At 44.5% G+C, this 288358-nt stretch overlaps 5 protein-coding genes across 7 annotated transcripts; 1 reads left to right on the top strand and 4 right to left on the bottom strand.

Moving 5' to 3' along the window:
- Window positions 1-7647: 7647 nt before the first annotated feature.
- On the top strand, window positions 7648-26626 carry LIMD2 (LIM domain containing 2). 2 transcript variants are annotated; one of them, XM_066628566.1, is made up of 5 exons: window positions 7648-7831; window positions 20297-20432; window positions 21002-21046; window positions 23770-23909; window positions 25158-26626. In XM_066628566.1, exons 2-5 carry the CDS (start codon window positions 20391-20393, stop codon window positions 25315-25317), a joined length of 387 nt encoding a protein of 128 aa, XP_066484663.1. In that variant the 5' UTR covers window positions 7648-7831; window positions 20297-20390; the 3' UTR covers window positions 25318-26626. The 2 variants fall into 2 exon arrangements, with proteins under 2 accessions (XP_066484663.1, XP_066484664.1); XM_066628567.1 differs by lacking the exon at window positions 7648-7831 and adding an exon at window positions 19959-20110.
- A 709-nt stretch (window positions 26627-27335) lies between these two features.
- MAP3K3 (mitogen-activated protein kinase kinase kinase 3) lies at window positions 27336-86877 on the bottom strand. 2 transcript variants are annotated; one of them, XM_066627901.1, is made up of 17 exons: window positions 86601-86877; window positions 77953-78074; window positions 72002-72073; window positions 65977-66017; window positions 62968-63067; window positions 61898-62011; window positions 61005-61125; window positions 58089-58222; window positions 56878-56951; window positions 55671-55738; window positions 54812-54904; window positions 53966-54157; window positions 53016-53164; window positions 51530-51661; window positions 45565-45694; window positions 42549-42726; window positions 27336-32327 (listed from the first exon to the last, which is right to left on the bottom strand). In XM_066627901.1, exons 1-17 carry the CDS (start codon window positions 86602-86604, stop codon window positions 32099-32101), a joined length of 1953 nt encoding a protein of 650 aa, XP_066483998.1. In that variant the 5' UTR covers window positions 86605-86877; the 3' UTR covers window positions 27336-32098. The 2 variants fall into 2 exon arrangements, with proteins under 2 accessions (XP_066483998.1, XP_066483999.1); XM_066627902.1 differs by lacking the exons at window positions 65977-66017; window positions 86601-86877 and having other exon boundaries at window positions 77953-78035.
- Window positions 86878-87940: 1063 nt separating this feature from the next.
- Window positions 87941-99994, bottom strand: DCAF7 (DDB1 and CUL4 associated factor 7). The gene is made up of 7 exons (XM_066631269.1): window positions 99746-99994; window positions 97298-97456; window positions 95721-95832; window positions 92847-92965; window positions 92204-92413; window positions 90950-91067; window positions 87941-90625 (listed from the first exon to the last, which is right to left on the bottom strand). Exons 1-7 carry the CDS (start codon window positions 99881-99883, stop codon window positions 90453-90455), a joined length of 1029 nt encoding a protein of 342 aa, XP_066487366.1. The 5' UTR covers window positions 99884-99994; the 3' UTR covers window positions 87941-90452.
- A 2937-nt stretch (window positions 99995-102931) lies between these two features.
- On the bottom strand, window positions 102932-227066 carry KCNH6 (potassium voltage-gated channel subfamily H member 6). Its single transcript, XM_066627209.1, has 16 exons — window positions 226991-227066; window positions 203105-203335; window positions 166698-166853; window positions 159742-159851; window positions 146832-147150; window positions 144354-144562; window positions 123082-123507; window positions 120540-120939; window positions 117853-118052; window positions 113544-113796; window positions 112496-112689; window positions 111700-111799; window positions 109901-110188; window positions 108578-108758; window positions 107340-107529; window positions 102932-104661 (listed from the first exon to the last, which is right to left on the bottom strand). Exons 1-16 carry the CDS (start codon window positions 227064-227066, stop codon window positions 104377-104379), a joined length of 3618 nt encoding a protein of 1205 aa, XP_066483306.1. The 3' UTR covers window positions 102932-104376.
- A 14586-nt stretch (window positions 227067-241652) lies between these two features.
- ACE (angiotensin I converting enzyme) lies at window positions 241653-269243 on the bottom strand. The gene is made up of 22 exons (XM_066627059.1): window positions 269193-269243; window positions 267233-267376; window positions 264591-264782; window positions 262735-262832; window positions 261795-261967; window positions 260854-261077; window positions 260278-260422; window positions 259353-259451; window positions 257200-257322; window positions 256130-256341; window positions 254695-254831; window positions 254343-254501; window positions 252723-252810; window positions 250518-250661; window positions 249789-249980; window positions 248500-248597; window positions 247419-247591; window positions 245768-245991; window positions 245192-245336; window positions 244727-244825; window positions 244454-244576; window positions 241653-242289 (listed from the first exon to the last, which is right to left on the bottom strand). The coding sequence occupies exons 2-22, from the start codon at window positions 267360-267362 to the stop codon at window positions 242094-242096; spliced, it is 3174 nt and encodes a 1057-aa protein (XP_066483156.1). The 5' UTR covers window positions 267363-267376; window positions 269193-269243; the 3' UTR covers window positions 241653-242093.
- Between the last annotated feature and the right edge of the window lie 19115 nt (window positions 269244-288358).

A 288358-nucleotide genomic window follows, 5' to 3' on the forward strand; every position in this document is an offset into this window, starting at 1 on the left:
TCTGAGTTGCTGAATTGGCCGTGCAACAGTATGATGACTTCAGGTGATTGACAGCACAATCCTAACTTGAGCTGGAAACAGGCAGGCCAGTGGGCCCACGCTGTATCCAGCACAAACTTTGGGTGCTTCGTGGCTTAGCCTGGGGCAAAAGGAATTGCTTCCCCTTACCCCGGGGAGAACCACTGCAGCTCCAATGGGGCTACTTGGATCTGCGCCACTTCCAGAGGTAGTGCAAATCTGAGCAGCCCAGGAACAGGGTTAGGATCCGGCATAACAGCCAGATCCTGGCCCCACCTCCCGCTCCCTGCCCCCCTGCCCCCAGGACCACCTGTTGCCTGCCCTCCCCCTGCCCCGAAACACCTCCTCCCCACCCACCCCATGCCCCCCCAGACCCCTGAGCTGGCCAAGCTCAGCTGACACAAACTCACCATCCCAGGGCCTGCGACGGCACAGTTAAGGCGGCACAAGTCCCTTGCACAGCGAACTGCCTCCAGGGTGGCACAAAAGTGCTTTACAGCACTTTCGCAACATCTCTGGGCCAGCACAAGGGACTTGGACCCGCCTAACTACTAGTTAGAATTGTGCCCTTAGACATTCAAACACTCTTAGGGAAATGAGTTCAGATATCAGCAGATATCCTTTTTTGTCGTTGTTCTAGCAAGTGTCTGCCTCTTGCCACAATAGCATGTGTCTATTACACAGTATTGCAATGGAGACTTGCAATGGAAATGTTTTATCATCATTATTGACTATAATAGGACTTACTTTCGAGTAGACGTGCTTCAGAATGGGCTGAAAATCTCCTCTGAAGGGTCAAGATTACTGTTACCTCCACCCTACATGCAGTACAGGAATTTTAACAGTGGGCTACATTGCAAAGTCTTTGCTCTAAGAATCAACATCAGCTCCCATTCCCTGAGCACAATATCTCTCACCCCTACATGCATATCCATTTAGGATTTGCAGTAAGGGAACAATAATACTAGACAGTCCTCAGGGCAAATGTTATTTATTTAGGGCGCAATCCTAACCCCTTATGTCAGTGCTTTCCAGTGTAAGCCAATGGGACGTGTGCTGCATTCTGCAGTTGGGTGTCACTCATGGAGGCCTCCTCAAAGTAAGGGAATGTTTGTTCCCTTACCTCAGAGCTGCATTGCCCTTATGTCAGTGCTGGAAAGCACTGATATAAGGGGTTAGGATTGAGCCCTTAGGTGTTTACAAAACCAAATTTTCCCACAGTTTGAAGAGCATGACATCTTTGCCTTTGCTTCCTGTTAGAGTCTGCTTATTACTTTTCTACTTCTGTGTCTATGGTTTCTTGTTTGCTATTTCCACTTAAAGACTCTGGAGTGGTTTTGAAGAAGCATGAGTGGAAGATGTTCACCTGGCAGCACTGAATTGTGGACTGATGCGCAAGTGCCACCTTGCTTAATGCAAATCAGTGGTTGGGGTGCATGCAAATTCCCAATGCAAAGCAAGCTTTCCAGAAGGGCTTTCCAGTTGGTGCTCTAGCCACTAGGGCTTGCTTTGCCCACACTGTAACAGATTTGAACTACAAACAAGGATATGGCATCTAGAGGAACAAATTGTCATTGATGTTGTGCAAATATTTGCGCAACCTGAAGAACATCTGTGAATTTCACTTCACTTTTTTTTTTCTCACACAAGGTTCTTCCACTACAGTCAAAACAGGACTTTTGTAAGCAGATGAAAGTTTCAGCTAGCAGGAGAGGACTTCTGGAGCCAAGCCTCTGTAAAACACAGAGACACAAGAAAGTGCCAGAGTGACAGTTGCTTCCTCGGCAGAACTGATTTCTTTGTTACTTTTGATACATGTTTTTAATGTTAGCAGTGTAATCATAGGGTCAGTAGACCCGATGCTTTTGGAGACCTCTGGGGCAAAAGCATTATTAAGGGCTCCCAATGGTGCACGCTTCTTGTGTTTCTGAAAGTGGATGGGCATGCCATGGTGCCCAGAAACATGGCAGCAGACAGCTGTGATGGTGTCACCTATTGCTGATGCTGTAGCAGTTAGGGAGGATTCTTGTTCATCCACTCTCGAGTTCCCAGTTAGCTTTTCCAATTGGGCACCACTGGTAGTGCCTGACTAAGAAAGTTAAGCAGACAATGGTTGGGTAAAAACCCTCCATCACTTCCATCACTATAGTTACAGGTGGTGGCACAATGGAGGACCTTTGTATGCTCCTCTCGCCTGCTACCCACCATCTCCTATTAAGCTACCCTATTGGACCCAGGGCCACTGGCTGGATTACCAGGAGGTGAGAACATAAGAAGAACCCCACTGGATCAGGCCATAGGCCCATCTAGTTCAGCTTCCTATATCTCACAGCAGCCCACCAAATGCCCCAGGGAGCACACCAGATAACAAGAGACCTGCATCCTGTTGCCCTCCCTTGCATCTGACATAGCCCATTTCTAAAATCAGGAGGTTGCACATACACTTCATGGCTTATAACTCTTAATAGATTTTTCCTCCAGAAATTTGCCCAATCCCCTTTTAAAGGCATCTAGGCCAGATTGTTACGTGAAAATCCCCTTTTTCCTTTTAAGTTGTGATTTTATATCTGGTTATAGGCCAAACTTCTCACAAGCCCAATTTCCAAAAACCCTGGTAAAAGTCACAAGTTTACACAACCTCCAGCTCTCCATGCACATGGCAACAAAGACTTTAGCAACAAAGTCTAAAGAGTAAACCGTTGCTTAAGTGTCTCCTATGGTTGTATTGTTTAAGTCAATCACTGCGTATTGTAAGTTTCCCCAGCCAGGGAAGCCACTGAATTTTGCTGATATGCTGATAAGGGACATCTTGACCCCAAACACCCTCTGGGTGGCAGCTTTCCCCCAGCTCAGCGCCCAGCCCATTTTGGTCACAGCAAAAAACCCTTTTAAGAGAGAGCTCCAGCCATGTGCTCTCTCTCTGGCTGCCCTTCCAAGACAGAGGTCCTCCTGCATAGGACTCTCCACCCCCCATCCAACTGCTCCACAAGACAGGTATCTGCATCTGGAACCTTTTCCCTTCTCCCCCCCTTTTTTCTCCCCTTCTCTCCCCATCTTTAGTCAGCAATTGGGTTGGCAGATCAGGGACCCCTAAAATCCTTCCCTACAACCTATCCTTTTCTGATTTCCTCGGATGCACCAAATGCACTCCACATGCAACCACCATGAAAGTTAGGTACACTAGATCCAAGTACTAGGATTCAAGTAGACATATACTTACCATTTTTCCATGTGCATTATGTATACCTGTGTGTTTTTGCAAGAAAAATATGATCCTATTGGAAGTTATCTTTCTCCCAGTCTCCTCCTTAAGCTAAAAGGGAATTTCTCTGCATTACGCTGTTTTGTTATCCAGCCTAAGGTCCTGAAGTTTCCAATAAGGGAAGTGTACTAATTCCCCTAATCAAAACAGCCCTCATTTGGTAACAAGATGCCATTACCACATCCTGTGGCAAGGAGTTCCACAGACCAACGTAGTGGAGACCAGCACTGTTTTACCATTCCTGGATGCCTGCGCCCCCAATACTGCTTTGGAGTACAGGTAAACCAAGAATTGTAAAACAGTACAGGGAAAAGGGAAACAGCTGCTGCCGCCACTGCTCCCTCACCATTGTCCAGTAGTAATCATCTCTATGAGCTCCAGCTTGGTGGTGGTGAGCAGAAATGGTTGTAAAGGGCCCTTGCAGCTTCAAGGCTTGGCTGGACATAGTTGTGGGCCCTTGGCACAAGCCCCTCAAGGGATTCTCAGTTGTGCAACAGGGTCTTGTTCACATGCAGCCAAACTTAGAAGTCCCACACATGGATCCCTCCCTCCCTCCACTTTCATCACTGTTTAAATAGTGCAGCATGTTCCCCCAAAGTGTCAAAAGCACTTGCTATTTACAGACAGAGAAGGTTATTAATACAGCAAATCGTTTGCTGGGAACCATCTGGTACCCCTGCTGTTTTCCTTCTCTACTTCCTATAATAATGGAGCAAGCCAGTGCACCTTCACTCTCTTCCCAACTGCTCAGTACATAGTTTGGCTATACAGTTGGCTGACTGATTAGAGGGAAGGTATCTGTCCAGTGATTAATTTCTTAAGCAAGAGGTGCTGGGACTTAAACCTGCTCAGAAGACATATCCTCTTACTGAGAAGCCCTTCCCCCTTATTCCACATGCCTGAGAAACATAATACATTCTGCTCATTTGCCCTTGCTCAATTTAGCATGTGCGTTGTGCAGAAGTATATTTCCATGCATGTGTGCAGGCAGTGGGATAGATTTGGATGCACATCAGCATCTAATGTTCAGAGCTCATCCGCTCTGTCTTGATCTGGTTGAATCCATCTTTTGATGCATGCCCCTATTTGTAGATCCAGTTTTTGTAGATTTGTAGACCTTACAAGTACAATTCTCTGGTAGATAGTCTGGCTTATAAAGCCTGGCTACTACTGTAATATGCCCCCTCTCCATGTTTCATTCACCTATAAGATTCTGTTTATGTGCCTTAGGGGTGCATGCTCAGTGCGTTATTGTCTAAGTTGTGAGCTCTTTGCCAAAGGTTAGTGGGGTTTGGAGGACCAAAACACCGAATGAACTGAGTGCACTAATGAATTATGAGTGCACATTCTGCCTGTTCCCATTTTTTCTGCTCAGGTATGCAAAAGATGAGCTTGGCTTGAATTCTACAATTCCCTTGCTGGGCTTGTAGCTGCCTCTTCTGGTTCTCTTCCAAGCACTCTACACATGAACAAACAGGAACACTCCCTGGAAGAGCTCAGATGTGGCTTCTCTTGTTGCTTGTCCTCATTCCTCCCTGTCCTTGCTTAACAAAAGCCAGACCTGGCCCATCCATGAGATGGACAGAGGTGGTCACCTCAGGCAGCAGATTGGCAAAAGGAGGCCACCTATGTCTTCCCATATGCCTCCAGTGCTCCTCTTACTCACTGGATTGGTAAAGGAAGAGAGGGATGACACTCTAAGCCACTACTTTCCTCTCTTCCACATTTTTCCTTTTCCAATGCAGGGAGTAGAAGCACAGGAAGTAAGAGGCTGGAACATCACCGGGCAAGGTGAGAGCAGCATTTGGCATGCACCTCAGGTGCTGGAGAGTCCAATAAAAGGCTCAGATGGGTCTCGCTCTTGCAAAGAACTTTTGAACCCTTATCTCAGGAACACCTGTATATTTGTTGTTCTTAGGCAAGCCTCCTCTTAAGAAGCTATCTGGGTAGTTCTGCTGTACTGCTCTTCCTTCCTTCCTTCCTTCCTTCCTTCCTTCCTTTTGAGTTGTGCAATCAAAGGTTGATGGTAAGAAATCTTTTGACCTAGCACTGAGTGCACTGAGCACTGAGTGCATCTAACATTAATCTCTGGCCTTGCTAATACAAAAACTGCCAATTCTTTCCCTGCTTTCTTGGCTTGCGAAGAACCTGTGCAATCTGATTAGTGTCAGAGGCAGAAAAGAATAACCACTAGATGTCATGTGTGCCTAAAATGGGGGGACAACTTGTATTGTTTCTTTGTCCCTGTAGCCCTACATGATCCCGAAATCAGTGTCTAACACCTGGTAAGACTAATCAACCTCAGTTCGCACAACTCCTACATTTTAAGACTTTTATAAACTGCTGGAGCTTTGTCACCATGCCCAACTTCCCCTCCTTCCACACACTTCTGCTTTACTGTCTAGTTTGACAAAGGGTTGTAAAGAGCTTGACGCTCACACCCTGATGCTATTTGGTTGATCCTAATAAAGGTATTACTGTGGTTTTGGGATTGTCTCCCTCTCCCCACTGAGGTTTCCAAATGTAAATACTGTATATAGCACATTTTAATCAGCAGTGTATGTGAGACAAGGGGATTCCTATGTGCAGGGCATGTGGAGGCTCTGAATTGTGAAGCTACTGCTACACAACAGTGGCGCATGAAGTGGGGGGTTCTGTGGCACCACTTTGTCTGACAGGTTGTGCATTCTGTGTGGGCTGGGTTGACACTGTGGAGGTGTTTCTTCAGTGCCATGTACGCATTGGCTCCTTCCATGCATAACTAACGTAGGAACATAATTGGTATCCTGTTTCCTGCTTGGTGCATGCTGGTGTTGTCATGGATGCTGTGGGAGTCACTGACAGGGTTGCTGTGTCTTTTGTATCTTAGCTAAGGCTGCAGTCCTATACACACTTTACTGCAAGCAAGTTTTGTTGGACACAATGGAACTGAGTTCTGAGTACATGTGCATAGGATTGTGCTATAAATGGGCCACCTGCTTGACCCATAGAAAGGCCCTCCCAACCCCATGGCTCAGTGGAGTAAAATACTGATAATATGAGGTTAGTCTTGCAAGCGCAACAGACAACTCATGGTATTTTATCAGTGGAGTTGCTTCAGATATTTTTTGTGCTGATGCAACATCACATCCAGCCAGACTGACAAAACAATATAGCAACTGGGCCCCCATCCTGTGTAGCATGAGAAAATGGTCTTCTCTGTTTTCCTCTTGCATTTCAGAAACACTGGAGAGTGATGCCATTTTCTCCTCCTGTCCTCCCCAGTCTTTGATGCTAGTGTCCGCCTTCTCTGATATTGCTCAAATATTGCTGTTCACTCTGCAGTAATGGAGTGTAACATTCTGAAAGAGACGTGGTTATTTTATCAGACAGACATGAAATGGAGCTAAAAATGTGTTACTGTATTATCTTTAGGGCATGTCCAGGTACCTCTAATTCCTAGAGTCTGGTGTGCTGCTTTTGATCCCCATGGTCTATACAAACTGGGGGAGGGGGAATGATTCATTCTGTTTCAAAACAGTATAATTCAGAGTCATCCAATAAATGTATAAAAGGAAACACCTTTCCACAGTGCATGAATAACCTGTGGAATTCACAGCCACTGGATACTGCGATGGTAGGTAGTACAGATTATTTTTAAACTCATCTGGAAAATGAGATGAAAAGAGGCTCAGGTCCCAATCCTATCCAACTTTCTAGCACTGATGCAGCTGTGCCAACAGGGCATGCGCTGCATCCTGCGGTGGGGGGTAGTCACAGTGGCCTCCTGTGATAAGGGAATCTTTGTTCCCTTACCTTGGGGCTTCATTGTGGGCGCATTGGCATGGGAAAGTTGGATAGGATTGGGCCCTCAATTCATTGAGAAGCTCAAAATCCATGCTCACCTTAGCCCAGTGATTTGCAACCTTTTTCATTTTGTAGCACACTGACAAGGCACTAAAATGGTCAAGGCGCACCATCAGTCTTTTGCCAAGTGACAAGGCACACCATGCTGTCACACCAGGGCTCACATCCCCCAATGGTCCTACTAATGAATGACCCTCCCCAGAACTCTTGGGGCACACCTACAAGACCATCTGCGGCACACTAGTGTGCCAGGGCACAGTGGTTGAAAATGGCTGCCCTGGCCACACGCACGCAGCCCGTGGCTTTGACCACGGCTGGGGGCTTCCAGACCGGCCAGTCTCAGTGCTGGGATTGCTGGCGCTCCGGGCATCTTCAGACACTGAGCCCAGGTCTGCAGGCGCCTCCCTCCCACGCCACAGCGCACAAGGCGAGAGGGTTCGGTGCTCCCCGCTGCTGGCTCGAGGGCGGGGGCGCAGCGGCAGCTCGGAGGAGGAGGCGACTGAGCGGGAGAGGAAGGGGAAGCGCGGGGGGCTGGCGGCGCTGCCACCCTGCCGCACACACACAAAGGAGGCTCGGCAGCCAATCCCGGGCAGGCAGCGCCGCGCTTTGTGCTCGCGGAGCGAAGGCGCGGCGCCTCGTCGCCCCAGCACGGGCTCTGCGGAGGCAAGGAAGGGAGAGCCGGCCTCGGGGGAGCGGAGCCCTCCGGTGAGCGAAGCCCGGCGGGGCGGGAAGGGCTGCAGTGGCGAGATGCTCCCCGGGCAGGGGGGCGCGCGGCGAAGAGGCCCGGGGAGCATCTCGCCACTGCACCGGCGCTGCGAGGGCTGCAGTCGGGAAGCGGGTGGGCGGGTTGGAGAGGCGGCGGCAGGCCGGCCCCTTGCTCTCGGGGCGCTTCGTGCAAAGGGGTGGCGGCAGGCAGCCCCCTGCGCCCCTGCCTCCGCGTGCCCGGCGCTGTACAGGGACCGCCGGGGCGCCTCCAGGCTGCGCGAGGGGCAGGGAGCCCAAGGCAGGAGCGGGCGCGCGCGGAGGAGCCAGCGTGGGGGAGCACCTACAGGCGTCGGGTGTGCCATACGTGCCCAGGGGAGAGTAGCTTCCTCTGCTACTCTCCTGGTTCAGGGCAGGGTGGAATTTGGCAGTAGTTCTGGGCAAGGCAATCTGCACATGCTCAGAAGCACACGGTTCTTTGTGTAAGGATATGGAACAGGACAGAGCAACAGAAATTTCATTAGGGAGGGGAAGGGGAGATAAATGGAGACTTAGAGATGGCAGAGAAATTAAATGAGTTCTTTGCTTCTGTCTTCACGGCAGAAGACCTCAGGCAGATACTGCTGCCCAAATGGCCCCTCCTAACCGAGGAGTTAAGTCAGATAGAGGTTAAAAGAGAAGATGTTTCAGACCTCATTGATAAATTAAAGATCAATAAGTCACCAGGCCCTGATGGCATCCACCCAAGAGTTATTAAGGAACTGAAGAATGAAGTTGCAGATCTCTTGACTAAGGTATGCAACTTGTCCCTCAAAACGGCCATGGTGCCAGAAGATTGGAGGATAGCAAATGTCACGCCTATCTTTAAAAAGGGAAAGAGGGGGAACCCGGGAAACTATAGGCCGGTCAGCCTAACATCCATACCGGATAAGATGGTGGAATGCCTCATCAAAGATAGGATCTCAAAACACATAGATGAACAGGCCTTGCTGAGGGAGAATCAGCATGGCTTCTGTAAGGGTAAGTCTTGCCTCACGAACCTTATAGAATTCTTTGAAAAGGTCAACAGGCATGTGGATGTGGGAGAACCCATAGATATTATATATCTGGACTTTCAGAAGGCGTTTGACACGGTCCCTCACCAAAGGCTACTGAAAAAACTCCACAGTCAGGGAATTAGAGGACAGGTCCTCTCATGGATTGAGAACTGGTTGAAGGCCAGGAAACAGAGATTGGGTGTCAATGGGCAATTTTCACAATGGAGAGAAGTGAAAAGCGGTGTGCCCCTTTTCTGTCCTGGGACCTGTGCATTTCAACCTCTTCATAAATGACCTGGAGACAGGGTTGAGCAGTGAGGTTGCAAAGTTTGCAAACGACACCAAACTTTTCCGAGTGGTGAAGACCAGAAGTGATTGTGAGGAGCTCCAGAAGGATCTCTCCAGACTGGCAGAATGGGCAGCAAAATGGCAGATGCGCTTCAATGTCAGTAAGTGTAAAGTCATGCACATTGGGGCAAAAAATCAAAACTTTAGATATAGGCTGATGGGTTCTGAGTTGTCTGTGACAGATCAGGAGAGAGATCTTGGGTGGTGGTTGACAGGTCGATGAAAGTGTCGACCCAATGTGCAACCCAATGTGCGGTGGCAGTGAAGAAGGCCAATTCTATGCTTGGGATCATTAGGAAGGGTATTGAGAACAAAACGGCTAATATTATAATGCCGTTGTACAAATCTATGGTAAGGCCACACCTGGAGTATTGTGTCCAGTTCTGGTCGCCACATCTCAAAAAGGACATAGTGGAAATGGAAAAGGTGCAAAAGAGAGCGACTAAGATGATTACGGGGCTGGGGCACCTTCCTTATGAGGAAAGGCTACGGCGTTTGGGCCTCTTCAGCCTAGAAAAGAGGTGCCTGAGGGGGGACATGATTGAGACATACAAAATTATGCAGGGGATGGACAGAATGGATAGGGAGATGCTCTTTACACTCTCACATAACACCAGAACCAGGGGACATCCACTAAAATTGAGTGTTGGGAGAGTTAGAACAGACAAAAGAAAATATTTCTTTACTCAGCGTGTGGTCGGTCTGTGGAACTCCTTGCCACAGGATGTGGTGATTTAAAGGTGTCTAGCCTGGACGCCTTTAAAAGGGGATTGGACAAGTTTCTGGAGGAAAAATCCATTACGGGGTACAAGCCATGATGTGTATGCGCAACCTCCTGATTTTAGAAATGGTTTATGTCAGAATGCCAGATGCAAGGGAGGGCACCAGGATGAGGTCTCTTGTTATCTGGTGGGCCGCTGTGAGATACAGGAAGCTGGACTAGATGGGCCTATGGCCTGATCCAGTGGGGCTGTTCTTATGTTCTTATGTTCTCAAATGACTCCAGGTAAAGACACCGGAAAGGTGTTTGCTCTTTTTCTTCTGCTGTATGCTGTCTTAAGACACTTTCAACTATAATACACATAGGTTGACCTGCCTGCCAGGACTAGATCTAAGCCAATGTGAGAATGAGGATTTCATTTTAGGACTCCATCCCTCTCTGGTTCTGTTTTCAACTCAAACAGCAGAACCAGAGAAGGATGGAGCCTGCTGTTTGGGTTGAAAACAGAACCAGAGTCCTAAAATGAAATCCTCATTCTCACATTGGCTTAGATCTAGTTCTGGCAGGCAGGTCAATGTGTGTGTGATATAGTTGAAAGTGTCTTAATGCAACATAATTTCCTGCACATAGAAAGCTAGATGTAAGGGGAAGGGATCTAGTATAACCTTCTCCCCACCATGCTAGTTTATGTGTGGCTTCTCCATCATATTTCTTTTTCTGATGGGGGATGACAACACACCATACAGGTACAGCAGTGGTCGAATGGCCACCAAATACTCTGATTCATTTATACACCCCACAGGCGTGCCACAAGACCATCCAGACAAAAGTTTCTCATTCCTTCTCTGATGGATTTAGGAGTGTTAAAGAACTCACTATCATTGGATCTGATAGCAATCGAAGGAGGAAAGCTAGTTTGGAAAATAGGAGTGGAAATAAGGGTTATATTTTCCAAAGAAGCTTATGTTTAAAAAATTTTGTGTTTTGTAGTCCCCCCTCCCCCCAAAGGAGGAGAAAACACAGACCTTTTTCTTTTTACAAATTCCAGAGATTTCAGGAAGTGCACAAAAGAGTCCTGTGGCACCTTAAGGATTAACAGATCGACTGGATAATCCTATACATTTATACTCAGATGTAAGCCACATTGAATTCAATGGAACTTGCTCCCAAGTATGTACATATAGGATTGCACTATTGTGGCATAAACTCTCACGGATTAGAGCCCACTTCAGATGTTTTGTGATCCTTAGCTAGCAGATATGAGGACACTCCCAGACCGGCTCCTTATAGTACCAGGAACTCATTGCTTTTCCTCTTGCAGTCACACATGGAATTTTCCTGTTTGTTCCACGCCGCAGTACATACAGCATGATATTGGGGCACAGTAGGCAGATCTTCCCCCTTTAACCCTTGTTTCTGTTGTGGTCTGTACCTGTCAAAGAAGACAGAGCAGTAGTGCCAACAGTCCCACATATAGGGTTATTGTACTATGGCACGATTGTTTGCATTAACAACTACCGATAAATTTCCCAGTTAATAAATGTTTAAACACAATGATTTAAAGATGATTTAAACACAAGAAAAGTACATGTAGATGAGCGGAGGACAACCTTGTATGAACCACCCCACCATCCCAAAGAGTGAGAGAACAGAGTGCAGTAATCCAGACCACCACCTCCACCATCCTTTCTGGAAATGCTCTCCTAGAATAAAACATGGGTAAAGAAACAAAGATTTAACCAGATGGGTCAAAAGGCCATGAAATGTAAGAAATACAGTACAATTGCCGTGACAGTTCTAGGCAAAGTTCAGACAAATGCTAGATAAGCACAGTAACCTTCACAACAGCAGTGATTGGTGATAACACCATCTTCCTGTTTTTGCTATCCAGAGCTGCCAAATGCTGCCATCCAGAGCTGCCAAATGAAGATTGCATGAAGGGGAGCTTTAAGTCCGTGAAAGCATTTGCTACATAAGCCTGTTGATCTTTATGGTGGTTCATGACTATGTTGTTGTTTCTACTGCAACAAACATGTGCCTTGGACAGGACAGTTTGATGACCAAACTTTCTATATGTAGAGAGACAGAAGGGCAGCAGATGGTAACTTGGAGTCACAAAGCAAGAGGATCAAGGGGGCATGGATGAAGTCATCTGAGGACTCTCATTAAGAGACACTGGGGAGAAGGAGGAAAGGACTGAGGAGGTGAAAGAAGCCTCTAGGGAGGAGAGGTGATGGAGGTGGAGAGATTGTGATAGTTTGGTTCAATATTATAATTGTGGAAGGTGGCAGATTCCTGGGAGGAAGAGATGGATGGGCAGACCCAAGCAAAGACTACAGGTGTCACAAGCATGCACCTTGGATCAGGGCTGGGTTTTAATGTTTGATGGCTTGAAAAATTGCAGAAGTAAAGGAGGAGTGCATGAATGTAAAAAGTGAGCAAAGTCAGCCAGATCTCCTTATTTCCTCCAAAAGGTTTCACACTAGAACATTTTAGTGCTGCTGAGACAAAGCTTTTCTGCAGTTAGCTGTTTACTCACAAGTGAGTCTTGCTCAACAGAGGTCCTCAGCAACATTAATTAAAAGTTTCTTTCTCATATGTTCTGCACACTTTATTGCTTCTTGTTCAGTGCATGTGGGGATTAGCGATGCATTGTCCCTTAATTAGCTATGCTCCTTAGAAAGGAAGAGGGTTTAATTACTGATATCCTGGCATTCTCACCCTGCCCTGCTTTATGTAGAGGGTTCGCAACATAGCACTAATATACTATTTATAGAAAAAAGTATGAGAGACAGGTTTAGCAATACTGGAAAAATCAAGAGTTTGAAGAGAATACTGCATGGTACAAAGAAAGCAAAGCATAGAGATAAAGTGACACATCATCATGTAGAAGGAAGCAGCAACTGTTACCCTGCACGTGCCTGATCCTGGAAGCTAAGCAGGGTCATGCCTGGTTAGTACTTGGATGGGAGACCGCTTGGGAATACTGGGTGCTGTAGGCTTATACCATAGTCTTTCGAGACCAACCAGGTTAGAAGGAAAAGCTTATTCTGAGACAGACTTACCTAGGAGTAGGTTCAGTGTGACTTACTTTAGAAGAGACATGATGTTTAGGTTGTTTGCACTCACAGTCACAGTTGCATACAGCAGCTGAACTTCAGCAAAATACTGTGATAAGAAATGCATTTATATATTATATGATCAACCACTAGCAAGAATCTCTATTAATAATCGGGCAGGAGGTCTGGTCTAGAGGGTAGAGCCTCCGTCTGCCTGAAGATAACATCCACAAGGTCGCCAGTTCGAGGCCACCGGCACCGTGCGACCTTGGAGCAGCTGACAAGCTGAAGCTGAGCAATTCCATCTGCTCTGAGCGTGGGAGGATGGAGGCCAGAATGTAAAGCCAGATCGGAATGAAACACCTTGAATGTAGCAGTTCTTGAAAGAAAGAACCTTCTTTGAAATTGTAAAAATCCCTATTTAATAGGGATTTAGATAAAAGCTTGCCTATGTAAACCACCTTGAATAAAGTCTTGAATAAAGACCAAGAAAGGCGGTATATAAATACCTGTTATTATTATTATTGTTATTATTATTATTAATAATCACATTTTAGATACTTTAACTTGAGAGAGGAATGAGGCAAAGCTGCCCTCTCTCCTGTTAAAAGTAAGATCTCTCAAAGAGGTGTTGGAAGTTTTTCTAGGACTAATGTCAGGTTCAATCCATATCAGTGTTGGTAGCATTAAATACTGATGGTCATGCACGTAATATAGTATCTTATTTCTATTGTGCACGTTGGAAAAGAGCATAATATAGCTAAATTGTCCACAGATAAAGAGAACTTTAATTTGAAATACAGCCCCATTTATCAGGAACACAGAATTAGATATGCAATGTGAGGCTAAACTGAAATGGTTTTAGACAGCAAGAGTGGCATGTGTAACAATTAATCTCCTACATTTTTCTGAATTTTACTTGATTGTTAATACTGTACAGGTTACATTTCTACAGTGGAAAAACATTTTTCTGAATAATTGTTTTAGGGGAGAGACAAGAGCTCAAGGATTCTGTTTTAAATTCTATGCCAACAAAGCAGAGAATGGAGGAATAAATGTCCCTAAAATATCAACTTATTATTTGGCATAACAAATAGTAACTATGGCAACTTGGTTCTTGGAAAAACCTGAATCACTTTGGATTAAACAAGAGCAGTAGAATTAGAGGAGCTGTGAGAAGCCCTGTTTTGGTACAGAAGAAGAAATGCAAAATGTAGGTGAGAACTGGTGAGAACAGGGACAAACTTTAAAGTCTGATTAGCTTGGACATATCTTTAGACATAATTTCATTTATTTTTTAAATTATGAATTTAAGTTGTTCTCCATTAGTGGTGTCAAGAGCATGAGAAAACACTGGATATGCTAGGATTATTAGCTTTTTTTAGAAACTGAGATGCTCCAGGATCAGGAAAAATATAAAACAATTTAATAAACACACACACCCATGCCAGTATTTCCAGATATTGGTTTCTGCGCAATTCACAGTTCAATCCTAATGAAAGTCCCACATTGCAATGCAGTGGTTTTGGTGCAGCTTCCGATGCATCCAGTCTAGGAATTGCAGCTGTGGGAGATCTCCTCAAGATAAGGGGACATCTTACTGTGGGAAAACCCCAGCAGCTGCAATGGAGCCAGTCAGATGTGCACCACCAATATTGTTGGTGCAAATCCAAGCAGTCCTGTGTTGAGCTTCCAAACCTGGGAAGGGGGATAGGATATAGCGGTAGTCCCAGCCACCGTTCCTGCCCCCTCTCCTGGACTTGACCTGCCCCCACCAGGTCTCCTGGACTTGACTCTGCCAGCCAGCAGAATGCTAATCTGTTCCAGTGGGTGCAGGCTTCCAATTGGTGGTGGAAGGCAGGCGCCAGTCTTACCGCTGGTATGCTGATCCTCCACATTGCTGCAGTGTGTCTTATGCCACATTTGTGATAGTGTGCATGCCTGTCCTGCCAGCTGTAGCTGGCTTAGGATTGGACTGTGAGAAGGCAAGAAAGAGTGACTAGCAACATGACAAAGTTCCAGAGGTTTTTGAAAACTCTTAAAAAGACCAAAGGATGTAGAATATACCTTTACTTAGAAGTAAAACAAAAAATTCAAGAATTAAAAGTCAAGTCAAATCAATGTTGTGGGATGGTATGAATAAAGGATGTCTGGGGGGGCCACTTCTATTACTAGAATTAGACATCTACTAATTTGAGAGTCGATTACAAAGTTCTCTGTAAGTGGAATCTTCCTGCAAACAAAATCTGTAAAGGTAAGGCATGTTGCATACCAGATATCTGTGGTGCAACACCAAGAGCAAATGGCAGATAGGTGTGGTGGACCTCTGTAAAGATTCAAGCCTTTGGGAAGAAAGGAGCAGAAATGATTAGCAATCTAGGTCCATATTTACTATCATCTTGCCATTGAGGTTTTTGTTAGCTTATATAGAAGGGATTGTGCCTCTAAAAAAATCCAGAGAGAATAAAATGATTGAAACAACAAAAGGTAGACATTGCTCAGAACTGGAAGGACTTTGATGGTCTTTTGTTGGAGGATTGGTGGACAGTTTGGTTGGCGAATTGTTGGACAATCACATCAGACCTGCTGTATGACCATGTTTCCACACTTGGCCATGCTTTGTGAAGGAAGGGAGAAGGTTAATATGATTAACCTATGCATGCTCACTCAGGGTAAGTCCAACAGTCAATATTTTTAGGATTGCAACCTAAGACTTACTACAAACACTAGAATCAGTTCTTAGTATGAGATTTAGCATTTAGAGAGCTGATAGAACATGGTGGCTAAGAGCCACCATGGAGTCTGAGAGCCCAAACATGAACTTGACACGCCAGCTTACTGTCAGCGTGCACTGTTGCAAATGTGCTGTAAGGCATGTTTGTGAGGCCTAACGTCGGGCGAGCGCCCGTGCTAGCCCAGCAGTGGCCGGTGCTGGGCTAGCGCTGGGCGGGTGCCTGGCCTCCGCCACTCGGCGGTTACACGGACCACCGAGCCTCAGTAAGGAAAACGGGAAGGGGAGGAGGTGTTCCAGGGAGAGGGTGGGGAGAAGGTGTGACCGGGAGGTGGGGAGAGGTTGGGGTGGAAGCGTGTCGGGGGAGTGAGCGGGGAGGTCCAGTGGAGTTCTGCTCCACCAGATCCTGTGCGTTCGTGTTCATATCTCACCTCTGCCATAAACTCAGTTTGTAGCCTAAGTAAGCTGCTCCCTCTCAGCCTCATCTGCAATATGGGAATAATGCTGCTTTCTTAACTTACAGTGTTTTTGAAAGAACAACGTCAATACACATGAAATGTGTTGTACACTCAGAAAGTGCTAAGTAGTAGTATTCATTTTATGACTATAATCAACTGTTAGAATGGAAATATTGGTATTTTGAATGAGTATATTGATATTTTAAGACAAATATTTCATGTTTATAATTTAACATTTGGATTAATATTATAAGCCTATAATTACAAAAATACACTGCATCCTGTGGTGGGGAGGCAGTCACAGAGGCCTCCTCAATGTATGGGAACATTTGTTCCTTAACCCCTGAGCTGCATTGCGGCTGCACCAGTGCTGAAAAGTTGAATAGGATTGGGCCCTAGATCATTAAATTCCTCTACTATATATTATTGCTACAAAACCTGCAGAGAAATGGCGCCTGCAGACAGCCTTTGTCTACTCTTCATGATGAAACATCTTCTGTAAAATGACCTTTTATCTTTGTTGCACTCTCTCTCTCTCTCTCCCTCTCTCTTTTGATACGGTTTGTATACAGGGTGTTACTAGAGATACCAGAAAAGTTCACTGGGCTCAGTACAGGAAAGAGCGTTGGGGGTTTAGTAATGCTATTCTTAAAAGGGGCAGTGAGCATCTTGAACTGTCCTTCAGCTCAGATGAAAATGTGAGCCAGACAATCTATGGAAAAATTGGGGCTGGGAGAAAAAAGCCTGTGCCCATGCAGATCTTGGGGACATAGGGTCCTCAATGGTGTGTGGGTTTTGCAACCCAACAGCAATTTTACTAGCAGCAGCTCTGTGAACCAGTCTCCTAAGCAAGCAATTGAGAAATGACCCCAGGGCTTTGCATAAGGCAGGGTTGTCCAAGGTTTTTGGCAGGAGGGCTACATCATCTCTCTGACATTGTGTTGGGGGGCCGGGGGGGGGAATTAATTTGCATTTCAAATTTGAATAAGTTTACATAAATGAATGTATTTGAAATCAAACTTATATGAATGAATGAAGGTCTTGCAATAGCTCAAGGACTATAAAAGGCCTTCCACAAAGCAAGGCTGGCCTTTCGTTCGCTGCCACTGCTGCATCACAGACGTGAAACAGCAAGCAGTGGAGGGAGCCCTTGTCCCATAGCTCACACGAGAAGTCAAACATTGTGTTGGGCCAGCGCAGGCTTCAGCAAGTCTCCAGAGGGCCAGAGGCTCATTGGAGACTGGGGGCTCCCTGAGGGCCGGATTGGGAGTCCCTGAGGGCCACAAGTGGCCCTCGGGCCAGGGTTTGGGCACCCCTGGCATAAGGGACTGTCTTCAGTGACTGCCCACAGGAAAATGGGCTGGGGAGATGAAAGCCCACTTCCTGTGGAAGACCCTCTTGCCCTACAGGTCTCCTACAGGGAGATGGGCTTTTTCCTATAAGCCTGTTTTTCCAGGGTCAGTTTGAAATCAGTCTTTAGGGCTAACAAGGAGGATGTGTGTATTTTTACAACCTCTGATTGACTTGAAAATGGACAGTTATATCAGACTATGGGAGAAGGTAACTCAGTTCATTTTTGAGGCCAGCAGGGACAAGGTTCACCTGTCCTCTTTACGAGGAGGTGTCTTTACGAGGGATGGTGGTCTTTTGTCTACATCTGTAGATAATAATATGTTTGGAAGTCCACCTTTACAGACTGTATTGAATACTGTCCAAGGTCAATGAAAGCAATGCAAGCCTACTGCCTGCTTTCTTGGTATACTTGTTTAACGTATGATAAAGAACAAAGCACCAATCCATGGTGCTTTTTCCTACTTGAAAGCGTGCCTATTCATCTACTGTTTTCAAGTTAGCTTATCAAGCTTATAAGTTCCCCAGCTTATAAGGGCCTCAGCTTATCAAGTTCCATAACAGGAACTTTGTATACAATTTGGAGACCACATAAGGTAGGCTTATTGGCTTGTAATTATTATGTTCATTTCTATATTCACTTTTGAAATGAAGAGCTATTAAGCTATTATAACCATAAACCTAAACCTCCCACCTCATTGGAAGATGACCAGTTTATACATTGGTGTCCAGCCCACCCCTGTGCATTATTTTGAAACAGTTTCAGGGGAAGCCACAGGCTTTTCTTCTTGCCAGATGACTGAATTGATTTATAATTTCCTTTTCTTCGATTGCAGGAAGGCACGCTGGAATAGTTTCCAAATCTGGCACTATAATAATAGGCCTTTCAAGGTTATATTATAAGGGGTTGTGAAGAACAGCTTTAAAGTGCACTTCCAGTTGAAAAACTGTAATGTGTGCATCAAGAGAAAACTGAGTTTGAAACCAAATGCCACTAATGGCCAACATTTCACTTGAGTTTCTCTCTAGAAACTCCTGCCCCAAATCTTACCATAGTTTGTGCCCCAAGTCCAACAGCTTCCTCTTAAGCAGTCTCTTGTAATACCTCTGATCTTGGACTAGGTCCTTACTGCAGAAGGTGTACTATGAGTTTTTAATGGAGCAGGAGTGAGCGTCTTACACAAGGTGATGGAAAGTTGTTCAGGGACCAAAATTTAGAATCTCTGCCCTGATTGAAAACTGACAAGCAATCCTGTTCAGCTCACACAGGCCATCTCAACTCTTTGTTTGCATACTTAGTATGTCACCCTCCATTTTTCTTTTTAAAAATCCAATTTATTTTCTGTATTTTTCTGTTTGCGCTATTGGATCATAGTCCATGTACGGAACCTAAACTTTCTGTTAATGAGCTGGGAGGGCTGGTGGGGTAATGGAGGAGGAGTTAATATTACTCATTCTTGAAAATCCAGTCTTGTGGGTAGTGCAGTAAATAAGGATCATGAAGGGCTAAAACAATTTGGTAAAAGATATTTTTGCAAATAATATAATAAAAAATAGCAAGGTGAAAACATCTCAAAAGACATCAGGTCAAATGCATTTTAAGAGAGAAAGTAGAAGGAAACTACAACAAGCTCATACCTGAACTAGAACTCACAAGCAAAGCTTTTGTGGAAAAAATAAAAGATAGATAATTTAGCGCAATCAACCCAGCAATCTCCTTAAGAGGGGAGATTCTGTAAGATTTAACAAGAAAAGTGCTGTTCACTCTGTAAGGCAACGAGTTTACAGAGATACAATCTTACCAGGATGGAAAAACTCAAAAGGTACAGTGCTTAAGGGGAAAATTGTCAACCACTTGGCCCCACCAGTTAGACCCTGGAATGAGGGGACTCAAGTGTTCACCGCCAAACAAATTTCAGGACAAAAGCTGGAAAGGAGCCACCCTATCAAGATTTGAACTTAGGGCTTCTGTAACCACAGTTCATTTCTATCATTTCCACTCATGGAAATGGGTTTTTCCCCTTTTGTTTAATATCTAGCTTAAGGAAGAATTATGGAATGTTTGCATCCTGCTTTTGGAACACTGATTGGTCCTCTTAAAGGGTATTCTTACACTGCCTCTACATTTGTACAGTACCTGTCACACTAATGATGCTCAAAGCTTTTATTGTGGTGGCCCTAGCCCGATATTCTACTATGGGCCTCCTTTGGCAGATTGCAGAGGGCTTTGCCTTCCTCTCTTTTTGAGCAACCCGAGCACTTTAACGCTCTCATAACTGGCTGTGCAATGTTTGAACCACAAAGTGCAGCAGAGAAAACAGGAAATAAGCCAACCACAGATGAGAGCGGAAGTGAATCAGAATCATTTCTTGAAAGCCTGAAAGTATTGCAGAACTGAGGGTGGTGGTGTACAGGGAGGACCCCAGGTGGCATGGAAAGAAGGCCTTGATGCAGCTGTCTCTTCTGAAGGCCTGAGTGCCTTAGCCGGTACAATAGCACACCTGCCTACCTGTACCTGCTTTGGATGTATGAAGACAGGAGGGCCAAATGGCAACAAAGTTGCAGGCAAAGGGAGAAGGTAGGATGCTTCAGTAGCTGTTTAGAGGAAGCACTTGGAGGTTGAGAGCTTTCATTTGCATGGCAGAAGGCATGGAAATGGCAATTTGCAAGAGAGGCAGAAGTTCTGGCCCAGAACACCAGAGTGATGCAGTTGTGGAGCAAGAATTGTTCTTGTGTAAGAGACTGCATTCTCTCCTTTCTCAAGGTATCAGGAAGGACCGACATAAACCATACCAACATAGAAGAATTGATTGACAGAGTGAAGCTACAGACCTGTGCTGGAGGAGAAACACAGAACCATGTTTCAAGCCAAAGGACCAGCCAGTGCAACCTCCACTCATGTATGTACTGAAACCAAGAGTTCAGACTGAAGGGATTGCCTTTACTGCCTGGAGAGACCTAACAGGTTCCTCAGAAGCTATGTTTTATTTATTGATCTAATCTTTCTAAGTCAACATTTCTACCCCCTTTAAGGGTGTCCATAAGCCTCTCCTTGACTCCAAGTCAAGGAATCCAAGAAATTGTAGCACTGTGAAGGAACTCAGAATGTCAAAATTTTCTAACTTCAAAATAGTCTACATATTTCAGAGTTCTGTGGGAGAATTCATGCCAGTTAAACAGGATTCTTGCACAGGAGAAAAATTGTGCTTCCTTGGGGTTTTTTGAGAATTTGCTTGGGGCAGTTCTGGCTCCTGAGGCCAAAAGCTATATTCCCTCAAGTTCCAGACAGGAAAGCAGAAATGGGAACTATGAAGGTGTTCATTCTCAAATAAAGCTGCAGTACCACAAGTTCATAACTATGATGCTTTCTAGTCTTTTATTGCTGCCCTCTCCCCATTGTTTAAAGGTATTCTTTGGCTCATTGTTTTCACTGTGTAACTCATTTCTTTTATTTCCTTATTCTATTCAGGAGTCAAAGACCAACTCAGGAGCATCCACCGTGCAGCGATCCAAGGTAGTTTCATACCAGACAGTAAAAATTGGGTTGGCATCTCTCCAAAAGGAGCAGGGGTTATAAAAGAAATACAGGTGTGCGCCCCTTAGTGACCTATCGACTTATGCCGGGATCACATATGTGACAGTCACGTGGTCGTTGGGGGTGCACATCCCCACCCTCCAAATGCGAGGGGAGCTCTACTCCCTTGTCTCCGGAGGGTTGTCTGAGCCTCCTGGAGGCAGCACACATCCGAGCACTGCCTGTGCGAGGCTCAGACTGAGGGAAATTGCCCTCTCGCACGATTTCCGACTTTCTCCGTGAAACCGGAAGTCAAGCGAGAGCCATGATTTCCCTCCCGTGATTACCGTGATAGCCGTGATTACCTCCCCTCAGGGGAGGCAAGGGGAGCGGAGCATCCCCTTCCCTGCAGAGGTTTCAGATTGTGTCAAGCACCGCTTGATGACGGGGATCGCAGTTGTGATCCCCGTCGTTTACTGGCGCACGACTGTAATTTTAGTTGGGGTGCTCAATGGCTTTGTAATTTATGTGTACTTTGCCCACTGGGGGAAGTGCAAGAAGGGGAGTTTCTTAATCTCGCTGCAATTTTACTTAGATAAAATGTGAATAGCAGAGATATACAGGTGGCACTTAATAGAAGCCAGACTAACACCCCAGAATCCATTTTAGCACTTGGTTCCTGCTACAGAATGTATGAAGTAAGAAAAGAATGTCTTGATCTTGTTCTAAGTGCATTTTTTTAAAACCACCAAGAACATTTAGACATCCATGGGACATTTTTAATTAGGATACAGAACTTCCAGTTCAGAAGGAACATGCTCCAAACATGCTGAACCTCAGTGCTCAACCCTTCTATTCCTTTTTAGGAATTACAATTTAGTTATTGCAGTGTTTACCACCTTTCTTTGAGAAAGGACTAGTCTAAGGCAATTTATACAAAATTAAAACAAATAACAAAGCAACAATTAAAACAGATTTGGCTTCAAGATCTTATCCTGTCTCTCAAAACAAACTATTGCATTTAGGCAAACTATCAAAGATAAAATTCAGTATTTTGCATACCTGTTGCCTGGGAGTACACCCAACTACTTTGTTCCCCCTTTTCTTTCTTTTTAAAATGATGTGCACCAACTTTTCCTTGCCTCTTACTTCTGTTGTAGAAGGTAAAAAATGTTACTAGGTTGTATCCAAAGAAAATGAATCCTGACCAAGCAAAATTGAATCAGTCGAGACAAATGTGACAAATTTGAACTTAATTCCTGTTAGTCTCAAAGATAGTCAAGATTCATCATTTTTGGCTATGACCCACTAGGGCATCTGTGCAACTTTTTCTTCTCATTTTGCATCAAAGCAGGAAACGAATATTTTATTACTCAATATTTCTGGTGCTGTTCTCTCTGTATGTTGTTGCACAATCTACACTTGTGAGCTGCAAGAAATCCCTGGGATAGCACTACCTGGGTCTGGTCTTCTTTGGAGGAGAATGCACTGAAGTCATGGCATTTTTGCAATACAGTACTTGCTTTATTTACAGATATATGTCAACTATGAGTGGAGGTAACAGCAGGCACACCTATAAGGCAGCAAACTTGCTGTCCCTCTAAGCCCTGCAGCATTCTCCAAGTATCTTCAGCCAACTCACAGCGCTGTTGCTCTCTCTGTCTCTGAGCCTTTCAAGTTTCAGCCTGCTGTTGCTTCTCTTACCCACCATCCCCCTCACATTGTATTGGGATTCTCATTCAAACTCAGACATTTTCAATTTTATCCCAAACATTAGGTCCCACCAGCTAACCTTTCTAGGCTGGTAACGACTAGCTTACGTAACAGTGCAGCTGGCTGAATGGTCCGTACACTTGTCATTGCCAGATACAGTGAGAGAGAGATATCCCAGTTTCCATTTTTTTGCTTCTGTAGATGCTTTTGTCCCTGGGGTGTGAAATGAGAGCTGCCCAATGAAATCAATAGAGAAATGTAGGGTATAATTATGACTGGGTAGCAGATGTCCCTTTGCCCCCCAACCACTCAGCAAACAGGAATATTACTTTTCTGAGAGTTTAAACTTGCAGAAGTTTAAACTTGTCTGCATGCAGTGAGCTCCTGGTTCCCATGGAATATTGCCTGCCTGGTGTAAAATTTATGAATACGCATGCTATGTAAACTGGCTGGTACAAGGGAGGAATCAGCAGCTGTAGTGCACATCAGTGGCACCGATGGGTTGGGAAGTGTAGCTGTACAGGCCAGTAATGAAAGGAGGACAATGATCAAGGTTTATAAAATCATACCTGCCATGATGAAAGTGGACAGAAAATTTTTGCTCCCTCTCAAAATCAGAGCTTGCAGTCATCCAATGAAACAAGAGATTCAGGACAGACAAAAAAAAATACCTTTGTACATACATAATCTCTGGAATTCGCTGCCTCAAGCTTTGGGAATGGTCACAGGTTTAAATGGCCTTGAATGGGTTTCAAGAAGACAATTCCAGAAATATTAATGGAGGTCAAGTCTGTCACTAGTTAAGTTGTGATGACCGCATGTTTTCTTGATTCTGAGGCAGAGCACCTCTGAATACTAGTTGCTGGGGTTCACCAGAAGAAAAGTTTTTCCCTTCATGACTTGCTTCTGGGCTTTCTGAAGGCCTTAGTTGGCCACTGTAGGAAATGGGGTACAGGATGAAATGGTTTTATGCAAGGCAGTTCTTATATCCTTTCCCCCCCGTCACTCAGTCATTTAGCCTGAAGACCCAGGTGAAGGAGACGTGCAATGCCTGTCAGAAAACCGTCTACCCCATGGAGCGTCTGGTGGCAGATAAATTTGTCTTTCACAACTCCTGTTTTTGCTGCAAACACTGCCACACCAAGCTAAGGTGAGATGGGGAAGCAAAGTTTTCTGTTCTGGGGAATTGTGGAGGGGTACTACTTAGATTAGCACCCTCTATTCATTTCACATCCTTCCCTACCAACGTGAATTTAACTTTGCCCTCCTGCTTTGCCAGAAACTTAATTGGTATCAAGCACACCACTAAGCAAAAGTGCTGGCTGGGTAAGAAACTTGCTTTGTTTCTTTTACAAAATCTCTGGTTATCAGCTTTTGGCATTGCACGCTAGGTGCTAAAAAGCTATTGCCCGGAATGTGAGACTGAGCCAGGGAATAGTTTTTCTTTGACCAGCAGCACCTACTTCAGAGCTTAGTCAAAGGGAAAAGAAAAGCATATATGCTCTAAAACAAACCTTAGATGAGTCTTGTTTAAGCTTTGGTCATGTGTATGTTATGCATGTAAAGAGGGAGGCTACTACTTTTTCATCAACTTTGGGGTGTTAAATGACATTAAATTTCTCCCAAGTTATGGAAAGCACTAGGCTTTTTGAGCATCCTACAATAAGGAAGAACCAGAAGCCAAGCATCACCTGAGTAGGAGTTTACACAATTTTTAAAAGGTTAATTTTATCCTGAGGCCAGAAATATTCACATTCTTGAGAGGTCTCATGAAATGTGGCTGAAACAAAATTCAGCCATGGAAAAAGGGACAATTGATTGACAGTTTCCTTTGGAGGGGGTACTGCATTTGTAGACATGAAACTGTGGAGAAATTACAGTCTTTGTTTACAGGGGATGAGAAGGGCAGGGACAAGCTAGGTAGTCTCATTCTTCAATGAAAAAATAAACACATTAACATTTTGTAGTACTTTTGAGAGTTCAATATACAATGATTTCACTGCAGTCCTTGCAACTCCTCTGGAAGGTAGGTTAGTAGTATTGGTTGGCAGCCTTCAGTCTCGAAAGACTATGGTATAAGCCTACAGCACCCACTATTCCCACGTGGTCTCCCATCCAAGTACTAACCAGGCCTGACCCTGCTTAGCTTCCGAGATCAGACAAGATCAGGCATGTGCAGGGTAACAGCATTATCCCGTTGCAGTGTGCTGAACCTGTGAAGGCTGCCTGAGGGCCACACCACAAATTCACAGGAGAGGCAAGATCAACCAAGGGATTTCCAAGTACATGGCTCAGCCTCTCTGCCACTACAGGACACAAGTTCTCCTCCTTCCCAAATGACTCATTTCACCAGTGTCTTCCTAGCTGACCCTGATCTGTGCCTCTTCCTCTCTTGCAGCTTGGGTAGTTATGCAGCTCTCCATGGGGAATTCTACTGCAAGCCACACTTCCAACAGCTTTTCAAGAGCAAAGGCAACTATGACGAGGGCTTTGGGCGCAAACAGCACAAGCAGCTCTGGTTGCAGAAAGAGGTGGAGAATGGGACTGACACAGCATGACCAGCAGGCCCCTTCATTCCCCACTTTGAGAGCCTCAGCATGGGAATGAACTGAGCTGATGGAAAGCAATAGCACTTGCAAGGATTGATAGGTGCAGGGAAAGCTAGACAGGATTGATGCAGCATTTGGTTTTTAACATGGGAGGCAATGGGTGGCTGCAAGTCTGGGCTGGGGTGGGGGAAGGACAGAATCTAAGAACTCCAGAAAATGCCTATAGTGGTGGGAGTGGAGTATCTTGCCTAGTTTATTCAAGAATAGGAATACCTGTGGGGTAATGAAGCAATAGGTATTGGGACAATTATTTTCAGAGTTTTCTGCTAGATGATCTATAAATGGGATTCCATCCCTGGCCGGGGAAAGTCTTGATCAGGAGAGCTTCCTGCTCACCAAACACTGTTCTGTTCACCCTGCAACATACAATTCCCTTGCTATCACCCTGCTATCACCCACCTTGGCAACCCAGCCATATTTCCTACTAAACTGTTGAGGCAAGGTTCCCAGCCCAGATTGTGGAGGGGGGGGGATTGCCCAGCTACTACTTCCCTTGCCGTTGAACCTTCGGACAAAGACAATTTTCAGCAGGTTTTAGGTGAACCTTTTTTAAAAAAAAAATGTTTGCAGTGCATCATATATATCCAGGGTAGATGGAGCACTATGCATTCAAAGCCTCTGGCTACCTGCAGGGATCCTATCTCCTAAGGAACTTTTATAAGAGGGCAGGGAGTTCAGTTAAAGGAAAGGATATTTTGTTAAGATATCCTATGATAAAATCTGTGCCTCTTCACCCCTGCAGAGATTTTGTGCTCCTCCTTGTGCAGCACACCACAAGTGGACACATTGTATGCCTACATCACAGCACATCATATGCACAGCCAGTGGGAGGGGGGATGTGGCTGCTTAGATCCAACTATTCTTAACAAACATGGGAAGAGGCAGTGCATACTTGTTTAAAAACCACTGAGCTTCTTCTGTCATTGTGGAAGGTAGTAAGAAATGGGCCTGAACCAAAGGGAAAAAGGGACAGGTGGGACTGAAACCACAGCAACTGAAGTGTTCACTCCAGCCCCCTGTACAAAAGCAATGGTGAACTGGGCCATGAAAGGGAATTCCAAACCTTGCATCCTGTTTTTCATCAGCTCAGTTTTGCCCAAATATTCAGCCTTAAAAACGTGGGGAAGTGTTCAATGTCTCTCTTTTTATATTTGCCTTTTTGAGTGGTACGTGATAAGCTGAAGCACGAACATGCGCAGTGTTGTGTCCAGAGTTGCACTGTCTGCTCCCTTTTGATTATTTTTGTAATATAGGTTTTCTGAGCCTTTCTTGTTTCATGGTGTTTTATGAAAAGGTTTCAGCTTGCCCTCTTCACATTGAGCGGGAAACATATCTGCTAGCAATGCTGACACAAATTCTGCACAAAACAAAAGCGACATACTTAGTTAATAAGGCTTAACTTTACATATTGAGTAAGAGAAAGACCCCATGTTTCTGATGTAAGGAAAGCTATGGCCTTGCAGACAGCAATATGGAGGGCAACCACCACATAGGGTAACTTTTTAGCAACTTAAAGGGCATCTGGCAGCAAGGGAAGATGGGACGACAGAAGCACACATGTAACAGGGAATTAGTTCATTTGAAGCAGTCACAATAGCCTAGGCTACAAGTTCAGCAACATTGAAACAGGATGCCAGGGTCCCACCTTACATAGCCATTCACTTGTGACACAAATTATCAAAAAAAGTTAACATATCCTGAAAAAAGCTGTTGCCCACAGGAACTGCTGCCACAACAATCTAGACTTTTAGGTGCCAGTCCTATTCTAGAACTGGAGCACTCAAAAAGCTGTAATTCTTTTCACTTCTTAGAAAAGGAATAGCATAAAACATACTCGCTTGAAGATGTTGGGGGGTGGGTGGTAGAACCAACAAGAAACCTCTTGCAGTAATGGACAAAGCCCAGCCTTTCTGCTGTTTCCAAGGATTCAAACATACACTTACAATACCAGAAGCATATAAGCAATACTAGCTGAAAATGATAGTTTTATTATAAGTAAAAATGATACATTGGCCCGGCTTTGCACTGCAAGCCCTGGTCAGTATAGATATTTATAAAATCAGAAAGACACAAGTGGTTGAAGGTCTTCTGTACACTCCAGGTTCTCCAAAGGTTTTATTGACAAAATGAGGCACATGTGACCCATGATATTTTAAAATCTCATCCCAAGAAGTCTCAAGCCATTTACTCTAGTATAGGCCATTTAAATTCATAGGGATTTACTCTGGATTACAGAGCAGTTGCAGGTATTATTTCCCAATCTAAGCACCCTGTAATCTCCCAAAGCAACAATTTCAAAATTACTCTGGTGTCTCTTAAAGGTTGCAATTAGTAAACATGCTCTGGTGGAAGCAAACTCAGTTCAAGCTAGTACATCTTCTGAACACCAAAACACATGAATAATTCCAAAGCCCTACGCAGACACAGGCCACCACACTAAACTCTGGGAGACTCTCTTGGACTCTGCTCAGAGATCAGATTTTAGTCCAACTCCCACAACACTACCCCCGGTATATAGCAGCTCTCCTAAAGGTCAATAAGAGAAGAGGTAAATGTTGTCTAATAATGGGAGCTTTGTACACAAGTAACCTGGATAGAATAACTCAGGTTAGCAAAGTGCCAGTGGGTGAACCTGGAGTATACAGAATCGTCATGCCGAGTCCAAAACACCAACACCTTTTGTTTCCTCACACGTGGTAACAATTCTATCTTGGAAAAAGCAAAAACGAGATTCTCAGGAGGTTCCAAAGTCTTTGTGACCAGTCCAATGATTAAGAGACCTCATTCTGCAGGAAGGAATATCTTCCTAACTGGAAATAGTTGGGCGGGGGGGGGAGGGGGAAGAGTTCCAAGATAAGTGGTAGGGAGAAAGGCTGGTAGTCTTAATTGAACAACTTCAATTTCAGGAGCGAATCCATCCTTCCTCTTCATTGCTTTGAAGTAGCAATACAGGCCATGTGCTACAAATCAAAATGAGGTAATTGGGGCTTAGCCACAATTGGGGTTTCCTATTCAGATCACTTAAAAGTTCTGCAATTAACCCCATCTTCAGAAGTGTGACAAGCTGCTTCTTTTGATCTCAATCAGGGGTGCCCAAACCCTGGTCTGGGGGCCACTTGTGGCCCTCAGGGACTCCCAATCCGGCCCGCAGGGAGCCCCCAGTCTCCAATGAGCCTCTAGCCCTCCAGAGACTTGCTGGAACCTGTGCTGGCCCGAGGCAACTGTGGGATGAGAGCTCCCTCCACTGCTTGTTGTTTCACATCTGTGATGCAGCAATGGTAGCGAAAGAAAGGCCAGCCTTGCTTTGTGCAAGCTCTTTTATAGGCCCTGAGCTATTGCCAGACCTTCATTCATTCATATAAATTCCATTTCTAATATATTCATTTATGTAAACTTATTCAAATTTAAAATGTAAATTAATTCTTTCCCCCCCCCCCGGCCCCTGACATAATGTCAGAGAGATGATGTGGCCCTCCTGCCAAAAAGTTTGGACACCCCTAATCTAGATGATCTGTTGAGGCCATAGTGATGCCTATGGGTGAATGGGCGTGTCAACTGACCCTCAAATGGATGCACGGGTTTCACTAACACCACACTGGAGATAGGGTAGACTGCAAATGACAGATGGACAGTAAGCTCAACTGTGTCTGTAATTAGGTCCTGGACAAGTGCACAGGCAACATGATCCCAAACACACTTCTCATCCCCAGGATCCTATTATTCTCATCAATTTGCTGTCCCTACCACTGCAGATGTGTGAAGAAACAGAGTATATTTTGGCTCGGCACATCTTGTTATAAAACCATAATCAAAATTCTCTGCAAAACCAGCTGCTTTTCTCCCCTTTTAAAATTCACAAAGGTGTCAATTTGCTCCCTCCCCAACCCATAACAGTTGCTCTATATATATATCTATAAAATCAACAAATATGATCTTTTACGATATAAATTAAAAAAAGTATGAGGCATCATCACCATTTGTTTTACATGATAAAAAAGCTTAAAGAGTGATATAAACTACATTCGTAAAAGTGCATTGCTGACCATACAAGTAATGCTTTGGCTTATTTCTTATGCTGAATCAGTGGCCCTGGGGCTAGGACTGGAGTGTATCATACAGAAGGAGAGCCAAGCTGACATACCACATTCTTGGAGACAGGTTGGGGGAGGAACTCTGCTCTTGGACATTCGCTAAATCACTGAATACATAACTGGGGCAGCTGCATTTGACACAGCAGAGGCATGTTTAAGGACAGCAAGAAGGATGTCTCCATCTACTTGCAAGCCCTAGCATGATACAAGCCTGTTAGCAGGTGAGGTAATTACAAAACAAAACACTGCAGGTTCTTTGGATCACAACTGCTTTGAAAGGAGAACAAATCACATAACTCCTCTGACCCCTGGACTTCCCCCATCACAAAACAGCAGCCATCTTTAGAGCAACATTCTGGAAGCCTTAAGCAAATCAGAGTAGTCACTTTATATCTCTTCACTGTTACAAGACTGAGGACAGAAGGAGGAATTCTTATCTTTGCTGCATTTTATCCATGCTCCATTCTGCTTCAGAAATGCTACTTCTGGTCCATTGGAAGCACTGACTCTCCTTGCCCTATCAGGTGGGTAGCACAGTAACTTGCAACATAAGCAACCATTTGCGCTTCCGTAAAAAAAGTTGAAAGAGGAGATCAAACTTCAACTTGCACAAGTGCAAACCATTGACAGCACTAGGGGCCTGTCACTAAGGGTGGGGGAGCAAGGGTGGATAAAATTCATCTATTTTCAAGGCCAACATTTGGCAATGGAAGTGATATGATTGGCACAATAAGATTTGTAGCATGACAAATTGGTTAAAACCTCCAGCCACTCTAGGAAGTAAAATCTTGAAACGTTAAAACACTCCTGGAGTGTACATGAGTTCCCTAAAGTGGTTTAAAGCTGGGCTTTACCTTGAAGAGGCACTGTCTGATCACACCTGGAACTAAGCCCAAAACTTTGTAAGATAAACAAGAATATTTTCTGTAGCAATTCAAGTTAGACTAATCTTTCACTGCAAGCAAGTCCCAGAATGGCTTCAATTAAATTTGCCAGTAGTGCCCCTTTCAAAGTTCCAAGTCAACAAATAATGCAGCATTTAAAATCAGTAGGCCCTGACCTTCTATGTCACACAGCAGTAAGGAGATGACATCATAACCAAGGCTTCTGCATGCGTCTCTCAGTGGCCTGCAAGTACCATTTAAAAAACAATTTTGGCCTAGATCACATGGAAACCCCAAGCCTCAGTACAGAATGCAGAAAGACCTCTGACTGGGCTCAGCAGCAGTGTTTTGCCTTTCCCTGAATTAACGTCTTGGTAGCACTGACATCATCTTTGGTTAGAAGGACTGGCAAAGAAGACATTGGGCAGCAGTGGTCCTCCTGCAAGAGAGACTTGGGTGGAAGAAATCACCTAACGGAAGTCTAAAAGATTCTGGTTGATGTACAGGGATGTAGTCAGGGTACTTTTAAAAGGATGGCAGCAACTGCAGCATGATAAACTAGCTGTCTCAAAAGGCAATGGAGGGAGCCTTTTTCATCAGGCAATAGCTGTTTATGGGGACAAAGTACACATGCCACACATTTCTCAGGGTAATCCCCATCAGTATCCAGCATGTGATGGCCTGTGCTCTGTGTCTGGGTAAGATATGCAAATAACATTTTCTAGGGTTTTTTCTTTAAAAAAACAAAAACAAACATTGTATTCAGTTTCTGCTATTCATGGAAGAGGTACTGAAAGACTAAACATCCTGCAGTGGCAACTAAGAAGTCACCGGGCACAGTCCACATTTCCAGCCTTTACAGTTTTTCTGCAGCCCTAAAAGCTAGAAACTTGCTCCAAAAAAATAAATAAAAATAAATAGAAATTAGAAGGATGCTGATTTTTTTGTGCCAGATACTAAATTCTGTTAACGCACAGTAACTGCTTAAGACAGAATGCACCGTCCTGACCAAATGAAGCAGGATTCCCTCATCTCATTGTGATAGGCAAGGCCCCGTGTGTTCCACCGGAACCCCCATCTCATCATCCAGAAATTTGGATAGGAGGAATAAAAAAAAGAAATAGTACACCCTGTCTCTAGTTCCTTGGTCTACCATCATAAAATAACACTATCCACACATATTTCTACATCAATATTTTCTGAATACTTTCAGATGCTGAATACTTAAGGAAAATATATAATAATCATTTATATATATATACAAAATATAGAAATATATTTTATATATATATAAAAATTTTGAGAGTGTGTTCTCTGTGGCACTTGGCTAGATAAGGTCCTGTGGAGTTGGGAAGCATGGGACGACAGCACAAGCCCACCACATGCTGTTGTAGCTGTTTGGCAGCTGTTGCAAGTTCTGGTGGTTTTCCTTCTGTACTGGATCAGCTTCTGCCACAGTCACATTCAAATAAGATGGGTCTTAGATCCCTCCTAGCTCACATGTCATGACATGTCTGCAAGCCAACAAGAACAGAGATATGCAGATGTAGACTGCACAACTGCTGCAAGCATCAGTCTAAAAATGGCAAGATCCACACAAACGTAGCTGACATCCCTGTGTTGCTCTTTACACGTTAACCAGGACTGTTGGGCTGGCATTTGGAAGATGCTGCTCCAATACAGGCCATGGCACAGTATCCTTGGAGACACAGGTGCTGAAAGCCCAGGAAGAAGTGCTGTTTGGGAGGAGGTAATTCAGTATGGCAGCTGTGCAAAGTGATGCTGGAGCAGCTCTTCAGCTGAAGGTCTCTGCCTGGCTTCCACAAAAATCTGCTTCAAAAAGTCCCGGCAATGTTCCGATATGTGAGATGGGAGCTGGGGGTTTGTTGGCTGTGTGGCAATCTTGAAAATAGCTGCCATGGCTTCATATTCGGCCCAGGGTGGCTTCTCCGTTAACATCTCCACAACAGTACACGCAAGGCTCCTGCAAAGAAAGAGGAGTAGCACAGAGAGAGAAACTCAGACAAGGTTTTTGTTTTGTTTTTTGTTTTTACAAAAACCATATTGTTCTTCATGTTACTCAGGTTTTTCCAACACAGAGTCCAATACCAGAAAGAGAAAGACAATACAAGAATTGAACTATTGGTACACCTATCAGTAAGTGACAGACACATTCTTTAGGCACTGCTCTTGTGGCATGCACACAGGGCACAATCCAAAGACATTCTAGGGGAGAAGGCAGCTTAGCCCAGGGGTTTTCAAATTGGGGCATCACGATACCCCCAGCCTGAGAGTCCTGACCTCTGCCCCCTTAAGGGGCGGGGGCAGCGAGGAGGCAGCGACATGATCCTCAGGATCACATCGCTCAGGGGGCTGCAGGGGCTTGGCTGCACTTACCAGAGCCTCCTGCAGCCTCCTGGGGGTGCAGGGAGCCCTGTGCGACCTTCTGCAGGGCTCCCTGAAGCTTAAGAAGTGAAAGTGGAGGGATCACGCTCCACTTCTGATTTTGTGGAGGCGGGGCGCGATTGCTCCACTTTCGCTTTTGACGCTTCAGGGAGCCCTGAAGAAGGTTGTGCAAGGCTCCCCACACCCCTGGGAGGCGGCAATAGGCTCTGGTAAGTGCTGCCAAGCCCCTGCAGCCCCCTGAGAGATGCGATCCTGGTGATCGTATTGCTGCCTTCTTCCCGCCCCCACAGCCTCCCCCCTGCCCCCGCAAGAACTTAAAGTGGTTCAAACTCTCCGAGAGAGTTTGAAAACTGCTGGCTTAGCTCACTGCAGCCTTACAAAAAGGAAAGAAATAAACTTTAAAGTGTGAACCATCACAAACACACTTTTGTCATAAGAACATCAGAACAGCCCCACTGGATCAGGCCATAGGCCCATCTAGTCCAGCTTCCTGTTTCTCACAGCGGCCCACCAAATACCCCAGGAAGCACACTAGCTAACAAGAGACCTGCATCCTGGTGCCCTCCCTCGCACTGGCATTCTGGCATAAACCATCAGGTTGCATATACACATCATGGCCTGTAACCCATAATGGATTTTTCCTCCAGAAACTTGTCCAATCCCCTTTTAAAGGCATCCAGGCCAGATGCCCTCAACACATCCTGCGGCAAGGAGTTCCACAGACCGACCACACGCTGAGTAAAGAAATATTTTCTTTTGTCTGTCTTAACCCTCCCAACACTCAAATTTAGTGGATGTCCCCTGGTTCTGGTGTTATGTGAGAGTGTAAAGAGCATCTCTCTATCCACTTTATCCTTCCCATGCATAATTTTGTATGTCTCAATCATGTCCCCCCTCAGGCGCCTCTTTTCTAGGCTGAAGAGGCCCAAACACCGTAGCCTTTCCTCATAAGGAAGGTGCCACAGCCTAGTAATCATCTTAGTCGCTCTCTTTTGCACCTTTTCCATTTCCACTATGTCCTTTTTGAGATGTGGCGACCAGATCTGGACACAATACTCCAGGTGTGGCCTTACCATCGGTTTGTACAACGGCATTATAATATTAGCCGTTTTGTTCTCAATGCCTTTTCTAATGATCCCAAGCATAGAATTGGCCTTTACTGCCGCCGCACATTGGGTCGACACTTTCACTGACCTGTACACCACCACCCCAAGATCTCTCTCCTGATCTGTCACAGGCAGCTCAGAACCCATCAGCCTATATGTGAAGTTTTGATTTTTTGCCCCAATGTGCATGACTTTACACTTACTGACATTGAAATGCATCTGCCATTTTGCTGCCCATTCTGCCAGTTTGGAGAGATCCTTCTGGAGCTCCTCACAATCTCTTCTGGTCTCCACCACTCAGAAAAATTAGGTGCCGTTTGCAAACTTTGCCACCTCACTGCTCACCCCTGTCTCCGGGTCATTTATGAAGAGGTTGAAAAGCACCGATCCCAGGACAGATCCTTGGGGCACACTGCTTTTCACCTTTCTCCATTGCGAAAATTGTCCATTGACACATACCCTCTGTTTCCTGGTCTTCAACCAGGTCTCAATCCAGGAGAGGACCTGTCCTCTAATTCCCTGACTGTGGAGTTTTTTCAGTAGCCTTTGGTGAGGGACCATGTCGAACGCCTTCTGAAAGTCCAGATATATAATGTCTACAGGTTCCTCCGCATCCACATGCCTGTTGACCTTTTCAAAGAATTCTAAAAGGTTTGTGAGGCAAGACTTACTCTCACAGAAGCCATGTTGATTCTCCCTCAGCAAGGCCTGCTCGTCTATGTCAGGGGTGCTCAATAGGTAGATCGCGAGGCAAAATGAGTAGATCGCGGAGCCCTGTCTCTCCAAACTGTTAATATGTCAGTTTCGTCTAGTGACTAGACGAAACTGACATATTTAGCTGACACTAAACTGACATTGCAACTGACACTTTAGCTGCTCTTCAGGCATGCAGCAACAAAACTGACGAAACTGACTAGACTCTAGTCAGTTTCATCAGTTTCGTGGTGCTGCATGCCGGAAGAGCAGGAGCTAAAGTGGGTGGCGGCGGGAGGGGGAGCTGGGCTGCACTGGACTGAGGCGCTTCCTGGGGCTCCATAGCGGAAGGGGGAGGGGCGGGAGTTCGAGATGGAGTCGTTCTGATGGCGGTTGCTGCGGGAGGCCCCGAGTGACCCTCCCCTTCCCTTCCAGTCAGGTCCGGCCCAACCCAGCCCAGCCATGCCCGGCCCAGCCACCCCTGTAGGAGCCCAGAGGTAAGTGCTGCGGCCGCTGCTGTTCTTGGTCGGGGCTGACAGGTGAGACTACCCCCCTGGCTCCCCTGCCGCTGCAGGAGGAGGGCCGGTGGGAGCAGTGTCTCCCCCGCCTGCCACCTGCATGCGCAGCCCCTCTCCATGGAAATGGGGAAGCCCCCCGCCCCTTCCGAGGAAGACCTGTGATGCCTCCCTCTCCCTGCTGGTCTCGGGGCGCAGCCACAAAGAGTTTGGGGGGGCGGGGAGTGGGGAGCTCCCCCCCCCGTAGTGCAGCAAGGCTGGGCATGTGCCTCTTGGGGGGACCTGTGGCTGCCCCCAGTATGTGGGGTGGGGAGAGAGGAGAGGCCTCCCGTGTGCTTCCTGAAGCATCTGGTGGGCCACTGTGGGGCACAGGAAGCTGGACTTGGTGGGCCTCTGACCTGGTCCAGCAGGGGCTCCATACATCAAAGGGGGTGTCTGTCAGACGCTTCCTTCCCCCCGGTAGATCTCTGGGCCTTGCTGGGTTTCAAAGTAGCTCTCGAGCCAAAAAAGTGTGAGCACCCCCGGTCTATGTGTTTTGAGATTCTATCTTTAATGAGGCATTCCACCATCTTACCCGGTATAGATGTTAGGCTGACCGGCCTATAGTTTCCCCGGTCCCTCCTCTTTTCCTTTTTAAAGATTGGTGTGACATTTGCTATCCTCCAATCTTCTGGCACCGTGGCCGTTTTGAGGGACAAGTTGCATATTTTAGTCAAGAGATCAGCAACTTCATTCTTTCATTCCTTAATAACTCTTGGGTGGATGCCATTCGGGCCGGTGACTTATTGATCTTGAATTTATCAATGAGGTCTGAAACATCTTCTCTTTCAACCTCTGTCCGACTTAATTCCTTGGTCAGGAGCGGCCGTTTGGGCAGCAGTCTTCTGCCATGAAGACAGATGCAAAGAACTCATTCAATTTCTCTGCCATCTCAAAGTCTCCTTTTATCTCCCCTTTCCCTCCCCCACCATGCAGAGGGCCAACCGCTTCTCTGGCGGGTTTCCTGCTTCTAACATATTTGAAGAAGCTTTTATTATTCTCCTCAATGTTGCTGGCCATGCGTTCCTCATAGTCTCGCTTGGCCTCCCGTATCACCTTCTTACATTTCTTTTGCCAAAGTTTATGTTCCTTTTTATTCTCTTCATTAGGGCAAGACTTCCATTTACGGAAGGAAGCTTCCTTGCCCTTTACGGCCTCTCCAAGTTGGCTGGTTAGCCATGCAGGCACCCTCCTGGACTTAGTGGAGCCCTTCTTCCTTTGCAGTATACACTTCCGCAGGGCCTCTATTACTGTTGTTTTAAGCAGCCTCCATGCACTCTGGAGAGATTGGACTCTTTTTACCTTCCCTTTCAACCTCCTTCTAACCAGCCTCCTCATCTGAGGGAAGTCCGCTCGTCGGAAGTCAAGGGTTTTTGTGAGAGATCTGCCCAGTATTCTTCCCCCGACGTGCATGTTGAAACGGATCACAGCATGATCACTGTTCCCCACTGTTCCAATAACATTGACACCTCTAACCAGGTCCTGAGTACCGCACAATATCAAATCCAGAGTCACCTGTCCTCTGGTGGACTCCATGACTCGCTGCTCTAAGGCAGTCATTTAACATCTCAAGGAATCCGGTCTCCTTTTCGTGACCAGAACACAAATTGACCCAGTCTATATGAGGATAATTGAAGTCCCCCATGATTACAACCCTGTCCCTCCTTGTCACCTCCCTGATCTGTTTCCTCATTTCAAGGTCCCCTTCCGGTTTCTGGTCTGGAGGACGATAGTACGCCGCCAGTATTACATCGCTCCACAGGCCTGGTAATTTAACCCACAGAGATTCTATCTCTGAAGGAGAGTCAGACCTGCCTTCAATCTCTACTTTGCTGGATTCTATCCCTTCCTTAACGTAAACGGCCACCCCACCCCCAACACGCCCCTCCCTGTCCCTCCTGTAGTTTATAGCTCCGGATTGCGGTATCCCACTGTTTTTCCGCATCCCACCAGGTTTCTGTTACGCCCACTATGTCAATGTTTTCCCTAGTCACCAGACATCTTTGCTCGGAGACTTCGGGCATTTGCATAAAAACATTTGTACATGTAATGCCCCAGGCATTAGCTCCTTATTAGCTCCTTTGTCCCCGCATCCTCTCACTGTGCCAAACTGTCTATCACATCCCATCATGCTACCATTCCCAATTTCTTCTCCTACTCTGCCTTTACTTTGTTGTTCTCTAACCTCGCCATCCTCGTCCCATAGGGATGAGGAGTTCTGAACTGGATGCCCCTCAGCTCCTGTCGGCTTTCCCCCAGGGATCAGTTTAAAAGCTGCTCTGCCACCTTTTTAATGTTATGCGCCAGCAGACTGGTTCCATTCTGGTTCAAGTGAAGCCCATCCCTCTTGTACAGTGTCAAGAAGATGTCAAGATCCAAGGATGCATTTCATACACTGTTCCCTAACTAGTAACCATTATCTCATGAACATGACCACAGAAGGACTGATTTTGAATAACTTTGAATAACTTCCTGGTTCTTCTATTATGGTATGTGTGCATGAGCTTTACAAGGGTTAAATACTGGAAAGAAAATAGTCATATTTCAAGTCAGCATTCTATAACTATCTAAAAATAAATACACAAAATGCAAACCACTGGTGTGGCAAAGTCTGAATGCATTCTGGACATCAACCAGAAATATATGGTAGTTTAAGCCATTTCTGCCCAATGTTGCATATATGCAACAGGGACCAAATGTGTACACCTGTGGGCCTGGCAAAAAATGGGTTAAATTGATTCAGCTCAAAAAATTAATGCATTCTTCACATCTAAGGATGCATTTCATACACTGTTCCCTCACTAGTAACCAATATCTCATGAACTTGCCTTTTAGGAAAGTGCTGAGCCACGGGCCAGTGGCACAGTTCCATTTTGCTCCAACACATACACTGCCCCTAGGTCTCTGGCACAGACTTTGACAGTTCTGGGCCCCTCAAATAGTCCCCATGATAGTGTAAGGTTGTTTAAGAGCCACAAACACATCACTCTGATGAACCAGACCCAAGGTAGGAAGACTACAGCAGAAGAATAGAATGTGTTTAATAGGCAATAACGAGCCACGTTGACCCTTTGTAATGTTGATGTTGACACATGACAACTCTCATATCAAAATGGCAAGAAGCATATTCAATGATTGCATTATAGGTGGGCCTACCCAGGTAAATGTCAAGAACCTGTGCCTGACTGCCACAATGTTTTCAGCAACCAAAGATTTTACTTTGAAAATCCGAAGTCATGTGGCAATTCTAGGCTTTCCTAATTCTATGTTCAGGAACACCACCTAGGAGCATTCCAGGGCATAAAGGGTGGGTTTGTCTGCCACCAGGATGACAAAGCTGGCCCCAACCAAACCATGGGGCAACGCAAATCTAAGAAAGGAGGCAATTCAAATTAGTGCTAGGGAGACAGGTAGTAAGCCAACTGTGGGGTAGGGAAGAGCAGAGAAAGGCCCAGAATCAGGTTTTGTTCCAGAGGACCTTGGGCACTGACCCTGAATGTGTTAGTAAGCCTCCTCCATACAAAAGCCTAATCTTCCAAGAAACTGGGCAGCCTCTACCAACTTAAATACGCCTAACAATCTAATCCATGCAGGATTTTGCAGTTTTCCAACTAGGTCTGGGCAGTTATGCAGGATGGGTTGGAAACTTGAGATGATTTTAGTGATCAGACAAAAAAGAGAATCAGTTCTTTTGTTTTTCAAAACTGGTACAGGGTTAAGCTCTTGCACAATGCATGTGAATGGAAAGCAGATAGCTATAGTGACATCTAGCTGTGTGTATTCCAAAAAACTTACTGACAGCTCCCTAACCCTCATGCTATAGAAATCTAATAAAGGCAATATTTTAACTATAATGACACCTTCAACTGGCCACTATATTCTACTGATCTACTTTTCAACAACTGAAAAAGGCTCTGATACTCACCTCTTTTGTCAAGCCACTAGTATTTTGTATCTCTAAACTGGACGAATATGCTTAGTCATGTAAACAAGGACTGATGTACAAAAAGGAAACCAATTAAACAATTAAAATTCTCTTATTTTTTTCCTTTTCAAAACAGGGCAGTGTGAAAGTAGATTCCTGCATGAGAATGTATCCCTTTCATTCTAATATAGTTTTCATGCCTCCCAAATTCAGTTGACGAATTCTAGCTCCAAATCCTGGGGGAACAGCATATTTGGTGCTTTGTGACTACAGCCACTTCCTGGAACTCCCAAGTCTGGGGAAAGAACTTCTGTAAAGAGTTGCCTGTTGCCCTCGATTCAGGTTACAGAGTGCCATTCTCATACAGCCTTTTGCAGCAGCCTGAGCAACCAAAACATTTCTTCTCCCTCTCCCACTAATTTCCCCCATTTTCCTTCTTCCTCCATTGTACCCCAAAGCCTTTTCTTCCCTGTCCTGGGCTACCTCTGGGAAGACAATCTCCCTTCTCTCCTTCTCCCACTTGTCCCTCTCCCCAGTCAGTCAGCTTCTTCTCCTTCTAAGGAGTCCCTCTCCTATCCTCACTTGCTTCTAACCACTTTCCCCAGGGCTCTTTTATTGATTTATTTTATTTTTATTTTTTCACATTTTTATACTGCCCTTCCTCCACAGAGCTCAGGGCTGCGTACTCCCCTCCTTTTGTCCTCACAACAACCCTGTGAGGTAGGTGAGGCTGAGAGAAAGTGACTGGCCCAAAGTCACCCAGGAGGGGGCTGGTCTTCCAGGTCTAAGTTCACCTCCCAAACCACTACACCACCCTGGCTCAGCTGATGCAACTGTTAGCTGTAGCAATCCCCCCGTCTATATTAAGTGTGTGTAAGCTAATTCTGTTAGGCCCAGTTTGAACCCCCTTTTTGGTATTTCAACACTATAGTAAGCATTTGTGTACCTTCACCCTTGTCTCCATTTTCTCTTCACCACTGAACTGTACCCATCATGCTACTGGTGATTACAGTGGGACCCACACACTACTGTTTCCCCCTCCCCATGTATGCATGTTACATGTTTTAAAAACCACTGCTATTAACAGTGAACATGCCTGCTGGGTTACTTCTGCCAGGCACAAAAGTACTCAGACATAAAGACATGCATAGTGGGGAAGAAGAAGAAACTGTGACATTTCACAGAGAACATCTCAAAGTTTTAGTTGTAGATAAGCAGTCCCACAACTAGGTAACTTATAAGCAAACATACTGGAGATGGGAACAAAAACTATCACTTAAAGCATCTCTGGAGAAAAATTATTTAAAACATAGCATAAATGCAACCTTTTACATCAATATTTTACATTTTACATAAGCTTAATAAAAGTGGAAGATATGGCCCATGTGGCAGCTTTACAGAGGTACAATAACAACCCACTCCAGAAACATGCCAAGGAAGAAACAATTCTTTGAGTGAAATATTCCTTGACATTAATAGATATAGGTTGTTTGGTCAATTGGCCAACCAGCAAGACAAGAATTCACTGGATGATGTGCAGGGTTTAGATGACAATGATAAGAACATAAGAACATAAGAACAGCCCCACTGGATCAGGCCATAGGCCCATCTAGTCCAGCTTCCTGTATCGGCCCACCAAATGCCCCAGGGAGCACACCAGATAACAAGAGACCTCATCCTGGTGCTCTCCCCTACATCTGGCATTCTGACTTAACCCATTCCTAAAATCAGGAGGTTGCGCATACACATCATGGCTTGTACCCCATAATGGATTTTTCCTCCAGAAACTCGTCCAATCCCCTTTTAAAGGCGTCTAGGCTAGACGCCAGCACCACATCCTGTGGCAAGGAGTTCCACAGACCGACCACGCGCTGAGTAAAGAAATATTTTCTTTTGTCTGTCCTAACCCGCCCAACACTCAATTTTAGTGGATGTCCCCTGGTTCTGGTATTATGTGAGAGTGTAAAGAGCATCTCCCTATCCACTCTGTCCATCCCCTGCATAATTTTGTATGTCTCAATCATGTCCCCCCTCAAGCGTCTCTTTTCTAGGCTGAAGAGGCCCAAACGCCGTAGCCTTTCCTCATAAGGAAGGTGCCCCAGCCCCGTAATCATCTTAGTCGCTCTCTTTTGCACCTTTTCCATTTCCACTATGTCTTTTTTGAGATGCGGCGACCAGAACTGGACACAATACTCCAGGTGTGGCCTTACCATAGATTTGTACAACGGCATTATAATACTAACCGTTTTGTTCTCAATACCCTTCCTAATGATCCCAAGCATAGAATTGGCCTTCTTCACTGCCGCCGCACATTGGGTCGACACTTTCATCGACCTGTCCACCACCACCCCAAGATCTCTCTCCTGATCTGTCACAGACAGCTCAGAACCCATCAGCCTATATCTAAAGTTTTGATTTTTTGCCCCAATGTGCATGACTTTACACTTACTGACATTGAAGCGCATCTGCCATTTTGCTGCCCATTCTGCCAGTCTGGAGAGATCCTTCTGGAGCTCCTCACAATCACTTCTGATCTTTACCACTCGGAAAAGTTTGGTGTCATCTGCAAACTTAGCCACTTCACTGCTCAACCCTGTCTCCAGGTCATTTATGAAGAGGTTGAAAAGCACCGGTCCCAGGACAGATCCTTGGGGCACACCGCTTTTCACCTCTCTCCACTGTGAAAATTGCCCATTGACACCCACTCTCTGCTTCCTGGCCTCCAACCAGTTCTCAATCCATGAGAGGACCTGTCCTCTAATTCCCTGAATGTGGAGTTTTTTCAGTAGCCTTTGGTGAGGGACCGTGTCAAACGCCTTCTGAAAGTCCAGATATATAATGTCCACAGGTTCTCCCGCATCCACATGCCTGTTGACCTTTTCAAAGAATTCTATAAGGTTTGTGAGGCAAGACTTACCCTTACAGAAGCCATGCTGACTCTCCCTCAGCAAGGCCTGTTCGTGATGACACCTGCTTTCAGTGCTCAAGTGTAGCCCTGGAGCGTGTGAGCACTGTACCTGTCCCTTACCACTGAACAGCTACAGACTGCCCTTATGGTATCTGGAATTAGTGGTCCGAAGGTATGGCTTCCAGGCAGCACTTTTCTTTACACATTAAACACTAGATTCTATGAGAACTGAATAACTGTGCACAGAAAGCCCCATACAGCATACAGGAGTAACTGCAAGTGTAATACAATGTGTCAATTTGCCCAGGGGCAGGTCAGGAGAAAAGAACCTGCCTTGTACCAAGTCTGACCCTTGGTTCATCCAGTTCAGTACTTACTGCAAGTGGCTGTCCAGTTTCCAACAGGGTCATTCTCAGTTCTATCTGATGCCACGGATTGAATCTAGGTCCTTCATGTCCTTCACCACCACCACCACCATTGAGCCTTCACCACTCTCCTTTTCCAGATATGCACACTGTGATTCTAGTCATATGTGTACGGTTTGGGGACCTCAAATGCACTGAAGCCTTGCCCATGCTGGGCACCTAGCCTGCATGACAGAGTGACTCCTTACCAAACATCAGCTTTTCTTCCATAACCCTCGCCACTGATCACCTCCGGACTCATCCAATAGGGTGTGCCAGTGACAGAACGTATGCCAGTCCCAGACATACAGATGGTCTGCAGCCGCTTGCTGGCCCCAAAGTCCCCAAGCTTCACATTGCCAGCCGAGTCCCGGAGAATATTGGCTCCTGAGATGGGAAAAAAATAAAAAAGAAGCAACTGTATGCATACTGTTCAGTGATTGGATCTATAGCTTTCAAAGATCCTGTTTGGTTTAAAGCATTCAGAATGGAGTCTATACTGTGGACTCTGTCATTGCCTCCACCTTGCAGGGCACTAGGAGCCACTACATAAAAGAATAAAAGATGGGTGTAGAGGGAGCTGATTGGAGGATGAATAAATGCACTACTAGCAATCCCATTGTTACAGTCATTCACTACAGAATAGCACAAAACTGCTATTCAAATATAAAGTAGAAAATGGAAGAGATATGGCAGGAAGAGTTTCAGGCAGGGGAGCTTAAGCATGAAGCTGTGGGATACAGAAACACGAAAGGGATGAAGAAGATAAACTCTGAAGAAAGGTGTTTTATCTAGTAACGAAAGTGAATCAGCAGGTAGGCACATCTCAATAAAGTTTGCAGCAGTCCTTCCACCCCCAATTACTTTCTTCGTTATTGCCCCTGACCTGCCCCTTTTCCTGGAAACTGAAGCAGTCACTCCCATTGGTCCTTGAACACACTGTTAACATGATCACACAGTTACATGATCAAACCACATTCCATAATTGAAGTTTCCATTTCCAAGGGTTTCTTTGGATATGAAAGCTTGTCTATCATTAATTATAATTATTGCCCAGCCCTCTTAAATGTGATATCAGAAATTAAGAATCAAGATAAGAAATATTCTATTGTAAATATTAGTTTAGTGACAAGAATATTGTATGAGTAAAATTTGAAGCCTTTTAATGATTTTAAAATCTTGGTCTTTTCCAAATCATGGAGGCCACTTCAATGGGCAATTAACAACCGCCCTATTGAACAAGTAAAAACCTTTAAATATCTTGGAATTTTTTTACACTACCAGCTGTCTTTTCATAGGAACTCTGTGACTGCCTCTTCCTCTCACCTAATTGGTGCGATTCCCAAATTCCACTATTCAACAGGCAATCAGTACATTCCAGCTGCACTTTTAATTTTTAATGCCAAAATGGTCAGCCGTTTGTTTTATGGGGTCCCAATTTGGAACTAGGCTATGTCCAATAAAATTGACCAGCTGGCTGCCTCTTTCTTTAGGCGGATCCTTGGGTCCCCAATTATATTAAGCTGTCCACTCTGGCTTTTGAGCTCGGTATACATCTTCCTTCTACTCTGGCCTGGAAATTTACTTTCAAATTTTGGCTACGCCTTTTTTTTAAGATTGATTCTGATTCTCTTCTTGTTTATCTACTTAAAGACCCTTTTCAATCCTCTTGGTCTGTGTTTTGTATCTCCAAATTAGCCTCTATTGGCATTCCCTCAGACTCTCTTTTCAATTGCAATTTTGATCAGGCTTTATCCCATATTCTTGAGAGACTCTGGGAGTCTGAACACCGGTGGATATTTTCTAACCTGAACCGGGTCTGTTCTCCCATTTATTATGGAATTTCTCCCGCCTTTGCCAATGGCCATTCCTATTTCCAGCTTCTTGTGAACCCCTTTGAGAGGAGGGCTTTTATGTTAGCTTGGCTTAACATATTTCCCTCCGCGATGTTGAATGGCCGCTACTCTCGGGTTCCCTTCGATCAAAGGCGTCGTAACTGGTGTGGTATTGAGCCTGATTCTGTTACTCATTTTCTCTGCGTCTGTCCAACATTTAATAAACTCTGCTGCTCCATTTTGGGCCCCGTCATTTCTAGTTATTCTGGCCCCCCCATCTTCTCGCGGCGTTTCTCTTACATGACTTCTCGCACGATATTACACCTCTTGTTGCTGAATTCCTCACAAAGGTCCTTACTGCTAACAGTTCTAAGCAGCCCTGATTAGTGTACTTGCGGGTGCAATCTCCTTGTGGTCATTTATAATTAATTGATGTTTCGTATTGTAGTTTATTTATTTATTTAATTACGTATGTTGTATGTATGTTGTAGCTTTTTTTCTTTTTTGCTATGCCATTAAAGGTTGTTGAAATTGAAACTGATTAATGATTGGATAATTTTAGTTAAAGAATATTGATTGTTTAATTAAATCATTAATTAGTAGATTAACAAATATGATAATTTTTGTATTGATGAATAATTTTCTTTTTAGTCATTATTGATTTCTTTTTTGGATTAATGCACATTGTAATCGATGGCCAATACCCTCATGTGTAACCTGTGTAGTACCAGCGCTAAGTCTAACCCATTTTCCTTACCTGTATCTGTAATAAATAAATAAACTTTGTTGCAAAAAAAAAAATTATTGCCCAGCCCACATGTGTACACTTTTGATTCCTGTTGCGTATATGCAACGCTGGGCAGAAATGGCTTCAAGAGGTGCAAACCTTGCAACTAGTCATATGCTTTTTCTTGTCCTGGCCTTTTCCATTTCCTCGGAGCGAAAAAGGACAATCTGTGCCATTTACCACAAAAATATTGCCCATTTCTTTTAGAAGCGAGCTTGGTTGCCTCATGAAACTCAAATAATGCTTTTTCTGGCACACTATTAACTGGGGGTTGGGGAAGGGTAGAACAGCACCCAATCTGCAGTGCTTAAGGAAAAAAAAGACTGAATATGAAGTTCACGATTCCAGGTGGAGCAAGTCCATAAGCACAGGACACATGAGAAGATTAGAGTCAGAAGAGTGAGGGACAAAACCAAAACGAAAGGTAAGCACTGTGCTGGTCCAAATGCGGTCTAAGAACTGTCCTATGTGTCCGTTCTTCTGTCCCCATTTATAACACTATTGTTCCATCTTTCTGTTTTGCAAGCATGCCATGAACACAGCTGTTACTAAACACAGGAGTGTGAGCACATTATATACACACACCCTGCCCATGGTTCTTACCCTTTATATCCCTGTGCACAATCATGTTGCTATGAAGATAACACACTCCTTCGAGAATCTGCCGAGTGTACTTCCGAGTGACGTTTTCTGTCAGGGCACCATAAGCTTTCAGCTGGTCTTTGACAGAACCCTTCACCAGGAAAAAAAAACACACAAGAAAGGCATTGAAGATGACTTATGAACATGTCTAGAATACATTTTCTTTCTGAAGATACTGATTGCACTAGTCTCACTAGTACTAGGAAGAAAGTACACTTGGTGTCTATTTTATAAACAGGGCAAAACAGGATTTAAACCTTTAGTGTGTAAGTTCTGCCAAGCCCAAAAAACTCTTAAACCAGTGCAGTTTAAAATCAAATAAAAAGCAGCTTGAGTCCAGTCCAGCCTAACAGAACTGAATTAGGAGGGTAAGAACCTAGGAAGGGCCTGTTCCCAGCCAGCCAGGGCAATTTAGCTTAGCATAGTCATAAACTTAGCAATTTAGCAAATTAGCAGTCATTGTCCTTTAGGAGGTGGTCCTTTAGGAGGTCCTTTAGCAGTCATTGTCCTTTAGGAGGTGATTTGCCCCATTAGGCAAATCCAGGCACCCCATTCAGAAGCCTGGGAAGACCAGCCCCCTTTCAATCAGCAAGGAAAGAGGGAGGAGGAGCTAGCTAGGAGGATGAAGCTAGCGCCTGCCACCTTGTGAGCCCTCTGCAGAAGCGCGCATGGCCTCTGGGACACGCAGTGCCTCAGGAACAAAGTGCCAGGTAAGTCACAGCGAGTTTAGCCACAGTGCGAGTTCAGCAGCAGGGCGAGGAGGCCAGGCCCCAGACACTGACCTTTTCTTCCCTTGAGAAGAGGGCAACAAACCAGTGAAGGGTTTTTAAGTACCCCTAAACAAACAAACAAACAATGCAGTCAGACAGCCAGCAACAGGGTGGAGGCTATCCAGTGTTTTGCATTGAGTGTCACATGTATGACTATATGCCTCTGGGGCATAAGTCATGGGTGGGTCGTAGGTGCAAGGAGCTCCAGGGACTCAGGGAACGCGTCCGCTCCCTTGAAGCCTTGGTGGCCGACCTGGAGAAGCAGAGGCAGGCAGAGAAGGGCCGTGGGGAGACTTCCGGGGACGATCAGGCTTCGTCCCAACCTCAGGCGTGCAGCTCCTCAGCTGCCCGGGTGGGAAGTCTCGGGGCTGGAGGACATCATCCTGGAGAGGAGGGAAACAATCCCCTAGGGGGGGACCCCTTCTCCAGGGGACAGGCCCGTATCCGAACACACTCAGGATACTCCTCGGCGGGAGGAGGGTCGGGGGCATCTTGTAGTGGGGGATTCGATTATCAGAAACAAAGAGAGGGGGGTTTGCGACAGATGTGAGGACTGCATGGCGACTTGCCTGCCTGGTGCGAAGGTTGCGGACATCACTTCTCATCTAGACAGGCTGGTAGACAGTGCTGGGGAGGAGGTAGCAGTTGTGGTGCATGTCAGCACCAACAACGTGGGCAAGTGTAGCCGGGAGGTCCTGGAGGTCAAATTTAGGCTATTAGGTAGGAAGCTGAAAGCCAGGACCTCAAAGGTAGCGTTCTCGGAAGTGCTACCTGTTCAATGCACAGGGCCAGCTAGGCAGGCGGAGATCAGGGGTCTCAATGTGTGGATGAGACGGTGGTGTAGGGAGGAGGGGTTTAGATTCGTTAGGCACTGGGGAACGTTTTGGGACAAGCAGGACCTGTACAAGAGGGACAGGCTTCACTTGAACCAGAATGGAACCAGACTGCTGGCGCATAACATTAAAAAGGTGGCAGAGCAGCTTTTAAACTGATCCCTGGGGGAAAGCCGACAGGAGCTGAGGTGCATCCGGTTCGGAACTCCTCATCCCTATGGGACGAGGATGGGGAGGTTAGAGAACAACAAGGTAAAGGCAGAGTAGGAGAAGAAAATGGGAATGGTAGCGTGATGGGATGTGATAGACAGTTTGGCACAGTGAGAGGATGCGGGGACAAAGGAGCTAATAAGCAGCGCATCCTGGGGCATTCCACATACAAATGCTTTTATGCAAATACCCGAAGTCTCCGAGCAAAGATGGGAGAACTGGAATGTCTGGTGACTAGGGAAAACATTGACATAGTGGGCATAACGGCATAATGGAAACCTGGTGGAATGTGGAAAATCAGTGGGATTCCACAATTCCGAGTTATAAACTCTACAGGAGGGACAGGGAGGGGCGTGTTGGGGTGGGGTGGCCATTTACGTTAAGGAAGGGTTAGAATCCAGCAAAGTAGAGATTGAAGGCAGGTCTGACTCCACCATAGAATCTCTGTGGGTTAAATTACCAGGCCAGTGGAGTGATGTAATACTGGGGATGTACTATAGAGCAGCTAGTCATGGAGCCCACCAGAGGACAGGTGACTCTGGATTTAATATTGTGCGGTACTCAGGACCTGGTTAGAGATGTCAATGTTACGGAGCCATTGGGGAACAGTGATCGTGTTGTGACCCGTTTCAACCTGCACGTCGGAGGAAGAATACCGGGCAAATCTCTCACAAAAACCCTTGACTGCCGACGAGCGGACTTCCCTCAAATGAGGAGGCTGGTTAGAAGGAGGTTGAAAGGGAAGGTAAAAAGAGTCCAATCTCTCCAGAGTGCATGGAGGCTGCTTAAAACAACAGTAATAGAGGCCCTGCGGAAGTGTATACCGCAAAGGAAGAAGGGCTCCACTAAGTCCAGGAGGGTGCCCGCATGGCTAACCAGCCAACTTGGAGAGGCCGTAAAGGGCAAGGAAGCTTCCTTCCGTAAATGGAGGTCTTGCCCTAATGAAGAGAATAAAAAGGAACATAAACTTTGGCAAAAGAAATGTAAGAAGGTGATACGGAAGGCCAAGCGAGACTATGAGGAACGCATGGCCAGCAACATTGAGGGGAATAATAAAAGCTTCTTCAAATATGTTAGAAGCAGGAAACCCACCAGAGAAGCGGTTGGCCCTCTGGATGGTGAGGGAGGGAAAGGGGAGATAAAAGGAGACTTAGAGATGGCATAGAAATTGAATGAGTTCTTTGCATCTGTCTTCACGGCAGAAGACCTCGGGCAAATACCGCTGCCCAAACGGCCCCTCCTGACCAAGGAATTAAGTCAGTAAGTATAAAGTCATGCACATTGGGGCAAAAAATCAAAACTTCACATTATTATTATTAACAGTATATAGGCTAATGGGTTCTGAGCTGTCTGTGATAGATCAGGAGAGAGATCTTGGGGTGGTGGTGGTGGACAGGTCGATGAAAGTGTGGACCCAATGTGCGGCGGCAGTAAAGAAGGCCAATGCTATGCTTGGGATCATTAGAAAAGGTATTGAGAACAAAACAGCTAATATTATAATGCCGTTGTACAAACCAATGGTAAGGCCACACCAGGAGTGTTGTGTCCAGTTCTGGTCGCCACATCTCCAAAAGGACATAGTGGAAATGGAAAAGGTGCAAAAGAGAGCGACTAAGATGATTACTAGGCTGCAGCACCTTCCTTATGAGGAAAGGCTATGGCGTTTGGGCCTCTTCAGCCTAGAAAAGAGGCGCCTGAGGGGGGACATGATTGAGACATACAAAATTATGCATGGGAAGGATAAAGTGGATAGAGAGATGCTCTTTACACTCTCACATAACACCAGAACCAGGGGACATCCACTAAATTTGAGTGTTAGGACAGACAAAAGAAAATATTTCTTTACTCAGCATGTGGTCGGTCTGTGGAACTCCTTACCGCAGGATGTGGTGAGGGCATCTGGCCTGGATACCTTTAAAAGGGGATTGGACAAGTTTCTGGAGGAAAAATCCATTATGGGTTACAAGCCATGATGTGTATGTGCAACCTCCTGATTTTAGAAATGGGCTATGCCAGAATGCCAATGCAAGGGAGGGCACCAGGATGCAGGTCTCTTGTTAGCTGGTGTGCTTCCTGGGGCATTTGGTGGGCCGCTGTGAGAAACAGGAAGCTGGACTAGATGGGCCTATGGCCTGATCCAGTGGGGCTGTTCTTATGTTCTTATATTGGTATTACTATTTAAAACAGGGGCCCACAGCCAACCTTCGATCCCGAGAGCCTCTGGTCCAGTTGACCAGACACAACCAGAGTTGTGCTTGTGGGGGAGGGGGGGAATGGGGGTCCATTTAAGTGTGTGTGCTTTATTTCTTGAGCTGTGTTGGTTCTGGGAGAAATCTTGGATGTTTGAGCCCATTCATTCATTCATTTCAGTCATTCATCTAAGTTCCATCTCTAATGTATTTATTTAAATTTTATATTTAACTTTTTTCCCAGCCCTCAACACAGTGACAGATATTTGATGTGGCCCTTTGGCCGAAAGGTTTAGAGACCCCTGATTTTAAACCCCCGATATCTGTTCTTCATTCCACAGTTTGTTTGTTTTTGGTTTGTCTCTTCTCTTCTTTCTTCTTTATATGGTACTTCCTTTCCTTCATTGTATTCTGTTTAAAAACTTACACTTACTTTTAAATGCTGATACCAGCATTTATCCTTTTTCATCTCATGGCACACTGACAAGGTGCTAAAATTGTCAAGGCACACTCCAGATTTTGGACAATCAACAAGACACAATGCTGCCAGTGGAGGGCTCACATCCCTCAATAGCCTTACTAATAAATGATCCTCCACCATACTCCTATGGCACATCTGCAGATCATTCATGGCACACCAGTGTGCCATGGCACAATGGTTGAAGATCACTGGTTTACTGCTCCTCTGCTTTTCTCCTCTCCTCCTCCTATTGCTCCTCCTCTGCTTTTTTCCTTAATTTTTCTTTATAGCTCAGAGCTTTGCATTCAATTAACACCAATCTTTTCATTAGATTAAGGCAGTGGTTTTAAAACTGGGGCATCGCGACGCCCCAGCCTGAAGGCCCTGGCCTCTGCCCCCTTAAGGGGTGGGGGCAGTGAGAAGGCAGCGAAGAGGTAGCGACACAATCCCCAGGATTGCATCGCTCAGGGGGCTGCAGGGACTGGGATGCACTCACCAGTCCCTGTAGCAGCATCCTGGGGGTGTGGGGAGCCCTACGCGAGCGTCCTCAGGGCTCCCTAGCCCGCAGGAAGTGCCTTGGGGCAGCTGCACTGGCACAGGAAAGTTGAATAGGATTGGACCTTACATCTGTTGTCTCCTGCCTTTGTTTTCTTACACAACTTTGGAATTCACTGCCATCAGGTATTTATATACTTCACTCCTCACTCAAAGAAGCATCTCAAGATTCATTTACCCTCCCAGACCTTCTCCAACTTGCTGTTTTATATTTAATGCCTCTCTTTCTCCAGTCTCTTTTTATCCCCTTCCTGCTTACTTTTCTTAATGCATCTATTTCAATTGTATGCTCACAGACAAGGTTTAGTATAAACATATCAAATTACAGTCATGCACCAGTTAACGAAGGGGATTGGGACTGTGATCCCCGTTATCAAGCGGTGCTTGATGCAATCTGAACCCTCCGCAGGGTGTGGGATGCTTGGCTCCCCTCCCCTTGGGAGGGTTGTCTAAGCCTCCCAGAGGCAGCGCACGTCAGAACGCTGTCTCTGGAAGGTTCAGGCAGAGGGAAATTGTGGCTCTCGCACGACTTCTGGTTTCATGGAGGACACCAGAAATCATGCAAGAGGCTCAATTTCCCTCAGTTTGAGCCTTGCAGAGGCAGTACTTGGACATGTGCTGCCTCTGGGAGGCTCAGACAACCCTCTGGAGGCAAGGGAAGCAGAGTTCCCTTCACATTCGGAGGGTTGGGGTGTGCGCCTCCGACAACCACATGAGCACACATGGTCATCGCATATGCAATCTTGGTGTAAGTAGGTCGCTAAGGGGCGCACACCTGTAACAGTGAAAATGCCTTTTTTAAGACAGTTTAACAATAACAATCTGAAGAAAAAAAAACAATCATCCTGCAACCCACTTTAGTCAGAAGCAGATGACAGAAGTTTCCTAGAGAGCAGGTCCAACTCTTACCCCTGGCATGTACTCCATGAAAATGCTCAAGGTCTTCTCTGCTCGGTCCTTTAAGCACCCGTAATACTGGACAATACGCTCATGCTGAAGGTTTTTCAGCAGCTGGATCTCACACTCCAAAGCACTCACTTCCTGCAAGCATACAGAGAACCAATTGGGTGCAATTGGGTGGGTGGGGTACATACTAGCATGATAGCGTTGGCTAGACAATGGGGTGGGAGCAGGATAAGGAGCCCTCTGGTCACTCTATGATCTCTTTTTAACAATGCTGATGACACCAAGCAGTTTATTTTGCTGGAGAAATATTTCAAGATTGAACTGAGAGGATGTTGACCTCTCCCTCCCTGGAAGTTCAAGACAGAGGGAGATGCAGCAAAACATAACAGTCAGATGATGTCAGGTTGTCTGCCTCTATTCTGTGTATCCACAACTTCTTTAGAATTCTTTAGATCATGAACTGCATGAGACTGCAATCTCTATGGGTCAAATCCTCTCTTAAGTGTCAATGGCAATGAGACTTGGTCAGATATTCAAGAATACAAACTTGATCCTTCCTGTGATGTTTTCAGCATCTTCAACAAAAGTAATGCATTACAGCCACAGCTGGTAGAAGTGACAAGGATGGGTCTGGGCTGTAAATGAACTAAATGACTTACACTTGCAAACATGTGACCCCAAACCCATGTTTGCCAGGATAACAGAATGCAGGAATGATTACAAAGGTAGTTATAAGCCAGCAAGGGGGCAGTGTTCTTAATCATACCCACATTGCCACTTCTCCCTCACAAACACCTCTTGAGGTCATTTTCCCCTCAATGGCACTCAGAATTTCTGAATCCAGTTGAGAAAATGTATTTTAGAACAGTCCTTCCCATGAAGGAAATAATTTGGAGGGATAACTGGCAGGCAAGGCAGGCAAATCCTGCCACCACCCCATTATTTCCCTCACAACATCTAGTTTGGTCATCAGTTTCAAGCTTTGTTAGATCACTACAGCTATAAGACTAGGTTGTGATGCTGAAGGTATGAAGCCTTAAAAAAAAATCAGGCATATTAAAACTTCTTTTAGGAAGGAAACTTTAAGGTTCACATGTCTAAAAGACACTTACTACAGTATTTTAGCTCCCCGTTTGAAACGTGCATAACTGTGAGGTCTGCTTGCAGGCAACCTTAGGAAAGGGGATCGAGGTTACTGTCACCACCACCTCCCCCTCAGCTGTCAAAGTGGCTCCCAAGAAAACTGCTTGCTGAGAAGGGCTGTCAAAATTCTAGTTTTTTCCCCTACACACTTTTGTTCACCAGTCTCCTTCCTGGTAACCTTAAAATCCATTATTATCCTGCTACACCAAGGTTTTGGGAATGGAAATAGAGGTTCCCTCCCCCCTGCAGAGTGCACAGGAAAGGTTTAGTTGGTATTTTGTAATCTGAGCATATGCCCTTAATAACAACAAATATTATTATTATTTTGAAGTTATCATTCAGGTACCTTGCTTGTTTCAGGACTGTCTGGGTCAAACTGGACCTGTTTAGCTGCAAGTTCTCTACCTGTATCCACATCATAGCACAAGTAGACACGACCAAAAGCACCTTGTCCCAAGAGTTTCCCTCGTCGCCAGTTGACTGGAGCACTCGGAGCTGACAAAAATAAGAGTCATTCCACCCTTATAACACTGTCATGAAACACCATCTTCAATCATCACCAAAAGAAATAAGTTATTCCTGCTTTACTCAGGGACTAAAAGAGTTGCAACAGGGGGTGCTCCTAATAATGAAATAAGATATTGCCATAAAAAGGCCGCCAAATAGAGCTCTTTTTAACGTGTTCTACTCTGAAAAGTCTATAGGACACACACATCCTACAGACACACAAATGATCTCAAATCTTCTTTTACCAAGTTTACTGCTCTCTCTCCCCAGGTCATAAGAACGGCTATGTCACACCAGAGGGTCATCAATCTCAACTTCATTTCTCTCTGACAGTGACCATCTAAAAGCTGCAGGGAACCACATAAGCACAATGAAATGGAAACAGTTATTCTTAGTATTTGGTAAGTGGAGGTTCTCCTCAGAGCTAAAGAGTAAGAACCCATATAAAATGATGTGCTTATCTTGTCATTTATCTACCCATGTTAGGCCTATAGCATCTGTAAAGGTAATCAAGCGTGATTTCCTTGCTGTTCCTCCCCAGGAATTCACCTCAATTCTCCCAAATTCATTTCCATGACAACAATCATTGTGTGACATTCATGTTGGTTCCTCTGGATCTAACTGGGAGCTGTACTATTTTATTTCATCTAATTGAAAGTCACTACACAATATCCTGTAGCAATTCTAGAGATTCAGTGATGCATGCTTCCTTTTACACATCCTGAACTCACAAGCAATTACCATCCATTTCTGGTGTCCCTGCTCCCAAACCTGGGGCTGTCTGCTTACATTTGGTCGGGACATTCCTCTCCTGCACGGTGAGAGTATTCTCGCTGTCAGCACTCCGCAGGCGTCCACGAGGGTCTAGATACTGCACTGTAATGCCCAGGTTCTCTCCATTGGTACTCATGGAGCGGTTGGATGGCACCAACGTGAAGAGGTTGCCCTGGTGACGCCGGATGCGAGGAAATGTTCTCCGGCCTGAGGAGAGTAGCATGAGTCAGAAAAGTTGTTGGGTTTGCAAATAAGCAAATGCAGGAAACGCCAGTACTTGAGATAGAATGTACTTGCAGATGTGAAATGTTACACAAAAGGTACTTTTTTGACAATTTTGCTCTAGATTAATCTCATCCCTAATTGCTGGGATAAACGAACAATTAATCTACCAAAGGGACACATGTGTGTGTCTGTGTGGCCCTGGTCCTCAAAGGGTTGCTGGTGAACTGAGCCACAATACCCAGGCTTTGTCTTCCCACAACATTCCCCCTTCTTGGGCATTGAAGTGTGCAAGCGAAGGAGAGTCCCCTTACTCATGCACTCCTATTTCCCTTCCAACCCAGGAAGATGAGAAAGAAAGATATAAGGGAGTTACAGGCTCCCTGAATGAATACAGCCCTACTTCCACCTCCCTCCTCTTCAACTTCTTGAGCCATTTTATTTCAGGAAAAGCAAGTGAAAGTCATCCTCTTACTTGTGCAATCCTGTCTCTGCCCAGCCTAGTTCTCCCAAGCAGTTTCAGGAGAAAAGAGAGATTTGGCAACTACGGAAGCAGGCAGATCCTCTCAGGAGAGATGTCAGGTAGCAACCTTACCAGGGCTAAAACAGGCCACTTTCCTCTAGAACCAGCATACCTACCATCATTATAATCTTTGTGCTGCATGGATACGTGGTAACGGCGAGGGTACGTCCCACCTTTCCCTGCTTTGTCATAGACCTGATTCTCACGATCTAGGATCAAGGGTAAAGAGGCAGAACAAGTCACCTGACTGAATACTGTGCAACTCAGTTACTCTTTTTCAGAGTAATACACTGACTGCATCACTAGACATCTCAAGAGAGGAAAAGAAAAAGTAAACTCCTCACTGCATGTTTGCTAAGTGCGATATTAATTTTAATTTTAATATTAATTAATAATGTGTTTAATAAAACTAATCTCTCTCTCTCTCTCTCTCTCTCTCACACACACACACACACACCTCTAAAGCAGCTATTAGCCCCAGAGGTGCAATTTACTGCAATGGCTCACTCAGGGCTGCTTGCAGGGGTTGGAGGAAGATTTTTAGTAACAAAATAATGTAGAATAGAAGGTTACACAATCTCAATCCTACATTGTGATCCCAATCCAGATCCTGTCCTGGTTCCCTCCCATCACTGTTATTTTACAAGGAAAAAAACACACCCAACGGAAAAGATGTACATAACATTTGGCCTAGAGAGGTAGATGTAACCTGGCCCTACTCCAGTGGATTTTACCCTAGACTGGTTTGCCAGCCACTTAACTAGCTGACCACTGCTTTAAAGATACACTGTCTTCATATTTTTCTTTTCCTAGAACTTATACTTGGAATACAGAGTCCTGACTAGGAAAGGCTATTTGCAGAGAATAGGCTATTCTCTATTTGCAGAGAAGCAAATAGAAGGAAGTGACTCCACACACCTGACAACCACTACAACCACAACCACTACAGTTTTTTTGGACAGAAGACTGACATACCTGAAAAGTCTTGCCTATTGTCTGGAAAGCTTTGAGCCCTGGACATGCGGGATTTCCTAAAGGAAAGGCTGGTTTGGATAGAGGGGTGGGAGAAGGAGAAAGAGGACTCAGTTTTGCATCTGTAAACTAGAAATAAGAATGACCTACATTACTGATTAATGTGATAAAAAGAAAAAAAGTTATCTGCTCCCACCCCCAGCTGAAAAATAGGCTGTGTAACATAAAGCTAAGTAAATGACAATTAATCATTTTATCACAATTAGACAACTGTACCCAGTGTAGTATTGTGGAATTCCTGTGGCTTCAAATGCCATATATTCATTTGAGTATTTGAAAATTTTAACAGGCTTGAATAACAGGCTCTGAGGATCTCACCTATACCGTACTTCCCTATCACAAAGGTGGACAAGTCTGGATATCAGTGAGTCCCTCCCACTGTGGATTCAGTTGGCAAGATAGTCCCATCTCTCTCTGCATGAGAGGAGCAGACAGAGAATGCCTTCCAATCTCTATCAGAGTTCTGGGAAAAAACTTCAATCTTGGCACACAGGGTTAACTGTAAAAATTCCTGTCCAAAGGTGCAATGCAATGTTTAGCTTGTGCATTTTTGGCTTTTCTAAATACCCCATTTTTTTCTCCCATTACAGTTCAAATATAGTTCTTCCCATTATAGTAATGTGAAACGTTTGACAAATTTATAGATGGGCATCAGAGAAGTTCATTCTTTTCCCTGTGTAAAAGATTGCTTCAATAATCAACACTCCAATAGGTATTTGGGGAGTCCAACAAAGAAATGGGGTGGGGACAAAGTCAGGAGAAGAAGATTCCTCCAGCAGATAGTGGGGACAGAATAAAATTCTTCAAGTGAAGAAAATTCTTGACCTAACTCTTCTGTAGCCATTTTAGATACAGTGTAGAAACTTCCATTCTAAAAGCATTTTTACTTTTCTCTATAGCAAACCTAAAAGTGCTCTGAAATCTACATGAGAAACAGCTTTGCCAAAAGCACACTTCCAGCATAGTCACAAATAGGGATTATTTCTTGGATTGTGAGTTCACAAACAAACCATTATCCAGGATTAATACTGTGAAATGATTTTGACTTCCAAATGATTTTGCACAGCCTTACAAAAAAAAATCACAGTTCATGGGATGGCCTTAAGAAGTTGTTCACCCATGAATATACTGCACAAACACAAATCCATACCTGCCTCCTGACTGGTCCAAGGACTGACAACTCCCAGATATCGAATTTTCAGCACTACTTAAAGGATCCAACATCTGCAAAAGAAAATCAAAGCAGCACAAGTTTAAGCCTAACCTGGTAAATATGCAGTACATACAAAGTACAAAGAAAAACACAGAGAGAAGGAAGATCAATGGATTTTAGGTTCCTTTGGTTAGAGCTGGCAAAGATAGATTCTTAGGTTAGATCCTATATTCTGTACACAAGAATTTGATTTTATAGGCCAGAGCTCTTCAGATTCCAGCCCCATGGGCCCAATCTGGCAACCTGCCTAATCCCTCTCCCCCATGAGTGGCTCTTACATTCCGCAGTAGCACTTCCATTCCATTGCTGTATGGGGAGGTTCTGGGCAGACATGTCTGCTTAGACATCTTGCTGCACAGCCTGCGGAGACCCTGTCAAATGCCCAGAGTGTCCCTGTACCACAGGGGTGGGCAAACATTCAACTTTAGGGATCCTGGACCTTTAACAATTGTGTAGGAGAGAGAATTATCTGTGAGATGACAAGCTGCACCTGCTGAAATTCCCCCTTCTATAGAATTGTTAAAGGTCCAGGATCCCTAAAGTTGAACGTCTGCCCACCCCTTTTGGACAGCAATGGAAGGCAATACGACATGGTGCTGCAGTGGAATGGTAAGCACTGGAAAGAGAAGGTTTTTCCAGGTAGGATACAGCGATCTCTAGTTTGGAGACTGCTGCTATAGGCAATGGAAGTCTCAGGCATCTCAAACATGTATGGAACCACCTATTTGCTCATCTGGCAACATTTTCATTCACTGTGTTAATGGATGAGTGAGCAGACAGGAAAGAAAGAGGATGCCAGAAGTCACAGCAATTATACAGCCAAAAATTAACACAAGTCCGACTCCTTAGTCCCATGCATTTCATCACCCCCCCAGGTGGAAATCCCATGAATCAAGTTAAATCAAATCAAGAATGAAATAAGACTTATTGCACTTGAAGCTGCTTTCAAGCATACATATGTATAGACATATACTCATATGTACAGCTGCACCTACACGTTCAAAGGGACATGCACATTAGCATTTGCAGATACACAGCTATATGGCAGAACATTCTGCCAACAAACATTTTAAGATGATGAGTACAATGCAGGAGATTAGAAGGTTGCACTAATTTATTTAGACATTTTTCATCTGCAACACACTCACACACTGTTCACTGGTCTCTGGAATGAACTCTCCTTCACTGTTGATGCTAGTATAGGATCCCTGACGAGCAATTCGTTGTTGCCTCTCTGGAACATACCCCGGAGGAGGAGAACTTCGGCCTGTATTCTGAGAACCTGAGGATTTAAAAAATGCTGTTTAAAAGGGACTTATAAGAGAGAGGGAATCTTAACGAATGGAAAATGCTGTTCTTTCCTGCACAACTGAAACACTTCCATTATTAAGTATGCACACACTATATATCAATGAAACACAGCAGTTGAGACAAGGTGTGAGGAGCCATTGAAAATAACTAGAAAAGGTCTCTGGCAACAGTGCTGAAACAGGCACCAGAAATGAGGCCTCAATAGCAGATCACTATTAAGGTATCTGAACTTGTTTTATTGACTTTGCAGGTATTCAAAATGTACATGCAATCTGTCAGAGAGTAACTTTACCTATCCCTTTTTTCAGAAACCTTCAAGAAACAGACTGATAACGCTTTGTAAAAAGGAAAACACAAACTTAAAGACACAATGTGCAGAAGAATTAAACTCTGATAGTCTTTACTGATTTACACCTTGGGTGATACACGGTGTCAGCAGGGATGCTAAGGAAAATGAGAGAAAGGTGTCTCCAAAGTCCTATGCCTTTATTGCTGTATTTAATCTATTCAGAATGTTCAGACAGTACTGCATGTGTCTGGAAAGTAACATTCATGTTTCCTGCAGCTTGAGTGAAATTAAAAAGAAACCAGAAAGCTTATCTGTAGCTATAGTTTCTGCAGAAGGCAGCATGGGGGAGTTTGTCGCCCATATAGAAGACAATGGAAACAACCGGCCTCAGGGAGGAACAGAAACTACAGCAATGGAATCTTAAGAGATTTCATCATAGATGAGATCTAGAGATGAGATACTACAGAAATGATGTAGAGCATCTTGCAGTTACTTAAACAAGATGACAGTTACTTAAACAAGTTAATTGCAAGTAATCTTGTAGTTACTTAACCATGAATGAGAATCTCAAGGCAAGCCCAAAAGTGGAATGCGTGAAGAGGATTGGATGTTAATGCATACAAGCATGTGTTCCTGTCTGTGTTGCCATGGTGTCTGTCTTCCCAGCATTGATTGATCAAGACAGTGAATTTGAGATTTTCTAGGGAAGTAAAAAATTGAAGTTTCCCACATCCGACTGTACACCCACGTGTCTGTTACAGCTATGTTTCTGGTTCCCAGAACATTTAGAGACACTCCTCGCCATAACCTCATGGGCATAGGAACTGATGTGGAAACCTTCTGTGTGAAGAATGAAAATGTGGGCAACTAAGAAAATGGGAATGAGGTGGTGTGACATCTTAAGTCTTGCCACTTCCAAGTGGCAATCACAGAACATCAGAAGTTTCACCACAATGCAGAGTGCACCCCTTGAAAGATGGAGTAGGAAGCGTGGTCAGTTCAGAATTGGTTTCTGCAAACTGTCCCACAGTCATCCCACTTTGTTGCTTACAGCAACAAAGAAGTTTAAGGTCATAAAACCATTCCAGTGGATCCATTCTGTTAATTTACATCATTGTAAGCACACATCCACTTTATGAAATTCATCTGGACAAACTGAACACTGAACATGGCTCACTGGTGTCCCTGCAAGTAAAGCACGTGGCTGCACAGAGCTAGAAGAAAAACGGAAACCCTCATAGACACAAGCAAGACATCAATTTGCAGCATTCTCTATGTTCTTCTATCTTGAACAGAACTGGCTTTCTATTATGCCTGTATTATTTTATCTGCATTATTTCTAAAAATATTTGTTATGCCTGGAAACAGTTTCCTTTTTCAGTCAAACTTTTCCTGAACCCTAGAAATGCCTAGTCTATCCCTCAAATGCCACTTTTACATTTCCCCATCTGGTCCCCACAACTTATTTACAGCTCAGGGAACATATGTTTCCATACCCTGAGGAGGTCTCTGTGACTGCCTCCTCAACACAGGAAGCAGTGCATATCTCATAGGCACAGCAGCACTGGCACTAGAAAATTGGATAAGTTTGGGCCCTTAGTCTTTAAGGTGTCACAGGATTTTGTTTTTGGCTTTATATGTAAATAGCAGGGTGATAATTGTTAACACACCTAGCTCTTTCCAATCTTCATATAGCTACAGAAGTAATTAGCACTCAGCATAATTAACACACCAACATCTACATAGTTAGCATAGTTAGCATCCCAAACATAATTGTCTCTACAGAGAAGTTATCTAGGGCAGCACTTTTGTAAAGAGCTACTAGAATGAGGATAGAGGAAGAACAGGTGTGAAGTTTAGTAAGGACAGTGTTTTCTGTTTGCACATTTTGCTGATACAAAAGGTGGAACAGGCTTCATTCTACAGACAAAGGTAGATATGGATATGAAACAGTCATGCCACATGTTCTGCAAGTATGAATTTCTGTATGTCCGTGGGATTGATAAACTGTAATTTTGGAAGAAAGATCTTCCTGTTCATAGCAAGAAGCACTTTCCCTCCAGGTATCCTCCCTGATACTGAAAATGAAACCAAGAATTGAATCACAGTACAAATGAAGCCAAGTGCAGGGACTATCCTGTCCATGGTTTGTGCTTTTTCTTTTTTTAAATATATGAAAAAAATCTATGAGACATATGAAACCTTTGTTTCCAGACAAGTCAGAATTTAAAGAAAGCACATACCTTAAAGGAAAGAGGGACATAGGTAATGCAAAGATGGCCAGCAAAGCTGAAGAAAAATACTTTGCAGAGTTGAGACTCAGTAAGAGTTATGGGATGCTGACAAAAGGAAAATTTTGGAGCGGTGGATCACAGCTCAGCCCCCAAATTTGGCAGGGTTGTATTTCACATATTGACTGTAATTCATCCAACAGAATTTGGGTTGCCAGGCCACTAATACTCACTGATGGACAGGTGCCTGCTCCTGGCTTCTGGTGGTTGATAGGCAGTGTTCACATCTCCCACGGATTGTGAAGTTTTGATTCTGACTTGTTTTGGCATCCCAGAATGGGATGTTGAGCTGGTCTGATGAAAACAGAGACAAACAAAATTTAAGCAACCTATTTTGGGGAACCCAGCATTTTAATTGCAACAAAAAAGGAGAGGTAGGAAGTGGATCGTCTCTGAACTCACACTGAGTTTTGGAGGTACTCAGAAGCAGTTACAGCTCACAACTTCTGAGAGCATCCAAAGCTGAGATCTCACAGCTCATCCAAGTCAGAGCTGCAGCAGGGTTGATATCAGCCCCAAATGTTGATCACCAAAGGTTGATCAAACAGGTTCATGGACCCCTATTTGCAGTCCATGTTTTACTTTCCCGTTTTGAAGAATGAAGTATGCTCCAATACAAGACACAGAACAAAAGGATAAGTGAATGCAATTAATTGCACAGGTTTAATAAACAAAACAATGTAACTATTAAAACGAAGATATTAAAAGCACATATTTTTGCCAGATAAATCACTTGGGGAGGCATTGTTGGTGATTTGGTGGGGAAGGGGAGAAAAAGATTTCCTTCCTTTCTTCCTATCTAGGCTGGTAACAGGCAATACAGAAGGGCACATCAGATTCTTTTGCTTTTTCAAAATAAGAGTTTCCTTGATAAACAGTTTCATTATAAACATGTACTCAAGGGAAAACTGGAAGTGGCAGCCCTTTGTGAAAACATTTATTTATGCTTTGAGAAGAACTGAGGTGGTAGACACCTTGCAGCCCAGAAATCATGGTATTGCTTAATGGGTGGCAAGAGTTTATAGCAAATATACAATTGCAGTATGCTCACACTGCTTTTACTCACATGGTTTCTGTCCTGAGGCAGCAGTAATATTCTAAGGCTTTTCACACTTGAGCTTCGGTCCAAAAGATCTATTGCCTTATCAAGGTCATCTTGACTTTTCAAGGGAATAGACAACTGCAAAACAAAAGCAGACTCTCAATTAGTAAAAACATATTAAATATGTGGCAACAAAAACTTTAAACATGGTATGAGCATCACAGGACAGAAATTTAAATGCTCTTTGGTTGGAATACTTGGGATTCAGTGAGGCTGACTTCATGAATAAACTCAGATTGGAAACAGGCTACAGCAGTCCTTCTGTAGGATTCTCATGCAGATATATTTCAGGCTGTGTTGCTTTGCAGGCAAGGGACATTCTTTCTACCCCTGTGTTGATACAGGCAGCTTCTGCATGCATCCCCCCTAATCAGTGACCACAAAAAAAAAGAAATTCTCCCATAATGTGTTTCATGTTTCCACAAAGGTAGGGTGTGTGTGTATGAAATTAACAAGCAAGGCTTCTCACCCTGATACAACAGCAATACTGGCAAGGATGCTGTAAATCCAAAACATCCATCTCCACTGGTTCCAAAGGGAACCAAAAATGCTGATATTTCCAAGCATACGCACATGCATGCAAACTGGCAATACTCATCAGTAAGATTCTCTCACACAGGCCTTTCTTTATTATGACAACATTTTCAATATAATTGACTGTTTGAAAACCTTTGTCTGTTTCATACAAACTGTATCTCCCTAGAGCAGCCATTTCAACCACTGGTGTGCCGCGAATGGTCTGCAGGTGTGCTGTGAGAGTTTGCGGGAGGGTTATTTGTTAATAGGGCCAATGGGGATGTGCGCTCCCCACCAGCAGCATGGTGTGCCTTGTCAATTTTTGCCCTGACAATTTCAGTACCTTGTCAGTGTGCCTTGAGACAAAAAAGAGGTTGAAAATCACTGCCCTAGAGAATTCTCAGGCACTGGGTAGGAAGAAAGAGTATTTCCACTATATTTTCCCCCTGGATCTGAGTAGTATTCATTTTAGAAGGAAATAAATATTGCATGGCACTTTGTTCAATGTATGTTAATACCTCATTATTCATATAATTGAGATCCAGAGGCTGCCCAAAAGCTGTTTTCACCTTCTGCTGCACATCTTCATAGCGGACAGGCCGGGCAAAAGGAATAATTCTGGGATGGGACAGCAAGAGACAAATACTTGAGATTGCAACCAGAATGAACTCTAGATAACTTATGCAACAAACACCAACTTGAGCATTTTATTCAACACGTGCGTTTTTCTTTTCCTTTCTTAAATTGTTCAGCCTTCCCTTTGCTAAGATTGCTAGGTGCTTACTAGCTTGCTTTGGTGAAATGAAATTTATTTATTTCTCCTTGATGCAAGTATTTTCTGTGCAGCCTCTCTAACACCAACAGAGATCAGAGAACATTGCTTCTCTGAAAAAGTTAGATTACCCCTTTAGAAATGAAGTGCAATTAACTATGGTGGCTCAGCAGGGATTTCAGTAACTGGCCTTTTGGTAAATAATCAAGTAGCAGTGTCTCCTCCAAGAGCAGTCTTTCCCTGGAGTAGACAGAGAGGCATGCAAAAGCCATGCTGTGAGACTTCAAAAAACATATCTATAGATTGGGGCATGCCACTCATTATGCCATCATTCATCATAGTTCTAGACTAGAGAAAAGGACAACAACACTTCCTTCCCAAGATCATATAGAAGTGAAAAATAAGTTCCTGGTCATCCTAGAAGATCACCAAGACACTGGCATAAAAGGCAAATGTATTCAAACAGTAAATACATCCAAATGTAATGCTGTATGGGAAAGGGAACACTACAGCAAGTAGGGCAATACTTTGGACCTCAGTTTTGTCTGTGGTGACGTATTGAGTTCTTCTCTCATAAGAGGTAAAAGGCAGGGGAGGAGGGGTAAGTTGATTTTAGGTGGTCTACTTTGTAATTTAAGCTTTCCATATAAAAAAGGTTGGGAAGAAAGGTTACTAAAACATACTACATCCGAACATTTAGAAATAACTTCATTATGAGAAAAAAAATTAAACTGGGCTGCTCACTGAGATATAAATACAATTATACATTGAAATTATGGTACTTTGATTCCGTATAAATGCGGCTCTGCTCACAACTGCACTTAAAAGCTTTATGAAGGCTTCTATTTTGCAAACTGTACATTCAACACATACTATATTTGAGCTACCCCACCCCCCAAACAGCTCTATTAAAAGCACATAATTTTTTAAAGCAGCAATATCATGGAGTTTGGTTGTTTTAGACAGACCATTCCTGACTAACCACCTTAAATATTTGTGGCTAGATCTGGCAGCCCTGCTGAAATCAAACACATACAAATGCAGTCTAGCAGCAAGCTCTACTGTCTGTAACTGCATACCACTTTGGGAAAGGGGAGTTCATAGCTGCATAATAAATTCTTGCATACAACTGAGCTTTTCATTTTGGTAGCTATGTGAAAAAACTTCATTGAGCCCTCACACCATTTCAAAGAAACTCACTTGGAACAAGAAGAGGCGAAAAATGACAAGAGCTATAGGGTTAGGGTTTCTGCTCCAAGTTAGTTCTGACAACTCTGTAGATTCAAAACACTGTGCTGTGTTGCATTATGCATCTGTGCTGTGTTGCATTATGCATCTTGCTCCTATGGGATACTGGAAGCTCAGTCTTACCAACACATGATTAGAAAATGCAGTATTTCCTGGAGATTGCTGCTTGGATTAGTTCACCATGAGGCCTACAGTAATATTTTTCATACTTGAATTCCTACATAGTGAATGCTGCATAACTTTAATTCTCATTCTTTAAAGGCAATTTTTGCATTTGTTCCTCGAACATTTGTGCTTACGTTTATGTACATTTACTGCAGTTCTGTATGTGTAAATGAAACATTAAATCTCTGATCCTACACATGCTTAAGTGGGAATAAGCCCCGCTGAAATCAGCGGGGCTGAGTAGTGTATAGGACTGCACTGCAAGCCTACTACATCCTATGACAGGGCTGGAAAATTACTATGAGCATGACATTCTAGAAATATGGAATATTTCTGGGCAGGACTAACATTTTGCCACTAACATCTGGGAATTCAAAGTGTTTCTAGTTCAGCTGTAAGAATGTTGATGTCCACAGTTTAGAAAATGAGATTTTATGTCAGCAACATTTCCTCACCCCAGCTACAATGTTTCCCTGCCCACAATCCCATGAAAAATGGGACACCAAAAAATGCTTAGGAAATATACTTAAAAATCACAGAACATGGACTGACTTAATTAATGTTTCAACTACTATGTTGCTCTCATGAATACACTTGTAACAAGATGCAAAATAAAAATTAGATCATTTCAGAACACAACCCTAATACATGTCTATCATATCTGAGCAGAAATTCATAGCCATATCAATATCATTACCCATAAATTTAACCTATCCTCCTCATCTGAAACCTTAATAAGGGTTATAATAAGCTATGAAATGTCTCCATTCCATTACCAAAGTCACTATTTTTCACCTTCTGCTCCTTGAAATGAAGAAACTGTGTCAATTTAAGTAATTTAAATTCTTGACGACTTACATAAGCATAAATCAAGATATAAGATAGGAATTTGGCAACAAAATTTGGCAATGGTTAGGCAAAAATTTTTTATAGCACGCAATTACTAGTTGCATAATTACACACACTAGAGTTAAATCTGGGTCACAGTATGCAAAGGACCATTATAGAATTTTTCTATTAGCTTCTATTGTTCACCTAATTATTCCTAGTACTTTGAAAACTTGTTTCAGTATGTAACTGCTATCTTTACAGTATAATCAATACTTCTGGTGATTTCTGCTGACTCTAAAGTAAAAAGGGAACTCATTAAGAATGAATAATGAAATAAGGATTGCTATTTCTTGAAAGAGTTTGCATGTTCTTATTCAACATATCTTTAAGGCCTGATTACCAAGATGTTCTAGCAATGTACAACTGACCATTTCACTGAAATTGGGTTCAGTTTAGTCAGCCTGCAAACCTTTATCTGAAATCTGAGGAAAAAAAAGAGGCAGAGACTTACCGCCTTTCCCCATTATGTTCAAACTTTATCCTGATGTCAGTCTGCCAAAGAAGAGCTTGTTAGTTCATCTGCCAAACATTTAGACACTTTCTGTTAATTTTACAACAAAATAATCAAAGATCTTGATCTTGAGATCTTGAGTAATTGAGTGTACTTTGGAAATGTTCTTTGATCAATTACTCAAGGACAATGGACTGTAGAAATAATCTCTGTCCTCCTTCAAAACAAAGGCTTATTTCCAGCATCCACAACTGATTGGGTTAACTTCCACAAACCTAACCTAAACAAATCCAGCTTCTTAGTCAAATCACTGTAAACATACATAGCTTGAGCATGTGTAGGCATGCACTGCTTGCCCCTTCCTGTTCTACTTCTCTCCACCTCCATTTCAACAGCATGACTTCGCTAAATATGCTACTACATCTGTGGTACTTCTTGCAAGATGGGGTTTACAAAACTAACTAGGGACAATTGTTTCTCAATGAGCAAATGTAAAGAACTACCAGTATCTGATCTTTCACTGCTACTGCTATTTGTCTTTAATGCGAGAAACTGAGAGCAGAAAAAATCCCATGGTAATTAGAGATAACTACCAGTATATCTCTTCTCCAGCCACAACCACTTGTCTCAACGACTGCAAAAAGATAGCAGGTTGCCTTCAGCCACAACAGACGGTATTAGGGATCAATCTTGGCATTATGAGCCAATCAGTCCCTCTTGCCTCCCACACTGCTCAAATGTAAGGGAAAAACTATGGCATCAGTATCAGGAAGGACTGTTCCAAAGACTCCGCAATCATCTAACTGCTGCCATCTGTCCTCCACCACCTCCTGGTAAACTTCAGCACTGGGACCTGGACAGGATATCAAGGGATGATGGCGAGCAACTGTAGCAGGATTTGCAAAATGACCTGGGGGGAAGAAGAGAATGGTCCATTGCTGCTAGTTCTCCCCAGTGCCTTCCAGTAAGTCAGCAGGTACCCAGAGCCTATGGGGAGGCTTACCAGGAGACACTGGGGAACAAGCTACAGCACTGTCCTCTTCCTTTCCCTTGAGTTGTTTATCAATTCTTGGATGCTCAACTCCCCAATGTAGTGCCAGGCACCTGGGAACTGTGAAATGACACTGTGGTAAGAAGATGGGCCACTGCTGCACCTCCACAAGCACATGGTTATGCAGTGGTAGGGAGCAGTGGTAGCAGGACACCCTCACAGGAATTTGCCATGCACAGCTCTGGACCCTGGCCTCAACAGGGTCTGCCAAAAAAGATCTAAAAAAAAAGTAACGAACAACTAATAGAAAGTGTTACTGAAAAAAATATACAACTACATATACAACTACAGATTAAGAACATGAGAAGAGTCCTAATGGATCAGGCCCAGGCCCAGGCCCATGTAGTCCAGCTTCCTCTATGTCACAGCAGCCTACCAGATGACTCAGGGAGCACACAGAAGACAAGATATTTGCATCTTGCTGCCACTCCCTTGCATTTAGCATTTTATTTACGTTCGCCTCACCCCCCCCCCCCAATACCAGACTGTGGCTTGGCTTCGGTATAACTTGGGCCACTAAAACACAAGCAACCGATTTTAAAAACATGAAACCTAGTGAACACACCATTCTTCTATCACTAGTCTGGGGTAGGCAAAAACACCGACATTCAAGGCCAATTTGGATGACAGAAAAAAATTCATGCCCAGCCCTCATGATGAGTAACTAGCTAATCTCAGACTGCACATACCCATCAAGGCTTGTAACCTGATGGAGTTTTCCTCCAGATTGTGTTTTCTAGGCAACAGTAACATTTTTAAAAGGTTACAGTTATTGGGAAGGGAAGTGTGGTGGGCTTTTAGACTTTCATATATGACACCCATGATGCTAAGCAATGAATTGGGTTGTGCTCCTTACACACAACAGCTCACAGCATGTATGGTTTGGTTGTTTCATCCTGGTGTTACTACAATAAATGATTTAAAAAGTAACATGAAATGAAAATAATTACCTAGAATTTCACTTGATTTTGAAACAATGAGACACATACAAGAGATGTATACAAGAAATAATGAGACACATACAAGACACATTAAAGAGATGTAAAGCAGAGAAATAGAGGCAAACAATAGAAGGGGCAAGACTAGAGATCTCTTCAACAAAATTGGAAATATCAAAGGAAAATTCCTTGCAAGGATGAGCATGATAAAGGACAAGAATGGTAGGAACCTAACAGAAGAAGACAAGATTTAGAAGAGGTGGCAAGAATACACAGTAGAACTCTAAAGAATAATAATAATACAAGAAAGATTTTAATGTCCCTGGATAACCACAATGGTGTGATGGCTGAACTTGAGCCAGACATCCTGGAGTATGAAGTGGGCCCTAGGAAGCATCACTAACAACAAAGCTAGCAGAGGTGACAGTATTCCAGCTGAGTACCTTAAAAGTTTAAAAGATGATGCTGTTAAAGTGCTACACTCCATCTGCCAGCAAATTTGGAAAACTCAACAGTGGCCTCAGGATTGGAAAAGATTGGTTTACATTCCAATCCCAAAGAAAGGCAATGCCAAAGAATGTTCAAACCACTGCACAATTGTGCTTATTTCACATGCTAGCAAGGTTATGCTCAAAATCCTACAAGCAAGGCTTCAGCAATATGTGAACAACCAGAAGCTGGTTTTTGAAGAGGCAGAGGAACTAGAGATCAAATTGCAAACATTCACTAGATTATGGAGAAAGCAAGGGAGTTCCAGAAAAACATCTGCTTCATAGACTATGCTAAAGCCTTCAATCGTGTGAATCACAACAAATTGTGGCAAGGTCTTAATGACAGTGTTTTTCAAACTATGGGTTGGGACCCACTAGGTGGGTTGCGAGCTAATTTCAGGTGGGTCCTCATTCGTTTCAATATTTTATTTTTAATATATTAGACTAGATGCTACCATGCTATGTGACTGCATTTGGGGAACTGTTACAGAGCTGTACATGGAACAGGCCACTCTGTATATGCTTTTAACAATTATGGTGAATGGGACTTACTCCTGGGTAAGTGTGGGTAGGATTGCAGCCTAGGATTGTTGAAAAATTTTCATACTTGATGATGTCACTTCTGGTCATGACATCACTTCTGGTGGGTCCTGACAGATTCTTATTCTAAAGAAATGGGTCCCAGTGCTAAAAGTGTGAGAAACACTGCTTAAAGAAATGGGAGTACCAAACTACCTTATCTGTCTCCTGAGAAATCTGTATGCGGCAGATTAGAACTGGATATGGAACAATTGATTGGTTTAAAATAGGGAAAGGAGTATGACAAGGCTGTATATTGTCACCTTGCTTATTTAACTTATATGCAGAGTACATCATGAGAAAGGCTGTGCTGGATGTAGAGATTCAGAGTTAACAAGCTGGAGTTAAGATCGCAGGGAGAAATATCAATAACTTCAGATAGCAGATAATACCACTCTAATGGCAGAAAGTGAGGAGGATCTAAAGAACCTCTTGAGGAGGGCGAAGGAGGAAAGAGCAAAATGTGGTTTGAAACTTAACATTTAAAAAACTAAGATCATGGCATCTGGTTCCATCACCTCATGGTAAAAAGAAGGGGAAGAAATGGAAGCCGTGACAGAGTTTACCCTCTTGGGCTCCAAGATCACTGCAGACGGAGATTGCAGTCAAGCAATTAAAAGAGGCTTGCTTCTTGGGAGGAAAGCTATAATAAGTCTATACAACTTAAAGAAAAGCCAAGACATCACGTTGTCAACAAAGCTCTGTATAGTCAACGCTAAGGTTTTCCCTGTAGTAATGTATGGCTGTGAGAGGGCTGTGAGAGCTGGACTATAAGGAGGGCTGAGTGCCGAAGAACAGATGCTTTCAAATTATGGTGTTGGAGAAAACTTTTGAGAGCCCCTGGACTGTAAGAAGATCAAATCAGTCAATCCTACAGGAAATCAACCTGACTGTTCACTGGAAGGGCTGAAGCTGAAGCTTAAATACTTTGGTCATCTAATGAGAAGGGAGGACTCTTTAGAAAAGACCCTGATGCTGGGAAAACTGAAGGCAAAAGGGGGACAGCAGAGGATGAGATGGTTAGATAGTGTCACGGAGGCAATGAGCATGAATTTGGACAAACTCCAGAAGTTAGTGGTAGACGGGGGGCCTGGCATGCTGTGGTCCATAGGGTCACAAAGAGTCGGACACGACTTAACGACTGAACAAATAAAAAAGCAGCATCACCTGCACCAAGATTATCTCATATCTCTGTTCTGTGTAGCACCTAGCATAAATATCACAAAATAACCAATCTTTGCTACAATCTGCATTCTCCCTGATTTAATTGTTAACCAGATAGATTAAGCCATCTCTGCCCAACGTTGCATATACACAACAAGGACCAAATACGTATACCTGTGGGTCGGACAAAAATGGGTTAAGCCAACTGCAGAAGCTCTGAACAGACAACAGGCAAGCAGACCTGTAGAACTATCACCTACTTCTATAACCAAGAAATGCACTTTTAAGCAAAAGGAAATGTTTGGCAGATTCAGTGGTGCAGAAGGCTGTTCAAAGAGATCTATTCTTTCTCTGCCAGCACATCATATTCCCACAAAGATACAGGAGGTACATTATTTAATCATGACAAATGGGCTTCCTGACCAGAGAACAATAATCTATAGCTCAGATAATTTATATGAACACTTTCTCAAATATTCTGATGTGAGAAAAGTAACATTATGCAGACCTAGGTTTCTTTCAGAAGCAACTTTCAGAAGATGGAATGTTTGGTTTTCAACTTGTTCAACCCCCAAAAGAAACTCAAAAGAAAATTACTACTCAGCTTTGGAATTTCAGATTAGGGCAGTAGTTCCTAAACTTCTACAGAGAGGTTGGGATTCTAGTAAGTATTTGTGGGGAAGTGGAAAGACATTGATGCAATTACCAGGATTGCGCCCCTGCAGGGATGAAAGGGTTTTTTTTTGTAATTACCAGGGGCACGGCTGTCCTCCCAGGGGGGTATGGGGAACCCATGGATGCCACCACAGGGCTCCCCAAGCCTCAGGATGTATATAAATAGCGATCACAACCCGCTATAAAAATAGCGATTGCAAATCCTGTCCCCAGGTTTTGCAATCACAAAACCAGAAGTGGGTTGCGATCACTATTTTTAGAAATTCTGAGACTTGGGGAGCCTTGGGAGGTGTCCACAGGCTCCTCGCATCCCCAGGAAGGCCAGCGCCCCCCAGATACAGTAAGAAGTTCCTTGGTTGCGGCTGCAGCACAATCACTGCAGCACCGTCATTGCCATCACTGCAGAGTCACTCTCCTTAAGGAAGAATGCCCTGCTTCTAGTTCCCCTGGTGGGTCACTGGGTCCCACCAGTTTGGGAACTACAGGATTAGGTCAGTGTAGACCAGAGTGCAGCCAATGATGGTTGTGTTGACTTTTTCAGGTGACCATATAGCTGTCTTATGTTTAAATCCTGCTTTTTGTCCTGAGAGCAGACCCCCACAATTTTGGTTGCACTCTCACCATGGCAAGTGGGCTGGTGTCTTCCAGAGAGAGTGGTAAATGAGCCTTGGCTCTATGCCTCTGCTGGATGCTGTTAAGCCTTGTGCTACCCTTTCCTCTCCAGAGTAGAAGACAGCCTAGGGCTGTGCCACAGCATCCAAGGGCACTTTGGCCAATGACTTTCCCCAGATGCACAAAAAAGAAAAGCATAGAGGAGGAAAAGAGGGGGCTGCCCTTAGAGACAACTACAGTTGTGGTTTCGTGAGCAAAGTCAGCCAACAATTGTGGAACATTGTCAAAAAACTCAAGTCAGCATACATAATTCTCTTCCCCCCCTCCCATTTTATTCTTACAACTACCCAATGAGATAAGTTAGGTTAAAAAACAGCAAGCATCCAATATCACCTAGTAAACTTCATTGCCAAGGGGTACATGAAACTGGCTCTCCACAAACCTAGTCTGACATTCTAAGTACTGCACATCACAATTCACAACCAGTACAGGAGAGGAAAAACAGTCTTGCTTACCTGAGCCTTTTTGTCCTCCACTGCACAAGCATACTGGTTTGTTATTGTAGAGTTGCTGGCACTGTGTTTTTTCTTAAAAGAAAATAAAAAAACACAATAATACGTTTCGAAATAAAAATGGGAAGCTGAACTTCCTGTGAGATTTCATTCTTGTCAGCAAGCAGAAAAAGTTACCTTCTCTGTCAGAATGGGAGGCAAACAGAAAAAAAACTTTTGAAATATTTTCTGAAGGAAAGACCCCCTCCAAGTTTAGGGCAAGGTTTCAGCAAAGGAAATGTTACCTTAATTTCAACAAATCATAAGAACATAAGAACAGCCCCACTGGATCAGGCCATAGGCCCATCTAGTCCAGCTTCCTGTATCTCACAGCGGCCCACCAAATGCCCCAGGGAGCACACCAGATAACAAGAGACCTCATCCTGGTGCTCTCCCCTACATCTGGCATTCTGACTTAACCCATTCCTAAAATCAGGAGGTTGCGCATACACATCATGGCTTGTACCCCATAATGGATTTTTCCTCCAGAAACTCGTCCAATCCCCTTTTAAAGGCGTCTAGGCTAGACGCCAACACCACATCCTGTGGCAAGGAGTTCCACAGACCGACCACGCGCTGAGTAAAGAAATATTTTCTTTTGTCTGTCCTAACCCGCCCAACACTCAATTTTAGTGGATGTCCCCTGGTTCTGGTATTATGTGAGAGTGTAAAGAGCATCTCCCTATCCACTCTGTCCATTCCCTGCATAATTTTGTATGTCTCAATCATGTCCCCCCTCAAGCGTCTCTTTTCTAGGCTGAAGAGGCCCAAACGCCGTAGCCTTTCCTCATAAGGAAGGTGCCCCAGCCCCGTAATCATCTTAGTCGCTCTCTTTTGCACCTTTTCCATTTCCACTATGTCTTTTTTGAGATGCGGCGACCAGAACTGGACACAATACTCCAGGTGTGGCCTTACCATTGATTTGTACAACGGCATTATAATACTAACCGTTTTGTTCTCAATACCCTTCCTAATGATCCCAAGCATAGAATTGGCCTTCTTCACTGCCGCCGCACATTGGGTCGACACTTTCATCGACCTGTCCACCACCACCCCAAGATCTCTCTCCTGATCTGTCACAGACAGCTCAGAACCCATCAGCCTATATCTAAAGTTTTGATTTTTTGCCCCAATGTGCATGACTTTACACTTACTGACATTGAAGCGCATCTGCCATTTTGCTGCCCATTCTGCCAGTCTGGAGAGATCCTTCTGGAGCTCCTCACAATCACTTCTGGTCTTTACCACTCGGAAAAGTTTGGTGTCGTCTGCAAACTTAGCCACTTCACTGCTCAACCCTGTCTCCAGGTCATTTATGAAGAGGTTGAAAAGCACCGGTCCCAGGACAGATCCTTGGGGCACACCGCTTTTCACCTCTCTCCATTGTGAAAATTGCCCATTGACACCCACTCTCTGCTTCCTGGCCTCCAACCAGTTCTCAATCCACGAGAGGACCTGTCCTCTAATTCCCTGACTGTGGAGTTTTTTCAGTAGCCTTTGGTGAGGGACCGTGTCAAACGCCTTCTGAAAGTCCAGATATATAATGTCCACGGGTTCTCCCGCATCCACATGCCTGTTGACCTTTTCAAAGAATTCTATAAGGTTTGTGAGGCAAGACTTACCCTTACAGAAGCCATGCTGACTCTCCCTCAGCAAGGCCTGTTCGTCTATGTGTTTTGAGATCCTATCTTTGATGAGGCATTCCACCATCTTACCCGGTATGGATGTTAGGCTGACCGGCCTATAGTTTCCCGGGTCCCCCCTCTTTCCCTTTTTAAAAATAGGCGTGACATTTGCTATCCTCCAATCTTCTGGCACCGTGGCCGTTTTGAGGGACAAGTTGCATACCTTAGTCAAGAGATCTGCAACTTCATTCTTCAATTCCTTAATAACCCTTGGGTGTATGCCATCAGGGCCCGGTGACTTATTGATCTTTAATTTATCAATGAGGTCTGAAACATCTTCTCTTTTAACCTCTATCTGACTTAACTCCTCGGTCAGGAGGGGCCGTTCGGGCAGCGGTATCTGCCCGAGGTCTTCTGCCGTGAAGACAGATGCAAAGAACTCATTTAATTTCTCTGCCATCTCTAAGTCTCCTTTTATCTCCCCTTTCCCTCCCTCACCATCCAGAGGGCCAACCGCTTCTCTGGCGGGTTTCCTGCTTCTAACATATTTGAAGAAGCTTTTATTATTCCCCTTAATGTTGCTGGCCATGCGTTCCTCATAGTCTCGCTTGGCCTCCCCTATCACCTTCTTACATTTCTTTTGCCACAGTTTATGTTCCTTTTTATTCTCTTCATTAGGGCAAGACTTCCATTTACGGAAGGAAGCTTCCTTGCCCTTCACAGCCTCTCTAACTTGGCTGGTTAGCCATGCGGGCACTCTCCTGGATTTAGTGGAACCCTTCTTTCTTTGCGGTATACACCTCTGCTGGGCCTCTATTACTGTTGTTTTAAGCAGCCTCCATGCACTCTGGAGAGACTGGACTCTTTTTACCCTCCCTTTCAACCTCCTTCTAACCAGCCTCCTCATTTGAGGGAAGTCCGCCCGTCGGAAGTCAAGGGTTTTTGTTAGAGATTTGCCTGGTATTCTTCCCCCAACATGCACGTCAAAACGGATTGCAGCATGATCACTGTTCCCCAATGGCTCAGTAACGTTTACATCTCTAACCAGGTCCTGCGTACCGCACAAAATTAAATCCAGAGTCACCTGTCCTCTGGTGGGCTCCGTGACTAGCTGATCTAAGCCACAGTCATTTAGCACGTCAAGAAATCCGGTTTCCTTATCGTGTCCAGAACACAAATTGACCCAGTCAATATGAGGATAATTGAAGTCCCCCATGATTACAACCCTGTCCTTCCTTGTCACCTCCCTGATCTGTTTCCTCATTTCAAGGTCCCCATCAGAGGTTCAAGGTCCCCAAATCCGGAAAGATGAATTGTATGTCATCCTAACAGGAGTGAAAACCGTTCGATTCTATCCTGCCTTTTTCTTATGATGATCACATAAATTATTTCAATACATTGTGAATTTGTTCCAGTTGTTTTGAACCCTCTTTGGTCCAAACTGGGCAAAAACGGTGAAAGTTGTAACGCCAAACTCTTAACACCAACTAGACACAAGATTCAATTTTAGGGCTTTTCATTTAAATGTGTCCTAGCAAAAAACAATGAGAAATTACGCAGAGAACCTTAACCCAAGAGCTGGTGGGTTACTACCTCCAAAATGCTGTAGCAATTACATAGTCCTTGAGGGGCTCATTATCAACAAACACTCATTTTATAAGCTGTTTTTCCAGTTCACCTCAAGGTCAAAAAACAAAGAGAAAACTTGAAGATGACAAGTTTATGTCAGGATACTCGGAAAATTTAAGGAGTTTCCTATGCCTATGCTGGGGGGAAACTACAAAACACAAATACCACAACCCACATCAATACTGTACTTCTATAGTGTTGCCTGCCCTGCTTGTTCTCCCATCTGTTACCCTGAGATTCTCTTCTGTTAAGTGGGAATCAATGGCTCTCTTCCAATGGACGGAAGAACAGGGGTGGCATGACCGTTTAAGGGTCAGATTTGAGCAATGGGCCTGTGCCATTGAGAGGGAATGCCAGTGGTACCTGTAAGTATGCCTACGACTCTGCAGGCTTTTGCCAGCTTGAAAAGTAGCCAGTCTGATTCTTGTGCTTGCTGAATGGCCATAATGTCCCTGGCAACCAATTCATTCAGGTTAGAACCTGTAAGCCAGGGTTTCTCAAACTGTGGGTTGCGACCCACTTGGTGGGTTGTGACCTGACTGCTGGTGGGTCGCAAAGCTTTAGCAGATAAACTGATAGCTGAGAAGGCAAATGCATGGAACCCCATGGAAAGTGAAACAGCCATATCATGTTTACTCATGAGTAGGTTAACCTGCCTTGGTCCATTGGAAAGGGCAGGCTGAGAGGAATCCAACACCAGAATGGTTCTGATTTGATGAACACAGCCCCCAAAAAACAACAGAGAAGGAAGTCCCTCTGTCCAAGCTGACAAATGTATTGAGCCCTATGGAAAGCAAAACTAAGCTACACATTTGCATTTACTCACGAGTAAGCAAATGTGCGTTGGCTCGTGGTCAGGTCAGGCAAAGAGGAATGCGAGGCCAGCAAAATGGTGCTGATTTGATGAAAAGTGGAGCTCTACAAATGCTCCAGAAGGCAGCCCCCCACCCCAAAAGAATAAAACAGAGGCTTGGGCTGGTAAGGTGAATTTTTTTTCTTTTTAAGACTTGTAAAGCTAGATGGGTCCTGAGAGCGATATGGTTTAAATATAAGAACTTAAATTGAACTAGGCACTGAGTAGGACTGAAAATCTGTCTGATTTTTTTTTGTGTGTGGGGGGGGTATTATTGCAGGCATGCTACAGAGAAAATTCACTTGGTGGAACGGCGCTGGCTTCCCCTTATTTGTTTTACTTTAATTTTATTATTTATAATTATTTTAATTTACTTGATGATATCACTTCTGGCGGGTCCCGGACAGACTGTCTTTCTAAAAAGTGGGTCCTAGTGCTAAGTCTGAGAACTGCTGCTATAAGTGTAACACTTCTCCATGGCTAGGACAAAGAGAGGTTGAGAGGGAAATGGTAGGGGGCCCTGATCACCAACTCTGGACATTCAGGGTTGCTTGCAGGGAGAGGCCTGTCCTGGTAGAAACAAGACCTCCTTCCAAAGATGATAGCATATTCTGGAAGCAGACTGTACCCAACTCTCCTTCAAGCAGCTTTTCCTCCTGGCTAAGGAGCAGCTGGGGAACACCATGTTGGCTGTACTGACATTACTGGGGGGGGGGGCGGGCGGACCTCAGGCTGCTAGGGACCAAGAGCGCTCTGCTCCTTTTCCTCTTAAGAGGGGGATGGGTCAGGACAACCTGCAACACCCAACTGCTATGACAGCCATGTCTCAGCCTTTCTTTGTAACAGGCTCCCTTCCCCATAGCTAGTGGTGCTGTGGGGTGGGAGAGAAAGAAGCAAAAGTAAAAATAAAACATATATACAGTATTTACTAATAAATGCTTCAGAAAAATGTCACAAGCAGCAAAGAGACCCTGCTTTCTGGCTGGTCAGAACTAGAAGCTTGTTTCTTTCCTCTGGTCCAGCCTTCTGCAGTTGGAATTAACCATTAATTACCTGCTCTCCTGTTTGATGATTAAAAGACACCTACTCATACAAATCAACATAAGATAGGCAATTAGAAGAATTTTATCTTATAACCCTGAGTAGCCAAAGCGGGCCAGGAAAACTCCACAGCAAATGTTTTGGATACCAAAAAGAGCACATGCTGATGTTTTAGAGCAGGGGTGCCCAAACCCCAGCCCGGGGGCCACTTGCGGCACTCAAGGGCTCCCAATCTGGCCCATGGGGAGCCCCCAATCTCCAATGAGCCTCTGGCCCTCTGGAGACTTGCTGGAGCCTGTGCTGGCCCAATGCAACTGCTCTCAGTGTGACGACGACTGTTCGACCTCTCACCTGAGCTGTGGGACGAGGCCACCCTCCACTACTTGGTGTTTCACATCCGTGATGCAACAGTGGCAGCGAAGGAAAGGCTGGCATTGCTTTGTGCAAGGCCTTTTATAGGCCTTGAGCTACTGCAAGACCTTTATTCATATGTTCCCTCTCTAATATATTCATTTATGTAAATTTATTCAAATTTTAAATGTAAATTAATTCTTTTTTCCCGGCCCCCAACACAGTGTCAGAGAGATGATGTGGCCCTCCTGACAAAATCTTTGGAGACCCCTGTTTTAGAAGACTTTTTTTAAATTACCCCCAAACAATAGTTCCAGAAGGGTCACTTGGCTCCTTGTGAAATTCATTTGTCTCAGCACATAAAATTAATAAGATCCAAATACCCATTAAAAAGGCAGTTATGAGAAGCATACTACCTGTTTGTTTGAGTGCGGAGAATCTTTGTTCTTCATGCTATCAAAACCAGACAATCTGTGACGCCGGCCCATTTGGAGCGCGACCAAATCCTTCATAATAGAATTCAAGGCCTCCTGTTCATCTGCAACAAACGGTGAGAAATTGCTGAAAATGGCCAAGAATTTTTTTTAAAGATCTCTCATTTTTTTTTGCTTGCTCAGAACTCCTCAGAGTTGTTTAAAATTACCTGCAAATTCACTCAGAATCTGACAAAAATGTAAAGCTATATGTATCACAAGAGATGCTTCCCTCCGTGCTGCAGTTCCAATGAAATAAGCCTCCCCCCCAAAAAAAATACTCTTAGGACAAGAAGGCAAGCTCCTAAAGCAGTGTTTCTCAAACTGTGGGCCGTGAGCCAATTTCAGGTGGGTTCCCATTCATTTCAATGTGCATTTTATTTTTTTATGTTAGATATGTATATGCTTCTAACAATGATAGTCAATGAGGCTGACTTCTATGTAAGTGTGGATCAGATTGCAGCCTTTGGGATGTTTGGAGAACTTTTTTTAAACAGATCAGCAACTGCTTGGGAGAGTTAGGAAGGTTCTTGTATATTTTAAATAAACTTATACTTATTTTAAACTTTTAATTCACTTAATTTGATTTGAATTTGTCATATGGGGGGTGTCAAAATCTTCCTGCTTGATCTTCTGGCCATGACATCACTTCCAGGTTAATGACACCACTTACAGTGGGTCCCAACAGACTGTCATTCTAAAAAGTGTGTCCCAGTGCTAAAGAGTTTGAGAACCACTGTCCTATAGGCATGCTGCAAATAATTTTTTGTCATTTTGGCTGGTCCTAATACAAGTATTATTACTAGACTGAGGCTTAGACAACAAATAATTGAGATACTGAGAAGTTTGTGTTACATTGCAAAACAAAGATAGGACTTTCCAGGTCCTAGTTCCATATTCAATCTTTTAAAAAAGAAAGTTGTTTCAGTCAATCAGCCATCCGTGCCCCTCCCTATGGGGGTGTCAGATTAAGAGACCCTACAAGAAGGAAATTTGACCAAGGGGAGTAGTGCCTAGTGGTTAGTGTGCACCCCTCTTGGCCTCTTTGCCCCACCCCTTTATCTAGATCTGGATGAAACCCCAATCTCCAATCTTTAGATGAAAATCTAAATCCAATCTTTAGATGAAATCCAATCTTTAGATGAAAAGCCCAATCTTTAGATGAAAATCTAAAGAGTTTTGGTGCTTTACTCCAAAACTCAAGAGAACCTATAATATTTTCTATCACTTGCTAGAACTGTCAAATAGTAAATCTACAGTTCATGTATAATGTGATGGAAATGTCCTGCTGCTCATGTATGTTGGAATAAAACTTTTTATTTAACTGATAACAGGATATACGCTGCAATTTGATCCAATGAGATCAGTTGGAACAGCTCAAATGTCACATGGAAGCAGGAGTGACCAAATGCTCGTGGCAGGCTAGCTTATGAAAGCTCCAAAAGTATATGAAAAAAAATGATTTAATCCAATTCTGAGAGGGGAGATGAAATTGAGAGAAATTATTGAATAATTAGGTTCTGTTTCTTACATACTAGATTGATTGTTGTAGTTATCTTCATCCAGAACCACATGTCCTTTCTGTCTGGTAATTCATTTACAGTATAGTTTCTGTTGCACTTTGTATTTTAATGTTTCTCTTAAAAATCAAAACAAAACTAGAAAGTGGAATACTCTAACCATTATATAAATGCTAAGCACTTCACACAAAAATTGCTGTATTCAACCCAGCACAGCAACTGGAAAAGCAGTTATTTGATGGTTTCTGTGCTTCTTTGACTATGAACACATCGGAGACAGGGAAACTTTTTAAAAATTTCTTTTACTACATAAACTATTTTGAAAACTTTTTTTTGTGGATAAAAGCAGCAGATAAATTTTGTAAATCAAAAAAACTCAGCAATCTTAAACCAACGCTTTAAAAGCAGGTCCCCATTATAATTGTACAGACAGAGGAGCCGAGTCTGAGAGATAAATGGCTTGTCTAACACCATTTAGTGAGACCATAGCTGAGATGAAATTTAAACCATGGATTTTCCAGATCACATTCTTTCTTGCTACACAACAGCTCACATAAAATGCATAAGGCAAATTCAAAACAGCAGTTTCAATTATACGAACACTGCAAGTGCTCAAGAATGAAATATTTCTGCCACTTGCTTCATAACACATACTTTCATTTTGTTCTTACTCAGCAGGAAACCAGGTATCAGCAAAAACGTTACAAGGCATTTTCCCATATAGCGCCTGTGCTACACACAGCATTAAACAGCTGAAATTGTTTGAAGTGTTATGGCAGTCCTCACTAAGCACTGAATACAGCCCTGCAGCAATATGGCTTTAATTTAAGTGTTATTATCTGCATTAAGTCAAAAGATAAACAGAACATTCTCTGCCCTTCACAGGTCATGTCAATAGTGCAGATTATTTTATGTATGAAGTTATTTACAAATCAAAGCACATTCATTCTTAAAAGAGCTTTACAATGTACAGTTCTTTTGTTTTTCAGACAACAAACAGAAACATTTCCTCAACATTTAGTTGCTGAATTCAGATGTGAACCCAGATTGCTAATAACTATATGCAGTAATTTCCTCATATGACCACACTGGTTCTCTTCATGCCCCCCAAAATTGATCATGCCTGAAAACCTATGACGACTTATACATGGGTCAATGTGGTGAGTGAAGCAGGAGCTTATAGGAGATTCTGAGAAGCTCCTGGGAAGCTTAGCAGCTGTCTGGTGAAGAGGGGAGTGGGCCTGGGATGAGACACAGGACACAGGGGGTGGACGAAAAGGAGAAATTTTACCAATAATTATGGTATTCAGAAGCAGCCATTTTACCTTCTTCTCCAAACAGGAAGAGAAGTGAAGGCCCTTATGAGAACTGTAGTTTGTATGAGGAAGCCATGGAAGTGCAGCCCTGTACTCCTCACAAAGCCTGCAACTCCCATAAGTACCTTGAACTCCCTTCCAATTTGGAGAAGGTAAAATGCCTCCTTTTTTTTCTTTTTGCTGCTGCCTCAGAACAATTCCTGGTCATTTTCAAAGAATTTCACACACCCCTCAGTTTAGAGGTCTGGTTTTTAAAACACCAGGATGTAATCCTCATTTCCAGTTGAAACAAGGTCCAAGGCACCATTACTTAAGAATAACACTCATGGAAAGCAATGGGTCTACTTCTGAGTAAATAGGGTTGCAACTATGTGCAGCTGCACTTACATTACAATTATTCCTTGTTGCTTGTCTCTCTGCTGTAAATTGAACTGCACACTCCCAGTAATAGTTTTACTGATATGTTGTTTAAAATGCACTTGCTCTGACAGTGCAAGCAGGAAAATTTAAGATTTGTATTAAGATTTGTATTAGTTTGTCCTGAATATATACAGTAGATTTAAGATTTGTATTAGTTTGTCCTGAATATATATAGTAGATTATACCCAGTTTTTTTTCTCTTTTCCTTCTGAACCTGGAGTGGCCACAGAAGTTCAGAAGTAGTATTTGGAAACTGTGATGGACTGGATGTGGGTTAACAAGTTGAGGTTTAATCCAGACAAGGCAGAAGTGTTTTTTTGGTCAGTGAAAAAGCTGATCTGAGGTTGGGGGGGGGGGGGGCGTAACAATTTTGGAAGAATTTGCCCTTTCTCTGATGGTCAGGCCTGCAGCTAGGAACTGCTCTGGATCTAGCCTTGCTGCTTGACAGTTGACAGTTTTCGCCAGAAGTGTTTTAGCAAAGCTTCAATGAGTGCAGTGTTTCTCAAACTGTGGGTCAGGAGACAATTTCAGGTGGGTCCCCATTCATTTCAATATTTTATTTTTAATATATTAGACTTGATGCTACCATGATATGTGAGTGCATTTGGAGAAATGTTACAGATTTGTACTTTTAACAGGCTACTATGCATATGCTTTTAACAATGATAGTGAATGGTAGTTACTCCTGGATAAGAGTGGGTAGGATTGGATTGTTAAAAATTTTCCTGCTTGATTATGTCACTTTCGGTCATGACATCACTTCCAGTGGGTCCTGACAGATTCTCATTCTAAAAAGTGGGTCCCAGTGCTAAACCACTGAACTAGTGTATTAGCTGCATCCTTCCTTGAAGTCAGGTCAAGCCACTGTTGCACATACCTTAGTCACAACTATGGTAGATTAGATTAAAACATGGTATATGAGAGTTGCCTTTGCAAAGTGTTTGGAAACTGCAGCTAGCACAAAATACTATGGCCAGACTGCCATCAGCAGCTCATGGTACAAATCTGTTGATTTCATTATTGTTTGATCTACACCAGTGTTTCTCAAACTGTGGGTTGGGTCCCACTTGGTGGGTAGGGAGCCAATTTCAGGTGGGTCCCCATTCATTTCAATATTTTATTTTTAATGTATTAGACTTGATGCTCCCAGGGGATGTGACTGAATTGGGGGAGATATGTGCTTTTAACAAGCTACTATGCATATTCTTTTAACAATGATAGTCAGTGGGACTTACTCCTGGGTAAGTGTGGTAGGATTTCAGTCTAGGATTGTTAACAATTGTCCTGCTTGATCACTTCTGGTGGGTCCTGACAGATTCTCATTCTAAAAAGTGGGTCCTGGTGCTAAGTGTGTGAGAACCTCTGATCTACACTGACTCCTAGTGCATTTCCAATCTCAGTTAAGATGCTAGTTACCACCTTCAAACCCTACACATTTTGGGCCAAGGTAAAGGACCACCTTCTGCACATCAACCAGTCTGACAGTTGATATCATGTTCTAGGTCTCACAATCATCAGTTGCAATTGATGGAGATTCATGACACAACCTTTGCACTCCTGTTGTCATAATTCTGGTCACCAGAAAACTTACTTGATACAGTTTTACAAACAGTTAATAAAACATTTTTCTTTTGGCACACCTTCGGACTGGAGTACATTTTCCCTTTAGTTACTATTCTAATTATTATGTGGTTCCTGATTGGTTCCCCCCCTTTTGGCTGCTTTGCTTTTTGTATCTGTGTATACATGCACATACACAAGTTTTTAATTGATTGTTTTATAATGTTTTTAATTCTGTATGTTACTTTGTTGGGCTGAGAGCATAGAATTAACCTAAAAATATAAACAATTTTAATGGATGGAACTCTGCCTTTAACTTTTTTTTTTTTAACTATTGGCCAATAATGCTTATAGACAACAAAGGCTTGGAAAGCAGCTAACTGCCATAAACTAAGGTAAATTACATTGAGTCCTCCTTTAAAGGCAGTCTGGATGTTAAGTACAGGTATCTCACTCCTCAGCTGTTCACCTACAAAGTAACAAGAATGGATAGTAGAGTACTGTATACAACACAATCCTGTGCATGGAGTCCATGGCATGCATGAGACTTACCGCAAGGGAAGTGTGTAGCGGACTGAGTTGACATCCTAAGTTTGCCTACTCAAAAGTAAGTCCTAGCAAGTTCAGGTAAGTTTGTATAGGATTGCAGCCTTAGGGCACAATCCTAACCAGGTCTACTCAAAAGTAAGTCACATTTTGTTCAATGTTAACCCCTGCTAACTGGTTGAGGCACTTTTTCAAGTGGGTGCTCCTCTTTTATTTAGCAGGGGGAGAGTAACTGGCCCACCTCACCCCAGCAGTGTCTTTTCTAGTGGCTGTCTGCTGGTGTTGCATCTTTTTAGATTGTGAGCCCTTTTGGGACAGGGAGCCATTAGATATTTGATTTTCTCTGTAAACCACTTTGTGAACTTTTTGTTGAAAAGCAGTATATAAATACTGTTGTTGTTGTTGTTCAATGGGGCTTACTCTCAGGAAAGCGTGGTTAGGATTGCAGCCTTAATTTATTAACTTTTCAAATGATATACTTCCACTTACAGTGTGAACAGACAGAACTGAATGCAAAGTGGGCTAATGCTAACAAAAGAACAATGTAAACATGGGGTAGTCACATTAGTCTGTTGTAGCAAAAAAAAAGAGCCTTGTCGACCTTAAAGACATTCATTTCACATTTATTTCATCATAAGTTTTTATGAACTATAGTCTGCTTCATCAGATTCATGACACAGTTCATTATGCTCTGTGGATTTGATAAAGTGGACTGTAGTCCACAATGGTTCATGGTGAAATAAATTTGTTAGCATTTAAGGAGCTACAAGACTCTCTGATATAAACAAAATCTCCTTTTCTCACACATGCACACACACCTCAAACTGCAGAGATTCCATATAACCTGAATGTGTAAGGATAAATGCTCAGATTTCCCCCAATTTACACATCAACCCCATCTTTCATTTATTTCACTGTATAAAGAATTTCATGAATGTTTGTTAAAAAAGCAGTATACAGGTGGAGCCTATTTATCCTCAGTGGATAGTATTAGTATTCCGTGATTCAGCACAATTAACAAAAACCGCAGTGTGCTAAATTCCATAATTACACAAATACACTGCAGATTGACACTTCCAAGATGGAAGGAAACTAAGGCAGCTGTTATCAATCCCCTCCCCTCCGTACTCAGCCCTCCCCGTTGCCAGCTGCCCAGCTTCTTTCACAGTTGGGATGATCTTATAAGAATTCAGCCCTATGCTTTTCTACTCAGAAGTAAGCCCCATTCCAGTTAATCGGCCTTGTAGGCTATATCTCATGCTTTGCTTGATGGGAAGGCTTGCTTGTGTGATTGCCTGCACCATGTAAATGGGGGGGGGGATTTGGCAAACACTCCCTGGGTTTTTTAAAGCAATCCCCTCTGTTGCTACCACACCTGCCCCTGTGTGTGTGTGTGTGTGAGTTTGTGTGTGAGAGAGAGAGAGAGAGCTCCACCTTGCTGCACGTGTCCTGGCTACAGAGATTTTCAAGTCCCCCCTTCCCCTCTACAGCCTCTTTGCTGGCTCAAGGAGTGTTACTGTTCCTTTGCAAGGGGAACCTCTTCCAGGGCCCAAGGGCTATTTCCCTGCCTGGGCCAGGCAGAGCCTTTTTTCAGTGTTTTGGGCTACCTGGAAATGCAGCGAGATGCCAGTGCAGGGCAAAGGAGGCAAAGGTGTGACTTTCGGCTCCCCCACCCCATTCCCACTGAGACAAATCCAAATCCGCAGATAAAAAAATCTGTGGATAAATAGGCTGCACCTGTATAAATATTTTCATAATAATCTGACCATACAGAAACCCCCATGTCCCAGGAAACAAAACTGCCAGTATTCACCTGACACAACCTACAACTATGCTCCAAGCATCCAACCAACTTTAAGATCTCAAAGCATACAGCAGCATTCCAATTCCTAACAGAGACCCTACCACTGTTTTTCAAACTGTGGGTCAGGACCCACTAGGTGGGTCATGAGCCAATTTCAGATGGGTCCCCATTCATTTCAATATTTTATTTTTAATATATTAGATTTGATACTGCCATGGTATGTGACTGCATTTGGGAAAATGTTACACATCTGTACTTTTAACAGGCTAAGGGTACAATCCTAACCCAGCAGTGCCAGTGGGACGTGTGCTGTATCCTGCAGTTGAGTGTCACTCACAGAGCCCTCCTTTAAGTAAGGGAATGTTTGTTCCCTTACCTTGGAGCTTCACTGCTCTTATGTCAGTGCTGGAAAGCACTGACATAAGGGGTTAGGATTATGCACTAATATATATATGCTTTTAACAATGGTACTCAATTTGACTTACTCCTGGGTGAGTGTGGGTAAGATTGCAACCTAGGATTGTTAAAAATTTTCCTGCTTGATGATGTCACTTCTGGTCACAATATCACTTCTGGTGGATCCTGACAGATTCACATTCTGAAAAGTGGGTCGCAGTATTAAAAGTTTAAGAACCACTGCCCTATGTCAAATAACTAGCAACATCCTCAACTCCATGATCAAGAGAGGAGCTCCCACTCTTACAGAAGTCAGGCACACAACTACTAGATCAGCCATCTTCAACCATTGTGCCGTGGCGTACTGGTGTGCCGTGAATGGTCTGCAGGTGTGCCGCGGGCATTTGGGGGAAGGTCACTTAGTAGTAGAGCCATTGGGAGATGTGAGCCCCCCACCAACAGCACGGTGCGCCTTGTCAATCGTCAAAAAACCGACGGTGCGCCTTGACAATTTGAGTACCTTCCCAGTGTGCCAAGAGATGTGGCTCCTCCCACCTCCCTGCCAGGCTGAGTGCCTCGCCCCCCTCCAGCTACGCCACTGCCCGTGTGCAAGAGGTGGAATTACATGAACAGCAGATGTGACACAATTTGGGACTGCAGAGATCCGGAAACAGTGGAGTGCTCTGCAGGGCAGCTGCTACACCCCAGAGGAGGGCTAAATACCAGACCGCAGCTCCACTCATCACAGCTGCACCTCCCACTGAAGCCCTCCCACTGTCGCCCAGAAGCCCGCCCTCCAGACGGGGTGCCCTCCCCGTGACGAAGAGCGCGAGCAAACCAGTCTGCACACACCCGCAGCTGCCACCTCAGCAGCCCCCCGGCGGTCTTCCCGCTTAGGGCCAAGCACCCCCACCCCCACAGCGCGAGGCTTGTGTGACGTCAACACTGCGCCCAGTGACGTCAACACTGCGCTGACCTGGCGCGCCCCACTTCCCTCACGCGAAAGCGCTGCGCTCCCCCCTCCCTTACCCATCTCGGCGATGGGGGAGGGGGCGTGTGAGGCGCGCGCCGTCACTCAGTCGACCCCCCGCCTCTCTCGCTGCCGTTTGCCCGCTCCTCACGACAACCGCCTCCGCCGCCGCCTCATTCCAGTGCTTTGGCCCCGGGCGCCCGCCTCAGCCTCGCAGCCAGCCCCGTCCCAAGGCCCTAAAGGAGCGGCGGCCGCTTCCCGCGCTCGCCTTCCGTCGACCGGGCCTTCCTTCGGCCGCAAGAACTCTCCTGAGCGCAGAGATCCCCGAACGAGCCTCTCGCAGCCACGCATGCGCACTGCCCCCGAGAAAACCAGCCTCTCGCCCCCGCACCAAGGGCGCATGCGCAATCGCGAGGCTGCCGCTACTATCGCGACAACTGTCGCCTGCCAGTTACAGGAAAAGAGGCGGGGAGAAGGAGGCTCCGCTTCACCAATCAGCGAGAGGCCTCGCACAGATGTTTTCCCCGACCCCACGTGGCCACACTACCGGAGCATCAGAACTTTTGTCCCGTCTGAAAAGATACGTTCCCCCCACTGTGGCTACAGCCTGCTGCTCCACCTCCGGTAAAGTTCTGACAACTTCCTACAAATAAGCTACACCAGTGTTTCTCAAACGGTGGGTCGCCCATTTCAGGTGGGTCCCCATTCATTTCAATATTTTATTTTTCATGTATTAGACTTGATGCTACCATCGTATGTGACTGCATTACAGACCTGTACTTCTAACAAGCTACTATGTATATTCTTTTAACAATGATAGTAAATGGGATTTACTTCTGGTTAAGTGCAGCCTTGGATTGTTAAAAAATTTTCTGCTTGATGATGTCCCTTCCAGTCATGACATCACTTCTGGTGGGTCCTGACAGATTCTCATTCTAAAAAGTGGGTCCCAGAGCTAAATGCATGAGAACCACTGGTGTATAGGATTGTACCCACCATCAAGCTGTTCTTTAGCATGTAGTTTTTCTCTCTTTCAGACTACACACACCTCAAACATTTGATTTCTATTCTATATTGGACTACTTTTGACATGGTATGCTAGTCAACATTTCAGGAAGACTTATATTTACTGAAATCAGTAAATATAGGTTGCAGTCCTAAACACATTTCCAGGTGAGTAAGTCCCATTCAACATAGCTCGACTTACTTCTGAGTACATGCACATGTACCACATTGTAATCCTTTGCCCATTTACTCTCAAGGAAGTGAGCAGACCAGAACTTTCTTCTGAGAAATATTCTTACTTCTGTGTAAACAAAGTCAGGCTACATAAAAAGGACAAACCTGATTTTTATTTAAGCCTACCCCACCCCAAATGTTTTATCTTTACAACACTGTGAACAATTTAGAAATGTTCAGTTTTATTAAAGTGTAAGAAAGGCAAAACACACACTGGGAAGTAGGAGTGGAACAAACTAAAGTCTACACAGGAAGCAAGATCAACATTTTAAAAATTCCAGCATTCTATTTCAACCTTTTAAAAAAACTGTTCTAAAATTTTTTACAGTGTTTCAATACAATTCCAGAAATCAGATGTTCAAAATCAAGTCCATTTCATTATAATTTCTCCATAAAAAGAAAAAGGGAATATTGCAACAAGTTAACCACAGTCTGCCACATAAAGGGAAGATTAAATCTAGTGCAGCAATAACTTTGCCAAACAATATTTAATAAGAAAATATATGCAACATCCTAGACAAAACCAAAAAAGGAACATAAATTGCTATTGCTTATTTGAAAGAAAAGAATCTGGGGCTTTTACACACTCATGCTACAAAGTTCACACCTTTAGGAAAATATCACAACAGGAGGAGTACACAAGTGAACATCTTACAGTTTACTACTGTTAGTAAAAAAGCTTCAGTTCAGATTAATATCCTGTACAGTAACATCTTTGTTCCTTTTAAAGAGATACCACATACTCATCACTTGATCAATAACCCAACACCTCCTAAATTGTTTTGCAAGTGCATTATAGATTTGCAGGTCTTCACTGCTTCACTGAGTACAACCTTAATTTACTTCATGCCCCTGACTCAAGTGCTTTTGATCAGTGCTGTTCAACTCATAAACAAACTGAACAGGAACATATTGATTGAATATAATCCCTTGATATCCATGGGACTATTAACAACCTTCTAGTATGTCCTAACGAGAAAAGTTGGCAATGGGTGGGTGAGAGACGGAAAGAGTTGGGCACTTTTTTCCTCTTGGGGCAAGAGTCGTCAGTATTGTTTTGATCAACATTTATACACCAGTTACCAAATTTCTCACAACACTGTACTGAAGTACTACAAAACAGACAGGTTTGCCACTTTTCCTTTCATCTCATTATGTACATAACTGGTGGTGATGTCTGAAAGGGTCTTCTCACCACACTTCCCTCTTCCAATGCCTTATATTATTGTGGATAAACCATCTAAAATGTAATCATTTCTGGTCTCCCTTATAACCTTTGGGGAAGGCAGCATTACCATCCAATGAGAACTTCTGAGAAGTACTTGAGGACAATCACAAATACATTCACATTTAATGTTGCAAAGAAGAGCTATCACTAATAAGCTGATGATACCATGAAATTTCAGCATGCCTTGATGCAGGAGTTAAGAGGTAGCATCCCAATGTACCTATAGAAGAGAAGCTTGGGTATCTTTTAGCAAATTGTGCCTGGTCATATTATGAAAGTTCTTAGAAAATTCATGCCACCATATATTAATGAATAGAAGCATCAACATTTAAGCTAAGCATGTTTTCTACACTACCTTAGGGAAGGAATTTTGTATAATGCTACATACATCTCATTGCTGAGATAAACAGTTCTGGGAAACAGTCTTGCACAATTGAAAACACTGCTTATCTTCAGAAAACAATTGCTGCACCTCAAAGTCAATGAGATCACTTGTGGTATCTACATTTCAGTGAGGAATGAAATGCAGGGGGAGTGCAACAGTAAAAAGAAACATTCATGCACACAGGTGCCCAAGAGCACTAACTACTTTGATGCTACACAGGCATCTACACATCCACACTCACACACTGGTTTTACTTGAGGACTGTGGACTTCACATGGGGTGGATAGAAAGGAGGATATAAGATTACTATCCAATAATCAAGTTAGCATGGCACACCAAGTTAAAACATTACTGGGGGAGGGGGAAATCAGGAAAGAGACAATGAAGGACAAACTGTAGTGATGAGAGCAGAGACCTAATGGCATACTAGATTTATGGGAGGTAGGGAAAGAGGGTCCAGCATGACTGTTAGGTCCTTGGTTTCTGCATGAGCCAAATATAGATATTGCAGAAATTGTCACAACACGCAATGTCCTTGTGAATCACTGAACAACAGTTTTCATAGAAATAGACCTTTAATTGCAAAGGAAGCCCTTTCAGGGTTCATCACTAGCATTAATAGAAATAAGACTGGGTTGGATGGGGGAAGGAAGGTAGAACAGGGAGAAACAGAAAATAACTGTTTACTAAATAGGAAGTTCACTTGGTATCCCATCACTAGAATGATGAACACATTTCAGGCATCTACAGTAGCTTATATTGTTTCTGCAAGGTTGCTAATGACAGCAACTCCTCATTTAACATAAGTGACTGTCACAAATGCATTTCAGTTTAAAGAAATATTCAAACCCCCAAAGGCTCAGTTCATTCCTGCATTTTTTGAGTAACAAGGGGAAGAGGAAGAGTTAGTAACATAGACCCAATAACTCCAGTTCTGAGCCTTTCTAAAACAAGTTGACGAGAGCAAGTGGCAACATCTGGATGGAATTTTGTTCTTAACTTTATATAAGTGAGGGCAAATAACCATCTGTTCCATTTTTCCCTACAACACAGCTGTTTTTACACTCTTAAGATTTCCAGACAATTATTGTAACAGATTGCTATCCAGTCCGGTTGAGTCGATGCCCACTGTACATTGTTGATTTCTCCTTCTGCTGTGTAGGCCAAGATTGGATCCTCAATGGCACGAGGCATTTGCTGGATGTCCCAGATAAGAGCTTGATGGTCATCCGCTGCAAAAGGTGAAAAAGCAGAATTAGAGCTAAGGAAAAGCCAGCTCTGTCCACAATAGTTCAAGCAATCCATATACTCAGAAGTGAAGGAAAGCAAATTCAAGTAACATACTTGGATTTATTGCCACTATTGGTTTTTAGCCCTGGCTTATGTAGGACACTTTGTTGTACATTAATTGTACAATGCAGGAGATTTATTTAATGACCTGAGTAACTCAAGACTGGCTCCAATTCAGGAAAGCACAGCTCTAGGTAATCACCCAACCACTCCAGGGCATGAAATTCCCAAATGAAAACAGGTTGATAAGAACTATTCTTACTTACCTGCTGTGCAGATATGGCAAGAGGAGTGGGGTGCCCAAGCAATGCCATTCACACATGCTCTGTGGTTGTTCAGCCTCGCAACAGGTGTACAAGGAACTCTGACATCCAGAATCACCACCTTAGAAGGGAAAATGATACCAGGAATAATGCTAGCAAAGCAGCTTTGGGGGGATCAGAAGACAAAGATCGACACCATCTCTCCCAATAGCTTTTATAACTTGTTTCTTTGCCTAATCTCTGCAGGATACGAAGCAACCATACTGCACACCCGCCTTGTAATTAAGAACATCCTAAACATTACACTCTATATCTTCTCCGATAGCACAAGCAAGGAAAATACAGCAGTTCCCCCCCCCCCCCGGCCCCAAATCAGTCAAGTGTCTTGAGTGTCCTCAGCTCTGTCATAAAATGTTGTATTCTCTTATAATACAGTTCAAATAGTAGGAATTGTAGGGAATGCATTTTTAGAATGAGAATACATTCGAGTTTACATTAGAATGTAACATTAGATGTAAGAGAATACATTAGAATACATTCTAGAATTAGCACATAAAGTTAAAATCACATATATACTCAATATTACTTTGAAAATCTTACATCAGAAAAATACATACTGTTCCTAAAAATTACAAGCAACAGGGAAGGACAGGAAGGAACAACAGTTTCATTCTCTAATCTCACTGTCAGGCATGCAATTTGGAAGTGGAATGGAGGACAGAATCACCTGCAATTTTTAAACTGCTGTTTTTCTGATTCACCAACTATACGAAGTTGAAATCATACAAGTCAATGTGCCCAAGATGAGGGGTGACTGTATATTTTGTTGCATACATACTTGGAAGTCTATTTAATGCAACATGGGCTGACCAGTTTGCTAAGGTAGCTGGATGAGGACAAACCACAACTGAACTGATGCTACAATGAATAAGGATAGACCAGTTCACCTGAACGTGCAACCATGACAGTGAGCACTTGCTTCAGGCCCAGCTTGCTCATGTGTTCCAGTTATCCCTACTTGATGCAAGCACATGTGCCCTATGTCATATTGTATGAAGCATACAGTTGAGGCAGCTTTAAGAAATTTCTGAAGCAAACAGGGTGACCACAAGGTATTCTGCCTATAGACAGAAAATGCAGCTATTGAGGCAAAGAGTCCCGAACAGATATGGTACCTAGCAGTACCATACAAACTGCTACCATACCATACAAAGACTCCCCCAAACAAAATACCAACATGTGGTTCTCACAGCTCACCTCCATGCCATCCATTGCCATAGTTGCTAGGTAATTAGGGTCTTGCTTATTCCAGCAAAGGCGAAGCAATGGATGGTGCTGAGGATCCTCATAGATAATAGTACTGTGTTCCAAGTGTCGCAGGTCAAACATCCTCACTGAACCATCAGCACCAACAGATGCGAACATGTCTCTACCACCTCCAGCACGGCTGAATGCAATATCATACACCTGCCCGGGGCAAAGGACAGAAAAGAATTGCAATGATGTTGTGTCCCATTGTCAGGAAGAATGAAGAAAGAAGTTTGGTATCATAGCATAGTATCAAGCAAATTCAGAAGTACTGCAAATGTATATTGTCAAGTCTGTTGAGTTAAGCGAAAAGCACTGGCTTACACAGTGGAATAGCCACTTTTGTGGATGAAGCTTTCCTAGAAGGAATTTCTCAGGGCTCTTACTCCTATTTCTCTTCTGCCAAATGGCTTTTTTGTGTTGTATTCCTTCCTCACAACCAACCAATTACTATAGAGAGGTGAACTCAGTTCTGGTATGCTGTACTAATAGCACCCTCACACTAGACAGGCAACTTTACAGATTAGAACATGTTTTCCTAATTATATAAGTTCAAATGCCCCAATGGAGAGAAGGAAAAGTGCGCTGTCACCTCTTTGTCATGGGCAATCAGCTGGGTCTTGACGTGGCCCGACACCAAATTCACTCTTCCCAAGACCTGACCAGTCTCCAAGCCCCAGATAGTGCAAGTTGTGTCAATACTAGAAGTGCCTAGAGTAAGGGAGGGGAGAAAACCCCACAAATTATATCAATTCTGCTTAGATGCAACAAATACATGACTCACTATACCAAATAAATTCATAATGCGCAACTTCAAAAATTTCCCTCCCATGGTTTTCTGTTTGTACAGATGGATTTAATGACTTAATAAATTCTATGTTCTGACAAGTGTAATCTTCAGGTTATTTTTAAAATGTAAATTAAGGTAATCACTTTTTTTTTTAACTGCTATTTTAAAATGTTTTACATCCCTACAGTTGGTATACCCGGTAGTAATTGCTTGAATCCTAGTTCCATGTTTCAGCACGATCATTCTAAAGTTATTTAAATTGACCAGTTGTATAGTAGACAAAATAGAACTCTAGAAAATCTTTATACAGGTCCAACCTTATTATACATGATTTTTTTATATACAAATTTGACTCAACACAAATGGTCACTGCAAATGAGAAGGAATGTGCTGGGGAGAAGGGGAAAAACTGCATCTCTTTAGTTTAAAAAAACTGCATTTCTTACTGTTGTACAGAGACAGTCATGCAAGAGATCATTCCATTCTTCAGCTGAACCAGGCAAAGGCAGGGGGTCCTTTGCATTTCCAATTGCTGACTGCCTCTCTACAATAGTGAAAAAAGCTGTTTTTAAGCCACAATTGTAAAGGTACCCAGTTTAATTTTTTAAACTGTTTTTATTTAAAACACATTTTATGGTATCAGTAGGGATTCCCAGACTCAAACTCCTGCAGATGTTGAGGCAAGACCTTATTCCATTAGGAGCAATGGAGGGGCAAGACACCTAGAAGTGGATCTTTAAGTCTATTTTTCCACTGTTTATCCACGGATTTTTTTTATCCACTAGGGGTTCTGGAATGGACCCCAAGTGGATAACGAGGGACAACCCGTACAACTTGCAAAACAGTTGTTATGGCTCAATGAAATTAAATGCTAATTCTCTGTAACCTATAACATTATGCAAATAAAGGTATAAATCTGTGATCTTTAAACTCTTCCGAAGTGTGAAACCTGCATTAAGTCCTTGCGGGGGCGGGGGGAGACAGCGGGGATGGGGAGAAGGCAGTGATGCGATCCCCAGGATCACACCGCTCAGGGGAGCTCCAGGGACTGGAATGCACTCATCAGTCCCCGCAGCAGCCATCCTGGAGTGTGGGGAGCCCTGTGCGAGCGTCTGCAGGGCTCCCCAGCCTGCAGGAAGTGAAAGTGGAGCGACTGCGCTCCACTTCTGCAAAACCGGAAGTGGAGCACCATTGCTCCACTTTCACTTCTGCTGATCTAGGAAGCCCTGCAGAGGCTTGTGCAGGGCTTCCCGCACCCCCAGGAGGCTGCAGGAGGCTCTGGTAAGTGCACCCAAGCCCCTGCAGCCCCCTGAGCGGGGCGATCCTGGGGATCGCACTGCTGCCTCCTCGGTGCCCCCACCCCTTAAGGGGAAAGAGGTCAGGGCCCTCAGGCTGGGGTGTTGCAACACCCCAGTCTGAAAGCCTCTGGTGTAAATGAATGAAAAACGATCTATATTCGCTAGCCTAAACAGTTCCTGGCTTTTATCCTAGAACAGGGGTGCCCAAACCCCAGCCTAGGGGCCACTTGCAGCCTTCAAGGGCTCCCAATCCAGCCCGTGGGGAGCCCCCAGTTTCCAATGAGCCTCTGGTCCTTCAGAGACTTGCTGGAGCCCGTGCTGGCCCAACACAACTGCTCTCAATGTGAGGACAACTGTTCGACCTCTCACCTGAGCTGTGGGACAAGGGCTCCCTCCACTACTTGCTGTTTCACATCTGTGATGCAGCAGTGGCAGCAAAGGAAAGGCTGGTTTTGCTTTGACCTTTGCAAGACCTTCATTCATATAAGTTCCATCTCTAATATATTCATTTATTCAAATTTTAAATGTAAATTAATTCTTTTTTCCCTAGCCCCTGGCAAGGAATATTTGTGCATCAACTGGGGTGGCGGGGTGCCGATTCTTTCAGGGCTAACAAGAAGTCCTCAACCCCATTTGCTGTCAGATGAAATCATTACATGATTAAAAAGGTAGGCTGCCACCTGCATAGGTTCCACTGACTTCATGAAATATTTGACAGTGGAGCAATTGCTAGCAATCAGCTAGCAATTAATACAGTATTTGGTCAGTTGACCAACCACAGCAGAGGCTAGTTTGATAATAGTTGATAGAATGAATCGTTTTAATATTCCCAGGTATTTTTCATATTATATGTAACTGAAATGTGCAGGAATGGAGTGATAGTTATAAAATGCAAAATTCAGCAAATTTTTTTTGAAGTTAGTGTTTTGAACAATATAATCAGCTTGAAATCATCCAGCTGAAGCTTTGTATCTTTTAGCTTGTAGAAATAACATGAAAAGCATCTGTCTGACTGCTCTGAACATCTACATAGCAGTTGCAGCACACCACTTAGGACAATCTCTGGTCGATTCAGCAGATGTTAAAACTTTCCTGGTTTCAGCAAACACTTAACTCAAGTATAGCTTTTCTACTTCAAGGACTTCTGGCAAAAACTCAAATCCCAAGAGACTGAGCAAAGTGCTCCAAGTACTCCTTACTCTAGAGAATTTTGTTCATGAGAAAGTTTTCAAAGCCCACCCAAGATGAACTTGCTATAACTGAGGGTCACCAACCATCATTTTATTATAGCAATTTTTTTTCTACCTTACTTAATTCAGAATGCCAATATTTTTCATTTTGATTCCCACCCCTCCACAAATTCGTGTTCCAGACTTACCCAATAGATAAGGATCCACTTCATTCCAATCAAAAGATGTTAGTGGGGCACAGAAGTCAGAATTCTTATTGTTGTTCAGCAAACACTCTAACCTGGTCTCTGTTTCACCCACCTGTGGCAACACATTTCAATAATCGCTTAAAAATATGCGCACCACTTTTATGCCCTGCCCTAGAAAACAGTTTTCATGTTCCACTGCATCAAAGATACTGAACTTTACAGTACAGTAAACTGGCCCAGATACAGTAACTGGCCCACCTCACCCCAGCAGTGTCTGTCCTAGTGGCTGTCTGCTGGTACTCATTTGCATCTTTTTAGATTGTGAGCCCTTTTGGGACAGGGAGCCATTTAGTTATTTGATTTTTCTCTGTAAACCGCTTTGTGATCTTTTAGTTGAAAAGCGGTATATAAATACTGTTAATAATAATAATACAGTATATAGAAAGAAGACAATGTGTCGTTTTTCACTGTGATTTACAGGAAGTTCAATTTGTCAAAAGAAAAATTTATTCTAATTAAAGCACCAATAAAATCAAATTAGGTTTGAATGGTAACTATCTGCAAATGGTTTACACAAAGGGAATACTTTGTTTTTGCCTACTCAGTTTTTATACCACTTTCCTAAGAATTCAAATTAGCTCATACAAAAAATTAGCACCACATACCTTTTCAATATCTATATATATGAAAAGAAGCATTAAAAAAAATTAAAGAGTTAGAAAGTCTTTTCCAAATACAAATGTTTTAGCTTTTTCTTAAGAACCACAAATGTGGGACCTGTAAGGGTCTCTCAGAGTAAGGAATCCAAGCAGCTGACACAAAGAAGGCCACCCAGATCTCTGTTAGTCATGGGGCTGAGTGCAGGATAAGGAACTCAAGGGGCAGGGAAGCCAATATGGGAGGTGCTGTGCATGCTCTCATCAACTCATCCCTGAAACATCCTTGCCAACTCATCAGTTCAAGGTGGTGGCATACTGGACCAGCTGAAGCTTCCAAACCATTGTGAAAAAAGATGCCCCATAAACAGCACATTATGATGGTCCAGTGCTTTTTAGCCAGTTGTATTTTGGAGTAGGCCAGTTGGTATTTGGCCCCACTGTCACAGAGACCACATGACACTGCTATGCCTCAGCTGATTCCACTGAAACTGTCTGGGACAGCATTGCACTTGCTGAAAAAAACAGTTGTGCTGCAGCCCGGCATTCTGAAAGAGACATTAAGCAAGAAGGATACAGAGTGGAAGAGAAATCAGAGGGCAGTAAGAACCAGAGAAACCTTTTCCTTGCTGCAAGAACAACTTAAAGCAGCCCATTTCTCCCACTGCACCACCACCAATCTGGATTCAACTTCAATTTATTTACCCACATCCACCCAAAAATGGTTCCACATAGAGTTTTCACTACCTCCCTAGAATTAGATGGCTGAAACAAAAAGTAGAACTGAGCTTCTTACCCTTTTGTTCCAAGTTTCCTATCCACCAGTTACTGGTCAGATTACACAGCATCAACACTTCTAGGGCCTACTAGTGACCTTGGTCTCAAGAAACTAGAAAAATTCCTTCTAAACAATTCACTTACTCGCCACACTCGCAGGTAATCACCACTGGTTGCCAAGAGATCTGGATAAACTCCTTTGGTGTCTGGGATCCACATGAGCTTGGTAGTGGGATATGGGTGATCAAAGGTGTTCCTGCAAATGAACTCGGAGCTTTCCTCATCCAGCCCAACTAGTTGGACCTATAATAAGAAGTTATTCCAGTTCATATACTTACAGTCTTGGAATCCCTGGGTCAAGTAAGCCATTAGCTTTAACAAAGTATTAAGGAGATAAGTATATGACTTTTTCAATGCTTTTGAAATTACTCACTCAATTTCTCACACACTCCTTTCTAGGTGGTCAGTTGTTAACAAATTAGGCAACTTTAATTAAACCGATCTTCCTGCTCCCCCCCATTCCAGCTTTACCATTCTTTGTGGTTCCCTGAACAGCCTAGACCAGAGATGTCAGACTTGTTTCATACAGAGGGCTGAAGTTAGTGTTCATGGTGCCTGCCGAGTGCCGGAAATGACATCATTAAGCAGAAGTAAGCACTTTGTTCTCACACAGACTCATTAGCTGCAAATGACAGACGAGAACATGTGCAAATCTTGTTCATCTTTTCAAGATATGAAAAAGCCCAATTATCAAGCAGGGAGAATCCAATTGAAACAGGGGCCACATAAGGGGGGCATGGTCTGGTGGTTGAGCAGAAGGCTGCCTAAAGAATATGAAGCAGGAGCAATCCTGGTTGAAGTTTAGATGCGAGATTGAAAACTGATAATGCTGTTGTAAGACAACAGAGCCAGAAGAAGACAACAGAGCCAGGAGCATTTGCTGTTTACAGCAGTGTTTCTCAAAATGTGGGTCATGACCCACTAGGTGGGTCGTGAGTCAATTTCAGGTAGGTCCCCATTCATTTCAATTTTTTTAATATATTAGACCCGATGCTACCATGGCATGTGACTGTATTTGGGGAAATGTTACAGACCTGTACATTTAACAAGCTACTATGTGTATGATAGCAAATGGGACTTACTCCTGGGTAAGTGTGGGTAGGATTGCAGCCTAGGATAGTTAAAAATGTTCCTGCTTAATGATGTCACTTCTGTTCATGACATCACTTCTGGTGGGTCCTGATAGATTCACATTCTAAAAAGTGGGTCCCACTGCTAAGTGTGTGAGAACCACTGGTTTATAGCTTGGTCGATCTAAAACTGCTCCTGTCGGAAGCTCAGAAGGCACACCCAGGTGCCAAATGCAATGACCACGCTGTGAAGGATTCCATCTGGAAGAGAAAGGATCTAAGATTGCCCATAGAACAATTATTAGAAAAACTCATTTGTACTCCACTATGAAGTTTTGTAAGCTGCCTTGGGCATTTCTATCAGTATGGGAAAGGCTGGATATAAATATCTCAAATTTTTTGGGGGGAGGGGGTTTGCATTTGACAGGCCGGCCTCATGTTTGACACCCCTGGCCTAGACTCCTTTCCTTAGGCTTAGCACCCACAGCAGTGAATCAGGTCCCCAGTCAGGTCCCCCATGCTTTCATGGCTGCTCCACCCAAGGCACAGTTGCTCTCTCCCCACAGCTGCACTTCTACCCCCTGGCACAAAAGCACTACGCCAGCGATTTAAACCTCTCTCATCTCCTGGCACACTGACAAGGTACCAAAATTGTCCAAGGCACACCAAAGGTCTGGACAAAGCAGACTGCACTGACCACAGGGGCTCACATCCCCCAGTGACCATACTAACCAAGGATCCTCCTCCAAACTCCTGGGGCAAACCTGCAGACCATCCAGGGCACACCAGTGTGCCACGGCACATCGGTTGAAAATGGCGGCATTGTACTTTCCCCCACTCCTTTCCCCCAGTGTCTGGAGGCCCCGGGCCCTTTCCACAGGCTGCCTCGTCCACCTGTGGTCCTTCCTACAGGAGCCAGCACATGCTGGTCTCTCAGTTATCACACCCAGTGGCTCGCCCTTCCCCTGGAGGAGCTTCAGCTTGGAACGCTGGTCTGAAAGGCGCTGCTGCTCTTTCCGTTCAGCCTGGGAAAGGCTCCAGCCGGTGGCGTAGCTGGAGGGGGCGGAGCACACAGGCTGGCAGGGAGGTGGGCGAGCGGCCCCTCCCTTCGGAGCCGTTCCCGGCGGAAGGGGGCAGGGAACGGCTCCGAAGGGAGGAGCAGCTCGCCCACTTCCCTGCCAGCCTGAGTGCTCCGCCCCCCTCCAGCTACGCCACCCAGCCCTCCCGTGGCCACTGCCCACCACGCAGCAGTGCAGAGGCTGTGGCGACTGCTCGCTCGCTCCGTGCCAGCCGCCCCCCACAGGGGCTCCCCTGCCCGAGGGGGAGGCGCCCTGAAGGAGTGCCGCAGCCTCCTCCTGCCCTCCAGCCTCCACCCCGTGACGGCGACGACCGAGGCCGCCGGGGAAGGGGACGGAGCGCAGCCGCTCACGCCTCCTCCCCACGCGCCTGCCGCGGTGCCCACCTTGTTATTGTACTCCTCCACGAAGCTGCCCAGCGCCAGCCTGAAGCGCTTGTCGGGCCTGACGCTCCAGTTCATGGCGTACACGGTCCATGGCGCCTCGTACTTGTAGATTTCCTTGCGCTTCCCGTGCAGCGACATGGCGGGCGCACCAGGCTCGCTCGCTCCCTCAGCCCCGCCGCCAGCAGCCGCGACCCCGACGGCCGTTCTTCGCCTCGCACGACGGCCGCCCCTCCAGCCGCCCTGCTCAAACCCTCGCCGCTCATTGGCTGCACCCGACGCCACTCCTCCAACTCCCGCCTTCTCATTAGTTGCAAGCGCCCAATGAGATTGTTATATTGGCCCTGGGAAGGCGCCCATTAGTGGGAAAGGACATCACTCTACGGTAAAGCCCGCCTTTCCGAGAACACTGCAGCGTATGGACGCCTGCTTTACTGGCCGTCTGGCAAAGAGACGTTCGGAAGCATAGAGATAGTAAACCCAGGGTCTAGAGGTGCACACTCATGGTCTGAAGACGAGTCTTCCTAGTTCATTTTTTTTTAGTCTGAGTTGAAGTGACAACTGCCCATAAGCCTCCTTTAAGGAGGAGTTTAGCGTAGGCATGACTGGTCAGCACCGTGTTACCACTCCTTGCAGAACAATAGGTAGCAATAAAGACAGACGGTCATAATATTTCAGATGTAGTTGATGCAAACATGAGTTTTGTTCAGGAACTTTTATTTTTACACGTCCTGCCAATGGAAATATTGCAGGTTGAGACTGAGAGCTCAGCCAGTAGCAGCCCTTTGCAGAGTACTCCAGGTTAACATACCCATCAGCACACTCCTATGGGTGCTTACTTAGAAATAAGGTGCTTGTGAGTCCTATCCGAGGCAGGTCTACTCGGAAGTAAGCCCTATTATGGTCAATGGAGCTTACTCCCATGTAAGTGTGGATAGGATTGCAACCTCGGTGCCGTAGGGTTTACTCCTAGGAAAATGTGCATAGGATTATGTCCCATTTTGATCTTCTGGGGTGGCTTAAGGGCCAAATCCTATCCAACTTTCCAGTGCATTCAAGTGCAGTTTCCAGTGCAGAACAAACATTCCCTTATCTTGAGCAGGGCTCCATGACTGCCTCCCTAATCCAGGATGCCCCACTGACAGTTGGATAGGATTGAGCCCTAAGTAGTAAAAGCACAGTGTACCTGCATATGAAGTACCTGCATTCAGGTGAGTGCTGGATTTGACCTGGAGGGGCCAATGGGGGGAGGGAGTTACTCAGTTTACCTTTGCTGTGCCCTGACTTTGTCTCAGTGTTATCTCCTGGTTCCAGCATGTTTTCAATGTGGCTGTGTGATTCTTTCAGGTGATTAAACATAGGCACAAGTTGACAAAATGAGTTCACTTCACATATCTGTATTTCCTATAGTTGCTATACCATCTGTCTGCATCTTGATAACTTGCATGTACTGTGTACTATTACCATGCAGACCTGTATTCATGACATAGGATATCACTGATAAAGATGGAATAGGTGACAGTTTGTAAAGCCTTTAATAAAGTTGATGAAGCCACTGACTATAACCTCAGCCACTACTGTAAGTATAGGTATTACTGTATTATATATTATATTAGTATTATAGAGGCTGGTTGTAACTTCCACTCCAGTCTTCAATATGGGCATAAGCAGTGGATTACTGCATGATGGAAAGCCCAATCCTAACTAAATTCCCACACAGTGATGTGCTACTCTGTTGCCTGTGGAAGAATTTCAGCTGCTAGAGATCTCCTCAGGGTATGAAAACATTTGTCCCCTTGCCCCTGGGTAAGCCCCAGCAGCCACTATAAGTCAGCTTGGACCTGCACCAGCTATATCAATGCCGTGCAGCCAAGTTGATCTGTGCAGGCAGATCATGTCCAAAAATGGGGATAGGATACAGTGCATGCTAGTGCCGCTGATCATGCCCCCTCCCAGATCCAATCCATCCTCTACTGTTGCTGCCCTTCCCCACCCTTCCTCCGCTCCTGTGCTGAACTTACCTGATTCAGCATGTGTCTTTCACTCCACTGGCCCACTTGGGAAGGCTATGGCATTTTCACCAGTGCACTGGCTACCAATGCTGTCACAAAGTGCTTTATGGTGCTTTTGCGACAGCTTACGCTGGCAGAACATGTGTTCCGCTGGCACATCTGTACATCAGGATTGGGCCAACAGTTATCTTAAGCCATCAACTTAGCTCCCATGTCACATCTGAAATATAGGGGTGTCGATAGTGGATTACATTACATAGTTGTCATAAATCACTATCAGTAGTTTCAGCTTACTGAAATACAGGCGTAGTATTTCTTAGCCTCACCACTCTCCATCTGCAATATGGGGACTATAATACTGGACAGTTTATTTCTCCATTCCTAGTTCAGGAAGCATTTGCAGAGCAATTTTTAAGATTAAAAAACAAATTAAAGTTGATTTTTAAAACTCACTTTCTTCCCCATTCAAAAACACCTGAGTTTGGAAGAACATGAACTCATAATTTCTGCCTTTTTTAGGGAGAGAAGTTAGTCATATAGTCCTGTCAAATCACTGTACTGAAAATCCTAGATTTCTGTACTGTCTCCTGCGAGCAGCGAATGGTAATACTTTTACCACTCTAATGAGTCACAGCCATAACATCAACCATAGCCAGGAAATCTGGTCTGCAGACAAAGGAATTGTCTGTCTGTAGTTTTTTTTATTTATTTTTAAATGTCTGTGGAAACAGAGCCTTGAGGAAGATATTTTAAAAAGCACTCAACTGACAGTTCTTTTGTTTGCAGTTCAGATTTCCTGGTTAGATTTGATGCTATGACTCTCTCCCATTAGAGTGGTAAAGTATCAGCATCTTACAAGAGACAATGGAGAAATCTAGCACTTTACCAGTGCTGAAGCAGGACAACTGTTATCATGAAGATTCACTGCAATCAGCTGGTGTATGATCAATCACCAGTCACATTCAGCCACCAGGAGAGCAGACAAGAAAGTAATTTTAGAAGCTTCAAATTGCTTGGAGAGTATACACAATTAGGTGAGAAAGAATCAAAACGGATTCTCCCCAAGGGTCCGTTTTTTTCGGTGTGTCCACTCCACCCCACCCAGCAGGAGGGAGCCTTTAGACCACAGTAGGTGAGAAAATCATCTTTATTAGCAAATACACTAAAACTCCCATGAAAAAATTTCTCAGTTCTTTTTCCTGCTACTCTCACTGGAAGTTTAATATGTTATTTGGATACCTGGCCTAGGGCCTTTGCAGCATCTATTGAGGTGATATTGGAAGGATTTGAGGATTCCATTACTGGGGTTCTATGTAACACAGGGTACAATGGAATCATTGGAGAGAGATAGCTGGAGAGAAGGGCCATGGACCAAAAACAGGACTTGTTTGGTTTGTTTTTCTTTTCTCAGGACTTTCAGGAATTGTGCTGATACCAGCCTTGCAGATACGTACAAAAAGTGACAGCTCAGCTGAACATACCTGCATTTCATATGGTGGCCTGGATAAGGTCCAGAACAAATTGTCCTCTTAGGCAAAAGATGAATGAAAGGCTGGTTCATCCTGAAATATAGTGCTTTACATCAAATCTGGGATTTTGCAAAAGTCTAGGACAACTATTTTTAGAATGGGCTTTTCTTCTAGGCTCTTTCACAGACCTCTTGAAAAGAGTGTCACCCTCACTTTTCAAATTAATCAGCAGAGAATGAGACTTTTGTCCTCCTATTAGCATGAGATATTTGTGGCCTAGGATTCAAGAGACTTGAGATGACTTCTTCATCTAGTGTCATGGATGGGCATGCCATGAACCCCTTGCTCCAGCAGGGTGGACTGAATACAAACAGCATATCAAGTTCAGAACTCCTGTTGGTTGCCCTGCTATGCTCTGCATAGCACTGCACTGTACCTCTTTCATTTTCATATTGTATTTTATATTGCACACTTTTTCCTCCAGAAAGATTATGTCTATGCAGGGGAAAAAATGAAACATGAAGCGATTTTCACTGTGTCCTAGGGCAGGCCACTGTGTGGTTCAGTATATCCCCACTACAAAGAGATGGCATCATTTCACTTTCCCTTCCCTCCTTATTTCACAAGGTCATACATAATTAATAGAATACTCAGATACTAGTTGTATGGTCTAAATAAGTATCAGAAAAAGATACATTCATTCTTGGTACCCCACAATCCAAAGAAATGTTGTTAAGTTCTTAGAAGTCTCTTCCTCCTCCCAACAATTTTCACCATTATTACTTTATTGGATCATCGAAGTGTTCCATTGTCCCATCATGCTAGGCACCGTGCAAACACAGACCAATGTGGAACTTGGTGTCTGGAGATGCAAGATTGGGGTAGAGGAAGAAGTCAATCAGCATTTATATCTCATTCATCCAGGAGCTTGTGGGGAAAGATGTGCACCTGAAGTCTACTCTATGGCGTACCATTTCTGAGATCAATGATCTTTGAAGCCAACCCGTTTTTAAACTGTCCTTTGCTCAGGAAGGACAGGAAATGGCTACAAGTGCTGTAATTCCCTTGAGCCATTAATATTGTCCAAGTCCATTGGCTAAGCAAGTTCTCAGTTCAGCTTCTTTTTGCCTTGGGTTTGTGCTCAACTGGATTCCTAACTTCCAGGAAGTAATGGGTCAGAGAGATGTCTCTGAATGTCCAAGTGCTCAGTAGGTGCCTCAAGATGCTCAGGGAGGGAAGGGAAACGAGATCCTCGCAAGAGTCCCTGGTTGCTGGCTGTCCTCTGGTGGGGTTCCAGGATTGGCAGGGTCTGTGAGTAATGCTCTTGCTCAGAGTTGATTGTCATGGTTTCATCTGAAGCCACAGTCAGGTGTACACCACTTGACAAGGAGTCTCTGGATTTCAACTGAGTTTTTTCAATCTCTGTGTAGCTTGGAGTCTGGTGAGAAAAAAGAACTAAAATTACAATTCCAGACCACTCACTTATATTTATTTGTCATACAATGGACCTGTAGAAATAATCTCAGAATCCCAATTTTTCATTTGAAAAACAAACAGAAACAGAGTTTGGATCCCTCAGAACTAGGGTTTTTTTCTAATGGAACGCGGGGGGACGGAGTTCCGGCACCTTTTTGCAGGGGCCCCTCCCCTTTGGAGGCATTCCAGGAGGGGGGGAAAACAAAATAGAGGCATTCGCTGGGTAGGTGCTGGGGGGTGCAGGGTGGGTGGCCCTTGCCTGACTGCACAATGACCCCCTCCTGCCCCGATCTTGCCTGAGCCCAGCCCGCCTTCCCTCCCCCCGCGCTCTGCTTCCCCGTGCAACTTCCAAGCTGGTGGAGGGCATGGGGGACACACGCTGATGCAGAGGAGGAGGATGGACAGCCAGGGAGACGGGCTGCGGCGCCCACGGAACGCCCAGGTACTGGCTTGGCGGAGGAGGAGGGGAAGGAAGCTGGCTGGTGCAGCCCCCATGCCAATCTGCAGCAAGAGCCTAGACATGTCTACTCAGAAGTATGTCTCAGTGTGCTCAATGGGGCTTGCTCCTGGGAAAGGGTACATAGCCTTGCAGCGTGAGAGCCCAAGCATGTCTACTCAGAAGTAAGTTTCTTTGTGTTCAATGAGGCTTACTCCCAGGAAAGTGTCATAGCTTTGCAGCCTGAGTAGACAGGCAGAGGAAGGGCTCTGAGGCTGTAGTCCTCTCCAAACTTTCCTGGGAGGAAGCCCCACTGCCTCTAATGGGACTGACTTCTGAGTAGACAGGCACAGGAGGGGCTCTGAGGCTGCAGTCCTCTCCACACTTTCCTGGGAGGAAGCCCCATTGACTCTAATGGGACTGACGTCTGAGTAGACAGGCACAGGATTGGGCCCTGAGGCTGCCATCCTATCCACAGTAAGCCCCATTTACTAAAGTGGACTTCTGAGTAGACATGCATAGGATTGGGCTCTTAGGCTGCAATCCTAGGCACTTTCCTGGGAGTAAGCTCCATTGACTAGAATGAGAGTTACTTCAGAGTAGACATACCTAGGATTGGGCTCTTAATCCTGGCAGAGATATATATCTGCACCATTTTCACATGCTAAGGGCAGGTGAAAAGGGATTCTCCGTGTGTACAACGTGCTGTCCAGCCTTGCCAGAGATCCTCCTCATCCTTCCCCCACAAGCATGCCCTCTGCCAGCCAGCGCTTGCAGCTCCTCTCCAGCAATGCACAGCAGCTGCTCAGGGCAGCAGAGAACATACAATTGCATGCCAAGCGCCTTCCCAAAGACACAGAGTATTCTGATACCTGAATTAAACCATATTTAATGGCTTGTTTGCAAACGTAGCTTTTTCTATGTGCACCTAAGGACCCCTCTTGTGTAAGAATTCCTTTTTTGTTCTTACTCCCACAGTTGCTTAGAGTAATTTTATTACATGGAACTCATGTAAGCCATTTTCCGGAATCCATTCACTGCTTCCTCTCCTCGAAGTAGTGCCACACTACATACTACATGCTACAAGTGCACCTGTACAGTATTTTTCCCCATGTGTAGAAAAAGTAGCTATGTGAAGGGGATGTGGAGATTGACAGCCCAATCCTATGCATGTCTACTCAGAAGTAAGTTCATCTTTAGGGGCGAAGCACATAAAAAAATATTTTATTTCTCCAATAAAAAATGGTTTATAAATAAATAAATAAATAAATAAATAAATAAATAAATTGTGAGTTCCTGCACCTTTTTATTTACAAAAAAAGCACTGCTCAGAACTGTCCAAAATGTTCAGAAACAATGGCAAGTGCTATGAAACATGGAGACAAGAAATATGAAGCTGTAACATGTGATAACTAAAATTAAAGTGTAGACATTTATTCTGTTCTTTGATTATACAGGCCCGAGCCTGACCTTCATCTTCCATTTTTGGAAGAATGGTTACAAACACAATGAGGAAGACTGAGTATGCTTAGTCTAGTCTGAGCTAATGAGAACCAATGACCATTAGGAATAAAGGACAAAATAAGGAGAGCTGTAGGATAATATATCCTGACTAAAGAATAATAGAACCTGAGTTTCTTCTCCCTGCCCTCCCCCAGCCTACTATCATCACCTAATCCCAATAAATAGTTCAATTCCCTTTTGGTCTAATTTTGCAGGTTCCATTGGTCAAACTCTTGCACATTTCACTGCAGATGAAAGATTTGGTAACAGAAGAGACAAGACATTAAACGTGCCATCATCTTTCTCATTTTTTTCTCCCTTTAAAACAGCAGCTACAGAGTGAAATAGGGGGCTGATCTGCATTGGGTATGGGGTGGAGAGATTAACCATTTAGCTCCATTATGACCTGCTACCAAAAATTGCATCCTTGTGGGAAAAATTTCCCCAAAGGTGCCATTGCAACAAATGGCACCTTTGGAGGCAAATAGCTGTATGGGGGGGGGGGGGGGTTGGGAGTGGAAAACAGTGCAGGGGCAAAGATTAAGCCCCTCTTCCACCCATACCTCGATCGAAATCTAGATTGCTCCCTCCCCCTTTGGCTGCTATTTCAAAGGGAGGAGGACCACACAAGAGACTAAGATGTGTGAATGTCTTGCCCACTTTGTCTCTTAGGCACTGCATTTCTAGCACCTGCATCTCACCTGCTTGGTGGGAGTCAGCTCCTCTTCCCCTAGTGGAGGGACAGGTTCTGTGCTCCTCAAACTCATGCCGTATAAAGCCAAGTTGTGGGAGGAGGGTGAGATGGGACTATATGCAGGAGGAACTTGAGACAACTGTCGCTGCAGCAGCTGCAGGATGAGATTAATGTCAGAAGACATCCTGGACTCCAGCCTAGAAGAGAGATCATAATAGCTTTAGCCTGGGGCATAGGTCTCCAAACCTTGGCCCCGGGGGCCAGATGTGGCCTGCAACAAGCCTCTATCTGGCCCGTGGCAAGTCTCTGGACCCCTGCAAGCCTCTGGCCCACTCAACCAAAATATGACTAGAGCTGTGAACTGGAGTACAGTTGGCATCCCTGGCCCTCAGAACACCCTCCAGACACAACAAGGGTGTTCTGAGGGCCAGGGAGGCCATGCCCCTCCCCTCAGAATGCCTTCTAAAAGCCTAAAAACATCACTTCCTGGTTTTCCTGAAAAACCAGAAGTGACATTTTGGGGCCATCTGAAGGCCTTCGGCTTTCTAATGTATTAAAATTTTATATTTAAAATTTATTTATTTTTCCGGCCCTCGACACCATGCCAGATATTTGATGTGGTTCTCTGGTCTAAGCGTTTAGAGACCCCTGGCCTGGGGCATGCTGACATAGGCTGAGGCTACCTATTTCTAGGCTACAAACAAGACTACTTGAGGCTACAAACAAGACTTCAGGCTAAGCTACCTATTTGCTCAATGTGCAATCCCCAACATAACCAGCAGGGTGAGCCTGTGTCATGTCAAAGGCTCTCTATCTAAAAAAATAATGAGTTTTTGTTGCTTTCTGTTTTCAAAAGCTAGTTCTCCCAATAATGTGTGCCTACTCACATAGGAACAGTCTATTTGAACAAGTAACAGGTAGCATAATATGAGCTGGAAACTTGCATTTCTAAAGTAGCAAACTGTGCTTTCTAGTGTTGGAACTGTCACAGCTACAATCTATGAACTCAGGTTACAGAAGGACACAGGAGTAGATGATTACGTGAGCAAAGAAAGCATCCCCCAAAAATCTGTGAACTTGGCCATAGAGATCAAATCATATGACATAACATTAGAAATCAGACAGCCCCTCCAGAAACACCAGTGTTGGGCTACATTATTTACCTTTCATGTTTTATTTTACTTCCCATTGGGGTGCTTTGTAGAATTCAAGACCTGTGGAGACTCTCCAAACCTCTCAATTTACCTGCTGAGTTGTGCCTGCAGGCGCTCCAGTTTGGATTCAATCTGCCACGGTCTGTCATCAGAGTGTGGAGGTATGTCCAATGCGCTCTGGACTAAAGACATGTGCTGGAGAGTTTCTGAGTGGGTGTTGGGCCTCTTGTCCTCCCAAAATGTGAACAGGTTGGAAACATCCAGTGGTGTAGCTGGGAGATGGAAAAGGGGAAAGTTCATGGTCAGTATGAGAAATGGAAATTATGGCTGCAAGAATTATGCAGCTCTTAATGGAAGCTCTGTTCCTATCTAGAAGGTGGCTCAGATGGTAATGAGAAAACTTTATTCACTATATAATCAAGATAATATGTCCTATTGGTAAAGAACTTGGCACAAAGAATCTACTTCATGAGGACTATAATCTGACCAAATTTCAGAAATTCCCGTTGATGAATGGCTGAGTATAGCAGTTTTAAAACTCTGCATGGAAGAAAACCCATGTTTCTGAACATTTTTGTGCACACTCAAAACATGCCTTCAAACTTCAATGTACCTAAACTTTTGGAAGTTTAAATTATGATAAAAATTCAGGGATATTGTAGGGATCTCTTATTCTCTGGTTGCGGAAAAGTTCTTTGTGTAGTCAGGGTAAAGTTATGGAATGCATATAAAGTAGGCTTTCTGAGAGCAAACATGGGAGGGGGAAGTGCTGGCAAAATGTAATATACACCACTGAACTCAGAAGAACCTACTTTTGAGTAAACATACATACCTAGGCTCAGGGCCTAGTTACACATTAATCTAAACGTGTAACATCGCCTGGTGTGTGTGATCTTGTTAAAAAAAATAGCTGCTCTGTGTATGTGGGGGTGGTGGAAGTGGGGGTGGAACTGTGAGGATACACTGTATATATATGTTTGGGGTTGTTTTAGGACTTTGCCTCCATTTTAAAGTGCACACCATTTTAAAGAGGAGAAAAGCCACTACTGAATGTCCCAAAGGCTCCCTCCATCCTTACAACAGCTCTGATCTCTTTTGTAGCCTCCCAATTATTATTTTTTGAAAGAAAGAACACATGCTGTGTCACATTATGTATTTAGAGTCACATGTAACTTGGCCCTCAGACTATATGTGGCTTACAAATCCACTCATGAGCCAAAAAGCAAGGTCATGGTGAGTTAAGTCACCTCTCTTCATTTCTGTTTTATGTAAGCTCTATTCACTTTCTGCAATCTCACTCCATATCAGCAGCTATTAAATATTTAAAAGGTGGTACTCTTGAGCCAAATCTATTAGTTCATTTTGTAAGTCAGGCCAAATTACCCCACCAACAAGAGCACCCAGTAATCCTTACCTGCAAAGGACTGGCTATCATCAGGCCCCAGTTTTTCAATCTCAGTGCTATCACTGGCCAGATTGACTACTGCTGGGACATAGTCATTCTTTTCAGTGGGGATGAACAATTCCCCCTTTGTGGGACTGGGCAACTTGGCCTCCTCTTCGCTTGTCTGGGAGCAGGGTGTTGTGGTGCTACACATATCATCCCAATGGTCCTTACTGTGGGGACCCTGCAGTTGTGTGAGTTCAGAATATGCATGGTACTGCTCCAAGTCCGAGATGCCTGCATCCAAGCTATCTGGATCTGTAACAGGAAGGAAAGATTCAGTACAGATGAGTTTAATGCGGAGAGTCTTTGCTGGAGGATATATTCTCAACTCTCGCCCTTCCCCAAACAAAAATCCTGGGATGTTGTATACCAATGGTAACAGGCATGTCTAGGGAGACTGGTTTAGTGAGTGGATACATGCTGGGTTTGCTATGACCGTTAAGCTGAACGTCCAATCACAGAGACACTACAAATGCTGGAAAAGCAAGAGGAGAGGACTGTTGCTTATGTGCTCTGCTTTGCCAGTTTCTGGAGGCCTCAGGCTGGCCACTCTTGGAAGCAAGATGCTGGAGGAGATAACCCCCTGACTTGTCTTGTATTTGTCTTCATATTCCTTATTTCAGTGATCGTCAGAATGATAAGATGAAGCAGGCAGGGGTGGCATGTGCAGCCATGCTGCCTGAATCAGCTGTCCACAGCTGACCTTGCTTGCCTGCACACCTTACATGGAGGGAGGGCTGGCGAATGAGTGGACATGCTTCTGTCCCCTGTTCCTTTACTTATAAAGCAGTGGATCCCAACCTTTAGGAGCCTGCAGACCACTGAGGCAAAAATTGGAATCCTCATGGACCACATGTGGCTGTGGGCAGTCTGATCTCTGCCCTCTCTGGTAGCCTGTCTCCATGGACTATCAAAAAGGATGGAGAATGGACTCCCCACAGCCACAGCTGACACTTAAGTGGCTATGGCTGAAGATGGTCTGTTCTCTGCCCTCCCTAGTGGTCTGTGGGAGATTTCTTGGTCGGCAAGATACTAGAAGTGATCAAAGGTGATTTTTTCCCCTGACACCTCATGGATCACTTCTCAGGGTCTCGAGGACCACAAATTAGGAACCAGTGTTATAAATCATGCGTTGCGGCCTCCTCTGCCTGCACTGCTTCTGTTTTAGAACTTAGCTTCTCCTGCTTATGCTGATAATAAACAGAAGAGGGACAGAGTGGAGAGACTGCTAATAGTTCATCTTCTTAAATACAGGGGATGGGTGGTTGAGTGGGTGAGCTCCACATCGCCTGTCCCTGCTCATTTGGTGTGTTGTAAGCAAGATTACATCCCCCTTGAACAAAAAGACTTCTGCTATTTTGTTTTGTACCATCACATTCAAAATCCACATAAGACAGTTACAGGTACAAGTGACTTTATAAAAAGAGAATAAACAAATTCATGGCAAATAGGTCTACCAGTAGCTATTAGCCAGGAAAGCTAAATAGAATCCCCATATTCAGAGGATCTATGCTCCTTCCCCCACAGTATCTGGCGATCACAGCAAGGAAATATTCCTTTCATCTTGCATTGTCAGCTTTTTGAGAGCAAGTGGCCAGCCATTGTTGGAGACTAATGGGCTAGACAGACCTTTGAACTTGACCCAGCATGGCTTTTCTTATGTTCTAAGTGTGGAAACAGTCACAAGTGGTGACATTCATGGGCCTACTATTTTCCTTATCTGATTCTAAAAGCAGGACCCCGTAATGTCCTGGGAGGCATCTCACCAATTTTGTTTGTCTTGCAAAGAGGATGCTTGCGGCGGCGTGCCCGGCGATAGTTGCATGCGTACTCCTCACTGAGTGGTGAGCGAGGAACGCTGTCTGCCTGAGAATGAAAAGTAATAACCATGGGTAAAGTATGGCAGAATACAGGGTTCTGTGTTGCCAAAACAGCTTTGATTGCTTGGGGTTTCCACCCACCCTAAGTTCTTTGGCAATGAACAGTACTGAATTAGAGCTAGGACTCTCTAGAAGTTAATCCCAAAACCTTGATCCAATTTTTTAGTCCTGATACAGGTGTAGAAGAGCTTATGCGGAGTGTTTTCTGTCAGAACATCTGGAATTAGAAGGAACAGCTTCCTTGTTGCAGAACATGATTTGCTGGGGCTTATGCCCATCAGGTTTTCTCATTTTAGGTAGTAAATAATGTTAAAGAAAGGCCTGCAGCAGCTTTGTGTTAATCTACTCGTATAACTGTTTAGTCAGGGTTTGAAGAGGGGAGTGAAATAGTAGAGCAACTCTGAGAATATGGATTGCATACCTAGAGATGAGCTCAGTGGTGCTAGCACAGGGCTCTACTACTTAGGTTAATGTGTTGTAAACAGCTTTCAAGCCCATGAGAGAGGGACTTTGATCTCCTTTCTTCACCCTATTAACTAAATTTCATTCTTTCTGTACAGAATTGAGATTTTCTTATCCCTAGTCTTCTCCACAGTTTGGGTGCAGATAGTTTTAGCCCTAGCCAGTCTTTTTTTCTTCTACATCTCCCTAGTTCTTCACCTCCCTCACCCCAGAGACTCACATCTCTCAGGTTGAAAGTTATCTCCAGATTGCTCCAAAAGTTGTCTGAGAAGACTGGGTACATATCCAAGACTTCCAGGAGGTCCTCCCGCTGGATTTTATGCAAGTCACAATAGGTCAGGGCTCGTACATCTGCATTAGATTTCCCAGGCCGTGCATAAAGACTAATGGGCTCGCCAAAGATGTCATTTTTCCCTGCACAATAAAGGAAATTCTGTTAGAGTGCAACCTCCTGCCTGCTGTCCTTAAAGAGACCAATGATCTATTCAGTGCACTAGGCTGTCTTTGACAACAGTTGGTGCTTTGATCTACAGTGCAGGTATAAAAAATAACATAAATAAAAAGTGATGAATCCTCTACCATTCGCTCTCACTGTCTGACAGCTGAATGATTAGGGAGAGCTAAAACCCAAGTTTGTGTATGTCTGCTCAGAAGTTAGTCCCACTGAGTTCAATAGGATTTACCCCCAAGTCAGTGTGTACTGTATAGGATTACATGCCCTAGAATGTCAATAATCTAGACTAGGACATACACTCTGAACTTTCTAAAGGGTTTTTAAAAAATACTTGAATACGTAGCCATTTCCTGAAGTCAGGTCGACCACCTACCAACAACTACAAGTATTTCTTGGTTGCTTGGCCCAGCTCTTTAAGCCAGATTGCACAGCTGTTTCCAACCAAAGGAAGAGGCAGCACAGCACTGTGCTGCTTGCACTTTTCTTATCAAGGGTAGGTTGGCTGGGCTTTTAGGATGAAGAAAGGCAGTTCACAGTCTTTTTGGCTATGTCGCTTTTTGTGCTGGGTGAAAATGGGTGTACAGCAGTACCATCTCTTGGCTTTAAAGTGCCTGAACAGATGGCAGTGCTTGTTCTAGTTGGGGGGAAAATTAAGCAGTTATGGTGGCAGAAAGAATAAGAGATACAATATGGCACTCCTCTGATCACCTGGGGGCTTGCCATGATTGGACAGCTGAGTTCAAAACAGCACCCCCCACCTCTTTCTAAGAGGTTTTCCATTCCCCCCTCCCCACTCAAAGGAGGATTCTTTCACCTAGAATGGCCACTACAATGTCCTCCTTGAGGATCTCGATGGAACCACGTGAGATGAAATAGAGAGTGGTGAGGACATCCCCATAATGCACCAGGGTGTCACCAGGTGGTGCATGGGTGGTCTTGAACTTCATGGCCAAGGCCCGCAGACAGCCCTTGCTCGCTCCTCGGAAGGCCTTGCAGTTTTGGAGGAGGGTGCGGTTGAGGTGGAGGCAGATATCAGCTTGCAAACAGTCAGGGAAGCCTTTCAGCACCTGGATGAGGGAGATTTGTTTCTTTATTATTAAGACATTTATATCCTGCTTTTCTATCCCTGATGCCCTCAGGGCAGCTAACAACACTTTAAAATACTACAACAAATTCACAATCAAAATAGAGATGGCAGACCATAAAATAAGTTGCATATGAGTAAACACCTATAAGAGGGTAGGTTATGTGAAGGATGCTGTTGTCCATCTCACCAAGCACTTCATAGTAAGCCAGAACAGCACCCTGCAGAAGAATTAATTCAAATTACATTAAGTACACATAGGGGGAAAATCCAGCTGGATTTCCATTTTAGAAATACCATCTCTAATGAAAACATGCTGACATATCAGGATATTACATGAATTGATGGAGACATTTCCAAATTGTTCTGCTGATGCTTATTTTAGAGAGTTAGGCCAACCCTTCCCCAGTATAAGAACATAAGAACAGCCCCACTGGATCAGGCCATAGGCCCATCTAGTCCAGCTTCCTGTATCTCACATCGGCCCACCAAATGCCCCAGGGAGCACACCAGATAACAAGAGACCTCATCCTGGTGCCCTCCCTTGCATCTGGCATTCTGACATAACCCATTGTCAGATAACCAATATCTCTATCTAAGTGTTTCCTTACACCAGAGCATAATTTATGACCCAATCCTGCCCCACTGTCATAAGTTGGCTGCTGACCATGCCTGCAGCTGGTGACCATTTTTTAGTTGCTGCTGCAAAGCAGCAGTAGCAACCCATTGCTGTGACCAGTGACTTGCTTCGGTGCAGGTAAGCTGCCTTGGGGGTGGGGATAGGTAGTGGGTGGGGAGATGATGTAATGGTGTGGGGAGGGGGAGAAACATGGTAGGGATTGGGGTCACTAGAAGTTGGGGCAGGGTTGGCAATAAATTGTACTGCATGACAGTTCTACATCTTCCAAATTTGTGCCATCACTTCCTGCCACATCAGCCAGGTTTGTGATATATGGAAAGGGTCTGGTAGCTACAGGTTCTTGACATACTTTGTTTCAACCAAGATCTTTGAGTAACCTTCTTCATGCCATTCCTCCTGACAAATTGTCTTGTGATGTGCATTACCTTTTGGGAAGTAAACTGGATTTCTTTATTTTACCTAACTTTCTTCCTTCCCAAGTTTCACAAGAGCCAAACATAAAATGCAACAAGGAAAGGTTTTTCCCAGTGAGCAAGAACCGTTCTTCCTTCTTTCAAGGGATCTATGCAGAGGTCCTCTCTCCTCTTCAAATGCTGCTTTGGGCTTTGCTATTGATCCCTTTCACTCCCTTTTCCAGCAGACTAATTAAAATGGATTGAAGTTTATTTAGACACCATCCTGGCCAGCTTTTGCTTAGCAACCAGCCATAGGGAGTGAAAGCTGAATCAATATGGCTTTGGAGCCTCTTACTTGCACCCAGCAGAAGCTGACCCAACCCAGAATGACAGCTCTTAGGTTTTTCCTCAACACCATTTCTTGCTAGGCTTGCACAGCATTTGTGCTTGACTGGGGGACCCTAACGGCCCAATCCTATCCAATTTTCCAGTGCCAGTGCAGTAGTGCCAGTAGGGTGTGCGCTGCATCCTGTGGTGGAGGGGCAGTCACTGGGGCCTTCTCAAGGTGTGGAAACATTTGTTCCCTTACCATGGGGCTGCATTGTGGCTACACCAGAGCTGGAAAGTTGGATAGGATTGGGCCCTTAGTAATGCAATTATTACACTATTATAATTGCACAATTATAATTGTATAATATAATGTATTTAGGCCCCAATCCCAACCCACTTCCCAGCACTGGCATAGCTGTGCCAATGGGATGTGTGCTGTTGGGAGGATCGGGGGGCACTCATGGAGACCTCCTCAAAGTAAGGGAATGTTTGTTTCCTTACCTAGGAATTACATTGCCCTTATGTCGGTGCTAGAAAATGGGTTAGGATTGAGCCCTTCATTATACATTTCATTATAATTGTAATACAATTATTATACCACCCACTGGTTGGTAGGGAGGAGGCAAAGGGGAGATAAAAAGGGACTGGGAGATTGCAGAGAACTTAAGTTCTTTGCATTTGTTTTCAAGGCAGAAGAGCTCTGGCAGATCCTGATGCCTTGAATAGCCCCCACTGGGCTACCCTACTGGGTGTTGCACCCTACTGGGGGTGACCAAACAAACAAACAAAATCATATAAAGGTTAAGACAGGTTAAGACATGTCAAACATGAGGCCCGGGGGCCTGATGCAACCTGTGGAAGCTTTTAATCCAGCCCTCAGGCTCTGAGCTGCTGAGCAGTGCTGAGGTGTTACTGCTAAAAGGGCAGCCCCCACGAAAATTGGGCTCTCCCATATCTTGAAATATGATCAAGATTTGCATGTTTTCTCTTCTGCCATTTGTAGTTAATGAATGTAGTTAATGAAGTGAGAAAAAGTGCTTATTTTTGGTTATGAGTTGTTTAATGACATCACTTCCTGCCTAACGACATCACTTCCGGCCCTCAGCAGGCATAATGAATGCCATTCGGCCCTTGGTATGAAATGGGTTTGACACCCCTGGGTTAAGAGATAGGACATTTCAGAACTTGTTGACAAATTAAATATTAACAAGTCACCAGACCCAGAGGGCAAAAACCCAAGAGATCTTAAGGAACTTGTGTGAAATTACTAATCTTCTGACTAAAATATGCAATTTGTCCTACAAAATGGTCAGTGTGCCAGAGGATAGCTAATATAATGCCCATCTTTAAAAAAGGAGGGAGAGGAAATTTTGGCAACTACAGGCTAATCAGCCTAATATCTGTTCCAGGCAGTGGCATAGCTAGGTCATCTGACACCTAGGGCCCATAAATTTTTGTCACCCCATATGACATAATTCATATGACATATGACATATCAATTCATTCACATTTTTATACCACCCTTTCTCTAAGCAGCTCAGGGTGGTGTACATGGTTCCTCCCCTTATTTTGTCCTCACAACAACCCTGTGAGATAGATGAGACTGAGAGATAGTAATAGTTATGACATGAAATGAATAATAATAATAGCCAGAAAATAAATGCAGTGAATATTTCCCCACAAGCAATGGATGAAATTCTGCATCAAATGGTATATAACTTGATGGTATTATTCCTAAAAGCCATGATTTCCAGACTTTTGGTCATTAGGGTGTCACCCCCCCCTGGGTTGTCTCATTGGTCCGTTTTGAGTTAAGGCAGTGGTTCTCAAACTTTTAACACTGGGACCCACTTTTTAGAATGACAATCTGTCACCACAATAAAGAAATCCATTCACTTATGGATTAGGAACTGGTTGAAGAATTGTGGTTAACTGGTTCCTTATTGTGGTGTTTTCTCAGTGGCCTTTGGTGAGGAACTGTGTCAAATGCCTTCTGAACCTCCAGATATATAATATAAATGGTTTCACCCACATTCACAGAGAGCAAATAAATGGGGAATTTTCAAAATGGAGAGATGTTAAAAACCTCAGACCAAAAGGATTGGTCTTGGGTCTGACACTTTTCAGTGTGTTCATAAATGACCTGGAGTTGGGGATAAACAGTGAGGTGGCCAAGCTTGCAGACAACATTAAATTTTTCTGGTGGTGAAGTCTAGACTGGATTGTGAAAAGCTCCAGAAGGATCTCTCCAAACTGGGGTGGGGGGAATGGGTGGGAAAATGGCAGATGCATTTCAGTGTAAGTAAATGTAAAGGGATGTACACTGGGGCAAGAAATCAAATTTTATGTATATGCTGATTGGTTCCTAGCTATCTGTGACAGATCAGGAGAGAGATTTTGGGGTGGTGGTGGGCAACATTTTGAAAGTGTTGACTCAATGTGTGGTGGCTGTGAAGAAGGCCAATTCTGTGCAGAGGATCATCAAAAAGGAATTGAGAATAAAATTCCCAATATTATTATGTCATTGTACAAATTGATGGTAAAACCACATCTGGAATATTATGTCCAGTTCTAGTCACCAGATCTTAAAAGATTTGAATTTGGAGGAGCCCATTTTCCCATCCATCCCAGAGGCTGGGTCTTTGCTATACAGTCCACATCTTGTTTGACTCACCGCATTCATGTCGATACCATTGGTGTAGGACCAAGCATGCTGAAAATACTCTTCAAGGCGCTGGCGTAGCGGGTTGGGGATTTGGTGGAAGCGGATGAACTCCTTAACCCTCAGCATCTGGGTATGGTAGCGGGCTGTGCCTGAGTACAGGCGCTGGATGATGGCAGAGACATTGCCAAAGATGCTCGCATACATGAGAGCTATAACAAGAGGACAGGGATTAACACATTAAAGAGTGAGAGAACCATTGTCCAATACGATGGCAATACTTTGAGGCTGGCCCCAACATGTATTTTAGACAAGGATACCAGGGCATATTTTGTGAATGACAGTCCTGTACTGGATGACAGTATTAGAAGTGATTCATGAATACTATGAGACATGGTGGATCTAATGCCTGTGACATAAGCCAAATGGTCTGACATGGAAGCCCTGCTTCTTAATGCCAGGTATGTTGAGAGAGCAGTAAATATACTTTACATGTGCTCAGAGTAACTCTCATTACTACTTCCCATGTTTCATTTTTAAAAAGTGGAATGTTGAGTTAGTTAGCCCTGACTTTTTGCAGATGGCAGAGGGACACTTTTCGACTATTGGTGAAAATTCTTTACACAAATTGCACAATTGCAATTGGAAGGAGTTATGCTGATTTTAAAAAAATAATTTGCCAGGCTTTATTATGCTCTGTTTTGTAATATATAATTGCAAGCACAATTATAAGCCTTTCTACTCAGAAGTAAGTCCTATTGTTTTCAATGGGACTACCTTTCAGGAAAGTACATATGATTACAGCCTGTGCCTTTGCCTATTTTAGGTGGAAAGAGAAGGAATTTTACTTCTTTTTTTAATTTCACATAAAATTATAAAACATTTGAAGTAGGGAAGGTTCAGAGGAGTAGAAGTGGAGCATGGAAAAGGACCCAATGATCTAAGGAAAGGAAAAAAGAGAATATCCCATAAAGTAAACAACAATAACAAATAAATAATGCAACAGTAAAAGAGTGTCTTGCTCTGACCCCTCAGAGTAAGAAGGAGAAGGCATCTGAAGAAACCGAACACATTCACAAGACTAAACAGCCAACATGGTTCCTCAGCAAGTGAAAAACTCAAAAAATGCAGAGGGAGAGGATAAAACCACTTTGAACAAAAACCACAGGACAGGCAAAGACAAAACAGATATATGGGTACCTGGACCACTGCCAGTAGACCAGCCAGGAGAAGAGAAGGAGAACAGATCAGCAGTCACAAGCAATAAACAGGGGAACGAACGAATGAATGAATGAACCTGGATTCATTTTTACAGCTCAACAATCTGGTATACAATGTACACAGATTGTACCTACACTGAAAGGTGTATGTGAAGAACACAGACTGTAACCAGGTACAGTTTAATTTGTGAATAGCCTTCAGGGAGAGACTCTGGGCAAACTCAGTGAGTGAGCTATTGTTGTGAGGAGAGGAAGTGAGAAGGGGCTTGAGTGAAGCTGAGCTTGAGTCTCCTCACCTCCCTTTTCTCAGCAGCAACAGTGAGAGCTGTTTTGCCACAGTTGCTCAGGCTAGATAGATGGGAGAGGCAAGAGTTCTAAGGGCAGGGAAGGGGAACAGTGACAATAATAGTGAAGCCAGGGGGGTTGGAGGTCCTCACTACTAGACAGCCTAACCTCCCTGACCCAGGCTAGTATTGAACAGAGCCAGTTCACTTAGTGACATAAAATGGGTAGCAGGTCAAGGCACACTTCAGGGGAACAAGTATTGTTTTCCCACCCAGATATTGCTGGTCCCAGTTCCAACTGACAGATTCTCCCCCCCCTCCCGCTTCAGCTATGGCCCTGAAATAAGCCTGTTTTTTCCATATAACTCAGTAAAGGCTGCTGAATTCTGTGGGGCAAAGTAAACAGAATGCAACTGGGGACACAGTGCAGGTAGAAGCGGTTCTTGCTCTTTTCCCCCCAATATAAGTTGATGCCAAGGCTTACTTCTATGGGAGACAAAATAAAGAGTTTAATTGAGGATACTGCTGCCATGCTGGCAAAACCTGCCACTCACCCGTGATAGTGGGCAGCCTAACTATTACTGACAGATCCTCCATAGGGGTCCGCAGCACATGTCTGTCCAGTACGCATATCCATGCTCTGCCCATTCTCATCCATTACAATGTGAAAGGAATTGCTCTAATAAGCAATGACAATTCTTATTTGGCACTTGAAGTGACATTAATTTGCTAAACTGCAGTCATCTCCCTAGGTAGAATTACAGATGCAATAAAGGAGACTAGATGCCATAAAGTAGATGGTTCCTGTATCCTTAAAATTTGTGCAGCAATGGAATTCGCTTCTTACTCTTGGAACATAATGAAAGCACACACTTCACGTGCCAGAACTCTCTTTTCAACACAACTGCAAGACACAGGAACTCTCTCTAAGCATTCTTCTGCATTTCATTTCCTGGCAGATCTTGTTTTTATCATCCCTGAACCAGCCAGTTAGGGATACACTGCTCTTCTGACTGACTTAGCAGTAAACGAGTTCTAGAAATGAGAACACAGGGCCACACAGGACTGCAGATTTCTGGGGCTGTCAGGACTGAAATCTGGGACACCTGGGAGGTACATTGAAGGAGAAAGGGAAATCACCATCAGTGAGAAGGAGACAGGGTTAAAGCTAGGAGGTGGGTGCAGAAGCACTCACAGCCAATCAGCATGACGCAGATGGAGAAGATCTTTTCAGAGTTGGTATTGGGCGAGACATTGCCAAAGCCCACACTGGTGAGGCTACTGAAGGTGAAGTAGAGGGCAGTCACATATTTGTCCTTGATGGAGGGTCCAGATGAGAGGTCACTGTCATTGTAGCGCTTGCCAATCTGATCACCCAGGTTGTCCAGCCATCCAATCTTGTGCTCCATGTAGGGCCGCTCCACATTTCCAATAGCATACCAGATGCAGGCCAGCCAATGGGCAATGAGGGCAAAAGTGCACATGAGCAAGAAAAGCACAGCAGCCCCATACTCAGAATAGCGGTCCAACTTGCGGGCGACTCTTACCAGGCGCAACAGCCGGGCTGTTTTCAGCAGCCCTATCAAGGTTGTTGTCTGGAAAGGGGAAGAAGCAACAGATAAAAACTGTGTGGAAAGCAAACAAGAAGCAGGCAGCACAGATTGCTATGTGACATGACTTTGGGTTCTGTTTACAGCTTTATAAATGTGTATAAAAGAGGTAGAAAATTGCACCTGTCTTTAACACACATGCAATGTCATGCAAGTTGGATCACAATGTACCTATTCAGAGAAAAGAGGCATGGACTGAGGAACCACTGCCAAAAGCTCACTGTGTTGCTTTATCTCTCCTAAACAGCGGTATAGCACTGTTCTCACTTTTTTAAAATTTTCCCATTTCTCAAGGTATTTAGGTGATCTTATTATGAAACTCCTGCAACGTCTTCCTGAGTTAGAACTGTTTTTAGGGATGACTGAAACCCAACAGAAAAATTTCATGGATAGATTTGCACCACCACCACCCTCCCTCACTCAGGGGCCAGACTACCATAGAATTCTGGTATCCTAGTAGGTACTGCTTGAAAGAGGGCATTCCAGAGGTCCTCAAAGTGCCTACAGACATTGCTAGTCCTACCCAGAGTTCTCTGGGTACAAGTGTATGCCAATTATATTATTGGCATCAAGGCAGGACCTACAGGATTCTGGTCAGATTGTGGCTCACATAATGCCTACAGATCAGCCCCTTCCACCATCCCAATTGCTTTCTTGAGTAGAAAGGAGCCATGAGGAAGGCCCAATCCATGCCACATAGGATGCAGCCTGCCCAGAATGCTGTAAGTATCAGCACAAATTCATGACAGCATTGACATATGTCCTGGAGAACAAAGCTCTTAGGTGCTGCAGAGATTTCTGAAAATCCATGAGACATTTGTATTAGGAACAAATACCTCACTGGCAGCTCATAACAGTGAATTTCACTGTGTTCATCCTGCCCGATGAACCCAGTGAAATTTCAAACTTTAGTCATAACTTTGAGGTTTAAAATTTGCTATACAGGTTGAGCCTCATTATTCATGTGGGTTCCGTTCCAAGCACTGGCAGTGGATGGCAAAAAATGCACTATAGCAAATCAATTTAAAAAACAAAGCCTCTTTCCTCTGGTGATTTAAAAACAGACTTGCTGACCTTTGTGATGTAAGGTAAGAGTCATTAAGAAGACAATACATCAATCAGTCCTCCTCCAAGCCTTAGAAACTTCACTCAGTCCCTCCCTTCACCTTTCTTTCATGTGCTCAGGGGGGAAGGGAGGGGTTGCCTGGAGAGAGAAGGATTGATGGATTGTCAGCCAGTTGCTCTCTAAGAGACGCCTGAGGGGGGACATGATTGAGACATACAAAATTATGCAGGGGATGGACGGAGTAGATAGGGAGATGCTCTTTACACTCTCACATAACACCAGAACCAGGGGACATCCACTAAAATTGAGTGTTGGGAGAGTTAGAACAGACAAGAGAAAATATTTCTTTACTCAGCGTGTGGTTGGTCTGTGGAACTCCTTGCCACAGGATGTGGTGACGGCATCTGGCCTGGGTGCCTTTAAAAGGGGATTGGACAAGTTTCTGGAGGAAAAATCCATTATGGGTTACAAGCCATGATGTATATGCGCAACCTCCTGATTTTAGAAATGGGCTATGTCAGAAGGCCAGATGCAAGGGAGGGCACCACGATGAGGTCTCTTGTTACCTGGTGTGCTCCCTGGGGCATTTGGTGGGCCACTGTGAGATACAGGAAGCTGGACTAGATGGGCCTATGGCCTGATCCAGTGGGGCTGTTCTTATGTTCTCTCTCTCTCTCTCTCTCATTAACAAGGCTATTGTTAAAGGACTGTTCAGTTTTTTAAACTGATTTTAGAGGGATGCATTTTTCCCCTTCTCCAGGGATCTGCACATTCCTTTTCATTTGCAGTGGCCATTCGTGTTGAGTCAAATCCGTGTATAAAAAATCGTGTAAAACAAGGCTGGACCTGTATAGTATTCTGTTTTAAAGTTGTATTGTGAGTCACACTGAGACTTAGGATAAGGCAGGCTAAAGAAATCTAATAAAACATTTTTATATAAGAAAGCTCAGGCTTCTATGACCTGACTCTAGTGCTTCCTTTGCTTCATTGTCTGAGCACTGAACATCCTTTGCAAGATAGTGTACCTGGTCCTAATCTGCTATTCCCACCTTCCATCTCACCTCATCTGATCCAGAGCGGAAGATAAGCAAGTCAAAGGGGATGGCGGCCACCATGTCAATGAGAAACCAGCCCTTGAAGTAGTGGATGGCAATCTTGGCTGGGTGACTTACTACCTCATCATTGATATTGACGTAGGTGGTGCGGAAGTTGATGATAATGTCAACGATGAACATGATGTCCACAATGAGGTCAATGATGTTGAGCGGGTCACATGAGTAGCTGCAGTCTGAGCGTTTGTCTTCCTGCTCTTCATTGAGCAGGAAAGCAGCTGAATAGGGAGTGAAGACAGCCGTGTAGATGACCAACAGCAGGATCAGCCAATCCCATACTGCTTTGAAGGGACTGTAGTGCAAGATGGTCCATCGGTGAATGCGTGGTGCCTGCAGCTTGTATTCAGGGAGGACATCAGCTCCCAATGATAGTACCTGCCAGGGAGGTAAGGCACCCATGAGAAATATGTATAATTTGAGGAATGGTTTTTATAGGATTAGTCATGGGATCTATATACACCACCTACAATAACTGGGCACAAGTTTATAATTTGCATGCTTGCACAGAGAGTGCTGCGTGACTTAGTATTTTAAACACACACACAAACACACCCATCTAAGTCAAGAGTAAAGGAGAACTGGAGATGGTGGCAAAAATATGTATGTATATAGTGTAATAGAGGCATTGGGAGAGAATGGCAGCTATCCTTAGTATTTTAGGCTCTGTAAAAACTTATTTCTCCAGTTATATATTTAGACTTTTTTTAAAAACTGTTTTTGGCCAAAATATGGCAAAGGAAAGAAGAACCAACTCCATCTCTTTAGAGGGCCAACCTAATAGCTTCTTCTTTCTTTAAAATGCTTCTCCACAGCATACCTACCTATGTATTTCAGTATATTTTGGAAGCTCCAGGCAGCAACAACACGTCAGCTAACAAGATGTAATTTTTATATAAGAATCACACACACACACACACACACACACACACACACACACACACACAAAAGCAGGCCAATCATACGGTCCCATTACACTGGCATTGTTCCAGTGTAATGTAGTTGCAGTATCTTCCAGCAGTAAAGTCAAAAGCACAATTATGCCATTGTCACAAGAAGCAAAGGTTAACAGCAACACCAAGAGTCACTTCAACAACGTACCAGGCAATTCTGCCACCATACAGCAATCGTGGTAGCACTTGCAAACAATGTCCCCAAATCACTTGTGCATAAAAGCCACTCATCAACATCTAGCAGTGGCCAGAATACCATGATATTGTCATGGATCCCAGCCCACACTCCCAAATACAATAAGTAAGTATGATCCCAGGAAGAACGCACAGTGCCACCCCTAAACAGGCCTCTCAAAGCCTTTAGCCATGGTCTGCAGAACTCTTCTTCAACAGGGCTTGGATCCTCTGGCAGCACAAACACAGCCCACAGCTGCCTGCAGAGACCTCCTCTGAAAAGAAAACAAGCCAGGGCAGACATAGGAAAAAAGGATGGCCACTCCAGTCACAACACCAGCCAGCTCAGTAGGCACATAGCTAGGAGGCCTACATGCAGAACCTGTAGGCAGCAGACCTTCTTAGAAGTAACCTTGTCCTATTGTAGTAACAAGGATTTCACACAGATAATGCATCGAACTTGGACACAACACAGAAATGCACACACAGAGTACTTTCTCACACAAGGTATAGCTGTCAGATGTGATCCTTTGCCAAACACCATTATGATGCTTTGTAACTTGAATTGCTTTCTAAAAGGATTCAGGGAAATGTGTGGAAGATGGTTTTGTCAATGGCTATGTTACGCTAAGAACTTACGGCTGTGCAATTTCTTTGTCCACATCCAAAACAACAGCTGAGACACAATGCAGCTGCCTGATTAATAGTCAAAGCAAATGAAAGTGTATCAATTCAACAATCACCCTGTTTCAAAATAAAATCAGTATCTCAAGATATTTGTCTATCCCTTCTGATATCCTTGGATTCAAAGTTCTGATTTGGGTATAGCCGGTCTCTTATGCAGATACTCCAGGGATAAATCCAAACAATCATAGTGAAATTGCAGATTACTAGAGACTCTCTAAGTATAGCTTTTGTACTACTTTGTTCCATGAAGCTAGCATCTGCTGGCTACCATCCAAAAGTCATTTCAATACTGGAGTTCATCAGAACATCTGGAGACTTTAAGGCAAGAAGGATGGGTTTCAGGGGGAATGACTGACACACAGCTTCTTAAAATAGGTCACTAGAGGCCTGCACAATAATACTGACTATTTCTGAGCTGAGCTGAGAAATAGATAACACCACAGAACACACAAAGGCCACTCTGCTAGATAAATAAGACTAGTCCTTTTGTCTGAAAACAAAACAAGAATTAACTTCTCCTTACTTACCTCAATAAAACCTTTTTCTGGTTAGTCAATGGCTGATAACTAATCAACACAGGGAAATTGGATTCAAGATGGCTCCTGTTATGCTAATGTCCAAACTGCTACTTAACCTGCCACTTGCCAGGGAGCAGTCTGCTAGCTTCATGGGGAGCATTTTAGAGCTATAGCTACTAAACATAACAGCAGGAAACAAACTCCACTTTCAGCAAGTTTGCCACATACTGGGGATGACTGTTGCACTTTGTTTATCAACTTCTCCATGACATCTGACTAACCTCTGTTGACAGAGTGCTGAACAAGAAGAGACGCTCAGGGCATTTTGGTGCCCAGAACAGAAAATTCAAATGAAGCCTCACCCAGGTTGTATAAATATCATAGTAGAGCTTTTGCCCATTGGTGTGAAGTGGGCCAGCTCACTTTGGCTAATGGTAGATCCAGTTTACTGAATTAGGTGAGCTATTGGCATAATCCAGCACGGGCACTCTTGTGTTCCACGGAGAAGGAAGTGGCTTAGAAAAGCACTACCAGCTGCTGTTGTGGGATTCACCTAACCAGTGCTGACCCAACATCAGCAGATTCTAGTCATAGTGCTGCAGTCAAATGCCTATTACTGGCATGCATCTTCCCTTTCTAGAAACCAGCTAAAGTCTGGTTCTTCTCCTATACTTTAGAAGCCCCATCCTTGCTGGTTACTGTCCATGCAGATAGCACTGCAGCATGGTCACAAACAGGGTAATGGCATATTAATAGGGGCTATGGGGAAGTGTGAGAGGAAAAATGGGAATCAATAGCAACTATACCTCTAAATCAGGGGTCTCTAAACTTTTAGGCCAGATGGCCACATCAAATATCTGGCATGGTGTTGAGGGCTGGAAAAATAAATAAATTTTAAATACAAAATTTAAATAAATACATTAGAAAGCCTCAGAAAGCCAAAGGCCTTCAGATGGCCCAAAAAAGTCACTTCTGGTTTTTCAGGGAAACCAGGAAGTGATGTTTATAGGCTTTTAGAAGGCATTGTGAGGAGAGGTGCATGGCACACCCTTGTTGTGTCTGGAGGGTGTTCTGAGGGCCAGCGAGGCCAACTGTGCTCCAGTTCACAGCTCTGGTCACATTCGGTTGAGTGGACTAGAGGCTTGGAGGGGTCCAGAGACTTGCCGTGGGCCAGATAGAGACTTGTCACGGGCCGCATCTGGTGGGGTTTAGTGACCCCTGCCCTAAATTATGGAAAACAAACAAACAAACAAACAAACAAACAAACAAACAAACAAACAAACAAACAAACAAACAAACAAACAAAAGGAACAGCTGGTAGAATTGGATTTGCACTTTTATTGGTGACACATTTTAATTGATAAGTAATCTTTTTCTAGAAAATATTAGCGATTTCAGAAATGGTTCAACAGAATCTCAGACAGACCCTTGTGGGCTTGGGGAAATTGCAAGGGATGACATGAAAGTGCAGAACAGCTCTGCTTGGGTGGGGAGTCAGAAGAAGATGCACCTGAGTCTCCCTCATACTGAGAAAATTTGGAAGAAAAATGTGAAGGTGAAGGGGAATGAGCCTTGGGCCTCTCTGGTCTCTGCTAGAGGAAAGGGGGTTTTCAGAAGGCCATGGATTTCCAGAGCCCATTTAGTGGCATTGTCAGGGTGGGCCCCACAGATCAGTGAGGGATGACATGTTCAATTTGTGCCTAACTTGGCATGTATATTGCATCCCCCCTGACTTGTTTCTTATAGGAGGGTCAGTGGGGTTGGTTGCAGGTCTGTGAAGAAACCTTCTTACAGACAAGTGAAGAAATTGGTCACATCTTACAATGAGCTCACACACTTTGATCCATCCTTGCCTATCAAGTTATCACGTGATACTTTCCCTCATGGAATAGAAGCAGCACTATCTCATGTAATGCCTGACTGTCAAAAAAGGCCAACAGTGTTCGCTTCAAGATATTTGTTGGCAGCAGAATATAACTGTGTATAAATAAACAAGGAGGCCTTAAGTCTAGTAAGGCAGTGTTTCTCAAACTGTGGGCTGGGACCCACCAGGAGGGTCACGAACCAATTTCAGGTGGGTCCCCATTCATTTCAATATTTTATTTTTAATATATTAGACTTGATGCCACCAAGGTATGTGACTGCATTTGGGGAAATGTTACAGATCTGTACTTTTAACAGGCTACTATGTATATGCTTTTAACAATGCTAGTAAATGGGACTCCTGGGTAAGTGTGGGTATTGCAGTCTAGGATTGTTAAAAATTTTCCAGTTTAGGATCGTTAAAAATTTTCCTGCTTAATGATGTCACTTCTGCTCATGATATCTCTTCCGGTGGGTCCTGACAGATTCTCATTCTAAAAAGTGGGTCCCGGTGTGAAAAGTTTGAGAACCACTGTAGTAAGGGATTGAAGAAACTCAATCAGTTTCTATATGGAAGAAAATTCACTCTTTTCACTGACCACCATACCCTACTTTCTTAAATCCACAGAATAGAATTTCTTTGATAGCTGCAGCTCAAATGCAACCTGGATTCTTTTCCTGGCAGGCCATACTTATGATATTGAATGCAAGATGACATCAGCACATACAAATGCAAATGGCCTCTCACATTAACCTGCAGTGGCTGATGATCAATTGGAGACAGGGATGAATTCACTTTCTCATCCTGTTCCAGCTTGAGTATGCCCTAACCATGTGTCGTAAGACTGAATGGGAAACTAAGAGGGACTCAGTATTGGACTAGGTGTATTTACATTCAAGAGTTGAAAATCTACTACACCTTCCCAGACTACTGCAGTTCTTTGGAGCTTGTTTTCAAGTACAGGTCTGGCAGAGCAAGTCACCAGTGATATTGGCCCACAGTTTACTCTGAAGAACTCAGACTTTATGCATGGCAACAGCATTCAGCAAGTCACCTCCATACCATACCACCCATCCACTAATGACCTAACGGAAAGATTTGTGCAAACCAAAGAGCAGAAATCTTGAAGACAATGACAAGTGAAAAAGGGTCCTTACAATAAGAATTAGTGCACTTTTTATTGATATATTTAATGCTGCACATGCCACTACTAGTGTTTATGCCACCATAAACACCATCAATGCTGTTTATAAACAGAAGCATATGTTTGTGCTTGAACTTGTGTACAATGGTGAATCTTGTGTTCCATCACCATAAGTCCTAGTCTGACAGTGCAAAAACCATGCTGCTGTTGTGCATGTTGGCACCACTGTGTGCATGACAACAGCTCCTGGACACTCTGATGGAGCAGGTAAGGTAGTGACGGGAGTGGTTTGAGGGTGGGAGGGGGGATATTGGTGGCAGCGCAGTATTCCAAGTTCCTATCCCCCTTTTCTATGCCAGACTTACCTCTTGAGGATCCTTGGACTTACACCACCTAAATAGCTGATCTAGGTGCAAGAAGCCCCTGGCTGTCCAATCGCCCTCCCGCCACCATTGGATACAACACGTGCACCACCAGCACAGTTGCATCAGTGGCAGTGGTGGAGGATGGGATTGAGTAGCTAGCCAATCCTTACTTAGGCTTCACTTTGTAGCTGATTATGTTGAATCAGTTGTTCTAGTGTATCTATTAGTTTAGTTATTAGTGTTTGTTACTCAGTAGAATATTGTTAGGAACCCAGCCTGCATGAGTGTGTCCTTGGGATGCATGTAAGATTCCTACAATAAGAACATTTTGCATATATGTACTGTATTTCATAAATCCGTTATATGCTATGTGAAGTAGTCTTTCAGCCCAATCCTATCTAAACTGCCCCCATTGATGAAGATATACCACTCCAGCGCATGCTGCATCATGAGGGAGGGCAGTCCTGGAGGTCTCCTCTGGGAAAGGAAACATTTGCACCAGGGTTTTTCCTGCGGTTTCTGGTGCATAGTTGCTCACTGCTTGCAGTGACTGCCTGCGTGGAATGACGCATTGTCTTTTGAGACTGCCATAAAGCATGCTGTGCTGCAGGGACAGTGGCGTCGCTAGGGGGTGCGGGCCGCACCGGATGACGCGCAAGGGGGGACGCGCACTGATCGCAGATGTGCTAAAATCGCAGTTTTAGGGGCAACTCCATCGTGCCATTAACTGTTGGATGTGGAATGTCCAGCGGAATACAATGCAAAAAACCAGAGTGAAATAGCTCCTTTCTTTCAAAAGTTATGGCCAAAAAACCAGAAAGAAAAAAAATGCATGGAGCCCTATGGAAAGTGAAACAGAGCTGTATTGTGCGTTTACTCATGAGTAGGTGAACTTGCCTTAGTCCTTTGGAAAGGGCAGGCTGAGGGACTCCAACAACATCAGAATGGTCCTGATCCAATGAATGCAGCCCCCCCAAAACACCTGAGAAGGAGGTCCCTCCCTCCCACCTGCGAATTTATTGAGCCCTATGGAAAGCGAAGCAGCCTCATGGTCGCATTTACTCGCAAGTAGGCAGATGTGCCTTTGTGATCAGGCCAGGCAAAGGGGAATGTGAGGACACCAGAATGGGCCCGATCCGATGGAACTGGAGCGCAACAAATGCTCCAGAAGGCAGCCTCCCCCCCCCCCCCACTAAAAAGGACAAAAAAAGAGAGGCTTCAACTGGTAAGGGGAATGTTTTCTATTTTGCATTTGTAAAGCCAGATGGGTCTTTATCGTGATATGCTTGAAATAGAAGAACTTTAAACTGGGCACTGGGGAGGGCTGGAAATCTCACTGATTTTTTTTTTGGGGGGGGGGGTGTTATTGCAGGCAGGCAACAGAGAAAATTCACTTAGTGGAACAGGACTGGCTCCTCCTTATTTAATTATTTATTTTATTTTAATTTAATTATTTATAATTATTTATTTTAATTTGCTTGATGATGTCACCTGGCCATGACATCACTTCCAATGGGTCCTGGACAGATTCTTCAAATATGTTAGAAGCAGGAAACCCGCCAGAGAAGCGGTTGGCCCTCTGGATGGTGAGGGAGGGAAAGGGGAGATAAAAGGAGACTTAGAGATGGCAGAGAAATTAAATGAGTTCTTTGCATCTGTCTTCACGGCAGAAGACCTCGGGCAGATACCACTGCCCGAACGGCCCCTCCTGACCGAGGAGTTAAGTCAGATAGAAGATGTTTCAGACCTCATTGATAAATTAAAGATCAATAAATTAAAGATCAATAAGTCACCGGGCCCTGATGGCATCCACCCAAGAGTTATTAAGGAATTGAAGAATGAAGTTGCAGACCTCTTGACTAAGGTATGCAACTTGTCCCTCAAAACGGCCATGGTGCCAGAAGATTGGAGGATAGCAAATGTCACGCCTATTTTTAAAAAGGGAAAGAGTGGGGACCCGGGAAACTATAGGCCGGTCAGCCTAACATCCATACCGGGTAAGATGGTGGAATGCCTCATCAAAGATAGGATCTCAAAACACATAGACGAACAGGCCTTGCTGAGGGAGAGTCAGCATGGCTTCTGTAAGGGTAAGTCTTGCCTCACGAACCTTATAGAATTCTTTGAAAAGGTCAACAGGCATGTGGATGCGGGAGAACCCGTGGACATTATATATCTGGACTTTCAGAAGGCATTTGACACGGTCCCTCACCAAAGACTACTGAAAAAACCCCACAGTCAGGGAATTAGAGGACAGGTCCTCTCGTGGATTGAGAACTGGTTGGAGGCCAGGAAGCAGAGAGTGGGTGTCAATGGGCAATTTTCACAATGGAGAGAGGTGAAAAGCGGTGTGCTCCAAGGATCTGTCCTGGGACCGGTGCTTTTCAACCTCTTCATAAATGACCTGGAGACAGGGTTGAGCAGTGAAGTGGCTAAGTTTGCAGACGACACCAAACTTTTCCGAGTGGTGAAGACCAGAAGTGATTGTGAGGAGCTCCAGAAGGATCTCTCCAGACTGGCAGAATGGGCAGCAAAATGGCAGATGCGCTTCAATGTCAGTAAGTGTAAAGTCCTGCACATTGGGGCAAAAAATCAAAACTTTAGATATAGGCTGATGGGTTCTGAGCTGTCTGTGACAGATCAGGAGAGAGATCTTGGGGTGGTGGTGGACAGGTCGATGAAAGTGTCGACCCAATGTGCGGCGGCAGTGAAGAAGGCCAATTCTATGCTTGGGATCATTAGGAAGGGTATTGAGAACAAAACGGCTAGTATTATAATGCCGTTGTACAAATCGATGGTAAGGCCACACCTGGAGTATTGTGTCCAGTTCTGGTCGCCGCATCTCAAAAAAGACATAGTGGAAATGGAAAAGGTGCAAAAGAGAGCGACTAAGATGATTACGGGGCTGGGGCACCTTCCTTATGAGGAAAGGCTACGGCGTTTGGGCCTCTTCAGCCTAGAAAGAGACGCCTGAGGGGGGACATGATTGAGACATACAAAATTATGCAGGGGATGGACAGAGTGGATAGGGAGATGCTCTTTACACTCTCACATAATACCAGAACCAGGGGACATCCACTAAAATTGAGTGTTGGGCGGGTTAGGACAGACAAAAGAAAATATTTCTTTATTCAGCGTGTGGTCGGTCTGTGGAACTCCTTGCCACAGGATGTGGTGATGGCGTCTAGCCTAGACACCTTTAAAAGGGGATTGGACAAGTTTCTGGAGGAAAAATCCATTATGGGGTACAAGCCATGATGTGTATGCGCAACCTCCTGATTTTAGAAATGGGTTATGTCAGAATGCCAGATGCAAGGGAGGGCACCAGGATGAGGTCTCTTGTTATCTGGTGTGCTCCCTGGGGCATTTGGTGGGCCGCTGTGAGATACAGGAAGCTGGACTAGATGGGCCTATGGCCTGATCCAGTGGGGCTGTTCTTATGTTCTTATGTTCTTATGTTCTCATTCTAAAAAGTGGGTCCCGGTGCTAAAAGTTTGAGAACTGCTGCAATGAGGTGTTAGTAAGTTGACAGGGTGTGTGTGTGTGTGTGTGTGTGTGTGTGTGTGTGTGTGTGTGTGTGACTCTATAGGTTTTCAAAATAACTAAAATCAGAGTATGGAGGAATAATACCATCATGTTATATATCAATCAATGCATAATTTCATGCAGAATGCAATGAAACAAACCACATTGAAATATCTGTGTTCTATCAAAAGGTACAGCCAAAAAATCAGTGGGGGCAGGGCGATGGTACATCACAACGCCCACCACCTGGGGTGTTGCCCTGTCCACTGCATGGGGTGACGCGCAGGCCTCCTGCACCGGGTGACGCGAATCCTGGTGACGCCATTGCGCAGGAACACAGGTTCTGGCAAGGCGGCTGGCCCACAGGATTGGGCCCTTTGTCTCAAATGTGTTGCTGTTTGATATCAGCATGTAATGTATAGTCAGCAGTTAAACTGTAATAGATAAGAGTACTGAATTGACTCAGCTACTCTAGAGAACTGGGCAGAAATGAAGGAAATAAATTAGTTAACATGAGGATAGCAACATGAGCTAGACAAAAGTTAATTGGCAGCAGAAGACACAAACTGGGCTACCAATGGTCCAGAAAAGACTCAGAAAAGAATGTGAAGGATCCGACCAAAAAAAAATAGTGGGCCACCTAATTTGGCACAAACATTTGCCACAAACTGCAATGAGTTTAACATTTAATACTGCCTGCCTCTTATTTCAGAAAGAAAATTGAGTTTATGCTCATACATCTCGTCAAAAGATATGCACTACCTGGCACATGTCCAAAAATAGGAGAAAAGAAAGCCCAATTATATTGGCAGTGAGCCTCAAATAGTTTCTCCCCTTTTAATTCAAAAGATGGCCCAATCCTCTGCCGCACTATGTAAAATTATAAGTGTGCAGTGTCATGTTTTGCACAAATACAGCAAAACTCCTAGGATACGCAACAGGTCTGGATGGTACCGAGGCATTATGCAAGGCCTAAAATGTCTGATATGGGCAGAATGTATTTATTTATTTAAAATATTTATTCCTCATTTTCCCCTCCAACAATTGGGGTGCTTAAGGATGGTGAAATAGCAGCACTAAGTACAATCGTATCCTCATAACCAAAACCATCCTTGCACTGACTTAATGCTGTGACCACAAACATAAGTATCAGAAAGCGTGAGCACCAACTGACTTGGCCCACAGGCTATAGTAGTGATTGTATAGGTTATACCCAGTGCTAATGCAACAGCACCCCAAATTACAAGTACTGATTGGTTTATTCTGTCCATACAGTAAGTATTGAAGAGCTCCTTCCACTGGTTTTGCAGCCCCAACCCTCAGAACATGATCATATCCTGTGTATGGAATGAGATGGCCTCTCTCTCTCTCTCTCTCTCTCTCTCTCTCTCTCTCTCTCTCTCTCAAACACACATAGAGATAGGAGACAGTGGACTGGAAAGGGCATTTAGAAGCCTGGTGAAGATTAATCAAAATCAATCAATGGCTGGTCCCTGGATTGAGAGAAAAGCACCAATCAAGAGACAGGAGACCAATTACGTGGCTGTTGAGGGAGGGGGAAGAGAATAGGAAAAAGTGACCGAAATGCAATTGCTCTAAGAGGCAGCAGGGAGATGGGATTGTGTGTACAAGTGCCACAACAAATCCTTGTGATTAAATAATCCTCCAAGTGGATTTAGGAGAGAGATTGAGGCTGGGGGCTGGGCAACAGATCCAAGATGTTCACAATGAGGCTGTCAAGTTCTCAGAACTTAACGTTCATTGAAATAAGCAGATAGCTGATATTGATTTTAGTGATGTTTGCTTCATGCCCAAGATATTTGCAGGACTGCAGAAATTACGGCATGCCATGACACATCATAATAGTGAATGATGCAGAGAACATTGACTGTTTTAGCAATGCTCACTGGAATTGCACTAGGGAGCGTGAATGAGCATGCTGATGTGTTCTGCTGTCTGATCTTTGATACTGGGCTAAACTAGTGAAATTGGAATCTTCTGTGTATTGTAAAATACCTTCTCCCTATTGCACTACTTTAATTGCAAAATTCTGTCACCTGCTCAAGATTACACAAGCATACACACATTGATGGAGAGGCTTACTGAGGGATCCAGCATTGATCCAGCAGTTTCTGGAAAAGCTTACTGTGACACAAGGGAGGGAAGGAAGGAGAGGCTCAGAGATCTTACAACTCCATGTTACAACTTTTGCTTTCCTTCCTTGCCAACCATTTGTGCCACAGTAAGGTCTTAGAAAAGCCAATGGATCCGGCACATTCCATTTCCCTAAAGAATGCAAGGGGAGGAAACAAACTATTGACTCTCTTATGCCCTGGTCCTAAACATCGCACTGCCAAAGCTGAAAGAGAATGCCTTATATAGTCTTTTAGAATAACAAAGAGTTTTGTAGTGCCTAAAAGACTGATTTATTTCAGCATAATAAGACAAAAGCCTTAATGATCAAGACTTCAAGGTGGTACAAGGCTGTTTGCTGCTACAGACAAACAAGACTACCTGTCTGGAAATTGTTTTCTTGATGATTTGCCTTGAGAAAGACAGCCTCTCCATAAGGCTGAGGCCACAGTTTTGAAGGCTCTGTTTCATAAGAATATAGGTTGAGCCCTGCTGCATAAGGGCTAAGCATCCCATCTTATCCAGCATACCATTTTCCACATTGGCCCACCGGTTGCCTCTGAGAAGCCCATAAGCAGGAGATGTCAGCCTGCCCCTCTGCCCTATACTGATTCATCTCCCTGATGGAGATGGCACTAAGCATAGTGGCCATGAATAATCATAAAGGAAAAGGCACTTCCTAAGGGTCCTGAGGAACTTGAATGTTTCAGGGCCCAATCCTATCCAACTTTCCAGTGCTGATGTAGCCATGCTAATAGGGCATGTGCTGAATCCTGTGATGGTGGGGCAATCATGGAGGCCTCCTCAAAATAATGGAATGTTTGCTCCCTTACCTTGGGGTTGCATTGCAGCTGTATCGGTGCTAGAAAGTTGGATAGGATTGGGCCCTCATACACCTATAGCAAGTTAATTGAGGGCACAATCCAAACCCACTTTCCAGCACCAACATAAGGGCAATGCCGCTCTGAGGTAAGGGAACACTCCCTTACTTTGAGGAGGCCTCCGTGAGTGCCACCCAACTGCAGGATGCAGCACATGTCCCATTGGCACAGCTTTGCCAGTGCTGGAAAGTTGGTTAGGATTTAGGCCTAAGCCCAATCCTGAGCTGCCTGGGGTGCAGGACTGTGGCGGCACCGAAATGGCTGCTGCAGCATCCTGCGTGCCTCAGGCAGCCGCTGGCAGCTCCTCAGGAGAAGGGAACTTTTGTGCCCTGCCTCCAGGTAAACGGAGTACCCTGCAATGGGGCTACTCAATTCACCCTCAACCAAAAGGTCGGCGGTGAATCAAGTGCCTCCGTGTTGGGCGGTGAGCCTGACACGGAGGCTTTGGATCCGGTGGAGCTTCACTCCCTTGGCCCCACCTCCCTCTCTCCCTGCTCCCTCCCCTGGCACACCTCCTCCCTGTCCTCCCCCCCCCCCCGATGCCTCCTCCACACCCTCTCCCCACCCTCCACCCACCTCCACCTCTGAGGTGCTGTATGGTAGAGTCAAAGGAATTCCTCTGGAGGAGAGAATATGTGCTTGTCCCTTAGGTGTGGTTGAATCTTTATAACAGGATTCTATATTGTTCCCTTTATAAGGACCTCCGTTCAGCTTTTCTTGAGAGTCTTTTTGACAGGAGGGTGAGGTGGACTGACTTGAAAAAAATTTGGTTTATTTTTTCAGGGGATAATGAAGATCTTTCTGTGAAAATGGCATTTTTATTGAATTTAATTATTAAGAGAAGGCATCAAACACAACTGTAAAGGAAGGTTAGGGTTTTGGTTTTTGTGTGTGTGTGTTTTTTAAACTGTTTACCAATTATATTGTATGTTTATTATGCCAATAAAGGTGTGATGAATGAATATGGGGGCAGGTCATGGAGGTCTCTTCAGGGAAAGGAAACTTTTGTTATCTTACTCAGGGGAAAGCCTCCGCTTCCCCAATAGGTAGGGGTTTTGAAAATGGCTTTTATTTTTGTTGAAAATTTTGTGATGAAAAAGGCAGAAAGCTGTGTTATGTGTTTTTATTCTAAGTTCTCACTTTCATTAATGTTAAATGCTTTAACCAACTCCCAAGGTTCTCAGTCTTGGGAGTAAAACTCCCAAGGTAAGTCTTTGTGGGGGATGGAGTGAGGGCAGCAATGTGATCTCCAAGATTGTGTTGCTAAGGGGGGGATAAAGGTGGTGTTTGTATTTAGGGTTGAGGGCTTAGGTACTTAGGGTTCATACTGAGGACTGTTGCAAGCTGCAGGAGGTGCGGGGAGCCCTGTGCAACCCTCTGCAGGGCTCCCCAAGGCTTAGAACGTTGGAAAAAAGTGATTGGAAATCACTTCATGGCTGCAATCGCAAAACCAGAAGTGGTTTCCATTCCTTTTTTCCAACATTCTAAGCCTTGGGGAGACCTGCAGAGGGTTGCGCGGGGCTCCCCACACATCCTGCAACTTGCAGCAGCCCTTATTAAGTACAAAAACTGCCCCTTTGCCCCCCTTAAGACGTGATCCTGGGGATTGCGTCACTGACTTTCCCTTAAAGCATGGGTGCCCAAACCCTGGCCCGGGGGCCACTTGCAGCCCTCAGGGGCTCCCAATCTGGCCCGCGGGGAGCCCCCAGTCTCCAGTGAGCCTCTGGCCCTCCAGAGACTTACTGGAGCCCATGCTGGCCGACACAACTGCTCTCAGTGTGAGGATGACTGTTCAACCTCTCACCTGAGCTGTGGGATGAGGGCTCCCTCGACTACTTGCTATTTCACATCTGTGATGCAGCAGTGGCAGCAAACGAAAGGCCGGCCTTGCTTTGTGCAAGGCCTTTTATAGGCCTCAAGCTACTGCAAGACCTTCATTCATTCATATAAGTTGCATCTCTAATATATTCATTTATGTAAATTTATTCAAATTTTAAATGTAATTTAATTCTTTTTTCCCCGGCCCCCAACACAGTGTCAGAAAGATTATGTGGCCCTCCTGCCAAAATGTTTGGACACCCCTGTCTTAAAGGGACAGAGGAAACTTACACAAGCTGGTGGGTCGCAATCCACAAATTTGAGTACCACTGCTTTAAAAGTGTTCTAGGTAGGTGATCTAGTATCAGCATATGAAGCCACTGTATTGTTTCTAATTGGAAAAGTAATCTATTTTAATTTCTGGAAAATATCTTAAACACCAAAATGCAGTGTTCTGTATTTTTATATGTTTTTAACAACAACAACAGCAACAGAAACACCTCTATCAGTGGGGGCGCAATCCAAAACTTGATTTGGGCTGGCTCAAGTCCCTTCGGCGGGTCCAGGAGGGTTGCAAATGTGCCATAAAGAACGTTTGCGCCTCCGTGGGAGGAAGCCACATCAGTGCATCTAGATGTGCCGACGTGTGGGAGCTGGCAGAAGCCTCCGCAGCGGCTTCCTCGCAGCTGCTTGTGTCAGTGAGCCTGTGCTGACATAAGTGGCAAAGGTAGGCATGGGGGTGGGGAGGTTGCAGGAGGGAGGCATTTCTGGGCGGGGGAGGGCGGGCAAAGGGCGGCCCCGGGGGCAGGTGCGCAGGGAGCTGGAGGCGGGGCTGGGACCTGGCAGTTATGCCGGATTCCAACCCCTGTCCCCAGGGAGAACGGAGCGGCTTCAAGCTGCTCCGCTCTCCTCGGACTTGCGCTACCTCCAGAGGTGGCGCAGGTCCAAGGAGACCCATTGAGGCCAGCAGCAAGAGTTTCCCCTTGCCTCTGGCTGAGCCGCTGCTGGCCAGAAACCTGCCTTGGATGCAGCGCAAGCCCCCTGGTTTGCCTGCTCCAGCGCAGGTTTGGATTGCGCCCTGGGTCTCCTGTATTAGCCATTTTGCTAGTGCAAAACTGAGATGAGTAAGGGAGAGGGAGGAAGAATAGGAAACTGGTGCATGAAAGGGCCCCTCCAGCAACTGTTCCTCCTGCCTCCTCCAGCTGCACCCTAACACACCCTCTGGTCCTCCTCCTCCCCACCCCGTTCCGCCCACTGCCCGCCTCCACCGCTGACTCATCTGCACTGACAGGAAGGGGCCTCTCCTCTGGCTTGTATGTGTGGCTATCAGCCATTGCACTGGCTGCTGCTTTGTGCTTCTTGGTAGAACGTCACTTTTGCCAGTGAACTGAATTGGGGTATAACTTGCCAAGTCCTCAAACCTTTTCTCCCCCCCCCCTTTCACAGTTTATCTCTAACATTTGACAGCTGGAATCAAAGGGGACAGAATAGAAACAAAACAGACTGTTCAGTGTTATCAACTGTGAGTTTTCTTCTCTATACCCCTAGACAACCTACCATCTTGCTCTATCTACCATCTACTTACTTCTTTGTCCTCCACCCACGAATAAAAAAAAGAAAGTGACCGTCCAGTACATTTCTTGGTTATTTTGATCTCTCTTGAGATTTCTAAGGAGTCTGTTGTCTTCATAATTGCTAATGAAACTGGTGAGAAAACCCTTATATTTCCTATAGTAAGTCAGCTTACACAGATTCCTTTAAATGACTCTAACTTTCCCATGCAAAATCACCTTTGACTGTCTGATACCAAAACTGCCTGTACAATCCACAGTCTGAAAGGCCTGCAGAAAGAAGTCCATCAACCATTGCTAACTAAAATCAAAGCCAGTATACCCTGCCATAAGCAACTGAGAGCCCAATCCTATCCAATTTTTCAGGACCGGTGTAGCCATGCCAATGGGGTGTGCACTGCATCCTGTAGTGGGGAGGCAATCACATAGGCCTCCTCAAGATATGGGAACATTTGTTCCCTTACCTTAGGACTGCATTTTGGTTACACCGGTGCTGGAAAGTTGGATAGGATTGGGCCCTCACTCACCTGTCTGTGTGATGTGGATGACACTGAAAGAAACCTTGAGAGCTACATGAAAGTTAAAAAAAATTCATTCTTGAGGGGTATAAACAAAACAAGGAATGGGGGGGGGGTTGTACAGCATACAGCTTCTGGAAAGGTATTTCTTTTCTTTGAGTTGATAAAATCTCTCTTCAAATCCCTTAGAAATGTCTGCAAAATGTCTGAACATAATAAGCATATTCCTATCACCTAAAAAATAGATGTTGCGAGCCATGTGCATATTTTCTTGCCAAATAATGAACATATTATTTTGTAATGTGAGTCTTTTCCAAACTTGCTTCATTCCACACCCTTATCAAAATGTGTAAAACAAGTGCAGACATTTTCTTGGGACAAGCAGATGCCATTTAGAAACCTAAATCTGGTGCCTTTTTGCCCATTTAACAGCTATGTCCACATGATAAAAATTTTTAGATAAGCATGAGAGTTATACTGTACCAAATGAATCGAATAATGGGGGGGGGTATCAATAGCAGAATAGGTATCTACCCAGGACTCACTAAGGTTCAGCGCCACCACCTTTCTTTTTAAATAAGGCACAAAATCACACATACCAGCAAGGCAGCACTGATTTCTTGGTCACTTTCTGTGCAGCTGAACACTGGCACAGTGAACACTCCTTGTCCTATCTGGAGAAAGCATGCAACTGAAGGAAGTTTACAAAGAAGCAGCAATAGTTGGCACTGGGGGTGAATAATGCCAACTCCCACCCTGAAAATCCAGCCTTTTGATTTTATTATAGAGCTCTTCAAAGAGACCCCCTCCTCTTCTGCAATGTTATTTAATGCAAGCAATAATGCCTCCCCCACCTCTCCAGACTCACCGGTTTCAGCTTGAGTTTCAGACTCATTTCTGCCTGTGTGTTGGAATTAAGTGCTGCGTGTGTGAGCATGAGAATGAGATACAGACAGGGGAGAGGCGCTGTGCTTCCTAGCCCAAGCAGCATTGGATTGCTTACATCATTCCCCAGAGTGATGGGAAAAACCTGTGATCACACAAGTACATGCATGTGCGCATACACACACACCTTTTCCAGACTCATATTATTTAAATGAGTAGGGTTCAGTTTCTAGCAGTCTGAAAACTTTGGAGTACTGTGCCCATCTCTCTTCATTTCTTCACAGACGTACATTCAACCTAGATCCCAAAATCCACCCCAAACCTAGTTCCAGTGTAACTTCTTTTCCTCTACATTGGGATGCATCTGAGAAATCACTGTTACAGTGGCATGAAAAAAGCACTTAAGGAATAGGAAATGGGGATGCCTGAGAGAGACATGACTCTTTGCCCCTCTCCCATGGCTGCTATTTCCTGTCCCCTTTCCTCTATAATCCTATTCCCTCTTTCCAGACTGTTCATTATTGCCCCTATCTTCAGTTCCATTTCAAGATGAGTTTGAAAACTGCCCCAGTTTTTAAGGTTTCTTGAAATTTGGATTCTCAAACTGAAACCCCGAGTTTGCCAAACCTTTCTCCACAACAAAGCAGGTAAAAGGAATGACTACCTGGAAATGTAATAGTAGTGAGGAAAGCTTCCAGTATGTGACAAGCCAGATATATTGCAACCTCTGCCATGCGCAAAATTTGACCTTTGATGTTCCAGAACAGATGACGCTTTTCAAACACGGATGTGTGTCAAAAGGAGAATGCTGCACGTGGTGGCAGATGTACACAGTCAGCTCACCATGGATGAGGAGTCATATGGCTTTTCCCGTCACTGCCACACACGCAAGCGTGATATGCATAGGCTCTTCTTCTTTTTCTGTAGCAAAAATTGAGGCACACAGGAGACAGTGGAGGCCCCACACAGTCTTCCACTATGCTCCATTGCTACCCAACAAGGCAGTTGACTATGCACACTGTTATATCACAGCACACCACACCATTCAAGGAAAACTATGTCATACAACACAATAGGGTGTGTATGTCACCACTAAGTGGCCAGTATGGACTGAATAGTTGGGTTACACCCATCAATGTTGGGTAAAGGCACAGAATCTTGGGGCATCTTAGAACTGCTGTAGCTGGCAGAATTAATCATTGATATTTACTGGCATGATGACAGAAGCAGATCCACTACAGCAGAGTGCTCATAGACTCTGCCCTTTCTGTCCAGCCTTCAGCAATGACCTGTCAGCTCCAATCCCATCATCTCCAGCCAACTAATGACTCAGTATTGACAAGCTGGTGTCGCTCTTGATCAGGCATCAATCCTGTTGCCTAGCAGCAGCCTCTACAAATTGGAGCTGTTTATATTCTCCCTGCTCCCTGGCTCCAACATAGACAAAGTCTAATGGCCCAATCCTATCTGGGCCTTGCGCCACTTGAACTTGTGCTCCAGCAGCACAAGTCCATTTGTAGTTGCTTGACAGCTGGGATGCCATCACATGCTTCTGGGCCATTGGCACAAGTGGTGTGGTGCAAGCACCAGTGGAGTTTGCTTCGGTGTGGGTAAGTTGGTGTGGGGATAGGGAAGGGGGTCAGGGGGGGTTCAGCAGTGGAAGTAGACTGGAGGGGATGGATCTCAGAGGCAAAGGTGCATACCAGATTTTATCCCAAGCCTGTTCCACCTCTTTGGTCTTCCACCAGCAAAATAGGCAGTGTGGGTCTGAGGAGACTCATAAGCGGCCAGAAGGCCTACACAGAGGTAAGTTAAAAAGTCTTTTACTTACCCCTGATTGGCCTTCTGATCACATAGACATGCTTACCACCATAGCATGCAGCCTGTGCTCTGTTAGTGTGGCTGCACGTTAGAGCATGGTGGGGAATTGGCCTGGGTTTTAAGTCAATGAGCCAGCAAGTTTAAGACCAACCTGAAGTAGGTCAATTAGGTGCATGCCACAAAAGAGCTTCAGTAGAAGCACTCCTGAATTAGACCAAAACCCACTTAGTCCAAAAGTGACTATCTAGATGCCTCTAGGAAGCCTACAGCAGGAGAAGATGGAGGGATTTGTTCCTGGCACCTGGTATTCAGGGATGGATTACCTCTGATAATGGAATACAAATCTAGCTACTAATAGCCGATGACAGACTCTGGGCCCAGTCCTAACTAAATATTGCCTGCAAGGTGCAGCAGCCCCAGCAAAGGCTCAGTTGCATCCTGCAGACAGTTGGGAAACCACATGGGGGCAGAGAGCTAAGTAAAAGGTCTTTTCACTTATCGTACTCTATGCCCATATGGCCTTCAATGAGTCTTCTCAGATCAACTATTTTGCTAGTAGAAAACTGAGCAGCCCCAAGGTGGTGTGTTGAGAGTAAAATGGTGGTCAGGACAGGGCCTAGGAGAGGGGGGTAAAGGGGGTAATTTGTAACCGGGCCCAGAGTCAGAAAGGGGGCCCAGGAGCCAAAAGAGGGGGCCCAGAAAGTTCCTGGGACCTGACATTTTCCTATCTTACCTGAACTCACTGTCAGGGCATAATGCTGCGGCACAACCATGTGCATGCAGTGTTAACTGCTGCTACAAGCCATACACACCAGGCCCAGGAAAACATCCATGACCCTCCTCAACATTGTCAAATCTGGGAGGAAACTGGTCTGCTACAGTAGCTTTTTGGCTTGTGGATCCCATAACCATGAAGGAGTGTATAGAAGCTCAGGGACCCAGCTGTGGGGTTACAGCTGCTGCAGAAGTTCATTTTGATCCATTCAGGTGTGAGCCTAAGGGCACAATCCTAACCTCTTATGTCAGCGCTTTCCAGCACTGACGTAAGGGCAATGCAGCTCTGAGGTATGGGAACAAACATTCCCTTACTTTGAGGAGGCCTAAGGAGGCCTCCTGCGTTGAGTGACACCCAACTGCAGGATGCAGCACATGTCCCATTGGCACCGCTATGCCAGTGTTGGAAAGAACTGACGTAAGGGGTTAGGATTGTGCCCTAAGTAAGATAATGCTAATATTCTGCAATCCATTTTCTATATTTTGAAAATTTTGGAGGGACTTAGGAGTGTGTTTGGTTTTCCATATTACATTATCTAGCTGCTAATGCTGCATGGTCGGGTAGACCTGGAATCCGCATCAAGAAGCCTAGTAGACCTGAGCTCAAAAGACTATTGTGGCTGTCAGCAACATCCCCTGCCCTATTTTGCCCCCATTCTGCCTGCCCCATTATCCCCCTTCCTCTCTGGGAAGGGGCCCAGAAGAAACTTTGTACCTCCTGCTAAAATTCCTCTTATAGGCCCTAGGTCAGGATATCAGTGGAGAAGGCCCTGCCAATACCTACCTACCCACAACACACAACCTCAGGCCCCAATCTCCAACCTCAATTTGCCCACACCTGTCCCATTCCACCCACCACCCACCTCCATTGGTGGTTTATTGGCTCTAGTGGGTGCTGTGTTCTAAATGGCAGCTGATGCACTTGCCATCAGCAGCCATTGTATGATAGTCAAAAATGCACTGACCCAATTTTAGTTAGGATTGGATCACATCCTTTAAAAATACAATATAGACTAGTCATGATCACTGACTCCCTTGCTCCTCTCCATTTACATGCATGTATTTGACGTGCCACATATTTAGAGACCAAGCTAATATTTATTTGAAAAGATTAAGTATGTCTGCTGCAGAGCTTCTTGTTGGATTTTATTTTCTCTCATTCCAACACCTTCAAGATGGTTGTGATCCATCTTGAACTCCTGCACTTTAACTATAGTAGTCACAGAGGTCTGGCACCTGTACTTCCTGAGTCAATCTACAGCCCTTTCTACCTTCTCCTTCTGAAAGGTCTGGAATCTGGACTGTAACATCAAGTGACAGGGAGCAAAAGACTGCAAACCCAAGTACAGCCTGCTTCAAGTGGGGTGGCAACAGTACCAGCTGTCCATCCCTTATGCCTTTTCTCTCTGGAAGAAGAAGCCTGGTGCCTGTCCTACAACATTGACTGTGAGAGTTCAGAAGCACCTCCCTCCCATAAAAATCTCCCTCTAATATCTTGTATATTTCTTTCGATTTTTTTAAAACTGTAAGCTGCTTTGAGAGCCCATCCTGGCTGAAAAGTGAAGCAACAAACAATGTAGTGGCTCCACATACCTGAGTGACCTTTTCAGTTACATTCTGTGTGCGTTCTGTCACTTTGTGTGGTGCAATGATCTCAATTTCTGTGGTAGAACCCGATCGATGCTTCTCCAAGTTGAATTCCACAAAGTTGAGAGTGAATTGTGGAATCTGACTGATTGTCCGATACTTCATGAGGTCAGAGTCTGATGTGGAGTTCTGATTGGGTTTGACTTGGGAGGAATCTGAGGGAAAAGGAAATCAAAATATAATCCAGTTAGGTCAGCAAAACTCACAGTTGAAGGTATCAATGCCTGGAACTCCACACATGCAGAAAGTCAGAACAATTCACTACGCATTGCACAGCAGAGAGGACAATAGGAGAGGAGAATACTGTGGGATCAAGTTTTTAAAAATATGGAATGGTACAGTTTCAGTTTTCTAGACCAAAGGTGCCCAAACCCCAGCCCTGGGGCCACTTGCGGCCTCTCAATGCGGCCCTCAGGGAGCCCCCAGTCTCCAATGAGCCTCTGGCCCTCTGGAGATTTGTTGGAGCCCGCACTGGCCTGATGCAACTGCTCTCAGCATGAGGGCAACTGTTTGACCTCTTGCATGAGCTGTGGGATGAGGGCTCCTTCCACTGTTTGCTGTTTCACATCTGTGATGCAGTAGCAGCAGCAAAGGAAAGGCCAGCCTTGCTTTGTACAAGGCCTTTTATAGGCCTTGAGCTATTTCAAGACCTTCATTCATTCATATAAGTTCATCTTTAATATATTCATTTATGTAAACTTATGTAAATTTATTCAAATTTTAAATGTAAACTAATTTTTTCCCCGCCCCCCAACACAGTGTCAGAGAGATGATGTGTGCCTCCTGCCAAAAACTTTGGACACCCCTGTTCTAGATTTTAGTGGAAATATAATATTTTGAAACAAGGGGCATCTCTTCTGTTTTCTGGGACTATGATGCTTTGGAATAAAATAAGTAGTTCTTTAAAATAAAATAAAAAATAGTACAGCAAAGGAGCCCAGAATCTCAAGGTCCGCATGCCTGTTTCTTCTGCTGTGACAAAGGGAAAAGTGAATTTTGCAAAGTCAGGATTTGAAATATTTGTGGCTTGTTATACATAGAAGTCTGGCCAAACTATTCCTCTTAAGAACTAGATGGGCCTTTGGCCTGATCTAGCAAAGCACTTCTTTAATGAGTGGGGTCTTAGAGCAATGAATGAGAGTTGGGTTTTATCATTACATTGAAGCCCCTCTGCCTGAGGGATGAGTCCCCCTAGGAATGTGTGTGTGTGGTGTAGTAGGAGAAAGGAACTGAACTCCAGTTTGCTTCCAAAATTTCTGCAAGAGCCTTTTTACTACAGCATTTACAGCCCAATCCTACTTAACAACCCTGTTGATGCAAGCATGCCAATGTAGCGCATGCTGAAACTTAGGGCAGGGGCAGTTTTGTTCCCTTGCCCTGACGAAAGCCTCTGCTTTCACTATGGATCTCCTTGGTCTTGCATCAGATATTCTGCTGGTAGAGAACTGAGGAATGTAGCAGTGGCAGAAAGGGAGAGGAACACAGAATCTGGTCACACCCGAGTGCTACTGATCCCACCTCTTCCTCCCCAATTCCACCTCCCTCCCCATCCCCTCCTTGCTCAGAAACTACTCTGTCCCTCCCCACTCCCCTGTCCTTCCCACCGCCCAACCCAACTGCCACTCATCTCATACCAAGAGATAGAGTCTTCTTCGCTGGTCAGTACGCTCAGCCATTGGCGTATGTAGGGGAGTCAAGGGGGACACGTGCTCCTGGGTGGCACACCTGGGCACCTCCCCAGCCACCCATTTTTTTCCACTTTGAAAAAAGGGGGTCAGCCATTCACATCCATGCAGAGTGGTCACGTGCCACTCCAAACAGTCAGCTCCCTTTTTTTCAAAGTGAAGAAGCTGGCAGCTCCACCCACTTTTTTTGCTTAGGAAAAAAGTGAAAAAGGGGTGGCTGTTCAGTGTGCAACCACTCTGACAGTGCTGGAAGTAATTGCAGTGACATCATAACATCACTGCAATTACTTCTGGGTGGTGGTGGTGGTGGTGGCATGTGCCTTCCTGGCTCCTGGGCAGCAGAAGAGCCAGGAACATCAGTGCATTCAGTTGTCAGTGATTGCACTGGTGGCCTCACTGTGCTTGCCAGAATTCTGAAACATGTGTTCCACCAGCAGTGGGGCAGGGTAGAATTGAGCTGTTATTTGGCCATTTTACTGCATAAAAATATTTTAGAAATACATGAGCCTTCTAAAAGGTAGGAAAGAGATATTTATACACATGCAATCATCATTTATGCATTTCAGTTTACTCTGAACCTCCAAAGCAGCCATCATTTTGTTCATCTGAGAGCAGGACACACATGCACACCATAACCAGCTCCTGAATGCATTATCAGACCAAAGAACAAAACAGGCATCAGCCCAATAGTCAACATAATTGGTAATTAGCATTGGAACTGAATGTGCTTTTTCCCTACCTGAGTTTGCCCTCCTTTTCCTGAATTTTCTCTGGAACTCAGACCTTGTGGCCTCCAAATTCTCCAAGGAGGAGACCTGGCGGAGGCTATGGAAGCTGCCCCCACGACGGAACTGACCCAAACCCCTGGCAGGGTACGACACTTGTGGCCCTAGGGGAGACTGCTCTTGCGCTGGGAGTGAGAAGTGTGCTTCAGCATCAGGTAAAGCCTCCAGGCTTGGCTTTCTCTCCTTCCCCAGAAGTGCTTCAGTTTCAGATTGGACACTGTTCTCCGTGGGCAGAGTCTTCAACTCCTTCAGTTTTAAGGAGTCTCCCCCGGGCTTTAAGACAGCCAGGAAGAAAGTGTTTTGTTAAGAGGAGCTCTTCAGTGGTAAAAGCAATGGGAGAGGGGAAAGAAAAGGAAGAGGAGGGGCTGGAAAGGAATGGCATGGCAATGGGGTGATGGGTACATTTTTTTTCCACTGCAATGTATTCCTAAGCTACCAAGTCTTCCTGGTTTCAGTAGTTTAGCCTATGTCTGCATAGCTAGATAATGTCAATACAGCATTACTGTCTAGTGCTTTGAAATATCCAGAACGCTTTGCATTAATTTTCTCAGTAATCATAAAGATTACTCTGTAAGAAGGGTCATCATCATTGTCCCCATATCTCAGAAACTGAACTAAGGCTGCAAGAAGGGCATTTTGCCTGAGGCTATCTACTAATAGACCAGACAGCAGAGATGACATCAGAACAAGGGACTTCAGGATCTACAGCTCATTTGCCATGGCTAAATCTCAACACCATCTTGTCAGTTTGCAAGTGTGATTGCAAAACGACTGTTCCCAGACAGTTGTATCTGCCTTCTTATGGCAGCGCTTCCCATCCAGTTGTCCTGAAAAAGGACTAAGCATGGGGAGGGAGCATAAATAAGCACTCCTCCTGAAAGAAGGGTACATGCTCCTATGACTAAACAGTTTGTTCATGAGAACCTCAAATCTCTACAACTTATAGTGCCCAACAGCCCAATACTATCTGCATGCTATGGTGGTAGTGGGGGGAACTAGACAGCCCGGGAGAGGTAAATAAACATCTTTTTTACTTACCTTCCTGTAGGTCACCTGGCCTGCAACTGGTCCTCAAGCTCACACCAGCCATTTAGCTGGTACAAGTCTGAGGAGAGTCAGCGGACATGTCAGGGCAGGAAAAGGGGGATAGGATCTTAGTGTGCAGCACTGCCACCAAGATCCTCCCCCTCCCGCCCCAGAACTGCCCAGGCCCAGCCCAGTCCTTATCCATGAACCGGTCATGGTCCTCCCCCAAACCACCCCAGCTGCCACTTTACCTGATCCAGCAGGTAATCTGTGGCCCACCACTGGCAATATTGGGCTTCCTGGTTGACTCACTGTCATTAGTAAACTGCAGAATGGCAGCAAAGCTGGGGCAATGGCATATTGCGAGATCTGTCAGCATATCATGCCCTAGAATTGAACCATTAGTTTACCATAAAGGAAGCAACTCTAGAAAGATACTTGCTAGTTTTTGGAAATAATACTGGTTTGCAGGGAATTACATGGGGAAACACAGCAAAGGACATCAGTTAATTTGAAAGTCCTCACAAGGAAAAACAGGATGTGTACTCCTGTACCTCACATAAATGCAGCTAGAGCAGCATTTGAAGAGAGTTTAGTAACAACTGCCTCTGGGCCAGTAAACACAAAGCAGCAGAGACAGAAGGGGGATAAACATTGTTCATTAGGAGTTAAGATGCAGGGATTCTGCAAGAGCCAATGCCTTGGCAGGTGTGACATCTGGTTTTTTGTAGAGCTACAACACCTTTACATGGCATGAGCCAAGATCATGTCCTTCTGCAGCCATTTCCACCTGATTGCAGTGGAGGGAAAGGTAAGGCACCAAGTATCTCTCTATTGGCCTAGCCAGGACAAACTGTCTTTTGGTTCCTCCGTTTCAGGAAATGTGTTCTTGATGCTGCAACTAAACCTTAGTATGTGTTCCTCAATTGCATATTCTTCCCATCTGCCTTGCTTCACCTTTCCTTCCTCTGTTGCCTCCCTTGTGCATCTTTTTAGAGAGTGAGCTGCTCCTTTGGGACAGGGAACTGTCTTTTCAATCTGTGTAAAGTTCCATGCACAGAGATAGCACTGTGAACGTAATAAGAATAGTCATGATACTAATTATTAAGAAGAAGACAATAATGACCGTCTCCTGAGATTTTATTGGATATGAATATTGTGGCCAGAGAGAATGCACTAGAGCCCCAGAAGGCAGCATCCACTGTCAAGAAGCCCTTATAAAGCAAGACTAAGCAAGAGGTCTTGAGACTTGGCAACTTATTCCTCATTAGATTAGCCTAGCGGTGGAACAGAGCATTTCCCAAGGCAGTCCATGATTAAAAGAGGTGGCAACAGGAACATGATAGTGCTGCTAATCATGGAGAGATGGTGATGGTTTTGGTAGTAACAATATGCTCATCACTTGACTGGCATCTACAACCGGTTCTCCTGGTTTTCAGAGCTGTTCTGTCTGTTTTTAGTTAGGGATCATGCAGTGAATCTGGTTCTATTCATACCCACATCCCTTTCAATATAATGGTAGTGGCTTGCTGGCAAGTGGGCTCCCACTGACCCTCTCCCTAGTGCTGAAAGAAAACAGGGACTTAAGTTATTCCTCCACAATCATTTTGGTTGAATGTGGAAGACACAGAAGTACTGGCATTGTTCATTCTCAGTAGCTATTTTAGAAATTTGCTTGATATTAATTATTACCTGAATCAACTACTTGAACAAATGCATTAAATAACTGATCTGACAACACTATCACATGTTTTGTCTCATACAAATGAGTTTTTTCAAGTGAAATATATGAAATACAGTGCTTTTATCCTTTTTTTAAAAAAATATCAAGGTCTTTAAAAAACAACCTAATGCAGAGGTCTCCAAACCCCAGCCCGCAGGCCACATCCAGCCTTTGACACCATGTTAAGATATATGATGTGGCCCTGGGGCCAAAAAGTTTGGAGACCCCTGACCTAATCTACCAATTTATTCATTTCCATCCAATTTTCTACTACCCCATCCCCGATATCCATTGCAGCCTCCTGACCACTTGCATCCATGTCTACTGTAGACTGGCTATATAGAGATGATTATTTCTACAAAGCCACAGGAGTAATTTTGCCCTTATCAGTACTATGACACTAGCCTTGATTCACAGTCAATATCATGATACAGAGTTTACTGAACATAAGCAATACATGTGGGGGAGGGAGGGAGCTTTGCTGCAGGTGAAAAAAGTTTATTACATCTGCCTCCATGCAAATCAGTGGAAGCATAAAATTAACAAGACTGGTTGGAAAAAAGCGACTGTTTAGTCAGTTTCACTTCTTAGAGAATCTTTTTAAAAAATGCCCAGGTAGAGTGCTATACTGTTTAGAGTGTTCAACAAGGAGCAGGAATGGGGAGACTCAAGTTCAAATCCCCACTTAGGCCTGAAGTAAACTGCAAGTCACTATCTCTCAGCCTAATCTACCTTCACAGTGTTGCTGTGTGAGGATTAAATGAGAAACAGACCTATGCTTCCCTGATGGGATCTAATACATAATGTAATAAGCAATATTCTGTTCACATAGCTCTGCCCTTCACTGCCTCTGCTGTTTGAATTATGTGCTGTGAAGCCTGAAAGTGCAAGCACATAAGACCTTGAAATTTGCATTTTGCATGTTCACCAAGAGGTTGGTTCCAGAACTGGTTTCATCTTGAGCCTGTTCTCCATGGCTCCTGCAGTCACAGGTTATGATGCATTGTGTTGCAGTTTGCCTCTCATCGAAGACAACAGTGCCCTTCATGTTCTTGTGGAAAGATCTGATGATGCTGAGGAGCCTGGGTGGACATCCGATCTTGGGGAGAATCTTGAAGAGGCCGTCTCTGCTGACCAGGTCGAAAGCCTTTGTGAGATCTATGAAGGCTATAAAGAGTGGCTGTCGTTGTTCCCTGCATTTCTCCTGCAGTTGTCTAAGGGAGAATACCATATCAGTGGTGGACCTGTTGGCTCGGAATCCACACTGCGATTCTGGATAGACGCTCTCTGCAAGTACCTGGAGCCTCTTTAGTGCAACTCGGGCAAACAGCTTTCCTACAACGCTAAGGAGAGAGATGCCGCGGTAGTTGTTGCAGTCACCCCTGTCACCTTTGTTCTTGTACAGCGTGATGATCTCTTTGCAGCATTTTAGGACTTCAGCAGGGATGCTGTCTTTTCCAGGTGCCTTGCCAAAGGCAAGGGAGTCCAGGGCCACGTGAAGTTCTTCTAGGGTTGGTTCACTGTCAAGCTCTTCCAGCACAGGCAGGCACTCAATGTTGTTCAGTGCTTCTTCGGTGACTACATTTTCTCTGGAATATAGCTCAGAGTAGTGCTGCACCCAGCGTTCCATCTGCTGCGCCCGATCCTGGATGACCTCACCTGCTACAGACTTCAGAGGGGCAATTTTCCTCTGTGTTGGACCTAGGGCCTGCTTGATACCGTCATACATCCCCTTGATGTTGCCCGTGTCAGCTGCTATCTGTATCTTGGAACAGAGCTGGAGCCAGTAGTCATTAGCACATCTCCTGGCAGTCTGTTGGACTTTGCTGCGAGCAGTTCGGAGGACCTGCAGTTTGTGCTCACTGGGACAGGCCTTGTATGCTGCTTGAGCTCTCCTCTTTTCCTCAATGACTGGTGTCAACTCCTCAGAGTGGGCTTCAAACCAGTCTGCCGCCTTGTTGGTCTTCTTGCCGAATATGGACAAGGCGTTGTTGTAAATGGTATTCTTGAAATGTTCCCATCTGTTGGATGCGTTTGCGTCGGCCGGGCCTGGAAGAGATGAAGGGCCTGGAAGAGATGAAGGACATGAAGGGCACTGTTGTCTTCGATGGCTCCACATCAGACCCTTTTGACATCCGAAGCGGAGTGAAGCAGGGCTGTGTTCTTGTGCCAACCTTGTTTGGGATTTTCTTCGCTGTCCTGCTGAAGCATGCCTTTGGAACTGCAACAGAAGCCGGACCAGATCAGACGGAAAGCTCTTCAACCTCTCCAGACTGAGAGCAAAATCCAAAGTCCAGCTGAAATGTCTGCGTGACTTCCTCTTTGCCGACGATGCAGCTGTCACTACCCACTCTGCCAAAGATCTCCAGGAGCTCATGGATCATTTTAGCAAGGCCTGCCAAGATTTTGGACTGACAATCAGCCTGAAGAAAACACAGGTCATGGTTCAGGATGTGGACTCACCTCCCTGCATTACAATCTCTGAGCATGAACTGGAGGTTGTCCATGACTTTGTGTACCTTGGCTCAACGATCTCTGACACTCTTTCTCTCGATACCGAGCTAAACAAGCGCATCGGTAAAGCAGCTACCACATTTTCCAGACTCACAAAGAGAGTCTGGTCCAACAAGAAGCTGACGGAACATACCAAGATCCAGGTCTACAGAGCTTGCGTCCTGAGTACACTTCTGTACTGCAGCGAGTCATGGACTCTTCGCTCACAACAGGAGAGGAAACTGAGCGCTTTCCACATGCGCTGCCTCCGACGCATCCTCGGCATCACCTGACAGGACAAAGTTCCAAACAACACAGTCCTGGAACATGCTGGAATCCCTAGCATGTATTCACTGCTGAAACAGAGACGCCTGCGTTGGCTTGGTCATGTCGTGAGAATGGATGATGGCCGGATCCCAAAGGATCTCCTCTATGGAGAACTCGTGCAAGGAAAGCGCCTTACAGGTAGACCACAGCTGCGATACAAGGATATCTGCAAGAGGGATCTGAAGGCCTTAGGGATGGACCTCAACAAGTGGGAAACCCTGGCCTCTGAGCAGCCCGCTTGGAGGCAGGCTGTGCAGCATGGCCTTTCCCAGTTTGAAGAGACACTTTGCGAACAGTCTGAGGCTAAGAGGCAAAGAAGGAAGGCCCATAGCCAGGGAGACAGACCAGGGACAGACTGCACTTGCTCCCGGTGTGGAAGGGATTGTCACTCCCGGATTGGCCTTTTCAGCCACACTAGACGCTGTGCCAGAACCACCTTTCAGAGCGCGATACCATAGTCTTTCGAGACTGAAGGTTGCCAATACAGATTGCCTCTCATATTCTTTTTCAAGCATGTATGCATTTCTTCTGACATTTTGGAATTCTTTGAAGTTTAAAACTCAAATAGGGAGCACCCACAGGGTATACTGGGGTTTTCTGTTTCTCCCTCCACACCAGCTCCTCTACACTTCAGCTGTTTCTTTCTCTAAGACCCAGGGAACACTGAACATGCATTCCTTTTCCCATAAATACTGTGGGCCCATCTTTAACCAAACTTTAGCAAAAAAGTGGCCCAAATTTCCAGCGTCATATCTAGGGAAAATGGCGCCAATGGCAAGCACTGAAATTGCACTCCTGTCCAAACAGAGAAGGAGAGATCATGGGGTGGGAAGCCAACCCGGTCCTTCCCACCAAGTGAATTTATTCAGCAGACTACACAGATGTCCTCACTTGCCACACCCTAGGTATGCACTCAGGTATATGGAAACACCTTGAATTTTTTCTGCAGGCATTTACCTTTCTGGAGTTTCCCTGAAACTACTGCAAAAACTCACCATTGGCTGTGGTGCGGAAACGCACCATCGATAGAATATGGATATGTCTGTGCCTGGAGCCCCCCTTCAAGTGGAACCCAGGACAGATGTCCTCCCTTGTCACACCCTAAGTATGCCACTGCATGTTTCTAATTCTCACAGTAATTCCTTGTCTTTTTGCAGTTCATGGAATTTGTGGTCATTAAGTTGGCACAATACTAGCAAATTTGAGAGGAGTTGCAGTGTCCCTTAATCATATAGCTGTCTTGAGTGAAGTGATCCACAGGGCCTCTGCAGCTCAGTGTCATGCAGTCTGATAGCCTGTGCCTGTGCCTGAATGTACTGGTAACATACCATGGGTTGATAGTGCAGGCATGCCTGGAGTATTTAATAATAAAGCAAATGGCTTTTCTCCAGTCTGTCTAGAGTATTTTAAGTAAGAGGGTGGGTGACTTCCACATCATGTACTTCATTGTGCTCTAGATGCTGACAGCCCTGGTTTGGGTGAATTCCACTTGGCTACCCCAAAAATCCCCAGCAATCCAGCTACTGTATTCTATTGACAATAGGTATGTACGGGCCTAATCCTATCCAATTTTCCAGCACTGGTGTAGCTGCAATGCAGTCCTGAGGTAAGATAACACATGTTCCCATATCTTGAGGAGGCCTCCGTGATTGCCTCCCCACCACAGGATGCAGTGTATGCCCCACTGGCACAGCTGCACCAGCACTGGAAAACTGTATAGGATTTGGCCATAAATTGGGGGGAGGGAAGGTGGAGATGGAAGGCCTTTATTTGAAAACTTGCCTTCCTCCAATTTTAATCAATTCCTGTAGCCAGGAGTTAAGGGGGCAGCACAAAAGGTAAAGGGGCTGGATCCCTGTAATTCAAACACTGCATGCCACTAGGGATTTCATGAATTCCTTTGATCTGGCCAAATGTAAAACCTTTTGTAGTACAGCTGTTCAGGAACCAGTATAGGTAGTTCCTGAAATATTTTTAGCAGGATGATAAACATATGTTTGTGATAATTGATTTTTGTCCCAATCCTATCCAGCTTTCCAGGACTGATGCAGCTGTACAAAAGGGGCATGCATTGCATCCTGTGGTGGGAAGCCTCCTCAAGATAAAGGAACATTTCGTCCCTTACTTTGGGGCTGAATTGCAGCTGCACTGGCACAGAAAGGTTGGGTAGGATTGGGCCCTTGTGTTCTGTTTCATAAACCAAGAATGGACAGAAGATAGATTGGGATTTACAGGTAGATCTCTAGGTGATTTACAGCAGATTGCCCAGGTTTTCTGACTCCTAATTGTTTAACAATAGCAAGGACAAAACAGCTCATTCCTCCTTCCAAGTTAGGCTGCTAAACTTCTAGTACTGAAAACAAATTGCTAGTTGAGTATCCTTTTCCTTCATTCTACATCTGTCCCTCTGAGCCAGTGGATCTGGTTGGTGGCCCTTGGGGTTCTAATAGAAAAAAAAACAGTAGATCCTACAAGCCTGATGTCTGCCCTTCCCTATTGCAAGCCACTCTGAAAATGTTAAATGGCAGAATACAAATTTTATTAAAAAAACAAGAAAAGCAACCTCTCAATAAGCTCAATAAGTCTGTGAATCAAAAAGAGGGTTAATTTCACTTGGTTCTACGACCTCTCTAGTTGCTTTCACCTTTTCATGCATCACTAATTTTTTAACAAATTCATTTTAACTTGGAGCACAGAGAAAGTGAGCACAATGTCCCATGATCACGGATTTGTTATCAAATTAAAGGAATGATGATTTTATGCTGAAGTATTACCATTGGTTGTCACAGCAAAAATTTTTAATCATCATAATCTCTTTCTCTTCACCCTCCCACTCTTAACCAGCAGCCTGTTTCCATTCACATGTTCATTCCAGACACACCTCTTTATCAAATGGTTTTTTAAAAGGATCTCTTACTACTGTACCTCTTGATAGTATCTGGGTTTTCAAAAAACCTGACTGCTCAAAGACACCTCCTATCAGGACACACCTAGATGTGACTTTAGATCTCCCTTGTTTTTGTTTTGTTGTTTTATGTTAATGGCATATGCAAGTGTCCCTAAATCAGATTGGGACCTCAGTGCTTGATGAGGATGTCTAATCCCCTCCACCATGTTATTTCAATTTCAAAAACCTTTATTAGGCATAAATGTTATTGATTAAACCATACATGCCCCAGCTTCAACTTGCTATAGATACCAAACATACAGGCTGACATTAACTTAAATGTTTAGTTTTACTATGTCACACAGTAGTACTGTACTATAGATCCCACAGGCTAGTAGACAGTGCTGGGGGAGAGGTAGCGGCTGTGGTGCATGTCGGCACCAACGACGTGGGCAAGTGTAGCTGGGAGGTCCTGGAGGCCAAATTTAGGCTTTTAGGCAGGAAGCTGAAAGCCAGGACCTCAAAGGTAGCGTTCTCTGAAGTGCTACCTGTTCCACGCGCAGGGCCAGCTAGGCAGGCGGAGATCAGGGGTCTCAATGCGTGGATGAGACGGTGGTGTAGGGAGGAGGGGTTTAGATTCGTTAGGCACTGGGGAACGTTTTGGGACAAGCGGGGCCTGTACAAGAGGGACGGGCTCCATTTGAACCAGAATGGAACCAGACTGCTGGCGCATAACATTAAAAAGGTGGCAGAGCAGCTTTTAAACTGATCCCTGGGGGAAGGCCGACAGGAGCCGAGGGGCATCCGGTTCGGGACTCCTCATCCCTATGGGATGAGGATGGGGAGGTTAGAGAACAACAAGACAAAGGCAGGGTAGGAGAAGAAATTGGGAAAGGTAGGGAGATGGGATGTGATAGACAGTTTGGCACAATGAGAGGATGCGGGGACAAAGGAGCGAATAAGCAGCCCATCCTGGGGCATTCCGTGTATAAATGCTTTTATGCGAATGCCCGAAGTCTACGAGCAAAGGTGGGAGAACTGGAATGTCTGGTGACAAGGGAAAATATTGACATAGTGGGCATAACGGAAACCTGGTGGAATGCGGAGAATCAGTGGGATACCGCAATCCCGGGCTATAAACTCTACAGGAGGGACAGGCAGGGGCGTGTTGGAGGTGGGGTGGCCCTTTATGTTAAGGAAGGGATAGAATCCAGCAAAGTAGAGATTGAAGGTGGGTCCGACTCCACCGTAGAATCTCTGTGGGTTAAATTACCAGGCTTGAGCAGCGATGTAATACTGGGGGTGTGCTATCGTCCTCCAGACCAGAAATCTGATGGGGACCTTGAAATGAGGAAACAGATCAGGGAGGTGACAAGGAAGGACAGGGTTGTAATCATGGGGGACTTCAATTATCCTCATATTGACTGGGTCAATTTGTGTTCTGGTCACGATAAGGAAACCGGATTTCTTGACGTGCTAAATGACTGTGGCTTAGATCAGCTAGTCACGGAGCCCACTAGAGGACAGGTGACTCTGGATTTAATTTTGTGCGGTACGCAGGACCTGGTTAGAGATGTAAACGTTACTGAGCCATTGGGGAACAGTGATCATGCTGCGATCCGTTTTGACGTGCACGTTGGGGGAAGAATACCAGGCAAATCTCTAACAAAAACCCTTGACTTCCGACGGGCAGACTTCCCTCAAATGAGGAGGCTGGTTAGAAGGAGGTTGAAAGGGAGGGTAAAAAGAGTCCAGTCTCTCCAGAGTGCATGGAGGCTGCTTAAAACAACAGTAATAGAGGCCCAGCAGAGGTGTATACCGCAAAGAAAGAAGGGTTCCACTAAATCCAGGAGAGTGCCCACATGGCTAACCAGCCAAGTTAGAGAGGCTGTGAAGGGCAAGGAAGCTTCCTTCCGTAAATGGAAGTCTTGCCCTAATGAAGAGAATAAAAAGGAACATAAACTGTGGCAAAAGAAATGTAAGAAGGTGATAGGGGAGGCCAAGCGAGACTATGAGGAACGCATGGCCAGCAACATTAAGGGGAATAATAAAAGCTTCTTCAAATATGTTAGAAGCAGGAAACCCGCCAGAGAAGCGGTTGGCCCTCTGGATGGTGAGGGAGGGAAAGGGGAGATAAAAGGAGACTTAGAGATGGCAGAGAAATTAAATGAGTTCTTTGCATCTGTCTTCACGGCAGAAGACCTCGGGCAGATACCGCTGCCCGAACGGCCCCTCCTGACCGAGGAGTTAAGTCAGATAGAGGTTAAAAGAGAAGATGTTTCAGACCTCATTGATAAATTAAAGATCAATAAGTCACCGGGCCCTGATGGCATCCACCCAAGGGTTATTAAGGAATTGAAGAATGAAGTTGCAGATCTCTTGACTAAGGTATGCAACTTGTCCCTCAAAACGGCCACGGTACCAGAAGACTGGAGGATAGCAAATGTCACGCCTATTTTTAAAAAGGGAAAGAGGGGGGACCCGGGAAACTATAGGCCAGTCAGCCTAACATCTATACCGGGTAAGATGGTGGAATGCCTCATCAAAGATAGGATCTCAAAACACATAGACGAACAGGCCTTGCTGAGGGAGAGTCAGCATGGCTTCTGTAAGGGTAAGTCTTGCCTCACAAACCTTATAGAATTCTTTGAAAAGGTCAACAGGCATGTGGATGCGGGAGAACCCGTGGACATTATATATCTGGACTTTCAGAAGGCGTTTGACACGGTCCCTCACCAAAGGCTACTGAAAAAACTCCACAGTCAGGGAATTAGAGGACAGGTCCTCTCGTGGATTGAGAACTGGTTGGAGGCCAGGAAGCAGAGAGTGGGTGTCAATGGGCAATTTTCACAATGGAGAGAGGTGAAAAGCGGTGTGCCCCAAGGATCTGTCCTGGGACCGGTGCTTTTCAACCTCTTCATAAATGACCTGGAGACAGGGTTGAGCAGTGAAGTGGCAAAGTTTGCAGATGACACCAAACTTTTCCGAGTGGTAAAGACCAGAAGTGATTGTGAGGAGCTCCAGAAGGATCTCTCCAGACTGGCAGAATGGGCAGCAAAATGGCAGATGCGCTTCAATGTCAGTAAGTGTAAAGTCATGCACATTGGGGCAAAAAATCAAAACTTTAGATATAGGCTGATGGGTTCTGAGCTGTCTGTGACAGATCAGGAGAGAGATCTTGGGGTGGTGGTGGACAGGTCGATGAAAGTGTCGACCCAATGTGCGGCGGCAGTGAAGAAGGCCAATTCTATGCTTGGGATCATTAGGAAGGGTATTGAGAACAAAACGGTTAGTATTATAATGCCGTTGTACAAATCTATGGTAAGGCCACACCTGGAGTATTGTGTCCAGTTCTGGTCGCCGCATCTCAAAAAAGACATAGTGGAAATGGAAAAGGTGCAAAAGAGAGCGACTAAGATGATTACGGGGCTGGGGCACCTTCCTTATGAGGAAAGGCTACGGCGTTTGGGCCTCTTCAGCCTAGAAAAGAGACGCTTGAGGGGGGACATGATTGAGACATACAAAATTATGCAGGGGATGGACAGAGTGGATAGGGAGATGCTCTTTACACTCTCACATAATACCAGAACCAGGGGACATCCACTAAAATTGAGTGTTGGGCGGGTTAGGACAGACAAAAGAAAATATTTCTTTACTCAGCGCGTGGTCGGTCTGTGGAACTCCTTGCCACAGGATGTGGTGCTGGCGTCTAGCCTAGACGCCTTTAAAAGGGGATTGGACGAGTTTCTGGAGGAAAAATCCATTATGGGGTACAAGCCATGATGTGTATGCGCAACCTCCTGATTTTAGAAATGGGTTAAGTCAGAATGCCAGATGTAGGGGAGAGCACCAGGATGAGGTATCTTGTTATCTGTTGTGCTCCCTGGGGCATTTGGTGGGCCGCTGTGAGATACAGGAAGCTGGACTAGATGGGCCTATGGCCTGATCCAGTGGGGCTGTTCTTATGTTCTTATGTTATGTATAAGAGGCTGGAAGTTGCCTTGGGTCTGTGATGCACTGCCCTCTAACAGCTGTATTCAGAACTTTAAAAAAGTATGTTTGTATACTGTTGAGAGCTAAGCTAACAATTCCCCTCTAGAGGGAGCAGTTAAAGCATGTTGTCCAGATGACTAGAAAGTGCAGGGATCACAATATGCCTCAGCTTGCACAGCTAGTGTTGCAGCAGGACTGACAGTGGCTTTCTCAACACCTCTACTTGAAGCAAATGGCTTCAAGATTTGTCCTCACAGGGTTCTGACTACTCCTGTTGTATTGTCCTGGCCCAGCCACAGAATGATACTGATTATCAAATGAGTTGTCACAGGATGCAGCAGGGAAGCAGAGGAACAGTGTGAGGATCCTAACCTCGTAGATGGGCTTATTGTCATACAAAGTCTATGGTGATTACCTTTCCATAGTCAATGGCTACTCCATCAAACTCAGTGGCAGTCACAGATTTCCGCTTGAGTGCGAGATGCTGCAGGGACGGGAGACTAAACTTCAACCTCTTACTTTGACCTTGTTAAAAAAAAAAAGAAAAAACACACAAAAAACGCACGCACACACACACAAAAACCACAACTGTATCTTTGTGGAAAGTGGGGTCAGCAGGAGGAGAATGTTACCAATATCATCCCCTTACCCCATGTATTTCCATCTGTGCCTTCAGTTGTGTGGAACACTGCTCAGCTGAGGAAAGCTTGTTTTTGCCTAACTGGACCTGTTGTCAGCGGACAGTGTCAGTCCCCAGCATATTTAATTTAACTGGAGAGTGTGGCATTTCTGGAGGGCACCCCCTCTTCCGGGAGATTCAAGGCCCATGGGCTAAGAAGTTTCTAAATTGAATGAGTAAGATACTGCATATCAATAACACAGGCCAACACACATTTTGCTTCCTTATACGTTACACCAATTCCTGGGTATATTTGGGGTGCAGATTCCAAAAATGGCATTCGTTTTGCCCTATCACATCTAGTTTTGGAGACATGGCATAGCCTCTTTAGTGAATGATTCAAGCAGCTTCCTCATGAGGAAGCTGCTTGAACCATTCACTAATGAGGCTATACTATATCTCCAAAACTAGATGTGATAGGGCAAAACAGATGCCATTTTTGGAATTGGCACCCCAAATTCATATCAAACCACCATAAAGTTTGGAAAAACTTTTCTGACCCTCAATTTTGTAGGCCTGTGTAATCAATGGGCAGTATATGGTCATCTGTTGCACTATTTCTCAGTTTTGGCTAACTAAGTTGAACTTTAACTTCAAGTGTTATAAGGTCACATAAGAGAAAAGAAAGCAAAAAGAGAGTGGAAACGAAAGAGAAGGAAATGGATGGTCTGATTATGGTAAGTATTATGAACTATATAATTGACATACGATTGTTATATGTGACTGTTATAAGTCAAGATGAACATTCACATAAATTGATTCATGATTTAATCAATCACATTTGATAATCGTTTATCAGACTTTTGGAAGATCAATTAATGGAGTATTTCCCTAATGGATAGTTAGAATGCATACATTAAGCAGTGATAGGCTTGTCCAAGTTAAGGCACAGACTGAAATATTTATGCTTCAGTGATGAGGCATGAATTAGGTGCTTGAAAGGTACTTAGTTATGAAAGATTTGAATGGTGGTAAGAATTCGGGGTAATCGTATGGCAAAGACACCTATACAGACATGGTACATAACAATTTTCTTCAAGAGAAGACATTATTTTTTAAAATATGGGCCCAAACGAGATGATAAAAAAATGGCTGAAGAGATATAAACCAACTTTAATAAGGAATTAAAAATATTTGAAAAGAGATCAAATCAAAAGATCAAAGAAAAATTAGAGAAAATGTGAAGAGAGATTAAAAGAGAGATGTCAGAAGAATAGAAACATACATGCAACAGAAAGAGAAATTTCCAGAGGGAAAAAATGAATAAGGCTGCAATCCTAAGCACACTTCCCTGGGAGTAAGCCCAACTGAACATGGTGAAACTTACTTCTGAGTAAACATTTATAGGTTTGACCTGCACGATTACAAGTAAACAGTTTATGAACTATTTTTCTGTTCTTAGTGCATGTGCCGACTTTATATAGTGAAATTCTACCCTCTTTTAGTTTTACGTCAGAATGTTACTATTTTCTTTTGAAGTTTTATTCCATGTTTTAAAATTGACATGAATTGAAAATAAAAAAAATAAAAAAAATAAAAAATTTAAAAAAATTAAAATTAAAACAACTACACCTAAAGTCTCTGCAGTATGCAACAGGCAAAGTGGGAGGGCAGGACAGGAGAAACTCTAGCAAGTGTAGCAGACCTAACAGCACACCTATGCACTGCCATTATGTTCACACCAGCTGCTGCTGCTTGTTCTGGTGCTTGCCTGACTGTAGCAGTCTTCAGAAAGAATGGTTCATGCCTCAGGAATGTCTGACAGGCACCTGTCTGGTGGTCTAAAATGGGCAACAATAACATACTGGTACTTCCAAGAGAAGAAATGTTGCCATGGACCTCAGCCCTTTCCACAATCTGAATTCCTTTCTAGTACTTGAATTACGGGAGGACCAGAGGGTCCTTAGCTTTTGTGACAGCCCTTTTACACACTGGTTTTAGAACAGGAGGCTGTGATTTGCCTAAAATTAGGGGCGTCAGGGAGAAGATACAGATTTTTACAGGGCTTTACAATTGCCATAAAGCGGTAACTACTAGTTCTGTCAAAGAATGATTTGGGCAAAACCCAGATTCTAAAAGCCTAAATCATACAGCTCTTTCAGAGTACATGGGTACAGAAATATAGAATATATCTGCAATCAGGCTGGCACCTAAAGTCTGGATCCACCGAAGTGTTTTTCCTAAGTTAAATTGAAGATTTGGGCTGAATTATGTCTGAGAATAAGTTCCACTGAACTCAGTGGGACTTACCTTTGAGTAGATGGACACTATATTTGGGCTGTTAGATATTTAATATTTTTTAAAGTGACCCACTTCAATGCCTGCCTTTTGGCAGGATCAGGTTAGTTTTCCCGGGTTTAATATACAATACAAGGTGAATATATTTGGAAACACACAGATTGGGAAATCCTTCATCTACAGATAACACTATCATCAAACTCATGACCAATGCAGCCTTCCTCAAAACACATCAGATTACGCCATCCATTTCCCAACCTTGCAGTCACCATGGAGACTATGAGCCCATCAATACCATAATCATCAATGTTATCTATCCAGCTATGTCTAAAGTCCCCCAGATAGTTGAGTGACTATTAGTATGTATGTGAAATAGGGCCACCAACAGAGAAGGTAGTGGTTTCTATATATTTGGGGGCTCCCTAGTTACATAAATATAGATACATTTGCAAATTAAAAATAAAAGGGGACATACTCCTTTCAACAACTGATGTGAACTGAGCATTTAGTGCAGATCCCACTTGTATGTATTACTGTATGAAATAAAAGTAAGCTAGTGGTTCCTACATATGCCAGGGACTATGTAGAATCTATAATTTATACATTAAATGATTTTTTTTAAAACCCCAAACCAACCAAAATGACCCTGTGAACTTCGAGGACCCATGGAACATTGAAGGCACAGAAGTAAGAAAATACTTGAATAATTCATGTCATTGTCTGGAGAGAAAACTTACTGATTCACACTGAATTCTTTGCTACTGCCTTTTGTTTGGAGGTGTACATTACTATACACTGCTACTGCTGCAGTCACAGCTGTACCAAAATCCTGAGAAAGTCTATCAGTTATGTCTATGGTTGAAAGCATCTGAATCATAGAATGAGTGTGTCATGAGGACTCAATCGTACCTAACTTTCCAGAGCTGATGCAGACAGTTTAAAGGGGGAAAAAATATATGAACCAAAAAGCCCAACAAGGACCTGTGCATTTCATTACCCAGACTTTGGGTAGCAGCCAGGACTCTGATTTAGATGGGGAAGAGCAAGCCAGGGTAGAACAGCCAGCAGCAGGAGCAGGCATGCTGAACTTGAGCTTTGACCCTACCTAAGCCTGACAGCCAGGACTCCTTGAAGCCTGAGGACCACAAATTGGAACCTGCCCCAAACAGTGGTCATGAGCCAGAGTCTCTTGAGGGATCAGGGAGTCCTCTTCAGGGATCTCAACCTAGCTAGTACCCATCTGCTGACGCTGGAAATGCACCAGATGAGAAATTATTCAGAAGAAATTATGATGAGGAGATGAAGTACTTGGCTTTTCGCCCAAGGGCTCATAAAGCTCTCTACTCATTAGTTAGGTGGGTGGAGACTGGGAGGGGTAGTTAATGCCAGGAGAGATTCAAGGGCTCAATTGGAGTGGTTATTTCCCTTATACTAGTTGTCTTCTTGGGCTCTGTCCATGGTACTGAAAGACTTGACCACCCTTTTTAATTGCCACACAACTGGAACTTACTTGCCTCTTTTCTTTTCAATAGAACAGAATACTTGAGTTACAGCAGTGCTTCCCAAACTTTGGGTCAGTCTATTTTTGATGGGTTGCAAAAAGTTTTTGAAAAAAACCCTTTGCAAGCACCCTTGCCTGCATCACCTGGCAGGACAAAGTTCCTAACAACACAGTCCTGGAATGTGCTGGAATCCCTAGCATGTATGCACTGCTGAAACAGAGACGCCTGCATTGGCTCGATCATGTCGTGATAATGGATGATGGCCGGATCCCAAAGGATCTCCTCTATGGTGAACTCGTGCAAGGAAAGCGCCCTACAGGTAGACCACAGCTGCGATACAAGGACATCTGCAAGAGGGATATGAAGGCCTTAGGGATGGACCTCAACAAGTGGGAAACCCTGGCCTCTGAGCGGTCCGCTTGGAGGCAGGCTGTGCAGCATGGCCTTTCCCAGTTTGAAGAGACACTTTGCCAGCAGTCTGAGGCAAAGAGGCAAAGAAGGAAGGCCCATAGCCAGGGAGACAGACCAGGGACAGACTGCACTTGCTCCCGGTGTGGAAGGGATTGTCACTCCCAGATTGGCCTTTTCAGCCACACTAGACGCTGTGTCAGAACCACCTTTCAGAGTGCGATACCAGTCTTTCGAGACTGAAGGTTGCCAATACAATAAAGAAGAAAATCATTAGCTGGAATGCTAATTTATGGTAGGGGGTTCATAGGCCCAAACTAAAATGCCACATTTTCCAATTTTCTGTAGTAAATGGCATGTTATAGATCATGTGTGAACCCAGTTTCAGCCTTTTGTTTGGCCTGGTAGTCCCTAACGGAACATCTTGTTCTCCAGTTCAGCCTTCTGGGTACCCTGGAATGACTGTAAAGGTTTAGGGCTGTGGTTTTCAAACTCACAGGGAGTTTGAATCCCGCAGTAAGTCTTTGCAGGGGCGGAGGGTAAGCAGCAGCGTGATCCTCAGGATCGTGCAGCTTGGGGGGCTGCAGGGGCTTGGTGCACTTGCCCAAGCCCCCTGCAGTCCCCCGGGAGTGCGGGGAGCCCCGCGCGACCTTTCGTAGGGCTCCCCGGGTCAGGGAAGGTGACAGCGGAGCGATCGCACCCCGCTCCGCTAAACTGGAAGTGGTGCGCGATTGCTCCTTTTCCCCTTTTGACTGGGCTGCAGGGACTGGGGTGCATCTTCCAGTCCCTGCAGCAGCTGTCCCTGGCTGTGGGGAGCTGGGCGCGAGCGCCTGCAGGGCTCCTCGGGTCAGGGAAAGTGAGAGTGGGGCGATCGTGCTCCGCCTCCGCAAAACGGGAAGGGGAGTGCGATCGCCCCACTCTCACTTTCCCTGACCCAAGGAGCCCTGCAGGCACTCACGCTCGGCTCCCCGCAGCCAGGGATGGCTGCTGCAGGCACTTGAGGGTGCACCCCAGTCCCTGCACCCCGGTCAAAAGGGGAAGTGGGGCGAACGCACACCGCTTCCGGTTTAGTGGAGTGGGGCGCGATCGCTCCGCTCTCACCTTCCTTGACCTGGGGAGCCCTGCCGAAGGTCGTGCAGGGCTCCCCGCACCCCCGGGGGGCTGCAGGGGGCTTTGGCAAGTGCACCAAGCCCCTGCACCCCCCTGAGCGGCGCGATCCTAGGGATTGAGCCACTGCCTCCTCCCTGCTTCCTGGCTGCCCCTGCCCCTTAAGGGGAGAGGGACCAGGACTTTCAGGCTGGGGCGTCGCGACGCCCCAGTTTGAATACCACTGGTTTAGGGGAACAGTCCTTGAACTCCATTTCTAGGGAGAGTCTAGCAAATGTCTATCCACACATACTATATGTAAGGTCTCTAGCAGTCTTGGTAGCACAGGACCCTTATTACTATTAATATTTCTTTATAAATTTTTTTTTTTCTAGCAGGTCATGATAGATTGTCATTTTAAAAAATGTGTCCAGGTGCTAAAAAATTTGGGAAGCACTGAGGTAGAGTATGAAGCTTCGCTTAGGTACGTTTGTGCTTTTGGTGTGTGTGTGTGTGTGTGGTGGGGAGATATTGCTGCCCAATCAGTACTATGTCAAAATCCTAGATTTACTCATTATCTCTTAAGAGTTGTCACCTCTGATGCAAAAAAATTGCATCAAAATTGAACAGTAACTCCTATCTCCAGTCAACAGAACTGTCATTTTAGTTTAGTTTTTAATAAGTCTATGATTCATAGGTCTAATGTGGCTGACAGAATCATGGGAAACAGAAGGTAAGAAAGTATTCATGAGAGTGGTGAAATGCCACTGAAACAACTTTGGACCCCTCAGCAGTTGCATACATGAAATGACTGTTCATATATAGTCATTATAGCATATATGATACAAGGACATAGACAAGGTTCAGGCTAAGCCAATGCAAAGTACAGGATGTGTGGATAGGTTCTTGGTACAGTTAGGTGTGAGAGAGAATGCAGGCATAGCTGAGAAGGAAAAAAAAAACTATGGTTGCAGGAAGTTGATTATCATCTTGATTATAGGCACCTTAGTAATCCATGGTTGAGGCATTGTCTCCTCAGTTATTGTGATGTTCTCATAAAATTCTTCTCCATGGCTTGAAGTTGATGCTCTTTTGCCCTCTCTTTCTCCCTCTCTAGAGATTGGCTACCATGATGCTTTCATATGCAAGCCCGTGTTTTCTTCTGATTACACCATTTCAAAGCATTCACCACCCAGAAGTATGGAGTTTTAGAGATCTTCCTTTGACAAAACACTCTTCCATGGCTGCCCATGTGGTCACAACTCTCTCAATAAGCAATGACCTCAAAAAGAACACCAGCCCATTCTATAGACCACATGCGTTCCAAGTTCCAGAGAAAATCCAAATTTCTATTTACCTGGGATTCCATCCCCTGAAATGTTTTCTTTTCTCCACCACAGACCCTCCCCCAATCCTCCCACATGATTTCAGGGTTCTGGACCACTGAGGATTTCTCACCTGATCTCCATCCTTGAGACAGACGCTGATGTAGGCTCTGTCGGGCACTTTTGGCAATGAGCTCTGCCAGGTCCTCGAAATTCAAGATGAACATGATGACAGCTCCTTCCTCATTCTTTACTGGGACCACATCCACCAAGCATCGCATGCATGATGCTGCCATGAAAGAGGAAACAGAGAGGGTGAAAAGGAGGGAGACAGACAAATGAGCTCTTCAGTGACAGGGTCCCTCACTGCTTACATTGTTTTCCATAAAGAGACCTAAAGCCTTCTGTACCAGAAGATACAGTGTTGTTTCTTCTTGCCCTTTGTGATGGTAACCCAAACTTTGTGGTACTGATTTTTATACTTTCTTTGGCATAATCATTGACTTCCTCATTCTTCTCTTATACAAGGAGTGTGAGTGTATGTATATGTGCATACACTTATTTTACACTAAAACCCTGAAATTATTAGTTCTAATTGAAAGCTCCGGATAGTGTTGGAAGTTTCTTGTATTGCAAACCATAACCACCCACATCCCATGCCCTTTGCATCATCACTGGCACCTGCTAGTGTGGCTACCATTATGCTGCCACCCTTGTCACTCTGCCTGTGAACTGTGTGGTTGAAAAGTGATCTACATATATTGTTAAGACTGATAACTACCTAACTCAAGTCATACACCATGGCAGCAGAGAACAGAAAGACGTTACATCAGAGAAGCATTCCCCCCCCCCACCATTGAAGCTCAAGGACTCAGAGAATGAGGGTGCTGCAGACTTGCAGAGAAGTCCCTCCCCTTTGCTCTCCTGCAGAGTCTCACCCTGAGACCAGCAGAGAAGTAAGAAACAACTAGGGTGGGTAGAAGGGATCCCTATCTACAAACAAAGAGAAAACATGTATAATCAGATTAAAGTTTTTATTCAACAGTCTCAAAGACAGAGCGGCATCAGAAAGAAACACAGTAGTATGATTGCCAATTAAATCCTCCCAGCAGGGCTCTTGTGCCATTGCAAGTTACCTGATGGACTACCAAATAACAGATGCCAGTGACGTCTGGCACCAGTTCATTCAATGACTACTCTGGAATTTGCAAGGTCACAGAGGCCTGGCTGGAAGGTGTACGTCAGCAACTTCACCAAGCAGCTGCTGGGCTTACACCAGTCACTTCAGGCAGGCTGCAAGCTTCCCTTGACTTCCGCACAGTATCTTCACTTGTGGGACAGCTGCCTGTGAGGATCAAAGTGAAACACACACAGAGAGTAACAGGCACTTGCATCAGCATCAGCCACACATTGTCTCTGGATTGAGATGCACACTTGGTGTTTGTGCAGGCACATGGTGCCACCAGAATGTATATCCAGGGGTGCAATGTTGGGAGGGAGAGCATGGTGACTCAGAGCACGATTTTTCCCTCCCGGGGGAGGGCTACAGTGGAACTCTGTGTTAAGTGACTCTTCTTTCCAACGTGGCAATCCTGCATTCCTGAAAGAAAAGAGGGGCTCCAGATGACTGTTTAGTCAGCAGTGGCAATGGTTGAAGTGTCTAGGATGCACCAAGAGAAAGCAGACACTCACTGCTATTAGCTATTAGGAAAGGAAGAGACGGTTAGGCAACACTGTTCATAGCAAAATTACACCTGACAATTCTGAAGGGTTAGAATCAGGGGATGACAACATGAGGTAGATATGAAGTATCAATACATTGCAGCATAGGATTCCCTTTTCTGCTTTGCTTACCTGCGTGCATTATCTGTGCTCCCCCCGCCCCCTGTTGGGGTGGTGCAGTAGAGATTCCAGTTGGGGTGTTTGTTTGTGGAGTCCTCCTGGGGCAGAGTCCCTGCATAAGAATTCTGAGAAGACAAGCATTAACAAAGGATCTTGCCATGTTGTGAGGGACAACAGGTCATTTGTGCAAAGTACCAGTAGTCCCTTTGTGCACCAGGTGCTCTTTCTCCATAGTTCCCATCACCAAAGTTCCCATGTGCGCACTCTAGCTGTGCATGGCAAAAGGTCAGAGAAGTATAGCCCTGTGCCACGTGCCCTATCATCTGAGCTGTGGTCCTACTGGTAGGGGCTTAAGTACAGAGGTTGATGTGCTGTGATTGGCTAAGTATAACCTATATTATATGCTCCATCATAGGAAAGTGTTCAGACAGAAGGGTGAGATATTTTGGTGTTGTTTCCTTCCTCATAGTTTCCTATGGGTTTTTGCCTTCCTACGCTACCTCTGCCATCAGTTTATTCTGGCACCAGGGCATGTCTGGAGGGTATTTGGGGTACAGTGTATGTCGACTCCTCCTTGTTCCACTCACATCTCTACCCCATTTTGGACTGCCCACTGGTAGCAGTTGCACTGGTAAGCTGGTGTGCTGTTGCGCCGGGGTTTGGAGCTTGACTACCGGCAGGCCTGCTTTGCTCCAGCACAGCTGTTACTATGCCAGGATATATCCATCAGTATAGGATAAGGCTATAAATTAGATGAATTTCTGTGGAGGAAAAAGCAACACAGGAAATGTATCCATTTTTATTCTTGATAAACTTTCTATTAGACAACTAATTGCCTTGTGACAGTACTAAGTAACGGGAAGGCCACTCTGACCTCTGCTACTGGTCAGAAGAAAGGTGCTTGGCAGCAGAGGTAAAACACTGCCCTGGCACCTGGGGCAGTGATGTCATGACTGCATGTGATATCATGATATCATGTGATGTCACTTCCAGGTTCTCCCTGGAGGAAGGAGTGCTCACTGCGATGGCTTCATGCCATGTTACTTCTCCTGTGGAGGCTCCCCTTTGAAGAACAGGGAAAAATGATTACTGGGCTGGGGCACCTTCCTTATGAGGAAAGGCTACAGCATTTGGGCCTCTTCAGTCTAGAAAAGAGGCGCCTGAGGGGGAACATGATTGAGAAAAATCCATCACGGGTTACAAGCCATGATGTGTATGTACAACCCCCTGATTTTAGAAATGGGCTATGTCAGCTGCAAGAGAGGGCACAAGGATTAAGGTCTCTTGCTGTCTTGTTGCTCCCTGGGGCATTTGGTGGGCCACTGTGAGATACAGGAAGCTGGACTAGATGGGCCTATGACCTGATCCAGCAGGGCTGTTCTTATGTTCTTATGTTCTTAACGGCATAAAGCCGTCAGCTCCATAACAACAGTGTAGCCTGAGTGCAGTCATGCACCTCCCCTTGGCATAGCGCCCAGTGCACATGCCTCTCAGGCTACACTCTAGTTATGCCTCTGCTTGGTAGTTTTGTTTTTGGTGCTGAATTAATCTATCACAAGCTGTCTTGATTGAAAGGTGAAGTATACCTCCAAGATCAATTTCTTTTTTTATCCATCAGGAATACACAACCCATTCAGTTAAACTGCTGTAACCAGGAGACATGGGGGCAGCCCCTGCAATGCTACCCAGTATCAAACAAGAACTTTCTCCATCTCGAAGAGCCTAAGACAGGAATTTCATTGGCATGGCAGTCTTTCATTCTGGGTGGCTCCTGGAGTTTTTCTGTGTGCCAGCCTAGCCTGCAGAGAAAGAGCTGCAGTGATTACAGGAGGAAATGGAAAGCAAACAGGAGAGAGACTCAAGACAGAATGTCCCTTCTTTTCCTTTGAGAACCGCAGCTCCCAAGAGCCAATCCTGCTTCAATCAGTGACAATTAGTCTCTGGTTGTGTAAAGCTCAAATTCTTTATCTCAACTGACCAAGCAGTTTCCACAAACACAAGGCTTAACCAATCATCCACTATTGTGTAGTACAGATTCTATACTTCCTCTGGCAATCTTCCCCTCTTCAGCCATCACTTATTCGGAAGGAGGATGAGATTGCTTTTGTCCCTACAGTTTTAAAGAGCTCAGGTTCCCGTAATCAGGAGCAGATGGCCAGCGTCTCAGAACTTCAAAATCCACTGTGACGTCAGTTATGTGTTATCCACAAAAGATGGGGGAGAAGCAAGGAAGAAATGGGTCCATTTAAATGCTTCTGAGATCCAAGATCTGGGATTTAAAAATCTATATTTAAAGAAAGTGGTGGAAGGGAACTTCAGGAAATTGTTAGGGACTCGGGTTTGTCACGGCATTAGCAGTGGAATGTAGCAATCTAGCATAAGGTCATGTAATATTTCTGCTAAGAGTCATAACAAAAAAAATCTATCAGTCCTCATAGGTTCAAAAAATGTGGGGGAGGGGGATAATGGACTTTTAACAAGCTGTTTCACCTGCTGCCAGTAGAGGGCAGTAGTATCTCCAGCTAAACAGAGGTCTTCCTTGAAGTTAAATGTCAATTTCAGTTTTGAAATGTTTCTGGGCAATTCATCTGACTAGCAAGTAGTTAAGCACACCAGTTGTCCTTGCATAACTAGTTTTTGTTTCTTAAACAGCAATTACGGGGTGTGTGTGTTTGCGCACGCACAAGGGAAGAATAGCTTATTCTTCATAAGCAATTATGCTTATATAATAATTATAAGCCATTAATAATAATAATTATAATTATATAATATAAACAATTATGCTTATATGCTTAAACAATCATAAGAATAAGCATTCTTCTGCAGGATTGGAACTGCAGCATGGCAGGAAGAGCCAATTTAACCTATTACCCTTATTGTGCTCCTGATCGGATCACAGCTGCTATTTAGGAATCATAAACCAAAGACACAGGGATCCGTTGTGTACTATGTTACCAGCAATTTGACTATCAATGGAAAGTGAATAGAGCAGTTTTTCTGAGGGTTTGTCCCAAAGGGGCAGGTTCACATCATTGTGGTTGGAGTATGACATTAGAGGTGCAGGGAGGCCTCAGGTGCCCCAAAAGTGCTACAGTGGGCAACTGGATTCATGGTGCTGGAACTGCTTTATTGGCACTTTTCCCCACTTTTCCCCAAGTGATGTTCCCTGTCCTACAGTGATGGCTAAACTCAATGGTCATGGATGCTCCATCTGTCTTTACCTTCTCCAACTGACCCTTAACAGAATCCATGGCGGCAAAGGGGCACTGCTCTGGCAGGTCTGCCTGAAGGGATTTGTGTGGCACTGGCCTAAATGCCCCAAGGGCTCTTTCAATTTTCCCTGGCTCCTGCCAGGATGCTCTCAGCCATGAGGGTGAGATGGCCTAATGATCTCAGTGGGCCTCAGGGGCAGGCTTCTTTTCCCCCACTCTGGCCCTCCTCTCACCTTGCCTCTTCCTCCTGTCCCTTTTCCCACTCTCGTTCCTTCTGCCACTTCACTTAGATCCTTCCTCCTCTTCTGGGCTTACCCTGGTTGTTAGTACCACCTCCTTTCTTCCTATTACCTCCACTTGCAATCTTCTTATCCCTTTCCTTGCCTCTGCTCTCTCTCTCTCTCTCTCTCTCTCTCTCTCTCATTCTTCCCCCCATCCTCTTCTACCCATCTTCAGATCTTCCCATCTTGCTGCAGAGGCATCAAGTCTAGACTGCTGCCACCGCTGAGTGATGATGTCACTGCCTCATGAGTGGCCTCCTCTTTGGGCCATTTGGGGGCTCATGTAGGGAGGGGGATGCTGCAGAGGGATTGAGGGATTTATACAAAAATTTTATTAAAATAGCTTAAATCTGACTGAAGCTATGCCAAGCAATTGAAACAAAGCATTAATGGGTTTTGCAGATGTTTGTAGATAAGAGAAATCAAATGAGTTATTCTCCCTTGTATGTTACAGCTGAGTTTCACCAAGGAGCAAGCTCTCATTCCTTATCACCACAACTCCGTCTGATACAATATTGCCTGATTTTTTTTACCCGTGTATTTGTTTGCTTGCTGAGTGCATGACCAGTTGGGTGTCATTTTGAATTGAGCTAATGGCTTGGAAGCCTCAGATCCACAGGCCTTAGGAAAAAGGTCACACTTTGGTTCTGCTGAGCAAACCCCACTTGAGGGCTGGTCTAGCAGGCACCTTGGCTTCCTTTCTCTTTTGGAAAATTCCATAATGCAAAACCTTGCTTGATCAGCAGATTTGCACCTGTAAACAAGCCACATTCTAGGAGCTTCTTGATTTGGGAGTCAACAAAGTACTGTAAGCGGCGACACAAAACAGATGCCTCTAATGTTAGCTTCCTTCACCAATGGTAAAATTCATACAAGAGTTGCATGCTAACTGAGGCCTGGTTCAAATTAAGCTCTGAATAACAGATTCTGAACAAACGTATTTTAAATAGCATATAATGTTTAGTAAATTGAAATGAACACCCACCCATGCACATATTCCACAATCACTTGCTAATATGAGCCACCAAAAACCAATCAAAGCACTATTTTCTTATGCTCCTGTCACAAGATCCTCAGAGGCAGGCTTTACTGAACCACAAAGCAGGGCCTAGGAGAGGGGGGGGTAAAGGGGGTAATTTGTACCTAGGCCCAGGGTCAAAAAGGGGGCCCAGGAGCCAAAGGAGGGGGCCCAGATTTCCTGGGATCTTACATTTTCCTTTCTACTCAGACTTGTTGCCTGCATACGATGCTGGGGACACTACCACAAGCTGCAGCTACTGGGAAGCCATATATGCTGAGCTGAGAAATGCATATATGACACTCCTTAACACAATGTTAAATCTGGGAGGAAACTGGCCTGCTACAGCAGCTCTATGTCTTGTGGATCTGCTTACCACAAAGGAGTGTATAGGAGCTCAGGGACACAGCTGGAAGCCTACAGCTGCTGCAGAAGCAAATTCTGGTACATATAGGATATTTTCCATTCCAGTGTGAGCCTAAATATGATGATGCTAATTTTCTGCATGATTTTCTATATTTAAAAGATTTTAGAGAGACTTACGAGTGTTTTTTTAATGAGTCCATTATTACTGTATCTACCTGTGGATGCCAAATGGATGGGTAGACCTGGGGTCCAAACACTTTTCCAGCTGTCTCCATCCTCTCCCCAACCTGTTTTGCCCTTCCCTGCCCCCATTCTGCTTGCCTGTCACCACCTTCCCCCACTCTGTCTCACCCTCCCCTTCTGTAGAGGAGCCCAAAAGGAACTTTGAACCCCCTGACAGAATTCCTCTCAGAGGCCCTGCCGCAAAGGAAGGAGAAAACAGCCAAAGCTATTCCCAGACAGCAATCCATGGCTGTAATCCTATATGCACTTACTTGGGAGGAGGTCCCAGTAGGACTTACTTTTGAGTAGGCATGCTTAGAATTGGACTGCCAATGCAGCACAAGAAAGAATGCAGTTCCTCAGACTGACAGACTGGTCCCAAACCAATCAGGAATTTATAGGTCAAAACTAATACCCTGAAATATGCCAGATAATAAAAAAAGGAACATTCAGGATAGATGCAAGAACACTGTTGTAAAGTGTTCCCAGAAGCCTGGCAATGTTAGAGAGTAAAATGGCACATGATGTACCAGCCACAGTCGCTAAACAATCTGCAATGGCAAATTACCGTAGATGATCTGGGCCCACTCTGTTCAGTTGTAAAGCACATTTGTCCAAACACATGTGCAGTCCCTGCTGAAAACGTGTCCTCTTCTGCTCTCTTCCATTTTGGGGTTGTATTTTACACTGTGTTCAGTGTTCACGTAATCACAGCATTCTGCCCACACAAAGATCTCCTCAGTGTCTGGCACTTAACACCACACAAGGCAAAGGTGCTATATCTCATTTTCACTGCAAGCAAAACTGTTCTTTGGAGAAATCATGATTACAGGATCAGTTGTTGCTTAGAATAAGATTCACCACCGATCTATAGCAGGTTTTTACTTGGGTCATTTACCGGACATACATTTTAAAGTACTTTTGTTCATTCCCAGTTAGAAAAATTCAATTAATTTTGTTTCTGTTCTTATTGCCATCTCAGCATGTGCAGATGCAGAGGCATAGTTGAGAGAGAGCTCTTGGTCTCTCCTAAGCTACTTCCTTTGAAACTTTTTTCAAAGGAAAAAACTTAGCAAAACACAAGCATCAGGCTCTGCAGGAGGCAGAGAAACTTTCTCAAGGGCTGCCTAAAAGACCATATGTAGCTTATGCTATGTGGAGATTACAATTCTATGGGAATTTACTGAAGAGTAAGTCTTACTGAACACAATAGGGCTTATTTCTGAGCAAATATGCAGAAGCTAGTACTCTAATATACCTTTCCATTTTGGGGGGATTTTTAAAATTCCATCTGTCAGTGTTTACACATTTATTTCAAACTAATGCCACTCACCGAAAAAAAGTCTGAGATGAAATGAGATATATCTTTTAATTAAGCATAAGAAGTTTCAGAGTAGGAATAAGTGGCAGGAGAAGAGAACACAGCAGTGAAGTTATTTAAAGTTGATTGGGGTGGCTATGGGGGGGTGTCATGATAAGCCACTGCACTTCAAAATTTGCCACTTTCCCCTGGGCAGATGACGGGAAAAGCCAGTCTCTCTTGGCTTCCACCATACCAACACTGAATCCAGCACACCTGTATTCGCTCAGGTGAAGCAGATGGGCGCCAACAAAGGAGTGATTTTTCCGAGTGCTCTTGGAGTGGAGGGTCAAAATGGAACCAAGCACATGCTTGGTTCCAACATATTTGTTTTTTATTCCTGTTACTGGACCTCAGTCCAGATTAGAACTGTTGTGGCAGCAAAGGGTAAAAGTTCCTCTCTATGCTGTGGTCCCCATCTCCGCATCTGAATTACCACCCCCCCCCCCACAACTGCAATTTAAATTTAGTGAATAAAAAATAAGCAGATTCAGGCAAAGCATATGCTTAACATAATGTGTTGCTTGATCCTGAGATTCTGACCCTTAGGTTATCTTATCAGAATAGCCCCTCACTTGCATGGTTAGCACATGCATGACATAACCAATGTAGCTCACACTGAGCTGTGGGTTGTGGGGAGCAATAAATGGATTTGGGATATGTTTTACACACAGGTCTGCCACCACTACCCTTCAGCCCATCATTGATGGAGCTATTCTAAAAGCAAGCAGGAAGCAGATCAGAAGGCAGGGATCTAGCCCACTACCTCCGCTTGTTGCTCCTTCCTTGCATGCCCCCTTTCAGCAAAACTGTAAGTCTGGGACATGCTGGGAGCATTTCCTGCTTTGTTTAAAAGGGACCACAGGAGGAAGGGGCAATGTGAGGAGGCATGGGGCTGGATTGCTTCCTTCCACTGGTTTTTTTTTTGGGGGGGGAGTGCATGTTGTGGCAGGTTAGGGATGGGAAGGGCAGGGGTTTTGGGTTGGGTGGTGGATCACCTTGGGCCACCCTTGGGCCACCCTGCTTACCTGTTGTTTTGAAAAAAAGCACCTGATGGTCACAAGGTAATACCTGCCAATTAGGAATTGGAACTTTGAATATTATTCAATCAGTTCCCCCAAAGATGAGTATGAACAGTCCATTTAAACCCTGGTGTCAGATGCTACATTGGGGTATAGGCACTGAATTGCTAGGCTTGCATCCAGTCTGCTTTGCCAGAGATAAATAGGAGGATTGTCTTCCCTTCCACCCCCCCTTCCATCTGACCTTGATAAAAGGACATGCACTTAGCATTTAATAACATCAAATATCATCACAGTAGAGCTTTTGCCCCCCTCTCATTCCCCACCCTACTTACTCAGTAGGCTTACTCAGTCAGGATGGCTTCAATATATTTATCTGTATCATCAGTATTAAACTAATCAGGGAGACATGGGGTTTTCCAGAAGCTGGACATGAGAATATGAATATTAAAAAGGGAGCTGTTAATCTTTCCTTTGGAGCTATTATAAAACCTTTCCCTCCATCCATTCATCCCTACTTGTCTTGGCATCCTATTGGATTTAATCTCCCATAGGATCTCATAGCAAGACTAGCTAAATCTACCAGGGTTGTATAACAAAGCACAGGGGAGGGGGCTTGCAGAAGTCCTTAGGGCAACAGAGAAAGCAACTTTCCTATGGGACTGACCATGCCCAAAAATGTACCCGTACACCAGGTGGCTGAGGTCCAAAAATTGATTTCTCTAGGACAGATCTACTCTACAATTTATTTATCTATATATTTTGATGCCACTCTATTCCAGAATGACTTACAGCAGTTATTTTCAGGGTTAACAGTCTCCAAGGAGCTAACAAAATTAAAATGAATTGTTTGGAGGATAAAAGAGGCCAACTGAAATAAAAACGACATTGTAAACATAACATACATTTAAAAGCACCACAAAAAAAGCAACTCATGATACACCCAGAAAACACCATAGAGAGCTAACTCATGATACATCCAGACTACACCATAAAGTAATTCAAGGGGCAGTCCTTTCTTCATGCAGCCTCCTGCTAAATCTCCTATGTGTTGAAGGGCAAAGTAGGCTCAGTGATGGGCTAGATTTCCATCCTAGATGAGATGGTGATGGAGTCCTACAGCACAATGCTATGCATGTCTATTCAGAAATTAATCCCACTGTGTTCAATGGGGCTTACTCCTAGAAAAGAGTGCAGAAGATTGCAGCATAAGGCTGCAATCCTTTACATATTTAAAGTATATACTTATGTATTTATATACATACTTGAATAATACATACATACTTGAATATTACATACTTCCTATTGAAGACAATGGGTTTACTTCTGAGTACTGTAGAAGTATTACTGCCAAGCTCTGTCCAGGAGGTAGGTAGGTGGAGGTGCACCTCTCAAAATAACAGAAAGTTACTCACTTTGCATTTCTTTAGGGTCAACAGAAATATATCTATATTCTTGTCAGTGAAATTGGCTTTCATAAAGTTCAGTTCCTTTTTCCAAAAGACTTAGGTTTTTCACCATCACACCATTTTAGACAACCAAATGCCAGCTGTAATAATCCATTTCAAAGATGGCGGTGACCTTTAATAAACCACTTTTTATGAGTACTGTGCCTATTGCAACCTGATTTTTGATAGCACACTCCACTCCTACACAGTTGTGTAATGCTGAAGGTGTGTCACATGTTGTGATGCCATATTGGTACAGCAGTTGGCTCTCTCAGGACCAAACTAGATGTGATCTTTTTCTTTTTTCCTTTTTCAAACAGCTGCCACAGGGTTCCAATTTGAATTGGGATCATGGTCCAGGAAAAGGCTTTTTGAACCACACCAATTCCCTGACTTAAATTGTGCCCCCACCCTCCCTGGCTATTAGTTGAGAAGAAAACTCATGGTACATTTTTTTCTGCTGGTAAATTTTCTCATCAGTGACCAATAGCAACTTCAGAGGCAATTTGGATTGGGGTCACAGAATGGGGCAGAAGGATTACACCGCCCCTCACCCATTTCATGGATCTGATCCAAAGTGGGTCTCTAGTGGCTGCTTTTTGAAAAAGAAGTTGCAGAGGGGGTGTCTAATCACTGAACTCCTGTGTCACATCTAATTTACCCTAAGATACTACATGTCTTATGTAAATGTTAAATGAAGAAGTAGTTTTACCTAGGTTGTTTACAACAGTGCCATCAATGTCAGATCTTATTCCAGAAAACTCCCAAGCTGAACGTCTAAATCAGCAATTAAACAAAATGGCTCACAGATGAACAAGCTTTTAGTGTCTAGTATATTTTTTTCCAGCAGACATAGTTGCTTGTTGTAACACTCCCCTTATCTAAAAGAGCTGATAAGCACAGCAACATTGCCAGGAGTTTGGGTGACCAAGACAGAGAGGGCAGAAGGGCTGAGTGTAGGAATCTCTTTGGTAAATATTAGCTGAAGATCCATCCCTTTCCCTAGGAAAAGTGAGAGGCACACAAGAATACATATATGTGCTCCTGGGCATCCCGTGTTTGTTTCAATGCAGCTTGTGCACAGTGCTGCTGAATTCACTAATGGGTTCAGTCTATCAGCTGCATTGACTTCCTAGTACATCCTGACAATAATGACAAATCCAATTTCACTCTGCAGCTGCGTTTACGCCAGATGAGTTAACTCAGTCTGATGATTGGTGTAAATAAGATCTCCCTAAGAAATTAAAAGGCTGACTTCATCTCAACAGTTGTTCTAACACGATGTATCAGCAAGTGTAAAATGTGGGGAGGGCAAATTTTTTCCCCTTTCATTTCCATGATACCAGTTCTTTTCTATGAGTTTCATTTCTATGAGATGATAAAACATTATCATTCATTACTGAGAAATCACAGATGAAACCAGGACTGACCCAAATCTTCCCCAGTGCTTGAAGAGACATGCCAAATGCTGCTCTCCCATACCTGGTGATGTGCCAGCCTGTGCTCCTTCCATTCCCTGGCCTGGAAAATGAAACCAGACTACCATTCTTCTCTCCACCACTGTTCCTCTTCTGTTGCATCTCCCTCTTCCTTTTCTTATCCATGGAGTGGGAGGAAGAGCAGTGGAGGCAAGCAGGCAGATCGATTGTGATCCTGGCCCCCTGCCACCAGGGGCCAGGACCACAAAATGTCACCCCCCAGGCCAAAAAATGACACTTCTGGTTTTAACCAGAAGTGACATTTTTAGGCCTTCTGCAGGTCAGAGAGGCTGCGCACGGCCTCCCCAGCCCCCAGTAGGCCTTCTCCAGAAGAAGGTCTAAAAAGGTCATTTCCAGTTTCCGCCAAAAACCAGAAGTGACCTTTTTTAGGCCTTCTGGGGGTCTCAGAAGGCCTATGGGAGACTGGGGAGGCCACATGTGGTCTCCATGGCACTCCGAAGATATTCTAAGGCCCTTTAAAGAGACTTTAAGTTTTAAAAAAGGACAGCAGGGGTGGAAGTAGTAGTGCTGCTCCCTACTGGGTGGCATCCCAGAGCATTTCCCCCCGGAACCCCCCCAGGCACACTAGTGAGGCAGATGGAGGAGTGCATCCTCCACCTATCATCTGCAAGAGGCAACTGCCACAGTCAGCCTCATAGAATTATATAATCATAGAATGTTAAGAGTAGTTATTTTCAAACCATTTATTCAAACCATTATTCAAACCTGTTATTTTCAAACCATTGCCCTAGGTGAGCCTTCAGGAACCACAGAAATAAGTCCTGGTCTTCTTCTGGTTGATAGCCCTTCTGATTCTTGAAGACGGCTATCATATCTTCACTTAAGTCTTTTTCCAGGCTAACCATAGCGAGTTTTTAAAATCATTCCTCATAGGATGATTTTCACACCCCTCACCATTTTAGTTGTCCCCCCCTGAACCCATTCTAGCTTATCAATTTCCTTCTTACAATATACTGCCCAAAACGGGACATAGTATTCCAAGTGAGGTCTGACTAGTACAGTATAGAGTGGAACAATTACACAGGCCTGCAAAATTGAAGGTCAGAAAAGCCTTTTTTCAAAATTTATGGTGGTTTTATATGAATTTGGAGTGCTGATTCCAAAATGGCATCGGTTTTGGTGTAGGCTTCCTCAAGAGGAAACTGCTTGAACCATTCACTGATGAGGCTGTGCCACATCTCTGTAACTAGACCTGATAGGGCAAAACCGAAGCCATTTTGGAATCAGCATCCCAAATACACCCAGAAATAGGTCTAACTTTTAAGATAGCAAAATGTGTGTTGGTATTATTTCTTGTGATCTGGATGCTATGCCTCTGCTAATACAGCTCAGCAATGCATTCAGCTTTTTGCAGCTACATCACAGTACTGACTCATGTTCAGCTTCTGGTCTGCTAAGACACCTGCAACCTTTTCACATGAACCACTGAGGCCACCATGTCAGGCTTTTCCCATCCTGCTCTTGTGCCTCTGATTTTTCGTTCTGACATGCAGGACTTTACATTTGTCTCTGTTGAACATCATCTTGTTGGTATGGGGCCAATGACCATTTGGAATCCTAATTTAGTCTTCCAGGGTGTTAGGTCCTCCCCCCCCCCCCGCAACTTTGTGATAACTGCAAATTTGATAAGCATTCCTTCTACCCCTTCATCTAGTTCTTTAATAAAAGTGTTGAACAGACAGAGCCCTGTGGTATTTCACTTGATACATCCCTCCAGATTTCACTTGATACCTCCTTCCATTTAATAACAATATTTATTTATTTATACAGGTATTTATATACCACCTTTCTTTGGTCATCAGATTTCTCCTCAGACTTTAATCCACGGCAGTTTACATAGGCAGGCTGTTCTAAACCCCCATAGGGATTTTTACAATTGAATAGTTCTAGTCTTTCATAGAACTCCTGTTCCAGTTGGATTCCTTCCCGGTCTGGTCTCTCTCTGGCCCTTCGCCTCCCACACTCCACTTGACGGCAACTCCTTTCTGCCACCTAGAGTCAGCTTATCAGTATATCAGCGTGTCCTCAGTTCTCGGGTACTTCTGGTTGTTTCGAACTGGCAGCCTCAGATCTTCAGGCATACAAGGCCGCAGCTCTACCAACTGAGCCAGACCTCCTGCCTGGGATGGGTTGCTTAAACGGTTTTGAATCCACTTAGCAGAAGTACCGTTTAGCCTACAGTTTACCATTGTATCCAAAAGGATACCATGGGAGAATTTGTCAAATGCTTTGCTGAAATCAAGTGGGGGAGGGTTTGTAGGGCAACCAGGTTGACCTTCCTGCAGATTGGAATGGTGGCTTCAGGCTTTCTTCCCTAGGGGCAGGGCTGGGAAACATTGCTTCCTCAGCTTCAGAGGGTCTGTGGGGAGGGAGATCAAGGATGCACCCATGTCTTCCGATCACGGTTGGCTTCTTATGCTTTTCTGAACATTAGGGAGGACTTCCCCTTCCTGGGCTGGCCAGCCTGCAATGGCCCTTAACTTCCATCTGTCACTCTCCATCATGAGCCTTCATCGAGGCATCAATTTATTGAACCTCCCACGCTTAGCGGAATTAGACTTCCAGCAGATGTCATAATAGTTGAAGTACCCCATTTCCACTATGGCTTGCTTCTTGGAAAGCTTGGTTATCTGTTTTAGGAAAGCATCATCTGTGACTTCTGTTTGACCAGATGGTTTATAGTAGACTCCCTTTTATTCTTATCCAGACACTTGCTATAGGGTTTTCATGCTCAGATTCTTGCATTTCTATGCCGGTCTATATATTCTTCACATATAATGTTCTACCTCCTTTATTTTATTTTATTTATTTTGGTGGTCAGATCAATCTGCTCATTTTGAACAAGCTATATTCTTCCAGTCCTATATTCCACTCATGGGTCTCATTTCACCAAGTTTCTGTGATACCTGTCAGATCATATTTGCCTTCCCATATTAAGATTTCAATACTGCTTGTTTCTAATACTCTGTGAGTTAGTATATAGATGTCAGAGACCTCCTACTGGCTTTATGGTCATGCTGGCCTTGGATTTATCAATAGGCAACACCCAGTGGTAGTGTTTTGGAAAGGGTAGCACTTCTGTTGAAGCAGCAAATGGAAGAAATTTCCCTTCCTGATTTGCACTCTTTTCTGCTGCTCATGAACACAAAAGCCCACAGGATGATGAATGGATGATGCTCTCGAAGAGCCAAGCAAAAGCAAGAAGAAGTAGTCAACAATCCCTTTGGATCTGGGGCCAATGTCTGGGGAAGATGTTTGCAACTTCCAAGACATGGAGGACAGCCAGCATAGCCATAGGCCGAAGCTATGAAGCCAGTGTGGGATTCCATTTTTCCTTTTCCCTCATGGGCTTTGCATGGACCTGCTTCATTAACTCCTCTTGTGTTCACAAAACTCACTCACATCTACAGGTTCACAATCCCATGTTTTAGAGCCTGCAAGTAACTGTACAGAAGACTTACTGAAATCAATCTTTTGGAACAGTTGACAGTCTCCCACCACAGCTGCACAGCATTAAGGAATCATTTATGAGCCATTTAATTAATGCCATAAAGACTTCTTTGAGAGGAGGTGAAATAGCAGATTCACAGCTGTATAAAAATATCCTGGAACATTGAACCAGCATGAGAGCTCCTTGCATGGCTCCCATCCTGCCCTAGTAACACAGAGGCATAAAATGATGTGTTCAAAGCATCTTGTGTACCCTGGAGCAATGGTAGTTGTCATAGATCAGGAACTAATTTGTAAGGAGTTCCCACTCTTCTCCTGCTTTGAATGATTTCTATTGGAAATGCAACTGGGGAAGAGATGAGGAAGTCCTAGATCAAGAGCACTGCTTTCAATTGGTGGCATAGAACCTCTTGGCAAACAGGTCAGCCTGATGATGCCCAGCCAAATATAATATAGGAAGCTACTCAAGAAAGGGGTGTCATAATTACTCCCAAGTCTACCCAGAAGCCAAGGATTTCACATATAGTAGAAGTGGGATAGGCAGCTTTTGATGGGGTTTGATCAAGAACATTTCCCTTCATTTATTGAGGCTTTATTCCATGAGGATTTGTTGTCATTGCCAGTCTCCCAAATATATCCTTTGAAATATATGGAGCAAGAATATGACAGCTTCTCTACTAGCTCTGGAGGGGGTTGAGTTACAGGCAAAATGGCTGTATAAGCAATGATACATATTTTGAAAATCCCCATCCTCAGAAGCATGCAACAGTAGCTAACAATCAAATTTCTCATGATGCAAAAGAGTCAGTTCATATATTACTATTTAGATGCTGAAAGTGTACACATAAACATATGAAGTGTGAATTTAGGGCCAAACTAGATCATGCACCTATTGTGTGAGTTTGGCCTGCATGTATTTTTTAAAAATGTAAATAGCAGCTGTGTGGGGTCCAAATCCCAGTATTGCTCCTCATAGTTGCTATTTGTCCTGGGAAAAACTGCAATTAGCCACATTTGGGGTGGGTGGGCAAAATGGATGGAACCTGTAATGAGGCAAAAGGTTAGCCCCCCCCCCCACAAATCTCAACCTGGATCAGCAACCAATGCAGCTGCTATTGACTTTTAAAAACAAACAGGTAACTACTGTTCACGCATCAGGCTTCTTGTTTAGTTTGGCTATGATTTCTGGACTCAAGTACTATCCAGCAACACTAATCAAGGATATGATCCAAAGCATCCAACTACTGTGTTACAAAGAAGACAGACCTAACATGTGGAAAGAGAATCCTGGGAATCTATACTCCCTTTATACTATACTATACTATACTATACTATACTATACTATACTATACTATACTATACTCCCTTTTAGAGGGACTGTTTTTTCAACATCTATTCCAGGTAAGAACACCTTGACAGCATACTCACTGATCCAATGCATGCTTACTCAGGAAAAGTTCTGCTGAGCTCAATGGGGTGTACTCCCAAGTAAATATACCTAGAAATTCAGCCTTAGCAAAGAGTACAAAACCCACTGCTTGATACAACTTTAGCAGCAAAATGATAGTGGCACTGCTTCACTTTGTTTTCTAGGCCAGAAGGAGCAACCCATTTGTTGGTGTCTGTTGGCAAGGAAGATACACAACAGGAACATTCACAAGGCAAATGTCCATTTACCCTTTCATCCTAGATTGTGGCTTTTGAGTTCCAGCAGTATTAAGTTGTGTAGCTTTAAGCAGTATTAAGTTGTGACAGTATTATGTCAGAATGCCAGATGCAAGGGAGGGCACCAGGATGTAGGTCTGTTATCTGGTGTGCTCCCTGGGGCCTTTGGTGGGCCACTGTGAGACACAGGAAGCTGAACTAGATGGGCCTATGGCCTGATCCAGTGGGGCTGTTCTTATGTAAGTTGATTCCCAGGCGCTCTGCATCAAGAATGACAACATTTTAGGTTCCTTAATTGCAAAGGTACATTTAACAAAGTGAGGACCATGTTTGCTAAAATATATATTGTGAAAAGCATTTCTACCTGAGAGCCACAACCTGTGGCTCAGCTGGGTCTGGAACTCCCATCCATATGCTCATGGTCGTTCATGTCATTTACAACTCCTACTACACCTACTTACAGCCTAACAATACTGTACTCCATGATTGCAACCCCTCTTTCCACTCCATTATAGGTTGAGACTAATTATTCATTATTCCAAGCACACCTGGCTGGCAAAAAAACACTATAGCAAATCAATTTAAAAAACAAAGTTTCTTTGCTCCAGTGATTGAAAAACAGCCTTGCTGACCTTTTGACTCTAAGATAAGAGTCATTAAGAAGACAATCTATCCTCCTCCAAGAGCTTACAAAGAGCTGAGAGCTTACACTCAGCCCCTCCCTTCTCCAATGCAAAGCTATCACCTTTCTTTCAGGTGCTCAGGGGGAAGGGAGGGGTCGCCTGGAGAGAGAAGGATTGATGGATTGTCAGCCAGCTGCCCTCTCTCTCATTAAGGAGGTTATTGTTAAAGGACTGTTCAGTTTTTTAAACTGATTTTAAAGGGGTGCATTTTTCCCCTTCTCCAGGGATCAGCACATTCCTTTTCATTTAAGTGGCCATTCGTGTTGAGTCAAATCTGTGTATAAAAAATCTGTGTATAAATAGGCTGGACCTGTACTTTGCAATTATTTTCAAGCACCTGATCTTGCACAGGCAGCACCATTTCAAGCTCTTAACTGCCACCAATGAAATCACAATGTTCTGTTCAGGATGCATTTGCAGACAATGTTCTTCTCTGGTCTTAAAATGTTAGGGCTTTCATGGCTGTGATTTGTAGTCCCCGCATGGCCATGAGCTGTTCTAGTAGGCACACAGTCTCTGCTTTGCCTCTCCTCACCCCTCCGCTGGTTGGAAGGAACCAGCACCACTTATACGTATATTTATTTTGCAAAGTGAAATGCTTTGTGAACTTCTTTTGTTGAAAAAATGGTATATAAATATTCTTAATAGTAATAATAATAAGCAATAGAACCATGTGTCTCTTTTGCTGAGGGAACATTGGCAAAGCCAGAAGTGTGTTTTCTGGCCCAGAATTCAAAAGAGGAAGTGAGGATGGGATGAAGACCTAGAAAGCAGGCATTCTATTCTGCCCATAGATGGATGCATCAGTTCAGGAATTGTTCCCATGGGCCATTGTTTAAAAGGTCAGAGCTGACTCTTTTGCTTACTGATTAGGCTATCAGACAAAGCAGGGAAGAGTGTCAAAGGGACCCTTTATTAAATAGCTGCCACAGGACAGCACCCAACAGGATTATGGTTACAATTCTTTTGGTTTTCTGGGGGCCAGGGCAAGAGCAGAGACCCCACCACCAATGTAATGCTTTTAGAGAAGGGACTAGTTCCAGCAGTTTTATCTCTCCTCTCTGCCCTCTTCAGTGCTACCCCCTTCCACTTTGTCCCCCCCCCCCCACTTAGCATCTCTGGTCCATCTGCAGAGCTGCTTGTCCCCAGCACCCTCAGCACCCACCTTTCCATCCAACTCCCCCTGGTTTGTTTGTTTTAATTCAGTACCCATTTCTTTTTTTCAGCTCTCACTCATGAACCCCACCCCACCTTTCTGGAGCCCCTTCTCAGTTTCTCCCATCCATCCTCCTTGTACCTCCAAAACCCTCGCGGTGCTCCCTCTCCCTTCTTAGCAGCAAGTCTGGACAACATTTCCAAGGAATTCGTTCATGGTTTCAAAATGATGCATCAGCAACAAGAAAGCTCTCAGACACGATTTTCTGAGAACTTTGACACAAATCCACCCTGTTTACTATGCCTATTACCCATAGGTATCCTAGGAGGTATCCTAGGAGGAGAGAATTTAGCCAAAGATGCACGCCTGAAAATGCTTTTGTGTTTGTTGAGTGAAGAGAAGACTTCCTTCTGATTTCTAATAGCAATGTGTGAGCTTACCCCTAACCCTACACCTTTCCAATCAGTGAAGGGAAATTGCAGTTACCTGCTCTCCACCTTCCTTGACAACAGAAAGACTTACCTGGGAGAAGGGGAAGAAGTTCACAAGGGGCAAAAATGGTTCACTACCACACAGGCACAGTTCTGTTTAGTAGGGAAATAACATGTAGATGTAGAACCTCATGTCCTGCCAACAATCAGGTAGAAAACTACGTATCCCATGAACTTGACAGGAAGATATACTCTGTGTGTCATTTCCTGATGAGGAGAGGCCTGTAGTGAGGCCTCAGCTATCTGTTAGACCAGGGGTCACCAAACCCCGGTCCGGGGGCCACATGCGGCCCGCAGCAAGCCTCTTTCTGGCTGCGGCCAACCTCTCGTCCCCTGAAAGCCTCTGGCCCACTCAACTGAGCATGACCAGAACTGTGCTCTGATTGTGTCTGAAGGGTGTTCTGAGGGCCAGAGAGGTTGAATGAACGAACCCATTCATTTATTTATTCACTCATCTAAGTTTCATCTCTAATTTATTTAAATTTTATATTTAATTTTTTTCCAGCCCTCCACACCACACCAGATATTTGATGCAGCCCTCTGGCCAAAAAGTTTGGAGACCCCTGTGTTAAACCAGCAGTTTTCAAACTCTCTAGGAGAGTTTGCACTGCTGTAAGTCCTTGCGGGGCAGGGGGAAGGCAGCAACATGATCCCCAGGATCGCGCCACTCAGAAAGGCTGCAGGGAGTGCCTGCAGGACTCCCCAGCTTGTTAGCTCCACTTTCACTTCTAATGAGCTGGGGAGCCCTGCAGGTGCTCGTGCAGGGCTCCCTGCACACCAGGACAGCTGCTGCAGGGACTGGTGAGTGCATCCTAGTCCCTGCAGCCTTCCAGAGTGTCACGATTCTGGGGATTGCGTCACTACCTCCTCCCTGCCTCCCCCTGCCCCCGCCCCTTAAGGGGAAAGACGCCAGGGCTTTAGTTTGAAAACCACTGTGTTAGACCCTTCTCCAAGGCAAGGCATTTCATTCATTCATTCATTTCTGCATGCATGCACGCACGCTTGGGGAAGGTAGGAAGGATTGGTAGGGCTCCATTTTGGATTATGCCCAGCATGAAAGAGACCAACCTAACCTGAAATGGGGCCAGTTTTGAGTTGAGTTCATATTTTGAGCTCCCACTGTTCCACGGGTGGCCAAACCGTGGCTTGTGAGCCACGTGCAGGCTCTTTGACGTATAATGTGTGGCTCTCAGATATGTTGGCTGAGCTCCCTTTTGCATCACAATTAATATAACAGGTAAATAAGAAATTGTCAGGCTTTATAATTATTTACTGGGTATAAACTGAGAGTCCACTGGATTAAAGCATAAGTTTAATGTTCATGTTGAGTAAATATATTTAAGAATATCAATGCTGATTGTCAGTGGCTGCGGACCTAGAATATACCTGAAGTCCCACTGTGCTTCAGTGGGAGCTAGAAAAGCAGTTGAGTAGTGGGCAAATTTCACAAATGTTTGCCCTCTCCTCTCATGACATCATCATGTCTACTATGTGATCCTGACTGGGAGAAACCCTTGTAAATGAATGCATTTTTAAAAGATACTGAAACAGTGGTAGATTGGGAGGAAGAATGGCTCTGTGGGAGAAAAAATTATGAGAGTAGAGGAATACATTGAAAATTGAACATCACAGAAACTCAGCACAGCACTAGTGGAGAGGCCCAAGGTACCTGGAAGTAACCTGGCTGGAGGTGATGGGGGGTCCCAAGTACATAATTGTTTTGTTTGTGGGTGAACTGATGCCATGGTACAGACTAGTGGTATCTGCTTCTTCATGCACAACATATGTTGTATAAATTATGTGTAATGTGTATAAATGAACAGATATCAAAAACTTGCCATAAATCTCCAACTCTTCTCATGAGAGAACTGACCCTGTGATGTTCATAGAAGTGTGGAGTCACAAAACAGGGCAACCACTTTAACTCAGCCCTACTGAAGAGGAAAAGCAGAATCAATGAGAGATGAGCTGGTGTTACACAGCAGTGGGGGGAAATCAAGTTCTTGTGGTCTCTTGACAGCTTGGTTCATGGAAGACGGAATGATGTTTGTGGATTTGGGGCTAACCTGTCAATTAAATTAATCAAGAGCGACATGGCCTGCAGAGTTTAGCCCTTGTTATTCTAGTCATATCTCTGGAATGGAAGCAGCCATTACTCCCAGCAGCTTCTCTCTTCAGTGCTTTCTGGCTGGTGACTTCATGTGTAATTAACCCTCGAAACCGCTGTTCTCTGTCACTGTCAAGCCCAGCTGTCAAGCATCTTGTAAGGAAATTAACTTATGACTGATCCTCGGTCAAAATCCAATGCTGGATTAGCATTGCTGATTCAGCTGTGGGCCGGATTTACTGGCTTTCTCTTGCACTCTCCGGCTGCTGCCTGGGTAGGAGTATGGATGAAACACATAGGGATGAGAATATGAGGAGCAACATGAGGAGTAGTGTTAGGGATGGGCCAGATGGGGCACTGGCTGAGGGTTCATGCCCATCAGAGGGCCCATCTGGCCAGGCTGGCCCCTAAACCCTCAGCACACTGGCAGTAGTAGCATCTAGTGACCCATCAGGAAGTGGGATGGGAATACTGTGGGGAGTCCATTGCATGGATTTACCCCAGAGTCCTGGTTCCAGCATTGGACAACTCATTGCCATAGGTGCACACATCCAGCGATAACAGCCATCAGAACTAACTTTGTGGAACCCAGGATGCAATACACTGCTACCTGTATGGGACTCCAGTCATCTACTTCTCCCTCACTGATCCATCTTTGTATCCACTTCCTATTCCTAGTCTTGATTTGGCCATGCATCTTCTACCCACATGAATGGATTTCCTACCTACAATCATCCTCCTAGAACTGATGTGCTGACATGTGTCTTACTTTGCACTCTCATGTAGCTCGATACACTAGGATTGTGTGTATTCTGTGATTCCTGACACTCAGCATAAAGCACATGCAATAAAACAGCACAAAACTCACTTTTTAAAAAATCTCAGCTTTAATTAAAAAAATAAAATACACACACACACACACACACAGAGAGAGAGAGAGAGAGAGAGAGAGAGAGAGAGAGGTTCTAGCCCCTATTGAAGACAAGCCTAAAAGTGTGTGGGCAGTAAATGCCTCGTGACTTCCCAGAAGCCTGAAGGGTAACAGAAAAAGATTTTTCAATGTCAGGGGTCAGGCTTCAGTGCCCTGCATACTTCCTTGCTTTCCTCATGGCTAGCTGCAGTAGCATTATGCTTCACTGATGTGCACAATTTCTTACATACTCATACTCAAATTTAAGCAAATTCACATATTTATGACATATATTTTGTAATGTAATATTTTGTCAGGACAGATATACTCTTGGGGTTTTGTCTTCTATCTCTGTGGGGAGTCAGATCAAAGGAAGCAATTTCAGCTGAAAAGAACCCTTAAAACCTGGTTTAGCTATTCAACCATGTAGGGCAGGGGTGCTCACACTTTTTTGACTCGAGAGCTACTTTGAAACCCAGCAAGGCCCGGAGATCTACCAGAGTTTTTTTTACAATGTTCGCGCCATCATAACATATAACATTTATGTGTACAATGTATGTTGGTGTACCTTGAGCCCCACTGAGTATAACAGGACTTACTCCTGAGTAGACAAGCCTAGGATTAGGCTGTGAGGCTGCAATCCTAGCCACACTTACCTGGGAGTAAGCCCCATTGAGTGCAATGGGCCTTACTCCCAGCGTTTCCTCCCAGAGGCACCTGAAGGGGGGGGTCGGCACTCTGCGATCTACTCATTTTGCCTTGCAATCTACTGGTAGATCGCGATCCACCTATTGAGCACCCCTGATGTAGGGAAATCACATCCAAGGCTGTAGGCTGAGTAAAGAAGTGAATTTTTGAATGTGCTGGGAAGAGACGCTTAAGAAAAATAGCCTAGTGTGCTTCTTAAACTCTGAGTCTGCACTGAATTTTTTCGCCAGATGATGATTTTATTAGGAATATATCACTTTTCAACCAAGTTCACAAAGTGATTTGCATAGTGATTTGCACAAAGTGATTTGCATATATAGTGTCCTTTCCCAAAAGGACTCATAATCTTTAAAGATGCAGAAGGAAACACCAGTAAACAGCCCCTAGAAAAGACACGTTCTGGGTGAAAGAGGGACAGTTGTTCCCTCTGCTAAATACAAGAAGAGCACCACTTTAAACAGTGCTCTTTGCCTGGTTAGCAAGGTTTGATTCTACCTTGGAATTGTCACTGGTGGTGCTATCTGCCATGTCCATTTTCCAAGTTTTAATCATAGGCTTCCAGAATGGGCTCGGCTACTTCAGTCTTCAGTAGGGGAAGAAAGGAGTCATGCACATGTGCAATCTCACAGCATGGATACATGTATCAAAAGACCCACAGCCTTGTGTTTATTCTGCACACCAAGATACAAGCAGCTACAGACTATGGTACTGGGAGCAGAACTCACCACCCTGAAAATCTTTTATTCTTCCCACCCCACTACTGCCAAAGTATCTAGCGCCCAATCCTATCCTTGAGATATGCAACCGTATCTCCATGTATGCTGGCACAATGAGAGCCCTACCAGTGTAGAAGTCTCCCTGCTGACAGTTGCACCACAGATGCTGGCACAACCCTGGAACAACATCACACTGACGTAACCTTGATGTCACTTGGACTCTGGCGCACTTCCACCAACAGAGGCTGAAACCAAGTATGATGTGAGAGGGATGTTGCAGGGACGAGGATGAGTCAATGCACACCATATCCTAACTACAAGTGATGGACATACCCCCAACACCATAAAAATGCTATGCCAATCACAAAAACAGGCATAGATAGGAGTAACCCCAAAGGGAAGAATGGAGAAGGGAAAAACAACTGAAAATCTATATACCTCACTAACCTCCACCCAATTTTTTACTGTATGTATTCTGTGATTCCTGACAAAAAGCAAAAAGCACATGCAATAAAACTGAGCACAAAACTCACTTTTAAAAAAATCTCGGCTTTAATTGAAAAAAACAAAACACACATGCACAGAGAGAGAGAGAGAGGTCCTATTACAAGGCTGAAAGCATGTGGGCAGTAAATACCTGGTGAGCATAGGATATAGACTACATTTGAGAGACAATGACAGCACACTAACTCCAGTATTAAGTCCCTGCTAGGGAGACCACAGCTCAGATGATCAGATACAGGTATGCACTGCACAACAATGTTTTGGTCAACGATAGACTTCATTTACAATGGTAGAGCCAGGGCTTTTTTTCTAATGGAACGCGGGGGGGGGGGGGGGATGGAGTTCCAGCACCTTTTTGCAGGGGCCCCTCCCCTTTGGAGGCATTCCAGGAAGGGAGGGGAGCAAAACAGAGGCATTCGCTGGGTGGGTGCTGGGGGGTGCTGGGTGGGTGGGCGGGCGGGCGGGCGCCTGGCCCCTGTCTAACCGCACAATGACCCCCACCTGCCCCCATCTCCAAGCCCTTGCCTGAGCCAAGCCCGCCTCCTCTCCCACCATGCTCTGCTTCCCTGCGCAGCTTCCAAACTGGTGGAGGGTGCGGGGGACACACGCTGACGCCAAGGAGGAGGACAGACAGCCAGCCAGCCAGCCAGCCAGGGAGACGGGCTGCGGCACCCACGGAACGCCCAGGTACTGGCTTGGCAGAGGAGGAGGGGAAGGAAGCTGGCTGATGCAGCTCGTGCCAATCTGCAGCACGAGCCTAGGCGTGTCTACTCAGAAGTAAGTCTCATTGTGCTCAATGGGGCTTGCTCCTGGGAAAGGTGCATAGCCTTGCAGCCTGTGAGCCCAAGCCTATGCATGTCTACTCAGAAGTAAGTTCCATTGTGTTCAATGGGGCTTACTCCTGGGAAAGTGTCATAGCCTTGCAGCCTGAGTAGACAGGCAGAGGAAGGGCCCCGAGGCTGCAGTCCTCTCCACACCTTCCTGGGAGGAAGCCCCACTGCCTCTACTGGGACTGACTTCTGAGCAGACAGGCAGAGGAAGGGCTCTGAGGCTGCAGTCCTGTCCACACTTTCCTGGGAGGAAGCCCCATTGACTCTAATGGGACTGACTTCTGAGTAGACAGGCACAGGATTGGGCCCTGAGGCTGCCATCCTATCCACAGTAAGCCCCATTCACTAAAGTGGACTTCTGAGTAGACATGCATAGGATTGGGCTCTTAGGCTGCAATCCTAGGCACTTTCCTGGGAGTAAGCTCCATTGACTAGAACGAGACTTACTTCAGAGTAGACATACCTAGGATTGGGCTCTTAATCCTGGCAGAGATCTATATCTGCACCCGTTTTCACATGCTAAGGGCAGGTGAAAAGGGATTCTACGTGTGTACAACGTGCTGTCCAGCCTTGCCAGAGATCCTCCTCATCCTTCCCCCACAAGCATGCCCTCCACCAGCCAGCGTTTGCAGCTCCTCTCCAGCAATGCATAGCAGCTGCTCAGGGCAGCAGAGGACATACAATTGCATGCCAAGTGCCTTCCCAAAGACACAGAGTATTCTGATACCTGAATTAAACCATATTTAATGGCTTGTTTGCAAACGTAGCTGTTTCTATGTGCACCTAAGGACCCCTCTCGTGTAAGAATTCCCTTTATGTTCTTACTCCCACAGTTGCTTAGAGTAATTTTACTACATGGAACTCATGTAAGCCATTTTTTGGAATCCATTCACTGCTTCCTCTCCTCGAAGTAGTGCCACACTACATACTACATGCTACAAGTGCACCTGTACAGTATTTTTCCCCATGTATAGAAAAAGTAGCTAGGGGGAAGGGGATGTGGAGATTGACAGCCCAATCCTATGTATGTCTACTCAGAAGTAAGTACATCTTTAGGGGGGAAGCACACACAAAATATTTTATTTCTCCAATAAAAAATGGTTTAAAAATAAACAAACAAACAAACAAACAAACAAACAAACAAACAAACAAATAAATAAAAGATTAACAAGTTGTGAGTTCCTGCACCTTTCTTTTCTTTTCTTTTAAACAAAAAAAGCACTGGGTAGAGCAGTGATTATAATGGAGCTGAAATTATTGTGTAACTGTGTAACCTTATGTAGGTGTGACCAGTGTGTTGTAGGTTGACACACCCTTCCAGTTGGTGGATCAGAGCTGTAACTTTACGGTTTACCTTTGCACAAGGTTATCTATTGGCCGACAGGGAGCCAAGCTCCACCACTGCGAGTACTCTCCCCTACCTGGTGAAGCATGCAGTGTGTGACTGGTGCCGAGAGGAGAAGTACTCTCAGTAGCAGCTCCTGATTCAGGGGAGCTTGGAGGGGAGGAGAGATTGCACAATGACTTAACTGCCTAATAACTCCTTTCAGTGAACACATCCCCATCAGTAAGCCATGCATACCTGTCAGATGCTCAGAAGCTACAACTCTCTGTTCTCAAAGGTAAACTTTGGTTATGGGAACTATGATGAAAGGGTACTTGGCCCACAAAGGGAGCATTTTGCACAAACAACCTGCTGTCCCTCACAACATGTATGGCAAGATCCTTTGTTAATGCTTGTTTTCTCAGAATTCTTATGCAGGGACTCTGCCCCAGGAGGACTTCACACACAAATATCCAAGTGACACCTCTACTGCACCACCCCAACAAGGGAGCAAGGACAATGCATTTTACACATTGTCAAAGGAAGAAAAGGAATATCGTGCTGCAATGTATTGGTGCTGTATCTCTTTCTCATGTCTCTGCCTGCCCCTGTTCTGACTGTTCAGAATTATCATGTGTCTCTGCAATCAGCTTTGTGGCCTAAACATCCCTTCCTTAAGAGCAGGCTGTGCCTGCTCCTCTTTGGTGAATGCCAGGCAGGGCCTAGGAGAGGGGGGTAAAGGGACTAATTTGTACCCAGGCCCAGAGTCCAAAGGGGGGCCCTGGAGCCAAAGGAGGAAGCCCAGAAATTTCCTGGGATCTTATGTTTTCCTGTCTACTCAGACTTGTTGCCTGCACGGTATGCTGGGGACACTACTGATGCCACATGGGTTGGTAGACCTGGGCTCCAAAGACTTTTCCGGCTGTCTCTACCCTCCCCCTCCCCTGTGTTGCCCCTCTCTGCCCCTATTCTGCTTGCCCGTCACCACCCTCCCCTGCTCTGTTTCACCCCTCCCTCTTTGCAAAGGGGCCCAATAGAAACTTTGTACCCCCTGATATAATTCCTCTCAGAGGCCCTGGTGCCAGGTACTTGAACCATTGTTACTGCTGGCCAAGCAGTCATCCAAATCTCTTTTGTTTTTCTGGACTGCACCATTGCCAAAGGGGAATGAACAGTGGTCCTCTGTAGTTCCACTACAGCCGCCCCTGGCCCCAGAGATGGAAATGTAATGTCCAAGCCACTAATGCTCTCGCCCCCAACAGGGCACCACTGCATATACAGTCTGATGGCACTATTTCCTTTCTGAAACACTGAATATGCATCTCAATCCACAGAACATATGTTACTGATAATGTTGACAAGTCCTTGTTACTCTCTTTTTGTTTCTCCTTGATCCCCGTAGGCAGCTGTTCCACAGGCAAAGACACCATGCAGATCCAAAGAGAAGCCTACAGCCTGACTGCTGTGTTCAGGCTGAGTGGATAGGGTGATTAGCTTCTTGGTCATCAAAATGATGTCACATAGACATAGTGTCAATGGTGCACCAATGTAACATCACTGACACATGACATAATGCCAATGCATAGACATCATGCCTATTATGTGCTGATGTCAGGGCACTGCTCCATGTGTGACAAGCTGTGTGGGGGTTTCCATGGACTCTGGGATGTTACTGGGAAGGGCTGCATCAGCATTATTGGGAGGGCTGTGCTGGAATGGCATTGTCTAGACAGACTTAGGATATTACTGACGTCGCACCAACATCCACATAGCTGTAACTATTAACCATAACTGTTATGGGTGTGAAGTCTAATGATAGGACCATTGTGTCTAGGACAACTATGTTTCAGTCAAATGCATCCCGGAATTGGACATTTGTGTCCATTTTTGTGTGTCCTCGACATTTCTGTCCCAATATATGTTTATTTATATATACTTCTTAATTTTTGAGTTAGGGCTGTGGGAAGAGGCTTTGGATATATAACATAGGATATATAACATAACATTTGTTGCCCAATTTGCTTCTTTCCCAGTAATAGTGGGATGCAAATGACTGGGAGGCAAAACAAACAAACAAACAAAAACCAGACATGAATGTCCAGGGACACCAATGACCGGGATGCATTTGATGCATTTGCTGTTTTCAGGCTGGGTGGATAGGGTGATTAGCTTCTCGGTCATCAAAATGATGTTGCACAATAGTCCAGGATGCAAATACTCTAGCACTGTGAAGTTTAGGCATGTATGGGCAACGCCTGATAAACCCTTAATGCCAGAAATAGGATTGAGTGAGACAACCCAGGGGTGAAGTGTCCATGACCACGCCTCCTTGCCCATGAATAGGACTACTATAATACATTCAACAAAATAAGCAAAATATTTTCCATCTGCACAACTTATGCCCAACATGGAATTCCCTTTTGTTGTTTGTTTCTTTGTTAAGTGCAAAGCACTTGGCTCTGGATATATTGCATAGCAGATACATAGTCATAAGCTGATGTGCACGCAGAGACACATTTGCATGGATTTTGCCAGTTCCCACATTCTCAGCATTCTACTCGGAAAAACCATTGGCACTCTGCCTGCTGTTTATTCTTTCCCACTGAAACACGATGCTGTTTCCACACAGCAGCCAGTACGTGTTTTGTCTCTGGTGGGCTGCAAAAGCAAAGAAACAACCTTGCAAACCACAGAGCAATAAACTGCAGGCAGGGTCTGGAGAGTGCTGGCAACGGCATGAAAAATAGACCACCTGGGCTAAGGTTCTGCTGTCTAATTAAAACCCAGCTGCCAATAATATAGAGCCTTTCCCCCTGCCTGTGACACTATTTTAGAATAATGGGATGGATGATCACAGGCTGAGGGTCGAGTAGAGGCAATATATTCACCATGCTAGTGGGGCAGGATTTTAAAAATAGACATGAGTGAATGACTTCTCAGGGCTAACAAAGAAAAAGGGAAGGAGGGAGGGAGAGTCTTGAGCTGAAATGCTGAACCTGTTGATCTTCTTCTGTAGCTTGGAGCAGATAGCAAAATGTAGCTCAAAGAAAAGCAGACTGACAAGAATTCTAGTAAAAGCCTACTGAAGTGCTTCTACTAGAGTAGAGCAGAGCTCACCTTCCTCTGTGAGGCACATCCATAGAAGAAGAGAGATGTATCTTTTCAAGTGTTCTCCACTGTTAGTACCTTCTCTGATATGGACCTCATTTTTTCATGTTATCACTCTTCCTCTGATGCTTTGACTATTGCTGTGCATTACTAAATCTGTCTCCTGGACTGATCCAGTGAGCCTCAGTCTTGTCCTCTGCCAGTTCTATCTTTCATAGTGGTTTCCAGTGGCTTCTACTATCATAGTCCATACTGACATCATGAGGAGAAGGGGGGCTCTGACCCTCTTACTATTTGAGCTGCACTTGCAGCTACTGTTTTTAGAAGAACATGGTGGAGCATTAGAATTGGGGGAGTCAAGTTGAAGCTTGTAGATTTCATAAAGGGAACCCTGACATTCTCCCCATAATTCGAGAACTGCCACAGTCCCACAATGAAACTTGATGGCCTGACCTATGATTTCGTGATCATTTTGCAGAAGATGCTCAGGACAGAAGATGCTTTTAAGACAGCAGTTCTGTTTTCAGTTGCACCACATTTTAATTCAGTAGCATGGCCTGGGCTGTCTGTTAAACCCTGGTTATTGAACTCTGGTTCCCCACACACATTGGTAAAATCTCACAGTCCTTGAAAAGGTTATTATACAGCTCCCTGAATGGTTTCTAACATAGACCTGCATGGGATGAAAGGGAGTGGGGAGCCTGTAATTCGGGTTGTCAGGGGAACAATGCACAATTAATTCTTGTGGCATCAATATGATACATCTCCTCTGCAAACAGAAAAAGAGGGAGGAGTGTGTTGCTGGCAGCATCTCTGCTCATATTGGCATCAGGAAGCATCACAGTCTCTCAATTCCTTTGGGCTTGAAACAGCATATCTGGAGTACAATATGCTTGTTTGCAACCATGACTGTGTTGTCTAGCTGGTTGCTGCTGGTTAATTATAATGCATTGACTCCTGTAGTTATTGAGCTTTCCTCACACCCTTCTCCCCCCCCTGACTATTCCACTTAAGGAAAGCCTCAGCATAAGTATAAATAAGAAAGAGGCTTCCCAGAGACACTCTGAAATCAGCACCATTGCAAAAATACAGTATGGTCAAGCAGACAGGTTGCTCTCTTCTTTGTCTGTGTCCAACCAGCACAATAGCCCCTAGCCAGTCCACTTGCTGGGATTGGCATGCTCCAGCCAACTGGGCAACCTAGCCCACCTGACTAGGTCAGAGAGTAGGTAGGGATGCTCAGGAGTGTGTCAATGAACCAATCAGATGGACCTGTTTGATTGAGATGGACAGTAAACCCTAGATTTCTTAGGGTCAAGCACAAAAATGCTTGGGGGCACAATCCTTACCTAGACTTTGGCCAGCACAAGTCCCTTGCACCAGCCCAGGAGTGTTGTGAATGTACCATAAAGCATGTTTGTGTCTACTCTGGAGGAGGTTGTGCTGAGCTGGGTTGGGCTGGCACAAGGACACGCGCCATCTACCCTGCGCTGGATTCATAATCTTGCTTTTACATTTGCCTCTGTTTTTGTCTTTTGTTTGCCAAAATCCAGGTACTGCTAACACACAAGCTACTTTCCAAACCTGCTTGTTTTATTCTTCCCTTCTAGTGTTATCCAGTTTCCCCCATCCTTGAACTTGTAAAACTCTCTTGTCATGTCATACTCCTTACCTGCCTTTTTTTGGTTGAGCTCAGAGTTTGCCCTAGTTCTTCTAGAGCAGGGGTGCCCAAACCCCGGCTCGGGGGCCACTTGTGGCCCTCAGGGGCTCCCAATCCGGCCTGCAGGAAGCCCCCAGTCTCCAGTGAGCCTCTGGCCCTTCAGAGACTTGCTGGAGCCTGTGCTGGCCTGATGCAACTGCTCCAGCATGAGAACGACTGCTCAACCTCTTACCTGAGCTGTGGGATGAGGGCTCCCTCCGCTGCTTGCTGTTTCACATCTGTAATGCAGCAGTAGCAGTGAAGGAAAGGCTGGCCTTGCTTGTGTAAGGCATTTTATAGGCCTTGAGCTACTGCAAGACCTTCATTCATTCATATAAGTTCTATCTCTAAAACATTCATTTATGTAAACTTATTCAAATTTTAAATGTAAATTAATTCTTTTATTTCCCGGCCCCTGACAGTGTCAGAGAGATGATGTGGCTCTCCTGCCAAAACAGGACACCCCTGTTCTAGAGTCTAGGCTACATGCTACAGTGGGGATCTGTTGGGGTTTACAACCTATTGGGATGGAGGCTTCTGATGATGATATATCTTTATTTGTCTTCATGTTGGAAGCAGAGTTTGGCTCTGGCATAGGTATAAATCAGGACAAGAGGAGAGACAATGATACCAGGACCCCTCCCCCCCCATCATCACAGTTCCTTTTTTTCTTTTGTTCAGCCGCGAGTTAAAAGTTCTTTTGGGAATCCAAGTGAGTATGCTCATCATCCAGTGATTCTAGATTGTCATCTATCTTCTGACAGGTATAGAGCCCCATATGTGGATCTCACATAGTTATACTTGCATCTGAACACCAGTTTCTGTACAATGTAAGCCATTGTGTATCTCTGTTATGCATAAAATTTCCAATGGCCATTAGGACTTTGCATCATCTTTCCAGGGGTTTCAGCGGTTTTGCATTTTTCACATAATAAAACTTTGCATTTTCTTTCTGTCTGCCCAGTTCTGTTTTCTTTGTTGGTACTGACAGATTTGAGACTCCTACTCATGATTGACTGAGCTGGCAGGGCATGTGATTCGACTGGTATATGTTAATAGTTTATTAACCTACAGTATGATTTGTGCCCTTCTTTGGTTGCCTTTGATATAAATTGTTTGGTTATGCTAACAAATCTTTCAGCTGCTAGACCATTAGCTGCAGATTGTCTGGGCTCATAGTTGCGTGAGGAAATCCTTCTACAAACATTTTGTGCAAATATTTGAGATTCTGCTCAGCTGTACTAAGGCCATTTGTTTGAGATTAATATATCACAAATGAGGTGCCTGGCAAATGTAGATTTGGTATGATTTATTCTAGCATTTGCAAGAGTTGCACCACCACAAAACACTGACTGCACTAATCAACTATAAGTTGATATTGCTTTTCACTATACTCAGTCTGATCCAATCCTGCCAAAGTCTTATTGTATAGATTGCAGGCACTAATCGGTTCTTTACAGTTCTGTCTTTGGTACTTTGCACAGATACAGATATTTTGGACCATATTTTCAATCTGGTCATTCAAAATTGGCTAATGCAGTGCACCCAATGGGCTCATACACTGTTTGTGGAGTATCATTTCGAGAAATCTTTTGTGCATCCATCTCAGCACCTCTGAAGTGCATCTTCTTTAGAATTGATATCTTCTCTCTTTTGAATATCACGCCATTTTTCAAAGATAGACCTGTTATTCTAAAAGTACTTGATTATCTTCAGTCTGTTGTTTGCACAGGGATCAATCTGTACTGAGGATTTCTTGTTCTTCTTTGACAGGTTCTTTGTCACTGATTCCTTTGACTTGGGAATGTTCCTCTACTATATGTACTGTATGCTCTTTATATTCCTGTCTGTTTGTATAACATACTCTTGCAACCTATTTGTTGTGCAGCATTTTCTGCATGTCTTTTCTAATGGTAGACATGGCTGTTGCCTTGCCTGCCTGCTGCGTGTTTACTGGGCACTTCATTTTCTGTGCTTTCTATGGCTGATGGCCTAGAACAGTGGTCTTCAACCTTTTTCATGTCATGACCCAAATAATTAAATTTGTTTGGCAGTGCAAATCCTGCCTCCCCAGGACCCAATCCGCCCACCCCTGCCCCATTTCCCCCTATGTATTGTTTCTTTACAACAACCGTATGAGGTGGCAGCCTGAGCAGGCCTTAGGAGCTGCCAGGAAAGACAATGAGAAGAGGCTGTGTAGGATTAAATTACGAACTCAGTTTTAATTATTCAGTACCATTATTGGATCCAAGCCGTCTCTTGCACAGGCTTTGAAAGGTTGCCACAACCCTGCAAATGAGGCTTTGCAACCCCATTGGGGTCATGACCCACAGGTTGAAGAACACTGGCCTAGAATAATAGACTGTTACAAGCCAATCCAACATAAATACCAGTGTGGCAATGCAGTGGCAGCAGCACAACTTCTGCAGCATCCTGTGAGGGATTTGTGGCTGCTGGAGGTCTCCTGGGAGTAAGGGGACATTTGTCCATTTGCCCCAGGGTAAGCCCCAGCAGCCAAAATGAGTCAACTCGGACCTGTGTCACTGATATCATTGATCCGTGCAGGCAGACCAAACCCAGGAGGGGGGTTTTGGTACAGCATGCACCAGCGCAGCTGATCCCACCTCCTTCCAGGGCATGCTTCACGGTGGTCACAAAAGGGGATGTGCCATTCAATGCAGACAGGCTGCTGCTACAAGTGGCAAGCAACCAGAGGAAAAGCCCTAGAGCTGGTAAGTCAGCATGGGGGATGGGGAGGGGAAGGACGGGGGCTGAGACCAGGGTGGGGAGGGATGTGTGTCAAGACCAGGATTCGGGCAGTATAGGCAGCAGCAGCACTACCAAATCCTGTACCCCTTCCCAGCCTTGATCCCTCTTACTGGGTCCACTTGGATTTGCAAAGGCAAAATGACTGGTGCAGGTCCGAGTAGAACCACCACGGTAGCAGAGGCCTACCCCCTGGAAGAGAAACAAATATTCCCTTACCCAGAGGAGACCTCCGGGACTCCCATCCCCAGCAGGATGCAGCACACACTCCAGTGACACAGCTTCATTAGCACGGCGGATTAGACAAGATCTGGCTGTTTGTCTAGCATTACAAACCATTGTTCAGAACGGATAAGCAGAAAATCAATATGAAATGAAATCCATCCTTCATTCACACTATTTTTATTGTATCACATTCATATAGAACTCCATTCTTAAGCACATCATTCTAGCTGCAAAGGCACAGTCTTTTATTAACAATTGCAGTTGGGTTATCCACTCACCAATTGTTCCAGAATAGTCATGGTCCTGTTCATGGAACATTTCTCTTTGTGTGGGGAGGCATTTCTCTTTGAGTTGCAATCAGTGTCAAATAATGTAAATAGCCTGGGTCTTTTCTGCCTGTTTTTGTAATCTCGCCCTGGAGACCTTCGCTATGCAGATATCTCTGCTGCCCCTTAGACCAATGCATATTAGAAAATGAGCACTTTGGGGGGAGGGGGATGGGACTGCAGATCACTTACCTGTCTCAGATCCTTCGTATATCTACTCTGTTTATTTAACATTTATAGGAAGCATATTTCTTTCACAGGTCTGGGTGGAAGCCATTCCACTTGGAAGCAATACACTGTCTGATTAAATTTGATTATTGAATTCAGATTCCAGACAAGTTTTGGTAGCTTAACTACTTTATTGCCAAGGTTAATACTCCTTACTAGAGTTCCTATCATAGGCTTGTACAGGTGTTCTCATCTAAGACAGGAAAGGGAGAGGAGAATCTGGAGGTGGGGGTCAGGGCTGGCACATCCATGAGATTGACTAAGGTGGTCTCTGGAGGCAACTGATTGGTTGGGGGCATCCACCTCTGCCTACTCACCTCCACTGCTGTTCTTCTTCCTCCTACTCCCTGGACTGGAAAAGTAAGAGGGGGACAGAGTGGAAGTAAAAATGCAGACAGGAGAGTGGTTGGACACTCTAATTCAGGGTTGGTAATCTATGGCCTAGGAGCCTTATCCAGCCTGCCACTTGAAACCATCTGACCCATAGTGCCAAAAAGATATAGCCACTCAGCCCACAGTGGTCTTAGAAAAGAATTCAGGTTTGTAATTTTATCTCTTTAAGGCTTACAGTAGAAGTAGACCAAGAGCAGAAGCTTTCTTGAGTGATATTCTCTGCCTGGGCATGCATCTCTCCATGCCATACCCATCTCTTTTTTTCTTCGCTCTTAGGCCTAATTGGGAACCTTGTACATGCATATTGAATGCACATGTTTTCTTACTATTGACTGATCTGATGTCATGCCCCATGTGGAAGAAGGTTGTTGACCCCTGCTTGGGTCCATCACACTCTTCTCCACACTTTCTCTCCTGCTCTATCACCTTCTTCCTTTTCGAATCCAGGAAGTGGAAGAAACAGAGCTGGTACATCACCAGGGTAAGGGTGGCAACATTTGGAGTACCACCTCAGGTGCCTGGAGATCTTGGATTGGTCTATTCTTCAGGAGGCAGTGCACATTATGCCTGAATACAACACATAACTCTCTGTAGGGTTTTAAGAGTCACTGTACCACCTTCATTTTCAGAATCAGATCCCATATTCTCTCTTCTACCTTCCCATATGTTACTTCATCCTATTGTCCTTTGTCCAGCATGACTGCTACCTTTTGGGATCTGCAACAACCCTTTACCACCCAAAGGCTCATTGCTACAGACATGTTGAGGTGTCACCTTCCTGGGTGGTGGCAGAAAAGAAACCAGGGAGTGTCCATACTGCTTCCATATGTGTCCATATATCCATACTGCTTATTATCAGACAAGAACACAGAGATGTGCAGAGGAACAATCTGGCTAGGATCACAATTAAAATGACTTGCATCACACAAAGCAATAGTGGGTTCAGCCACTTGACCAGGAAATAAAAGAATAATTGCTTACTGTCTTTCCTGTAGAAGAGAATCTCCAGTTTACACTCTTCAGGTCCCAGCAGTGCCTGCCCCAACTGTGCAATGGAGTTGTGTGTCGTGTCAGGCCCTGTGAGGAAGTCGCAGGTGCAAGGGCGCTGCATCACCTCCACTCGGGAGTAGCCAAACATTTCACAGAAGCCATCGTTGCAGTAAATGATGGCACAGTTCTCCATCTGTGCATTGGCAATGAGGAACTTGCGATCTTGGGGGGAAATGAAAGAGAAATGCCCAGGGTTACCATGAAGCCCTTGACTGTAACAATACAGAAGGGGCAGAATGAATGACTATCTGTTTATACCCACCAATATCACAAAATGGTCTCTTTGAAGCATCTTGTAGACAGGCAGTTTTCCTGCCGAGAGAAACAACTTATGAAGACCTTGACTTTACATCAAATGCTTCTTGTCTTAAGGCAAGAATGGTAGCTACAGGCATCATTGCCCTACTTGCCCCCCTCTTCTCATTCTATTTTCTGAATAATACTGAGGTGGTGCATTTTTGATGGCTCCTGCTCTTATGGCATTCTGAGATCTGAACTATGCAGGTCATCCAAGGAGTAAAATAAGAACATAAGAACATAAGAACAGCCCCACTGGATCAGGCCATAGGTCCATCTAGTCCAGCTTCCTGTATCTCACAGCGGCCCACCAAATGCCCCAGGGAGCACACCAGATAACAAGAGACCTCGTCCTGGTGCTCTCCCCTACATCTGGCATTCTGACATAACCCATTCCTAAAATCAGGAGGTTGCGCATACACATCATGGCTTGTACCCCGTAATGGATTTTTCCTCCAGAAACTCATCCAATCCCCTTTTAAAGGCGTCTAGGCTAGACGCCAGCACCACATCCTGTGGCAAGGAGTTCCACAGACCGACCACGCGCTGAGTAAAGAAATATTTTCTTTTGTCTGTCCTAACCCGCCCAACACTCAATTTTAGTGGATGTCCCCTGGTTCTGGTATTATGTGAGAGTGTAAAGAGCATCTCCCTATCCACTCTGTCCATCCCCTGCATAATTTTGTATGTCTCAATCATGTCCCCCCTCAAGCGTCTCTTTTCTAGGCTGAAGAGGCCCAAACGCCGTAGCCTTTCCTCATAAGGAAGGTGCCCCAGCCCCGTAATCATCTTAGTCGCTCTCTTTTGCACCTTTTCCATTTCCACTATGTCTTTTTTGAGATGCGGCGACCAGAACTGGACACAATACTCCAGGTGTGGCCTTACCATAGATTTGTACAACGGCATTATAATACTAACCGTTTTGTTCTCAATACCCTTCCTAATGATCCCAAGCATAGAATTGGCCTTCTTCACTGCCACCGCACATTGGGTCGACACTTTCATCGACCTGTCCACCACCACCCCAAGATCTCTCTCCTGATCTGTCACAGACAGTTCAGAACCCATCAGCCTATATCTAAAGTTTTGATTTTTTGCCCCAATGTGCATGACTTTACACTTACTGACATTGAAGCGCATCTGCCATTTTGCTGCCCATTCTGCCAGTCTGGAGAGATCCTTTTGGAGCTCCTCACAATCACTTCTGGTCTTTACCACTCGGAAAAGTTTGGTGTCATCTGCAAACTTAGCCACTTCACTGTTCAACCCTGTCTCCAGGTCATTTATGAAGAGGTTGAAAAGCACCGGTCCCAGGACAGATCCTTGGGGCACACCGCTTTTCACCTCTCTCCATTGTGAAAATTGCCCATTGACACCCACTCTCTGCTTCCTGGCCTCCAACCAGTTCTCAATCCACGAGAGGACCTGTCCTCTAATTCCCTGACTGTGGAGTTTTTTCAGTAGCCTTTGGTGAGGGACCGTGTCAAACGCCTTCTGAAAGTCCAGATATATAATGTCCACGGGTTCTCCCGCATCCACATGCCTGTTGACCTTTTCAAAGAATTCTATAAGGTTTGTGAGGCAAGACTTACCCTTACAGAAGCCATGCTGACTCTCCCTCAGCAAGGCCTGTTCGTCTATGTGTTTTGAGATCCTATCTTTGATGAGGCATTCCACCATCTTACCCGGTATGGATGTTAGGCTGACCGGCCTATAGTTTCCCGGGTCCCCCCTCTTTCCCTTTTTAAAAATAGGCGTGACATTTGCTATCCTCCAATCTTCTGGCACCGTGGCCGTTTTGAGGGACAAGTTGCATACCTTAGTCAAGAGATCTGCAACTTCATTCTTCAATTCCTTAATAACCCTTGGGTGTATGCCATCAGGGCCCGGTGACTTATTGATCTTTAATTTATCAATGAGGTCTGAAACATCTTCTCTTTTAACCTCTATCTGACTTAACTCCTCGGTCAGGAGGGGCCGTTCGGGCAGCGGTATCTGCCCGAGGTCTTCTGCCGTGAAGACAGATGCAAAGAACTCATTTAATTTCTCTGCCATCTCTAAGTCTCCTTTTATCTCCCCTTTCCCTCCCTCACCATCCAGAGGGCCAACCGCTTCTCTGGCGGGTTTCCTGCTTCTAACATATTTGAAGAAGCTTTTATTATTCCCCTTAATGTTGCTGGCCATGCGTTCCTCATAGTCTCGCTTGGCCTCCCCTATCACCTTCTTACATTTCTTTTGCCACAGTTTATGTTCCTTTTTATTCTCTTCATTAGGGCAAGACTTCCACTTACGGAAGGAAGCTTCCTTGCCCTTCACAGCCTCTCTAACTTGGCTGGTTAGCCAAAATGGACCAGATGAGGTTACTTTAGGGCTATTCTGCCTTGGCAGTGCAAACCTCAACTTGGTAGCATTTTGTTCTTTTCTACTCCTGTTATTCTATGGGCACAAGCCTAACCAGGTCTACTCAGAAGTAAGTCCTATTTTGTTCAATGGGGCTTACTCTCAGGAAAGTGTGGTTAGGATTGCAGCCTATGAAAGACACGGACCCTATAGTTATCAAAATGTTCCATCCTTTATTAGAAGTTTCCATTTGGATTGAGTAGAACTTGGCAAAGAGAGGGACATGCCAGCCATTCACAGAGACTAAAGGATGATAAGGGGCATAAAGGGCATTTGAAAAGGGACCTGATATAGAGGTGCTTTCAGAAGCCTCAAAGTCACAAGTGAGGAGTTGGAATGCTTGGTAGTGATAAGCTAGCATAGGTCAAAAGAACCTCAGTGTTCAGAGACAGTACAAGTTCCTGGGAGGGAACCTGCTTTCATGCCTTGTTTATGAGCATTTTGAAAGCTTCTGCTTGGGTAGAAGGACCTTTGATCTGACCCAGCAGGGCTCAGTCTGTGCAGTTATCATCCATACTAATAGTGAACTCAGGTGGCCAAGAGCTTATTAGTTTGCACACAAAATGTGGCCATTCAAAAACAAAGCAATGATTTCTGCATACTCAGGAGTCTCCTTAAGGACCCAGACATACTTAAGTCTGTGCATTAAAAGAAAAGTTATTTTTTCCATTCCATGCAAACAGCCCTGTGAACTTCCAGGGCTTGTGTGAACGTAAGAATAAAAGCACCTAAGAAGAGCCTTGCTGGGTCAGGCCAAAGGCCAACTTTGTCCAACATCCTGTCACCCACAGTGGCCCACCAGGTGCCTTTGAGAGGCCCTCAGGCAGGAGAGAACAGAACAGTAGAGGAGCATCAAGATAAGAACACACAGTCTGCACTGGAAAGGAATTTCCAGGGTCATGTTGAATGTCAAAGTCAGGAAATCTTTGGTGCTATCTTTTGTTTGGGGTGGGGGAATATATTGCTGCCCAGTCAAAGCTAAAATCCTGAAAGTATCATTTTTTTAGTGGACAGCTCTCACTTTCCTTCAGGGGGAGAGAAACAGGGGGCTTGAAGGAACTGGAAGTTGGGCAGACTGTGTGGGGCTAGCAATTAAGCCTATAGCTGAGGGCAGCTAAGCCATGAGATGTTGAAACTGAGGACAAAAGATAAATAGGAGAGAGAGGAACTTGACCTGATTGCACCCCATCCCTAACAGTTTATAGACAAATATCCTGGAGGGAGGAATATTGCACCATGAGGGTGGTTGCAGAAAGGAGGAGAGGGAAAAGGGCACCTCACTAATTTCTCACTCTCCAGATCTCTTACCCTTTGCCCAGTATATAATAATAAAGCACTTCAGTTCAGGGCTGGCAGCCACTCCCACACAGGAGCCTTTTAGCATTATGTAGCAGGGAAAGTATTTGTATGGTTTTATTTTCTATTATCTGTGGCTAGGATGTGGAGAGGAAAAATCAGTTTGAATTCTTTGCTGGCTCAAGGTTGTTCTCACTTTGCACACCACCATAATGGTACATCAACAGAACAGTTGATGATGACACCAGCAAACCATTCTCATTGGAGTCAGTGGACCACTTCAAAAGGCAGCCCCTTCAATCCCACCCCTATGTCAGAGGATCAGATTCCAGCTGATTCAGCAGCCAATCACAGCACAGCACCAGGGTAAGTCATCAAAGGAACACAGCTCATGGATCAAGAAGTGTGGCATTCTGGCCACTTAGGAACTTTGGTGATGGGGAACTTGATGGAAGGACTTTGGACAACAGCGAGCCAAGAGACCAGCATCAGATGGATAATTCTTACAGGTAGAAGTATTCTTAAATGTTTTTATTTTTTCACAGATTTCATTTTTTTCTCCCAAGGAACATGTCCAACCAACTAGCCTACAGTGACCAATATGTAGAAGTGGTTTTTTGGTTTGTTTTTGCAGATATTGGATTTTTTTTGTTTTTACAAAAATGAGAAGTGCAGAAAGTGGTGTTGTGTGTTTTTATTTTGTTATCACCAAAAAATCACACATCTGCTTACATGTGCTCTTTGGAACTCCAGATACATGTGCCCAATGGGAACCATAACTCTGCTGCTACAGTTGGGACCACAAGGACTTCGCAAAGGAAAGTAAGGAGGGGAGGCAGCCCATGCCACAAGGCAGGACAGAACATCTCTCATCGCCCCCATTTTCAAAGCTCTGCAAAGTGCTCAAACGCTTATATGACCACAAGATCGCACCCACACCTGTACAATGGAAAAACTGTATACTAGCTTAAGAAATCTCCTTTACTAAACAGAAGTAACAGTGCGTGTCACAGAGGGCAAGTATGAGCTCTGTAGAAAGGGAAACCCCACTGCCACAAGCCCCTGAATCTCACCGTGCACTGGATAAAGCTGGGTGGAGACCTGACACTGTACACTGTGTGCCTTTCATTGATACTGCTGGCCTCATATTTCTGACCCATTCTTCCTTGCAGGATCAGACCTGAGACCCACAGTAACAGAATGAACAGTAATTGCAGACAGAGTTCTAGTGCAGCTCCTTACAGTGAAGGCACAGCATGTGACTTAATGATAAAACCCCCTTTCCTCAACAGGTGATGCCTCAGACATCAAGTCCATAGAGCGATGGACTGCTAGGTGAATGCATACCCAGTGGGAGACCAGGAAGGAAAGCTGATCTGAGGCATGGCAAATCACACAGATGGTGATCCTCTTGTCCATAACTTCTCCTTAATGAGCATCAAATCACAGACATTGTCAGCTGCTGCTACTTCCCATCACTGCTTGCATGCCTCTCTTATCTCTCCACGATGGGGTACAACATACCCAGTTCTCTCACTGAATGAAGAGAGGCAGCCTGCATCCACTCTGGAGTTCCATGAATATAGGAAATATTTATTTGATGTATTTAAGGGGAAAGCAAAACCAATTAACAATAACTGTTTGAAGGCCTCCTTACTTGGTGGCAAGTCATCTCAACATAAAACAATACAAAAAGTGATACACACAACATGTTCATAGCAGTCAGAGTTGGATTTCAGGCACTAGTCCAGCTCAGAACTCAATAAACATTTCAGATCTATGGGCATCAACATTTCTAAGCTCTCGGGTGACTAATAGTAAGCTGACAACAGAGTAGGTAGGGGAGCCTCCTTGAAGTGCTGCAACAAGACATCATCTCTTGGGCCAGTTTAGAGTCCAGGAGGCAACTAGTCAGAGACAGATCAAAAAGGGGCTTGTGACTCAGCTACCTGCCATACCTCCTTGGAGAAGGTTGCCTCAACACTGTGAAATTATTTATTATTTTTCACATTTTTATACCACCCTTCCTCTAATGAGCTCAGGGTAGTGTACATGGTTCTGTCTCTTATTTTTCTTCACAACAACCCTGTGAGAGAGTGAGACTGAGAGAGAGTGATTGTGCCAAGGTCACCCAGGAAGCTTCATGGCTGGGCAGGAATTTGAATCTGGATCTTCCAGGTCTAACTCCTGAACCATTACACACTATCCTGGCTCAAATTCATAGGAAAGTCTATCACTGGCTTCTGATCACCAGGTGCTGACCAGAAAGTTTGTCCTGCTCACTAGCAACTCCAGCAGTTCTGACAGGCCAATGTTGTAAGAGCATCTTGGTTGGGTAGCAATGATTTATTTTAAAGACTATTTACGAGGGTCGCCCAGAAAGTAATGCACCACATTTTTTTTCTCAGCCTACAGTAATGGTACGAATGCGAAACTTTAGATAAACATTATTTGAATTTTCAGGAGTGCACACACAAATTTTTGGTTTCTTCAGACAGATAGCATAGCTGCAGCAGTGTTTCGAAATGGCGTCTGTAAGTGATGTACGTTACAAGCAGCATGTCATCATTGAATTTCTCACTGCGGAGAAAGAAACTGTTGGGAACATTCGCAAACGTTTGTGTACAGTTTATGGAGAGTCTGCAGTCGACAGAAGCATGGTTAGTCGCTGGGCACAGAGGGTGAGGCCATTAGAAGGCGGTTCGGCAGAGCTCCAAGATTTGCAGCGTTCGGGGCGGCCATCCACGGCTGTCACACCTGACAAGATGCAGCTTGCTGATGTGCTCATTCGCAAGGACCGACGCATAACGACTAGGCAGTTGGCGCTGAAGCTGTCAATCAGCAAAGGAAGTGTGGATGCAATCATCCATGCTCTTGATTACTCAAAAGTGTGTGCACGATGGGTTCCGCGCTGTCTTACGGTGGACCACAAATCTCTCAGAAAAAACATTTCTTCTGAGTTGCTGAAACGTTTTGAAGATGAGGGGGAAGCGTTCTTGTCCAGGATTGTGACAGGTGATGAAACCTGGGTTCACCATTTTGAGCCCGAAACAAAACGACAGCCGATGGAATGGCGTCATCCTCAATCTCCACAGAAGAAAAAATTCAAAGCAACTGCTTCCACCGGTAAGGTCATGATCACTGTGTTTTGGGACTGTGAGGGCGTCATACTCATTGATGTGATGCCAAGAGGCAGCACCATTAATTCTGAAGCTTATGTGAAGACATTAACCAAACTCAAGAAGCGCTTCCAGTGACTTTGGCGCCATAACAACCCAGGTGAATGTTTGATTCAACATGATAACGCTCGGCCTTGATAATGCCTTGATTATCGGCCTTGATAATGCCAGATGTAGGGGAGAGCACCAGGATGAGGTCTCTTGTTATCTGGTGTGCTCCCTGGGGCATTTGGTGGGCCGCTGTGAGATACAGGAAGCTGGACTAGATGGGCCTATGGCCTGATCCAGTGGGGCTGTTCTTATGTTCTTATGTTCTTATGGCCTCACACAAGTTTGAGGACTTCGGAACACATCACTAAACAGGGTTGGACTGTGTTACCCATCCACCCTACAGCCCTGACCTAGCTCCCTCAGACTTCTACTTGTTTGGGCCATTAAAGGATGCCATTCGCGGAAGACATTTTGAGGATGACGAAGAGGTGATTCGCACAGTGCAGAAATGGCTTTGTGACCAGAACAAGGAGTGGTACCAACAGGGCATACATGCCCTTGTGTCTCACTGGAGGAAGGCCATAGAACTGGATGGAGATTACGTGGAAAAATAGAGAGTGTAGAAGAAACACCATTCTTTCTTGTGTGTAAGTTTCATTTATTGTATTCAATAAATAATTGTTGAAGAAAAAAAATGTGGTGCATTACTTTCTGGGCGACCCTTGTATATACTGCTTTACATTCAAAGTTCACAAAGAAAATGGAGCAAAATCAGCAATTAAATGGCTCCCTGTCTCAACAGGGCTCAGAGCCCAACCCTGAGCTCTTAGCACTAGTCCACTGCCAGTGTTGAGTGTTGCAAACATGCTGTAAGAAATGTCTGCAGCCCTCAGCTGCAGTGCCAGTGCTAGCGCACAGTCCAGCGCCAGTGCTAGCTCAGCACCTGCCGGCGCAGGGCTGGCGCCTGTGGACCTCCGCTGCTCTGTGGTCACCTGAACTAAGGGATGGCAGAGAGGTAGATGGGTGCGTGGAGGAGGCATGGAGGAGGCATTCCAGGGTGGGGAGAGACTGGGGAAGGGTGGGAGAGGGTGGGGAGAAGGCATGCTGGTGGGAGGGAGGTGGGACCGGAAGAACTGCATTCAGAGCCTGCCACTAGCCCAACACAGAGGCTCTTGATTCTATGGCAGCCCAAGGGCTGCCACATAATCGCATAGCCCCATTGCACGGCTGCTTGCCTTACCTGGGTGCCCTGTTGAGTGTGGGATGCCGCAGCAGCTGTTTCGGCACCACAACAGTCCCGGTGTAATGGGCAGTTCAGGATTGGGCTGTCAGAAACTTAAAGGATGCTGAAGAATAACCAGCAAACAAACCCTGAACAAGATATGATACTGGGGCGAATAGTGACACTTGTTAGGAAGCCTCACGGAAAAGAAACATCCTAATGATGCATCTTGAAAGACTGTTGAGGCTAATGTAGTGTCAAATATCCTCTTTGACTGACCAATGGCAATCTTTCCCCCTCCATGCTTAAGTGCCTCCTGCATTAGTATCTGCCTTGACTTGAGCCATAGAAAATTGTCAATCACAGAGGAGCCATTTGGAGGCTAGATATTAGTACATTCCATAATTAATCTCTGATTACATGTACAGAGGGCATCCATCTGCACTGCAATTTTTTTCCAGCTTCTATTTACGTTGCTTCTGCTCTTGTTCAATAATAGGGGGGTAGGAATACCTGCTTGTTTTTTTTAAAGCTGTAATGTCAAGGAAGCTTACGGAACTACTTTCGGCATCTCAGACTTGCAGATTCATGCAAAATGCCAGTAGTTAATTTTTTTTAACAAGGAGTGCTGAGGTTCAGGCTGCTTGGATGTCTGTCAATTTCTACCATAGAAAGCCTTCTGAACTGCAGTGTAAAGGCTTGTTGTGTTTGCTCTGAAGGAAAGACAATGTAATTTGCCCTTAGCAAGAGGCACTCCCTCTTTATGATCACTTTACACATTCTGGAACTGAGTCCTGGCATTGAAAAGAGGTTTTCTCCAGACTGAGCTTTGCAGAGTTCTGGCCCGAATTCAGGAACCGCTGAAAGTTTGCAGATGTTTCCCTATCACCAAGAATACTCTCAGACTCTCTGTTGTGGTGAGCTTGTGACTGTGACACAAGGACTTGGCCCATGTGATAAGAGCATAGATGTTCATGAATATTCATGACAGATGGTGGTTTGAGGCGAATGAATAGATTTCTGCCAATTGTGTTATGTAGTCTGATTTGGCACAGTGAACACCCGGAAGATTTTCCTGGCTTATAGCCTGATTCTAAATGTTTGTACTGAAGAGCAAGTCCAACTGAGTCCATGGGATTTGCTTCCTGCTTGGCGTGTTTAGAACGGAAGAGGATATCCCCTTCCAGAAGGGCAGCTACTTAAAGAATACGTGTATGTTTGCCTCTAGTTACTGCTGTTGCCTCAGGGTTGGAGAAATGCCACAAGGTCTAAGGGGATTCCCATGTGGCATGTTGCACCATATTGCTGGGTGGATTCTCCAGCCTGCCCCCAGGAGATGTTTTTGCACAGCTGGTACAACTGTAGAAACCTGTTTCTGTGCACAGATTGCATTTGCTCAATAAGCAAGTAGAAAGTTAATCAGACCTTTGAGAATCCAGGAGGAAGCTCTTTGTTGGAGCAGTTGTGGCCAAGTTTGCAGAGCAAGACAGCCAGAAATAGAGTCCCTGGAGACCTGAAGAAGGGGATCCCTGCTCTGCCCATCCGACCTTGGTCACATCTGTGTTTACCTGAACACTCTCAATTTACAGCTCCCTTCCTCCAGGGCAATTGTCATATGCTCTCCTTCTTCCTTCTCCAAAACATTGCTGCAAAGGAGCCAGCTGAGCTCAGCTCCATGTATCTTGGCAAAGGCACCAGGAGAGGATTAGGTTGCTTACCGATGTATCAGTGAATTAGAGCTTAAAGCAGTGTGGATGGGAAAGAGAGTAAGCAGCTGGGTATGTGTGTGGAGGGGTGGGTGGGGGAAAGGGAGGTGGATTCTTAAGTTGGAAGCACAATTTTGTTTACAGGGAAATGGAATTAAAAGTCCTGGATTGTAACTGCAGGCTGACTGGAAAGAATCAGCGGCCACATGGTGGGGCAGAAGGGGTTCCCATAGCTCTTCCCCCACCCAGGGACAAACATGCAGAAGCCCACCAAGGGGCTGTCCCTTCAAGTCTGTGTAATGCTTGATTTTCATGAGTCTTTATTTGCCTTTTCATCTTGCCTTATTTTGGAGTTTCTTGGTAGGCAGACCCCTGTGTAGTGATCATGCTGCGATCCGTTTCGACATGCGTGTCGGGGGAAGAGCACCAGGCAAATCGCTCACAAAAACCCTTGACTTCCGATGAGCAGACTTCCGTCAAATGAGGAGGCTGGTTAGGAGGTTGAAAGGGAAGGTAAAAAGAGTCCAATCTCTCCAGAGTGCATGGAGGTTGCTTAAAACAACAGTAATAGAGGCCCTGCGGAAGTGTATACTGCAAAGGAAGAAGGCCTCCACTAAGTCCAGGAGGGTGCCCGCATGGCTAACGAGCCAAGTTAGAGAGGCTGTGAAGGGCAAGGAAGCTTCCTTCTGTAAGTGGAAGCCTTGCCCTAATGAGGAGAATAAAAAGGAACATAAACTTTGGCAAAAGAAATGTAAGAAGGTGATACGGGAGGCCAAGAGAGACTATGAGGAACTCATGGCCAGCAACATTGAGGGGAATAATAAAAGCTTCTTCAAATATGTTAGAAGCAGGAAACCCACCAGAGAAGCAGTTGGCCCTCTGGATGGTGAGGGAGGGAAAGGGGAGATAAAAGGAGACTTAGAGATGGCAGAGAAATTAAAAGAGTTCTTTGCATCTGTCTTCACGGCAGAAGACCTCGGGCAGATACCGCTGCCCGAACGGCCCCTCCTGATCGAGGAGTTAAGTCAGATAGAGGTTAAAAGAGAAGATGTTTCAGACCTCATTGATAAATTAAAGATCAATAAGTCACCAGGCCCTGATGGCATCCACCCAAGAGTTATTAAGGAACTGAAGAATGAAGTTGCTGAGTTCTTGACTAAAATATGCAACTTGTCCCTCAAAACGGCCATGGTGCCAGAGGATTGGAGGGTAGCAAATGTCACACCAATCTTTAAAAAGGGAAGGAAGGGGGACCCGGGAAACTATAGGCCGGTCAGCCTAATATCTATACTGGGTAAGATGGTGGAATGCCTCATCAAAGATAGAATCTCAAAACACATAGATGAACAAGCCTTGCTGAGGGAGAATCAGCATGGCTTCTGTGAGGGTAAGTCTTGCCTCACGAACCTTATAGAATTATTTGAAAAGGTCAACAGGCATGTGGATGCGGGAGAACCCATGGACATTATATATCTGGACTTTCAGAAGGCATTTGACACGGTCCCTCACCAAAGGCTACTGAAAAAACTCTATAGTCAGGGAATTAGAGGGCACGTCCTCTCATGGATTGAGAACTGGTTAAAGACCAGAAAACAGAGAGTGGGTGTCAATGGGCAATTTTCACAATGGAGAGAGGTGAAAAGCGGTGTGCCCCAAGGATCTGTCCTGGGACCGGTGCTTTTTAACCTGGAGATGAAGGGGTGAGCAGTGAGGTGGCTAAGTTTGCAGACGACACCAAACTTTTCCGAGTGGTGAAGACCAGAAGTGATTGTGAAGTGTTCCAGAAGGATCTCTCCAGACTGGCAGAATGGGCAGCAAAATGGCAGATGCGCTTCAATGTCAGTAAGTGTAAAGTCATGCACATTGGGGCAAAAAATCAAAACTTTAGATATAGGCTGATGGGTTCTGAGCTGTCTGTGACAGATCAGGAGAGAGATCTTGGGGTGGTGGTGGACAGGTCAATGAAAGTGTCAACCCAATGTGCTGCGGCAGTGAAGAAAGCCAATTCTATGCTTGGGATCATTCGCAACCCACCTAATGGGTCAGGACCCACAGTTTGAGAAACACTGTTAGAAGCTATTTGATGGAATGGGTTTTTTTTTTCTAATAGTAGAATTATGTGAAGGTCCTCTAAGCTTGGGCAATCCTTTGTGTAGGGTCGTCAAAAAGAAAGATGGAACAAAAGATTCACATGGGGCAGCCTGCATGCTCTCTGGACAACAGAATGATATTGAAAACAGGGGTCCTTATCCTGGGTTAGATACTGGAGCGACTCCCCCATTTTTATTATCCAGAACATAATTTCTTCCACACCATGCTGACCACACACACACTGTGCCTCAAATTCATTTCCCTTTCAAACAACACTAGAACCAGGAGACATCCACCAAAATGATCTGGAGGGAGAGTTAGAACAGATAATAGGAAATATTTCTCTACCCAGTACATAATTAATCTGTGGCACTCCTTGCCATATAGTGCAGTGATGGCATGTGGACTAGATACCTTTAAGAGGAGATTAGACAAAGTCTATCACAGATGATTAGACAAACTCTATCACATGATGACTGTATGCATCCTCTGAGTTTTAGAGGCAGCCTTTCTCTGAATGCCAAGGAAGCAGAAACAGGATGCAGGTATCATGTTGCCTTGAGTGCTCCCAAGGGCATCTGTTGGGCCACTGTGAGTTACAGGAAGTTGGACTAGATGGGCCCTTGGTCTGATCCAGCACAGATCTTCTTCTTCTTCTTCTTCTTCTTCTTGTAAATACCCCTTGTAAATAACACAATGTTATTAAATAACTGTCAGAGGCATTTCTACCCAATTGCTCTTTTAAAGTGGTTTATAATTATAAAGTGGGTGCTCCTTTTTTTAGCAGGGGGAGAGTAACTGGCCCACCTCACCCCAGCAGTGTTCTAGTGGCTGTCTGCTGGTGTTCTTTTTGCATCTTTTTAGATTATGAGCCCTTTTGGGACAGGGAGCCATGAGTTATTTGATTTTTCTCTGTAAACCGCTTTGTGAACTTTTAGTTGAAAAGCGGTATATAAATACTGTTAATAAACCTCTTTACATAAAGAGAACTGTTCAGATCTCTTTGGTTTACTGGTAATCACTTATTCCAAAATCATCAGGATTCACTTTGGCAAAGCATCCAAAGAGGTCTCTGTAGGTATTGAGACATCTTGGTTAAAAACCATATGAGAATGAATGCGAATTAAACCCATGATTAACCTAAGTGAGCTACTGAAACTTGGCTTGAAACTTGAAACTTGTGGCAATTCTTGAATCTTATTGCAGGCTACTTTTTGACATTTTAAAAACAATGAATATGCTTATTTGTATGCACATTTTATTTGATCATTCTGTTTGGACTGATTGTAGCTGCTATAGATAGACTTGTGTCAACAGTCGCACCTGTGACATTTACTTTTAATATTTTATTCATTTATGTAATACATGTATCAGCCACACTGCAGGAAAAAGAATACTCCCAAGGTGGCATACACATTAAAGTAGTAAAAAGAGATTAACAAATCTCAGTTAAAAATATTTAAAAATCTCAGAAGCAGCAGTTATAAGAAATCCATAAAATCCAACAGAAGGCATAAGATAACTAATGCTAGCTACAAATCACTGGGTAAATAAAAAAGGCTTCACCTGCAACTGAAATATATCAACATTGGCAACAACTAAGCTTCCCTTTGGAGGACAACCCCTCACCCAGGTCACCACCTCTAACTTCTAAGGGATGGGGATTCTGAGGATGTCCTCCAATAAATATAAGATCCAGGCAGACTCTTCTGGTAGAAGGCAGTCTGTCAGGTAGCCAGATCTCAAGCCATGCAGTGGTTTATATCTAATGACAGCAGATCAGAAATGTACTGGCAGCTAGTGTACCTGTTTATGCACTAGTGAAGTATGTTTCTTATAGCCTACCCCAGTTAGCCTACCCCTAGCAGCTACATTTTGTACTAATGGAAGATTCCAAGAGGCAGCTCCAAGCATATCATATTGCTGTACTCCAGTCTGGAGGCTATTGGGACATTGATAACTGTGGCCAGGCTATCTGTGTCTAGGAGGGGGTCAAAGCTGGCACACCAACCTTAGTTGGTGAGAACTCTTCATGATTGAACCCACCTGGGTCTCCAGTAATAATGTTTGAGCTATGAATACACCTAGATTATAAACCTGATTCAACAAGGGAAGTGCAGCCTCAACAAGGACAAATTACTTTTCCCCAGTCAAATGCACCATTTTAACAGCAATAAATCTATTTTACCTGGACTGTATTTTAGTTTTGGCTCTGTCCAGTCTCATACTGATCCTAGATACTGATTCAGCACATCCACTGCCTCACCCAAGTCCACCATAAAAGAGAGGTCAGTGTCATCTGTGTACTGATGCTACATCACTCCAGATCTCTGGATGTTCACACATCCCGCAGTTACATGTGGATGTTAAGTAGCATCGGAGACAAGATTAAACTCTGTAGGGCCCCACAGTGCAAATTTCATGTAGTTGAGCAATAGTTTCCTAGCACTGCTTTCTGGAACAGGCTACTCAGGTAGGATCAGAAATATTTACACTAGCCTCAGAGCCCAATCCTGAGCTCTTACCACCAGTATTCTGCTGGTGGTGAGTGTCACAAACGTGCTATAAATCACATTCATGGCCCTCAGTGCCGAACCAGCACCAGTGCTAGCTCAGCACCAGCTGGTGCTGGGCTAGCACCAGTGGATTACTGCTGCTTCACTGCTCAGTGGTCACACAGACCGCCAGGGAGTGGAGAGGTAGGTGGGGGCATGGAGGGAGTCAGGGAAGAGACATTCCAGGGCAGGGGAAGGTGGGGGGGGGGGGAGGATGAGGAGAGGGCAGGGAGGAGGCGTGCTGGGGGGAGGGAGCGGGACAGGAGGGAGGTGGGACCGGAGGGGCTCTGCTCCTCCGAATCCAGAGCCTCCGTGTCAGACTGCTGGCCCGACATGGAGGCTCTTGATTCCGTGCCAGCCCTAGGGCTACTGCAGAATTGAGCAGTGCCATTGCAGGGCTGCTTGCTTTACCTGGGGGGGGGGGACAAAAGTTCCCTTCCCCGGAGGAGCTCCCGGCAGCTGCCTGGCTGTACTCAGGTTGCCACAGCAGCTGTTTTCGGTGCTGCAGCAGCCCCACGCTTCGGGCAGCATATGGTTCGGTTGCCCATCTCTAACCCAGGCAGCTTTCCCTTTGGACTGGCAACCATCTTTCTTTTGCTATGGGAAGTAGTTGGTGAATTTTTGTTGTTGCTGTTGTTGATGAAAAGCAGTGTATAAATTGTTGGTCATAATAATGTTAAGGAACATCACTGTAACCTCCTGGAGAATTCTCACAGTTACACTCCCACCATACTTCATCCCTCATAGATGATCCATCATGATAACCAAGGTGGTTCTGGTGCTGAAACCAGACTGAAATTGATCCAGGTTGTCAGTTTCATCCAAGAGCGACTCTTGGTGATCCAAGATCACCTCCCCACCCCCAAAATAGAGGCACTATTTACCTTCTGGACCCAACTGATCAGTCTCCTTCTGTTTTTATCATTGTAAGCCATGAAGGGCAAAGGTAAGCAAACATGGGATCAGTCACACCTCACCAAGCACCTTGTCCACACCCTTAGATCTCAACAACTGAAATTAATCCAACAAAATAGGACCAGATGGTGCACTGGACACAGCTGTGGACTGTACTGCAAAATTAGTAGCACCGAAGTTGAAGCAGATGAAAGTGACTTTGTCCGCAAACTGCACAGCAAGTAAATCACAAAGGGTAGCAAGGGTCCATTTACACCATTCTGAGGGACAATAGTTTGTCTTACTTGAACTGCCTGAAAAAGTGTTAGTAAAACACTGTAAAGCAGTGATTCTCAAGCATTTAATGTCGGGACCCACTTTTTAGAAAGATAATCTGTCAGGACCCACAGGAAGTGATGTCATGACCAAAAGTGACATAATCAAGCAGGAAAATGTTTAACAATCCTAGGCTGGAATCCTACCCACACTTACCCAGGAGTAACTATCATTGTTAAAAATATATACACAGTACAGATTAAAAGTACAGATCTGTAACATTTTCCTAAATGCAGTCACATAGCAGAATTTAAAATATATTAAAAATAAAATTAATAAAATTTTTATTTTATTAATATATATTATTAAATATATATATTTAATATACTTAAAATAAAATATTAAAATAAATGGAGACCCACTTGAAATGGGTTCGCGACCCACCTAGTGGGTCCCGACCCACAGTTTGAGAAACACTGCTGTAAACAGTGCGAGTATGGTAGAGAAGATTTGCTTTTTTTTTTTTTTTTAACTTGAAGGGCAGGGCAGGGTAAAAACATAATAAATACATGATACACTCGTATGATGCTGTGGATATGTTCCGGGAAAATGTAGGTGTGCTAAGAGTACTGTACCTTACAGTACTCGGTATCCATGAGGGATCCATTTCAGAACCGCCTATGGATACTGATTTCAGCAAATAATTAAATCTGTGGGGAGGGGTGACTGGTGCAGTGCCACCCAGGGCATTGCCATTAGCTGCCTGGGACCGTGCCCAGCCCTCAGGATGTCGAGTGCAGCCTCCCTGACTTCTCAGAAGGCCTCCTGGACACAACCAGAAGTCACTTCTGGTTCATGCTAGCAACTTCTGGTTATGTCCAGAGGCATTCTGAAGCATAGGGAGGCTGCATGTAACCTCCCCAAGCTTTAGAACACCTCCAAACATGACTGGAATTTGTCAGCACAAAGCAGAAGTGGCTTCTGGTCATATCCAGAAGGCCTTCTGAGGCCCACCACCAGCAGACTCTGCATCCACAGTTACTCAAATCCCATTGTGTTCACTATGTATTAAGTTGAAGCCTGCTGCACAATCACTCCTCCTACAGAGATGGAAGATGATGGAAGGCACTACTCCCAAGAGGAAGAGCCAGATTGTGACACATTTGCAAGAACTACAGCCTTCTTGTTGAAGGGTAAATTGCCTTGCCCACTGTTGCCAAGCGGTTGCACTCACCAGCCCTGTCCAGTGTTTCTAGTAAGCTCCTTGCAAGGAGTACATCCCAGGGGCAACCAAGCAGCCAGGGAGCTGACTAGCAGGGGCCATCATGAACCGCTCAACCTATCTGTATCTGCACAACTCCTTTTGAGGACTGTATACCAGGGCTCTTGTGGTGCAACAAGGCCCTGATCACTCTCACCAGATTAAACAGTTTGTGCAAGCCAATCTCCAGGACTCAGCATCTCCTTTTTCTCTGGGGCAAGTCAAGCACCACCCCTGTGCTCAACCCCAGGCATGGACCTCACAGGGGGTCATTTATTTGTAGGGCTACTGGGGGATGTGAGCCCCCCACCAGCAACATGGTGTGCCTTATCAATTTTCAAAAAACTGGTGGTGTGCCTTGCCAATTTTTGTGCCTTGCCAGTGTGCTGTGAGATTGAAAAAGGTTGAAAATCACATAGACAAAAGCAGTATAGGAAATATTATTAAAATACATAAATAATCATCCTTGTGCTCTGTCAAATTCATTATGATTTTTCTGCCACCTATATCCAGCTGTCTCCTTTACTTCCTGGTAAATCAAGGAGATTAATGAGCTTTGTTTCAGTGGGCACGAACACTTAAGAGCTTTTGTGCACACTACCAGAGTTATCTCCATGACATGACATCTCCCATAGGGCAACAAGGCTATGACAGAAGTGTCAGTCATGCCAATTGCAAACTCTCTGGGGGCTCTCAGAAACTAGATTCATCCACCTCTGAGGGTAGACCATCTTAATAGATCCACCACCTCTCTGGAGGAGAGATATCACTATAAGTCTAAACCTCACCAGGAAAGAATCTGACCATTTCAGGGAAATCAAAGGAATTCTTCATTTTCATCCTCCTGCCCATTCAAGAGTATGACTTTCTACATGTGCTGGACAGATGACATATTGGAATAGGTTCATGGTTATCATGGAATTGCCATAAAATCCTGAAGTACTCCAGATAAGGCCTTGGCACAAATGTGGAGATCCTCCCAAACTACAAACCTTGGAGTCTTCCACACCACATTGCGGGCTACTCCAATCAGACTAGACAAAGAAGTTGTAAGGCAGTAGGATGGCTCATATACTAACAGCAGTATCCTATCCTTGGCCAGCCTGCACGGTGCAGGGCTGCTGACACAATTGTTGCTGCATCCTGAGTCCTGGCTTGGGCTCAAGCTAACTGGGAGAGGTAAGTAAAGAAAAAATTTGCTTACCTCTCTGGCCACCCTGTTGCTCCCTATGGGCCTACTCAGATCTACACCTGTTCTTTTGCTGGTGTAGATCTGTTAGACCAAAGAGGTGTGTCAAACCCAGGACAGGGGACAGAGGGATAGGATTTGGTGTCTGCCACTGAACATAAGAACATAAGAACAGCCTCACTGGATCAGGCCATAGGCCCATCTAGTCCAGCTTCCTGTATCTCACAGCGGCCCACCAAATGCCCCAGGGAGCACACCAGATAACAAGAGACCTGCATCTTGGTGCCCTCCCTTGCATCTGACATAACCCATTTCTAAAATCAGGAGGTTGCACATGCACTCATGGCTTGTAACCTGTAATGGATTTTTCCTCTAGAAACTTGTCCAATCCCCTGTTAAAGGCATCCTGTGGCAAGGAGTTCCACTGACCAACCACACGCTGAGTAAAGAAATATTTTCTTTTGTCTGTCCTAACACTCAATTTTAGTGGATGTCCCCTGGTTCTGGTGTTATGTGAGAGTGTAAAGAGCATCTTTCTATCCACTTTATCCTTCCCATGCATAATTTTGTATGTCTCAATCATGTCCCCCCTCAGGCGCCTCTTTTCTAGGCTGAAGAGGCCCAAACACCGTAACCTTTCCTCATAAGGAAGGTGCCCCAGCCCAGCAATCATCTTAGTTGCCCTCTTTTGCACCTTTTCCATTTCCACTATATCCTTTTTGAGATGCGGCGACCAGAACTGGACACAATACTCCAGGTGTGGCCTTACCATCGATTTGTACAACGGCATTATAATATTAGCTGTTTTGTTTTCAATACCTTTTCTAATGATCCCAAGCATAGAATTGGCTTTCTTTACTGCCACCGCACATTTAGTTGACACTTTCATCGACCTGTCCACCACCACCCCAAGATCTCTCTCCTGATCTGTCACAGACAGCTCAGAACCCATTAGCCTATACTTGAAGTTTTGATTTTTTTGCCCCAATGTGCATGACTTTACACTTATTTACATTGAAATGCATCTGCCATTTTGCTGCCCATTCTGCCAGTTTGGAGAGATCCTTCTGGAGCTCTTCACAATCACTTCTGGTCTTCACCACTCGGAAAAGTTTGGTGTCGTCTGCAAACTTAGCCACCTCACTGCTCAACCATGTCACTGCCACTGAGATCTGCCTCAGCCTACCCCGATCAGCCCCCAACTCAACCCAATTCCCACCTTGATCCGCTCTCACTGCCACCAAAACTGTGCCAGCACATGTCCTTCTGCCCCTTGCTCTGGTGGCAATGTTCTGCAGCCCGTCGGAGAGGCTGTAGCACCAGCAGACCTTGTGGTCTGCCAGTAAATCATGAGGATAGGATTGGGCCCTAAGAGAAACCCCATATGTAGCAGCAGCCCAGAAAAGCATGACGGAGGCCCAGCTTTTACCTTTCTGTAAAGGATCTTGCACCTCTGGCAGTCCGATAGGACTGAGGCCTTCGTAGGTATGAGGTATGAGTAGGAAATGTCATTCTTCACCTAGGACACCACAGGGACTGCCAGTAAACTCAATGGTTAAAGCTGTTCTTAGAATTAGGGATGTCATTCTACATGGAAAGAAAAGTCATCATTTTGAACTAGAAGAATGGAATCAGAGGTTTAAGTCCTTCCATAGCAAAGTACCAGAGTTGTATACTGGAGGCAGCACAAGTGGCAACAGACAGAGAAACGTACATCACTTTTTTTGACCTGAGTTGCCCTAGGAATTCTAAGTTGGCAGTCATTAGGAAGGATGAGGTTGGTTGGCTGGCTTCTATTTAGTAATAGGCTTCCTACCTGCCTCCCTGTCCCTACCAGTATTCATAAAGCACTTAGCCCTGCAGATAGAAAACCACATTTTGCCAATTAAGTTGATCTGCAAAGAAAAAATAGGTGTACGTACAGTCCTACTTCCACCCCTATTGATCCCTTTTCACAAGATTATACTGCACACTGCAGGGGCTGCTCCCTTCATTTGTCAAAACAGAGATTAAATGTAATGAACTAGCCAGCCTAGTAAAGTCTATGGCTGAAAGTTAGAACTAAATTACACATACCAAGATGTATCACATGTACATTTTCATTACTCCCCTTGTACCTGCTGGTGGGTTAAAAAAAAAAACTCATATGGCAACTACTTAACAAGGTAAAGGGGTACATAAGAAAGAAACTACCCAGATAATCAGGTCATAGTTACAGCCCAATCCTAACAACACTGTCTACGCTGTGATACAGCGGTGTTGAAAGGGCCACTGCTATATCTAGCATGAGAAATAGGCAGCTGGAAGATTCCCTGAGGAAAGGGGACATTTATCTCCTTGCCCTGGGGAAAGTCCCAGACTGCTTGGGCTTCTGCCAGCAAAATCACTAACACAGACCTGGGAAGGCTTGTGTTGGCAAATCAAGCCCAAGGGGGGGACGGGACAGGATCCAGTGGGAGCCTCTGCTACAATCCCTGTCCCTTCCCCTCCCTGCCCCATCCCATTCCACCACTTGGCAAGGAACATGTCTTGCGCTGTACCCAGCACAGGATTGTGGCCATAAGCAGTTCAGCCAGAGGTAAGGGAAAACATAGGGGCATGGGTATCTTCAGACTTGTGCCACCTCTTGAGGTGGCACAAGTCTGAGGAGAGCAGAGCGGCTTGAAGCCGTTCCATTCTCCCTGGGAATGTTGGTTGGGATCCAGCACAACTGCCAGATCCCAGCCCCGCCTCCCACTCCCTGCCTGCCTGCCCCTGGGGCCGCCCACTGCTCACCCTCCCCCCACCCAGGAACACCTCCCTCCCGCCTCCTCCCTGCCTCCCCCGCCTCCTACCTCTCTCCCCCCCCCCCCGCCTATCTTTGCTGCCAGCCAGGCCAACACAAGCTTCAGAGAGGGAGCCAGTGCAGAGGCTTATGTCAGCCTCCGCAGACCAGCACTTCTCGGAACGCCAGTCCAGCCTCCTTTCGAGGAGGCGCAAATGTGCCTTATGGCACGTTTGTGACCTTCCTGGGTTGGCACAAGGGATTTGCGCCATTCAAAGTCATTTCTAGGATTGCACCCTTAAGCTGCCATTTAGGTAATCATAAGAACACATTTAGAATTGCCACTTTGGACCAGGCTAACATTCCATCAAACTCAAATTAATTTTTTCTTAAAATATTTATATTTTGCCTTTCCTCTCTAAAAGAAGCATCCAAGGCAGCTACCTGCCAAATAAAATAGTGAAAAATCCCATAACAGCAAAGCAAAAGCCAAATGCATAATACCAACAGCAAGTAAATTAACAGCACAATCCTATGCATGTCTACTCAGAAGTCTCACTGTGTTCAATGGGGCTTACTCCTAGCAATGTGTGTATAGGATTGCAGCCTAAGGGCACAATCCTAACCCCTTATGTCAGTGCTTTCCAGCACTGGTATAGCAGTGCCACTGGGACGTGTGCTGCATCATGCAGTTGGGAGTAACTCACGGAGGCCTCTTCAAAGTAAGGGAATGTTTGTTCCCTGACCTCAGAGCTGCATTGCCTTTATGGCAGTGCTGGAAAGCACTGACATAAGGAGTTAGGATTGTGCCCTAAATCATTTTAAAAAATCATTACCAAAGGAAATCAGAAAAAGAAATCTAGAATAAAATGGATGTTCTGGTATGACCCAAAGTCCTGGAAGGAACAAGTCAGCCTCAGCTCAGGAGGGAGTTCTACATCTGTGGTGCCACCCTGGAAAAGGCCCTTACTGCCAGTCAAACTGGATAGTGGTGACACCCAGAAGAGAGCCCCGATCCACCAAGAGGGAGGTGCACAGAGTACATTGTACCTGGGCTCAGGATCAAAAAGGGGGACTGGGTGCCAAAGAAGAGGAACCTGAAATTTCCTGATACTATCTCAGTGATGAATCTAAACCCATTCTGATAGCCATCTATGCTAATGAACATCACAACTTCCAGTGGGTATGCATTCTGCAAATTTAATTGTGTTATGTGAAAAAGCAATTCCTTTTTGCCAGCCTGCATACTTATTTGATCTGAAGGTGAATATGAATAATTTTTTTCCAAAAACAGTGGAAGCCAGTGGTTTAAATAAATGGAATAGGGTTTGCCCAAGTACATTATTTATTACATAGACTATTTTAACTCACATTTTTATTAGCCTAACAACGGTCCTGTGAGGTAGGTCAGCAGAATTCTGAATTTACAGATAGGATGTGGAGATTCTGGGACTGTGGCTGTGATCCTACACATGTATACTCAGAAAAAAGTTATGTTATATTCAGTGAGACTTACTCCCAGGAATATGTGAATAGGATTGTAGCCCATGGCTTTTTGTGTCTGTGTTGGGATTTGAGCCCAATTTTGATTTTCTCTCCTGAGCTACATTTTGATATCCATGTGAACTTGGGTTGTATGTAGTAGGTCTATTCCAGCAAACAAAATTAGTATGTGAACACAGATTCCTTCTGACCAGTCTGCACTGAAGTTGGCTACCATGAGGGAGAGGGGCTGAGACCCTATCCTGTGGGTCAGTAATGCCGGAAATTCCCACCCTCTACAAGAGGCATAGCATGCCAATAGGCTTCTGCTGTAACTTTTAGCATTAGAATTGCAAGTAACCAAGCATTTGTAAAATGGCATTTTTATTTCATCACTTAGTATTCTGCATCCAATATTATCTCATTTGTCCAATGAGTCTGGGGTTGGGTCTGTGCAAAAAAAAAGTGTGGCGTCTGAATTTCATGCAAAAAATTGTCAGTCTGATTTCCTATGGCTACATAGTGGTGACAAACATGAAATCACACAGGTTAGATAACTGACATTTGGCCAACAGAGCATGGGTTTCAGTTGTGGTGTAAAAGTTAAAAATATTGGTTTTATAAGTGAAAAGATTCAATTTATGAGGATTTTTTCTAGCCCTTTTTTCTCAAAGGAAAAACTGGAACTGGAAGTATGAGTCCAATAGCCCCCATCCAAAAATATGTGGTATTAATATGCATGGTTCCACTCAGTCAATTTCTAGGACAACATTTTCTCCACCAAATCCCCAGTGAACAAGCTTCTGTCACCAGAGAGTGATATTTTTAATTAAACAGTTGTTTTGGCTTAATCCGATCCATTATGCAGATAAATCCAAAGACTGCTCTATTAAATGCAGTGGGTTTTATTCTTAATCCACATACTATAAACCAAGATTCAAATTGGTCTCTTTTTGGCAATTTCTGACCATCACAACACAGATGTGAGTTTGGCCATAGCCAGGGAAGTTTTAACGCCCAGGAAGTTTTAAAAAGTAACCCAAACTGTAATGAGCAATGCTTTGCATATATCATCAAGTCATCAAGGCGCCCATTGCCTGCTTACATTTTGCATCAGTATCAGCAGGCCAAAGAATGGAGCTTCAACTCACTTGCTCTGACCTTCAAGAGAAGCAAACACAAAGAATGAAAGGCAACAGAGGCATGCTACTTACTTTGTCCTTCAAATTTCCTGATGATAGTATCCAAGTAGGTGTTCTGGGGAGCCACATGTCCCCTCCTGACCGGCATTTTAGAATCTTCTTTCAGACCAAATGGCTAAAAAAAAAAAAAAAAAAAAAAAGTTCCACTCTTCACAACAAGATGAGCTGGTTGGAATGGTCACAGCTGGGACAGGGGGTAAGAAGGGGCAGGTCTCTCCTGCTGAGCCAGGACAGTGGGTAACTCCCTGCCTCTTAATACTCCTGCTTCTGCAGCTTTGCAGGGGGAGAGCCCCACTCACTCCCTCTTTCTTTGCTAGGCTTCCTTAGTTCATGGTCATTCCAATTCTGTCCGAAGGGTGTGGGGGGAGGCTGCTGAAAGGAGGGGGTGAGAGGCAGCAGAGGAAAGGAGAGGGGGTGGGAGGCACCAGTTTTTGTAAAAAATAAAAATAAAAAAAAATGGTGCTGCTTAGTCATCAGTGTCCCATTCCATATGTGGTTCCCGAAGAGAGTTGTCAACAGCAACAGCTGTTAATCTGACAATAGCCAGCAGCCACCTCCCATCTCTCTTCTGGGATGCTAAAGAGACAAGGACCTGAGAGAACTCTGCAGGGAAGCGACGTCTTTCTCCGTCTCTCTCTCTGCTCTACATAACACGCTGGATGCTGGAGGGAGGTGCGTGCGTGGGTGTTGCGGGGGAGAGAGGGGGGCCCCTTTCCGTCTCCCACTTCCCACTCCGGGCTAGTCCCGGCTGCAGGAATTCCTGGCGAGCCCGATGAAGGCAGGAGCTGTCCGCAGTCCGTGGTGCTGAAGCGCCCGTCCAGTCCGGGGGAGCACCCGGGCTGCTGCTTGCTAATCCGGGCGCGGAAGGAGGGAGAGCAGGAGGGGGGAGGCTGTGAAAAATGGGGAAAGCGGGGCCTGACTTGCACGGGCGCAAACTTACAAGGCGAGGCTTGGTCCAAGCCCGTGTGCCCAGCTTTCCACTTGCAAGCAGGCCAGCAAACAAGAGAATAAGCCTGGCGCCGCGCTCCGTTTCCACTTGCTGGGAAATAGGAAGGGACACGGGGATGAACACGGAGTTGCAGCACCAGCCACTTGGGGGGGGCAGCAGACCTCGCCGGTCACTTCTTGGCAAACAGCTCCTAGCGCGTTGGGGAGAGAGAGAGAGAGAGAGAGAGAGAGAGAGAGGAGGAGGAGGAGGAGGAGGAAACAGCGCGTGGTCGGTCTGTGGAACTCCTTGCCACAGGATGTGGTGCTGGCGTCTAGCCTAGACGCCTTTAAAAGGGGATTGGACGAGTTTCTGGAGGAAAAATCCATTATGGGGTACAAGCCATGATGTGTATGCGCAACCTCCTGATTTTAGGAATGGGTTAAGTCAGAATGCCAGATGTAGGGGAGGGCACCAGGATGAGGTCTCTTGTTATCTGGTGTGCTCCCTGGGGCATTTGGTGGGCCGCTGTGAAATACAGGAAGCTGGACTAGATGGGCCTATGGCCTGATCCAGTGGGGCTGTTCTTATGTTCTTATTGTAGCAGGATTTGGCTGGAACGTTTTTAGGACGACCTGGTTGTCTCCATCAGGTATCTTGAATGTGAGCATCCTTGCTTTAAACTCCGAGCCTCTCCTGGGATGAAGTCTTACTCACGAGTCGTCCCCCCAATCCTTTTGATCCTCAAAGCATATTGATTTTTGCACAGTATTCTGACACCAGGAAAGGAAGAAGGGACCAGAACGCAATTTTTAATGAACTTTATGGGGAAAGATGTCCTCATTCATCAGAGTTTAAACATAGGGGGCAAACATATAGTCCACTTTTGGCAGAGGGGAGAGGAGTGATGGGAGAAAACATGAGAAAAGTTGATGGTCACATACCTTGCATTTTTCTCAGAGTGAGGCCAGAGATTGATTGATTGATTGATTGATTGATTGATTGATTGATTGATTGATTGATTGATTCTTTCTTTCTTTCTTTCTTTCTTTCTTTCTTTCTTTCTTTCTTTCAGCTGATGGATTGTGGGAAACCCAAAGCCATTTCCCCAGTAATAGACATTTGCGCAGGAAAACATATTACTTAATTCCTCACCATTTCTCCTTCTCCTAGCAGCAGCTGCAGTCCCAAAGCACTGCAAACATTATCGTAGTGGCTGAAGGCTGGAAAGAAAAGAGATGCTTTTGTTTACACATTTCCTGATGTAGCCTGGTCTGGAACAGAATATCCAGTTACTTGAACACCTGAGTGCCATTTTAGTATCCAGACTGCCCAATTCTAACCTGCTCTGGAACAGGCAGGCAGGCTGGCCTGCACTGTATCCAGCACAGGTTTGAAGATGGACTGAGCACAACTTGGTGTAAGGGGACTTATGATCCCTTACCCCGAGTAGTGCCCCAGCCACCTCAATGAGTCTACTTAGATCTTCACCAGCAAAACTTTTGGGTTAGGATCTGGCCTAAGTGCCAGAGGCCAGTCCCACCCACCCTTGCCCTCCCCAATCCCCCACACTGGCCTCCATAGGCCTCCATAGGCCAGTGTGAACTCACCCCTGCCCAGTAGGGATATGGTGTGGGGAGGCCAGTCCATGTGCTCATGCTGGCCCCCCTGACTCCTAAGGAGGTGCAAACGTGCTTTATGGCATATTTGCAACAGACCTGGGCCAGCACAAGGGACTTTTGCAAGCACAACAAGCACTCAGGATTGTGCTTTCAGTAGGATATTGAATTGGTGATCTTTCCCTTGTACCAGATCTGGGTTCTCCCAAGCCTGGTGACATTACCACAATTAACACAGCCCTCTCATTCAGGGCATGTGACTCCCTTGCCCCTTAGGACCCAAAGGGATGCTGCTGCTGCTGCCACAGCCACACCCATGCCTCAGGCCCACTGCAGAAGCTTACTGGCTTGCAGTTCCTCAAAGTGACCTTCTCCTCAGAGGAAGCCCCCATAGTTATATCCCTGCCTTCTCAGCATAGCCAAGGGCTTAGAAGAATGGCTATTCTAAGGGTTTATTTTTTGCACTGAATGTTTTCTCAGGCATGAAATTGGACTAAGAGAATTACAGGCCATTACCACTTCTGCATTGCTGTTTCCCAAGGATTCTTTCAATTAATATTCCAGGGCCCCTCACAAACACAAAATCCCGTCTGGAGTCAGCCTGCACCACAAATGCAAGATGGCCAGTTTGGGCAGGGTAGGGGATCTGAGACAAGAAATCTCTTTCCAAGTGTTGCCTTTACTTGCATCTCTCCTGCTTGTGGAAGCTGGCAGTTCCTTCTTGCATTTCTTGAGAAGCGGGGGGGGGGGGGGAATCATGTATTTTTTTTCTAGTCCAGGCACACGTATAGGCACTGCTGCCTCTGCAATGGAATAAAATTGCTACAATTCTGTTTTGGGTCATGGCACTTTTGGGTCTAGTGATAGCTCTTTACCTATCCCACCTTGGACCTTCATCTCAGAGCCATACCACACAGCTGTGCCCCCCCCGTCCCATTTGAAATCTTGGTTTATTCTTGCCTCTTCATTTCACACCCTTACCTGAACTGGTTGTGCTGCTGTTCACCCAACAGTCCTACACATCTGACCTGCCAGATACCCATCCTTGGCACCCATCCACCTAAACCAGGGGTGCCCAAACCCCAGCCCTGGGGCCACTTGCGGCCCTTGAGGCCTCTCAATGCGGCCCTCAGGGAGCCCCCAGTCTCCAATGAGCCCCACTGGCACAGCAGTACTGGCACTGGAAAATCAGATAGGATTGGGCCCTAAGTTCCCTGCCAACTTGGAAAACCATCACTTATGTGTTCAGTTACTAGAGAGGGTTCTAACTCACAGCAACTTGTGCCACAATGAATGTATTCATCTTTATGCTGCTACAGGACTATTGGGTGTGAATCCATATTCATTCCTGATTAATTCACTTCAGGCATTCCCATAGTCAAAAACAGTGTTAGTACCCTATTAGTCTGAACTCCTAAGCACTGGATGAATTGAAGAAGGGGCAGGAAATCTATGATTATGGGGGAGATGATAGATGACATAAGCCCACTCAGGAAGAATAGAAAAAGGAAATATTGGGCTGAAACTGAAGGATTGGTCAGCAAGACTATTAGTCCAGTCAACATAGAATCCTACCCTCCACAATATCTGCCACATCTGCTTTTGTCAAACAATTTTGTTAGTAACACTTCATTCAGTGTTCTAATAGACAACATTTTCCAGTCCACAGTCAGAAAATCTCCTTCAAATACATGTAATGAATCTTGGCTGGGAAACAGCCTTCCATATTGCTTCCAGCAAGAGGGAGGCTTCAAGCAGAGCAGCTCCCTGTTCCATCATCAAGCACTAAACTCTGAATTGCTTTTCAGTCTAAAGCAATTTTCACTTTCTGCTGTTACTGGTGATACAAGGATAGAAGCATCTTATAAAATATAAATGGAGAGCTGAAAGTTCAAGGTTGCACACAATACCGTAAATGATTCCAAACCCACTTACTGATATGAGAAGCTTTCAGAGGAAAAATAACATACCCTGATATATTCAAATACTAGATTTATTTGGCATATCTCATTAGAAACTATAGGCTGCATTCCTGTCCACACTTATCTGGAAGTAAGCCCCACTGACTATAATGGGACTTATTTTTGAGTAGACATGCATAGGATTGCACTCAAAAAGACCCAGTCATGTATTAAACCACCCAGTGGTAATCAGATCTACAGTGTTTTTCAGTGCCTTCAGTGACCAAGATGTCATATAGAAACAGCTGTGGTTTCATGTGCAAAATCATGGACTGTGAAAAAATGCTGTTTGAGAAAACTTTTGCTAGTTCATTTGTGCCCTTTGGCCTCCTGGATTTAGCTTGGTAGAGAAACAGAAACCAAAATCTGTTTTTTTATAGCACGCATGAGTATGCACAAGAGGCGACACACACACACACAGTTTTTTTCCATTCTGACCCAAAAATCACTCATCATTCACAAAGACTTTGTACATCCATGCAAGGCCGTATGGGCTAGGGTAGACCTGTAGACACATCACTAATGAGCAAGCATAGTTACAGAGTGAACCTATGCATGTCTACTCAGAAGTAAGTTCGATTAGAGTCAATGGGGCTGTAGTTTTCGGGGCTGGGTCCCATTGCTGGGCTGTGAAAGTGTGGATAGGATTGAGCTGTGAATTCACAATTTAAATCTTAGGACAGAGTTACACACACACACACACACACACACACAGAGAGAGAGAGAGAGAGAGAGAGAGAGAGAGAGAGAGAGAGAGAGAGAGAGAGAGAGAGAAATCTATTTTATCCTAGCTGTCTCTATTCCCCCTGCTCCCCCCACCCCCAACTTCTGCAGTACAAAAACTATTTCCTGGCTACCCAACCAACAGACTGTGTTTCCTCAAGAGAAGAACTTGGCGACTGCTTCCCAGCATTACAGAGCACTGTTTCCTCACATGAATCTGCTGTTCTGGATTCTCAAAAACCTGCTGCATTTGCACGGTGAGGAGACGTCCTGCAAAATCGCTGCAGCTTTCCTAGAAAAGATCTGTTTTTGCAGGAGATGAAATTGCTGCCAGTTCCTGCTCATGGATCTTTCCTACAACATTTACCTCTCTGGCAGTAATTGATTTCTTGCTTTGCTGAGGATCTATTGCCCAATTTCCCTGTAACATCTTATCTAACCTTGCAATGGGACCTAGCCCTGAACACTACTGGTATTTTCAGTACCAGGGATAGCGTTAATCTTTTAATTAGTTGCATTAACATTATGTGGGGCTGCTTTGTTCTAAAGTTATGGGGTAGCTGGATATAAGCTCATGTCCAGAGAGATTTTCCCTTTAGTACAGAGTCTGGGAAGTAGGTCTTGCAGAACAGAGGGCGAGTCCTTTTGTACCCCAGCCCATAGCATCAAAGTACTTCTGTTTTACTGCCTGCAGTCTGTGCCTTGAGGTGTAAATATAAGGGTATTTATTTTTCTTGACCTTCAGCACTGCTGATGTATTCTGTCAATTTCAACTCATAATTGTCCCATTGCCATTAAGAACAAAAACACTGATTTAAGCAGAGGGGATTATGAGAAGGCAACATCTCTCCTGGATTTACAACAAGGCAACAGGTGTTGATGCCAGCAATTTGCCCATGAGTCTGTGTGTTTGCCTCTCTCTCTCTCTCTCTTTGCATGAGTGCGCGCACATGTGTGTGTGTGTGTGTGTGTGTGTGTGTGTGTGAGAGAGAGAGAGATATTAGGTGAGGTTTAGCCTGACTGTGCCTCAGCTTTTGCCTGAGTTCTTTGCTCTGCTGACATCTTTCTGTGGAGCAAAAGCCCTCTGAGCATATATGTTAGGCTGGTGAGTAGACAGACCTGTCTCATGGCAAAAGCTTGAGCTTGACAACCTTTCATTCCTTCTAGCTCAGTGATGCAATTATGTGGCCTATTTCAAATGTATCACTTATGGTACAATAAGTCATTCTTCAGATGCACTTTTCTTGTGTCTGGCTGGTGACACTATTTACTGTCACCCTGAAGGAAGAAGACTGATGAGTTCAAGTGTCCCCCCCTGGAAGCATCCACCCCCTCTTCCTGTGCTGAAACAGCCATATGGTGACAACCCTGCTGCTCTGCCCAAGGGTGTTCTTAATCAACAGACTCCAGAAAAATCATTTGCTTAATCTTCCTCCTGACTCTCAAGTTCAGGCTGTCAGGATTAAGAATAGATTCACTTTCTGGCAAGAGGCTGATTCAAAACAGTGCCTGTGGAACTGTCTCTTCCCATCAGCACTGTCTAAAGGGGTAAACAATGGGGAACACTGGACCAGTAGAAGCAGATCCTTAGATTTTCAGAAACACATACGGGGGGAGGGTGTCTTTCATTGCACACTCGTGTGATCTTAAGCTGTTTGGCTTCTTTTTCATGTGTCTGCTTCTGACTCTTCAAAGCAATAATGGAACCTCCCTCCCACCCAAATTCTAAAGCAGTGACATCACTAAGGTTTGCATCACCTGGTGCAAGATGCCAGCATGTCACCCCCCATGCAGTGGGCGGGGCAGTACCCCAGGTGGTGGGCGTGGTGATGTACCATCACTCCGCCCCCACTGATTTTTTGGCTATACCTTTTGATAGAACAAAGATAGAAGACATGATATTCTACATGAAATTACGCATTGATTGATAAATCATAATTTGGAAGAATAATACCATCATGTTACTGGTCACTAGTTAACTTGACCCCTAAGGGTGTCAACTTACTAACACTTCATTGAAGCAGTTCTCAAACCTTTAGTGCTGGGACCCACTTTTTAAAATGACAATCTTTCCAAGACCCACCAGAAGTGATGTCGTGGTGGAAGTGACATCATCAGGCAAATTAAAATAAATAAGTATAAATGAAGTAAAACAAATAATTAAGCAGAAGCCAGCCCTGTTTCACCAAGTGAATTTCCTCTGTAGCCTGCCTGCAATAACAGCCCCCTCCAAAATCAGTAAGGTTTTCAGCCCTACCCAGTGCCCAGTTCAATTTAAGAACTTCTGTTTAAGCCAGATCACTGTCAGGATCCACCTGACAGTCTCAAAAAGACTCACCTTATCAGCTGAAGCCTCTGTTTTGATCCTTCTTAGTGGGGGGGGGAGGCTGCCTTCTGGAGCACTTGTTTAGCTGTAGGTGCATAGGATCAGGACCATTCTGGTAGCCTTACACTCTCCTTCACCTGATCTTCCATACCAGCCAAGGCACGTTCGCTTACTCGTAAGTAAACACGACCATGAGGCTTAGTTTGGCTTTCCATAGAGCTCAATACATTTGTCTCAATACAAGTTCTCCTACTCGCGAGTAAATGCGTGATATGGCTCACTTTCACTTTCCATAGGGATTCATGCATTTTTTGTTCTCCAGTGTTTTGGCCATAACTTTAGATAAAAAGGAGATATTTCACTCTGGTTTTTTTGCATTGCATTCTGCTCACAATTCTGCATCCAACAGTATATAATATGATGGGGTTACTCCTAACCACCGTGATTTTAGCATGTCACCCCCCCAGTGTGCGTCACCCCCCCGTGCACATCACCTGGTGCAGTCCGCAACCCCTGCACCTCCATAGCGACGCCACTTGGGTACTTCCAAGCCTTCATGGAAGCCATGACTTCTGGCATTGGGAGTGGCACTGTGGTTCACTCTGGGACAAAAAAATGAACTCTGCCTCTGTAAAAGGTGAGCCCTCACAGTGGAACAGGTTCTGGATTGGGCAGCCCAATACTATCTAAAAGCTGGGGACTGTGCAGGGGAAGAAGAAGGGATGAATCTGCTACCAGCATCATCACTCTCTGACTCCTTGGGTGGGGGTGAGAAGCAGTGGATAAGTGACAACTGCCATGATATATGACGCAGACAGTTGAGGAGGAGAGGGAGGGCAGCATGATAGCTGTACTTGAAGCTACTGTGCAGCAGGTGTCAGTAATGCTACAAAAATCCACTCTCTGTGTGGGTTACTGCAATAAGGAACCTGTGTCACATGCAAGCCCAATGATGTGCACATGCAGTACTCCCTCTGATTGGCCCATGTGTTACAGCCTCCCAGCCAGCTGTGCCTGTTTGTGATTCCTCCAAACACATGCTAGTGCAGGAGCAAATTCCAGACTTGCACTGGGACCCTCCCTTAGGTGGGGCTGTAGTGTGCCAGCAATCTGTAGACAGGCTTTGTGTTCTTGGTATCTGTGGCTGGATGGAGCTGCAGGATGTTAAATACCCCATGATGAGCACTTTGCACATCTTCTGCTGTGGCTGAGGACTTAAAGCACTGCCCTGAGCACTAGCTAGTATGGGTGTGAGAGCTACATCCACGTATTCTTTTGTTTCTGGACAGGTGATCATGATGCAAGCCCCTTGGCTGAGCTCAAACATGTCTTGGATGACCCTTAGCTTAGGCCTCTGTGTACACTACACTCTAGTATGGTTGAATATGGCTAGGATTTCCCTTTTGAGGTTTCCCTTATGGCAGCTTGACCCAGTCCCTCTCCTGGAAAATTGGTTCCTTCCAACTGATGGAATCTCTCACAGGGACTCCAACCCTTGCCCTGGGAAAGCTTCTCTATTTATTCTATAGGTCTGTCTTCTCCCTTCCTTCCCTTCATCTGTTTCAGTTAAAAAGATCTTTCTTGGCACTGTGTATTTGTGTGAATATCATAAGGCAAGGGCTAACTGAAGTTATTGGGCTATCTGACACAGCCTAACAGTGCCACTGTCCCCACAGTTGCCACACACTCCCAAAACTTGGACACCCCTAATTTTTTTTTTTTTTACAGGTACTTATATACTGCCTTTCTTGGTCATCAGATTTCTCCTCAGACTTTAATTCAAGGCGGTTTACATAGGCAGGCAATACTAAATCCCAGTAGGGATTTTTACAATTGAAGAAGGTTCTGTCTTTCAAGAACCACAACATTTCAGATGGATCTTTTATGATCTGGTATCACATTCTGGCCTCCATTTTCCTCCCACACAGGCTGACAGTGGCCAAAGAGCAGGTGGAATAACTCGGCATAACTCGGCTAGGCTTGTCAGCTGCTTCAAGGTCTCGCTGTTCACGGTGCCGGTGGCCTCGAACTGGTGACCTTCGGATGTTATCTTCAGGCAAACAGAGGCTCTACCCTCTAGACCAGACCTCCTGCCCCCAGACCAGACCCCTTATCTTGATCTTTCTTCTGTGCAGGCCCTTTAAACAGAGCAGAAAATGCAAAGAGTTCCCAGCATGTTCCACTCCTTCTCCTTTGTTTGAAGAGCCCATGCAGAGGAAAGAGCAAGGTGAGGGCACAGGGTCAATGTATTCTTGGAGCATGGTGACCTGTCACCTTGCTTAGGTACCATTCATGTAACCTGTGACGAGTATTGTCACTGCATATTTTTTTTTTCTTCCTTTAACAGGACAGTGGGGAAAAGGAGGCTTTTGAAAATCTGTGCCTGTTCTGTGACATTTTCCATCCTCCCTCCTTAGCACTATAGATTTACTCCATAAATCTTAATACATGCAATTTTCTGGGGACTTCAGAAGTGTACCAATCCAATAGCACCAAAGCATTGCCCCCCTCCAAAAGGTGGTAAGGCAGAGACTGAGCATCAGTTTTAATAGACAAGGATCAAATAAAGGAAGGGAGACTGAACTGCAAGTTCTGAGATTATTTTTGCAAGGCAACACAAAAGGAGTGACAGCTGGAAATAGAGCATTTATTACACCATGTAAAGTGGTACAATTTCCTGAGCACAGTAGAAATGAAATGGGGACACAACAGATAGTGATTATCACTGTTGATTGTGCACAATGTATGTTTTCAGTGGAAATCATACCACAGCAACGAAATGGAGGAGGAACATTAAAAAAAAAAAAAGAATCATGTGGACATGCCCTAAACCACTTTGGCTCTAATTTCCAGTATGGCTGGCTATGACAAATGGTTGTAGTGGGAACAGTGACACCCTGGGCTGATATCAAGCTTGTACAGCTGTGGGAATTCATAACACCTGGCTCAATGATGGGCTGCAGCCATAAGATCAAGGCAAATTCTAACCTAACCACAGCACCATTGTGCCAATGAAAATTGTTTCTGTGTGGCCAGACTTTGGCTTCCACATGGATTGCCATGAATTAGCATGGAAGCCTGATAACTTAAAAGGAGCAACCATACTGATAAGATTAGCTCTGACTCATTCCTAAGATCCTCAGCATTCTAGCAAAACTAGGAGGGCCAAAATTCTGCCCCTTGGAAGTTACAAATGTTTAGACCTCCTGCCAGAGGTCTAAACATTCGGAAAGCAGCAACCTGTGCAGAGCTGTCCCTTGGGTAGGGCAACTGGGGTGGCCACCCTGAGCCCTGTGCTTTCAGGACCAATATATGGCCATAAGGGGGGCAAACTGGTTGAGTTGACATGAGACCACACCCTGACTGCAGCCTTTTAGGAATGATCCTGAAACTGTATATGCTTTGAAGATACCCTACCAAATTCTGTGCCAAGAAAACCCTGCATGAACTCTGCCAATTAGCCTGTGGTTTTGTGTAATATGTTCTCCTTTCTAGGAGGGGCAAATAACACTGAAACCCCAACCACAAAGGCTGGAAGTCCACTTAGATTCAATCAGGCACTGGCTCCTTGGTTTTAAGCTTATTGTCACAACACATGCCTAATTAACTTTAAAAAATTGAACAGAAGAAGAGCGTCTCTAGATTTTGAACTCCCTTCTGCACTTATTCATATAACAGCAGGTGAAGCAGTAAGACCTATCTGGGTCATAACACTTTAGATGGGGGGGATGGGCTCATATGATTGAATGATCCTCCAGTGTCACAGTCACAGACGGGCTAAATCAGTCAATGGCTCAAGGGTGGCAAGTTGGCTGACAGACCATGGCAGGTGCCAGGGTGCCAATGAAAATTGTTTTTGTGTGATCAGACGTTCACATTTGGCTTTCGCAGGGGTTGGCATGAATCAGTATGGAAACCAAACAGACACCATTTTCACTGTCACCATGGCACCTTCCTTCATTATGGGCTTCTCTTGCCCAGTGTTTTCGCCTCCCATCAGCAGATGGGTTTTCACCCAAAGGCCCATAGGATGATGCAGGAGTAAGTGCAGTGCCAGAAAAAAATATGGGAGGGTCACAGAAGTGGCAAATCTCATGGGGGGAGGGGTAAGCATCCTGTGTCAGGTTTCTGAAGGAAAATAATGGTATATTTCACATTAATGCTCCCATCCTAAGTGTAAACAAAAGTGAGTCCAAAGGGAACTTCTTGTTTTATATGGAGGCATTTTATATATATTGATTGGTGATACTAAAAAGCACGAGTATGTAAAAAGTGCCTTTTGTTCAGGTCCATTAATAAGGAAGTAAGTGCTACCTACATGCAGGAGTCTTTGGGAGAAAGCCCATTGGCTGATGGAAGGGGAAGGCAATGCAGCTGAAGGGTTCAGTAGCAGCACTGCCACTCCTCTTCACATCAGCCTCTGGGAGGGAGGGGGAGGAGCTGCCCCTCTGCAGCAGCTCTGTGCCTGTGCAGCTCTGCCCCTGTGCCCACCCACACTAATCTAGTAAGTTGTGGAGCAGCAGCTTGGAGATCAAGCATGCTGGGGGTACAGGGAAGTGCTCTGCTCCAAGGGCCACCACAGGCTCACACCAGCTCTGTACCCCTCCCTAAAAAACCCTTTCATATGAAATTAAATGTCCAAGAGAGGAATTTTAGCTTTGCCATGTCCCTGCCAAACACGTTTTCTAAATGTGTGGGATTTCTTTTTCATGAAAAAAACACCCCAGCATGCGAGCCTCCAGCTGCACTGGGGTTCCTGGGAGACGGAGGGAATGCTACGTTTTTCAAGCACCTGAACCCCAGTGTAAAGCAGTCCTCCCCTTCGCCTTCAGAGCCAGTCATGGCTGCAAAAGCGAAAGCAAAGTGGAGGAGACGCCTTCGCTTTGCTTTTGCAGCTGCAACTGGCACTGACGGGGAGGAGCCGCTTTACACCGGCTTCAGATACCTGAAAAGCATTTTGCCCCTGCTTGAGAAATGGCAGTGCCCAGTGGCAGCCTGAACTGGTACAGTTGAGACAGGTTTACAACCTCATCTGATGAGGAATTAAGTCCAAGCTCTGTGCTTGCACTGTGTTCACACAGAAGTTTAGATTCTACCTGGAAAGAGAACAAGCACCATGGTTTTACTGGCAGAATCCAGCACATTGTTCCAAGGGGAAAGAGTTCAGCAGCCAGCTTTGTGCAGTCTCGTCATCTGTCACAAATCGCTTCTTGCTTCCACAGCTGTTGATAAATTTCGCTGCTTTTCCTGGGAAGAAGAGCCAAGGGCAGGTCTGCAGTAGATTCCTCAGTGAAGCAGCTGGCTGCACAAGTGCTGGGGTGGGGCACAGCATAGCTGAATGATACATCCACCCTTGCATCCACAAGTAATCAAGGTAATGTATGAAGAACAATCCTGTTGGCAGGATGCTTGTTTTCTTTCCTCATATAGTTAGTTTTCCTTGGTAGATGAAGTCTAGTTGAAGTCTTGAGCTCTCTCCTTCCCCTTTCACAAGCAATGGTGGACTTGCTGAACATAGTGAGATTGTGATGCATTTTAATGCACCAAACAGTTATTAAAACAATGGCTGAAGCAGACACACACCACCTCCCCCACAACTTTGGGAGAAACCCAACAGAGCCTGCTGGATTAGGTACTACCTGCTAGAGAAGTAATGGCTTTGAGATTGTCCATGGAGAAGTCATTCTCTCCCCAAAATGAAGACATCCAAACTTTGGAAAATCCATTGTGTCAAACAATAATTTACACACCTCAAAAATCTGATCACACTGCCTCCTTCTTCACTTCTTTTTTCTTCTTTCAAGAATGCAGGCTTAGGCAAATAAATATTTTTTCTGCTTTGGCTCTTGCATAGTCAAAATGTTTTTTGAACTAATTGGAAGAAAGAGTCCTATGTTGGCACAACTGCCCTTCATATACGTGGTTGCCTGTCACAGGAGCACACACAAGCAGGCCCCTTAAGTAAGTACCCATGTGCATAGTAATTGTCCACATTTGAACTAGGCCTTACAAATCAGGCCATACAAAGATGCATGCACATGTACACACACCCATAGATCACATCAATACAAGTGCATACAGATTAGTCATACAACACACATGCACATAGTGCAATATGCACATACACATGCACTCTGTCCATATACTCATATTCTCACCAAATCTGAGTGCACTACCATGATCTCTTCATCTTTTGCACACATAGCCAATGTGCATTTCTGTACAAGTCCACTGGACACTTAAGAACACACCCACACACACCCATCTTTGTTTCACTCTCTCTCTCTCTCTCTCTCTCTCTCACACACACACACACACACACACACACACACACAAACACACACACACACACTCAGTCCATCTGCATACTCACAGCCTCCCACAGCCCCTTTATGCAGGCACAGCAGGCATAGCAGAGGAGAGACTGAAAACATCCAGCTTATTTCAACTCCATTTCTGAACTAGATTTGAAGGCTCCACGTCTGTTCAGGAAGAATTTGACTGCCAGACCTATCGTTGTACCAAGGAGGAGCAGCCCAATGACAAGCAAGATCCACTGGCCTGCTGTGGCTTCGCTGCTGTCCAATGACATCCCCAGGAAATTGACTCTCTGTTGCACTTGGCCTGGGTGAGAACCAAGAAAAACATAGATAGGATGGATGGCTCAACCTGGCTTGAAGGGCAAATAGGTTTATGCCCTTAGTCAGAGAGAATAAATTGTAATGCAGTGAAAGGAGAAATTATTTCAAATTCCCTGTTCTATCTAGTCTACACCTTGAGCATAGCCTGCCACCTGGTGGACCAGCTCTTTGGAGGATACTATTTGTAGTGAGGCTTCAAAATTCTTCTTATCTGAACTTCTCTCTGTATTTTGGAATTCTAGGTTACTTGCTCTTTCAGAAGTGGAACTAAAGCAGAACTGATGCACTGGGGATCCTTCCATTTTCAAATATTCCTATTGTACAAACCAAATATACCGTATACTCTCTATACCTGGTTTGCCACAGCTTTTGGTTCATTTGTGTGTGTGTGTGGGGGGGGGGGTGTTTTCCCTTCTGATGTGCACATTGAAAAAAACACTGCAAAAAGCAATCTTGAATTATGTTTATGGGGTGTATTAAGAGTCTTTCTATATGGTGTTTTACCCAAGTTCAGGAGCGCACATATACGATCACATCAACATCGATGCAAAACACTGATATGGACAGGAATATTGGCAAGGGAAAAAGATATTAATGAACTGAAGGAACTGAAATCTGCAGTTAACTGTATGTGGCCCAGTTCTGGAATTAATTTTAGGAATTTCCGTTGTTAAACTGGAATTAAGGAGAGTAGGCAACTTTCTGTAACAATAAATGCAGAGCAGCAACTTTCTGTAACAATAAATGCAGAAAAGGCAACTTTCTGTAACAATAAGTGAATGGAATGGACAAGCTCTCCTAATCCCTAATTTAGAGTGGAAACCACATGATTGCCCCCTCCTATCTCCCTTCCCATGTCCCCACTTTCTTGTTTCTAGGCATGTATATATGTGCCTATATGGGACCAATTTCAAAAGCCTTTAAGTACCCGTATAGGGCCTCCAGGTGTATTCAGGCCAACCCAATGTCTCCGCATTTCGGTCATTCTCCTTGGCAAGCCATTCTGTCAATGGTTGGAAATAAGTCATCAAGGCCTCAGCTGACATGTTTGGTTGCCCTGTGATAAGTTGCATGGCTTCAGGCCATGGCTTGCTGTAGCCCAGTTTCATGGCATTTCTGCAGAAAAAGAAAATTGTTCATACATAGGTGCACATAAGCATTTGCACACATAGGTGTCATCGTAAGTGAAATGCTAAAAGAAATGCCTTATGCAGGCCATCTGGTCTAGCACTCTGTCTCCCACAGTGGTCAGCCAAACGCCTTTGGGAATCTGACAAGCTGGGCTTGCTGCTGTCCCATGATTTGTCCCCAGTATCTGGTATGCAGTGGTCTACTGTTCGGAATATCATGTGCAACTGCTCTTGACTGATCTTCTCCCCATAAATTTGTCAAATATGTTTTAAAGCCATCTAAGATCACCATTATATAGGGGAGATATTTCTCTCCATTTACCTTCTTCACACTGTCCATAATGTTATAAACATCCATCATACCATCATACTAATCTCCTATTGTCTTTTTTCCCTGAGTGTCAAACTATGTAACATTAAGGGCACAATCCTAACCCATTTCCCCACACTGACCTAAGGGCAATGCGACTTCGAGGTAAGGGAACAAAGATTGCCATACCTTGAGGAGGCCTCTATAACCGCCCCCCAACTGCAGGATGCAGCACATGCCCCACTGGTACAGCTATGCCAGTGCTATAAAGTTGGTTAGGATTGCGCCCTAAACGTTTTCCATGGGTGTCTGTTTTCTTGACATTGAACAGCAGCTGAGCAGCTGCGGGAGATTTGGGAGTTGAACCATGGCACACACGGAGGAGGGTATTTAACATCATGAATGAAAATGAAAATGCCCCCCCCCACCTCTATTAGCCTCTTGGGGGAAGCTTCCATTAGTGCCCACAGAATTTTTTTTCCCTTTCAGGGTTACAGGGGCACCTATGTGCCACTGCCCCTATTGTTATTCCTGTTTCTCCTTCCTCCCCAGTCTACTATTTAACTTCAAAAATCACAAACACACAGAACAAAACAAAATTAAACAAATATGGAGTTTGGTCCTAAAAAGCCCTGCCACTTTAGTCTTTCACTGTAGGAACACTTTCTTTTGAAACTGGTGTTATTTGGCACTTTCCGATTCTCTTTGAAGGAGACTACATTTGGTGATAACTCACAGTCTTTAATTAAACCTTCACCATATCCTTGTTCTTTAAAGACTCTCTTGGGAAAGCTATCTGCCCCAAGTGACTTGTTACTTTTTAATATCAGTTATATTCAAAAACTTCATCCCCTGTTCAACTCCATTTGACATTTTCTTCAGATAAACTACTAAAAACAGGGGTTCAGGTCTCTTTCCTGCATCTGCTACAGAGGAGACTAATGTATATAATTCATCCAGCTCCTTTACTATTTCCTGGTTTACTTTCAGTACTCCTTTCATACCACTGTCATCTAGCAATCCTATATGGTTTCTCACTTCTGAGGTACTTAAAGATAATTTTGTTATTAGTTATGCATTCTACTTTTATATTTGGCACTATTTCTTTTTGTTACCTACATCTCTAGTAATGGATTTGAATGATGTATTTACTTGCAAGTGTACAAGTTTGTCATGTGCACCTTATTGGTGCTGACAATGATTTACAGCCCAATCCGATCTAATTCCCAGTGCAGTGATACAGTGGTGCCAGTGCAGCATCTGCTATATCCAGCAGGGCAGTTTCAACCTCCAGAGGCCTTCCTGGGGTAAGCCCTGCCAGGTCTGCTCAGACCTGTGCCAGCAACACTGCTGTCACAACTCTGCATGGATCTGAGAAGGTGGATCAAGTTTGGGAAGGGGGAGAGGATTCAGTGAACACCACCACCACAGAACCCACCCCCTACCCAGGCCTGACCCACCCTCCTCCCCACCCCCATCACCCACCCTGTTCCACCACCCCTGTTCTACCCCCTCCTTGTCTCCTTCCCACCCCGTGTGGTATTACCAGTGGTAGCAGAAGCCTGCCTGTCTTCTAGTGATGGCCAGGTTTTGCTCTCTGGCATGTTGTATTTGTGACAACCAGAAAGCACATTATGCTGCTGGAATGCATATTCCAGTGGCATAACCAATGCTTAGGATTTGGAGATTGTAGTAGGGATGCAGTGAGCTGAAATGATAAGCCTGAAAGAGAAGACCCTGGGGCATCATGTCTGAAACTGCCAACTTAGGGGACACATTCTCACACTGTAGCCCATACCAGAAGAAATCTTACACAAGCAGTCTGGTGCAGCACACTTACCCTAGGATTGTTCCAGCTTCTTTAGAACCATAGATGTCACACTTGTGCAAGGGTCCTGTGTGGCCAGCAGCTTTGCACAGAGCTTGGTGGAACTGAAACTGGATTATGAAACTGACAAAGTATCTGTAAAGGAGATGGGTCTAATAAATGAGAGGTCAAAGCTATGCGATACTTTCTTGAGGGCCACTGATTGCACATTTTGATATAATAGCACTTTAATCATGCAAAGGAGCTGAGCCAGCACAGAGCAGCACAGTCCTGTCATGTGCTTACCTGACATAGGGGACATTGGCAGGAATGTGATACTTTGCCCCAGGGTCAAAATCTTCTTCTGTTCTTGACACAGGTGGACACAAGCCTTGATACTTCAATCTATGCAATTTCATGAAGAGAAGAAAGATGCTTAGGGATTACCAGCCAAGATGAAAAACTGTGGGAGCATTCAAGAGTTGCTCTCTCAGAGATGGGGACAGCTGCTATTACTATATCTGGAAAAGAATAGGGTCCCCACAGACAGGGGATGGCTTCTGTTTAAACCCCTTGGACTCTTCACCTATCTGTGAACAGGCTGTAATCACACATAAATATCGGGCCATGGTTGGGCTCTATCCCTTCCCTGTCCTACCAGCTTAGGGGTCAGGCTAGGTTGTAGCCTCCAGTTAGGCTATTATACGGACAAGCTGAATACAACTAAAAACACTGAATAATTCCCCTGCCATACAACCACTAGCTATTCACCTGAGGTTCCACCACTGTTGATTGTATTCATTATCCTTAATGCGCCCATCAAACACTTTCCATCTCCACTGGTCCATCAGATAGCCAAAGGGTAGAAAAGCAATCTTATCCAGTGCAATGCTCATCAGGTAGTTAATGTCACTCTCTAGCCAGGAGAAGAAACTGGGTATTAATAGATGCACAGGCCAGCATACGCCCAAATTCTACAGATTTCCCAAACCAATATTATGTTATGGACATGTGTATTTCACAGGCTCAACAAGGCAAGAATCTGCATTTTAATCAAGGTTAATTTGAAAAGCCTTGAAGTTGGGATCAAACTAGGGAGGAGGGAGCAACATGTGGTGTATTGAATCCATCTGAGCCTTTGGGGTAAAGTGGGATCAGTTAACAATGTATTTCAAAAAATACAGTTTTTATGGAGGTAGATGTAATCTTGGAACTTTCCTGAAAATGCTAACAGATAATGTTTATAAGAATCCCTGATCTAGCAGGTACCAAAGCTCATAATTTCTACAGAATTGCTGCTAAGGTCCATCTTGACAAAGTGTCCACAGGTGGTCTCATCCTGCTTACCCTCATTGTCTTCCACCCGATCCAGCAGCTTGATGCTGTACAGGTGCTTTGGGGTGGACACTGATAAGGCCATGACATCTCCAATGGCTTCATGGAATCCTGGGTTGGCCCCATCACGAAACGTGATGGGCTGATCCTTGTACTGCAGAAAGTACTGGACATGGCCCATTTCATGATGAACAGTTATCAAATCATCCATGTTCACAACAGTGCACTGCTTAATCCTGAAGCAAGAGAGAGTCAGGGAGTGAGAGTGTGGACATATAAGATAATTAAAAGGAAAGGGAAGAATCAGAGGCAGAAAGGAGGAAAAGGCCATTCAATTCAATCAGCAACCCACTGGTCAGCCTACATAATCCAAACTGGAATGGGCCACAGGCAGAAAAAGGTATACTGCAGACAGATGTTGATGTAACAATGTCTTCAGATGCCTTAGGCAAGCAAACCGATCCACAGTTCCCAAGGAGGGAGACATACACAGGGTCACTAGCCTGGAGGAAAATTCCTTCCTGACCCCAAACAGCAATTCATCTGACCCATTTTTATTGGGTACATGTCCATGCAACCCAACATTCTGTCTCTAGTTGTGGCAGTTCCCATGCAAGGGGTTAAAACCCCTTAAAGAGCCACAACTGAGGCCCTGAGTAGATCACAAAAGGCGGTTTGGGGGGCAGGCAGGGAGGGAGGATCTTGGCAGCAGTCATGCATGCATGCCTATTCTTCATTTTTTAAGCCACCCTGCCCAGTTTCTCTTCTTGGACATGCACCAGCAAAATGGAAACCCATAGGCAACTGTATTGGAAGGTAAGTAAAAAAATATATACTTGCTAAATAGTTTGTTTAATCAAACCCTCCCCCCCCCCACATACACACATAGCATGCAGCACAGCCTCCAACGGCACGGCTGAATGCTATATTATGGTGGGGGATTGGGCAGCTGGGCGTTTTACTATGGAAATATGGGATATAAATAGTTACATTACATGAATAATTTAAATTTGCTAATGGCTAATTTGTAGCCATTGGTTCTTATTAGAAAATGAAAACAGGCAAGAAAGGACATGAAAGAAGACAGAATCAACAAAACGAAACAATTATGCAGAGTTAACAACAAAAATTTTATAAATTCTGCCTGAAGGAAACTCAACCCCCCCTCCAATATTCAGATTAGTAAACTGCTGTAAGATTAAAATTAAACCTATTTTAATCTATTCTAATAAAAAAATTATGTTGCAGAAGATTTTAGTGTGGGCCTAGGGGTCAGGAGTTAAAGTGGTGATGGACCAATCTGAACCTTCAGCTCTTGTGACAGACAGCTGACCAGGTGGAAAAGGGAGATGCAGCCATTCCAGCAAAGTTGCAACAAGACACACTGACATGGGAGAAAAAAGGCAAGAATACTCCGACTTGGGAACCTTTGCAAAACAAGACACAAGCAGCCCCAAATTCCACTCAGAGAAATGGCCAGAGAAATGAACACCCAGTTCAAGTAAGAGACAGGTAGAATTTCAGCAAAGCACAAAGGAGGCAGCACAAGGGACACCAGGCTAGCTGTGGCCATGAGACCATTCTAGTACATGGAACCATCCCTAAGAATCTCCTCTCCCTTTATTTTCTGTAACCCTTCTTCATCCACTCTTTGAAGAGGCACCTGAAATCCTTGCGGTTGTAGAAGTCCCAGGCCGAGGCATGGCAGACCACTTCCCTCCCATCTGTTGGCTTCTCCAACATAGACTTGTTCCAGAACTCAGGTGGCATTGGGAGGAGGCCCAGTGATTTGAAGAAATTGTCTGACTCATTAAACATCATTTTTGGGGTCCAGCCCTGTGGAAAAGGAAGGGAGAGTCCACAGGAGGCAAGCTGAGTGCTTGGCAAAGGGACATGGACACAGTAAGATAATAATGAATTATTCATCCTTTCTGTGACTTGGTACTTCCATTTTCTACTGTGGTTGAAAGTTAAATAGGGCAACAGCCATGAATATTTAGTAGAGAAATGAAGCCCTGATAGTGGTTTGTAGACAAGTAACGTGTCCAGTTGATGGTGTCAGGTTTAGTGCTTTACCACTACATTCTTTTCTCCCCATGTTCTGTAGTAATCTTGAAGAAGCACATATTCTTCACCATAACATCTATGCATCACATAAAATATCAGAAGAGCCATTGTTGAGAGGCTGCCCAACCTTTGTCGAATCCCTTTCCTGTAGAAACCTGACGAAGTCTGAACCTTTTTGCTAACAGCTATAAGACCTACTTATTCTGGCTGGTTTTATGCTGCAGTAAAGCAAGCTTAGGATAATCTTCGTTTAAGTATTTAATGAATATTTTTGTTCCCACCTAGATGAGACTGTTGCCCATGCCAAGTCTTTAAGGGCAGGCAAGATACTAACACAATTCATAAGATACTAGGTTTGGAAACAAGTGCAGTACATTTAGAGACAAGGTTCAAGTTCACCCAGAATCTCCCTTAGCGTGCTTCCAAACTTGTAAGCATAAATACTCTGGGTGGGTGACTTAGTAATAAGGAGAAGGATTCTGTACATGCTCTGAGAACTCAAATCCCAACACCTGCATGATAAAGTACAGTTGGGTGCCACCTCAAAGACTTTCAGCTCCATGTCAAATGATACAGAAGAACTCCTTTCATTCTGGGGTGTTTTTAAAGAGGAAAGTCCAGTTAGTTCCTAAGAGAAAAGAATATGGAAATAATGAATACAGCCTAGCAACACCAACCTGTTTCTTCATTGCTGGCGTAGCATCCACTTTGAGAGCATTGGGGAATGGCACGACGAGGTCAAAAATGTTTGCCCATGATTGCGCCCACATGTTCCCTATGAAATAGACAATTGCGTGGATTGGTGGGCTAAGACAAAGGAAGAACAGAAGGGGAGAGAAAAACAGTGGCAGGCAATATCACAGGATCCAACATGAACTTTCTAAGGAGCAAATTGGCTGCTTCAAGATCGGGTTGACGTTGTTGAATGGGGCAATGATAACTTGCTTCCAGCTTCCCAAGGGGCATGACTCTTCCCCCCCCCCCTTAGCACAGAGATCCATCTATGTAATACAGATCTTTTTACTTATTGCTTGCTTACAAGTGCATCCTCCCTTGAAGTTGGACTTTTGTTCAGGGATGCCATATTTTCTGAGTGTTCAAAGCTCTGCATTTCATACTTGGGAAAAGATGACATCCACATAGTGCATCCATTTTCATTGCAATTACCATACAGAAAATGTATGAGTGTTGTCAGTTGCCCTACTCCCCCACCATGGATGCTTCAGTTTGTACATTGTTTTCTTTTCTTGTTTGTTTTCTGTTCTTGTAATTATCAGAAAGACAATGCCACAACCATCCTTCTCACACATAACAAGGGTAACATCTCCTGACACACACACATGATTGTTACTGAATGTCTAAAGGCCTTCAAAAAGTAAATGATAAAATGCATGAGGCATGTTTGATCTAGACATGTAGGGAGGCACCCTCGTGGTATCTTACTTTCTCTTGTTGCTCTTCTCCAAAAGTGCTTGTGCAACAGTCATTGAGACCCCTTTAGCAGCCACCCACATGACCTGCACTGCTAATACTACATTACTGAGTGTGTGGAAAACTAGGGGACACCAAATAGCATTTAAGTGCACTCTTAGATCATTCCTTTCTCTGGCACCAGGAGGAATTCTGTTTTAACAGTGTGTCTTGTTATGAGAAAAGCACACTTAGCTTGGTGTTTGTTTTTCTTTAATATTTGTGAATTGATTGAGTCCCCAAATAAATAAAATAAGACCAGTTGTAACAGCCTGGCAAGGTTCCAGTTCATCCTATCACCCCACTTCAGCTATTTTAACAGTAAAACAAAATACAAGCATGGCAGCACTAAGCCTGAATTTCTTGTAAAGTATAGTTTGGCCCTGAGATATGGTCTAAAAGAAACAGCCATCAGGGAGCAGGCAGAAAATTGCAGAGAAGTAGAAATGCCAATGGCTCAAGACATTCGCCAAGTGCAAAAAGGGCAGGAGCTTACCCAACAAATGAGCTGGAATAGGGCCCCTGAGATTGATATGGTCTGTACCATATTTCTTGTAGAGAGCCCGACGCACATAGGCATGCAGATTGAGGTACAATGGTTGAAGCTCTTGCCAGATCTTTTCTAGATCATCTTCAAAAGAAGGTGTTTCATAAAGGCTTCTCCAGAAAGCACCATTATCTGTATGACCTACACACACGTATGAAAGGAGAGGGAGAGGGGGAGAGAGAGAGAGAGAATAAGAGTCCTTCTTCTTCCCCAGTAGTGTCCCCACACACAACTGCAAGGGCATGGCAGTGATTATCCTTCTGGGCCTTCATATTTGAAAGGTGTGGCAAGACCAAGGCATAGGCAATTTCAGACAATTCAATTCTGATATTTTGCAACAGGAGCAAAGTCGACAAGTTGCTGAGATTCACATCTATCCACTGACTTCAGCAAAATCTGAAGGCTCTGCAGCCTAAAATCACAGTATCAAAATGGCCATCGATGTGCCCCTGCTGAGAACATTAGCAGGTGATTAGACCGGAATTAACTTTAGCAGGTGGTTGCTTTAAAAATAACTGTTTGGAAGTTTTAGCAGGTGTAAAACACAGCAGGCTTCTTTCTGATGGGAAGTTTTCTCCCAGCAGTAAATCACAATGCTTCTAAGGCTGCAGCAGCTTCTGAAGTCCACTTCAAGTGGCTTGGCCCCTGGATGCAGCTGGTGTTGCAAGACATGCTTACCATTCAGCATGGCAGCCTTATTGCTCAGCTTTACATATTCCGTGAACTGGCCTCGGATTTTCTTCCCTGAGGCATCCCGCCAGCCTTTCCAGCTGTGAAGAAGCTCATTGTAGTCTCTAGATCGGGCCATGATGTCTGTAAGTTCTAAAGAAGGAGTTAATACAATGTATTGAATGCATGTATTTTATTTAGTTATACACCTTTCTTAAAAATACAATTTCACAAGCAAGAATCATATACATCATGTCTTCACTCTTGGCTGCAACTTGTATCTCCCCTCATCCTGCTCTTACTTCCTCTGCTCCATGGAAGCTCACCTACTGGTCCTTGTTCTGCAACACCTTATTCCTGTCCTGTTCCCTGTGTGTGCAGAAAATTGCATCCATCTTTTCTTCTTGTAGCTTCTCCATCTGTGGAGGCATCTACCTCTCCTTAAAGCCTATTTATTTCATAAAGATGCACACTTTTGCCTAACACTTTTCATAGCCTTTGCTACTAGTCTTTATCAAGCCACATCCCTTCTTTTTCCTCTCTACAAAAAAAACAGCTTATTCAGCTTACTAGGTAGCAGGGCATTATCTTTCTGTAATTCTCTCATGCACCTCACCTCATTATAATGCACCTCATTATTGGCAGCAGCAGGGTTGTACCACAAAAATTCCTTATCCTTTGCTAATACAGGTGCAGCCTATTTAGCCACTGATTTTTTGTCTCAATTTGAATGGGGTGGGGGAACTCAAAGTCACACACACCTTTGCCCTGCGCTGGCATCTCACTCCTTTTCCAGGCAGCCCAAAACACTGCAAAAAGACTCCGACTGGCACAGGCAGGGAAATAGCCCTGGAGCCATGGAAGAGGCTCCCCTTGCTAAGGAACAGTAAGACTCCTGGAGCACCTGAGCCAGCAAAGAGGCTGAAGAGGGGGCAGGAAAACCTCTGCAGCCAGAGCACATGCAGCAAGGCGGAGCTCTCGCTCTCACACACAGGGGCAGCTGTGGTGGCAACAGAGGGGATTGCTTTAAAAATCCCAGGGAGTGTTTGCCGAATTCCACCATGGTGCAGGCTCTCCATGCTCCAGCCTACAGAAACAAAACAGCCCAGCAAGGCTACAATCCTCTCCACACTTTCCTGGGAGTAAGCCCCATTGACTAGAATGGGACTTACTTCTGAGCAGAAACGCATAGGACTGGACTCTCATCAGCATCCCACCTGTGAAAGAAGTGGGACAGCTGGCAAAGGGGAGGGCTGAGAACAGAGAGGGAAGAGGGGGGATTGCTTTAAAAATCCCAGGGAGTGTTTGCCAAATTCCCTCTCCCAGATGGTGCAGGCTCTCTGTGCTCCAGCTGACACAAACAAAACGATCCACACTTTCATAGGAGTCAGCCCCATTGACTACAGTGGGGCTTACTTCTGAGTAGGCAGCCATAGGACTGGACTCTTAAAAGGTCAGCATCCCACCTGTGAAAGAAGCTGGACAGAAGCGGGAGGACTGAGTACGGAGGGGAGAGGACTGATAACAGCTGCCTTAGTTTCCTTCCATCTGGAAGTGTTGGGCTGCAGCATATTTTTGTAATTAATAATAATAATAGTAATAATAATAATAATAAAACTTTATTTTTATCCCGCCCTTCTCCCCAAAGGGACCCAGGGCAGCTAACAACATATAAAACAGATTAAAACATAATTTCACAACAGATAAAAACATATTAAAAAACACATTAGCAGAACCCATAAAAAACGGTAGTCAGATAAAATTCTATGGAATTTAGCATAATGCATTTTTTGTTAATCACACCGAGTCACGGAACTAACGTGGATAAATAGGCTCCACCTGTACCTGTTTGACTTCTTACACCAAAACTTTCTGAGGACCCAAACTTGCCTAAAAGTCATAATACATCCTTACTTCAAAACCAAGGTAAGGAACAGTTCTTTATGGTAAGGATACACTCTGCATATACATAAAGGCACTATTATTATTTTTTTTTTACCAAAAAAACAAAACAAAATAACCCCCAAAAAACTGGTCTGGTGAGTTTTGGCTCAAATTAGATGTATTTTTTAGGCAGATAATTTCTGAGTACAAATTTGCAATCTTTCATTGCAAATTTGCAATTTGCATTGCAATGCATTGCCAGAAAGTTCCATGAACTCAGAAAAATGGGATCACTCCTACTAGCCACAGGACATTGTTGCTAGAACTTACCGGGCTCAAGTGCCTTGCAATTTTTGTCAGAGTCACAGATTTTGGCTACACTGTAAGTTGTCTCCATATCTGAGAGGAGTTGATTATACTGAAAGAAATATGAAATCTGATTATTCTACTTGCAGAGTAAAATTAAGGGATTTTCTTCCATTCTGTCTCGTTTAGTAGTTCACCATCACTTGCCTAACTCAAAGATCCTCATCACACTGATTGTAAACATCTTATGTACATGTATACTGTAAATAAACCTCACCTTGAATTTCATTTCTGTGGCACTTATTTCATTTCATTTCTGTGGGCCCTATTTCAGTAGATCAGTGGTACTCAAACTGGTGACCCACCAGCTCAGGCAACACTGCCTCTGGCCCCTTAAGGGGTGGGAGAAGGGGAGAGGCAGTGACACGATCCCTAGGACTGTATCACTTACAAGGGCGAAGAGGGGTGTGTTTACTTACAGAGGGCTACTGCAATGTCCAGGAGTTGTGGGGAGCCCCGTGTAGCCCTGAGGCTCCCTGAATCTTAGAATGTTGAAAAAAAGGGATCACAACCAGGAAGCGTTTTGCGATAACTTTTTTTCAACATTTGGAGAGCCCTGCGGAGGACTGCGTGGGGCTCCCCACAACTCCTGGGCGTTGCAGCAGCCCTTTGCAAGTAAGAGCATCCACCCTTCATCTCTGTTAGCAATGCTGCTTTCATCCCCTCCCCTTCGAAGACTTACCTCTGGAGTTTTATTCCAGAGAAGTTTGAGAACCCCTGTAGTAGATGACTGACAAAGGAGATGTTTTCCAAACCCTTATGATGTGGATTTACCACCTGGGGATGTGGCTGTAGCAGCAGGAATGTCACATCCTTCTTTGCCACTATCTCTAACTCTATTATAAACATCTGCCTGTGTAAGAAGTACTCCCTATCCTCCAAGGATGTCTTTGCCAACTTCCTGAAGCTGAAAAGTAAGGTAATTCAATGAGTCTCCCAGGGCAGAGAGTTCAATGCCTGAAGCGGCAGTACTGAGGAAACCTGAGATCTTACAGCTTGTCACCATCCCTCCAATGGTGGCAGCACATGTTGATCAGACCTTGTCAGAAGACCTCAATGCACAATGGTGGGGACATGTGAGAGGAAAGGCTTCCCCAGATCACTCAGACTTGAAAGGTTAAATTCAGCACACTGAACAATGATTAGAAACCAACTGCTTATCTCAGCTTTTATAAGACAAGTGTAATATCACCAGAGCTGCTAACACCAGCCAGGAGCTTGCTTTCCGGAAGAACTGTAGTTTTTGAATACAGGTTGGCTCTTGGTATCTGTGGGGGATCCATTCCTGTAAGCCCCACAGATACCAAACCTGCGGATATTGAGATCTGCAGGGGGACTCTCAGATGACCTCTAGACATGACCAGAAGTGCTTCCCCGTGTCTCAGAAGGCCTCTGGGATGCTTCTAACAGGCAGTTTGTCAAACCAGAAGTGCCTGTCAGAAGCCTTCCGAAGGCCTTGTGAGGCATGAACAGTTGAGTCAACTCAGTGGGTGTTGAACCCATAGGTAAAGCAGGCCAATCCGTACTGGCTTCTTGCTTTTTTCTGAATCCTGCCTGTGGGGTTCACTCCCCCTTCACTCTCACCTTCTTCAGCTCTTCGGCAGGTAGAGCTGCTCGCTCTATGTCACTTAACTTCTTCAGAATTCTCTTTACGCTGGGGTCCTGGAAATCAGTGGAATCAAACTGCCGAGCCTGGAGGCCATACTGGAGGGTGTGATTTGACATTGCCAGGTTCTTTTCTAACTGTAGGGTGAATATGAAGAGAGAAGGAGCAGTTTAGCCAACATAGCTGAATCCATGAGGAAAAACAAAAGATGAGCAAGATGGAACTCAAGAGAAGTTTCCCATCCTCCTCAGCCGGCAAATTCAGCTATTCTGCCTGTTTTCTCTAGTGAGTCTCTTGTAAGACGTGTTCTTACAAGACTGGTTTTCGTACCATGATCTGTTTGTTCTTCTCTGTGATATCGATGTTGTATGACCAAGAGGCCTCTGTGTAAGCATTCCATACCACTTCTGCTGTGCTGTTGTACTCCTCCAAGAAAATGTTTGCTGTTGCTTCATCAGCTATTTTGTCTAAAAAGAGAAAGAGGGAAAATACAGCACTGGAGAAGGCAGGGGAATGAACCTGCCTCCATTTGGTGTTTCCTTTATCCAGTATGGTGAACCCTGATACTTCCTTTCTAAGAAGGAAACTATTGGGGTCCCAGTCTGCCTAGAAGTCACATTGTCTCTACTGAAATCACACCCCTTCGCCCCATCCAAGAAGTGCATATATGTGTATATATTGGAGAAGGTTACTCAGTAGCAAAAAAAATGTTGCATATTCTCTAACATTTATTGTTCCTTCACTTTTTCAGGAAAACAAATGCTTCATGGGCATATATGAGCCATCTCCTGGCATTGCTGTCCTCCTAGAGGAATGTTAGGAGAAGATAGCAGAAGAATGGTAAGTAGGTACTAGACCTCATTGCTCATTGGAAGTTGAAAACAAGCATGCAAAAGAAGAGGCTCAGTTCCAGAACTGCCTATTCAGCCAATCACCATGCAGCAATACATACTGCCTGTCCACCTATCAGCTGCCAGTCCACAGGCAAGAGAGCAAGGTATGCAAACTAGCAGCAGCTGTGGCAACAAGTCTTGCCAGTTCGAGAAGGAAAGCTTGTCTCCTCCCACCCTTAGCCTCCTCAAACTAACCCTGTCCCAAAGGTGGTGCGATCAGGGCTTCATAACCACACCTACCCCACAGCAGCTCAAGGTAACAACCCTTCCACCATATTCTAGCTAAGTCAGAGATTTCTTCCACATACCCTATGTTGTTTCTCTGTGTAGCTCAGAGAGCATTTCTTTTTCTGTTCCTTATTGCAAACTCTAGCCTCAAATCCCTTTGGATTATGGTGGGCATTCCTTATCCATGAGCTTGGCATCTGCAGATTTGAATATCCATAGGGGCCGAGCCTGTGGATGGAGGACCTCCCATATGCACCCAGAAGTGCCTTCCAGATGCATCCTAGAAGAATCCTGAGGCCTGAGGAAGCCATGTGCAGTCTCCCTGCACCTCAGAACACCTCCCGGATGTAACCAGAAGACATGTCTAGTTGTATCCAGGAGGTCAAATGGGGCCCTTCCATGGATTTGATTATCTGTGGCACTGGTATCCACATGGGGGGAGGGGGTCCTGGAATGGATCCTCCATGGATACTGAAGGCCCACTGTATGTTCTAACAGCAAGGAGATGTCAACATTCTCAATGACTATTCTACAATTGTGGTACTCTCTTTTCTTTGAACACTTACTATAGTTAAAGCACAAGCATCAAGGTCATATTGAATCCACCCTCCCATCAGCCTGCTTTTGTGCCATGAAATCTTTACCGAGGCCTTCTGGGTAGTCCTCTGGGATGGGGGGACGCCACTCAAACTCTGGCCAACCCAGTGTTTCATTGGTTAGACTGTTCTGCTCCTCCAGCCACCCAGTAACAGGGCTGAAATATTCCAACAAAGCCGAAGCATTCATCTTATTTGTGCCAGTGACTTGCTCGAGAATAGTTTGCCACGGCTGGGAAGATCCAGCCTGCAATGCTGCACTGCATGAAAGACAAAAAAGAAGGAACAGTGATGTATCAATGTGGTCGCTCATGCTGAAACCCACGGTGGAAACATCTCTATTCTCTACATGCAACTCTCCCACCAAACATGGGGTTTGAAGAGAATGTGTTTTCTTCCTCACTTTATCTGCTAAAACACCCAGGAAGCAGAACATATTAGATAATTCAAACCACTTATTGTGTAACCTGAAGACATTTTGAGTTTGCTGCTCTCCAAGCACCTCTTTTGTCGCTTCTTTTGCTAGTGACACATTGTGCTCTGCATAAGATAGATATTGGGAGTAGGGGGTGACTGAACTGAGGTAGGGATCATTAATACCTTGGTACAGCCCTCAGAAGTTGCTGAATCTTCTTCCTTGGAGGTTGCAAGACCATTACTCAGGCATGATTTAAGTCTAAGATGATTTAACTCCATCTTTAGAGAGTTGGATCTCTGTGGATAATCAAGGATCCTTTCTATGCTTGCTCTGCTCTACTGTGTAGCTGTATCATACCAATGTTCAGTTGCCCTTTGGGATTCACCTCATGCCCATAGGCTTCCTCAAAGCCATGGGATTCACTCAAAGCCATAGGATTCCTACTCTAATCTTGTTGAGCACTTGTGTGATTACAGTCTCCAAGCTTCCATGGCTGCAGAGGTACTGCAGAGGTACATGCATACCTGCCATAATACCAGAATACCAGAAGCGTTTCACAGCTGTCTCCCTTCTTGTCATATGACAGAGAAAATACAACTATGCTGAAAACCATTTCCTCGGTGTTCCTCAGTGTTTTGTCCCCCTCAGATATAAGCCTACAAGCCACTCTTTGCCACCTTCCTTTTTCTCTCTGCATTACCTGAGCTTCTTTCCAGCTTCTTGGGATTGGTAGATGTCACAGGTGTGAAGAGGTCCAGTATAGTTGGCAGCTTCGCAAAGGGCCTTGTGGAACTGAAACTGCAAGATGAAACTGACAAAGTACCTGCCCAGAACAAAATAAGAATCCATATTTAGCTTGGCCATATTAATTCCCCAGTAGAACCCCTTCTGCATGAAATGTCACTATGTAATAAATAGGATTCAAGTTCTGAAGGCAGAATGTAAACAATACACCAATCAAGAAAATGAAATTCGAAATTCATTGACTGAAATGGAAACCTCTCCTCCCTTATTCTCAGTGTTAATTAACCTAGGATACCACCAGCCTATTTCCATACTCAAAATGGCAAAGGTGGACTTGAATCCCCTTGTTTTAAACATGTACTTGAAAAGGTGGAAAAACACAACAGATGGTGCTGTGAGACAACTAATCTGTATTAGGGGATCTTGGTATGCCCCCTGAGATGGTCAATCTGGTAAAAGCACTGGAACAATGGAGATATTGTGGAATGAATGAGAAAACTGGGGAAAGCGGGAATTGATCAACTGGGCAAAGATGGGTGTGTGTGGCTGTGAGCAAACACTGGTGTTCTTACAATGAGGTGAACAGAAACACAACATAAATGAATATATATTTTGAAAAATTTTACAGTAAGAATTAGAGTAGAAACAGAGCAGATGAGAATCTCAGGATATGAGTCAGAACACCTAAGATGTATGGGGTACTATCAAGGAAACATCAATTGCTATATTTCCTAATTATCTTTTGACAGGGATGGGAACTTGACTTGAGATGATTTGACTCAAGTCACCCAAACACATTTTTGGATGACTCTCATGTCAACTTGAGTCATGGATGTCACTGACCACAATCCTCTCGTGACTTGGGGCCAGTGACTCTAAAAATGAGCCTGGAATTGAAATGACTTGAGTCCTACCATGAGTCCCTATCTCATGTGTGTTCCAGCTTAGTTTTTTTTCCTCTGCTGCTTCCACATTGCACTGAAGACCTTGTGGGCGATCCAGAAGCAGGCATTCTGAAGGACAGCATGGCAGCAAATGTGGTGGGAGGGTAGGTTCCAGGAGGTGGGGGCTGGGAGGATTGAGAGGAAGAGGAAGGCATGAGGTTGTTGTTTTTTTGCTGCATGAGGCTAGTGGGAGGGACCAGAAGGCAGAGGCAGCCAGGACTTGGGGGGCGGGGGTTCTGTCTTTTGCCATTGGAACGAACGAATAGCTTAATCTCTTTTTTTCTGGGTGAGGGAGGGATGGACAAGAAAGAGGTACCCAAAGCATGGGGGGGGGGAGGGTGGAACAAACAGCTGGATTTTTTTCTGGTCAAGTCAGGGAGGGGCAAAAGCAGGTATGCAAACCAGGGGGAAGGTTGATTGGAATTCAGATGGGATGAGAACATCAGGAGAGTGTTAAATGAGAACTCCGACACACATACACACACACCCTAGCACCACTTCATTTTTTGGTGAAGTTGTGCTCAGGAAAGCCCTTGACTTGCAACTTGGTTTGTTTCTCTCAATGACTCATGAGTCGACTGAAAAGACTCACAATTTCTCATGGGTTGAGTTGTGATGGCTGCATGCTGTAACTTGTGACTCAAATAGAGTCATGAAGTCACTGACTCAATACTCGACCTGCAACTTGGGCTCAGTGACTCAAGCACATCCCTCTCTTTTGATTGCCCAAAAGAGAAGCAGGCACAGCATTGTGTATGAACAAATATCAGATAGAAATACTCTGTAGTCACACCGATCACCCCTGTGTCTGAAGTGCATAAGATGTAGACTGCAGGAAAAGCAAGTATTATCTGCCATTCACATAATGATATGAACCCTGGTGATGTCATCCACTAGTTTATGGATCACAGATTACTGCAGAGTATATTTCCATTTCTGCATCACAGCTGCTTTTAGAATCTGAGGCCCTTCAGCATCTTTTACACAACTTTAAATCTCTTCATCAGAACCTTCTGTTATTTCAGCCTCACAAAGCATTGCCATGCCTCTCACACCCCATGAAGAACTGGAACATGAACAGAATAAGGTTATCTCAAACACTACAGTGGCACTCCCCATGACCTAATCACATTTCCAAATCCACAAACCCTCCAGTTCCCAGTACCTGATGTAAGGTGTGTTACCAGGAATGTGAAATTTGGCACCAGGGTCAAAGTTTGCTTCCGTCCTTGCAATAGGAGGGCAAATTCCCTGATATTTTGTTCTGTGAATGGAGAATAAATTAACAACATTAGCACAAGCCTCTAGTAATGAAGCAGACTCCAGGCCTGGTCTGAGGGTGAACCTAGAATGATACTGATTATGGCACTACCAAAAACAGCAACCTTATGTCCTGACCTCCCCGGCTCCCCATCACATTATTAATTTTCCTGCTCCTCTATACACTGTTGTCCACTACTGGAGTCAGGGAGTAGGAGCACAATATGATGACATAATATCACACGTTTCCCTTACTAAACCTTAAGGGAGACCAGAGGTAGCTGAAAGGCAGAGCTGCAATTGTTGGCAGTATGTCCCTATCCAGCTTCATGTCTAATTCTGCCCTAAAAAGGAAAGGCAAGAAAAAAATGGAAAGAGGAGGGGTGGTATAAAGAAAGGGAGAGACTAGAGCTTCTTTTCATTACTATCCATTGAAGTGGATCTTGTGTGTCCATTTATTCCTTTAAAAAAATCAATACGTTTTCAGTAGATCTGCCTCAGAATATCAAAATAATTTTTCTACCTTCCTTTGCAGGTACACTCTCAAAAGGCTCTCCCTCCTTCACAGACACACATAGCATTGCTAAGAAAATATATGGGTGCCCAAGAAAGAATCTGTGTTTCCTTGGGCACCCATAAATTTTCTCAGCAATGCTGTCTGTGAGAGAGGAGGAATCTGTGGTTCCCTTTTTTGCAGTTGTAACATGTGAAATGAGTTTGCAGAAACCCCCCTCTGCACACAGCGCTGAGTACCTGATATAGCTGCTGAATCATCATGACAGCTGTCTACACACACCACCCCACACTCACATCGCTGGCAAGGCCTTTACCTCAGGTACCACCAGTCATAATTGTAGCGATTGTGAGGGGTGCGTCCACTGAAGACATTCCATCGCCACTGATCTATCAGGTAACCAAAAGGCAGGAAGGCAATCTTCTCCAGTGCCATTTTCAGCAAGTAGTTGATATCACTCTCTGCAAGGAATGGAGTAAAAGCAAAAAGGAAGCCACCACTAGACAAGACTTCCAATCAGAGAGATGTCTCCTAGCTAGAGCTGTTTGGCTAAGAAAATACTGGGAAAGAGGCAATGGGGGGGGGAATGATAAGTTGGAATAAGAATTTACTATCAGGTCATCAAGCTGAACCTCTGTGGGAAATTCACAGAGCACAAGAATACACAAGCCTCAGAGAAAGGCAACAATAACAAATTCATTGACTCATTTGACCCTGTAGAAAATTCCTTTGCATAAAACCTCCAGGTTTTAGAGGTAGCCTATCTCTGGAACAGTCAGGGTGAGACTAGCTGGTTCCATTTACTTGAAACAACTGATTACCATGAAGAACCTAGTGATAAATCATAATTTTCCTGGGTACTCATGAGCCATCCATAGTCTTTTGTCCATACCTTCATCCTCAATGACTTCACTGAGCAACCCAATTTTCTTAAGATGGCCAGGAGTGGAGACAGACAAGCTCATGACATCTCCAATGGCTTCATGGAAGCCAGGATTGGCTCCACTGCGGAAGCTGACAGGCTGGTTCATGTACTGCAGGTAGTATTCAATGTGTCCCATTTCATGGTGTACAGTGAAGAGCTGCTCCATGGTGACTGTTGTGCACTGCTTTATCCTGCAAAGTACAGAGGAGAGAGATAGGATTGCACTGATGGTTATGTCATGTGCATTGCTTGGGCTAGTAGGTCACCAGCAGCAATTTGGCTCAATGGAAGAGGGATGGGTTCTGCTCCCTGTTTTACACATAGAGGATTAGCAGCTAACCTGCAGGAGAAGTGAAAAGAAAACCGTCTTGTTAAGGCAGACCTTAAAAGTGGCTCTGTTCTTGTAGTTTTATCTCTAGGAACACTAGTCACAGGAGAACCCTTGAGGGCTCCAAAGACATCTAACAGAATTCTCAGCACTCTTGAAAAATTACGATTCTTAGAGAGAGAGAAGGAGAGAGAGATGATTTAAATAAGTTTAAACACAAATTAATTTTGGTAGTTTGTGCTCTTATTTATTCCTTTGTAACTCCAGAGAAAGGGAAAGCAGAATAGGGCACAACAGATGGCTCCAGAGTAAGAGATCTAATGCTTACATTAGATCAGACATTGCCACCAACATTAGGCCTTAGAATTTAGTTAAAAGTATTGGTCTCTAGAGTCTGAATTTCTAACAATGTTTTACACTGATCATGACTCTGATCAGTGTCAGAGACTGCCTCTGAAGATGTCCAGAGAAGTTGTTTAATTCTACTGTTCTCTAAAAACCTAGGCACAGGAGTAGATCTAGGCCAACAAGGTCTCTGGTTTCCCTACTGAGGCAAAGCCCTGTGATATGTGGTATGCACCTGAAGTCTTTGCGGTTGTAGAAATCCCATGCCGATGCATGGCACACCACCTCCCGCCCGTCTGTTGGTTTCTCCAGCATGGACTTCTCCCAGAATTCAGGTGGCATTTCAATCAAGCCAAGTGAAGTGAAGAACTCATCCGACACCCGGAACATGTGTGTTGCATTCCAATTCTATGAAAGGCAAGGACCCATTCACAGCATTAGATAGCACAATGTTTTGTTGATGACTGGTCCCAGGTCAGGCAAGTATCTCAAAATGGACAATATAGGCATTTGCTCCTTGACCTTCTTGTGAGGTAGTCTCAGATGGGACCAGAAGAAGGAAGAGTGATGGGGAGGACTTCCTTTAAATGATATCTCTGCTGCTTTCTTATGATAGCGAGAATAAGGGCTGATCATGGGGATGGCTGTGCTAGTGTATTTTGTCATCCTCATATTAGTATCAGGGAATGAAAGAAGAGACTGCATTCCTGATATGCTTATTGGAACCAAAAATGTATACTGCCTGACCATTCCACACTACAACAACATGCATGAACCTTTTTGTATGTTGAAAATAGAACAAGAGAATTGTCCCTTAGAAGGCTGAAACTGAAGTCAAACACATTTCCCTACCGGGCTCTGCTGCAGAGTTAAAAAACAGCAGCTTCCACCAAAAAGGACTGTAGTTCATTTGCATGTGTTAATTATGCACAGTTGGCTTTCATCTCCTTGACACTGTTGGGTGGATCAGCACTCATATTATTACCTGCACAGAAAACAACTCAGCATCCCCCTATATAGAATGGTGGCAAAACCCACCCTGTGAAATTTGGAGATGCAGATATTTTCTTGTCCATAATCCTTCCCTATTTTTCAATCAATTGCTGCAGTCTGAGCAGCTTATGAACAGAACAAGAAAGTGTAAAACCGGTAGCTAGTAACAGGGATGCCCTTACTTGTTGCTTCATTGCATTCGTAACATCAACGTTGGCCTTGTTTGGAAAAGGGACCATCATATCATAAATGTTATTCCACTGCTGGGCCCACATGTTACCTGCAAAGGGGCAAGGCAACACAGTTATCATTGATGTAAAAGAGAAGACTTCTGATTTTTTTTTTTAACCTTTGGAATAATAATAAGGAGAAGTTGTGACATTTGGTAAGAGATCTCTGGCAAAATATATTTTGCAGTTTCTCTTATTTTGGACACAGAAACAGAAAGCATTTGTCTTTTTCAATCTTGTTGCATCTGGATCAGCACTTTTGATATTGATCCCATGGAACAGGAGGTATAAAGCAAGAGAATTCAGCACTAGCTAGGGCTGGTTCACATTTTGCTCCATTCCAAGGGCTTGGTGCATGATGAGGTGCAGACACACATGCCCTCCTCATCACACGTAGAATACGCCACATGTAACCTGCAGGCTTTGCACGATCAATGGCAGAAACATGAACTCAAAGGCAAAAAGGGAAGCAAAGGGTGCTATGAATCAAAATCCCTCACAAATGGTAAGATAGAGTTTGTTCCAGCTCTGATATGGGCTTTGGAACATTATGAATAGATAATAATGGTGATGTCATCTACGTAAACTGTATTTTACAAAAAATGAGGCAATAGGAAACAATAGGTCCCTGCCCTGAGATGCTTACAATCTATATATCAACACAAGGGAGATTATAGTTTACGAGGTTATGCATGCAAATGTCGCCTTAAAATGAATTTCATAAGAAGGTCCAGGTATATACAGACTATGGGATTCTTTGTGGGGGGCATAGGGGAAGCAATACTTGGGAAGCAATACTTGGGCCATATGGCAAGAATAGCAGCATGGCCTGAAGAAGTGTGCAGAGTGATGAACCCTCCCCCTTACTAACTGGGAGCCCAACATAAAATCCATCTGAGTTCATGAACCTTCTAGAACAGTGGTTCTCAAACTCTGAGGGAGTTTTACTCCCTCAGTAAGTCTTTGGGGGGGGATGCTTTTACTTACATTATGTAGGCAGGGCTGCAGCAGGCTGCAGGAGGTGCGGGGAGCCCTGCGCAGCCCTCTGCAACGCTCCTCGAGGCTTGGAATGTCCAGAAAAAGTGAACACAAAGCACTTCCGTTTTGCAGGAGGTACTTTGCTCCTGCTGTTTCTGAACATTCCAGGCCTCAGTGAGCACTGCAGAGGGCTGTAAAGGGCTCCCCGCACCTCCTGTGGCCTGCTGCAGCCCTGCCTACATAACGTAAGTTGAAAGCAGTCCCCCTCACCTCCCCATACAGACATGATCCTGGGGATCGCTTCCCTGCATCTTCCCTTCCCCCGTCCCTTAAAGGGGGTGTGGAACCTTTACACGAACTGGTGTAAAGTTTGAGAACCACTGTTCTAGAAGACACTTTTCAAGGTTTCCTTTGCAAATGGGGCTAGAAACTTCTTCAAAGATAAAAGGATAACTTTCAAAGGCCTAAACTAAACCAATGGCCCAACAGAACTCGCAATCCGTCAATGGAAGACCTGGGCTGATAGCTCTGCAGCCTCAGCATGTTGACAGAGCACAGACAAACAGAGCATGAATGGCTAACAGCCCTGGATACATGCCAGAGAAGCACCTAGAACCTGTTGGACCAGGTATGTTGGTGGGGGGTTGGCTGGGGTGTACTGAGGTTGGGAAAGTGGAGGATACTGGTGGCAGCTCAACTTATGAAAGGGGTCCATTGTTTTAGGCATCACAGCTTGAAAGCTCTGCACACAAGAACACAGAGCTCATTTGCACTATCTGAAAGTTTTCCTGATTCTTTCCAGTATAACCCTAATTCCATTGCCACCTTACCCAGTAAGTGAGCTGGAATGGGGCCTTTCAGGTTGATGTATTTAGGGCCATAACGATCATACAGTTTCCTCCTGACAAAGGCATGCAGATTTAGGTAGAGTGGCTCCAGCTGATGATAGAGTTCCTCTAGGTCATCCTCAAAAGTTGGTGAATTGTACCAAGAGCGCCAGTAAGCTCCAGTATCTTTGAAGCCTGGATTAAATAGCAACACAGAACAAATGAGCACCTCATCCATCAGCACTATAGCTGCTATTATTCTTATCATTATTATTATTATATACCACTTTTCAACAAAAAAGTTCACAGAGTGGTTTACAGAGAAAAATCAACTAACTAAATGACTCACTATCCCAAAAGGGGTCACAATCTAAAAGGATACAGAAGAATCACCAGCAAACAGTCACTAGAAAAGGCACTGAGTTGAGGTGAAAAGGGACAGGTGAAGAGTAACAGCTGAATATCAGGTAAGCACAGTTGCAGACCTACCATAAGGTCCAATGGGGCAAAAGCCCCAGGCACAAGGCGCTAGGGCCCCATGGAAGCCTCTCTGAGGCTCCCGACGGGGGCAGAAGCACAGTTTATAGCGTCAGGGAACCTCATAGAGGCTTCCCCGATTTGGGTGGAGGTTGTGCGAGGCTCCGTGAGCCTCAGGTGAGTTGGGGGGGTGGATTTTTGTGCAGGCATGGCAGCAATAGCCCACAGGGGGAGCGCCATTGTGAAGCTGGGGAGGTCCACTGCTGCATAAGCACCACTTTAAAAAGTGTCTCTTTGCCAGTTAGCAGGGATAATAACTAGGGAACCATCCTTTTGGGTTCTCCTATGTTCTAAGCATCCATAAGGGTCCCATTGATTGCCAAAGGAGAATGACCTCAACATCTTAACCACTTCCTGCTACCTCAGCCACTCTCATGACTGCTGGTCTGATTCACGCGATAGTTTTCACATCAGCTGGCTTTCTCTGAGATGGTGACCACACTGTAAATGTTTTTACCCAATGGCACCACACTCTGGAATACCTTCAAAATGGGATAGCAAGTTCTCATGTCAATATATACAGCTGATGTACTGAAAAAGTCACAGGACTGCTTACCACAGCAAAAACGGATATGGCACTGCTACGTAGAGAAAGGTTTCACTCATTGGCCTTGTTCTAGGAATGATAGCGTATAAAGTAGTGCTGAACTGTGGAGGGTTACAAAACCATTTTGACATATTTCATTTGAGACTCTCCTGACTTTCGCAGTCATATTTTAACATCTACATGAAACTGCTGGGGGATTTGGAGTTGGGTGCCATCAGTATGCTGATGACACCCAGCTCTATCTCTCCTTTCCACCTGACTCCAGGGTGGCTGTCTCTGCCCTGGAGCATTGCCTGGAGGCAGTTGGGATCTGGATGAGGGCGAACAAGCTGAAATTAAATCCGGACAAGACAGAGGTCCTCCTGGTGCAGAAATCCATGATGCAGGTGTTGGACTATCGCCCTGCTCTGAATGGGGTTGCACTCCCCCTGAAAGAACAGGTTCGCAGCTTGGGGGTTCTCCTGGACTCGCAGCTCCTCCTGGAGGTCCAGGTGTCGGCTGTGGCCAGGAGTGCCTTTGCCCAGCTTCGGCTGGTGCGCCAGCTGCAGCCGTACCTGTCTCCGGTAGATCTGGCCACGGTGGTCCATGCCATAGTGACATCAAGATTAGATTATTGTAATGCGCTCTATGTGGGGCTGCCCCTGAAGACGGTCCGGAAACTACAGCTAGTGAAGAATGCGGCGGCTCAGGTAGTTGCTGGGGGTCAGCGGTTTGACTCTGTCCGGCGACTGCACTGGCTGCCCATTCATTTCCGAGCTGAATTCAAGGTGCTGGTTATGACCTTTAAAGCCCTAAATGGCTTGGGACCAGCGTATTTGAGAGACTGCCTTCTTCCGTATAATCCGGTCCGTTCTCTGAGGTCATCAGAAGGGGCCCTGTTGGTTGTGCTGTCATTGAGAGTGGTGGAAAGGAATGGTGGCCAGAAACATGGCCTTTTCAGTGGTGGCACCTACACTATGGAATTCCCTCCCCCTTGAATGGAGGACAGCTTCCTCATTATTAACGTTCTGGTGGGGCCTGAAGACTTTTTTATTCAGGAAAGCCTTCGAGGCGCTGTAAGAGCTGTTTTTATAAATTTATAAATTATGTCTTTTACTGTGTGCTTTTAATCTGCTGCTATATATTTTATTTTGTTTTAATTGTTTTTAAGTGTTTTGTATTTTTAATGTTTATTTGTATCCTTGTTTGTTTGTATTTTAACTTGATTGTTAGCCATCTTGGGTGCCCTTTGGGGAGAAAGGCGGAATACAAATCTAAAAAATAAATAAATAATATTTTTGCTCTAGCTAAAATCAAAGGGCACAATCCTAACCCATGTTCCAGCACCAACATGAGGGCAATGCAGCTCCTAGGTAAGGAAGCAAACATTCCCTTGCTTTGAGGTGGCCTCCATGAGTGTCCCCCAATTGCAGGATGCCGCACACGTCCCATTGGCACAGCTATGCCAGTGCTGGAAAGTGGGTTGGGATTTGGGCCTAAACCATTTAGATCTTTTTTCCTAAGTCAGATTTTCAGGACAGTTAGCAGCCAATCCATATGCCCAACTCTCAGTCTATCTCACCATCTTTAGTGTAGGCTTCATTGCTCAGTTTCACAAACTTCTCATACTTGGACCTCAGAGGGTTACCAGCTGCATTGTGCCACCCTTCCCAGGCATAGAGCAATTTCCGGTAACTGCGAGAGTTTGCCATGATGTCTGTTATCTCTGTGGAGTGATAGAAGGGGGGAAAACGCTCAGAGAAAGCAGTGATAGAATCAGAGCTTTGAAAAGGACCCAAAAATCTAGTAAGTCCAAACCTCATCAAATGTGTTCTTTACCACTTTTCCTAATCATCTTCCATTTTCTGAAAATTCACATGTTTTTGACACGTTATACTTTATACATGTCAAAATATGAGAAAAAATAGTGGACTCAAGATTGAGGAAAAGGTGTCCCCCAGCTATGCCACCTGGGAGCACTTGCAACCACTGACCCTCCCCCCATGTATGCCACTGGGTGATCCTCCTGAAACCATTTTTCCATTGCCACCTTCTGTTTCAAAGGCTGGCAGTGCTCCTGATAGCTGCCATCCCTCCTTCAAAATTCCACCAAGTCAATACTTTGCAATTACATAGCGCTTCCCAGAGGACTACAGGGTGGGGAGGGGAGTACAATCATGACTGCCAGCTAACAGGAGATGCCTGGCTGTTAAGTTTGGCCAGCTTTCTCCTAGCTTTTACTTCTCCACTTCTGAAATCATCACAATGACCTTTCCAACTTTGGCATCAGCAGATGGGATGATGAAATTGAGGGGCATTTTGGCTCCACACTAAAACATATACACAAAAACACAGCTTGCAGTTCAGCTGAGGAGAAAAGAACTTGGAGAGAGATCCTGTGGAGACCTAAGCCACAGGGGTGTGTGGGGGAAGCTTTGCCCTCCTCATCTGTGTGCCCCTCTGGCTTTTAAAAATAATTCCTGCCCACTCATCCAAGTAACTAGGGAAAGCCAGTGTTTAAACACACAGAACTGCTGTCACCATGTTTAACTTGACACTCTAATAATCAGGAAGTCTTGGACTGTGTGTGTACCAAAGGTCAGGTTTCTGTCCTTTACTTTCTTTTATGAAAGGCTGATATGCTATAATCAGCTCTCTCTCTCCCTTTCCCCCTCTCTCCACAAACACATACCCCCCCAAAATACTTTCAAACTTAATAAGCATCGCTATGGGAATTGAGTGGGAACACCTGTGCAGCTCCCAAAAGCCTTGGAGGGCAGCAACAAAGCCACCATCTAGGGATGGTGGGAGTGAGGAGGACTGTGGAACATCAGGTGTACAACAGCCAGAATCAATTTCTAATTACAGGTGGGACCTCGATATCCAGTGATTCGGCTTGGAATGTTCAGAAACAGCAGGAGCAAAGCAGCTCCTGCAAAACAGAAGTGCTTTGCGCTTGCTTTTTCTGAATGTTCCAAGCCTCGGGGAGTGCTGCGGAGGGCTGTGCAGGGCTCCTCACACCTCGTGCAGCCTGCTGCAGCCCTGCCTACATAACGTGAGTGCAAAGCACCCCCTCTCGCCTCCCTTAGTGACGCGATCCTGGGGATCGCATCGCTGCCCTAGCCCCTCACCTGCAAGAACTTACTGAGGGAGTAAAACTCCCTCAAAGTTTGAAAACCTCTGATATAAATTCAAGCAGATGAGCTCTGCCTGTGTAGCACACAATGAAAAGAGCAGCAATCCTCATAGCAGTCTTTTCTTTTGGTGCTGGTGTGTCTTTTTACTGCTGTTTTTTAAATTCTTCTTTGCTTCGCCTGCATAGCCCTTTACAAAGAACAGGGAACTAGAGGGAGGAAGTCAGGGAGACAGGTTATACTTCCATAGTATTTTACTAGTCTAGTATTGTTCCCAACCAACCATCTTCCCCTTTAGCTACTTGTGACGCAACCTCATGAAGTGTTCCTTTGTTCATAAGGGCCTCAACAAGAGGCAAACCTGAGTGAGGAGGGGAACTGTGGCAATGAGGACAGCAAGACCCATACCTGGCTCTAGGGACCAACAGCTGGAGCCTGGGATTGGTGGACAGACCTTGGAAGTGGAGTAGATGTTGTCCATCTCACTCAATATGGTGTTATACTTGGAAACAAGAGAGAAAAGTGTGGGTTAGAGTCCCATATTTGCCAATTCTACATATCAACTCCCTCCCAGGCAAAAATCCTAACTTCCACACTCGGGAAAGAGAGGCCACCTAATGCTGATTTCAAGGGGGACATAAAGGGAGGCTGCTACAAATATGTGCTCACTGTGCTATCTTCTGAGTTATGTGTTTTATTGTATAAAGCAGTACTTAACTGCCTGGTGAAGTCAGAGAGTTCAAACAGCTTTATTTTGCATACCAGGATTCATATCATCTTGCATTGAAAGAACCAGACAAAAATATTTTGTCTTGTTGTACTTTCAATAAAAGGAAAGATCATTTCCTTTTTCCTGGAATTTTCTATTAGAAAAAGTTTCTCTCCACCATTTGTATGATGTGGCCATGTGAGTTGCACCAATTCTAAGGCCCTGATCTGACCATGTCATTCCACCTCAGGGACAGGTTGCTGTGCTTGTGGGAAGACCCTGGACTCTTAAATAGCAGTCACCAGAAGGTTGAGGACAATATAGCAGTGAATAAACTAGACATCCCAGAGATTATGAAGGGGTTTGAGATGGCCATTGAGCTTAGTACAGCAATTGGAGATGAAGTCAGGCAGTGTAGTGCAATCTACCAGTGTCTGAGGGCTGTTTGTGACTGTGCCTGTCTGCAGTGAAGGAACTAGGTTAGTGGGCCGGGGCAAGGGGAGGAAAGCACATGAAACAGAACAACATTTGAATTTGATTTGGATTTGAATGTCCTCTAACGATGAGCCCACGCCTGGAGGAGCCTCAGAGGACCTCCTAGATGTGACTGGAAGTGACCAGTCACATCTAGGACTGGTCTGAGGCATGGGGAGGTCTTCTGGGCACATGAAGGTTGCATGCAACCATCCTGCACCTCAAAAGGACTCCTGGACACTTCTGAAAGGTATTTCTAGTTTGCCAGTGCGCCCCCTCTCCCGCAGATTTCATTATCCATGAAATGTGGTTTCCACGGAGGATCCCGAAATGAATTCCCTGCAGAAAACAAGCGCTCACGGTACTGAGCCCTATTTAGTAGATTCTCTGCTAGCTTCTTCAGTTTCCATAAAAAGATATGGCTGATTGCTTCCTCCCCTGTGTTCCATTTGCCACACTGGAGACAATCTATTATTGCACATGTTGTGTCAGGCTAAAACAATGTAAAGTCAAAGGGGTGTGATTTTATGAAAACCATCCGTGCATCTTCAAGCTCATCCTAGTAGTTCAGCCTTTCAGAAGCATCAGGCTGAACCTAAACTGTGTTGTCATTACTCCTAAGATCATTTCTCCTTTTGCTCTAATAATCCCTCTTCCACCTCACAGATAAGACACTCTGTCTGGAGTGGTACCTACCTGTTGTCGCTTTTCCAATGGTAGGTTTGAAGGTCCTAAGGTCTGAATGGAACCAATGATTTTCTTTAGCTTGGGATCAGTGAAGTTCTCCCAGATGTCTCCAAAACTTTCTTTTGCTTTCATCCCCCAAGCTTCTGTAAACTCTTGCTCCTTCAAAGAGGCATTTACCTGGGGGCGGGAGGGGAAAGGCAGACAAAAGCACACAGAACATAAGCAAAGCTGCAATGGTTCATCTTGTGCAGTCTCCAACCTGCATCTTTCAGCCTCTTAAAAAAATTCAGTTTGCAATAGTTATGTTACATTGGGTTAAAAAAAAAAAAAAGCACCATGGGGTTATTCTGATTGTCAATCTTCCTCAACTTTAAAGAATTATAGTCCTTTAGCTTTTTCCAGGTGGAGAAATCATGCTGGGGCAGTGAATGAATAACACAGAACAGTTTTGCTTCTTATGAATGGCTATACTCCCCCCTCCCCCAGCGCTGGTGCAGCCATGCCAAAAAGGTGCACTGTGTCCAGCATTGGACGGATCAGGTGACTTGAGAGGGGAATGGAGATTTAAATCCGCTTACTCCTCCATAAGCCTATCATTCTGCAATAGGTTCCTCAGACCTGCACCTGATGCATCTGAGAAGAAAAAGTGGACCAAGAGGCTGTGAAAAGGAGCATAGGATCTGGCATAGTGCACCCCTTTCCACAGCCTCCCCATCCCTGTTCCTCCCCCCTCCACACCCAGTTTCAGCCCCTCCCTGCCCCTCCCACTGCCTTATGTGCTCCAGCAGAGCCATGGAGACAGTGGTGTAGCTAGTGGGGGCAGGGGGCGGTCCGCCCTGGGGGGCGGTCCACCCTTGGGGGGGTGTAACACCACAAATGTCCCAACATCCCTAACGTCACGAAGGTTAGGTGTAACCCCATCATGCCATATACCGTTGGATGTGGAATTTCCAGCAGAATGCAATGCAAAAACCCAGATTGAAATATCTCCTTTCCATCAAAAGTTATTCCAAAAAATCTGGAAACAAAAAATGCATTGAACCCTATGGAAAATGAAACTGAGCCATATCGTGTGTTTACTCGTGAGTAGGCAAACTTGCCATAGTTCTTCAGAATGGGCAGGCTGAGAGGAATCCAACAACACCAGAATGGTTTCTATCCAATGAAAGCAGCCCCCCCAAAACACCCAAGAAGTAAGTCCCTCCAAGCAGACAAATGTATTGAACCCTATGGAAAGCAAAAGTAAGCCACAGGGTTGCATTTACTCATGAGTAAACAAATGTACCTTAGCTCCTGGTCAAGTCAGGCAAAGAGGAATGCAAGGCTAGCTGCATGGTCCCCATCTAATGAAAGTGGAGCTCAACAAATGCTCCAGAAGGCAGCCCCCCCCCAAAGAATAAACCAGAGGCTTGAGTTGGTAAGGTGGGCACTGGGGAGGGCTGAAAATCTCACTGATTTATTTGTGTGTGTGTGGGGGTGTTATTGCAGGCAGCAACCCCCCCTCCCCAAGAATAAACCAGAGGCTTGAGCTGGTAAGGTGGGCACTGGGGAGGGCTGAAAATCTCACTGCTTTATCTGTGTGTGTGTGTGGGGGGGGTGTTATTGCAGGCAGGCTAAAGAGAAAATTCACTTGGTGAAACAGGGCTGGCTTCCCCTTATTTATCTGTTTTTCTTTAATTTAATTAATTTATAATTATTTTATTTTGCTTGATGATGTCACTTCCAGCCATGACATCACTTCCAATGGGTCATGGACAGATTGTCATTCTAAAAAGTGGGTCCTAGTGTTAAAAGTTTGAGAACCAATTCCTTAACTCAAAACAGGCCAATGAGACATCGGGGGGGGGGGGGGTGACATCCTAGTGACCAAAATCCTGGAAATTGTGGCTTTTAGGAATAATACCATCATGTTATATACCATTTGATGCAGAATTTCATCCATTGCTTGTGGGGAAATATTCATTGCATTTATTTTTCTGGCCATTATTATTATTCATTCCATGTCATGACTATTACTATCTCTGTCTCACCTACCTCACAGGGTTGTTGTGAAGCCAAAATAAGGGGAGGAACCATGTATACCACCCTCAGCTGCTTAGAGGAAGGGTGGTATAAAAAGTGAATTAATTAAGCAATATAATTAATAATTAATTAAACAATATAATTAAACATAAACAATTATATATAAATTAAATATAAACAGTAAATAAATAAATAAGTCATATGGGGTGACAAAAATTTATGGGCCCCTGGTGTCAAATGACCTAGCTACACTTCTGCATGGATATCCGACAACATCTGGGGAGTGCTGCCACCTCTTGCGGCAGGGCTCCCGAAATGGCTACTGACAGAGCACTGTGCTGCTACTCTATTCCGCTGTCATAAATGGCTGCAGGACAGCCCAAACCCAGATATGATTGGGTTGTGAATGTTGAATGTGTATATTTAACCCCTGCTAACTGGGTAAGAGGCACTTTTTCAAGTGGGTGCTCCTCTTTTATTTAGCAGGGGGAGAGTAACTGGCCCACCTCACCCCAGCACTGTCTGTACTAGTGGCTGTCTGCTGGTGTTGCAGCTTTTTAGATTGTGAGCCCTTCTGGGACAGAGAGCCATTAGATATTTGATTTTTCTCTGTAAACCGCTTTGTGAACTTTTTGTTGAAAAGCGGTATATAAATACTGTTGTTGTTGTTGTTGTTGGAGCCATAACAAAGTTTTAATTACCAGTGCAAGCCTATGCATGATTGCACAGAAATAAGTCCTGCTGAGTTCAATGGCACTTACTTCCAGGTAAGTATGTACAGGATTGGAGCCTGGGTCATCTTTTAGATCTAGATATTCAATAATACTGATGGGTCTTGAATGTAGTCTTTGTTTTTCAAAACTATCATTTTGGTTTAAACATGATAGTTTAAAAACAAAGATTTTAAACCAAGGTTTAAACTATCATCTTAGTGTTACTGTAACAACATATACTATGTTTTCTAGTTCCATTAGAAAGTCTTCTCTACCTAACAATGAGTAGTAACTTACAGTTTAATAACAGAAAACTTGAATGTAAGAAGTACTGTCCCTTCAGTATCCTTTCTGATATTTTTAAAAATATTAACAGCCAAACAATTAATCAATAAAAATCTTTAATTAGGTGATGGTTATCACACAAATGTATCCATGATGAGAAAGATAAAAAATTTAAAAAAAACACACAAAAGAGGCAGAACAATCACAACTTTCCAGCTGCAATTCACATCAGATTCATCAGATAATATTATTATTATCAGGGGCCAATCAGCAGCCGAGCAGACATGCCTTTCTTGAGCTCTTGAAAGGCATTCTGTTTCTTCCCCAAAACTGCGGATCTCAGGAGACCTGAGGATTGTTTGTCAGGAGAGACAATATCCTCCTTGTGATGGCATGATTCCTGAGGAGATAAAGGGGCCAGGGGGGCTTTTCCCAGGAGATGCTGCTGTCTTGGCAGTAATGGTGAAGAATTCATGCTGAATCAAGCTGAAGGCCCCAGCAGGGAAAGACGTTTGGAAATTTAAGTAAGTGTTATTCCATTATGTATGCCTGGCATGGACTGAGTATTTTGATTGCCTGATTTGGTTGTGTTTTTTTGCCGTGAGAGAATGCGGTTGGTAAGGCAACAAGTATAAACAGTAGATAAGAAAAACAGAAATAAGAAACAAGAACAGTGCACCGGTGACATCTGGTGACATCTAGTGGATTTAAAAAGACATTACAAGAACACAAGAATTTGTGTTTATAAGTGGAGCAAGGAAGATAATATGCTGAGGACATCTCGTGGTCTTAAAGAACATTGCAAGCAAAAGGTTTTACTTGACTTTATAATTTTCTTTTGTTATAGTTGTTGAGTGATTAGAGGATTGATGGTTGATGTGATGTGATGAATAGATAATTGAAAGTGAAAGTGACTTGTTTGTTAACAGATATTTGAGATCTACAGGAAGGAAGAATCAAGATGGCGGATAAAACAGCGAAAGTCTGAAGTTCGCCAGCGTCGGAGACGGGAGATGGGAAAATTAGTACAAGAGGAATCGAAATGGAAAGACTGGAAACAGACTATGCAAGACAACATGGAAAAACTATTGGCAATGATACAGCAACAAACGAACCTATCTGTACAGACTCAAGCCAGCATGGATACTTTAACTAAATGATTAGATGAACTTAGTGGACAATTGAAAGATGTGAAAATTAGATCAGAGAAAATAAACAAAAGACTGAGAGATTGTGAAAAAAGGTAAGAAAAGATCAAGCTAAAATATTGGAGATAGAAGAAGATCAGCATGATGCAGAGACAACGTTAATGGAAATTCAGATGGATAGTGCAGCTGAAGTGGTGAGGATACAAAATATGCCAGAAGAGAAAGGAGAAGAAATGTTGCTTCAGAAAATACTCTGAAGCAACTTCAGAGATACTTGAAAATTACTTCAGAAATTTTCAGAAAATTACTTCAGAGATTGTTTGAAATTGAAATGATTGTTTTGAAAAACAAAGACTACGTTCAACACCCATCAGTATTATTGAATATCTAGATCTAAAAGATGACCCAGGCTGCAATCCTGTACATACTTACCTGGAAGTAAGTGCCATTGAACTCAGCAGGACTTATTTCTGTGCAATCATGCATAGGCTTGCACTGGTAATTAAAACTTTGTTATGGCTCCAACATTCACAACCCAATCAGAAATTTCTGAAGTAATTTTCAAGTATCTCTGAAGTTGCTTCAGAAATTTCAGAATACTTCTGAAAATTACTTCAGAAAATTACTTCAGAGATAATACCACATCTGATATCCCAATGACTACAGTCTGGGATGCTAGTAAAGCTGTATTTAGGAGACTAGCAATAAGGGAAGGCACAAGAAAAAGAAAAAGAGAAAAAGTATGTAGAATTAGAGAAAGAGTTGAAACGAAAAGAATTATTGGCAAAACAAAACCCTACAGTGATAGAGATAAAACAGAGAATGAGAGAGACACAACACAAATTGAATATTTTATTGACTGAAGAATTAGCAAAGAAACTTGTGTTTCCTAGACAAAATTTCTTTGAAAATGCCAATAAAACTGGAAAGTGGTTGGCTTACAAATCAAAGAGAGAGAAAATGAAAGCATATATCTATACATTAAAGAATGAGGATGGAAAAAAGATTACGAATGTAAAAGACATGACAGATATTGCCAAAAGATTTTATGAAGAATTATATATGGAAAAAGGGATCCCAAATAATATTCAAAGAGACTATTTACAAAAAAAATGATTTGAAGATGTCACAGCAGCAAAAAGAAATTTTAAATCAACCCATATCTGTTAGTGAAATCTCAGAAGCAATTGCTAAACAAAAAATTGGAAATCAGCTGGAAGCGATGGATTACCAGCTGATTTTATAAATGTTTTGAAGAAGAATTGTTGTTACCATTGAAAAAAGTGAAAGAAGAAATACAGCAAAAGGATAAAATCCCTGAGACCTGGAAAGAAGCAATAATTACAGTTATACATAAAGAAGGATCTGATCAAGAAGAGATTCAAAATTATAGACCAATCTCACTACTTAATGTGGATTATAAAATTTTTGCAACAATATTAGCTTCAAGGTTAAAAAGAGTCTTGATAGATATCATCCATCAAGACCAAGCAGGGTTTTTACCAAGAAGACAAATTAGAAACAATATGAGAAAGATATTGAACATTTTAGAGTTCAACCTGAGAAGCAAATAAATGGCGATGTTCTTTATAGATTTTCAAAAAACATTTGACAATGTGAACTGGAATTTTATGACTCCTCAACTTGAAATGATGGATATAGGAACTCCGTTCATGGATATGATCAAAGCCATATACAAGAATCAGATTGGTAGAATTAAAATAAATGGAGAATTTTCAGAGGAGATAAAAATTGAAAAAGGAACAAGACAGGGATGCCCACTTTCCCCACTGTTGTTTATAGTGGTTATGGAAACATTTTTGAATCGAGAAAGACAGAAGAGATTAAAGGACTAAAAATAAGAGGTGAAGAATTTAAAATCCAGGCATTTGCGGATGATATTATGGTGATTATTGAAGAACCACTAGAATCTGCTAGAAATTTATTGGATGTGTTGCAAGAATATATTGAAGTGACAGGACTGAAAATAAATGTTAAAAAAAATGTTAACAAAGAATATGAAAATACAGGAGTTAGAGCAGGGGTCGGCAACCTTAAACACTCAAAGAGCCATTTGGACCCATTTTCCAGAGGGAAAAAAACCTCAGGAGCCACAAAACCCTTTTGACACCTAGAATGAAGATAACACTGCATATATAGTTGTTTTTTTTTTACCTTTATGCTCTTATAGGTCCCATTTTTATGAAGTAGCCCCCTCTTGTAACTTTTAGTTAGTTTTGTCATACATTCTTGTCCTGTGTTTTCAGACGCCTGGTCCTCTATGGTGTTTTGCCTGATTCCAAGGCCATTCTCTGCCTGGAGAATTATGCCCACTTTAAGCAAATTAGCTCCTTTCCCCCAACAAAAGACCCTGGTTCTGCCCTGCAGTCCTGCTGGACCCCACCTCCAGGGTAGCTCCCCTATTCAACCTGCAGAGGTCCTCTCTCCTGCCAGCAGCCTCCCACCACTACAGCAGACCCTGGATTGTCAGCAGATCTTGGGCACAGCAGCCACACTTCAAACTCCAGTGTCTCTAGCAGTCCCTTAGTCACAAAGTCAGTCAGAATACCCAGGGCAGAGTCCAAAGTCAATAAGCCAAGTCACAGTCCAAGGTCAGATTCCAAAGTCAGTCAGAGTATCCAAGTCAAAGTCCAAAGTCAACCTGCACTCCTTCTACAACCCACAAACACTTCCTCCCTCAGGTGCTCTTATATCCCTGAGGGCCCTATTGCCTTCAAGTGGCTGCAGCTGTGCAGCACACTCTGCTGGATGCCCAGGCCTTACCCTCAAAGGGGCCACTGGTGACACCACATCTACCTACTCACCAGATCTTCCTAGATTCCAATACAAGTGGGGGGGGGAGCAGATCTCTATACAGACCAGTGCAAAAAACTGGGAGAAGGTGCGGGGGAGGGAAGATCTCTATATAGATATCACAGCAAGACCATTGCAAAACCCCTTGCACACAGAACCAACACATGGAAGTTGGGGGGGGCAGATCTCCATACATACCAGTGCAAAAACAGGGGGAAAGGTAAGTCAGCCCCAGTAGAGTCAACGGGGCTTCATCCCAGGGATGCATGGACAGGAGTGCAGCCTGCGAGTGGCTCCTCTCCCTGTCTACTCAGAAGTCAGCCCCAGTAGAGTCAACAGGGCTCACTCCCAGGGGAGTATATATACACTGCATATATAGTTTGCGCTCCCCTCTTGTAGGTCACAGTTATATAATACACTTCCCTCTTCTAGGTCCCACTAAAAATCAGGTCCAGACCCACAGTTGGAGAACAACTGTTTTAGATTGTGCACAGATGAACTGCTTGTCAAGGATACTGTCATTCTTTACTGTCATTTACTTCTGTACTTCTGTAAATGCCTTTCCACACAATACTACCTCTGAACAAGACCACTTAGTACTACTTAACACTGTTCACAAAGGTGCTCCTGAACAAACAAGCTAAGAGTTCAAAACTGCATAAAATAAAAGGCATACTAACAGTGATTACTTCCCAACCATGAAATATGCTTTGGTGCTACATATACAGTATGTTACACATACAGTATACAAACATATACAGAATACCATCTGGTGCAGGGGTCTCCAAACCCCCTTCAAGTTTCCAAGTGAAGGAAATGGGGCAGTGAGAGTGTGAGTGAGTGACCGTGGGATGCTGAGTGGGGAGCTTGAAGGCTGTAATCCTGTGCACACTTTCCTGGGAGCAAGCACAATGGGACTTACTTCTGAGGAGATGCACAGGATTGTGCCCTGAGCTTGGGAGGAGGACAGAGCAGCTGCACTCAATTGCTTGCTTTTGCCTTGGCTCCGTGGGGTCAGGTTCGTTTACGCACCCTCCCCTACACGGGCAGGCGGCTGGGGCAAGAGGGAACGTGCGGTGGTGGCGGCGGCGGTGCAGGCTCTTTGGGCAGGAGCTGCTCCGCCAGCCGTTCATGCCCTTTCCTATGGGGCGCAGCCGCAGGAGGTGAGGGAGCTGCACCTGTGCGCTCGGGCTGGTGAGCAGCGGCTGCTTCATGGGAGGAGCGTGCCCCTCCCCCCACGGCTTGGCCCCGCAGGGAGCCGCAGGAGAAGGCTGAAAGAGCCGCTTGCGGCTCCAGAATGGCAGGTTTCGGACCCCAGAGTTAGAGGAATTAACAAGTTTTAAAGAAGAAAAAAAATAAAATATTTAGGAATTCGAATTAACGAAGAAAACAAGTACATTAGTGAAAGATAATTACCTGAAATTAATTGAAGAAATAGAAAAAGATGTGATAAAATGGAAAGTACTACAACTTTCATTGTTGGGAAGGGTTGCTGCAGTGAAAATGAATGTTTTGCCTAAAATAATTTTTCTTTTTCAAACAATCCTGTAATTTTGAAGCAAGATATATTTAAAGAAATTAGCCAAATTATCTCAAAATTTATATGGCAAGGAAAGAAGCCAAGAATTAAAATGAAGGCCTTGCAAGATGTGAAATTAAGAGGAGGTATGGGACTCCCTGATTGGTTTTTATATTACAAGGCAGTGGCACTATTATGGATTAAAGAATGAATTACACTAGGATCAAAGAATCCTTAAATTAGAAGGACATGACCTTGAATGGGGATGGCATACATTTGTCTGGTATGGAAAAGCAAATGAATATAAGTGATTTAGTACTCACATATTAAGAAAATCCTTATTGTGGATCTGAACTAAAATACAAAGACAGATATATGGGAAAATCCCTTGATGGGTGGTGCCGTTGGAAGCATGTACCTAACCAAGTTTATTAGAGACAATAAAAATGATTAGATATGAAAATTTAGTGAAGAAAGATGGGCAATTAAAGACAAAAGGAGAATTGTTAAGGCAAGGTGTGGAGATGGACTGGTGGACTTGCCTACAATTAGATTCAAGATTTGGGAGAGACAAACAAGAAGGTTTTTATATGGAACAGACACCATTTGATAGACTATTGTTAGAAACAAAAGAAAAATATATCAAAAAATGTATATGTTCTTATTGGACTTTGAGATGCAAGAAGAAACAGTAAAACAATGAATGATAAAATAGGTGCAAAATATGACATAATATTACAATAGATCAATGGGAAAGATTTGGAAGCATAATATAAAATTTACTAGAGCAACAAATTTTAAAGAAAATGTATATAAAATGTTTTATAGATGGTACATGACACCAAAAAATTGGTAAAAATGAAGCACAATATATCAAATAGTTGTTGAAAGTGTAAATGTGTGGAAGGAACGTTTTATCATAAGTGGTGGACATGTAAAAAAACACAAACTTATTGGAGAATGGTAAGAAATCTAATACAGGAGATTGTTGGATTTACTATACTGTTAAAACCTGAATTATTTTTGCTCAATATTTCTTTAGATGTTATAGATAAAGAAAACATTGTGTACCTAGTTATTATTATTTTAACTGTAGCGAGGATTTTATATAGTTATATTTATATAACTGTAGCATATTTTATGTGCTAGATATTGGGAGGACTTTAAAATACCAATGAAAGATGAATTAATAGAGAAAATAATGAATGTGGCGGAAATGGACAGACTTTCAGAAATTTTGGATCAACAATGAAAACCGACACAAATTGAGCAATGGAAACCTTATGATGCTTGGTTGAAAATGAAGTTTTAGAAATATATGAATGTCACTTAGATGATTGTACTATATCTATATATTATATAGGATATGATAAACGAATGATGAATGAAAAATGATATTAAGAGGTAAATTTAGAAGATGAAATTGATTAGGAGATATGTAATGATTTATTAGCTTTAGTGATATATGATAATGATATATGATTTCCTGCACCCTCTTTTGTGTAGTGAAGTGTATTATGTGTGTGTGTGTGTGTGTTTATATTTGTTTTTGGAAAATAATAAAAAATTTAATTTTAAAAAAAGATACTAATAATGTTGAGATAGGAATGAGAACTGAAAGTACCTCCACCTCCCCAGGGACAGTTCATGGCTCAGAATAACTCAGCCCTTACAGATGAAAGGAGCTCTTATAATGAGGGAACAGGACAAGAAGCAGATCAGATAAAAATAGTTTGCATATAAAAAATGCAAGCCAACGGTGCATCAGACTGCAAATATGATACTCCACACACAGGAATCTACATGCATTTAGATGTATGCACAGATTGTCTCATTCATTCCAACTGAAGAAGGAGGTTTGCATAAGTAAAGAAAATATGAGGATTTGCTTCTCCCCTTGGCCCTGATGCTCCTGCAGGGGGGCCCCAAAATGCTAAGTTTCTTCAGGCGCCTGGTTGCTGACGTAAACTGGTCCTTCCTCCTCGCCTTCAGAGCTAGTTGTGGCTGTGAAGCTTTTGCAGCCACGACTGGCTCTGAAGGCCAGGGGGAGGGGGCGCTTTACCTCAGCAGCCAGGCACCTGAAGAAACTTAGCATTTTGCCCCCCTCCAGTAATGCCAGTGCCCACTGGAATGAATATAGACAGAAGCTGATCCCAGTAGGGGAGTTCTGTATATGCTTTGGAGCTCCGGTTCCTGAAATAGAACCAGAGCTTTGCCAATTGCTTCGCCAATAGTCCAACAGTTTAGCACTGCTTTTTTGTTGTTGCTTCTGCACTAGCCATTTAATGTAGAATTGCCATGCATTCTTCACTCACTTTTAACGAACAATGCAGATGATATTGCTACTTATCCATTGTGTTCCATTTCCATTGTTTTCCTCCTTCTCCTCCCATTTTTTCCCCAGACTTGATCTAAGGTTCCCCCCCCCCACTTAAAGTGTAATTGTTGGGGTCATGTGCTGTAATTGCTGGTCATGTGTAATTGCTGGTCATGTACTTTTGCAAAAGTGCTAAGCCTTTGCAAAAGTACTGTTCTTTCAACAAGAAGTTTCTTTTTTTGCATCACCTGCCTCTAAATGATTTATGTTCAGTATTAGTAATTAATTGCCCCATAATTAATCTGTTCCTGTTCACGGGGGCGGGGGGCAGCAGATTTACCTGTCTTTATTATTTGTAGTATAATGTGTTAATACTTTGCTAAGGTTGCCAACTCTCCAGTATTTGCCTGGAGTCTCCAGGAATCAACATCAATCTCCAAAAGCAATCCTGGAGATTTTAACAGGGATTCCTTGGCTAAATGACGTAACATCACATTGGGGAAAAAACTTTTGCGTAAGCAAACGCGCCTTGGCTGGTGGTCAGGCCAGGCAAAGGGGAATGTGAAGCCACCAGAATGGTCCTGATCTGATGGAACTGGAGCCCAAGAAATGCTCCAGAAGGCAGTTCCCCCCCCCCCCCACTAAAAAGGATCAAAACAGAGGCTTCAGCTGATAAGGTGAACTTTTTTGAGACTTGCAAAGCCAGGTGAATCCTGACAGTGATCTGGTTTAAGAAGTTCTTAAATTGAACTGGGCACTGGGTAGGGCTGAAAACCTTACTGATTTTGGAGGGGGGGGGTGCTATTTCAGGCAGGCTACAGAGGAAATTCACTTGGTGGAACACGGCTGGCTTCTGCTTATTTAATTGTTTTACTTTAATTATTTATACATTTATTTTAATTTGCCTGATGATGTCACTTCCACCATGACATCAATTCTGGTTGGTCTCGAACAGATTGTCATTCTAAAAAGTGGGTCCCAGTGCTAAAAGTTTGAGAACTGCTACAATAACGTGTTAGTAAATTGACACCCTGGGGGTGTGTGTGATACCACTAGTGACCAGAATTACTAAGATCACAGTTTGGAGGAATTATACCATCATGTTATATATCAATCAATGTGTAATTGCATGCAGAATGTGTTCCATCTTTGTTCTATCAAAACATACAGCCAAAAAACCAGTGGGGGCGATGGTACATTACCATGCCCACCACCTGGGGTGTTGTCCCACCCACTGCATGGGGGGTGACACGCTGGCATCTTGCACCGGTAGATGTGAACCCTAGGGACGCTACTGCACGGATAAATTTGAATTCATCGTGTTTTCAACAGAAGATCTGGAGTCTAGAATTGGAAGGCAGAAAAGAACTTGGAGCCATGACAGATGCTATTGCACATGTATCCACTTCTAAGGCCCAGGTCACTTCTGCATCATGTAGTATGCAACTGTTTGAAAATGCAACTGCATGCATGCAGGTGCTCCACGTGACACGTTTTTCATTTGAAAAGGCTCTCCACACTATTCCAACAGTTTTCACCATGCCTTTGCAATTCCATTTTTTTCTTTTCTTTTTCAGCCCAGTGAAAATTACTAGAACTACACCATTGCAGATGAAACCATATGTGAATTAGTGTGTCATGCTTCAGTGTATGAATTGCTCTTAAGAGTCTGAAATCTTCTTTGGTTTCCATCCAGGCCATATACTTCTCCTGGTGCAAAAAGACCTCACAGAATTGAAATAGATTATCCTAAGGCTCACCTGAAAAGATGATGGAACTCTACTTTCTTCATGCAGTGCAGAATTCAGGCCATATCGGTTCTGTCTTTCCACATCTAGTGTGGATTAGCTACAGCCCAATTGGGTGCATGGGGCTGCAGCAGTGCTGAAAATGGCTGCTACCTCATCCAGCACACTCCAGGCAGCCACCGGTGGCTCTTCAGGAAAAGGGGAGTTTCATCCCCTTCCCCCGGGTAAAGTGAGTAGCCCCTCAATGGGGCTACTTGTTTCTACGTCAACCCAAAGGTCAGCGTAGAATCAAGAGCCTCCGTGTCAGGCAGTGAGCCCGACACAGAGGCTCTAGATTTGGTGGAGCAAAGCTCCACTGGTCCCTCCTCCTTCCCGTCCTGCTCCCTCCCCCCAGAATGCCTCCTCCCCACCCTCACTCCTCCTCCCCCCTCCCCAGAACACCTCCTCCCCCGTCTCCCCCCTCACCTCTACTTACCTCTCTGTTGCTCAACAGTGCATGCAACCGCCGGAGCACCGGCAGAGCACCGGCGCTAGGGCCTGCAAACATGCCTTATGGCACATTTTTGACAGTGCGCACCGGCAATGAGCCGGTGCACCAAGCTCAGAATTGGGCTCTTAGTCAGCTGCCCATCATTGTCCCAAGTGAGAAAGTACTTACAACCAAGGACAAGGGCAGCCACTGAAATTAGTGGGACTAAATGAACTGGCATCAGCTAAACTGCTAAAGGGTTACATATATGCTTGTGCTAAAAACAAAATAGAACTACCCAGATGTTTTGGCAAGAAACGCTAATTCTTCAACCCAAATGAATTATGCAGAACATGTTTGCCTATATTGGCCTATTATACATAATTTGTTCTGCTTCTGCTAGGCAAAGGAAAAAAAACAAGAAGCTATTTGGAGCACTGAGGCCCCCTCCCCAGCTTGCTTTATTCATGAAAGTATCACCCACCTTCTAGCTCATTCCCATAAGACCTAAAAGTCTACCATTAAAAAAAGCTTTTATTCCCAGGATGTCTTCTTCTCCTGAAGCTGTGTTCAGTTGTGTAAAATATATAGCAGAAGATTTTCCTTTACTTTCCTGGATGGTTTAATAAGTCTCAGTCATGCAAAAATATCATCCCTATGCAAGAGTTATGTGACTGTAGTGCTTTTTACAGCTACTATATTCAGAAGTTCCAAGGCCCATTTAACATGACACAGGCGGTCAGGCTAGCACAAGGCTAGAGGGATTTGCAGTTGGTTACCTTGTCACTTCTACTTGGCCTGAACGATAAGGCCTGCCAACCAAGTAGGTTCCTCACTCTACCCCCACAACCAAAACTATTCAGACTTATTTCAAAACCCACACATTTACTACCTGCACACACTAGGCCTCTGCTTCATGTATGCAGGAAGTTATTTAAGTACAAGGTGGCTGTGGATATAAGAACTCACAGTTACAAATGAGACAGTTGTCAATTTGGATTAAGAATCAGAAGAAAGTTATTAAGAATTAAATGTTGTGGTGATCTAGTGGGCTGCACTGGCCAACATATGGGGATGGGGAGGGGGAAGAGATAAGGAACAGAGCCTATGCTCCTGGCTGTCCACATGTCTTCAAATTATTTCTGGAGTGAATATGACAGACATGGTGCCGTGACACAGTCAGTCCCAGCAAGAGTAATTGCAGGAAGGAAAAAACAAAAAGGGGGGAGCATCTCCTCCCTTCTGGAGACCGCCCAATTACCAGAGCTCCCTCAGCAGAGAAGCTGGTCACTACTATAGTATTTCGGGCACTGATTTTGAACCTTTTCCATCTCGCGACACACTGACAAGGTACTTATATTGTCAAGGCACACCATCCGTTTTTTGACAATTGACAAGGCACACCATGCTGTTGGTGGGGGGCTCACATGCCCCAATGGCCCTACTAATAAATGAACCTCCTCCAAATTCCTGCAGCACACTTGCAGGCCATTCGCGGCACACCAGTATGCTATGGCACAGTGGTTGAAAATGGCTGATCTAGGGTAACAACCGACTGGTTACAGGCTATTCTTCTGTACTTATACACGCTTACAAAACTTTGGGCGCAATCCTAGAAATGAGTTGGGGACCAACCCAAAGGGGACCAAAGGGATTTCCTCTTCTGATTAGGTGAAGTCTCAGGGCAGACCTACACATTCCACCTCCATCTCTTATCTTGGAAATTAGTGGCTGCTGCTTCTCCTCCGTAAAAGTGGCATGGGGAAGGGTTACACAGGGAAGAACTAGCAGAAGAGTTTCAAGTCATGTGATAGAACATGTTCTTTCCTCCTCAGAAGAAAAAATGAGTGGGGAGACAAGCCAAGGTTTCAGGAGGTGAGTGGAAATTGTGTCCCTTGCCCTACATGCCTCCTATTCACAATACCCCAGTTGCTACTATCCCAGATATTCTGTTTCCATTTTGGTCAATGTGTCTTTTGTAAAAAAAAATTTTTAATGTTCATATCTTTACATAAAACATCATACGTTAGTTGTCATTAATGCAAGTAAACAGACAACTAGAATGCAAATATATTCATCTGTTTAACAGGAAGAGGGGGCACCATTGCCTGGTTTCTGCCACCAGCTCCCCCTTTTATTAAAATACCACATTTCTGCACAGCCCAGCCAGATATTAGGATATTCACTCAAGCTGACACAGCAGCCTTCCCTGCCCACAAGCTGAAAGCCTGAGCTGGCTCTTCCCAGAAGCAGGTGCCATGTTCTGTGAACTCCTCCTCCTTGACGTTTGATTTGCACAGCACCCACACTATGCTGGGAGCAAAATGTCAATGCTGCAGTAGAGGTACGGTTAGGGGATCTCTGTCCTTGAAAATTGTGCCAGGTGGGGAAGAGCAACTGGACTAGTTAGGAAAAGCTTACAAACATCAGCAGTGCAACTTTCAGTCTTTCAAACCTCCTTTCAGATCTCCCCACCTGGACTAAAGAAGGTGTTGCAGCAGGATTCTCAATGACACATTTAGGGCACAATTCAAACAGCACCCTAGGCCAACATAAGTCGCTTGCCCTGGCCCCCAGGTGTCGCAAATGTGCTATAAGGAGTCAGGAGTCAAATCAGGCCCTGCTGTGCTGGCAGACAGGTGAGTTCACACCGACAGAGTCAGGCTGGCACAGGGGTAAGGAGAGGGCGGGTGGCAGGCGGGTCTGTGGGTGGGCCAGGTCCAGGAGGGGGATAGTGCCAGGATCTGACACTTAGGCTGGATCCTAACTCCCCTTCAGGTGGTGCAGATCAGAGTAGCCCCATTCGGGCTACTGCTGCTGTGTGACACAGGATAAAGGGAAATGATTCCCCCTGCCCTGGGTTGCACCGCAGCCAGCTCCAAACTTGCACTGGATACTGCTCAGGATAGGATTGGGCTGCCTGTCATTTACAGCCCAATCCTAACCTGTGCTGGAATAGGTTAGGCCTATTCCTAACCTATATCCCTGCATATGCTAGGAGGTGGCTGTGGTACAACTCGGAATAAGGGGATATTTATCCCCTTACCCCATGTTGCATGCCAGCCACCTTTTTTACATCTGGATCTTTTACATCTGGATCTGCATCAGTGAAATTGCTGGTGCAAAGTCAAGCAGCCTGGTGTAATGCCTGGTTAGCTGGGAGAGGGGTTAGGGTCCGACCTAAGTTGCCCAGTCCCACCCCAGCCTGCCCAACAGCCCACCCTTCCCCACCCCAAAATGCCCCCTGTTCTGCCTTCCTGTCACCCACTTCAACCCCTGCACCAGCTGTCCTCGGCCAGTACAAACCGATCCAATTTCAGCACCACAGAGGCCTCAGGGAGGCCTCCGGCCTCTGGCTCAGCCAACTCCCGAGTAGTTGCAAACATCCTTTACTGCCCTTTATGGCCCTTTAAGTCCCTTGCACCAGCCCAAGTACTTTTGTGGATTGCGCCCTCAGTCATTTAGTAAGGTTACACAGATGACAAATAAGGCTGAGGTTACTATGATTACTACTTTGCCTCATTTAGGGCATGATGCAGCCATGATTAGTGGTGGTGGAACTATTTTGACATAATTAATTCGCAATGGAGGAGTATGACTTGGAAAATACACACTCCAGCAAGTGGCAAAGCTTTCTCTCCACTCATCGCCATCACACCTTGTGCCCCAGGCATAGTCTGGAGAGGTACCTTTATAGCACTAGAGTGGCTCTTGATGCTGGAGAGTGGTTAGAGAAGCCATAGGGAAAGAATTCAGGCCACAGGCTAGACACTGATTACATACCACATTGCTTGTGCTATGGCAGGCAGAATATACTAAATCAGCCCTCCTGGATCAGCTTTCGGCTCCATCTAATCCAGTATCATTTGTCCTACCACCACAGCCAGCCAGGTGCCTCTGGGGAACCCACAACAAGGGCTTTGAGCAAGTCTCTATCACTCAGTTTCTCCATCTGTAAAATGGATACAGATAATAGGATAATAGGATACAGATAATTACACACACACACACTCACACACACACACCAAACTAAAATCGCAGCCCCCTCCCCCAGGGCACCGATGCTGAACACCCACGTCAAGTTTGACCAGAAAGGAGACAGAAGCGGACTAATTGATAATAGGACTGCTATGGGGAGGGCTGGAAAATACTTTGCACATGAAATTGACTGCTACTACTACTGTGTCTTTAATACTGTAGCAGTTCTTAACAGCTTTCTGGGTGCTATAAAGAGCACATAAGGACTGTCCCACCACACTGTTCACTTTAGATTGTAGGATGACATCAGATTATACTTTACAACAATGGACGAGACAGGTCAGAACGATAGTGGCGAAGTTGAGAAGTGTGGATGGGCTTACTGTAAGTCGCACTGGGGCACCCTTTTTGGGTGAAAAGATCAAGTATAAATGCCTTCAATGCCCAGAGTTTTGGTCCTGAGGAAGGACTTATGGAGATAGTAATGATGATGCATTAATACACAGCAATACATCATCACAGCTATGTCTAGCAGTTAGCAGGTACAGACAGCGTAACTCTATGCATGGTCTAAGGGCGCATAACTCTCTCACCTTGCTGAAGTTACACAGGTCTAGATGTGTTCAGTGCCTGGAGGGGTTCCTAAGAGGTCATCCCTCCAGGAACCTCTTAGGAACCCCATTTATTCCAC

This window comes from Tiliqua scincoides, chromosome 5 (genome assembly GCF_035046505.1).
Source record: "Tiliqua scincoides isolate rTilSci1 chromosome 5, rTilSci1.hap2, whole genome shotgun sequence".
Taxonomy (NCBI): domain Eukaryota; kingdom Metazoa; phylum Chordata; class Lepidosauria; order Squamata; family Scincidae; genus Tiliqua; species Tiliqua scincoides.

Bases quoted from the DNA above. Each gene is read 5' to 3' on its own strand.
- LIMD2 (XM_066628566.1), top strand. From the start codon at position 20,391: ATGTTTCAAGCCAAAGGACCAGCCAGTGCAACCTCCACTCAT. The intron at 20,433-21,001 runs GTATGTACTGAA...TATTCTATTCAG, and splicing joins CCAGTGCAACCTCCACTCAT to GAGTCAAAGACCAACTCAGG. The intron at 23,910-25,157 runs GTGAGATGGGGA...CCTCTCTTGCAG, and splicing joins CACTGCCACACCAAGCTAAG to CTTGGGTAGTTATGCAGCTC.
- MAP3K3 (XM_066627901.1), bottom strand. The intron at 62,012-62,967 runs GTATTAACATAC...TTTGTTTTGCAG, and splicing joins TCAATTATATGAATAATGAG to TTGTCTATTCCCTTGAAAAG. The intron at 54,158-54,811 runs GTAGGTATGCTG...TACTCTCCTCAG, and splicing joins GCACAAAGATTATAATGATG to GCCGGAGAACATTTCCTCGC.
- DCAF7 (XM_066631269.1), bottom strand. From the start codon at position 99,883: ATGTCGCTGCACGGGAAGCGCAAGGAAATCTACAAGTACGAGGCGCCA. The intron at 97,457-99,745 runs GTGGGCACCGCG...TTCTTATTATAG, and splicing joins TGGAGGAGTACAATAACAAG to GTCCAACTAGTTGGGCTGGA. The intron at 90,626-90,949 runs GTAAGTAAGAAT...CACCTTTTGCAG, and splicing joins TTGCCATATCTGCACAGCAG to CGGATGACCATCAAGCTCTT.
- KCNH6 (XM_066627209.1), bottom strand. From the start codon at position 227,066: ATGCCGGTCAGGAGGGGACATGTGGCTCCCCAGAACACCTACTTGGAT. The intron at 203,336-226,990 runs GTAAGTAGCATG...TTTCCCCCCAAG, and splicing joins CAGGAAATTTGAAGGACAAA to ATCGCAAGTTCCTCATTGCC. The intron at 104,662-107,339 runs GTGAGATGCAGG...TTTTCTCACCAG, and splicing joins AGCTGACTCCCACCAAGCAG to ACTCCAAGCTACACAGAGAT.
- ACE (XM_066627059.1), bottom strand. From the start codon at position 267,362: ATGGCAAACTCTCGCAGTTACCGGAAATTGCTCTATGCCTGGGAAGGG. The intron at 256,342-257,199 runs GTAATGCAGAGA...TCTTTCATGCAG, and splicing joins GAAGCTGGAAAGAAGCTCAG to TGCAGCATTGCAGGCTGGAT. The intron at 254,832-256,129 runs GTAAAGATTTCA...TTCTCTTTTTAG, and splicing joins GGACTACCCAGAAGGCCTCG to ACAAAATAGCTGATGAAGCA.